This window comes from Sorex araneus, chromosome 11 (assembly GCF_027595985.1).
Source record: "Sorex araneus isolate mSorAra2 chromosome 11, mSorAra2.pri, whole genome shotgun sequence".
Lineage (NCBI taxonomy): Eukaryota > Metazoa > Chordata > Mammalia > Eulipotyphla > Soricidae > Sorex > Sorex araneus.
In genome coordinates, this window is record NC_073312.1 from 24050980 (window position 1) to 24268143 (window position 217164).

A 217164-nucleotide genomic window follows, 5' to 3' on the forward strand; every position below is an offset into this window, starting at 1 on the left:
ATTGCCGTTAGTGGGAACGGAAGGGCCCTAGGGTACCAAGAGGCTCGGGTTCTCAGAGCACTGCCTTTTTCCTGGAATGGGATGGAGACGGAGCGGAGCAGAAAAGGACACGAGTAGGAATGAATCAGCCCCGAGCCTGAGCCGGGGCTGGGTCACTCAGAGCGAAGAGGGCAAGAGGGATTCGAAAACTCGGGCAGATGTGGAGGCGGGTGAGCGGAAGCGTGTTCTGCGGCGGCCCGGATCCTGGAAAGCGTCTGACTGTGCTTTCTCCACCCCTGCCACGCGGGCAGCTGGAAGGCCCGCCCCAGCACCTGCAGAGCCGTGCTTGTCCCTGGGAGCCGGTCCAGGCCTTGAAAGAGGCTCTTGTCTCGAAGGAACCGCCTCCACGTCTTCCCGGCCAGACCGCTGGGAGTGACCGGGACGATGCGGGGGAGCCCGTGAGGGCCCCCGTCAGTGGCCGTAGAACTGTCTTCACAAAGGGGGTCAGTTCCCCGCCCCTCCTTCGCCTTCCCCCCTCCCTCACTGCTGGGCACAGGCTGTAAGTTGGAGGCTGAGTGCGAACACCCACCTCCCTAACGCAAGACTCCGTGGCATCCGTCCCCAGGCGAGAAACGTGCCCTGCGGCGTGTCCTGCCAGCAACCAAGCCCGGCTTCCCACCCATGAAGCCCGGCCACGGGGGCGGGGGCGGGGGGGGGACCGGCGGGCGTTGCGGAAATGAAGGGGAAGGAGGGAACACACACCTGCTAGAAGAGTGAACGGAAATCATTTATCTAAATAGAAGGCAACAAAAACCTTTTAAAACAATCACAAAATTTACAAATAAATTGGTACAAAATAAATAGGAAAGATTGTAAATCTACATCATTTGAATTATAAAATGCATTCATTATGACAATCAGCTCAGGAAACCTATACACGGCGTTTGTGCTTGTCCGGGCTTATGTACACCGAGTGCTGCGTTCGGAGAACACGGCTGGGGTCGTGGACTGTACACTATGATACAGCGAGGAGAGGCTGGGGACAGAACACTGCACACCAACAGGGCCTCCCGGGGGGCCGGCAGAGCTGGCCTGGGCCTCGGAAACCAGGAAAGGCGTGAGAGGGGGAGCCCAGGGGCCCGGCAGCCCCGATCCGAGCAGCTCCTCCCATCCCCGGAGGGAAGGGTGGCGGGCGGGGAGGGCGGGCTCGGCCCCATGAAGTCACCAGGACCCCCCTCAGGTACTTCACAGAGGCACCCAGGGCCGGGGAGTCGCCTCCGCCGTTGTCCCAAACTCAGGTTGTCACCGCCGCCGTTCCCACCCTCGGCTCCCTAAGGAAGGCCCCAGACCGGCTCTCAGTCACGCGGGACGAACGGAGGCGTATGTACATAATAAATAATACAAAACGAAGCATATACACGGGCGGTGGGTGCACAGGGCCCTGGGGGCAGACCGGCAACCCCTGCACGGCCACCCGCAGACACACGGGCTCCGGCCTCTGCCCCACCCCCCTGCCCGGTCTCTGCACCCGGGGACGTGAGTGAGCCTGAAACTCTCCCCTCCCCCTCCCGCCATCACTTTCCAAGCGAAGCCACACTGGTGCTGTGTGGGCAGCTGTGGAGGCCAGAGTGGAGCAAGACAACCGTCCCCGTCCTCTGGGTTTGCTCCAGTCGCCCATGGAACTCCAACTCTGGACGTCTCCTCAAGTCTACCTGTGGCATGGGGTCTGCGGGCGCGCGCACACACGCACACACACACACACCCTAGATCATATTTCTGTTGCTTCACACACACACACACACACACACACACACACACACACACACACACACACACACACACACACACCCTAGAACCCTAAATCATGTTTCTATTGCTCCAAATACACACACACACACACACACACACACACCCTAGATCATATCTCTGTTGCTACACACTCTAGATCATATCTCTGTTGCTACACACACACACACACACACACACACACACACCCAAGTGCAGGCTGGTGTTTCCCGTCTAGAGACAGTGCAGACACAGTTCCAACGTGCGGAGACAAAGCTTGTCGGCTAAGCCAATGACAAAGGTCTATGCAGCAAACACGTCCCAGGCCTGGGGTAGGGGAAGCAAAGTGGCTTGAGTGTGACTGTGGCTGTGACCCACCCCCGACTGTGCCCTCCTCAGGACAGCCCAGAGACGCTGGAATGATCAGCAGGGATGGAAGCAAGTGCTAGGAAAGAGAGGCCCCCGTCGGCGAGAGGGAGGGGGAGACGGTGTATCAGCAAACGGGACCCCAGGGTGCCCCTCCCCCACCTGGGGCAAATGTCCCTCCCAGAATTCTCTGGACTCGGCTCTCTGATCAGCCCACTTGAACGGGACAGAAATGGGAGGACGGAGAGTTACAACTGGCCCTGAGGTTTAATGCCACTGAGCAGGCAGCTCACTGACAAAACCCACCCAGGAACTTCTGGGGTCCCCAATCTTGCGCACGTTCAGCTGACTTCCTTTCAATTCCCGGGCCAACCTCCAGCTCACCTAGACACCCTGCTGGCCAGAAGCGCATCTCACTAGCCCAGGGCCGGGGACGCCAGCACCAGCACCTGTCTGACCCGGCCAGCTGCCGCAAACCCCAGCATGAGGCGAGTACCGGCCGTGGGGGGTCTGTCTGGGGCTCAGTCCTGGTCTCCTGGGCCCACCCTGCTGGCTGTTCCTAGGGATCTCTCTGACCTGGTGATGTCACCAGGGGCCACTTATGATCCCTGCTGGGTCCAGATTTCCATGGCTCCCCTTCCTGGGGAAAATGTGACTCTTGTCTCCACCACTGACTCCCAGACTTGGAAACGCTGCCCCTGGCACAGCCGATAAATACACGCCTGGACGTGTGCGGGCCCCAGGCACGGCTCACACGGCAGCTCCTTGAATAACCCTGGAAGGGGGTTCGAGGCCCTGTGAGCCCCTCTCAGAGGCCTGGGGAAGGGGAGGGAAGAGCAGTGCTCAGGGAGGCAACCCTCTGGCAGTCAAAAGAACCAAGCGAGTCGATTAGCACCCAATTACCCACGTACATCGCCAGGTTCTGGTTTCCTGGGAGTTTAAGTACTTGCTATTGTAGCCCGAGGGAACAAAGGGAGAGGCTTGGAGCGGCAGGAAGGGCCTGTCCATCAAAGACCAGCAGACAATCTGAGGACGTCTGGAACTCGTGGGAACTTTTGATGCCAGAGTGGCAGCCCAGAGCAGGGCCTGGGGGAGAGCAGGGGCCAGTGTGAAGGACAGTGAGACCCCTGCCCCCTTCGACGGCCACCATGCTTACAGCTGGGGGGCTGGCAGGGGTGGGGAGCAGAAGGCTCTCCCCGGCTCACAGGCCTTCTTTTCCAGACAGACGCCCGTCTGCTGCACAGACAGGCGCTTGCGGGCCTTGGAAGCAACAAACAAGCCCACACTTCTGCGGTAGCCTCAGGTGGGCTCGAGCGGGGCCCAAGGGGAAGCGTGAACACCCAAGGACCCCCAGGGTCCCGCCACGCAGAGCCCCAGCCAACTCCCGGCAGCCCAGGTGGGAATTATTCTGGATCCCTTGCTAGGGCAAAGCGTGGTTAATGGGAGATAATGAGCAGACGCTGGGGAGGCCGGGCTGGGTCCCCGGGCGGCACAGGAGCCGGCTCCGGGCCCGCGAGAGCTCGCAGAGGGCCGCGGGGCTCTGAGGGGGCGCTGAGGGGGGCCCTGCACCCCCTCCAATCACACGCGCCTTCTCGCAGAGGCTGACAGGCCGAGCAGCCTGAAGGTCGAGGCAGCCAGGCCAGGCCGGGAAGGTAAGATGTGTCGGGGCAAGAATTCGGGCGACACTGGGGCCTCCCGCCCGGCGAGCCCGCACCCCTGCACTCCTGCCAGCAGGTTCCCGTCCCCGCCTCCGCCGTGCGCTCTGCCACCGCCTCTGAACAGAGAGACCCCGCTCAGCCGATCCCTTCTGCAACAGAGTGCTGAGGGCGCAGGGGTCTCAAGCCCTCACAAAGGGGCATGGCCCTGCCTGAAGACCCCCGAGGACGGGGCTCCGGAGGAAACAGTGGACAAGGCCCCAGGGGACAACGCCACACTGCGGGGCAGGGTCGTCCCTCGCTGGGTGGGGGCGGGGGGAAGCAGGGGCCCCTCTGAGAGGGGAGACCCTCTTCTTCCCCTGGCACTAGGGGTCGGGCATCCCCGCTCGGGCACCCCCACGCAGGCTGTGGCACTGGCCCTGCTGGTGCCCGATGCGAACTGGCAGTGGAATCAGACGCGCGGGCAGGTGCCTGGTCCTGCAGCGGGACCTGATCCCTGTTGGGGCCCCACGGGTGGCCCCTGTCTGGGCAGCAGCCGGGCTGAAGAGCCCCCGCTGCCTGACGAGCACAGCGCCCGGCGGGAGGGGGCAGGCTGGCCTGGGGGCTGCCCTGAGGAGGGTCTCCGGTCTCTGTCTCGCAGCTCGGTAGCAGCATCTGGGGTCAACGAGGAGTAGAAAGTGGGGGACAGACGGTGGGAGCGGCAGATGACGGTACCTGGCCTCTTGCCAATGACGAACCATGGGTTTAAAATTCATTAACATTCATTTGGGTGATAAAAAGTCCTTAGAGTGGGAACAAAATCACATTTCCAAGCACAGAAACCTTTCCGAGGGGTGGGACACACTCAAACATTCGCATCTGGACACAGGGGCCAGAGTGGCGGGGGTGGGGGTGGGGGGGTGGGCTCGGCAGGCCGCACTAACACTGTTCACGATCATCCTTCAAGACCCGCAGCGCCCCCGCCCCCAGCGCCCCCCTCCAGGCAGGGGGCCCCTCCCTGGGGTGCGGGGAACCCAGGCGGGCCGCCACGGGTCCATCCTCCAGAGTGATGGGGTCACATCATGGGGGGGGGGTCACAGCAGAGTTCCGACAGAACCACTCGGAACTCTGCAACAGACGCTTTTTTTTTTTAAAAAAAAAAAAACCAAAACAAAAAACCAAACACAAAACCAAAAAAACATGATCTCTTTGGGGTGGGGGAGAAAAAAAAAAATAAATCGTAACAATTTCCAACTTCATGCAAATTGAATGAAGAGAGTGAGTAATGATCAAAGGTAGAGCTGAAAAAATAAAACATGATTCTATTTGGGCGGAAGAAGTTCCTCGGGGCTGGAGGGAGGCCGCGCCGGGCCTGGCGGACCCCCGGACCCCCGCGCCGTCCTGGGCCGCTCCGGGGAGGGGACAGTCTTTGGTGTCAGGAGGGTGCGGGGCGCAGCGCGGCCGCTAGATGGCGCCCTCGCCGTGCAGGCTGTGGTTGGCCTTGCCCAGAGGCACGCAGTTCTGTTCGGTGAGCAGGTTGGCCGTCTCGTCCGGCAACCCGTCGTGCAGGTCCGTAAGAGTCAATTCGATTTTCGCGTTTTCACTGTCCGAGGACTGCGGGGTTTTGTCCATCCGGGAGGCCATCAGGGCGTTTTGGTATTGCTGCCTGGAGATCTGGGGCACCAAGAGCGTGGCACGGGAGACAAAGCAGGGCAGACGCTTACTCTCGGGGGCTGGGGAGGTGGGGGGGGGTCTCCCCTGCTGCCCCCAACGAAACCCGGGGGACGCACTGTGTTTGCCCACAGGCGTCGTTCTCCTGCTTCCCCCGGAACTCCCGGGCGCCAGACACTGTCCCCGCTGCCACACCCACTCCCGCCCCACTGAAAACCACCCCTGGGCTCTGTGGGTCGAGGCGACAGCCTGTGCCCGGGGCTGGGATCGGGCACCCCCACCCCCCGCCGGCCGCCTACCTTGACGAACTGGAGGTCGGACAGGGCGCGCACCGAGTAGTCGGGGATGTAGACCTGCAGGAAGGAGTTGAGCTGGTTGTTGCTGCTCCCCAGGGTGGGCGTGACGGCGTCGATCCGGTCACTTCTGCTCAGCGAGTCCGAGTGATTCAGACCGCAGGGGCGCGGGGGGGACTTGTTCTCACCTGGCCAGGGAGGAAGCGCCCTCTGAGTGCGGCCCACAGCGCGCCCGGGGCCACCCAACACCCACCCTGGTCACTCTCCCGCTGAGCCTCTCCCTGGAATACGGGGGAGGGGGGGGAGCACTGCTGGGCTGGGACACGCACAGATGGGGGGGGCGGCAAGGCCCCACAAACCCTGGGCCCTGGGAAGGCAGCTGCACGACTGCGCCCGAGAACGTTCCTGCACCAGAACATTGTTTCCAAGGTAGCAAACGGTTCTCTCACGCCGGGAGCCCCCGCCCAGCCCATCCCCCTGGTCTCCCTGCCCCCCCACCCCAACGACAGTCGCCACAGCCTTGCGGGCTGTGGGAGGCTCTGATGAGACTGGCCGATGGGCAGGTGCCGGGGCCTTGGACAGGTGAGAACGACCCCCTCCCCCGGGGCCAGAGTTTCTAACAGGAGGTGGGGGGGTCAGCGATGCTGATAGGGGGCCCCCATAGGGCAGGTCCTGAATCCGGCCCCAGGCCTGGAAGGGATTGGCTCTCCCGGCCTGTGACTGGCACAGACGTGTCCCTGGCGGATGCCCCCAGCCTCACCCGCAGCCCCAGGGCCTACCTCCAGGCCCCCCCACCTGCCCCGGCCAGGGCCTTGCCAAGGTTCCCTGGCGCCTCCCGCAGCCTCTTGCCCAGGCTGGACGCGGCCAGTGTCCCCACCTCACGCTTCTCCCACCTCGCTCCGGCCTGACCACTGCCCGACATGGCCCAGCAAACATCCCTCTCAGGACAGGCCGCCCAGAAGAAAACCCTCCAGGGTTTCCCAGGGTTTCTCGAACTGCGACTCGGAGCAGTCTGTTCGCCCTGCTGTTCCCGTTCTCCTGAGAGAACCAGGCGCAAGCCAGGAACACGCCCAGGGCTCCCGCCCAAGCTGCCGGGAAGCGGGCCGTGCAAGGCCTCGAACCCAGACTCCGACCTGTGCCGCCTGCGTGCAGCCCTCTGGGCCTCTCCCTTCTCCGTCCGCTGTCCCCGGAAGGGAGCTGTGGCCTGGGCTGCCGGTCCTTGTGCTTATACAGCCGGGGACGCCACCAACCGCCAGGGGTCTGAAGAGGGGCCGAGACGGGCTGGGCTGGGCAGGGTGTGCCTGGCCGCCTGGCACTAGAGCACAGACTGTGGGCTCCCCCTGGGCCCCGCCACCCCAGTGCCCACCCCCGGGTGCAGCTCCAGCCAGCCCCGCTGTTCGACGGCACTCACAGCCTGAACAACTGCAGTTTGGACCCAAGATCCCACGGCAGCCCCCCGCCCGTTACGGCTCCTGAGAACCCCTCTAAGATGGGGCTGGGCACCACGCCAGGCTCTCACCCACGTGGGGCGCCCTCCCGGCGGGGCCCGCACTCATCGGCCCCCGGGAACTGTTTCCGCTGCTTCCTCCCGCTCGGCTCATTTCTCCAGTTGTCTGAGGGTTCCAGACTCCCTGGCGGCGTCCTCCCACCCTACAGCTGCCCAGGGTGTGGAGCGGTGGGCCCCCCTCTCCGGACACGGGGACCAGCACTGTGGAGTGGACACCCACCCGGAGCGGGCGGCTGGCTCCCAGGTCTCCTCCGGGGCCAGAGGTCTCGGGCACGAGTGATGGAAAACGCTTTCCACTTGAATTCCTCTTCTCAGAATTGTTTCCTATGCTCTGGGGTCACACCCAGCCGTGCTCAGAGGTCCCTGACAATATGGGATGCCGGGGATCGACGTGCCAGGCAAGCGCCCTACCCGCTGTGCTCTCTGGCCCCATTTCCGATATTCTCTCCTGCCCTGTTTCATTCCCCCTGCCCCAGACTCGTCCTTCCCTCTGGAGGGATGCAGCAGTGGAACATTCCGGCCTCTTCCGAGGAGCCACCCGCCGGGCACCTCTGGAACAGGCTGGAATTCGCTGGCTGAGGGCAACCCTGGGCTTGGGTGAGACCAGCCTGCCCGAGGCCGGGGCCCACAGCCGGGGCCTTCCCGGGAGCTGATCGGCCTGGCTGGGCAGAGCCAAGGACACTCAAAGCAGCAGCGAAACACAAATGGCCTTTCCATGGGCTGCGACCAAGTCCCTCTCCGTGGCTGTCCGGGACCCTACACAGAGGCCCGCGAGGGTGGACTGGGCAATGCGGCCCCCACCGACGTGTTCAGCACATGCGTGCATGCGCGTCAGACCTGCCAGGCTGGAGTCAGCCCGGCCCTGGCGCAAACCTGCTGGGATCACGAAGGTGTGAGAGGGGACATTCCCTCCTCTCCAGAGACAGGGCCCAGGCCGGCCCCCCAAATCCCAGCGCTTTAGAACTGAGCTGGAACTGGATTCCAAAACAACAAGAATCAAGTAAGGTTTTAGAATGTAAGCTGCAGAGAACAGGATAAATAGCAGTTGTACTACCACACAGAAAATCCCGGCGATTTTAATTAAAGGGAGATTAAGCCGTGGCCTTGCTGGCCAGGTCTGCGCAGGGCTCACGTGCATTCCCAGAGGGGCCGGGCCCCCTGCGGGAGGGGTGTTTGGGGGCAGGGCTACCGGGGGAGGAGGGCTCCACCACGCATGCCTCTCCCTCAGGGGGATTCTAGAAAAGGGGCCTCGGCAGTCAGGCTGCGGCGGGCTCCGAGCACGGCCTTTCCCGGTGCAGTTGGAGCCACGGTTCATCGGGGCCCACGTGCTCTCAGATGCACGGGCGGCGGCTCCGAGACCCGTGGGCTGTCTGTGACCTCCACGTGCGGGGTGGGGCGGCTGGACAGACCCTGTGGGCTGCAGCTCGTCCGTCCCAAGACCCAAGAGTCCCCCTGGGGGCTCCCAGGCGCCCCCGCGGGCTCAGACCATCCAAGGGGGCTCAGCTCTGCGCTACACGGCGGTCTCGGAGCCGACAGGCGGCTGGGAGGGAGGACGGGGCGGAGCGTGCCCGGCAGGCCCGGGGGGCAATGACAGAAGGAAGCATGCAGTTACCTGGAGAGCCCGCCGCTAGCAGCTCTGTTCTGCTGACAGCAAAGGTGCGAGACAGGGACAAGGGAACTGGAAAAGGGAGAGAACAGGGTGAGAGGCATGGCAGGCTGGACAGCAGGGGCCGGGCGGGGCCAGCTGCGGGGCTGGCCTGCGTCCCCAGGAGGCGGCGGTCACACACTCCCGCGCCAAAGGAGAAGTCCCTGGGCCACGGGCCTCCCTCCGACCCGGTGCAGAGCTTGCACCTTACACGGGGGCTCGGCTCCTAGGGGCTCACCATGGGCACCCCGGCCAGTCACATTCCCCCCAGAGCCCGAGCCCGGCTGCATGTCCCGTGGGGCAGCTATGCAGGAGGCCCAGAGAACTGGCCGCGGGGCTGGACAGAAACGTGGCTGACATCACGGCCCCGATTTCATCTCTCGGTGGATGTATGGGGAGGGGCCCAGGGGGGCCCAGGGGTGGGGAAGCCCCTTCCGGCCCAGCATCTCCAGGGGAGGGTCCCTTTAGCTCCCACACCAAACACTGGTCACCCAAGGAACGTGAGCGAGTCCGGCACCTGACTGGCTTTCTCCTTGTAAGGACATCCCCGGGGCCCCAGAGACGGTGTGGTGTAGCAGATGGAAACCAACAACATCACGCCGGTGTCCCCTACTGGCCGGGGACGGACCCTCAGAGAGGCGGTGTGCTTGGGGGAACAGTTATGCAGGTTTGAGGAAGGGCATGTTGTTTGGCATGCCGGCCACAAGGTGGCAGTCCAGCGCCTCCGCTGACCCGCCTGCCCTCTGCCCGCCAGGAGCAGGGAGGCACAGCCAGGGCAGCAAGACAACGGCAGGAGTGTCCCGGTGGAGACAGCCCAGTGACACGCCAGCACAGCAGCACCGGCGCCCACGGTCCGGGCCGGACAGACACAGTGGCCGGCACCCTGGCACCTTACACTGAGAGATCGGCCTAACGCTCCCGCCCCCGGCACACCCACCCACCCGGCCAGCCAAGCCCGTGGCAATGAACAGCTGGCGCCTCCGACCCCTCAGGAAAAGGCACGATAACGCCCCCACCGCCCCGAGTTCACACCAACAAGGGCAGCCACTGTGGTGGCACCGGCACACAGCACCGCGCGGGCGTGGGGACTGTCGCAGCCACGGGGGCTGCTGGGCAGCAGCTGCCAACGCTGACCAGGGACCCGCAACTGCACCGGCAGAAACGCGCACACGGGTTCACTAGGGAGACAGGGACGGGAATGCACATTCGTCCGTCCGTCCGTCCATCAGCAAACAATGTGTGCTGCTGTCCGGTCACTGAATGGAGTGGCAAGGAGCACCGAGAAAGGAGCAGGGCAGCCGGGGACCACCAGGGCAGCTCGGGCGCAGACTCCCGGGAAGACTGACGTCCGGGGGACAGGAACTACGGGAGAATGCTCAGGGCGGGTGGGTAGGGGGTTCTGCAGGTTACGGGGTTCTTGTCCCTGGAGTGGGGCATGTGGATCTGTGACTGCTCAGGGTGGGCTACGTTGGGGGGGGGGGGCGACACACGGATCCTACAATCCAGAGGCGCCCAAGGTAAAAGGAGGGGGAGGGCCGGTGGGCGGGGCGGGGCTCACCTGGGGAGGCGGTGAGGGCCATGACGCCGTAGTAGGAGAACGCGCTGGCTTCGAACTTCATGCCTTCCTTCCCGGCCTCCACCTCCACCTTGCCCTGCCGGAGGAAAGGGGGGGGTCACGTCACGTCGACCCGACGCTGGGCTCCAGCCGCCATCGCTGCGAGAGTGCTCCTCCCTCCGCCACCTGTCTCCGCGTCTCCCCCCAGCCCCAGGGAGGCCCGCAGGGCGTCTTTCCCTCCCAGAGAGGGGCTGGCCAGTGAAACGGGAGAGGACAAAACGCGTCTGCCTGGCCTGTCCCCGACACCCTCCCTCCCCGGGTCCTTCGGGGGCCAAAGGCCAAGACGACGGCGTTCCTGCTCCGGCCGTGGGCAAACGCCAGGCGGTGCTCGGCGGCAGCCCCCAGGCTGTGGCACGGGGGCAGACGCGAAGTCCAGGTCCGCGGGGCTTGGGACCAAGAGGACTAAGCTGGCCCCGGGAGGCAACCCAGCATGCTGGGGGCACAGACACCCCAGGGCCCCCTCCTGCCCAGACTCCGCAGCCTCTCCCTGCCCTCCTGGGAGGGCACCGAGGCCAGGCTCCCCCCACCTCTGAGCTGGCCCCGCCCGGCCCTCCCGCCACAGCCCCTGCTGTGCCCTCGCCCACCTGCCTCCTGGGCAGGCCCAACAGCCACTTTCTGGGCTCCTGAAAGCTCCCCCCAGCTGCCCTTCCAACTTCGGGGCGGGGGGAGAAAGGGGCTCCTGTCCAGCTCCTCTCACTGCCCTCTGCGGGGGGACATCGTCCGGTAAGGCAGGATGAGAAACAAAGATTCTCCCCCCAACAACTGCCGGTGCTTTGCCGACTCGCTCGGTGCTCCTGGCTCTGTGAAAGGCATGGTCAGCACCACCGCCCCCAACAACGGCTCTCGGAAGATGACGTAGTCACAGAACAAGCGTCCATCCAATAAGCAACGCCACCCCCTGGCGCCATCATCCCTCCACACGAAACCCCCCGCACAGACACGCTCTCCCAGCACGTCCTCAGCACGCTGGGCCACCCGCCCTCCCCCCGCCTCGCGCTGGGCAGGGCAGGCCCATCCCTAACCAGCTCCGGGGCTCCACGAAGAGCTAGACCCCGCGGCGGAATCACACACGGCCCCACGGGCGCTCAGGTGCCCAGGCTATGAGCAGCTGCCCAGCGGGGAGGAGAGTGGGAGGGCCCCGGGCAGCAGCAGGGGCAGCGTGCCTCCCCGGGCCGGGAAACCGAGGGAAAGGTGACCCGGACACCAGGTGGAGACGACCCCATGGAAAGGGGATGGGAAGCGGGATCCGACCGCTCTGAGGACGCAGGTGTGGGGGGCCGCATGGAGGATGGTGGGGTCTGAGCAGAGGAAGAGGAAGCCGGATCCAGGGTCGCCACCCTCGGACAGGAAGACACTTTCCGGAGAGCACAGTGGGTGGCACCGAGAGGGCACGAACAGGTAAGGCGAGGGCCAACCCCTCCCAAGTCTGGTCCGCATGACCTGAGTGAATGGGGGCACGAGGAGTGAGTGGGGGAGGGGCGAGGAGGGTCTGAAGGTCCTTCCGCTCCCTCAAAGCACAGGCCCTGAGAGAGCCCATGAGAGGGACGGTGACAGCGGGTGCCGAAACACAGAGGGGACGGAAGGAGGAAAGGGGGCAGCTGCAGAGCCGACTTAGGGCCAAGGGTGAGGCGGCCAGGGCGCCTGCACGGGGAGAATCCAGGGCCCAGGGGACGGGCAGGACAGGGAGGGACAGCACCCAGGGAAGAGTGCGCGGCCAGGGAGACAGGAACCGAGTCTAACAGAGGGGAAGCAGGACGAGCGGGGGAGGCTGCTGCGGGCAGAAACTGGGGTGCCCAGATGAGGTAGAGAGGGCAGAGCGCGAGAGGACCAGAGACAGGAGCAGGGGCAAAGGCAGGCAGCAGAGGCGGGCACCACGCTGGAGGGACCCAGAGGCTTCTGGGGGACGGAGCCATTTCCTGACGGGCTAATGCCGAGCTGCGCTGCAGACAGACGGGCAGACGGACAGGTGGACCGGCCCGTCTCTAGCTCTGCAAATCCCAAAGGCCTCAGCGGGCGCCCACCCCAGGCACTGGCTGCCAGGAACTGGGGGTGCCCTGGAGGGGTGCTGGGCCTTCACAGAGCCCCCAGGGGCACCCGGCAAGTGCTGGGCTGTCTGTGAGAACGACCCCCCATCTCTGGAGCCTCCCAGTGCCCCGACCTCTCAGGACACCCCCACGTTCCCGTTCGCAGAGCCGTGAGCCCCAGACGGGCTGTTTCAGCAGGTTCCGTGCGGGCCTTCAACTCGGGCTCTGAGACCAGGTGGCCTTGAGGTCAGCCGGTCCGGATCTGCCAGGCTGGAGGCGAAGACAGACCAGCTGCTCCCCCGTGCCACCCGAGACCTGGTAAGACGCATCTCTGACCTCTGCAATACTGGGCAGAAAAGGCCACCAGCCTTTCACTTCCCACAGAACGGCTCCCATGTATACACACGCACACACCAGGGATCAAACTCAGGGTCTCGTGCTTGTAAGGCAAGTGCCCCACCATGAGGCTAGACCCCTGGCTCATAAAGGTAAGTATTTTTTTATTGCTTTGTTTCTTGGGCCACACATGGCAGTGCTCAGGGGTCACTACCAGTGGGCTTGGGGCACCATATGGGGTGTCGGGCATCGAAGAGTCAGCTGTGAGCAAGGTAAGTGCTATGCCTGCTATGTTATCTCTCTGACCCTCATAGAGATATTTTTTTTTAAAGCACAGTCATCTACTGTTACCATCATTTCACAGAAAATAAGGCACCTGAACCCTCAAAATAGAACATAGAATTCCAGAGTAACAGGTCTTTGGACCTTAACCTTCAAAATAGAATACAGAATTCCAGGGGCCGGCCTGATAACACAGCAGGTAGGACATTTGCCTTGCATACGGCCGACCCAGGTTCGATCCCTGGCATCCCATACGGTCCCCCAGCATCGCCAGGAGTAATTCCTGAGAGTAGATCCAGGTTAACCCTGGGGCATCGAGAGGTGTGACCCCCCCATACAAAAAAAAAAATAGAGAATTCCGGAATAGCAGGTCTTTGGGAGAACCTCCCTCTGCCTGACCCTGCGGGCCGCCTGGTTCACTGTCTGGGTGAGGGCTACCCCTGGGGGTGCTCGGGGACCCACCTTAGGGCTACCACCTGCCCTGTGTGTGCTCCAGCCCTCCGAGCTCTTTCTCCGGCTCCTGGAATAACAGGTCTTAAAACCGAACATGTGTGGCTTTATGAAGATGTCACTACTTAATTTGCTTAATTCTTCTCCTCTTGCCTCCGACTGGTGAAAACTTGCCAACTACCTGCATTTAGGAACTGCTGGATGAGACTAACTTGACTGCGTTTTTATAAAGCTGCCCAGGGATGAATGGGTTCCCGAGGGTCTTGCAGTTCTGGGATGGAGAGACCGTTCAAGGGTTAGACTTTCAAGCTGTAAACCACCCAGCTGGAAACTCCTCTTTGCCTGGAGGAGGCTTATCGGGCAGGCAAGTTTTAGACAACTCCAGTCAACGTATCTATTATTCAACCGTTCGTGTCCAGGGCTCCGAAATGGAGCCATTTTCAATAAACCTCTAGACCTGGGAGTGGACCCAGCTGGGAACAGCCTTGCCCAGCACAAAGCCCAGGAGTGACGGAGAGTGACCTTTGCCCCGGAAGGACAGTGCAGCGCTGCCAGCTTTCCAACCTGGGCCTGCTGTGCAAGGCGTGGGCTCCACCCCTGAGCCCCGGCCCAGCCCGGGCTGTGGAACACACGCACTCGGCAGGGGCAGTTCCCCGGAGGAGTCACTCCGGGGGTGTGTTTTGTTTGGGGCCACACACCTGGCGGTGCTCGGGAGCTATTCTTGGTGCTGCGCTCAGAAGCTCACCCTGCTGGTGCTCAGGGACCAGAGGTGGTGCCCAGGACGGAACCGAGGGTATGGCCGCTGCAGCCACATGCAAGGCGGGCGCGCCTTCCCTCCCGCCGTCTCTCCGGCTCGGGGAGTCGGTTTTACACTGATGAACGGAGGCCTTGCAGGCGCGGGCAAAGCCGGTTCCCCACAGACCCTGCCTTTCTGGAAGGTGGGCTCAGAGAGCACTTTGTGGGCACCTGGGAATTGCCCAAAGGTCTCGGGCTGCCCCGCCTGGCGCCGAGAGAGGAGGGAAGGCCCCATCTCTGGGGGCCTGGAGACACCCACAGGCCACATTCCAGAGACCTCAGGGGCACGTCCACAGTGGGTGGCCCCTACCCCCGGCGGGAGCAGCCCTGGGTGCAACGGGGGAGCCGCTATTAGTTCAGCCTCAAGGCAGACTTCCAGAGGCCGGGGCTCTTTTTATTTTCTCCTAGAAAAGGGAGTGCCCCCCCGACCCCCGGGAGACAGCAGGCACCCAGCCGTCAGCCGTGCCCCGCACTGCCAGCAGCTAAGGGGGCCGGCCGGGGGTGCCGCGTGCCAGGGGCGCCCAGACCCCAGTGATGCGGGCTCCCACGCGGCAAGGGCCAAAAGGGGTCTCCGAGAGCCCAGATGAATTCTCATGTCTGGACCCCCTTTTCTTTTTCTCAGTTTTTGTTTGTTTTGTCTTGGGCCACTCGGCTGTGCTCAGGGTTTCTCCTGGCTCTGCACTCAGGGATCACTCCTGGCGGTCGGTGCTCAGGGGGCCCTATGAGATGTCGGGGATTGAACCCGGGTCAGCCCCGTGCAAGGCAAGCGCCCTCCCTGCCGTCCTCTCTCTGAGTCCCCCAGCCCCTTTCCTACCTGAGTACTGCGACTAAGCGCCCAGGGCTAAGCCTGCCTTCGAGGTCACGGCCACCCGCCAGGAAGCCCCGCCTGCCGTGCCCTGGCCCCTGGCCCCTGGGGAGGCTGATGTCAGCCCCGGCTCACCTCCCTGAGGCCCAGCCTGCAGGTGACACGGCCCCGGGGGAGGTCTCTGCCGGAAGACACAGCGAGCCCCCGAGGGCTCAGCGCGTGAATAACTCAGTCACCGGGAGGGAGGCCAAGGAACAGGCGAAGACAGGGCAGAACGCACGGAGTCGCTCAAACTGAGAAAAGGGCGGAGGGTCCCGGCCAGGCCGTGCTCCCAGCCACGGTGGGGGCCGCTTCCGCCACCCGGGCATCGTGGCCAGCACACCAACCGTGTGTGAGTTCTGCTTTCCAGTGTGGGTCAGAGTTCTAAGGGAAGGGGGCTCACGCCTCGTCTCATATTTGCACATATTTAAGCACAGTAAGGAATCTGGGGCCAGGTCTGGGCAGAGGGCCCAAAGGGCTGGGCCGCACGCTTCCTGTGTGAGAACCTTGGGCTCGGTCCCTGGCATCTGGTCCCCGCGCACCTCTAGGGGGTCTAGAGAGACAGCACAGTGGGCGGCACATTCCTTGCAATCCCCGACACCCCCCACGAGCACTGCCAGGAATGATCCCTGAGCCCTGAACACCACTGCGTGTGGCCCCAGAGTTTCAAAAAGCTGCCCCAAAATCCCTTTAATGAAGAGGGTACGAGAGTGACAGTACAGCAGGTAGGGGGTTTGCCCTGCACGCAGCCAGCCTGGGTTCAATCCCCAGCACCACATATGGTGCCCCATGCCCACCGAGAGTGACCCCGAGGGCAGGGCCAGGAGGAAGTCCTGAGTACCCCTGGGTGTGGTCCCCAATAAATCTGTGACCGGAGATTTAGATAAGTAATAAATTTATATTAATAAATACATTTAAACCTCATATGGCAGAGCCTGGCAAGCTCCCCTTGGCATATTCGATATGCCGAAAACAGTAACAAGTCTCACAATGGAGACTTACTGGTGCCCGCTCAAGCAAATTGATGAACAATGGGATGACAGTGCTACAGTGCAGTGCTAAATAAATTTAAATGAATCAATCACTGGGACCAGAGACAGAGCAGGGGGCTGGATGCGTGCTTGCTTGTGGGAGGCCTGGACTCCATCCCCGACACCGCACGGTCCTCTCAGCACTGCAGGCTGTGACCCCAACCACCTCCACATCTATCTCAAAATCAGAAACCAACAATAAACAAAGTAAGTCCTCTAAAACCAACCCCGTCCTTAAAGGCAGAATGCGACTCTCCCGTGCATGCATCTAAGGAGACAGTTTCATAAAGCGCGCCGTGCCCTGCTGCGTGCAGCCAGCTGGCAGTGAAAGGGAGTGGAAATCGTCCCTGCGACCCGTCTTGGCGCATCAGGCTGATGGACAAGAACACGGTCATTACACAGAGCTGGGGCGAGCGAAGCAGCCTGAGCCAAAGACACTCGGTGTGTTTCTATTTTATGTACTTATTTTGGGTTGGGGCCGCACCTGGCTGACTCCTGGCTCTACACTCGGGGATCTCTCCTGCCAGGACCAGGGCGGGGGCATATGAAATGCCAGAGATTGAATGTGCTTTTTTTTTTTTTTTTGCATTGTTAGTTTGGGGGTCACATCCAGTGAGACTGGGGCTACTCCTGGCCCCATGGTCAAAGGTTTCATCCTGGCAGGGCTCAGGGGACCATCTGGGGTGTTGGGGATGGCGAGGGAGGCGCCCTACCTGCTGTACTATCTCTCCAGCCCAGCTGCTTTTTTTCAAATCAAGAATTGATGCTTAAGATTGTCACCTGCCTTTCTGATACCACGGGTCTGGGGGGAAGGATCTCGTATTCCTTCCTCAGTTCCCAATGGCAGGCTTTGGTTCTGCTGCCCCTCTGTGAAGCTAGCTCTGTGTTCCACCACCACCTCACTCAGTCCCCGTCCCGGTGAGTGTCTGGGCGTGAGGCCACTCTTCAACTGCTATCGTTCACTCAGGGACCCACCAGTGCTGCAAAGGAGACTGGCCACAGCGCCCTCAGGTTTCAGATCAATGTGCTTCTACTCACAATTAAAATGCAAACATCTCGGGGCCGGAGAGATAGCACAGCGGGTAGAGCATTTGCCTTGCACGCGGCTGACCTGGGTCCAATTCCCAGCATCCCATATGGTCCCCCCGAGCACTGCCAGGAGTAATTTCTGAGTGCAAAGCCAGGAATAACCCCTGTGCATCGCCGAGTCTGACCCCAAAAGCAAAAAAAAAAAAAAAAAAAAAGCAAACATCAAGTCCTCTATTTTTTTTTAGTAGGGGCCACACCTGGTGGTGCTCAGGGATCACTCCTGGTGGGGCCCACGAGACCATGTTTGTGCTGGGTCAGCTGTGTGCAAGGCAAGCACCTCCCCCAGGAGTATCACTCCAGCAGGTTCTCTCCTGGTTCAAGGGCTGGGCAGCGTGGCAGTTGTGTTCCCTTCCACTTTCTCGTGCTGGAGGGTCTGGTTCTGTCCCTGCCATCACACGGTTCCCGGTGCACCGCCAGCAGTGACCCACGAGCACTGCCATGTGTGGCCCCAAAACCAAAACTGAAAGGGGGGGGGGGAAAGAGGAGAGATATTTACGTCATCTTTTGTGCAGAGATGAATGTTTTTACTCCTTCTGATAGTAAATAAAGATATTCCCTTCCAAGAGTTAAGCTTATCTGTCTCTGCAGGAAAAAAATACAGTGTGTGACTGAGATTCTGGCTACCAGAAGAATCGGGTGCTAGGAAACTTGCAAATGGAAGAAAGACTGTGTGAAAGTGACATTTGACAGGTCATTCCCGAATGACTCGGCAGCTCCTCGGGGCTGCTCCAGACCCCACTCTGACCCCAACACGGAGTCACACAGGATCACGGGACTTCCCACAGTTTCCAACAGCTGCTGACCAGAGAATAGGGTTTGGGGGTCACACCCGGCAATGCTCAGGGATGACTCCTGACTCTGCACTCAGGAATTACTCCTTGAGGTGCCCAGGAGACCGTAGGGGACGCTGGGGATCGAACCCAGGTGGGCTATGTATAAGGCTGCACATGGCACCCGCTGTACTAACTTTTCAGCCCCAGCATAGAGCTGTTTTAAAAGAAACTCCACTCATGCCCCAGGGATGAGTACCAGGCTGCACTCACGTTCCTTCAGGACACTCGACTAACCATGCTCCTTCCAGGATCTCTTCAACCCATGACTGGGAAGGGACCAGGAAACAGAAGACCCCAAAGGACTCACGCTCTAGTTCAGAGAACACAGAATCCCTCTACAGGGAATTCTTCAGTAAAGACGCTGAAGAAGACAATGAATGTCTTTATTCATCAAAATGCTCATCCCCAATGCTTACTGAGTGAGATGGCGATGTGACAAAGGCCCCTCAAACAGAGGGGTGGGGGTCTGACTGGGTGACTCCAGCCCCGCCCCCAACTGAAGGAGAAGGGATTAAGTTCCCGCTGATTTAGGGGGCTGTAATGACATCAGTTCTCCCGTGAAGGAGAGCTTGGTGAATAAGCAGGAACAGGAACAGTAATGGGGTGTGGGGGGAAGCAGTTCAAAGGCCTGGGGTGCCTGCTTTGCACAGGGAGGCCTGAGTCCCATCCACAGCACCACAGAGCCCGCAGACTGGGTTCAAACACCCAAGTGACTGGCATGCACAGCTGGGCCGGTACCAAGTGGCCCCTGGGCCCCCCCACGAGCATGACCTGGGAGGCTCCCTGTAAAGTGACAATGAAGAGATACTGTGATGGTTTTGCAAGAAGAGAAAATATGTTATTGTCTAGGGAGTGTATATGACCAAGTCCTAGTGAGAGCCAGGAAGAAGGCAGCATTAAAAAAGAAGCCAAGGTAGTCAAAACCATCTACCACAAGCTCACAGAAAACATTATTCTCAATGGGGAAAAACTGAAAGCCGTCCCTCTAAGGCCAGGCACAAGACAAGGTTGCCCACTCTCGCCACTTCTCTTCAATATAGTACTGGAAGTACTCACCCCAGCAATTAGGCAAGAAAAAGGTATCAAGGGCTTCCAGATAGGAAAGGAAGTCAAACTCTCACTATATGTGGATGACTATATTTGGAAAATCCTGAGGACTCTAAAAGAGAGCTGAGGGGGCACAGAGATAGCCTAGTGGGTTGCACATTTGCCTTACACACAACTGAACAAGATTCAGTCCCTGGCACCTCACATGGTCCCCAAAACCCTTCCAGGAGTGATCCCTGGGTGCAGAGCAAGGAGTAAGCCCTGAGCACAGCCAGGTGTGACCCAACATTCCCTCCCCTGGAAATAACCCCAAGAGAAGCCTGACAGATGGCCCCGACAGGGTTTAGGGTGACTGCCTTGCATGCAGTCAACCCCAGTTCAATCCCTGGCACTACATATGCTCCTTGGAGTATTGCCAAGAATGATCCCTGAGCACAGATCCAGGAGTCACTCTGATTATCACCAGGTGTGGCCCCAACACTTCTCCCAAATAAGTAAGTGGTAAATTACCCAAGGAAATCCTCACAGGTGTCAAATGCACAGCCAAGATTTGGAAATGGACAGGGAATATCTCAAACTCTACAAAAATACTATGAAATAAATTCCCTGTCCTTATGTGATTCACTGACTCAGTGATCACCAAGAACCCTTTCCATTCTAATTCCCGTCTAGTTATGGCGAGGAGGGAGGGGACTTCCCCTGGAAGCACGGCTCTCCCAGCTGGTCAGTCGGACCCCCCTGGGCCACACCCACATCCTCAGGACTGGAGGGTGGGCAACTGGCACCGTCAATCCCCCCCAAACAAACCCCTCTGACCTGCAGAATGAGCACGAAGTAGTCTACAGGCTTGTTGCGCTGGTAGAGGTAGTACTCGGGGGCCTTCTTGTTCTTCTCGTCGTACTTCAGTTCCTGGATGACATTGGGGTGCTTTAGCAGCCTTAGGAGAATCTTCTCTGACATCTGGGATGGGCTAAATGCTTCTACTTCTATAGATATAAACACAACTTGATATTACATTTCAGGTGAATGGAAAACACGAGGCTGGTGATCAAGGCACTCGGACAGTCAGAATACGGGGAGCCCAAGGGACAGACCTGGTGAGCTGGGGACACAAAGTACCTGGGAGAAATGAGAAAATACTGAATTCTCACTTTATTTTTTAGACAAGCTTATTTCTTTGGAGTGGGAGTGGGGGTGGGGATGAAGGACACAATCCCAGCAGTGCTTAGGGCTTACTCCCAGCTCTGTGCTCAGGGGTCATTCCCAGCAGGACTCGGGGGACCCTGTGAGGTGCCAGAGATGGGCAAGGACAGTGTCCTACCTGCTGTACTAAAGTAAATCTCTTTATTTTTTTTACTTTTGGGGCAACACCTGGCTCTGTGCTCAGGGATCACCCTGGCAGGGCTCGGTGGACCCTCTGGGATGTCAGAGATGGACCCTGGGCAGGCCCTGTGCGAGTATCGCTCTGGCACCGAGACTTTCTTCTTTAATCAGTCACTGGTGTCGGTTTGCCTTTCTGATGAACAGAAATGAAAACCAACCAGCAACGGGTTCCCTGACAGTCAGGACTCCTGCTAACAGGCCTCGCCACTGGCTTGGCGAGGACAGCACAGAAGGGAGTATGGCTGGGAAGCACAGGGGTTAGCACCGAGCAAACAGGGGTCCCCCCTCCTCACCCGCCAACAACCTGAGACCCACTGGAGGGGAAGGACACTGGGAGCTGGACGGAGAGCAGGGCGCGTGCACACACCAGCATGCACGCCAGCCGGCTAGTTAAAAACACAAAAACCCAAAAAGCACGTTAATCCGTATTTCTAAGGAGACCCATTTTATTGTCAAGAAAAAGATCCAAATGACCATCTTTCAGTTGTTACTCTGCAACTGGAGTTGTGTATCCCGGAGGTAAGTAGGATAACAGTTTTAAACTGTAGCTCTTCAACGAGGAAAAACACCACCAGCAGAATTAGAACAGGAATAACAAGTGATTCTGAAATGTGTTCCTAGGTTTTTAAGATGTGAAAAAAAATGTGACATATAAAAAAATTAATCCTATACTGGCTTCCATGATTTAAAAAAAATAAATAAATAATAATAATAATAATAGCATGGAGGAATTCTGGAAAAGACAGAGAAAGAGAAAGGGAATAAAAACGACCTCGTAACCAGCCACTTGTGATCACTGTGAGCAATTAAGGCATGATTTCTTTCTGCACCTGTCTAGGCATGGCAACCACCACACACACACACACACACACACACACACACACACACACATGCACACATGCACACACGCACATGCATGCATGCACGCACACTTGCTCTGTTCTGTGTTGTCTCTCTTGCTGTTACTCTGTGTCTCTGTCTCTCTCTCACACACACTCATACTGTCTCTCTCTTTGTATCTGTCTCTGTCTCTGTCTCTCTCTCTCTCTCTCTCTTTCTCTGTACCTAGTTTCATATTCTGAGTTTTTCCTCATTTTATAATGAATCCGAGCACATTCCTTATGTCACAGCTATCACCCTGGAGGCATTTCCATGTATCTGCCAACAGGGTCTTAAAAAGTCAGTCACCTGCCATCCTCGCCTTCTTTACCATGTGGCACAAGGACACGCTGCTGCCCTCTGCAAGTCCCTGGGTGCCTCCCGCGCGTCTCCGGTTAGCCTGACAGGGCTTGGCCGCAGAGCTCACCCTGGCCCTGCCGCCTCCTCTGGGGGCACGAGAAGGGTTAGTCTCTCTCTCACGCCTGAACTGTGACCTCTCTGGAGTGGCCAGTCCGAGTAACGTGGACGCTTGGAAACAGACCCAAATGAACAATCTGATTTGGAGAGGCCGCCATGAAATCCACGTCAAAGTTCCCAAAACTCCTGATTTCATGAAACCACAAAAAAAAAAAAAAAAAAAACACACACAAACACACAGGATTTGTAAAAAATCTGATTCTTCTTCCTTGCAATTCAGAGCACCCGGGTACTCGCACTCGTGTCCAACTGTGCTTCTGAGACAGCCGGAGCGAGAGACACGGTGATTCCGGCGCCTCAGCTGGCCCGGACACAGCAGGCGTGCCTGGGGGCCATGGGCGATACAGGAGACACAGGTGCCCGGCGGGCTGGAAGCAGATGGCCTGGCCTATGTCACATGCAGTGTGGCACTAACATTCATCCTTACCTTTCAGACCAATTTAAAGTTACTGGTCCACCCCTGGCAAATGTCTCAGAGGGTTCATGCCGACACTGAACACGGGAGAGGAGAGAATTTAAAAAGAAAGGAAAACAAAAGAAAACAAAACAAAACAAAAAAACAAAACACAAAGTGGCATTACTCATCTCCCCATCTCCCCGTGTCCGCCCGCAGCCCACCCCGTCGGTGGTGGTGGAGGAGGTCGTGAGCGGAGAGCGCCCACGCTGACAAGCCACACTTGCCTGTTGCCAGGAAACGGTGCATGGCCAGGAGAAGCTGGGGTGAGATCTTAACCTTCATCTCGCTGTCTGTCTGCTTGAAGGCAGAAAAGTCCTGCTTCCTCTCGCGGTGGGCCACTTTCTTTTTCGTTCTGTTATCCGCTGTGGGAGGCAGGAGAGAGGGATGAGTGAAGGCCACCCGTCCCGCCTGGTCAGGGCTGTCCGGGAGAGACGGGCAGATGCTCCTGGGGGAAGGCTCTGCTCTCACCAGGCTGTGCACCTGGCCCTGCACGCCCAGGGACGGCGCCGGGGAACGCGGAGAGAGCAGCCCAGGAAGCATGCGGGCACGGTGGGGCACAGTCCATCTGCCGCCTGAGGCACAGGTGCCACAGACGACACAGAGACACGGGAGACACAGGGACACAGGAGACACAGAGACACAGGAGACACAGAGACACAGGAGACACAGAAGACACAGGAGACACAGAGACACAGGAGATACAGGGACAGAGAAAGCGCAGGTGCACAGGAGATGCAGGGGACACAGAGATACAGAAGGCACAGAGACACAGGAGACACAGGAGACACAGGAGACACAGAGATACAGGAGACACAGAGACACAGGAGACACAGGAGACACAGAGACACAGGAGACACAGAGACACAGGAGACACAGGAGACACAGAGACACAGGAGACACAGGAGACACAGAGACACAGGAGACACAGACGACACAGGAGACACAGGAGACACAGAGACACAGGAGACACAGACGACACAGGAGACACAGGAGACACAGAGACACAGGAGACACAGAGACACAGGAGACACAGGAGACACAGAGACACAGGAGACACAGAGACACAGGAGACACAGGAGACACAGAGACACAGGAGACACAGAGACACAGGAGACACAGGAGACACAGAGACACAGGAGACACAGACGACACAGGAGACACAGGAGACACAGAGACACAGGAGACACAGAGACACAGGAGACACAGGAGACACAGAGACACAGGAGACACAGAGACACAGGAGACACAGAGATACAGAAGGCACAGAGACACAGGAGACACAGGAGACACAGGAGACACAGAGATACAGGAGACACAGAGACACAGGAGACACAGGAGACACAGAGATACAGGAGACACAGAGACACAGGAGACACAGGAGACACAGAGACACAGGAGACACAGAGACACAGGAGACACAGGAGACACAGAGACACAGGAGACACAGGAGACACAGAGACACAGGAGACACAGAGACACAGGAGACACAGGGACACAGAGACACAGGAGACACAGGGACAGAGAAAGCGCAGGTGCACAGGAGATGCAGGGGACACAGAGATACAGAAGACACAGAGACGGAAGTGCCACAGGGACATCAGAAACACGGGTGCCACAGGAGATGCAGGAGACACAGGAGATTCAGGAGACACAGGTGCCACAGGGGTCCTGGACCCCACCTCACAGAGGAACCAAAGCTGTGGCGCCAGCAACCAAGGCTCCCCAGGGAGAACCCGTCCCAGAGCGATGCACTGTCACAATCGCAGCTGACGGCTCCCTTTCGCCCTCTCCCCTGAATGCCACGGGTCCCCGAGGCTGAGTCAACCTGAGGACACATGGTCTGAAAACGACCTCAGGGTGACAAAGCCTGGTCTTGGCTGCGACCACTCGGCTGTCTGTGGGCCAAAGCAGGCCTCCGGGAAAGGATGGGCCGGGAATGTTTTATTACAATGTAACATTAAAAAAAAAAAAGGAAAAAAAATTTAATCGAGGCACCAGGATTTGCAAAGTTACTCATGATGGAGTTTCAGGCGTACAGTGAGCCAACACCCATCCCCTCACCAGGGTCCACCTCCCACCGGCGTTCCAGCTTCCGCCCCGCCCCCAGCCTGCCTCGATGGCAGGTGCTTCCCCCGGTTTAGGTGCTGGGTTTATAGTCCTGTTACTGACAGGGTTTCCTGCAGGACCCTTGGTACCCTCCAGCACCTCGTCCTGCTCGGGGGGCCCCTCCTGTCTCATTTCACCCCTGTGCCCCTTGGCCCCAAGTAAGCTTCCAACTGAGAGCCGCCCTCAGGCACGCAGCTCCCGTTCCCGCTGGGGGTTTACTATTCCCCTACCAGGTGTCTTTACAGCCAGGTTGGACGTGACATCTGAATTCTATGTAGCTTTTCATGTCAACAATCAGTCTTGATTATTTTCAACAACGTGACACTATTTTAAAATCCATCTCCACCTCCCCCTCTCTGCGCGCGTGGGGCGGGGGGGCAGAGGCCCAGCTTCCCGGGGCTGCGGTCAGCCGAGCCCTGGTCTGGGAAGCGTCTGCTGCTGCTTTCAGTCGTTCTCAGGACAAAGAACCAAGAAGAAGAAACTGGGGTGCGCTGCCCAGGTGCACGCTCGAGACCACGGCGGGCGGCAGGGAAGCCGACCTTTGTGTGTCTGGGAGGCGGCCCAGCACTGACTTTCCTTCTGTCTTGGTGTCTTTTGAAAAGCGACAGCACAAATCAAAGCCCACAGCGACAAGAACAATAACAACACAAAGCACACACCCTTCCAATAGCAAACTCGTGCCCAATCTCCTCTCTGGATCCGTAATACAGGGGCCGGAGTGAGTGTGTGGCAGGCAGGACGCCTGGCTGGAGGTAGTATGAGGTTAGAGAACTTGCTGTATCTGCAGCCACACACACCCCTGCGCCGCTGGGGTCAGCCCTGTAGGCGCCCGAGCACCCACCACAACTGTGAGCCCCTGGACAGGCCACCAGCTCATGGGAGAAGAACTGCAGAGAGGGGGCCCGGGGGTCCTGAGCACGACCTGGGAGACACCCCCGGGTCCATCCAAAATCAGGGAAGGGGGACAAACCTGCAACCACAGTTCAGTGCTGCAAGTAAGTCATGTGTGGCGCCCGTCTGTAGGAGGTCAGCCCACAGCAAGGGTTACCTTAAGTACAAAGGAAGATCGCCCGAGTTCTGGGCAAACACAGAATTCCACAAAGACACACGCAATGGAGCAGCCACTGGGAGGAAGGGGGAGAGGAAGTGGAACGCACACCAGCCCGAAGATTCTCCTCGGCTGTTCTAACTAACAACAGCAGGGTCAGAAGGAAAAGAACGCCCGGGACAGGGCAGGGCTCTGCGCCCCGGGCAGACGTGAGGAGAAACAGGCCGTGTTTTCGGAAGCAGGTCATCAGTTCAGGGGGAAATGCACTCTCCAAGCAGGCACCGTCAGGCTCCATGTTAAAACGAGCACGTTCCCGTTCGACAGTTCAGCTTGGAGCAATATGGGTTTTGTCCTGGGCTCCTCAGGTCATATGAAGTTCATCCCCACAAAGTTATGTTTAAAAGTCAAGTGTAGGGGGCTGGAGCGATAGCACAGTGGGTAGGGCATTTGCCTTGCACGCAGCCGACCTGGGTTCTAATCCCAGCATCCCATATGATTCCCTGAGCACTGCCAGGGGTGATTCCTGAGTGCAGAGCCAGGAGTAACCCCTGTGCATCGCCGGGTGTGACCCCAAAACCAAAGAATAAAAAAAAATTAAAAGTCAAGTGTAGGGGCTGGAGCAATAGCACAGCGGGTAGGGCGTTTGCCTTGCACGCGGCCAACCAGGGTTTGATTCCCAGCATCCCATATGGTCCCCTGCGTACCGCCAGGAGTAATTCCTGAGTGCAAAGCCAGGAGTAACCCCTGTGCATCACCAGGTATGACCCAAAATGCAAAAGAAAAAAGGAAAGAAAAGAAAAGAAAAAAGTCAAGGGCGGGGATTAAAAAAAAAAAAAGAAAGTCAAGTGTAGGAGCTGGAGCAATAACACAGAGGGAAGGGTGATTGCCTTGTGCAGGGCCAACCAGGGTTCAATTCCCAGCATCCCATATGGTCCCTTGAATACCACCAGGAGTAATTCCTGAGTGCATGAGCCAGGAATAGCCTCTGTGCATCACCAGATATGACCCAAAAAGCAAATAAATAAAAATTTAAAATTTTGAAAAATAAAAGTCAAATGTAGCCCACTTTCCCCCCCCCCCTGCTTCTGGGGGCCCCAATGTTCTCAGGCCTGGGGACACCGTTAGCTTCAGGCAATCCATGAGCCCAGTGGTGCTCAGGGCACGTCAAGCTCTGGATTCTGGCTGTGGACTCTGGTGAGTCAGACTCAACACTCAGCCCACGAGCAGACTAACTCTTGCACAAACCAGAATGCCCTGCTCCTTCCCCTGGCCTGGTCCAGGCCACCCCTTCTGTCCCCATCATGTTTCTGTCACCTCTAATGAAGACCCTCAGGTCTACCCCGGCCCTGGCTTCTGGAACAGGGCCACTTACAGCTGCCATCCACCAGTCTGGCAAACCCCCACACTTTAAGTACCTGAAGTGCGACCTTAACTAGAAACAGAAAGGCATCTTTAACAGTCCACCTAATTGTGTCAAATGATAACTGAGTCAACAAACAATTCTTCTTCTTGCAGTAAAATAAAAGTAAACCCCACGAGTAGACTTTCTGTTAAGGTCAATGCGAGTCCCATGCTCAGCACTCGCCGGCTTCATAAAAACAGATCAATGAAGCACTGCCACTTGACATGACCGGATCTGCCCCTTGGTGGCCCCCGCTGGAGGGCCAGGGACACACAGTGGTCCACAGCCCAGGTTCATGCTTACTTAGAAACAGAGCCATGGCAGACGATGGCAAAGAACACGGCAGAACAGGCAAAGGGGGCAACAGGGGCACTCGGACGGCGCTACTCACTGTACAGATCCGTCTCGTCCAGAATCTCGGACTTGATGATCTCTTCGATGACGTCTTCTAAGGTGACGATGCCCAGAACTTCGTAGAAGGGATCGCCCTCCCCCTCGTTGTTGACTCGCTGCACAATGGCCAGGTGCGATTTACCTTCAAAGGAAACCGAGAGAAACACGGCAGGGTCAGTGGCCATCTGCTGAAGCTCCAGAACGTGGTCAGGATTACCGACGAGAAACCAACCAGTGAGCACAGACGGACTGAATCACTGCATCCTGCAGCGGCAGGTGGGGCTGGTCTGCAAACAGTGCCACAGAGGGGCGAGAGCCTGAGAGCCAGAGCAGCAAAGCCGGGAGACGACGCAGGGCCCGGGGCAGGTGCCACGGGGCAGCTGGGACACCGGCGCCTCCTGGCGGCCTCTCGGCCAGCACAGCGAGGTCTCTGGGCCCCCGGGAGGTCAGCATGGTGAGACGATTTTTTCTCACTATAGAAGTGCTCCTGGAACTGCTGAGGCAGCCCAGAACGAACACACACGCACACACACACACACACACACACACACACACACGAAGAGGCACAGAACTTTGCGGTGCGAGCATCTTTGATGGAGCAGAAGAAGCATTTATTTCATTAAGTCCTTTTTTCTTGCGGGGCTGGTCACACAGCCACTAGGAGACACTCCCAGTGGTGCAGGGGCGGAGCACGGAGCGCCAGATACGGAACCTGGGCCTCCAGGCACCTGTCTTAATACTCATGTGACCATGTGACAGAAGTCAGAAGACACTTATCTTGCATTCAGCGGTAGCAGCGCTTGCTTACCTGCCTTTTTCACTGAGTATCATTTTTATGTGTAAGAATCACTATGGGGCTTTGAGAGTCTGGCATTTTCTTTAAAATTAAAAAAAAAAAGCCTTTTTAAGTCAAGGAAAAAAACAGAAGGATTTGCTGCCAATTAAATGGCAACGTTTATGAGAAAATCAGAATTGGGGGAAACTTGAATCCATTTCCACCAGGCTGAACGGGTTTCAGTGAGGATTTTTCTGATGACGAAACAACTATTGCTTTGGGGGTGGAGGGTGATTCCACACCCAGAGGTGCCGACTCCTGACTCTGTGCTCAGGGATCACTCCTGGCGGGGCTCAGGAAGGACTAAATGTGATGTCGGGGGTTGAAGTGGGGTGAGCTGTGTGCAAGGTAAGGTGCCTTGGCCCCTTACTTACCTGGCCCCCAAGATAGGGGTTGCTTTAACAAAAATGTGACTTTTTAAAAATACCGAATCATGTGGTTTTAGGTTGTTTTTTAAAAAAAAAAAACCTGCATAACTCAGCAGACCAGGATTTTCCAGACAACGGTGGCGATGCTCACTCGGGCATGCTGTTACTGCGATGCCCGAGTGAGCCACCCCTCGAAGGGCCAGGCAGAGCCGGCGGCCGAGGGTCGGGAAGGGGCTCCTGGCAGCATGCGCTCCGCAAGCGTGAGGCCTGGGTTCAACCCAGGACACTGAGGGGGAGGGGGAAGCGGGTGTTTCAAAGGGGCCGTATCAGGCAGGGCTGGGGACCAGGCCGTGTCAGAACTGAGATAGACTTTTACTTTGGGTCGACACACTGCCGAGCGTGGAGCAAGCTCCTGCTTCCGCCTTGCTGGGGCTCCTGCTGCAGGATCTCATATTTCCATAACGGATTCGCCAGAACGTAAGAGGCCGACAGGTCTGTTACTCTTAAGCTCCAGACTTTATTTGTATTGCACCAGTTTCCCCGTCAATGTCCTCTTTCTGTTCCAAGATGCTATTCGGAGCCGCGCTTTGGATTCAGCTGACATATTTCCTGGCCTCTGGTCTGTGCGTTAGTCTTGTGTATTTCTTACGTCTTTGGGGGCGAGGGGGAAGCTCCCAAGTGGTGCTTAGGGTACCTGGGGCCACTCCTGGCTATTTCTGGGGCCTGGTCTAGAGGTTCAGTGCTGGGCCTTAGGACGTGGCGCTGCTTGGGCTGTGACGGGATTACCACGACCCAGCGCCTCCAGGACTACCCCTGGCAGTGCTGGTGTGTGTGTGTGTGTGTGTGTGTGTGTGTGTGTGTGTGTGTGTGTGTGTGTGTGTGTGTGTGTGTTGGGGAGGGGAAGTGGGGTGCTGAAGGGATATGGATTGCTCTGGGTTCGGCTGTGTGCAACAAGTGTCTCGTCCCCTGTACTGTCTGCCCAGTCCCTTGCTCCTTACTTTTTATAACCCAGTCCCTGAGCACTGGCCAGGATTCCAGATGGTGATCTCTGGTGCGGCTGGCTGGTTCTCTCAGGGTTACCCAGGGCTTGTGTGTCCCCAGCACCAGCCTCTCTGGGCTGACCACGGGACGTCACAGGTGGTGCCCAGCCTCACCACCCGCTCAGTTTCCTAGGCTTCTCCTCTGTAAAATCACTCATTGCCCACTCTAGTCCACTCACCCGCCGGGCAGATGGGGGGTGGGGCGGAGGCTAGGCCCTACTCCCTGGGAGGGGGAGTATTCTGTGTATCACTTAGGGTTCTTCTGTAAGGAAGAGTTCAGTTCAAGGAGTTCTGATATAACAGTAGACTGAATCCACTTGGTATAGATTCAGTTTGCAATAATCTTCATTTTTTTCTTTTTGGGTCATACCTAAAGATGCTCAGAGGTTACTCCTGGCCTTGCACTCAGGAATTACTCCTGAGTAATTGTATGCTCAGGGGACCATACGGGATGCCGGGTCAGCTGTGCGCAAGGCTTATGCCCTACCTGCTATACTACTGATCCAGCCCCATTGCAATGATCTTTTTCTTTTTCTTTTTCTTTTGCTTTTTGGGTCACACCCGGCAATGCACAGGGGTCACTCCTGGCTTTGCACTCAGAAATTACCCCTGTCAGTGCTCAGGGGACCATATGGGATGCTGGGAATCGAACCCGTGTTGGCTGCGTGCAAGGCAAACGCACTACCTGCTGTGCTATCGGTCCAGCCCCCTGATCTTTTTTTTCTTTAAAAAAAAAAAACTATGCTTAAAGTCTGGGTTCTATGTTAAAGGTACTATTATACAATTGTACAAAAAGGCCTTTAAGATATAGTACCTAGGGAGCCAGAGTGATAGGACAGGAGTTAAGGTGCTTGCCGTGCAAGCACCCAATCCCAGTTTGATCTCTGGCACTTCAGTTGGTCCCTGGAGCACTGCCAGGAGTGACACCTGAGCACAGAGCCAGGACAAGCCTCTAAGCACAGCCACGTAGTGGCCCCAGCCCCCAGCCCCAATACACTTCCTTTTCCAATTACAGCTGGCCCTCACTAGCATTACATTATACCACTGAGAAAATAATATATATCTACGCCAACAGGAGGGAACTGGCGTTATTCAATGACAAGAAGTGGGAACTGGCCATGCACAATTCTGAGGCCAGCTGTGACAGTCACGGGCTGCAGGGACTGGGAGCTGCAGGGACTGGGAGCAGGACACGGCAAGCAGACCCCACTGGGTGGCAGATAAGCAAAAAAGGTCTTTTCCCGTAGGCCGGTTCTGTTGTTGTTGTTGGTTTGGAGGCGCTCAGGGGTTCCTCCGGGCCCTGCACTCAGGGCACACTCCTGGCAGAATGTTCTCTGCACTCAGGAGGCCATCTGGGATGCCGGGGATCGAACCCGGGCTGGCCACATGCAAGGCGAGAGTCCTCAGCGCTGTACTGTCGCTCCGGCCCCCTTTAGAATGTTTATGAAACTTGACAGCACGCTGTGTTGCGGGCTGCAGAGGCGAGCCCGTGCCCCGTGTGCCCTCGGAGGATGGCAGCCGGCGCGCCCACAGGCAAGGCATGTGCGCTGCCACTGAGCCGAGTCCCGGCCGCCTGTAAAACTGCCCTGCTTGATTTACTGCTGTTCTTCCAAAGTGACTAAGATATTTGAGACTTGTTTTCGTTTCAAATAAAGTATCTGAAGATAGAATTCGCATGAATTTGAAAGGTCCCTCACTGTGGGCTCTCTCTCTCTCTGTCTCTCTGTCTCTCTCTCTGTCTCGCTCTCTCTCTCTCTCCCCCTTTCTTTCTGAGTTTAAAGGAATCTGGAGACAAAAGAGTTGAAGGCTGTCTGCTCCAGGAGCCAGGCGAGCTCTCAGTGTCCCCTCTGCGGGCACAGTCCTGGATTTGAACTCTAACACTGCCACTTGTTGGCTGTGACCAGCCGTGTGATCACAAGCAGACGATGTGACTTGGCAGTGCCCGTCGCATTTCCAAAGCCAGGTTTCTAATCACTGATGCCACGTGGGGAGTGCCTGCGAAAGGTTGGTACCCAGCAAAGACAGTGCCTGGGGCACACTGGAGATCAATGAGTAGAAGCTCATTCTCTTAATAACGCTGCTCTTCCTCCACTCAAAGGTGCCGTCAACTTACAGGAAAAGGAAACACTACAGTAACTACCGACCGGGACAGAAAGGTGCAGCACAACTTCAGAGAGATCTTTTAAAATACTACATGCAGGTCAGGCCGGCAAGCTGCCAAGCCATCCCACGTAGAGCAGCTTCCAAGGCAAGAAACGGGGTAGCAGATCCCCCATCGTGCCAGAAGGCCCAGCAGCCCACACCCACCCCCAACGCACAACCTCATGGCCCCACTCCACAACCTAACCTCATCAAGCCACCAAACCCTCCCAGTTCCACGGCTCCCGGAGTGCACGGCACAGAACTCCCAAGTCTCACAGGACTGAAAGTGCAATGGGGGCCCAGCAAATGTGACAGGGAAGCTGCATAGGACCCACCAAGCTCCGTGAGCGAAAATGGTAACAGAAGGCTCAGCCAGCACCAACCAGCCCAGTAAATCCTCAGACAATGACAATAACTTTAGCAACACCATCGTGAAATGTAACGATGATCACAGACTCTCACTGATCTAATTTTTGATCATTCCATTCGCCATTTTGTTCTCCCAAGCAACGGGAAATAAGAGTTTGTGCTGGCTGAGGGGGGCAGGCTTGGGCGGGGGGCGAGGGGGTGGGAAACTGGGGACACTGGTAGAGGGAAGGTCACACTGGTGATGGGATTGTCGCTGGAACACTGAATGCCTGAAACAACTGTACCATGAACAACCCTATAAATCGTGGTGTTTAAATTGAAATAAGAAGATACTGCCAAATGAGTCTCATACACACCAGTGCTGATCTTCCCACCCCAGAGCATCTGCAACATATCCTCAACATATCTACATCCACATGTCTTCTTTTTTCAAGGCGGGGTAGTTCTCAGGACTAAGGGTAGTCGAGGATCCTTCCTTTAAACAGTCTAACCTGAAGCAAAACCAGCCAGGGAAACAAAAAATACTCTCTGAAGCCAGATCTCATGCACTTCGCTCACACACTGGCTCTGGTTCTGTAGGTCTGTTTGTCCCTGTCCCTTTACAAGCAGCCATGTCTGGAAGCCTCTTCGATTGTTGGACAATTAGGCATTCTAGCAATTTTCATCCGTGGTGTGCTCACGCTCCAAGAATGAAAATATTTTGAGCAAATGAGACTAGGAGGGAAACTTTATCAGCAATAGATATAAACACCCATCAGGTCAAGTGGACTCTGGGCTCGTCCATGCTGCCTGGTCAGTTTCTCACATCTGCTTTCCCAAGGACCCAAACATACGCAGTTAAAAATTCTTGGTGAATGCTGTCTGTCGAAAGTTAAATTCTTTTGCTATTCCCAGCTTGTGATCATTTAAAAGGAATTTTCCAAAGCAAGGTCTAATATTAGACTCAAAATGAAGTTTCCATTCCACTGAGGCGCTATTCTCACCAAAGTCACTACCGCATAATCAGATTGTCTTGGAGCAATTCGTTTAAATGCAGATGGACATGCTTGAAATACCAGCTCTACAGCACCAACAGATCTGACTGCAAAAGGCCATACTCAGACTTAAGGAGAAATTATTCACTTAAGTTGGACCTCGTAGAAAATTTTTAAAGTTTCTGTCTTTTTTGGAGCTCACTGAAGCCTTTTACATTTCCCTCCCTACCCCCCACCAATGTTGAACCGTTTGCATCTGCCCTGGAGCCACATTCTTTTAGCTTTGGAATTCCTGGTGAGAAGTCCTGTTTTCTGAACCTGCTTCCTGGTGAGCAGAACAAAAAAAAAAAGAAAGAAAGAAAAGAAAGAAAGAAAAGACACCCCTGTCTCAAGCGAGCTCTTGGAGAGAAGAAACTGAAGGCACCCATTCCAACCTCTTTGCTGCGGGAAACTCAGTCTCCACTCTCAATAGTAGGGCAAAGGAAATAACTTGTCAACAATATTGTCCAAAACTAACAATATCAGGTGTTGGAGGAGGTAAAGCAGCATTGACAGCAGAAAAGCAACTTTGAGAAAACCAATAAAACACAAAACTAAAAGCTAAAGAAAAAAAAAAACTGGTGATAAATTTTTGATTTCTAAAGAATGAAAATACAGGGGCTAGAGAGATAGTACAGTGGTAAGGGGTTTGCCTTGCAGGCAACTGACGAGATTCTATCCCCGGCAGCACATATGGTCTCCTGGACCCTGCCAGGAGTGAGTCCTGAGCACAGAGCCAGGACTCAGCCCTGAGCACAGGTGGGTGTAGCTCCAAAACCACCCCCCCTCAAAAAAAAAAGAAGGAAAAAAAGAAGGAACAGTTATTAGACAAATATGCAAGCATGGGCATGAAATAATCCACAATTTTAACATACAGATGAACTCTACAAAATAAATAGACAAGTACGCTGTCATGAGCAGGCCTTGGAGAGCGTCCTTTCAGGCCAACGTATGACATTCTGTAGAACTGTCCTGAAATCTAACCTCGCCCTCCAAATCTGGTTCTACGAAGAAGGGAACGGGGTTACTTAAATCGCCGAATCAGGGACAGGAGACTACATGGCCATTTTCAAAGGAGTATGCTTCCATTCAAACTCAGAACCACAAGCAAGTTGCTAAGAAATAACCCTTTAGACCATCTTCCTGAAACTGCTCTGAGCGCAAGGCAAGGCACCCACACCAATAAAATGATGAAAACTTGTCTTCGATCTCTTCCTGGTAAAATCAGGATTAAGGGCCAGAGAGCTAGGACAATGGGTAAGCACTCGTCCTGCATGCAGTCTCCCCAGGTTCAATCCCCAGAACCCCACATGTCCCCTGAGCACCACACCAGGACTGATCCCTGAGTACAGAGCCAGGAGTAAGCCCTGAGGACAGTCAGTTAGGGCTCACCATAATAATAAAATTGGGGTCAGATTTCTTGTGCATCTCCTCTCAGGGCTGGTACGCCTGCTCACGGTGGCAGCAGGCTGTCACACCTGCAATCCCGGGCTCTGAATGACAGCTACCACGTGTATTTTGATGGGTAGAAGGAACTAGTGATTAGGCTGACAATGGGAACCTGCAATTGCCTGATGACAGTTACAGACTCAGTGTCTGTAACAGAAACATGATGTCAGGGAGTTAAAAGGCACCGGCAGAGAGACTGCACCAGGCAGGCGGGCGGAGGAAGCCAGCCCAGAGGGTAGAGAAAGCAGGATGGAATCAGGAACAACTTGACACAGCTGTGCTAATAAGAAGTGACAGACAGTAGCCCAGGAGACTTAAGACCGGGGGAGTCGGGGGTCCTCCAACACCACTCAAACAGCAGGAGGAAAGCAAACACGGGGAAGATGCTGAGAATCCCCAGCCCCAACGCTTTCCAGTCTCTGTAAGTGCAGCGTGCGCGGGGCCTGGGCACCAGCAGTCTGGGCCTCAGTGCTGCCTGATCTCCCTGACCTTGGCCCAAGGCTGGGGCCCCTCCCTAGCCACAGGCGGGGCCCAGAGAGCACTGGATGAGTAGCCTCTTGCTCGGAAAGGACTCTCAGTGCTCTCACAAAACAACTCAATGGGCAGGAACCTAGCAAGTTCCTCAGTGAATTCTCAGGAACTGGTGATAAAGGCAAAGCAAGAATGTCTACCCAGCAAAAGAGGAGAGAGGAGCCATTTTCAGGCTCAGGCCGAAGATAAATCTCTGAGGAAACCAGTTTGTCTCTCAGTCACCTACTTTAAACAGAGTGAGACTTAGGCAAAGCGCAGAGAGCGAGTGAGCGATCGAGCGAGACGGCGCAGGGGGACATCACTCACTGTGGAATCAAACTTGGGCAGCGGTGAATATCAGCTGGTTTCATTTCCTGTCTGCTGCAAAGAGGCACCGTGCTCCCTCCCTTCCTTTTTGACTGAAAGCCCTGCCAACAGCCCACCCCTCTAGCATTCCAGGCCCCTGCCCGGACCACCTCGGTAAGATTCAGCCCACTGTTACCCACCGCTAGCAATTGCCCAGCAAGCATTTTTCAACCTTTTCATACCAGCAATGGCGCCTGCCCTGGACACTCTTCCATGGCCCAGCAGCTACAACCGAGGCAGGAGACCAGGCCCCGGCGTTGGCACAGGTCTTCTGTGAGCAGTGGCTGAGACCCCTGCACTCGCGGATACGGGGGCTGAGCCCGGTGGCGTCCTCCTTCCTTCAAAATGACCTGGCCTCGAGTGCGAGGACCATTTCCCCTTGAGTTCCGTTTCTTCACACCTGGAGTATTTCTCTGCTCAGCCTTCAGCGTCCAGAAGCGTCCGTCTTCTGTTCAGCCCGACAGCCGGGATCGCAGGAACGAGCCAGAGATACTTGGCTTCTCCTTCCATCGCTTCTAATGTCAGTTTCTCCTCTATGGAAAACGCGCGCCTTTCTGAAATGGCACGAGACGGCAGGCCGTGCGGGGAGGAGGGGAGGCACAGAGCGGAGTTTCCTGTTTGCTTCTTTCTTCCCTCAACCCTGAATTTTGAACCCTGGAGAACTTAAGTTCTCTTTTCATCTGTCAGAGAAGATTTTACGTGAGTGAACATTATAACCCATAAAATTCAAGGCTCTGTGTCAATGAGATGGAGTCACACATTCGCCCATTCACTCGCTAAGTAACTTGACTGAGTGCTCTTTAACTGCCAAGCTCCTGCTTTGGGGAACGAAACAGCGGGGAACTTTCTAGCCAGGGAAATAGATGAAGGGAAGCAGACGAAGCACCGTACAAGTTGAAAGAGAAGTTAAAAGAGAAAAAGAAGTCAAAGAGCCCCAAAGACCTGTCAAGCAGGGAGTGGAGAGTCCTGGCCTTGCATATGGCCAACCCGGCTTCCATCCCTGGCCCCACACAGGGTCCCCTGCACCCAGCAGTCACCCCTGAGCACAAAGCCAGGAGTAAGCCCTGGACACACACGGATGAGGGCCCCAAAACAAAACACAACAACAACAAATTTTAAAAATAAAGCAAATTGGATCGTTTAGAGTGTGTCATGGAGAAAGGAAGGCAGGCTGGCGTTACGGGGACCAGCTGCACTGGAGGGTGACGGGGGTGCTGACGCAGTGGCATCTCTGCATAGCAGAAGGGCGTGTAAGGCCCAGCAGCGGCGGAGGACACGGGCAGCGGCCCCGGGTGGAGGGGGAGCCGCACCTGAGAAGTGCAGCGGGGCCAGCGCGGTGAACACAGGGGAGCAGAAGGGAGCATCTGCGTGAGTCGCTGGAATGTTCTGAGCAGAAAAGGGACACGATCTATGTTATGTCTTAAAGGTCACTCTGGCGACTGTGCTGCCAAAAGCCTTCGCAGGTGGTGGGAGAAGGGCAGAGTGGGAGAAAGGCAGAAAGAGGAAAACAGGAGCCAGGAAAAGGGAAACGCAGTTCAAAAATGATTTCAAACCGAGCTTACCACGGAGGGCACACTGGGACCTGGGGGACGGAGGGGACGTTCTTGCAGAGGGTGTGGGGCTGGGATGCCGGACGCGGGAAACCCTACCATGAGCAGTAGCTGCCAATCAGGGTGCCTTGGATAAAATTTAGAAGGGGAAAAATAGAATTATTTCAGGGCTGGGGAGGTGGCTCAAGGACCTGAGCACAAGGGTCACATCTGAGGGTCCTGGGCTGGACCCCTGACGCCACCGGAGCCCCTGAGAACCACCAGGTGTGGCCCAAAGCAGAAACCAATCAACTTCCACCAGGGAGCTGGCTCGAGGAGTCGCGGGCACGAGGCCCCAGCTGTGCCCCAGGCCCCCTCCTCAGCATGGGAAGGAAGGGAGTGTTGTTGGAGCCGGGAGCGGGTCCGGGCTGCCCCTCTCCGTCCGCTGGGGCCCCCTGTTCAGAACACTTCTTTCTGCCTTCTGCGCAGAGGCTGAGGCGGCCTGACCCAAGTGAACGTGGGGCAGAGGGAAGGAACCCAGGCTGGTTCCAGGTTTTCATGGTTTGGGGAAGGCCAGAACCGCCCGTTACCGAGGGTAAGGAGGGACAGATGGCAGGAGGAGGAGATTGCCGGAGGTGACAGACACCAGGAAGCAGGAAGCTGTTCAGGACAGGCCTGTCAAACCAGCAGTCTGGAATTCAAGGCAGGGGACGGATTCAGAATATAGACGTGGGGAGGCAGAAACCCAAAGAAGTCCGGCTGTGGACAGGAGCCGAGAGAACGATCGACCAGTACCGCCTGGCATGTGCCACGTCAGCTTTAGAGATAGGGAAGATGAGACAGAACCCAGAAGGAAATGACATCATTGTTTCCCATCATTAGGGTAAGGAGAGAAGGGAAAGACAGCGTGTTGGGAGAAGACAAATACATTAAAAAACTAAAAATAAAAACCCCAAGGAGCAGAGAGGAGTCAAAAGAATCCATTGCAGAGGCTGGAGTGAAATAGTACAGCAGGTAAGGCGCTTGCCTTGCACGTAGCCAACCCAGGTTCAATCCCCGGCAACCCACAGGGTCCCCTGAGCTGCCCAGGAGTGACTTCTGGGCACAGAGCCAGGAGTAAGCCTTGAACAGGGGTGACAGTCAACTGCTGTCCGGAGGCCATGAAGGGGCGGCGGGTGGTGACGAAGCTGCTCAGATAAGGCCAGGCAGCAGCAGACCAGGGCCGCCCTGGAATGCCCACCCAGGCCCTGCAGAGAAAAGCCTTGTGACAGGAGGACAGAAGGGTCTGTCCCCTCCAAATCACACCTCCGTCCCTGAGTGCCCACTTTCAGGAGTGACACCCAGGACAGTGCCAGTCACTCAAGCTTTCTCAGCTCGAACCCTGTCTCCTCCCCGCACCCTTCCCCTCCAGCTGTGTCTCTTCTTAGTGATGCACAACGGAGGCCAGGGAGGCCCAGCCTCAGGCATCTCTCCATGTGTGGACCCCGGGGGACGTCCCCCCCCCCAGGAAGGAAGAGCAGGACTGGGGCTCCACAGGGAGCCCCGGGGCAGCCAGGAGGGTCCCAAGCCCAGGGGAGCAGAGCCAGGCCCCTGTAAGACGGCACAAGCATATCCCGTGAGAAACAACACGGCAGGCAAGAGGCATTTCCGAGGGGAGAGAAACGGACAGGTGGCCGGAGCCGGCAGAACGAAAGCAGCGCCAAGTCCCTGCTTCTGCCTGCATCTGCACCTCAACGCACGGCGTGTTTAGCTGGAAGGCTGCCCATGCAAGGGGCCTGGGGCCGACTCATCGTGTCGCATCTTTCTTTTCCTCAGCAAGTCTAGAAATATCCGGTCTTCCAGCATCCATCTCCCCGGCATCTCCAGACAGGAGAGTCACAGGAAACCACAGGCCCGGGATTCAGAAGCGCAGGTTTCCCATCAACAACCTGGTCAGGGGAGGGTTCTTTGTTTGTTTGCTTTGGGGCCACACCTGTTGGCTGCTCAGGGCTTACTCCTGCCCCAGCACTCAGGAATCCCTCCTGGCGGTGCTTGGAGGACCCTGTGGGGTGCGGGGGACGGAACCTGCATTGGCTGAGTGTGAGGCAAGTGCCCTGCACTGTGGTTCCAGCCCTAAGGGGGGGTTAAAGGCGGTCAGAACTAGGTCCCCGACTGCCCCCATCGCCAGGACTCCAAGAGCCAACGACAGGGTCCGGCTCTCTGGAATCGGAACCTCCGTGTCTTCAACGGGCGGGAGGGAGCCAGCGGCCACAGTGGCCCGACCCTGCACCCACACGGCTCAAACATGAAGCCACATATGTAGCCACCGGGCCCCTGGACAGCCAGGGAGTGCCAGCGTCCTCAGCCACACTGCTTCCAGCAAGCCCTCGCCACAGGCCCCGTCACACAATCACCACAGGGCATTTTCTCACAGACTTCTGCAGTGAACTCGCCGGTGAACCCTTCCACTGGCCTTGCATGTCCTCCACTGGTAATGGATCTAATTTTGTAATGGCTTAATATGCCGAAGGAGAAGCAGCAATATTTCACTGAGGGAGCTGTCACCTTGAAAACCACATTTTTGTGGGGTTTGGAGGACTTTTTTGTTTTTTTAAAATCTGACCATCCCCACTAGAGCTAAGAGCATTTTTTCCAATTGAATTTTCCCACCATAAAATACACCAGAAAAATGACATGGATCTTAAAATAGTCCTATAAAAACAATACGGGAGTATATATATAGAAACACTTGCTGTATATAGCAGTTGCTGGTTTTAAAGTGATGATAAGTGTTGCTATTCTGGGAGACAAAAGCCCCCTTTCACCAAAATTTTTACTACTTCCAAAAATTCCAGTGGGTCGATCACTAAGCGGCTGGTTGCGATTTCCTCCAGAGCAGGCATGTGGGGGTCACTCGGCCATTAACAACAAACAGCATCACCCCCATTAGCCAAGGCCTGGGGGGGGGCTCAGTGGGGGAATCAGTTTCCAAAACACCTAGTGGTTTTGGTGAGAATAGGGGTTTATTTGAGGGAGAGAATAATTTAGGGGTGGAGGGAGGCGGTGGGGAAAAGACTCCAAAGTAGTGCTCAGTAGGCTGGGCCCAGCTTTCTCAATGGACCAGTGGTTCCGTTCTAGGGTGTCGCACCATCTTCCTGGCCCCAGGTAACTCTCCTGGGGCATTTCCTGGCTAGAACCCTGAATTCATCTACCAATGCAGTCAGCTTTCGGGGGCAGGCCGGCTACTCACTGGCCACGCAAGCTCCAAAAGTCAGACACTAAATCACTGAGGTGCTCAGTCTCTCCAACAGGTTTTTGTTACTCTTCTTGTTCTGGGTCACACTTGGTGATGCTCAGGGCTCACTCCTGGCTCTGTGCTCAGGGCTCACTCCAGCTGGGCTCGGGGGACCATATGGGGAGCCACTGAACTCAGGTCCATGTGTAAGGAAAGTACCTTATCCGATGTACTACTTCTTCAGTTCTTCCCACCCATCCCCTCAGCACTTTTGTTTTGAGGCCACATCCTGTGGTGCTCTGGGCTACTCCTGGATCAGTGCTCTTGGATCATTCCCCAAAAGCTCAGAAGACCATGTGGAACTAGGGCCCAAACCAGGGCCTCTGTAGGCACAGCATGTACCGCAGACCAGCAGCTCAATGCAATGACTATTTGGGGAGGAGGGCGGCTTAAAAGAAAAAGTAAAGCAAAGCATGTGCTTTTGCTGAGTCCTGGCTATGATACACGGACCCCCGAGAAACCCCAAGGTCAGGTTTCCCAGGGCTCCCCCCACCAGGCTCCCTTCTATTTGCCCCGAATACCTATTTCTTAATACGTAAGTGAGTTTGTGCCCACCTCCCCATTTTTAACTGTGTGTGTTTTTAATATATTCCTAAAATAGGAATGCCTGAAAGAAAAATTTCTAGTTGAAAATACCCTTAAAACAACTTTCAAATCATTTGTGCTTAAGATATTCTATAGTTGAAGGAGAGAGAACAAAAGGGAATGCCCTGCCGCAGAGGCAGGGTGCGGTGGCGGCGGTTGGGGTGGGGGTGGTGGGAGGGATACTGGGATCATTGGCAGAGGAGAATGGGCACTGGTGGAGGGATGTAAACTAAATACAAACATGAAAGTTCATAAGTTTGTAACTGTACCCCACGGTGATTCACAAATAAAATTTTCTTTAAAATATTCTATAGTTGAATGTTTGAATTTCACTATTCCACAAAAATGTCTTGTGCACAGAAATTAAATAATTAAAAAGAAATAAAGATACACAATGAGAGCCTGGAGGAAGAGCACAGTAGCTTATAGGGCCTGGCTTGCAAGCATATGGAAATGAGTTCAAATCCCTGGTGCCCCACATGCACTGGCAGAATCCCGGAAGCTCTGCAGTCTATGATCCCCTGTGTTGCATCTGAGTCAGCCATGTGTGAACACAACACAAAGGGTTCCCAGCGAGCATGACATCTAAGAAGATGTGCGGAGGCTCTGGCCAGGAAGTATGGCCTCTGGGGATCGTGTGGGTGAGCGCCACCCACATCTGCCACTCATGTGCCTCAGAGCCAGACCCTGGCTAACGGGGTGCAGCCCTCCACGAGCACCGGGGGGCACAGAGGCCAAGCACATGTGTCAGCCCAGATCATGGCAACCACCACGTCAAACGAAGGGAAGGGGAGTGTGTTTTTTAAAACAGACAGGAAAGAAAGAGGAATAAACGATAACGGATGCCATCCAGCGAGAACCCCGGGCCCTGTGGTTCAGGTCTTGAGAGTGCGGGAAGGTCTGGCCGCTGTGCCCGAGAACACCAACACTTACACGGCAGGAAACGTTCCTGATACGCTGAGACCACAGATGCCTCCCTGGCACACTGTTGGCAGGCGAATGTTTCCTCAACAGGCGCATCCACACGTTTCTCTACATCCCGCAGACGTGTCTCTATTTTCAATCTATACAATGTCCTGGGCTACAGGGAAAGCCCGTTTGTCTACAAGGTCCCTCCTGCACATTTCCAGAGGATTCCTTGGGACATTTACTTCAAGGTTTTGTCTGACCTTGATTCTGAGGTTAGGACCCTTACCTTCTCACCAGTCACCACGGCAAAGTGGAGAGTCCGTCTATTTACAAGACGCCCTGCACTTCACTGAGGACCCAACCCTGTTTTGGTAACACACAGGGGCAGGGGAGGTGGGTGCAGAGGGCACAGAGCAGTGCTAGGGTGACAGTGCAAAATGGTGGAGCACCTGAGACCCCGAGTTCAATCCACAGCATCACAGGGGCCCCCTGGCTGCTCCTGGGCCACGGCGTGGCCATAGCACCCAAAGCATCTCGGGATCCTGGTTGCCAGAATGAAGCTGAACCACATCCCTGGTCCTGAGCCCCAGCCCACCAGGCCTGTACAACTAGTCCCAGGCTGGGGGCAGTGGCCCTCAGCCCTGAGCCCGGCAGGGAGCTCCCAACACCACCACCACAAAAGACTTTTTTTTTTTCCTCAGGGGTTACTCCTGGCTCTGCACTCAGAATTACTCCTGGCAGTGCTTGGGGGACCATATGGGATGCTGGGAATCGAACTCCAGTCAGCCTCGTGCAAGGCAAATGCCCTACCTGCTGTGCTATTGCTCCAGCCCCCACAAAAGACATTCTTAAAGGGCCACACACAGTGGTGCCTGGCCCAAAGGATCAGTCTTGGGTCCCGGGGTGCAGGCCTGAGCGCTTCCAGCCAAGCCCTGTCCCCAGGCCCCGCTCCCCACACCCGAACACTTTCTTAGTGAACACCTGCCCCCTCCACCATAGCCTGCACATTCCCCACCCGGGAGCTTCGTTCCGGTCAAACACATGGGGGCGAACACGCCCCTTCTGCTCAGCCCGGGCTAAGTGCAGGCAGACCTCTCCCTTCCTAAGCGAGCGTCGCGGCCTCTCAGAAGAGTGAGAAATGCTTATTCGTACTACGGACGGATCCTTCGCTTCCCAAAACCGGGATTTCTATTTTGAGTTAGTTGCATGTTTGCCTGTAGTCAAGAGAAATGGTGGGCTTCGCGTGGTTTCCCCCATTCCCACCGCACCCCCGGCCCCTGGGGGTAATAGCGCCCCACAGAACCACTGACGCCCAGAGTCCTGCCGCCCCGCCAGATACCGCCCAGCATGGAAGCGACACACGCACCCTTGCACCCACCCCACAAAGGATGCTTGTGGAGCCGCTCCCTGAGATGCACACCGAGCTGCGATGGGCACGTTAGCTTCAGTGCATAAGTTGCGACAATTTCTTTTTGAAGCTCACAAAGTGTCATTCACCAGGAAATCCCGCCCACCGCCTATTACCAACACCACTGTTTTACAGGCGGCTTTTAGAAAATTCCAGAGCGGAGTTGAGCCCTGACGGTGTGAGCTAAGCCGGCTCCCTGGGGTCAGCGGATGGCTGGATGGGCGGCAGGTGGGGAGAGCCGGGGGTGCCCGGGGCTCTGTCTCCTGAAGGGCCCTGACTTCCCAATGAGATGCGCCTTCCGTGGGTTAAGTGAGTGACTGCACTGACCCAGGTTCCGCTGTGCAACTGCAGTCCCCGGGGAGCCAAGGAGAGGTGAGGGTGATTGTCCAGGAAGGGTCTGACTGCCCGAGGAGGCCTGCTGAGGAAGAGAAATCCCACCTCTCTAAACCAGCCGCACACGCCTGCTCAGGGTCTTCCCTTGCTGACTGAACTTTCTGGAACACCTCTCTGGGAACCTGAGAAACAGTACAGCAGGTGGGGCACTTCCCCTGCATGCCGCTGACCGGGTTCTGGATGGTTCCCGTATGGTTCCCTGAAGTGATTCCTGAATGCAAAGCCAGGAGGAACCCCTGAGCATCACAGGCTGTGGCTCAAAAAAAAACAAAAACCCCACCCAACACACCCAACACACCCCTCCCTACTTATGTGAGCTGCTCCTAATAATAAATCCCCTAATGGACGGCAGGGGTGGGAGACTATAATGGCAGCTAGGGGAAGAGGGGCCAAGACAGGAAAGATGGAAAGAAAGGACAGGAGGAGAGGAGAGACTTCTACTGTTGTGCTTGTTAAACCAGGACTGATAAACGCAGGGTCCCCACCACAAAGGCTTTAGGATGCAGATCCCTCGAGAAAACTACAACGGGACTGCTTGGACTTCCCCGAGCAACACAGTGACGGCTCACTGTCTCTGAAGACAAACTACAGTGTGCGCGCCATGCCCAAGAGGGTGCGACACTTTCCTGGCAGACACTGCATGGAGGTCTATTAGGAGAGAAATGAACTTGGACTAAACACTGGCTGCATTGAAAAGACAGGAGGCGGGGCTGGAGTGATAGCACAGCAGGTAGGGCGTTTGCCTTGCACGCGGCCAACCCGGGTTCGAATCCCAGCATCCCATATGGTCCCCTGAGCACCGCCAGGGGTGATTCCTGAGTCCATGAGCCAGGAGTGACCCTGTGCATCGCCGGGTGTGACCCAAAAAGCAAAAAATAAATAAAAAATAAAAGACAGGAGGCCATGTCCATCCACGTGGCTGGCCCACCAGACAGTTCTGCAGGCCTCCCCTGCCCCGGGATTCCGGGCCACGCACGGGCTCACTCTCCTGGCGGCCTGTGCTCTCGGGGGCTTGCTCTTCAGTCCCACTGCCAGTGCTGTGAGCCAGAGCCCCAGCTGGGGCCGCTGTGGGAGAGGCCCGACTTTCCGGGACTTGTTCAATGGCCTACCCAAGTGATGGGTGAGAAAATCTCATGAACCAACGGAGTAAAAACAGAAGAGATTTTTCCATTATTGCTCTCTCCCAGAGTATTTAAAGCCTTGGATTTTCCCATCTTTTGGGGAAATATTTTCTTATAAATAGTGAGGCATGCCGGTGGCTCCACATCATCTTTTTTGGTGGTCTGTAACGCCCACTGCATGCTCGCTGGAATGTTTTCCTAGTGAGCGATTGGCAATGGAAAACATGGCTAAGACAAAGGCTGACGTTCAGGCCCCAAGGATGGGAACCTTCTCATCTTTCCCAAGAGACAGGTAGTTCTATAGAACCGAAGGGTTTATTTTGGAACCACGGGGTCTATTTCTGTCTTTCCTTTAGACTCGCGGCCTTTGTAAGATGACGGATGAGGACGGACTGTACTGAGATAATAGTCTAACTCTCACAAAGAGCCCAACAGCGCCAACAGTCAGATTTTAAAATGAGAAATATATTTTCAAGCTGCGGCCAAATATGAATGTCTTCATTCAATGACTTACTCTCCTGTTCCTTATGTCTCAGCTTGGGGATCGATAAGATCTAGAACTTACCAGTGAACTGCCTAACCACTAAGCCCTAAGTGTCCGCCCCAATCACAGAATTTGCTTTGCAGTCTGAACTCTTTTTTTTTTTTTTTTTTTGCTTTTCGGGTCACACCTGGCGATGCACAGGGGTCACTCCTGGCTCTGCACTCAGGAATCACCCCTGGAGGTACTCAAGGAACCATATGGGATGCTGGGAATCGAACTCGGGTTGGCCGCGTGCAAGGCAAATGCCCTACCCACTGTGCCATCGCTCCAGCCCCTGCAGTCTAAACTCTTGCACTTCTTGTATGGTTTCTACAACACAGTGAGAAAAGCCCCCTGGGTGCACCAAGTCACACTTGAAAACCTGGGTCTCCTGTTACACTCAGAGTGAATGAAGTTCCCAAAGCTCAGCAATGTGCCAGAAGATGCCAAGGCCCCGATGCGCCACATTTGGCTTTAGAAACTGCTCTGTCAAAGTATGGGATAAAGTCAGCAGTTCTTTTCATTTTTTATTTTTGGGCTACACCTGGCAGTGTTCAGGGCTTACTCCTAGCTCCGTGCTTACTCAGGGCTCATTCTTGGCAATGCGGTGCTGAGGGTTGAACCCAGGTCAGCCGTGTGCGAGGAAAGTACCTGACCTGCCTTAACTACTTCTCTGGCCCGATCATCAATTATTTTTAAACCCATTCTACTAAGCGCTTGTTAAAAGAAGAAAGACCTTCTTGTTCTTACCCACGTGTCCTCTTTTAGAAGGTCCCTGATGGTGACCTCAAGTTGGGATTCGGCGTTGGAGCTACTATGACTTATATTAGCTATTATATCACTAGTGGAAGTCAATCATAAATGTGTCATACTGGTAATAATGACACGACACAAAAGAAGAATTATCAGAAAGCATCCCCTTACGGGAGCCATTGAATGAACGTGTCATACAAAGTAACTCTGAACGTCTTTGTTTCATAGCACTGTGGCACTGTCGTCCTGTTGTTCATACATCTGCTCAAACGGGCACCAGTAACGTCTCCACTGTGAGACTTGTTGTTACTGTTTTTGGCACATGGAATAAACCACGGGTAACTTGCCAGGCTCTGCTGTGCACGCGGGATACTCTTGATAGCTTGCTGGGCTCTCTGAGAGGGACGGAAGAATTGAACCCTACCTGCTAGGCTATCGCTCCTGGAGCCTTTATTTCATATGATTCTCCAAAGGAAGCGAGGTAGACTGATAACTGCACATGCAGGTTACTGTATATCATCCCGAGAGAAAACAGCCCACATCCCACCACTGACACACACCCAGGCCCCCAAGAAAACGCTTCTTTTGAGTAAAAATGAATGAGAACAGAATCCTCGATTGACACCGATGCCTCCCCGGCCCACAGCGGCCCCCCACACCCTGCAGCATAGACGCTGGCCACAGGCCTGGGCACAGCTCACAGCTCCTCTCACTGCAGTGGTGCTGGGGGGGGCACGCTCCTGAAACCCACTGGAGGGATGAGCGCCCACAACGGGACCTCTGTCTCTGCACCCAGCACAGTTGTGAAAGCATTTCAATAGGCTCCTCCCAAGATCTGGGGCACGGCGGCCGAAGCCACTGAACATGCGATCACACCTTGGCGTTTTCTTTCCCTCCTGTTCAATTCACAGCCCAAATGCCTGCTCCCTGGGGACCCTGACCCACACAGACTGCCCTGTTTGGACGAAGACGTTACTGGAGGGGCAGCGAGTTTTCTCCCCAATCCGATTATGGCTTCGTACATCGGATCCTCTGTAACCTTCCTAGGTTCCGGTGCCAGATGTGCCTGGACTCCTTCCCAGCTGACCCAGGGCTGGCCCCGTGGTTGGCCCCGTGAGCAGGACCATCTGCCACACTCATCCCACACTCGGGGTGGCGGACAATACTGTACATCCCAGGGACGGCAAAGGCAAATCAAATGTACCCCCGACTCAGCCTCTGCCAGCTGAATTCCCAAAAATGCCTGGGGTCTCTCCAACGTCACCAGACACGGCAGGAAAGCGAGACCCGCTATGGCAGGGCAGTCAGACCAGACAGAGTCACAATATCTGGATCTGGTAAATTTTACAAAAGCACGTGACCACGTATACCTGCCCCAGACCCATGCTTCTTTTTTTTTTTTTTCTTTTTGGGTCACACCTGGAGATGCACAGGGGTTACTCCTGGCTCTGCACTCAGGAATCACTCCTAGTGGTGCTCAGGGGACCATATGGGATGCTGGGAATCAAACCCAGGTCGGCCGCGTGCAAGGCAAACGCCCTACCCGCTGTGCTATCGCTCCAGCCCCCAGACCCATGCTTCTGAGAAGCACTCAGCTAAGTTATCTTTCTGGCAAATCTGCTTTCCACCACTTCCTAATTAAGTAAGTCACAAAAGCGGGCAGCGAACGTGAAGAATGTAACACAGCAGACGGGGACTGCAGCAGGAAATACTGTCATCACAAATGTGAGAGGAACTAAGAGAGTAAATCATCAACGTTCTCACTGCAAGAAAGAAAAATACTGTACCTATGTATGAAGACAGAGATTAGTTAGCTAGACCTATTGCCATGATTTCACAAATAAAAACAAGTATCAAATCATTAAGGTAGACGCCTAAAACCAATGCTACCATATGCTTAAGTTTTTATAATTAAAAGCTTTGGAGTGGGGGTGGTTTGGGTCACATCCAGTGCTGCTCAGGGGCTACTCCCAGATCAGTGCTCAGAGGGCCCATGAGGTCCCCCGGGTGGAATATGGGTAGTCTGTAAGTAAGGAAAGGACCTTAGCCCCTGGACTATTTCTCCAGCCCCTCCTACACTTTGATTTCTAAAATGTAGCCATAGTACATAGCCCAAAAGCTCTCAGATCTATATGCCACCATCCCTCTAAAAATCTAGAAATATCCAAATGCCTTGCTGAGTCCCCTTCACTTGTCCTACAAGCATCTAGAGTTCAACAAGTTCAAAACAAAATCCATCTTCTTTTTTTTTTTTTTGCTTTTTGGGTCACACCTGGCTATGCACAGGGGTTACTCCTGGCTGTACACTCAGGAATTACTCCTGGCGGTGCTCAGGGGACCATATGGGATGCTGGGAATCGAACTTGGGTCGGCCACGTGCAAGGCAAACGCCTTACCTACTGTGCTATTGCTCTAGCTCCAAAATCCATCTTCTTTAACAAACTGGTTCCTCCTCTTCTGCTCCTCTTGCTGACCAAAGGCTCAGTACAAATGTGAACCTAAGGAAATCATCTTAGATTCCTCCTTTTCCTCTAGTTTTACCACATTTCGACAAATTTGTTAACAAACACGGTCATCTTCTAAGTTTCAGCCAACCTCCCAAATGTTTACTGAGTCACAGTCAGTCTCTGCATGGGCCTCTTTGTCTCTCTTCTGAACTACAATCACTTTCTGACTTTCTAATTTGAATGCCATTGCTTTAAAGCCACCTCTCAATGATGGCCACCATAATCTCTCAAACAGCACATATAAATAAAGTAAATTCTAAAACATTAAAAAAAAAAGCACATCTCAGGACCAGAGAGACAGTACAGCAAATCAAGCATGACTGCACACAGCTGAGCCCTGTTTAGTCCCTGACACGGCATATGGTCCCCCATGCCCTGCCAAGAGTGACCCCTGGAGCGACTGTACAGCAGGTAGGGCGCTTTTCTTGCCCACGGCTGACCCACGTTTGATCCCAGGTACCCTCTACGGTCCTGACTCCTACCAGCAGAGAGGCAGGAGTAAAATCTGAGCCTGCGGAGTGTGACTCCCCCCAAAATGAGAGTGACCCCCTGACACACAAACACACACACACATACATGTATGCATGCGCACACACACATACGCATGCACATGCATGCATATATCCAAACATGGCACTGCTCTGCTCGGGGTTCTTGTATGAATTCCCATCACTCACACACATACACACACACACACACACACACGCATGCATGCATGCACATACATGCACACATATATCTAAACACGGCACTGCCCTGCTCGGGGTTCCTGGATGGGTTCCCATCCCATTCTGGATCACTAAAACACTGTGACACTTGCTGTGACCTGGCCCCTGGCTGCACTGGGAGCTTCGTCTCTCACATCTTGGCTCGCTCTACACAGGCACGTGCATCTTGTCAGACTCCGGGTGAGGCATGCGGGGATCGAGTTCCCTCTGGGAAGAACACTGTCCTTCCTCCCAGGGCTCCATCGCTCTTCTATCCTAACTCAAAGACCCAATATAACTATCACCTCCTCCAGGAAGTCCCCTCAGCTGACTGAGCCTGCAGGATTTAGAGTTCTCTGTTCTCACAGTCTTCACTAGCTTCAGCAGAGCATTTATTATCCTGTATAATTCTTTTTCTTTCTTCTAGAAAAAAAAAAGCATCCTTTTTTATTTATTATGGGGCCACACTCAGCTGTGCAGGGGGCTTACTCCTGGCTGTGCTCAGGGATCACTACTGGCGGGGCACAGAGGTGCACCAAATGCGGCGCCATGGTGGAACCGGGATTGACCGTGTGCAAGGCCAGCGCTCTCCCTGCTGTACTGGCCCCAAGAATACATTTGCTTTTACATTTGAAGCCTCAAAGGCTAGCACAGAGCCTGCTACATACCAACGATAAGTATTAAACAGCTCAATTAATCATTTTAAAATGGGAAGATGGACGAAGATTAGGGGAGAAAGGTATTATCTTTGTGAGCATTTGTCGGAGAAGACATTGGCCTCTTTCACTGGATTGTGTCCCAGGAAGAAAAACAACCAGAAACTGCCAGTAGATTGTAATTTTAGCCACTGTTTCCCAGAAGAGTGACCCATTGTTGTTACCTAATCTAAGGCCTTGTACATAAAAGACTCTCATTTCCTATTTAATTTAATTGTACGGATTTTATTATTCTAACTCCTGCTGGCACCAAATTGTAGAAAAGTTACAATAGCATCTGTGCCCAGATAAAGCCAGCTTACAAAACAAACAGAAAGCAAACTCTTCCTCCTTCCTGTTGCATCTGGGAATACCTTCAAAGAACATTAACTGTCTTCTTATGCAACATAGAATCCACCCTGAAATGGAAACTCAGATATTCAAATATGATGGTTGGTGTGAGTGTACACACACACACACACATACACACACACACACACACACTTACATATATGCACATATGCATTGAGCTCACTGAATAAATGAACAGTCAAAGGAACTCAGTGGTCCTTTGCCTTTGCAAAGATTCCAAAATAAAGACCACTGTTTCAGGGCCGGAGCGATAGCACAGCGGGTAGGACGTTTGCCTTGCACGAGGCCGACCCGGGTTCGATCCCCGGCATCCCATATGGTCCGCTGAGCACTGCCAGGAGTAATTCCTGAGTGCAAAGCCAGGAGTAACCCCTGTGCGTCGCCAGGTGTGACCCAAAAAGCAAAAAAAAAAGACCACCGTTTTGTGGAGCCAGAGCCATAGTACAGTAGGTAGGCAGGGCCCTGGCCTGACACGTAGCCTGGCCGGCCATCTGGGTTTGATTCCCTGCCACCTCAAATGGTCCCCTGGGCCCTCCAGGAGTGATCCCTGAGCTTGGAGACAGGAGTCACCCCTCCACACACACACCCCAGCATCAACAGGTGTGGCCCTAAAACAAAAGAAACAAACAAACAAAAAAGACTACCCTCTGGAGGGAGTCGCCCCGGGGAACAGTGACAGTCCGCCTTTCCGCCTTGAAAGATCTCCACTTTAACTCCCGACCGACGCACACTCAGAAAGCCTCCATTCTCCTCAGTCACGGACTCTCCGTCGGAAAGTCAGTGTTTCCAGAGTTCAGCTGTGTGTGATGGGACCCTAGAGAGCATGGACTGGGGTTACCCTAGAGTCCGACAGATCTGGGGGACTCCTTTGATTCTGGGACATGCTAGCTGTGAGAACGAGGATGCGTCACATGCCCTCTCTTGGCCTCTCACTCTAAACTGTTTGTAAAAACAAAAATAAACCCTACACTTAATAGGAAGACTGATTCCAAAAAAAACTGAACACAGAGTCTACCACACAGTGAGTCCTCAACAAACAGTGACAATTCTAGTAATGATGAACTGCTTCCCGGGTCTGGGAGCGAAGAATCCCCTCCAGCGTCTCCATCTGACAGCTTTCCCATCACTAGAGAATCGGGATGCTGGGGTCATTTGGCTACAAAGCAACTCCATCAACATGCAGGTTAGACGTTTCTGTCAAAGAGACCACTCTTTCCCAGCCGAGTGGCCACTGCGACACCAGCTTGTGTTTGGAAGTTCTTCACTATCTGCAACTCTGTCTCTCAAAAGCAAGTGTGTTGCGGCTAGGTGGATGAAACGGTTACGGAGGTGGTCCTCTCCCCTCTCACCTCTAGAAGGAGTTGCTCCTGTTTACCGGATGAGGCTGTGGAGGGCGGCCCATGAAGGACGCTTGTACAGCCACGGCCTCTGTCATATTTCCTCTGTGAAGAGACAGAAGACTTCAGTCCCTGGGATTGGTTACGCTCGAGAAAAGAGATCTATGGAGTGACTCTATTGTCCTGGGACTCTCAACTCTCTCTGCAGAGCCGCCGGGACAGCAAAGCTGTGACCCATTTACTGCATCTTTGTCGGGAAACTGGAATGATAACAAAGACAGGTAGCGTGCAATACACAATCATTGGAAGGAAGGTGGCACAGAGCGGAGAAACACTCAAAGGGAGCCTGAGGAAGTGAGAAGAGAAGCCAGTGAGAGATTAAATGACACACAATGGCCTTGCTGGCCCTGATTCGTGCAAAAATCACTGTGTTTAAAACCAGAATTCACCGGAGGGCAGGCAGGACGCACGTCGGTGGCTCACTCACTGATTCACCCAATAGCTATTTTTACTGAGCATTTGTGCTCCATGCTAGGCACTGCCCCGTTCACTAGCTGCTAAAGCGCATGCAAGTAAGACGAGCGTCACTGTCCAGGAACTGAGTCCAGTGAGGGCGACAAGGCATGGAAAGTGGCCATATGGCAGTTTCAAGCTGCAGAGAAGCTCCACCTCCTCGTGACCCCCTCCTGCCAGGCCCACGTCATACCAGCTGCCTCTGGCTATGAGGCAACGGTCTAGTTCTCCACATACTCCTACAGATTACACTAAATGCTTATGAAGAGTGAGTTCTCTTTGTCCCTAAATCTATTCAAGCCATTTGCACTAGATGCTGCATATATGCCATTTTGGTACATGTGGTACCCGGAAATAAACCCAGGGTCTCCACATGAGTCCCACATGTAATCCCCATTACAGAAACCCAGAAAAACAGAAGGAAGGAAGGGAGGAAAGGAGGGAGGGAGGGAGGGAGGGAGGGAGGGAGGGAGGGAGGGAGGGAAGGAGGGAGGAAGATCGGGGCTGGACACATAGTACAACAGTACAGCGGGTAGGACGCTTGCCTTGTACATATCCGATCCAGATTCAACCCCCAGTATCCCATATGGTCCCCGGAGCACTGCTGGGAATAAGCCCTGAACACAGCCTGATGTGCCCCCTTCCCACTGAAAAAAGAAAGAAAACCACAAGGCCACCACAAGGTGGGAGGTGGGGGTACAGGTAGTGCTTGGTGGCTACAGCATCGTGAGTCGGGTGTCTAGTGCTTCCAACGTGTGTCCAGTACAGTCCCAGCACCTCACTGCCTGGGCCAGCAGACAGCGCCAGAGTGTCCAATCTCCCGCACTGTGAGAGGACAAAGCAACCGGAGTGCGTGATTCCTCCAACAGGCCAAGAGGACTTAACTCTTAACACAACTGCACCCAACAAAGGGGTAGCGATTTACGAAGCAACTGAGAACAGACCTGAGGAGGAAGGTCAGTGGCAGCATGGTAGGGGAGGGAGACCCTGAGCCCGCACTCGTCACTGGAAGAACTGGGGCTAACAGGCACTACAGGACCCCCGCCCACTCCAGAAAAGTGAAATTCTCATTCCTGTCCACAACACAGGATCATGCTCCAGGGCAGACCACGTGATGGGCACAATCCAAATGCCAATCAAAGAACTAGAGATCATTTCCATATCTTTTCAGGCCGCGATGCCACGGAGTTAGAAATTGACTATCAAAAGAAAGTCAGAGGTTGGGGACGGATGGAGGATGGAGAGATAACACAGGGGGTAAGGAGTTTGCCTTCACACAGCAGACGCAGGCTCCATTCCTGGTACCACATGTGCTCCCCCGAGTCCCACCAGGAGTGACCCCTAGTGCAGGGTCAAGAATAAGCTCTGAGCATAGTCGGGTGTAGCCCAACACCCCTCTCCCCCCTCTCCTAACTCCCCCCCCCAAAATAAATAAAAAGTTGGAGACCAGAGAGATCGTACAGGAGGTAAGGCACTTGCCTTGCACGTGCTGTGGTGGCTGTGAGCCTGTTGGAATCCCTGCACCGCACACGGGCCCCTGAACACTGCCAGGACCCTCCCGAGCACAGGGCCAGGAGCAGTTCCTGAGCACTGCTGGATGTGACCCCCAAACAAACAATTAAACAACAAAAAAGGTTAGATTGTAAAAAGCTCCCCATTTGTAAACTGAATATACTATTAAAAAGCAATGAGTGAAAGAGGAAATCAAAGAAGAAAATTTTAGAAGTCCTCACAGTAAATGAGAATAAAGACACAAGTTGCCAGACCCTCGACAGACCAGGCCAAGCGGCACTGACTGAGGGGGAAGTTCAGGCAACAGGCCTAGATCGGAAAAGAAAAAGCTCAAATAAGTAACTTCACAGCTGAAGAATCTGAAAAAGAAACAACAAGTGAAACCTAAAGCAAATGTGGAAATAATAAAAAATGAATAATAAAAATCCAAGCAGATACCAATGATATAGAAATTGATATGAGAAAGAAATATGAAGGGTGAATGAAACCACGACCTGAATTTTCCGAAGAACAAACAGTTCAAAGAACAAACTCTTAGCAAAATTTAAAAAAAAAAAATAGAGAGACCCCAAATAAATCAGATCAGAGAGAAAAGGGGAGAAATTATAATAGATAACTCAGAAATAAAAAAGACCTGAAGAGTTAATTATGAACAACACTATGCCACTAAACAGGAGAAATTTTTTTTAATGCATTTTTAGAATCATACAATCTCCTGAGACGGAATCAGAAAAAGTCAGAAAGCATGAAAAAAAAAAAACCAGGAAATTGGAGCAGTAATTAAAAATCTCCCCAAGACAAAAACCAGTTCCAGACAGGTTCACTAGTGAGTTCTACCAGATCTTCAAAGATGACTTACTATACATACTCCTCAAGCTCTTCCAAAATAGTATAGAAACAGGAATCGTTCCTAACAGTATGAAACCAACATTATCCTAATACAAAAGCAGGTAATATTAAGAAACAAAAATTAGAACTCAATGAACATCAACGTGATGATCCTCAACAAAATATTAGCAAACTAAGTCCAAAATATCCCAAAAGGCTCAAACACCATAACCAAATTGGGATACATTCCAAGAAAGCATAACTCAATTAGCCTAATACACAATATGAATGAAAGGAAAGATAGAAATCAAGTGATGGTATCTATCAATAGTGCAGGAAAAGTTCTCATCTAGACTCAACATCTATTCATAATAACAACCCACAACAAAATAGGGTAGAAAAAACTTTAAGAGAGCAATTTCCATACATAACAAAGCTGCAGTCAATATTATACTCAGTGGTAAGAAGCTGAAAGCCTTCCCTCTGTGTTCAGGCACAAGGTAAGGATGTCCACTTTCACCATTACTATTTAATATAATTTTAGAAATCCTAGCCACAGCAATCAGACAAGAAAAAGAGATCAAAGCCATTTAATTCAGACAGGAGGAAGTTAAATTATCACTGTTTGCAGATGGTGTGATATTATACATAAAAGACTCTAAAGATTCCACTAAAAACGTTTTAGGGGGCCAGAGAATACAGGGGTTAAGGTGCTGCCTCAAATGAAGCCATCTCTGGCTCAGTTCCCAGCAGATGGTCTCCCGAAGACCAAAAGTAGTCCTTGAGCACAGAGCCAGCAGTGAGCCCTCAGCACTACTGAGCAGGGCACAAAAATAAAAATCAAAACAACATAAAACAAAAATCCTAGGAACAATAAACCAATGGAGCAGAGTAGCTACAAAATACATAATCATAAAAAAATCTGCCACATTTCGCTATGTAAACAAGAACTAGAAGAAAAAGGACAGTTCCATTTAAAATAGTCCTGGAGGACCAGAGAAACAGTATAGGGATTAAGGTGCATGCCTTGCATGCAACCAATCCAGATTTAACCCCCCGCAGCACACACAGTCCCCCAATCCCCACCATGAGTAGTCCCTGAGCACAGAGCCAGAAGAAAGCCCTGAGAACCAAGTGTGATGCCAAACAAAAATGTCTCCAAAACATCAAGTACCTAGGAACTAACCTGACAAAAGATGTGAAGGACTTATACATGAAAAACATGTTACCACTGAGGAAAGAGAAGATACCAGGAATGGAAAAGCTTTTCCATGTTTACGGACTGGTAGAATTAACATAGTCAAAAGGAATGATCTCACCCAAAGCATGATACAGATTCAATGCAATCCTCCTCCAAATCCCAACGCTAATCTTCAAGGATCAGTCAAATGTCTCTGTATCATAAAAACCTCCCAAACAGGCAAGGCAAGTGAGGGAGAAAAGATGGGAGGTATCACCTGCCCTGACTTTAAATGAAGTTAATAAACTATGGCATTCAAAACTGTGTGGCCCTGGAATAAAGGTGATTCTCAGCCCAATGGAACAGAATTCAGAGCCTGGAGACAAACCCTCCTATGTATGAATAATTTATGACAAAGGATCTGGGTGCATGAAGTGAAGCAAAGAAAACCTCTTCAACAAATAGTGGTGGAAAAATTGGTCAGCCATATGCACAAAATGAAACAGAAATCCATACATCACCCCATATACAAAAGTTTGTTCAAAGTAGATTTAAAAACCTTGAGAGTAGACCAGAATCCACAGAATATACTGAGCAAAGCAGGTGGGACTTCCCAGGATATGGATCTCAATGGTGTCTTCAAAGATCTGACTGCACTGGTAAACAAAAACAAAAATAAATGAATGGAACTACATCAAACGAAATGGTTTTGACATGATGAAAAGAGACTTGTGCTAAAATGAAGGCAGATGACTGAATGGGAGAAGATATTTAGATATACGTCAAATAAAGGGCTAATATCCAAGACTTAGAAAGCTCTCACAAAGCTCAGCAACAAAAATACCAATAACCCCACTTAAAAAAATGAGGAGAGGAGATGAACAGTCCCTAAGAGGATACTGGGACAGCCAGTAATACAGGAAGACATGCTCATCATCACTTATCATTAGGGAAATGTAAATCAAAATGACAAGTTATCATCTCATACCAGCGAGAATGCATATATCAAAAAGGCTGGAAATGACCAGCCTTTGGTAGTGGGAATGTTTTTTTCTTATAAAGGACACCCTATTCAGTGTTGGTTGGAATGTCATCTAGTTCAGCCTCTATGATTTCCAAGAACAGCAAGGTGAATTCCAAAGAACATAACCTAATGATTCCACTTCTTGGGATCCATCCTCCAAAACAAAAGCATTCCCTTGAAATGATGTTATTCATCCCTAAGAACAATAGCCAGGGTCTGGAAACAACCCAAGTGTCCAACAATGGAATACTCTGGAACTCGATGGAAAGATAAAATCTTGTATTTTGCTAAGTTGGATGGGCCTGGAGGGCATCGTGTGAAGTGAAATAAGTCAGAGGAGAAGGACAAATACCAGCGGAGCTCACTCACACAAGGCTCACGGAGAAACAGAACCAAGGAACAGACAATGCCAGGTGATGACAAACCCGGAGCCTTGGGTTCCGGAACTGAGATGAGCAAGGGAGCGATGGGGAAGAGGGAAGTCACGGCCTAGAAGGGACACAGGGACAGTGCCAGGGGGGCCCCCGGCATGCTGAGGGTGTTGAAGGTGCGTGAACTTTACACACTGAAACCATAAACATTAGCACTATTGCAACTACATTACCTACCACACTACCATAAAAATAAAAATTACAAGGGTGTGACCCCATGCTAAAAACAGATGAGTGAGCACCGTGGCCACGTGTGTGATCTCCATGGGGACCCCCGGGGAGCACCACAATGAAGAGTGTGACTCTCCCCAGCACCACAAGTAGATGTGGGATCCCAGGAAGCACCCCCAGAAAAGGCATAAGCTCCACAACAAGCACGTGGGGTTGCCGCTGAGTCACCCCAACACACCCCAGTGTCAGGGATGAGAATTGTGGGGCCCTCTTGGGAGGGGGCAGGCTGAGTCCCTGCCCAGCCAAGAGGCCCAGTGCCCACTCACACCTGGCATGCTCTGGCATACAAATAGCCCATCCTCACAGCTCCACAACGAATCTCAAAAGGACATCAAACTGCTGAATTGTCCCAGGGTCACAGTTCCTGGAGCGACACCTCCAAATTTCACAGTACTGACAGCCCAGCAGAACACAGCAAATTAGATGGGAAGGTTCCATAGAAGCCCACCAAGCTCAATGAGCAGAAACCTAACGCAGAATACTCAATTAGCACCTACCAGCCCAGTAAACCTTCAGACAGCTACTTTAGTGATACCACTGTGAGCTCTATGCTGCCAGAGGCCATAAAAGTAAGTCACTTTGTGCTTGTTAAGGGCAGTCTTGGGGGTGGGTGGAAAACTGGGGACACCGGTGAAGGGAAAGTCACACAGGTGATGGGACTGGTGCTGGAACACCGAATGCTTCACATAAGTGTATTATGAACAACTTTGTAGATCATGGTGTTTAATAAAATAAGGTTGGGGCGGGGGGAAGCATGTGGGACCCTTCCCCGACCCCATCACTGCAGCAACGGAAAGAACGGGGAGAATGAAAACTGCTGCTGGAGTGGGCGAGATCATGGCCCAGAGCCCCGGGAGCTCGTGGATCTGGGGTTCCACCCCTCTGGGAGAGCTTCCCCGGCTTGCTCTGCCTCTGAAGGAAAGGCTGGGTTTCAGGTTGGTTCACGCCCACCACAGGAAGCAGCCATGGGTGAAGAGACGGGGGCTCCGCCAGTGACTCTGGAGACAAATCTGTTCTGGCAGAGAATGTACAATAAGGCAAAAACCGTTCAGGGAAGGGTCAATGGAGAAAAAGATCTTCATCTGGTGCCCCAACATTACTCATGGATTATGGCTAATCCCAAAACAGAAAAAGAGAAAACCTTATTATTATTATTTTTTTTTTTTTGCTTTTTTTGGGTCACACCGGCAATGGCCAGGCATTACTTATGGCTCTGCACCTAGGAATTACTCCTCAGGGGACCATATGGGATGCCGGGGATCAAACCCAGGTCAGCAGCGTGCGAGGCAAACACCCTCCCCGCTGTACTATTAGCCCAGAGAAGCCTCTCCACCCAGGAGAAGAATGGCAACAGGGTCTTCCTCAGGGCCCGAGACCTGCCATTGATGGAGGAAGCCGGGCTCTCCATGTTGCTCGAGCCCTGTGCTCGGAGGCAAGTCTGGGAAGTCCACACTCCAAAGTATTCTCGCCCAAAGTATTTCATCAAAACCTTGGATCTAACTTCAAAGTAGAGAAAATATCAACGATGTATACATTAGTTACATGATGTCACCTAACAACAAACACTGAGTCCCAGAACATAGGACACTGAAGATCTAGACTGTTTCTTTTTTGTTATTTTTAGTTTCTTTTGGGGCCATACTCGGCAGTGCTCAGGACTTACTCCTGGCTCTACACTCAGGGCTCACTCCTGGGGGTGCTTGGGGGCGCACAGTGGCTGCCAGGGACCAAGCCTGGGTCAGCCCTGTGCAAGGCAAGTGCCTTACCCACTGTACTATCTCTGGCCCCACTTTTCTGCCCTTTTCTTCTTCCTTTCTTCTCTTTTTGTTGTTGATTTTGGTTTTGGGGGTCAAACCCAGGACTGTTCAGGGGTCTCAGGGGTCACTGCCTGCAGAGTCATTTGGTGCCAGGGATTAAACCAGGCCTCCTGCATGCAAAGCACACATCTGCCCAGGGTGTGCTCTCGCCAGCCTCCAGTGGCTTTTGTAGACGTTGATGTCGGGGCCCAGGGCCGCTGGCTCAGCAGCCAAAAGCACCTGCTTTGCAAGCCTGAAGCAGTGAGTGCAGGCCCCAGTACTGCCCGCATGCACTGATCACAGCCCCAGCAACTCTGATATCGGGGGCTCTGGCACCACCAGGGAGCATGCAATCTGCAGGCCATGGCAGCCTGGTAACGTGTGAGCACCGTGAGCAGCTATGTGGCCCGTGAGCTCCACGGCCAGGCCTGCCTGCAGCCCTCATTCACAGCAGCGGCAGAAGAAGGGAACAGGGAAAGAGGTTGGGTTTGGTTTTGTTTTTGTTTTTGTTTTGCTTTTTGGGTCACACCCGGCAATGCACAGGGGTTACCTCTTGGTTTTGCACTCAGGAATTACTCCTGGCGGTGCTCAAGGGACCATATGGGATGCTGGGATTTGAACCCAGCTCGGCCGTGTACAAGGCAAACGCCCTACCCGCTGTGCTATCGCTCCAGCCCCAACAGGGAAAGAGTTTTAAAAGTTAAAACTATCATTAATTTTGTTTTGTGAGCCAATAATGCCATCCTGATTACATATAAAAGCATATTTTTTTTAGAATTAAAAAGGAGGTGAGAGGCTGGAGCAGCAGGTAGGATGCTTGCTTTGCATGTGCCCGATCCATATGGTCCCCCACGTATTGCCAGGAGTGATTCCCGAGTATAGAGCCAGGAATAACCCCTGCAACCAGTTGCTGCACTGGGTGGGGGTGAGTGTGCATCAGAGCTGCGAGATGGGCTCAAACTCAGACCCTGCGCATGCTGGGTGTGGCCTTACCTAGGTCTTCAAACCTTCTTGCCTTTGTAAACAGTTTCATAAAGATGTGTACAGTGTGCCAAATGACTGCACGTATGCATTTCAAAATAATATACTTAGCGCGCATGCGTGCGTGTGTGTGCATGTGTGTAGCTTTTCAATTTCAGTAACACAGATGGCCCAACTGGCACCTAACAGCCTGGCCTACTAAATCCTCAGGCCAGGACTTTAGGAACACCAGGACAAGATGCATGTTGTTACAAGCAGTAGGAAGTGAATTCTTTCATGCCGGCTAAGGGAGCAGGGTTGGGAGGCGGGTGGAGACACTGGGGAAAGGAGTCACACTGATGGTGGGGCTGGTGTTGGGACACTATATATAGATTTTGTTTTGGGGCCACACCCAGTGATGCTCAGGGGTCACTCCTGGTGGTACTGGGGGACCATGTGGGATGCTGGGGATCAAACCTGTGTTGGCTATATGCAAGGCAAATGCCCTAGCCACTGTATTATTTCTTTAGCCCCAGAGTTTAATAAAGTTTTTAAAAATGATTAAATAAAAGGTCTGTCTCTGTCTCTCGCTCTTTTGGTGTTTGGACCACACCCAGTGATGTTCAGAACTTACTTCTGACTCTGTGTTCAGGGATCACTCCTGGCGGGGCTCAGAGGACCATATGGGGACCAGAGATCAAACCCAGGTGGTGGACCAAGTCCTGGCAAGTGCCCTGCCCGCTGTCCCAGCTCTCCCTCCCCTGGTCTCATCTTTTTTAAAAAAATACAAGCAGCTGCTCCTACAAGGGGCCCCTATCACGAGGCAACCTGCGGGCATAGTACCTTCATGAACATGCAAGGTTGCTTATCCGACACAGAAATGCACCTCATCGGGCATTCTTCTCTACGTGGCACTGACCTGGCATGAACGTGGGCACACATCTTTCCCCCTGATGCGTGGGGGGAAATTAAACACATTAAATTCCTGATGCCCAATGTAGGAATTTAAAGGCCTAAGAAAACTTCCACATTGCCTTGCCCAGCTGCCACGGCGCACACTCGGTTTCACGGGCCTTGGGCTCCACGCAGCCGTGAAAGTCCGGCTGCCTCGGTGCCCACCACATGTCCCCAGGAAGTTCCTCAGGACTGCCGCATTTCACTCACTCACTCATTCAACAAGTCTCTGCTCAACACCTTCTCCATATCTGGGCCCAGCCATCAACCCATAAGAACACTCTCTAACCTTAAGGAGTTCTGGTTTGGCCTTGCAAAGACTTCCTTACTAGGACCTTATCTAATCTTAGGCAACTATCTTTAGGCTGAAATTACAACAAAAATATATAAATAGTAAAAGCAGTTTTTACTCAAAGGAACTGGAATTTCCTCGTAATTTTTTTTTGATGGAAAATACATTGCATTAAATGAATCCTGGTTTGAAAATACAAAACATAAAACACTCTTGGGGACAGGGGACCAAGCCCAGGGCGTGTAGCGTGCAAAGCATGTGCTCCAGTCCTTTGAGCCATTTCCCCAGCCCCGAAGATGCCTCCACTCTTCTGGGAAAAGAAGTTCACAGGATAAAGAGATCAGGAACCCGCATCTTTAACAACTGACGGCGGTGATTCCTACGCTCAATCCCAATGCTACTCCCCATCACCCGAAGGCTTTTGATTTTTATGTATTTACTTATTTTTGTTTGGGGGCTACTTCTGGCAGTGCTCTAGTGCCGACTCCTGGCTCTACACTCAGGGATCACTCCTGCTGGTGTTCAGGGGACCATATGGGATGCTGGGAATCAAGCCCGGGAGGGTCATGTGCGATGCAAGTGCCCTGTTTGCTGTACCATGAACCCGGTTCCAGTCTCAGAGCTTTTTGGATCACTCCAGCCAGTGCCCCAGTGATTCGTGGCCACTCTGCCAGTGGTTCAACGCATGGGCCCGAGGATGTGGCACTGCCAAGGCCCTGCGGTGCCAGCGATTACCTGCTGGAGGTGCTGGGGGCCTCCGAGACCACATCCAGAGGTGCTTGGGGACCAAATGGTGCCAGTATGGTCCTGGGATCAGCCTCAGACCAGGTGAGCACCTGAGGCCCTGCTATCCCCTCACTACTCCCTCCCTCTTCTCCTCCCCTCCTCCTCTTTTGTTTGTCCTTTTTTGCTTGCTGCCCTACTGAGGCTTGATCCAGGGCCTCACAGGTGCCTGGCAAGTGCTCTGGCCCTAAACCTCATCCCCAGCCCGTGCCTCGTACTGATTTGAAGATTCTTTGCCTCACTCCTCCACCTCTGCCCCCCAGTTTTCATTTTTTGTTGTTACCACAATGACCAGGAATCACACGTGTGGGTGTGGTGTGTGCAGAGGTATGTATATATGTGTACGTATGTAATATGTATGTGATGCTTACTTGGTTGTGGCACAAGGAACCACAACTAAGAGCAGAGATGCTGGGACAAAATAAAGGCATAGGGGCGGGGGCAGGGACTGAACTTGCAGCCTCACTCTTGCAAGTCAGGTGCTCGACCACTGAGCTCTCCCGGGGCCTCTACTCTGCGCCTCTGAATCCACTCATCTGACTGCCCTCATGTCTTCTTCCCCACCCCCTGAGCTTCCTTCATCCCCTCCTCAATCACTGGAACTGGATCCGCAACGCCCTTGCTTCCTCGCACCTCACCGTACTTATCTGGCTAAACTGTAACCCAAGTTAAACCACCTCACTAGCTAAGAGGACACACTTGGTATTTTATCTTATTTATTAGCCACTAGAAAGTTCCATGAAAACAGGAATTCTTATCTACTTTGTGTACTGTCCTATTCTTAACGCTTAAAACAGCCCCCCAGTGCATGAACAGTGCTGATAGAATGTTAAATTTATCCATTTAAATAATAAAATCCAGGACCAGAGGGAGAGAGCGCGAAGGGCTGAGTGCATGGTTCATGCACAGGAGGCTCAGGCTGCAGCCTTTGCACCACATGGTCCCCCAGCACTGAGCTGGGAGTAGCCCCCTAAGGCCCCAAACCACCAGGTAGAGCCCCCACCAAAAAAAAAAAAACCATTAATAAAGTCTAATGCTTAAGATAAGCACTCAAACAAAAATACTAAAAGTGAATATATATCATCCTACCTCCAACAAACAACTTTTTGCAGTAGAAGTCTTCAAAAAAAAATGTGTATGCAGATATGCATATAATTCTTACCCTTGTTCTGATTTTTTTTTTTAATGCTTCATGATTCTCACAAGGTCCCCAAGTCAATCTAGCTGGCTCCAGAACAGGTGCATGACAGCCTCACAGCGGTGGAGGCTCAGACCACGGAAGGCAGCCAGGGGGCGGGGGGCTCTTATTCAAGAGACCCCAGTGCTCTCCACACTCACTTGCCCTGCTGGCAAGGGCAGTGGGATGCAAGTGGTATATTCAGAGATGCCAGTTACACATCAGCCCCTACGAAGCCCCGAGCGTCCTTAGCCTGCAGTGCTGGGTGTGGGGGTATCCAGGGACCCATCACCGGATACGATGCAAGGCCCCAACACAAGGAGCTCAGAAACATGGACTTATCTGTATACAAAGTAACTGCCTTCTCGGAGGAAACCTGCCACCGTGGGGTGCAGGGGGCAGGAAGCAGCAGCCTGAAATCAGAACCGGCCGGAAGGAGCAGCAGGAAAACCTGAGACCCAATACCCAACAACCCACCACCCCGCCGGCCAGAAGGTGAGGCCACGAGCTCCCCAGAGAGAGCCAGAGGGGCAGAAACGAGGGAGGAAAGGGCAGAAGCAGCAGAGCCGGGCGAGCTGCGGCCGAGTCAACACAGCCCAGGACCCAGATTTAGAAAAGGACAGAGGGCGGCGGATGGAAAGAGCTCCTAAAAGGGAAATAGAGAAGAGGGGACGGGGAATGAGACACGGCAGAAGGAACTGAGAAAACAGGGAAAGGAAAAAAATCTCAAGTTTACAGAAAGAAGAGATCATTTATAAAGAAAGGGCAAGAGTCAGACTGATTCCAGGGTTCTGAAAAAGAGGGTCTGGCGCAACAGTACAGTGGGGAGGGCATTATTTGCCTTACATGTGGCCGACCCCGATTTGATCCTGGCACCCCATATGGTTCTTGAGCACCGCCAAGTGCAATTCCTGAGTGCAGAGCCAGGCATAACCTCTAAGCATCACCAGGTGTGGCCCCAAACAAACAAACTTCGGTTTAAGAATTCCCTGAAGGGCCAGGGAGCCCGACTCAAAAGGCTGGAGTGCACGTGATTGTATGTGGGGATCCTGGGTTTGATCCCCAGCACCACACGATCCCCTGAGCTAAGAGTAGCCCCCAAGAACCACCAGGCGTAGTCTCCAACAAGTGCTCGAGCAGGAAGAGCGCAGAATGCCATCACGTCCTGCTCCATCAGGTAAGCTAATGATGCATTTGGTTTACTCAAGAAGCCGCCGGGAGGTAGGGGGCCCCTACCTCTGAGTTTTCCGGGGAAAACAATAAAACCAAGAGGTGATCTGAAGAAGTTCTATCGGGAGCACAGGCAGGCCAGGGCCCCTTTGTGGAGCAGGAGCTGAGGCTGTTAGACTCTAACTGGCACCAGCACGGGCCCTCGGAGAGCCGGATTCCTCAGGGGATGCATGAAGGGAAGTTCAAAGCTCTTCCCCTCGACAAAACCTAACCAGATTCTCACCCACAGAGGAAGCCTGTCAGGGGCAGTGTGGGACAAAAACAATAAAACCAACTTTGCACCCCACAGGGTCCCCTGAGCATAGAGCCAGGAGCAACTTCTGAGCACCAATGGGTATGGCCCAAACACCCCCCACGAAACGGGAGGGAGTGCCACAGCGGGTAGGGCATTTGCCTTGCACGCGGCCGACCCGGGTTCGATTCCCAGCATCCCATATGGTCCCCTGAGCACTGCCAGGGGTGATTCCTGAGTGCAGAGCCAGGAGTAATCCCTGTGCATCGCCGGGTGTGACCCCAAAAAAAAGCAAAAAAAAAAAAAAAAAGGGGAGGGAGTGCATGGAGAATGTCTGAGGGACTGGACTTGTATAAGATGCTCAGCTGACAGGAGAATACATACATATACATACAATTAGAGACATGAAAAAAGTAGAGGGGAAAACACAAATAAATGTACATTTCTAAACTAAGGGCCAGAGACAACATCCAAATGAATAAAAATAAAATGCAAACCAGGAGCATTTGATTTATCTACTAGATGACAGAAAAGGAGGAAGACAAAGGTACATTCAAAATAAATGTAATCAGAATATAGAAATTCTTTATGATTGATTTATGATCGAGTGGGTCGGCTCACTGACATTCTGCACACCTAATCACAAAAGAAGTGCTACATTCTCACTGTAGAACAAATACTGGAGATTCAGAAAATAAGAGTCTTACGAAGACATTAACGTTACCCATAAAAGCCATCTTCATATCTATTTCCCTAATAAGGCATATAGTATGTTATTTTTACACACACACACTTTTTTTTGTACTAAAGTCTTTTTGTTTTAGGCCACACCCAGTGGTACTTGGGGCTTACTCCTGGCTCTGTGCTCAGGTACCACCCCTGGCTCGGTGGACCACCAGTGATGCTTGTACGCCTGATCTGGTTGCATACAGGGCAAACGCCTCACCTGCTGTACGATCACTCCAGCCCCTGTCCTTGAGTCTTGGAGACCTTCCCAAGCCAGTACAGCCCTGTGTCGTGGCTTTTTGTGGCTAACTAGCCTGTGGATAATGACACTCGGGCTGCAGCCACACTTTATGTCCTCAAGCATCTGGGCTTCTACCCCCTGGGGGCCCCACATTCCAAACCTGTACATAAGACTCAGCTCTGGCTCCCTGGCAAAACTCCCTCTGCTGACAGTCACCTCAGAGCAGGACTCTGAGGTCACTAAGTCACAGGCAGTGGGATGAGTCCCTCCACAGGGGGGCTCACCCCTCCAGTATGGGGGTCATGCCTTGGGGCAGCAGGACCTACTACCTTCCTTTGAGGGTGACCCCCAGACTCTCCTCTGCTGTCACTCCACGTCTCTCCTCCTGCCTCTCAGTGTCTCCTCATCAGGACCACTAACACCACTCTGCAGGGGTCCTCACCCCTCTTGTCCTGCTGAATCCAAAGATGCATTCTGGGGCTGGAGCCATCACAGTACAGTGGATAAGGCACTGGCCTTGCAGGCAGCCTCTCCGGGAGAGCCAGAGACCTATTTGCTAGTACTCTCATTAGGGCTGCACGCAGACTGTTCCTCTAAATGCCAGGTGTGCACAGCCACCTGTCTATTTAAAACCTCCACTGGAATGTCAACCAGACACATCAAGTCTTATTTGTCTCCCAGGTCCAATCTGGGAAGGGAAAGAAGAGGTGGAAGAGGAAGAAGAGGAGGAGGAAGAAAAGAAGATGAAGAACAATAACAACAAGGAGTAAAAGAACAACAATAACAACAACAAAAAGGAAAACAAGAACAACAACAACAAGAAGAGCAGAACCGTGTTCTGTCCCCACCACGGTCTGGTCCCCCCGGCCCAGCAGGGAGCACTCCTGGGCAGGGTAAAGAGCAACTCCTGAGCACTAGATGTGGCTCCAAAGGAAAAACAATACAAACCACAAAACATAGCAGGTCCTAAGGTCAGGCAGACGGCTCTGGGGGCAGCGAGCATGCTTTACATGCAGGAGGCCCTGGCTCGGTTTCGATCCCTGTACCCAATGGTGCCCCAAGCACTTCTGGGTATAATCCCAGAAGAGCAGCCCCTGAGCGCCCAAAAGCAATCAAAAAAGGGCAGGTCCTCTAACTGCCCTGTTCAAACACTCCAGTGAAAACAAACCCCAAGGGCCAGGGGTGCGCATGGGTGGAGCCCTGGGTGGAGCCCTGGGTTCAAGCCCTGGCACCTCAGAACCAGCCCCCAGCAGAGCCAGCAGAGCCCTGGGGATCCCTCCCCACCCTCAAGACATCATCACCCACTCGCCTGGCCTGGCTGGCCTTAATTTAGAGCCTCATTGTTGCTGCAGTTTGGGGGCAGGGGCTTTCTGTTGCTGTTTGGGGAGCACACCCAGTGGTGCTCCGGAGTACCCACAGCAGGGGGAGGAACGGGCTCATTCAGGAAGGTGCGTAGGAGACCTTCCTGGGGAACAAACCCAGGCCTCCTGTGTTCAGAGCATGTGGCCCAGCCCACGGAGCCATCTCCCCGGCCCCTCGGGTCTGGCTTCTTAGCCTTGGGGGGTCACAACCCCACAGGGGATGATGAGGGGGCTGACCGAGGGGCCCTTGGGAAAAGCTGCAGCAGTGAAAGGTTTCTGAGCGCACAAAGACCAGGAATCAACTCAAAACCAACCCCCTCACGAGCCCCGGGTGCCTCTGACAGCACTCGGTCGCATGGCAAAGGGAACACGAGTGGAAAAGGCTTAAGCAGCCCTGCCCGGCTGCTTCTGGCTGCTCCCCAGGAAGGACTCCCTCCCCCCACTTCCTCCTCGTTCCCAAGGCTGCCCACAAGGGTGCCGTCTCCCTGCCTACCCTGCAACCTCACGAAATCCTCCCTGACAGTCCTCCCCCAAAAGGGCTCCTTCGTGGGGGGCCAAAGAGGTATAGCACAGGGGTTAGGGCACTTGCCTTGCCTGTGACCAACCCAGGTTCTATGCCCAGTGCCACATACGGTCCCCTGAGCATCCCTAAGGATCACTCCTGAGCACAGAGTCCGGAGTAAGCCCTGGACACCGCTGCGTATGGCCACAACGGCCTCCAACCAAAAAAATAAAATAAATAGCTGCTCTTTCCCCAGCCTCTCTGCGCCACATACAGTGCTCAGCACTCTGGGCTCTCCCAGCGTGAATGTGTTTGCTCAGACTGTTGCTCATTTAGACACGGAATGCACAAAGGCAAGGACTCTCTCCCAGCCACACTCTCCCCTGAGCCCACAACACCATCCTCATGCTCACAGCAGCCACTAAGGGCACTGCCGCCTCCCACACCCACAAACCACATCTGCATGCATGTGTCTAAGAAAGGCAAAGGGTCCACCTTTCCCGACCCCTCCCAAATCAAGTCAGGTCACAGCAATGTCAGCTATGTGCCGCTGCCACCGACTATTTCAGATAAAACAAACAGTATTCAAAGAACGAGGGCTCCATGTCCCGACCGCCCAGCCGAAAGAATCAAACGTGACGAATAAAAATAACTTAGTCCCACAGATCCCGGCCACCGCAGCGACCGAGTGTTAGGCCCGAAGAAGACCCGAAAGGGCTGAAAGGGGTTCACCTGTTTCATTTGGTTTTTCTTTTTTTAATCTCTTTGTTGTTGTTGTTTTAATGAGCAACTGAAACTATTTGGACAAAAGATTGGAAAACTAGATAGTTGAGTAGCAAGTGGGGCCACACAAAGGAGTGTGAGACCCACCCTTCGGTGAGACTGAGTCCAGGGATGGAGACAAGCAAGGGTGACCTCAGTGGGAGTGGGCGGGAGAGGAAGTCAGCGCAGTTGAGGGCCAGGTGACCTGGAAGCAGTTCCCCATGCAACACAGGAGCTGGAATGAAACCAGGGGCTCAGGGACCCATTAGGTCCACCACTGACTATGTCCCAGGATGTTCAGACAGCACCGATATGACCAGTCTGATAGGGCAGCATATACATACCACAGTTGGGAAGTAAATGTAAGCAGCAGAGGAAAAATAAAATAACAAGAGATGGGGGTGGGGGAATAAACGTGTGGCCCAGAGCATCCACCTGACGTGTGTGACCCCTGGGTTCAATGCCCAGCACTGCAGGGCCCCTGCCCACTACTGCACCAAACAGTAACAGGAGTGGCCTGCACCCCCGCCCCGCTCCCCCGCAACTAATGGGAAATAGCAGGGAAAATCTTTTCACTGATAAGTTAAACTGGAAACACCATGAACCATTGTAAAATAGATTATTTAGTCAGCACCATATCACCAGGACGCAGCACCAAACCATTAAGTCTACACTACCAGGCCAAGTGTCACCAGGAGTAATCCCTTGTCCCTGAGCATAGCATGGGAGCCCCTCAAAAAAAAAAAAAATCTTCCAAGAGCTTTGTCTCTGAGGAGAGATATTAATAACGTAACATGGACTGCATCATCTGCTCTCCAGCGTACACTACACTAGTATAAGACTACACTAGGTGTGTTACAGCATATGGAGTATGTAGGGTACGCTGGATGGCACAGACTCTAATATCCTCTCCCTCCAAGGCTGGCTCCACAGAGAATCGCTGATTCTGAGTTAGTCCAAGGAAAAGGGAAAAAGTCAAGATAGAACTGAAATACTCCTTGCACCAGAAAGTCACCAAAGAAGCCAGTTTAAAGTGTCAAATGGCCATCGGACTATTAACCCTGTGAAAATACGATATAAAGGAAAGAAACCTATGAGTTGTAGGGTTAAGGCAGGTAGTGAGGAGGGCTGATAATGGTAAAACACAACGAAGCTTTTCTCCGTCTCTGTCTCTCTCTGTCTTTATGTCTCTGTCTCTGTCTCTCTCTCTCTCTCTTTCTCTGTTACTCGTCATTAATTCACCTACCCCCATGGGGTACTTTTCTCTTAATTCATTCCAAGATAGATGGATCTGGATATAGAATCACAGTATATATGAGCTTCCAAAAATAAGTGGAAACATTATATATGAGCCAGTCCAAATCTCCATATGAGACTCCAGGACAGGGTGCCCGGGTGCCAGATGGTGACGATGAGAGGGAGGTGAGACTATAGAAACCTGTCTCAGGGGAGAAAGAGAGGAGGGTCCAGAACCAGAAAAGCACGACAACCACGAAGGCATGGGTCTGGCCAGTCCCGGCCCTGGGAAGGGAGATTCAGGCCTGCAAAGCACTTACGCAGTTGTGGACCCAGACCTCTAACTCCACACACAATCCTGAAGTCGGTTTGAAACGGTGATTCCATCTACCCTGGTTGGGCAGATCAGTCTGAAATCTTGAGAGATGAGAGTTTTGTAGGAGTCATTTACACAGGCAGCTGGAGTAGTAGCTTTTATATGCTCCCCTTTCAAGAGAAACGTGTGGGGCAGGAGAGATAGCACAGCAGGTAGGGCGCTTGTCTTACATGTGCCTGATTTGGGTTCGTTCCCCAGCATCCCACATGGTCCGAGAGTACCACCAGGAGTGGTTTCTCAGTGCAGAGCCAGGGGTAACCCCTGAGCATCACCAGGTACGGTCCCCAAACTAAAAAAATTTTAAAAATTAAATAATTTTAAAAAACCACTCAACAACAAACACAAAAATCAAACAAAACCCCTTTCAGATTAGTCTGAACAAAATGGTATGTGAAATTGCTAAGTGCCCCTTAAATGTTCCTTTTCCTGGGGACCATACAGCACTGAGGGCTGAGCCCAGAGGCCATGACTGCCAGTATACTCTCGGGGAGCCCACTGAGCTCCCTCCGGCACTCCCAAGCATTTTAAGGAACTCTAAGCTAGTTTGTAAACGGACAAATATAAATGTTTCATGTTAAATGCAAATGCATCTGAATATCAAGAACAAGAAAACTCTAATACGCAAACCACTAAATTTTAAGGGGATGGAACTGGTGGGCACAGCTAACAGTGCTCAGGGGTCACTCCTAACAGTGCTCTGCACTCAGGGGCTGCCCCGGTGGTGCTAGGGGGCCCATATGTGTGGTGTTGGGAAATTTTTAGTGGATTTATTATTGGATGGGAGCCAGAGAGATAATGCAGAGGTTAAGGTGCTTGCCTTGTCATCTGGTCATCCTCGGTCTGATATTTCGTATTCTCGGTAGTTCCCAAGCACTGCCAAGCGTGGTTCAAAAACAAATTTAAAAAAAAAAATGAGCAAGGGAGATGGCTCGATGGGCTGGAGCGTGTGTGTGGCATGAGGGAGGCACAGGTTCTACTCCCGGCACCACAAGTCCTCCAGCACTGCCAGGTATGGCCCCAAAAAACAACAAAGAGAAGCAGTTAAAAAGCATAACAGGTTTGGGGCTTTTTCCCCTTTGGAGAAGTGCATCTTTTCTCTTGAATCCATGTTCTGCTCCTTCTCACACTTCTCTAAGTAAATTTCTTCCAAAAAAAAAAAAAAATTTTTGCTTCACTAAAAAAAAAAAAAAAGGAAAGAAAGAAAAAGAAAAAAAAAACAAACAGGCTTTTGGCATCATTAATAAGCCCAAACCAAAGCGTAAGTAACTGGGCCTAAGGGAACACCTACCTCTGCGCTATCCCGTCTCGGATAAGCGACTTGAATTTCAGCACCTCGGGGTCTTTGTCTGTAAAACTAAAGAACAGCGCCTACCTGGAAGTGCTCTTGAGGACTGGGCTGGAATACAGGAAGCATCTCCACAGTCAGACAGCAGACGGCAAACACTTTCTACACGTTAGCAGAGATGGCCATGATAAAGGCAATCTCACAACAAGGCTGCTCCCCCAGGACAAGTGTCTAATGCTTAGGACACCGCCAGTGGCAGTCAGCCAAGCAATTCTCAACCTCACCCACATTTTAACAGGCTCCCTGAAAATTCTGGCTATTAGAACTGGGGTGAGAAACATGGCAGGAGCAACAATAAATGGGACAATAAAACACCCCCAGTTGTTTTTTGTTTTTTTTTTTTTTACAGTCAACGTGTCTCTTGGGAGTGTTTCTACTTATGAGTCTCTCAAGGTCTGACGTGCGAGAAGGAAAGTTTGACTGGGTTTGGGTAGGAGCAGGTCAAAATCCAGACACTAGACACAGATTACACACATCTAGAGAATCTGAGGTTTCCCTCAATAAATGTACTGTTTACTGTTGAACCAATTAACTTTTTCCAACAGCCGAAACGTGTGTCTAAATTACAGGACAATGCAGCCTTAACCCCTTCGAGACAGGCTGCCCTCTCAATTTTCCATTGCTCTTGGCCTTTCCAGCAGTTTAGTCTCATTTGGGTTAATGACCGGACTCTGTGGAAAGTTTTCCTGGTAGGTTGTTCCATTCACAGCCATTTAGAAGGCACTGCTTGCGTCAGACTCTGTTTTTTTCACTTGGATAAAGGGGGCTGTTACTTGAAACCCCAGTTTTTCTCTGCTTCTTGCGGCCACACTTGACTGAGCGCGCTGTGTGCTGGCCTTCCACCAACGACCTTCCCCAGCACAACGCTTCCTCTCAGCCACCAGGCTGCAGGTTCACCTTTGCAGAGAGGATGGGCTCGTGCATCCAGGAGGAGGCTCCCTCAGCTGCCGTCACGGCCCTGGACATCAGCCACCCTGTCTCATCTCCTTCGGTTAACCGAGAACCTCACGAAGAAGAGACGACTGATTCCATCTTATAAATCACAAAACCGAGACTTGAAAAGTCAGAAAAACCGATTTCCCCGTCTTCTATCTGCCCATCCAAGAACTCTTGTAAATCACGTAAAATAGAATCCTCGTATAAAGCCCTATCACCTGCCGATCACGTATATTTAAAAAAGATCAGGGCCAGGGATGGAGCTCAATGGGAGGGCACACGCCTGCCTGTGGGAAGCCAGAGGGCTCAGCCCCAGCGCTGCACATACCACCCGACACCCCACCCTGGCTCTGGGTGAACCCCGGCAAGACACAGCGGGGAGCAGTTTTGGGCCACACCCGGCAGTATTCGGAGCTTACACCTGGCTCTGTGCTCAGGGGTCACTCCTGGTGGTGCTCAGGTGACCATACATGGTGCCAGAGATCAACCCTGTCTGCCCCATGCAAGGCAAGCGTGTTATCCCCAGCACTGTGCCTATGGCCTCCAGGAAACTTTTTATTTTTGTTTGTCTGGGGTTCACACCTAGTGGTGCTCAGGGTTTACTCCTGGTTCTGTGTTCAGGGATCACTTCTGGCAGGTCTCAGGGGAGGGAGCATATGGTGGGGGGGGGTGTCCAGGGATTGAACCCAGGTCAGATACGTGCAAGGCAAGTATCTCCTAGGCCCCTCCAGAATATTTTTTTTTAAAGCAAGAAAGTATATGGACTTAGAATTCAGATCTGTCTTATGCTAAACTGCTGATTATTTTGCTATGCTAGCTATGTATACAATTTAATAAAGCCTCACACAGAACTTCCCTCTACGTTAGCTAAGGAATGAGAAATCTGCCTGGGAAAGACTTATTTTGTATGGTTTTTCTGTTTCAATATTTGCAGACCAGAAAAGGAAAAAAGAAAAGAAAAGAAGGGCTATAGTCCTCAGTTCTCTAGTACTGCTCAGGGAGTACTACAGTACTTCTCCCTCCTTAAATGCTTCTCTTTGACAACCCACTATACCAAACTGGCTGGAGTCCCGGTGGAACATCTTGGAGTACTGAATCCTTTTTAAAACACTCTCCAGCATTTCAGAACTTAAAAAAAAAAAAAAGGAAATGAAGCAGCTTGGTTTGTATCAATAAATTCAACTATTTTTTTCAAATCAACTCAAGATATTTTTGTACAGACATATTGAGTCATCTCTCTTTTTCCCTCAAACCCAATTACAGGGGCTGAAGAGATAGTACAATGGAAATTTTTGTTTGTTTGTTTGGGGACCACATCTGGCTGTGCTCAGGGTTTACTCCTGGCAGGGCTCAAGGGACCATACGTGACGCAAGGGATTGAACTCAGGTCGGCTATGCTAAAGGCAAACTTCCTGCCTGCATACTATCTCTCGAGCACCCTTTAAATTTTTTTTCTTTTTGCTTTTTGGGTCACACCTGGCTATGCACAGGGGTCACTCCTGGCTCTGCACTCAGGAACCACCCCTGGCGGGGCTCAGGGGACCATATGGGATACTGGGAATCTAACCCGGGTTGGCCACGTGCAAGGCAAACACCCTACCCACTGTGCTATCACTCCAGCCCCATCACCCTTTAACTTTTTTAAAAGCTTTGAAGATTAAACATTACATGCTATCATTCATTTTGGAAATATGTATCCCCACTGGATGTTGTCTTTGAAAACAATTTAAATGGCTGCACCAAATATGTCAACCCTTCCCTAATAAAAAAAAAAAAAAAAGAGTATGAAAAGAATGTATTTTCCTATGGCTTACCCACCTGGAATTCCTCCTGACCCAAGGGAGGGCCACCAGCAGCTACTGAATATCTTCTATATCCCTAAAGCCCCAATTTCTAAGCGGGGGGGCGGGAGGGGGGATAAGTTCTAAGTGTTAGGGAGCCCGCACCATACTGACTAAGGGTGTACCAAACAGCAGCACTGCCAGGCCTGTACTCAGCACACATGGGTAGTGTGAGGGACCGAGCTTGTGGTCTCATGCTTGCAAGGTAGGCACTTTTCCCATGAGCCATCCCTGAGTCCCACTGCCACGTACCTCCATCGTCTTTATTTTCTAAAAGCTCCCATCTCCTCCTCTCGGTAGCAGGAATCCAACAGGTTTAACAGGAACCCTGGATTTCTGCCTAAGTCATCCTCAACTATCTCAGCCACCCTTTCAGTCAGGATTTTTGTTTGGTTTTGCAACTGTTGATCAATTGTGCCCCGGAATGACAGCTCCACTCACGTGCGACGTAAATATTTTAATACATGACTAGCAAAGTGCCCTCTGAACAACGCCCAGTGCTGGGTCCATGAACTCTATGCAGTCACCGCTCCCAAGACACGTTTCACAACAAACCTCAGCTTATTCCTCAGACATAAATATATACTGCATCCTCTTCCACAAGCAATCTCCTCTGCCAAGCACCTGATCACTGATGTAAACACAGACATCCTTAACAATGACCAGATGGGGGCTGCAGAGAAAGTACGGTAGGTGGGGCGCTTGCCTTACACGCAGTCAACCTGGCCTTGACCTCTGACATCACATCTGGTCGCCTGAGCTCCGCCAGGCCTGAACCCTGAGCACCGCCACATATGACCCAAACACCACAGTCAAATTAAAGAAGACAGGGAGGGAAGACCGGGAATCAAGTTAGACCTACAAATTTTTTTGTAAACTGCTGGTGGAAGTGTTCATATTTTAATCTTTTACAAGGACAATATGGCCAAATCTATCAAATTTTACCACAGTTCCTGACTCAGTCCTTTTATTTTCTACAAGTAAGTCTGTCCAACACGCAAATATGAATGTAAAATGATGTCTGAATAAAGAAATTCTTTGTTGTATTAATAGTAGTAAAAAGTTCACAGACATAAATACCTGTTAAGAGGAAACTGACTAAAGTAATGATGTCATATTCATACCATAAAAATGTAGCCAAGGGTGCTCTTTATATGCATCAGCATAAAACTATCTCTAAGATATTGTGTGTGGGGGGGAGTAAAGCTCAGAAAACATGGTATATGTAACAAAAGGGGAACATACCTTTATTTATCTATTTCTGGAGTTATAATTATATAGAGAACCTTGGCCACACCCAGTAGTACTCTGGAGTGATGCTGGCAGTGCTCAGGGGACCATATGTGGTGCAGTGCCAGGGATATGACACTGGCTCTGCCACATGCATTGTCTGTAGCAAAGTAAAAAATAAAATAAAATAAAACATTTTCCGAAGTTTTTGTTTGGTTGGTTGTTTTGGGGGCCATACCCAGCTGTGCTCAGAGCTTACTCCTGGCTTTGTGCTCAGGGATCACTGCTGCTGGGGCTTGGGGGACCATATGGGATGTCGGTCATGTGATGAAACCCAGGTCAGCCACAGGAAAGGCAAGAGACCTATACCCTGCACTCGCTCTCAAACCCCTACCAATGCTTTTCAAAAGTTCCCCTTTAAAAATTTGTTTTTTTTTTTAAACCTCACAGTCACATAGGCTTTTAATTTTATTCTCTCAGTAATTTTTTTTTAGAGCCCACACCTTGCAGGGATTACTTCTGCAAGTGCTCAGGGGATTATACAGAGTGATGGGGCTGGACCCAGACTTCTGTGTTCAAGGCAAGGGCTTTACCAGCTGGACCATCTCTCGGACCTCATAATACTCATCTTAATATATTTTCCCCTAAAATAGCTTATTTACTTTGCCAATGGTCATAACTGCCCTTATTAAAGGAAACTTAGTGACACATTTCCCCCAAGTATCTGGGAACATTCAGTATCTTCTATGGTGCTTAATGGCAGACATAAAAAGATACAGTGCATTTTAAATTAAGTCAAAATCCAAAGAGTGGTTTCCCTATTACAAAAAATGTGATACAGGAAAATTACTTTTTAAGAACTTTCGGTCACACCCAGCAGTGCTCAAGACTTACTCCAGGCTTGGTGCTCAGGGATCACTCCTGGCAGAGCTCTGAGGATCACAGGTGGTGCCAGGAATTAAACCCAGGTTAGTATGTGCAAAGCAAGCACCTTAGCCCTATACCATACCTCCTGCCCTCAAAAAATTGCTTTTTTGAAAAAACCACAGAGGGGTGGCCAGGAAGATAGCACAGGAGCTAAGGTGCATGTCTTCCCTGGGGCCAATCTGGTTTGATATGAGCACTGCATGCTTGAGCATCACTGGTACAACCCTGGAGGCCCCAAGAACCACAGGCCTGAGCACAGCACAAGGTTCATAAAAGAGCAGTCAGAATCCAAACTCTTGCACATACGACCATTCTACTTCTGACATAAAGTACAGATTTATGTTTAAAGTCAGGCTCCACAGAAAACTCCAAATGAATCGCATTCTTCTTGAACTTGCAAGATTAATCAGTTAAAACACACATCTAACACCCTACCCAAGCGAGACCAGGCACTTTTCCTAGACGTAGGAGAATATTTATATTATAAGTTCTTCCCCTGGGGATATTTTTTCTTTAAATATTATGTCTAAGATCTAATTAGTGAGCAATACTTCTGAGTCAGTCAAGATTAAGGCTGACAAAATGTTCCCATAGTTGAATATATCAGGTGATCTAAATTCATGGTACTTTTTGAAAAATTAATTCCATATTTCACTCCAGAAAGAAACCTTATTTATTTTAGTGCTAAATTACTTATCAATATTATAGCTAATTTGCTTCTATTTACTTACGTAGGTTTTGAGGCCACTTCTGGCTGTACTCAGGGACCATTCTTGACTCTCCCTCTGCACAGGGATCACTCCTGACAGGGACTGGGGACCCAATGTGTTGCCAGGGACTTAACCCAGGCCAGCTGCATGCAAAACAAATGCGTTACCCACAGTACTATCGCTCTGGCCCAAATTTACTTATGTTAACCAATTTTATAGACTATATTAAGACAGAAATTTCAAAAACCTAGCTTTGCAAACATTTCAGGATATACAAACCTATATACAAATCAATATGGGTGGAAAATACAGCACTTTAAAGTTTCTTTTAAGGGCCGGAGTGATAGGACAGCAGGGAGGGCATTTGCCTTGCACACTGCCAACCTGGGTTCAATCCCCGGCATCCCACATGGTCCTCCAAATACCACCAGGAATAATTCCCAAGTGCAGAGTCAGGAGGAACCCCTGAGCATCACCAGGTGTGACCCAAAAAGCCAAATAAATAGTTTCTTTTAAGATTTCATGCCTTGAGCAAATCGATGAGCAATGGGATGACAGTGACAGTGATTAGTCTAATGTAAAATTTAGTATTTTAATTAAGACTACATTGATTCCGGGGCTGGAGTGATAGTATAACGGGTAGGGTGTTTGCTTTGCATGTGGCCAACCCGGGTTGGATTCCCAGCATCCCATATGGTCCCCCCCCCCACCCCGAGCACTGCCAGGAGTAATTCCTCAGTGCAGAACCAGGAGTAACCTCTGTGCATCACCGGGTATGATCCAAAAAGAGAAAAAAAAAGACTGCACTGATTCCATAAATCAATTTAAAGAAGCACCAATGTATTTGCAATATTAAAATCTCTGAGCATAATGTATAGGCCTCCAGGACGGATATGGTCTTTAATTTACCTTGAAGGATCAATTTATTAATGTGGTTTTGAATGATTTCATTTTCAGAATGCTATATAATAATTTTGGTGGGATGTACAAATACAATTAACTTTTGTATACTGACTTCTTAGGAGTTTTGCTGTTGTTTTATTTTAAACCACACCCAGTCAACTGTTCTCGGGGCTCTGCACCCAGGGATCATTCCCAGCAGTACTAGGAGACCAAATGGGGTGCTGGGGATCAAAACCAGGTCAGCCGCATGCAAGTACTATCTCTTTGACCCTATAACCAATTTTTTGTTTGTTTGTGGGCCATACCCAAATGGTGCTCAGGGCTTATTCCTGTCTCTACTCTCAAGGATCACTCCTGTTACGGCTTAGGGGACCATATGGGATGCTGGGGATTGAACCAATCAGTCGTGTACAAGGCAAGCTCCCTACCCACTTTACAATTAGACCTTGTATACTGATTTTTAATGAAGCATAATAATAAATTCATATAGTGACTTTCTTTTGTTTTTGTTTTGGAAGCCATACTGGCAGTGCTCTGGGGCTACTTCCTGGCTCAGTGATCAAGGGATCACACAGTGCTGAGGACTAAATCAGGTCTCCTGCATGCAGAGCATGTACCCCAGCCTATTATGCTGTCTTCAGTAACTTTCAATTTTATGTATAGATTTTTTTGGATTTGTGTGTGTGTGTGCTGGAGCGATAGCACAGCAGGAAGGGCATTTGCCCTGCATGCAGCCAACCCGGGTTCGATTCCTATGCCCCTCTCGGAGAGCCTGACAAGCTATCAAGAGTATCTCGCCTGCATGGCAGAGCCTGGCAAACTCCCCTTGGCATATTCAATATACTAAAAACAGCAACAAGTCTCACAATGGAGATGTTACTGGTGCCCGCTCTAGCAAATCAATGAGCAGTGGGATGACAGTGATACAGTTATACAGTGTGTGTGTGTGTATACATGAATACAATAAAGTAACATGCAAATAAAAAAAATTCTTTCATTTGTGGTAACTGTATCATTAATAAAATGATACAATTTAGCAGAAAGTCCAAATGCCGAGAGAAGCTAAGACACTGCTGAAAAACATTTACAAAATACAAAATCCAAGAACTTCTATCAGTAGATCCCAAGTCTTTCTTTTTTTTTGGGGGGGGGGGTGATCACATCTGGCAATGCTCAGGGGTTGTTCCTGCCTCTGCACTTAGGAATTAATCCTGGTGGTGTTCGGGGGACCATATGGGATACCGGGGATCCAACCTGGGTCAGCTGCGTGTAAGGCAAATGCCCTAGCCTCTATACTACTGCTCTGGCCCAAGATCCTAAGTCTTACAAAGCTAAAATCATTAAACGTGCACGGAAAACCTGATGGGTGGAGGAGACTCGATGTCCAGAAACAGCCTCACGTGAGCAGAGCCAAGGGCACCTCACTCATAGGAAGGGACACTAACAGTCTCTTGGGAAAACCACGGGGGAAATCACACATTCCCTCCAGCATCTGAGAAGTGGTGTTAGGCCTCCCCGTCTCTACAGAGGTGGCACCTGCATCTTAAGCAGCCTGCAGGTGGGCAGGAGTCTCAGGCTGGGGATCCCAACCCTGTGACTGCGCAGCAGCCTCCCTCCCCGGCACACCCCTGTCAGACATGAATGCAGACTGGGCTGGAGAGACAGTACCGTGGCTAAGGTGCCAGCCTGACCTACGGCTGCAGGGGCCACCTGGCTCAAATCCCAAGCACCACATCTGGTCTCCTGAGCACAGCCTGGGTCACTGCTGAGCACAGAGCCAGGGACACCTCCCCCATCCTCGACCCCTCAAAAAAAGCAACGTTCATTTCCGGGCCAGGAAGATGGCTCAAAGGGTTGGAGCACATGCACGCACATGTATGGTGCACGCACAATATCCGGCACCACATGGCTTCCCAGGCACCAACACGTATGGTCCCCCGCAACCACAACTGCAAAAAACTGGAAAGAAATGAAATAGGGGGCTGGAGAGATAGTACAGCGGGTAGGGCGCTTGCTTGGCATACAACCAACCTAGGTTCAACCCCCAACACCACATATAGGTCCCTGAGCGCCACGAAGACTGATCCCTGAGCACAGAGCTGGGAGTAGGCCTGAGCACTGCCAGGTGCGGCAAAGAAAAGAAAAAAAATGAGAGGAGAGACAGAGACAGAGAGGAAAGAGAAAGAGGAAGGGAAAGGGAAAGGGAAGGGAAGGGAAGGGAAGGGAAGGGAAGGGAAGGGAAGGGAAGGGAAGGGAAGGGAAGGGAAGGGAAGGGAAGGGAAGGGAAGGGAAAAGAGAGAGAGAAAGAGAGAGAGAGAGAGAGAGAGAGGAAGGGAGGGAGGGAGGAGGGAGGAAGAAAAAGAAAGAATAAATTTCTGGAAAATGAAATGTATCATGACGACTGTTTTTGTTTACTCTGAGTTTCTAATTTGACATTTTCTATAACTAATAACTCTAATTTAATGTTATTTCGCAAGTTTTGTGAAGCAACTCTGGGCTACTATCTCTGGTGGTTTCTGGAGGATTTCAGAAAAAACTCTAATTTTTGAATTTTGGAATCACTGTGAATTACAACGTTACAGATTATTTCTGACTGAGTTTCCGGTCACAATGCTCCGACACTGCCCCTTCTCTCCCCAGCGCCCACCTCCCCCCGCCACTGTCCCCCGTTTCCCTCTGGCCTTCAGGCTGCCTCTATGGCTATGAGTGACTTTTTTATCCGTTTGTGGCATCTATAAACAGGGAAAACTAAAAATCTTTATTCTCTAAATTACAACAAAAGTTTTCCAGTTTTCATTAAAACAGCAGGCATAGAGAAAATGACATGAAAATTTCAGTGTCTCAAGCTGAGCTCTGTATTCAAAAAAAGTTTAACTAGAAATATAATCACTTGGAGCTATAGAACTATGTCAATATTTTTAGATCAACTCTATTCTCCCCCCAGCCCCTCTAGGCAGCTATGATATTAGCTGTACATTTTACCCAAGTACACATGCAGACGTTTTTAATATATTCATAGAGTTATATAACCACCGCCATTATTTAGTCCAGAATTTTTTCATCACTCTATGCCAATCAGCAGCCGCTCCTGTGCCCCTCAGCCCCCAACCCTCGCCACGGGCAAAAGCTCTATCTGCTCAGTCTCTGGAGACTTGCCTAGTCTAGGCATTCAGCAATGTTTTTGTAGTTTGCAGAGGACAAGTTTTACGATTCTTTTGTTAAGTTTCCTTAGATGTATTGTATTCTATTGTAAACAAAACTGTGTTCTTAATTTCATTGTAGAACCATTCACTGAGCTTGTACAGAAATACAATTGCTCACATACTCTGTCATCCTGAAGTATTTTCAAGTCGTTTCTCTAGTGAATTCCCTAGAAATTTCTAAATAGAAGATCAGGTCACTTACAAACCAGTAGTGGTTTCACTTCTTTCTTTCCTAGTCAGGATGTCTACTTTATCCCATTTTAAAGGCCATTTATTATTCATTCTAGCCACATCACGTTGATAAGATTCTAAGACCACCCTGCCTGGAGTCAGCCAGTACCATCCGAGTTCCTACCTCTGTTTACTGAGTGAAGCACGCCAGAGGGAGCTGTAACAAAAGCGAGCCCGAGAATACTGCATTATAGTATGATACTTGCATGGAGCTACATTTGATAGCGAAGGAAAAGAGTGGAAAGTACTTATCTTTCAAAGTATTGAGTAGCCTGTCAATTATGCATATTGATATGGCCCGGCCATTCTAGACAGGTCATTCTAATGTCCTCTGCCACTGAACTAAAGATAAGGTCCCCAGGGTCAGGGCAATAGTACAGCACGTACTTGCACACGGCAGACCTGAGTTTAATCCCCGGAACCCCATATGTTTCCCCAAGTACCACCAGGAGTGATCCCTGAGTGCAGAGCCAGGAGTAACCCCTGAGTAACACTGGGTGTGACCCCCAAAATCCCCCCACCAAAAAAATTTTTTTTAATTTAAAATATGGCCCAGAGGGGCTTTCTTGCTCCAGACACAGGTGAAAGCAGCTCTGCTATTATTAATTCTTTAAGTGTCCTCCCCTGCACCCGTGGCTTGAGGTCACACTGGCATATGGAGTAAGAAAGTCATAACAAAATAAGCTTCAATAAAATAAGTGACTGAAAGGGCTAAGACACAAAGTGCCCATAGGAATGTGTGGGGAGAGCCACCTACAGTGGGCACAACTGAATGTGGCATCAAAATCAATTTTACAAACATTTCAGAACTTAAGCAGGTGTCTAGGAGCAGGGGGTGAGGGGGACTCAGAGCTGGTCGTGGACTTTGCCGTGTCTTCCTGACTCTAAATAAATATGCTTCTATGCAAAACGTACTACACATGCCTTCCTTTTCCCTCAAAGAAGCCTCTGTTCGAGATTTTTTTTTTTTTTTTTTTTTTTTTTTTTTTTTGCTTTTTGGGTCACACCCGGCGATGCACAGGGGTTACTCCTGGCTCTGCACTCAGGAATTAGCCCTGGCTGTGCTCAGGGGACCATATGGGATGCTGGGATTTGAACCCGGGTCAACCACGTGCAAGGCAAACGCCCTACCCGCTGTGCTATCTCTCCAGCCCCTCTGTTCGAGATTTTTATAAAGTCCAGAAGCAATGTCACTTCACCCCATCAGAGTGTTCTATTCTTTCCGCTGCTGCACATCAGGACATACCCAGTCATTTACAAGGGGGAGTGGTCCCAGTCCCCAGGCAGTGCTTGGGGATTCTGGGGCCTGCGCCCAGGGATACTCCCAGTTGGACAGTCAGATACCAGGGCCCAGAGGGGCAGGAGATGATCAGGGCTACACCTGAGAGTATTCAGGACACAGTGTGGTACCAGGGATCAAACTTGGGGCCCCAGGCATACGCATCTATCCTTGGTCTCCTCAAAGTCAGTTTTAAAGGGTAAGATAATGAACTAGAAACCATATGAGAAACCCAATGGGACTGTCAGGAAAATAAAAATAAATTACTACCTTGTTGCTATTATAGCTTTATGTTAGTTGACTATATAAAACATATTACAGATATTTTATCTTCAAATAAAATATAACCCACTGATTTAACTTGGGGCTAATTGCAGAAAACTTCATAGGAAACCATAGCTTTAATCAATACTATTTGGAACTTTATCCTGAACTCCTTTTTCATAAGTTGTTTATGTATTTTTGCTAATTTAAATATAGTTGGTCTATCATACTGTAGCATGTCATCCCATTGTTCATCAATTTGCTCGAGCAGGCACCAGTAACGTCTCCATTGTGAGACTTGTTGTTACTGTTTTTGGCATATCGAATACACCACGGGGAGCTTGCCAGGCTCTGCTATGCGGGTGGGATACTCTTGGTAGCTTGCTGGGCTCTCCGAGAGGAATGGAGGAATCGAACCCAGGTCAGCCTCGTGCAAGGCAAACACACTACCCACTGTGCTATCGACAGCAATAGTTGGCCTATAGTAAATGAAATCTGCATTTTAAACACACACAGCATACTCCAATGTTAAACAAAAAATGAACCTCACATCTATTTTCCCATTTTATTTAACACTACTCAGCAGGCACCAGAGAGAAAGAATACAGGCGGTGAGGCACTTGCCTTGCATGTGGCCACGTCAGCTAACCCTGGTTCAGTCCCTTGATCCACATGTGGTCCCCTAAGCATGGCCAGGGATTATTCCTGAGCACTGCTGGGTGTAGCCCCAACCCCCTCAAAAATAAAATAAAATTAACCACCAGAATTTAAAGATTGTTTTATATACAGTCAATAATCCTAGTAACAAATGGGACTACATTAAGAAGCTTTTGCACCTCAAAAGAAACGGTCAACGGAATACAGACACCCCAGAGAATGGAAGAAAACATCTGCCCTTCACTCATCTGATAAAGGGTTAATATCCAGGGCACATAAAGCACTGGTAGAACTTTATCAGAAAAAACATCCAACACCATCAAAAAATTGGGAGAAGAGATAAACAAACTTTTTCAAAGAAGACATGCAAATGGCCAGAACACATATGAAAAAAATGCTCTACATCACTGGCCATGAGGGAAAGCAAAACAAAACAACAATGAGGGGGCCAGAGTGACAGTGCCTGCAGAAAGGTGTCTGCCTTCCACACAGCTGACTCAGGTTTGATCCCTGCCATCCCCTATGCGCCTCCAAGACTGTCAGGAGTAATCCCTGAGCACAGAGTCAGGAATAAGCCCTGAGCACTGCCAGGTTCGGCCCCAAAACAGAACACAAAGAACACAGGGTTGGTGTGAATGCAAGAGAAAAAGGGGCCCTCATTCACTGCCACTGTGGGAATGCTGAGTGGTCCAGCCTTGTGGGCATTTCTCAAAGAGCTGCCATAGAATCCAGCAATGCCATTCCTTGAAAGATGCCCCCTGGGCCCAAAAACACAATCCAGAAAAGCGACCTGCACCCCTATCTTCACTGCAGCATTAATCACAAAAGGCAAAATCTGGAAACAACCCAAGTGCCCAAGAACAGATGAGTGGATAAAGAAATTATGGTACATACACACAATGGAATACTACTCGGCCGTGATAAAAGATAAAATCATGCTGGTTACCATTACACAGATGGACCTGAAGAGTATCATGCGGAATGCAGTTAGTCAGCGGCAGAGGACAGACAAGGAATAATCTCACTTATATGCGCAAAGCCCAGGGTTCAATCCTCAGCACCAGGTGGTCCCCCTTCTATTTTTTTTTAAACAAAGACATTTTCATAACTTTTTGTAACTGGAGCCGCGTAACAAACAATGGGGAAAAATTGTGCCTTGTCTCAACAGTTTTGCTAATTTTTAGGCTGAAAGATGAGGATGCCTAGAGTTTACTTTATGTTGAATTAAAATCAGTATTTCTCTAAAACAACAACAACAACAAATGAGTGGCCTGTTGGCTTCTAAGCACCTCCAGCTATGGGCCCTATAAAAGAGAAAAGAAAAAACCAGCGTGTGGAGCGGGGGGCCAAGGGATCTGGCTGAGACCACTGTCAGGTGTGTGACCTCTGAGCACTGAGCCAGTTGTAAGCCCCCAAAACAAACAACAAAAAGCCAATAAATTAATTGTATATAGTCAGACTAAAGATACTCACTTTGATGGATATTCATTCTCCTAGGCAGAAGCAGAATTTTATCAAAATTCTAAATTTTGATATTTCTAAATGCTTAGTGCTCACTATCTGAGTGAAGTTTTTCACTGAAATAGCAAGAGATTTTTCATGACTGTTCTTTTTAGAGGCCACATCTGGTGGTGCTCAGGGGTTTACTCCTGGCTATGCTCAGGGATTACTCCTGGTGGTGCCTTAGGGGCCATATGAAGAACAGGGATTCAAGAATACGGGTCAGCTGCCTGCAAGGCAAGCACTCTTTCCGCTGCAACATCTCTGGCCCTTTTCTTTTTCTTTTTCTTTTTTAATGCAACTTGATTAGTTTGGGAGGCAACATCTGGCCAGTGGTGCCTGGGGAACCAGGCAGTGTTGGGGACCAACTCAGGGCTCCCCCACCCAGAGCATGTGCTCTAGCCCTATAAGCTTTCTTCCCAGCCCCCTAACCATTATTCTTAATGAAATATTAGGATTCAGTGAAGGCAAAACATGCCTATCATCATCTGAAATGAAGTCATTCAGATCTCCACTGGGCTGCTGAGAACTTGAATGGGCTTTGGTTGTAACAGGCTACTGAGGGAATGCGGTGCAATGATGCTGAAACGAAAGGTCGGATCTCCACGCCAGAGGTGGGACTGTCCCCAGTAAGGCTTGTCAGCACTCTGCATACACGGGCCTGTGAGCCCACCACAGCTGCAACACTCCGAGCCATTTCCCGCCACAATCTTCCTTCTAGACGCTCAGCCTTGCGCTTCTCTCTCCGCCCTGACCCCCATCCCTATCCCTTCAGTCTACTCACTACCTACCTAAATGCATCGTTTGGTCTCAGCTGGGAAGCATCGAGGCTTAAATGCTTCAATACTGCACAAAGGGAGGTGCCTCTCTATCTCCACAGAACAGAAACCTAGCACCACTTTATTTCTTTCGTAGTGGAGTGATGTGGAGGCTAGTCTCCTTCCCCCGGGCCTGGATGGGGCCTCTGACTCACTAGTAGCGGGAAATGCGGAGCAGAAATAAGACTAGGTCAGAAGAATGCTTGTCCCACCTTACTGTCTCTAGACACTTCCGCAACGCATGAGTATAAAGATCCGTCACAGGGGAACAAAAAAACTGGGATAAGCCTCGCCTCTGTAGAACCAGACTACATGTTATTTCCCCACTAAGACTATGTTCTAGTGAGACAGCAATTTACAGAGACTCTTCTAACTGTGAGAGGGTCCACTCAGACTAGAAGCAGCGTCCCAAGCATCCAACGAGCATCCCAAGAGCATCTGAGGGACAGGACTCGGAGAGGACCATTTCTTCACAGCCGTTCACGGGCCCTTAAAGCTAGGTTGTGCCCAAATGCATGTACATGTCAATAAAGGAAAGGAACCCTTTTCTTTCTTCCAACAGAATGCTTTTCGAGGGAAGCAATGAAAGAACTCGCAGGACAGCAGCTATGAACGATATCTAGAGAGTAGTTAGTTCAGTTTGGGTTAATGGGATTCCAGGGAGATTTCAAGTAGAGGAGGAGGAGGAAGCCAGCAGAATATTACATAATAAAGAACCAAAAATAACCCATAAAGGTGCATGCCTCAAAGAAAAGCATTAAGGGAAAACACACACACACTCCTATATGAGAGTATGTAACCCAGTATTAGAACATAAAGTGACTATTTTTATAGCCACAGTAATGTAGCAAATTACAAAAGTTTATACTTAACCTATATGCAAATCCAAAATAGCACTCCTCTCCATTCTCCCCCGCTTTTTCTTGGAGGTGTGTTGAGCCACATCCTATGGTGCCTGGGAGCTACTCCCAGCACAGTGCTTTGGGTGCTGGGGTGCCGGGGACTGAACCTGGGTCTCTCACACACAAAGCACACACTCCAGCCCTTGGCGCTATCTCCCGGCCCCTTCCCCTTTTCTGTCGCTGCCGTGACCGAGGTGTTGGTGGTGCCTGCCCGCCCGCCCGCCCGGTGATGGTGCTTGCAGTAGTTGCAGAGCTAGGGTCACACACTTTAAGGCACACCTACAACTTGGTTGTGATGACAGGAGGCTGCACACGTCCAGGCTCACGACTGCCTCTTGGGGCAGCATCAGGACTCCACCTCAAGCCTACCAATCAGGGGTTCTCACAACGAAGCCACAACCCCGCCCCAAGTCAAAGAGATGAACAAACCTAGAGCAGGTGTCAACCCCCACCCCCACCACCACCATCCCAAGGCTGTGTGCAAGGATCACAACTAAAGGGCAGTAACCCCGGGCAAGCAAGACGCTCAAGTGTGTCTCCAAACTCCTGTCACTGCAGCAACCACCACCCCAGAGTGAAGGGAGGAGGAACAAAGTCCACTACTTGGGGCAGGAAGATGATGAAATCTCACAGGTTCTAGGTTAGCCCCGTGGAAGAAATATGTAACGCGACTTTCCTCTGGGCTGTGAAAAGCCCCGTGGTTCAAGGCCCACCTACACCCCAGCTCCAGCTGCAAGCCCCAAAAGGCCACGGGGCCAAGTCCACCAAAGATTTCATGCCCTCAGTTTGCCTTTTCTCCCTCCGGGAATGGTATCTGCCCCAGAGACATCAGTGTCCTGAGTTCAAAACAAATGGCCCCTTTTCACTCCATCTGGGGGTGATGACTTTTTAGTGTGAGCAACCTGTGAAGGCTGTGATTATGATCCCCGTTTTCCAGACCAAGAAACTGACACTTGGGTGAGTAACTCAGTTTGCTCAAGGTAGAGCTGGCAGAGGCTCGGAGATGGGGTTCAGCCGTAGAGCGGCTGTCCCACAAGTGGGAAGCCCTGGGATTAACCCCTGGCAACACACATGTGCGCACACATGCACATGCACACACCCAGCTGGGGAGACAGACCAGACAGAGCACGCTGACGTGTGCATGTTCTGCACACAGGAGTCCTGTTTAATACTGAGCACCATAGAGTCCCCTAAGCACCTCCGAGTGACCTCTGAGCACGAAATTGAAGTAGCGCCCTGCCCAGCATTGCCGGTCTACCCCCTCACAACCCCCACCACTCCACCGCCACACACACACACACACACACACACACACACACACACACACACACACACGAAGATCTGACAGCTAGAGAATGACCGCACACTAGCTCAAGCGCAGGGCTGACATCCAGTCTTTGCTTTTTAACTACTGTGGAACTGAAGCCGGCAGACAGGTAGGGGGCGCCCTTGGCAATGAATTTCAGGACGTCACAAAAGCTGAGACAGGATCCGAAAATCTCAAGACCCAGACCCAAGGCTGGACCCTCTTGGGAGCCGGTTCAGCAGGAAGAGTCTCATCAGGGTCCTTGCTGAGACTGACTGAAGACCACCGAAGTTCAAAGTCCTTTCCCTTAACAAAGCTGCTGTCCTGCTATGGGCAGAGAGCAGAGGTCAGCGGCGCCAGGGCAAGGTCAGAATGATCACTGCAGAGTGGCTCACTTCCCCGCTGGACAGCAACCCCCATGCCTGCAGAAGGGTCTCTCCTTCCTCCCCTCTTTTATAGTTCCTAAATAAAATTATTTCACTTCACAATACATCTTCCAAACTTTGTTTCTGCAAGACAGACACTGAACCTGGAAAATCGGGGGTTAGATGGGGGGTGGGGTCGACCACTCCTTTACCTGTGAAAAGCACAACCTGGCCTCAACCCAAAAGCAAACTGGGGAGCAGCTCCCACCCCTGCGGATGGAACGGATCTCAGCTGTCCCGCTAGTGGCTGCCAGAGCGAGGCAGGCAGCACCCAGGGCCGTGCTGCACCCGCAGACTCTCCTCCCAGCCTGGGCAGCCTCTCAGCACCCACTTCACTGGAGACTGCAGCCCGGCAGAAAGAAACGCGGCCACCCTTGCATCTCCGGCTCGGCAAGCAGTACTGACACGGGCATCCAGAGGGACCCGAGGAAGGCAAAGATCGAGGCAGCAACTCACAAGCAGGCCGGCAAAGCTGGCAGCCTCGGGGCCCGCCTTCCCCACTCATTAGCATTCCAATTAGAAAGGAACTGGAGCCCCAGGGGCTGCTAGGAGAAAGTGCTGAACTGTCACTTGGGGAAATAAGAAAGAAAGACCAGCTAGCAACGAGGCGCCTGCCCTCAGAGGGCTTAAGATTAGCTGCCAACATGAAGGATGTCTGTTTAAGAACGGTGAGGATTAAAATTCAGTTTGACAAGTTTAGGAACAAACTGGAAATAGAATTTCTTTTTTCCTCCAGTACCAGGCAGCGAATCCAGGTATCACGCATGCAAGATTGGGTTATGCCCACACGTCACAGTGCCACCCCAGAAGCCAAAAATGAGGAGAGAAAAGTGTGTGTGCGCGCGTGCGTGTGTGTGTTTGTGTGTGTGTGTTTCAGTGGAGGGAAAGAGGATGAGGGAATAGTCAGATGAAGGGATTACAAAGTAAAAGTAGATAGAAGCCCGCTTTATCCCTTCTTTCAAACAGGATATTCATGTTCTTTTTGGCTTCTTGGAATGTTGGCGGTTTGACTCGGTCCAAGGGTCTGACCCAGTTTAAAAAGCAGTTTATCTACAGTTATCTGCTGCAAAATGGCCCCAGTTATAGTTACATTTCACGATGTCCAGAGACTCATTCAAACTATGGAATGCTCTGAGACCATAATACACACGTATCTCTACTAATATACAGGAGAACAGTCTATGGATATACATATGCCAGAAGAGAAGAGGGTTACAGATGTTCTCTAACATTAAATACTTGTTCTACGACTGACTACTCTGCTTCTTAATGTAATAGCCCCTACAGCTGCAATGTACATCCCCCCATCTGCTGAAAAAAAAAAAAAAAGAGTTCACGAAGTGTAAGGGTTTAAGGACTTTAAGGGTTACTGGTTAAACTATTGAGAACTCTTTCCAAGTAGCCTCAAGCACTAAGAAATATCCATTTACATGCAAAACTAAGGCTCAGGTCATTGCAAATTCATACTAGGTAACACATTATAGTTCAAGCTTTTCAATGTATATATGCAAATAACAACACCACTCCTTGAAAAACACTCCTGCACGTAAGGTTTTGAACACATTCAGACTAGTCTTCTACTCGGTCAAGTATTTCAAATGCATTACATTTTATTATTATTAATGGAATTTAAGAAAAAGTTTAAGAGTTACATGAAAGCTGAAAAAATAGAAGATGAATGCAATGGCGAAATCTACCCGGGAGTGTTCAAAGTCCCAAAAGAATATGCCATGATAGAAAAAGGAGATAAGTGCTCCAGAATAAATTAAAATAGCCATTTTCAGGGGGTGGCAGCATCGTACAGAGGTAAGGCACTTGCCTTGCATCCCACTGACCTCAGTTCCACATATGACCCCGGTACCACATATGGCTCCACAGTGCTGCCAGAGGTCACTCCTGGGCACAGAGGCACGCACAAGCTCTGAGCACTGCTGAGTGTGGCCTGAACCCCCTCCCACAATTCCATTTTAACCAGCATCTTACTTGTAGCTCTTTAGTGGGGATGGATTTCAGGCGAGAGACTAAGAAAGCTAATAGACCAACAGATATTCTTGAACCACGACGAAAAATAAAACGTGGGTCTCCGAGTTGGAGAGAAATATCTCATCATTTCTCTCCAACAACAATGACAGTTGTCTGTTCAGAAAGTGTGTCAGAACTTTGTGACTGAGTTACTCAGAACTTATGTGACTTGATGAGGTGGCAGGGGAACGTGGAGGTGAGACTGCGTCCTCTCCTGTGGAATTGAGGGGGGTGACCCTGAGGCATACAGTGGAACGGTCCAGGGAGAAGTCATAAGTACTTTGTGTTATCGCCATAAATTTCACTCTCTTTACCAATCTCTTCAGTTGTTGTGTTTCTAAATAACCCCCTTTTGTGGCTTGACTAGCTGATTGGTTTGTTTTTTTAAGGTGTGGGACAGGCACACACCCGGTGGTGCTCAGGGGCCACTCCTGGCTCTGTGCTCAGGGGACCCGATGTGCTGCCAAGTTTTGAACTGGGGAAAGCAGCGTGCGAGGCAAGGGCCTTCTCCCAGTACTGGCTCTCCAGTCCTGATCACTTTTCTGGGGTGAACAGGGAGTAGGGGGAAAGAAATAAGAATGTAAAATCTAAGTGAAGATCTTTTTAAGTTCTGAATCTTCAAATAATCAAGGTAGTGCCCAGAACACACATGTTCCCTCACACCTCACAAATCAAAAAGGGGCAGGGGGCTAGAGAGCTAGTATGGGGGGGTGGGAGGCGCTTGCCTTGCACAGGGTAGACCCTTCTCCTGTCCCTGGCACCATATACGCCCACCTCCCCACTCCCAGCACCACTAGAGGTCACACCTTAGCACACTGCCAGGAATATCTTCTGAATACCACCAGGTATGGCCCCAACCCCCCCCCCCAAGAGGGGTCAAATATAAAAAAAGTATCAAAATTATACCAAAGGGGAGGCTGGAGCAGTAATACAGCAGGTAGGGCACTTGCCTTGCACATTGCTGACCCAGGTTTGATCCCAGAATCTCATATGGTCTCCTGAGCATCACCAGGAGTCATTCCTGAGCACAGAGCCAGGAGTAACTCCTGAACATCATCAGGTTTGGTCCAAAACAAAGAAGAAAGGAAAAATTATACCAAAGACCACTGCCCCTTTAAAGTAGCAAATATAAAGGATGAGTGATGAAGGTCCTAGATTAAGAATTAGGTTTGGGGGACTGGAGCACTAGTACAGTGGGTGGAGCGTTTGCCTTGTATGCGGCCGACCGGGGTTCAATCCCCAGCATCCCATATGGTCCCCTGAGCACTGCCACGAGTAATTCCTGAGTGCAGAGGCAGGAGTAACCCCTGAGCATTGCCCTGAACATTGATGGGTATGACTCAAAAAGAAAAAATAAAAAGCAGATAAAAAAAAAATGTTTAAAGTTTAAAAAAAAAAAAAGAATTAGGGCCGGAGTGATAGCACAGTGGGTAGGGTGTTTGCCTTGCACACAGCTGACCCGGGTTCGATTCCCAGCATCCCATATAGTCTCCTGAGCACCACCAGGAGTAATTCCTTAGTGCAGAGCCAGGAGTAACCCCTGTGCATCACCAGGTGTGACCCAAAAAGCAAAAATAAACAAAAAAAAGAATTAGGTTTGGGATTGGAGCGATAGTACAGCAGAGAGGGTGCCTGCCTGCCTGGAGGCCAGCTGACCTAGGTTCGATCCCCAGTGACCCATATGGTCCCCCGAGCACTGTCAGGAATAATTTCTGAGTGCAGAACCAGAAATTAACCCCTATGCATCATTGGGTGTGACCCAAAAAGCAAGGAAAAAATAAGAATTTGGTTTGTTCTATCCTTGTATCTCACTGGCTGTGTGTTCTGTCTATTTGGAAACTTCAGATTTGAGGGGCCAGAGAGATAGTACAGTGGGTAAGGCACTTATCTTACACACAGCTGACCTGGGTTCAATATAATCCCAAGTTTGCCAGGAGCGATCCCTGAGTGCAGAGCAACGAGTAAACCCTGAGCATCACCAGACTCACAGGAGTAACCCCTGTGCAGCGCATCGTCCAAAAACCACTTCAGATGTAAAATGAAAGAGTTGCTCGTGTCTGTCACTAAATAATATCCATACAATCACCAAAGCAACGTGAATAAACGAGCATCTCACTAAAGTGTGTTCAAAGACATGAACATTAAAAATCAACCGAGGATCTTTTATTTCCTTGATGCCATTAGCCGTGTCTTACTTAAACTGAGACCCCACATATAGCACTATCTTCTTCTTCCCTAACATACATACAAGGTAAATCTAAATAAAAAATTAACTTTTGTTTGCTGAACTAGCCTTTTTAAGAAAATAAAACAAACCCAAAAAAAAAAAAAAGAAAAATAGCTAAATTTTCAGAAAAGACTGGTGAATTTTCTTCAGGAACTTGCAAGATGGCTGAAGAGATAATGGAAGGTTCCCCAGCTCATTCTGACCTTTTGCCAAGCCCTTGGCAACAGCACTGCGCTTATCTACACAGACAGAAGTTATGTGGTGACACGTGCTATTAAACTTTAGGTAAGGAATTCAATATTCAGAATTAAAATTGGACCAGTTTGGTATATTTAAAATATCAAGAGAACAACAACAACAGAACTATGGAACTCATAAAACAGACAGTGTCTTAAATAAGAGCCCACAGAATCTGACAACCAGGCTAACTACAGGTATTTCGAGAGGTATTATATAACCAGGCCCCCCAATCTTAAAAAAATAATTAAAATGAGGGAGGAGGGGCAGCACACCCAGTAGTGCTCAGGGATCACGCCTGGCAAGGCTCAGGGGAACATATGTGGTGCCAAGAATCCAACTGGGCTTGGCTGTGTGTAAGGCTAAGACGTCTTAACCCCTATACCACCTCTCCCGTCCCCAACTCTACTTTTTAAGAGTAAATGATTGGGGCTGGAGTGATAGCACAGCAGGTAGGGTGTTTGCCTTGCACACGGCCGACCAGGGTTTGATCCCTGGCACCCCATATGGTCCCCCAAGCACCGCCAGGAGTAATTCCTAACTGCAGAGCCAGGAGTAACCCTGAGCATCACTGGGTGGGACCCAAAAAGAAAAAAAAAAAAGTAAATGATCTACTTTGAAAGGACTTGTGCACTGGTGACTCTGGGAGCACCTGCGAGGGAAGAGCCAATCCCAGAAGCCATGAAGAGGGCTGGAGCGATACTATAGTGTGGCCCGAATTGACTCCCCACAAACAGACAAACAAAAACAAGGAAATTTTAAAATATTCTCCTTAGCCCGAGGGATAGTACTTGTGCTTGCCTTGCACACGGCGGAACTTAGTTTGATCCCCAGTACCCCAGATGGTCCTTTGGACCCTACCAGAGTGATCCCTGAGGGCAGGACCAGGGGTAAGCCTTGAGTTCCACAGGGTGTGGCCCCGAAACAAAACAAAACTGATCCAAAGAGGCTTCCTTTCCCAGTGCACTGGGCAACCTCGGTGCCTGCTGGAACATGCTGCTAAACTAACACAGTCGGCACCCTGGCCCCGGAATACGAAGCTTTTGACAGCGCTACTGCGAGGCTACTCAGGAGAGCCCAGGGATGTGGCCCAGCGGCGGAGCAGATGCCTGCCCCGTGGGGACCAAGGAAACCACAGCCACTCGGCAGCGGAGCTCTGAGAAATGCCCTTCACGCCCCAGCACGCGCTGGATGAGCTCACTCCCGGCCCGACACTCACCCACCAGAGCCCGGACAGGGCTGGGAGGGGTCAGGCGGCTCAAACACACGTCTCGGGCCTCCCTGGGAGCCGCTAACCTGAGTGCCACATCTCCGTGAGCCACATGTCTCCATGGGCCCCTCCTGCCACAGGCTCACCCGTCCTCAGGGCCTCCTGGCCCAATTTCCAAGGGCAGCGCTGGGATGTGACTTCCACTAACACACCTCAGCCCCCCACCCCTAGCCAAGATGCAGCTCACTGCCTGGCCCACCCTCCTCCTCTGGCTGATGCCCCCCACCCCCACTAGGGCTACCGTCAATTCCCAGGGCAGGGGGAGGGGGGAAGGAATGACAACAGAGTAATAACTAGATTTTTGCTTTCTACCCCTTCACACTTCTGAGTCAGGGATCTCTGTGACCTTCTGCAGCAACCACCACTGAGGAACTCGGGGACCCTAGAGATGGGTGTTTTCAGATGACACTCGCCTCATCCCCACGTGAAGGGAAAATGTGCACAAGTAACCAGAAACACACTCCAACGCCCTGTTTAAGCACCTGGCTCTTAGCTTTCAGTGCAGATGACTGTCTGTGAGGTCATTCCCCTCCCTCCCTCTTTGTGGTTGCTGTGGTCACCACTGGATGTCAGGGGTCACATACACCCTTGGCTGCGGTGCTGGCCAACGCCCGCACTTCAGTCATGGTCTCCTACTTCAGACACTGTCAGCACCACCGGGGACTGCACTTAGCGATGGAGGGTGGCCCGGGCTGGAGCCAGGCAGACTCCCCACCTCGGATCCACACCCGGAGCCCCAGCTCCCTCCACATACACACACACACACACACACACACACACACGTCCCCTTCTCTGGTGGCTCCTTTGCCCTCCGTCACACACACGCCTCACTCGGCCCCGCAGGTGGGTGCTCATGCCATGCCCTTGAGCCTTCCCGGGTAGCCCTGTCAGATACGCTGGAGGGTGACGGGAGCGGGAAGGGCTGTGACTTCCCTTCGACTCGCCCGCATCGGGCACTCACTCGGTGGGCTCTGAGCCATGACTGCCTGCCTCCCCGGCACTGCAACACTGACTCAATTTCAGGACTAACCAAGTCTAGACCAATTCCTCTACTTTGACAATCACCATCGTGCAGTCCTTCCTCCAGCAAGTACTCCACGGGGCCTGGACCACAAGCCAGGGGCTGTTCTCGAGCCTGGGAAATCAAGCAATGAACTACAGCGACAATGATGATGATGGAACCCTGCCCTTTGGGGGAGCACACAGTCCCATGGGGGGAAAGTGGGGTGACCTGGACATCGCCTCATTTTCCATGTCACTATATTCCCCTTGCTCGAACTCTCCATGGATCCCCATCACTTCCTTGACCTTGGGCAGGGGTGGAGGGGGCGGTCTGCTGCTAAAACAGTTGCCAGTAGCATTGAGGGGGTTGGCGGTGCTCTTCCGGTGAGAGCAAGCGTGCACATCCCCGCTCCTCCTGAACCAGGCCAGGCCCCAGCACCTCCCGTGAGGAGGAGAATCTGCAGCAGGAACTGCTTGGCCAGGTCTGGGCTTGACGGCTTCCTCTCTCCCAGAAACCGCGTCAAGGCCAGGGTACCCAGAGAAGGAGACAGGACCTGAGGATGAGGAAGCAGGTGGCAAGAGAGGGCCATGGGGGAGTGTGGCACTCCAGCCCGCAGGCCAAGACTAGGCACAAAGCCTCCTCAGGCTCCCGGCCCCACCCAGCCCTGTCTACTCACGGGGTGCCAGCAGATGCAGGGGTGAGACCTCGGACTGGACCAGCCATTAGTGGTGAATGCCCTAACTACAGATGGTGGTTATCTTAAGCCTCTGAAATTGGGGGGTGGTCTACTTAGCAGTGGCAGAAAACAGAGATGCCGTCATAATGAGACCAGGGCTTCACCAAAGCCAAGATGAGCTCACGGACATCTTTAGAACCCTCCATTAAGTCTACTGTGGGTAGGCAAAGGTAAGCGGCCAACCAGCAGGTGAGGAATATGCGCAGAACTCAACAGGGAGAGGATTCTGGGAAGCTGGAGTCAGAAGTACCGGAATCTCTCTCCTCACTTCGGTAGAGATTGCACTGGCAGACTCTACTCCTGAAGGGTGAAGTCTAACAAGAAGCCTATCAAGGATGAAGAGATAGTACAGTGGGTACAGTTCTCGCCTTGCATACGGCCAACCCAGGTTCAATCCCCAGATGGTCCCCCAAGCACTGCCAGGAGTAATTCCTGGGAGCAGAGCCAGGAGTAATCTTTGAACATTGCCAAGTTCCCCCCCACAAACAAATCCAAAAACCCAAAAACAAACAAAAAGACTTGAAGCTTCCGGGAGAAGAATTGGTGGCAATGGGCAGTTAGAGCCCCTGATTTCAGCCCCCACCGCCAACCACCTTCACGACTGGAAACAGAGCATGCTCCGGGAGCGATCCCCATGGGGCTTGTGGGAGCCAGGATGGGCCAAAAGGACCGTGTCCTCCAAGCATCCTGAGTCTGTGCCGAGTGCTGGTTCTATCACAGAGCTGCGGAGAGGCGAGGCGTGCCCCACACGCACTTCCCCTGCTGCCTGAAGTAGCTCCCCAGGCCCGAGCCTCGCCCTCGAGAACTTTCTTTTAAAAATATTTTTTGGTTTTCGAGTCACACCTGACGATGCTCAGGAGTGACATTACTCCTGGCTTCACACTCAGGAATCACTCCTAGCAGTGCTCAGGGGACCATATTGGATGCCGGATAGTGAACCCAGGTCAACTACAAGCACGGCAAGTACTTTGCCCACTGTACTATCTCTCCTGCCTCCCCTTAGATTTTTTTGAAGTCCCTTTTGGGAGCCAACATAAAAGAGTGGGGCACCAAATAATATTTGGAAATACAGAAAAAACAGGGAGTGGCCATGCTTGCCCAGAGAAGAAGATGAGAAGATCGGAGCCACCTTAACTCTCCACCTGGAGGCTGAGGCTCAGCACCAACCATCCCAGAAAAGCAAAAAGGAAACAAAGGCTGATACCAAGCCAGGGGAGGGAGAAATTAATTCTCAGAGTTTTCACATTATTGGACCCCAGTTATCAAGAGCTAATTAGAAAGAAAAAAGTCAGGAGGCAGAGAAACAGGAACATCCAGTCAGAGGAGAAACAAAACAAATAAAAACATTACCTGAACGAGACTAAGGTGGCACCCCAGAGGCAACTGCCAACAACTCCTTTCAGGCCCCGTGGGATAGGTCAGTGGCCAAAGGCACTTGCTGGTGAAGGGATGTGGGAGTATTTTTTCTTTTTAAGTTTGTCTTGTTTTTTAATTTATTTTTGGAATTTTGGGTCATACCCAGCGATGCACAGGTGTTACTCCTGGCTCTGCACTCAGGAATCACTTCTGGTGGTGTTTGGGGGACCATATGGGATGCCAGGAATCAAACCTGGGTCAGCCAGGCAAAGCTGACGCCCTCCCCGCTGTGCTATCGCTCCAGCCCCAATGCCACTCAACCGTCAAGCACTGATCCTGGCAAATCAACTGATCCTGGTGACCGCTGGCGCCTCAACAGAGTGTGCGACCTCTGGACCACTGCAGCTAAAGGTGTGTGACCACTGCTACCAGACTGCTGCCAACCCCACCCCTGCCCGCTCCGAGCTCACGGAGACCCTGCAGACTCTACAACCAGCCCACACAGGCACAGAGATGAGTGTGATCCCCGGCGAGTAAGGGTGCAAACACCACAACCTAAGTGAACAAGCCCCAGTGAGCACTGTGGCCGAGTCTGCAGGCACCACAGTCACCTGGATGATCCAAGTGTTTGCGACTGCAAGCCACCACAACAGCAACAAAGAAAGGGAAGGGGCAGGTGTCGGGATGGCTGAGTGGTCTAAGGCGTCAGGCTCAAAGATAGAGAAGGGGAAGATGTCAGGATGGCTGAGTGGTCTAAGGCGTCAGGCTCAAATAAAGGGAAAGGGAACTGTAGAAATCAATCATACAACCACCCTAAGGACCCTCGGAGAACTAAAGGCTGATGCAGAGAGGGGGGAGAAAGCAATGTTTAAAAACAAAGGAAAGATCAGAGCCAGAGGCTGTACGGGTCAGGGCGCTTGCCTTGCATGTGGCCAACCTAGGTTTGATTTCCAGCATCACACATGGTCCCCTGAGCCCTGCCATGGTTCAACCCTGGGCACTGAGCCAGGACTAGTCCTTGACCACTCGGTGTGGTTCCCAAACCCCAAAACACAATGGAAATACTATAAAGAGAAATCCTATAGAGAAATTCTGGAGCTGAAAAGTGAAAAGGAGATTCAAGGGAAAGGGATTCAAAGGAAGACGACAGGATCTGTAAACTTCAAGACAGGCCAGTGGGAAATAATCCCACTGAAGAATAGAAAACACAAGAGCAAATAAAGCCTCGGGACCTGTAAAACACCTTCCAAGAAGACCAACACGTGCACTGTGAAGTTCCAGAAGGAAGAGAAAAGAGCCAGCGAGGCTACAGATAAAAGACAGGACTATGGACATCCAAGAAACACGAACTGCAAATAAAATGAGAGGTTCCCCACTCATTATACTCAAACTTTCAAAACCTAAGACAGAAGGCAAATCTTGAAAATAGCAAGAAAGGCAAACCATCACATGCAAGAGACCCTCGGTAAGATCACCTATAGACTTCCCATGAAAACTCGAGAGCAGAAGGCATGGACAGGCGTGTTCCATGTTTTAGGGGAGAAAAAACTACCAGGGGTGGGGAGACGGCTCACAGGACTCAGTGAGAGTCTGGGTTTAACCCCTGACTTAACCTCTCACAAGATCCCCCAATCACCACTGGCTGAGGCAAAAACCAAATAAATATAAAAGCTAGTATTACTGCAATAATGGCTTGTAATTGCACTGTTTTTTTTTTTTGACATGACTGAAGAGACATTTAAAGAATAATTATTATTGTAAGAACTAGTATTAACATAACTTTGGTTTGTAACTCCAAATATTATTTTCTACATAATTTAAGGGACTAACGCATTTTAAAAATTATTGGTTATTTTAGGGCACACGCTGTATAAAGATGTAAATCTGTGACAACAACAATCAAAAAGACAGTTAAAAATCAGAATTTCTGTATTTTATTGAAGTTAGGTTGGTACAAATTCAAATCAGAATAGAAGAGTAGAATAAATGTTATACTCATGGTAGCTATAAAGAATATAACCATAGGGACTGGAGAGATAGTACAGTGGACAAGGTACTTGCCTTGTACACAGCTAACCCGTTTGATAGCTGGAACCCCGTATGGTTCCCCAAGTCCTCCATAAGTGATCCCCGAGTGCAGCACTGTAAGCCCTGAGCACACCTTGGGGTGGCCACACACACACACACACACACACACACACACACACACACACACACATACGTGTGTGTGCATGTATCTATACACATAAACACATATATAACCTTAATATATATTCCAAAAGCTATGAGAAGGAAATTTAAATATTTTACTACAAAAGTTTAAAAAAAGAAAAAAGACAGTAATGCAAAACATCTATTAACACAGAAAACAAACAGTACAATGACACAGAGGGTCCCCACTAATGAGTACCTAGTTTAAATGTAAATGGATTAAACTGTCCAAAAGTTCAACAGAATAGAGGAAAATGCATGATTAGAACTAGAGTGATAGTACGGTGTGCTGGGTGTTTTTTCACACATGGCTAACGTAGGTTCAATCCCCAGCATCCCATATGGTCCCCTGAACACCACCAGGAGTGATTCCTGAGTACAGAGCCAGGAATAATTCCTGAGTACCCCCAGGTATGACCCAAAAACAACCCCCCAAAAAATGCATTATTCATTTCTATTCTGTCCAGAAGAGACTTGAGACTAAGACAGAAACAGCTTGAGAGCAGAAGGATGGAAGTCAAACACAATAAAAGGAAACTGGAAAAATTCTTAAAATTGTATAAATTAAACAATACTTTTTAACAATGCATGAAAGGAAAATTGGAAAATACATAGAAACTTATCAAGAAGAACACAAAATCTCCTAAGATGGAGTGAAAGTGATACAAATGGGAAATTTATAGCCCTGCATGCTTTTGTTTTATTATTAAATAACAAGACAAATTACATATCTGAGGTCCTGGGTTGGATCCCTGGCCCCCATGGCCCAGGACAATGACAGATGTAGCCCTGTGACCTCCAACTTTGAAAAAGAAGGCTAAAAAATTTTTAAAGGCAGTTTTAAACTGCAAAAGCAGCAACCTAACTATAACTTAAGGAACTGAAAAACCAGCTGAATGGGTGGGAATGTTACTTTGCAAGAAAGTTTTGCCTTGCTGTGTGAGACCCTCAGTTCCATCCCCAAGGAAAGAAAAGAGGAAGGAACAGAAGGAGGGAGGGAAGGGGGAGGGAAAGAGAGGGAAAGGAAAGGGGAGGGGAAAACTGTAAGAAAGGAAGAAATAAAATTAAAAGAACTAAATGAATCCAAAAGTAAAGAAAAAAAATCTATGAGACCAAAAGATGACATTGTGAAAGGATTAGCAAAGACCTTTAGTTAGAGGAACTGAGGTTTTAGAGAGCGATGGAAGTGGGGAGTTTCACTGATCACAGAAACAAGATGGGTATGACAGAACTGTGGACAACTGTGCGACAACCTGCCCACAAGCCAGGTAAACAAATAATAAAATGGACAGATTCTTAGAACAAAACTAAGACTAGTGCAAATATAGCAACACTTGAGCTAAAATTCGTATGTAGTCTCAAAGGACCTGAAATAGCCAAAGCAACTTTGAGAAAACAGAAACAAAAAACTAGAGAACTCACACTTTCCAATTTCAAAACTTACTACAAGGCTACAGTTAGCAAAATTATGTGGGGGGCCAGGGGGCAGGCGAAGAGCTAGAACAGCCAGTAAGACACTTGCACACAGTCAACCTGGGTTCAATCTCTGGCATCTTATATGATTCCCCTGAGCTCACCAAGAGTAACTTGTGAGCACAGAGCCAGGAGTAACCCCTAGGTATAGCTGGGCTTAAAAAAAAAAAAGGAAAAGAAAATACACTGGCGGGTCAGGAGGTGACTCAAAGGGGAAAAGTCAAGTTTTGCATGTGGAAGGTATGGGTTTGAGCCCTGCAGCACAATCCCCCCTGAGCAGCACCAGAAGTGACCCCTGAGTGCCACCAAGTATGGCTCAAGCACAAAAAAAAATAAAATCAGGAGCTGGAGTGATAGTACAGTGGGTAGGTGCTTGCCTTACACATGGCCAGGTTCAATCCCTGGCATCCCACATGATCCCCAAGCACCACCAGGAGCAATTCCTGAGTGCAATGCCAGGAGTAACCTTGAGCACAGCTGGGTATGGCCCCAAAACAGATTAATTAATTAATAAAAATGGGGCAGACATTGGTCTTTGAGTCCTAAATTATTCTGGTTTTCTTCCTCAGTGTTCAGCAGCTCCACTTCCTGCTCCCATCTTTTATTTCTTTACTTGGCTTTTGGGGTCACACCCAGTGAAGCTCAGGGGTCATTCTTGGCTCTGCACTCAGGAATTACTCCTGGCGGTGCTCAGGGGACCATAGGGATGGCAGGGATCGAACCCCAGCTGGCCATGTACAAGGCAAACGCCCTCCACACTGTACCACCACTCTGGCCCAGCTCCCATCTACAAATGGGCTTTCCTAGCTGACCTTCCACTCTTCTGGGTAAGCCCACCCTTGGTAATATCACTTTCATCTTGCTGACTCAGCATCGGCAAAAATCTCAGCTTGTTATCTTTCACTGTAGAAGTCTATAACTACCAGACATTTATACTTGAACCACAAAATCTTACTGCCACTCTGTTATCTTGTCTTGAGCTGCTTTTTCTTTCTCTCTCTCTCTCTCTCTGCCTCTCTCTCTGTCTCTCTCTGCCTCTCTCTCTGTCTGTCTCTGTCTGTCTCTCTCTCTGTCTCTCTCTGTCTTGGTCTGTCTCTCTCTCTCTCTTTGGCTTTTCGAGTCTCACCTGGCAATGCTCAGGGGTTACTTCTAGTTCTACATTCAGGAATTACTCCTGGCAGTGCTTCAGGGGACCATATGGGATAACAGAAATGGAACCCGGGTTGGCCGGTGTGCAAGGCAAACGTCTGACCCACCCCACCCCGTACTATCGCTCCGGCCCCTGCATAACTGAATGTGGGGGTTGCAAAAAAAAAAAAATTGGCAACAGTTAAATATTTCTGAACATACAATGACCAAAACCTAATTCCAAATCAACTATGTAATGAATCCAAAAATGGCTCATGAGTAGAAAAGGTTGAAACAGCTCTGAGGGAGCCCCCTCACCCCACACACTCCAACGCCAACACCGAACCTCTCACAACTGCTCGTCCAGCTTCTGCTGAGTGACCCCTTGCAGTATGACTCGAAAAATCTCAGGAGAATATGCAACATTTTTCAACAGCTCTCTGTATTGGAACTTCTACCTACATTCACGGAAACGGAACTTCTAGCTTCAGGCTGAGACGTCACAAATGCCACACCCCCAACCCCGCTCAGACTGAAGTCAAACGCACTCTGTCACCCAGAGACTCAGTGGCAAGACGGGGTGACTTTATCCCAGTGAAACAGTGCATATGAACACAGAGCAAAATAGTCGCTGAACAGAGACGACAACCAGCAACCAGGGCAGGCATAAAACAAGTCTTGAGGAGGTGGCGCTGGGAGTGGGGAGAGGCCTGGCTTAGACAGAGATGGAGCCAGGGATGTGAATAACTTCTGGTGTCCAAGAGAGTAACAGCCAAAGTCTGTGCCTGCGACCACCTTCATCTGGGTGGTCTTCCTTCGACTGCCACAGCCTGCTCACTGTTTCACAACGCTTTAAAGTCCTTTCTGCACCCAATCCTGCTTTTACCACTGTCCTCTGAGAAGATGGTACTAGCTGATTACATGGACCTTGCAGAGTGATTCCATCAACTTGGTCTGGTATTTTATTGTTTGTTTGTTTGTTTGTTTATGAGCCACACCCAGCAATGCTCAGGGCTTACTCCTGGCTCTGCGCTCAGGGATCATTCCTAGCAGTGCTCGGGGGCCATTATGGGGTGCTGGGGACAGAACCCGAATCAGTGGCATGCAAGGCAAGCACCTTGGCTGCTGAACTATCTTTCCAGCCCTTTGATACTTCTTGTGTTTTTGCTTTTTGGGTCACACCCAGCGATGCACAGGGGTTACTCCTGACTCTGCACTCAGGAATTACCCCTGGCAGTACTCAGGGGACCATATGGGATGCTGGGAATCGAACCCGGGTTGGTTGCATGCAAGGCAAACGCCCTACCCGCTGTGCTATTGCTCCAGCCCCAGCCCTTTGATACTTTAAAAACCAAACTAGGCCTAGAGAGAGCATTCCGCAGACTGGAGCACAGGCTGTGCGCGTGGGAGCCCCCACCTGGTTCAATGCCCAGTGCCACATGCCCCCAGCAATACCAGGAGCAACTCCTGAGCACTGAGCTGGGAGTAGCCACTGAACAGCATCACAGAGTGGCCCTCCAACAAGTAAGCAAATGAAGATTTAAAAACACGAACCAAATACATACTCTTAATGGCACAGTCATATGTGCCTGAGGAACCCCGAGAAACTTCTAGGTACTCATCAGATTCTTAGGGCAGATGCTGGAGGCACCGATGGCAAGAAGGAGCAGGAGTGTGAGCAGACAGAAAGAACCCAAGGAAGAATCTGGGGCAGCACAGAGACACGCGTCAGCCAAGAACAGGCCGAGAATTCAGCAATGAGCACAGAGGAGACACTGGTGTCCGGCCTAGAGAGTCGCGCCCTGAGGAACCCGAGGGCTCGGTCTCTCTCCTGCACATCTGAAGCCCACTGTTAGCCGACCCGGGCAGCACATGACGGCATGAAGGTGTATTTCTAATTAATTATGAAAGTGAGAAGGGAAAAAAATGATTTTTTTCTTTCTATCCAAAACAACACTATTCAAATTCCTTTAAAAACAGACAAAACAATCTAGAACGATTTAGAATTCTCAAAGTCTGCCAAGTTTTCCTACACAAAGCAAGAATTTTGTCCAAATGCTGTGAAAGAAATAAAAAGAGTTTTCCCTTTTGTATTTTTCCTTTCTTGTTAGAATTTGTTAGCAAAGTTCAGCCTTTTTCTGCTCTTAAGAGAAACTATAACTCAAGATAGATACAATAACCCCATTATATTTAAGTTACATGCCCGGATTAGATTTCAGTAAATACTTGTTCTAGATAAATTATTTCTTAGATCTTTTTGTACCGATTTTTGTACCTATTTTTTTCTAAGATCACTAATCACATTAAAAAAAAAAATCCCTGCAAAAATCTTGTAAAAAAATCTTGAACCACTGCTATAGTTTAAAAGAGTAAAAGAGTAAAATTCCCTGCTACTGAATACAGAAATAAAACAATGTTAGTTGTTTATATTAGTCTTTCTTTGATTCTATTAACACGTAACACTTTCTAAAGCCATCTTACCCTTTAGCTCTTAAACTGGCTAATTTAGTCTTGATAGTTCCACTCATTCTAGGATGTCAACAGTTCTTAACCTCTCCAGCATTCAGTCTTTATTCACTGCATACACCTATTTTTTTATATACTCATTCAATACCGGGAGTGGGAGCAGCCGGAATGATGGTACAGCAAGTAGGTGTTTGCCTTGTGGGCGGCAGACCCAGGTTTGATCCCCAGCATCCTATAGGGTCCCACTGTTAGGAGTAATTCATGAGCACAGAGCCAGGAATAACCCCTAAGAACTGCCAGGTGTGGCCCAAGAACAAAACAAACAAAAAGAGTAAAGTTTTTTTGTTTTTTGTTTTTGATTACACTGTAAATGCTATACAAGGTAAAAATGCTAGGCTAAGATGTTGCGGTCCTTTAAGATCTAAAAACATTTCCACAGTAGGAAGGTAATGCATGCAGCCCACCCTAGTTCGATCCTCAGGTATGGTCCCCCAAGTACCACTATAAGTGATCCCTGAGCACAGAACTAAAAGTAAATCCTGAGCATTGCCGGAGGGTCCACCCTCTCCCCCAAAAGAAACGTAATACATTTAGACTTCACCTCAACAAGGCCTGTTCCAGTCCTAGGAACAAATTTTTAGCCCTATCAAAAGTTCCTGTCCTGGGGTTGGAGCTATAGCACAGAGGGTAGGGCGTTTGCCTTGCATGCGGCCGACCCAGGTTCAATTCCCAGCATCCCATATGGTCTCCCTGAGCACTGCCAGGAGTAATTCCTGAGTGCAGAGCCAGGAATAACCACCCTGTGCATCGCCAGGTGTGACCCAAAAAGGAAGAAAAAAAGTTCCTGTCCTGGGGCCATAGCAATAGCACAAGGAGAAGGGCGCTTGCCTTTCACACACCTGGGTTGAATCTCCGGCACCCCATAAGGTATCCCCAGCCCCACTAGGAGCGATTCCTGAGCACACAGTCAGGAGTAAGCCTTGGGCACTGCCTGGTTTGGCTCTCCCGCAAAAAATTAAAAATTTTTTTAAGTTCCTGTGCTGAGGCTGGAGATATAGTGCAACAGATAGGGCACTTGCCTTGCACGTGGCTGATCCAGGCTCAATCCCAGCCATCCCATAAGGTCCTCCGAGACTGCCAGGGGTGATTCTTAAGTGCAGAGCCAGGAGGAGCCCCTGAGCATAGCCAGGTGTGTGTTCTCCCAAAAAGTAATAATAATAAAAAAGATTTTAAAATTCCTATCCTAATGATTAAGATCAACCTCTGTTGAAGAATGGGTTTTAAAAGTATGAATCTCTTTCCAAATTATGAAAGGATTTGCATGAGAAAACTAAGTCTCATAGATGTTTTTGCTCTGCACTTAGGAATTACTCCTGGTGGTTCTTGGGGGACAAAATGGGATGCCTGGAATCGAACTTGGGTTGGCTGCATGCAAGGCAAATGCCTTACCTACTGTACTACCTCTCCAGCCCCACAGATGATTATTTTAACCTAAATAGGTTCATGTTTGATAAAGCTGGACATTTATTAGCAAATTCACTCATTTTCTATAACTTTCTCATTTATAATGTTAATTTTCCAGGTATTCAAAATTACATATAAGTATAATTTTATGGAAAGAAACTTCAATTACAAAACTCAAAGATGAATTTAACATGTACTTCTAGGTATGAAAAGCTGACTCTGGTACCACAGGGTCCCTCCAGGCAGGGAGAGACACCCCCACTACCAGCCACGGCATGAAGGGAGGAGTACTCACCCAAAATTGCTAGGTGTGTCCCCAGTCCCCAGCAAAAGAACCCAAAGAAGTGTTTTCGTCATTACAGACTGCTAACACTAGTCTAAAATAATAATGAAATCCATCTAACTCAGAACTCAACAACATTCAAATTACACCAGTGGCAACCCATTTCTGGCTACTTGCAAACTCCAGAGTCATAATTAATACACTGATGAAAACAATTCATTGTATCTGAAAGCCCTAAAGTCACAAAGAACTACTAATCAAAATTTGACAGTCTTGATTATATGGGAGAATAGAGTGAACCCAGCAAACAGTCCAAAAGGGAAGCCAGCTTATCTCTCCTGTAAATGGCTCATGTTTTTCCTCTTCTCAAAAAACCTTGAAGGAGCATACTCTACTTACAAAAGAATCCGGGGGTGGGGGGGGGGGAATCCTAAAAATACTTCATATTCCTGAGATTCCATCATTTTGTCTGTTTATCTAACAAATATGCATTGAGTTCTCATTATTGCAAGCCTGAGGCTCAGCATGGAAATGGAACTTAAGGTCAATGAGGGATAGGCCACCATTAAACCGATTTTAACCAGTACAACCATCACTGGGAAAATGATGGGGACACCTAAAGAACCTAACACGGCAGAGGAAAGGTAGAGAACATCTCCGAGTGAGGACAGGGAGGGTCCCGAGGCCACTGAGGGTGAGAAGGGAACTCTGGTGGAGCAATGCAGACACGAAGCTACTGACAACATTATAAATCTCGGCACAGCAATAAAAAATGGGAAGGAAAAAATAGGACACTTCCCTGAGAATGTAACCCCTCAACAGACATTTGGAAGACGTGAACGATTTTTTGCTGCTGTTGTTTTGGGGCCACACCCAATGGCGCTCAGGACTTACTCCTGGCTCTGTGCTCAGGGAGCCTGATGGGATGCCAGAACTCGAACCCAGGTTGGCCAAGTGTAAGGCAAGTGCCCCACCAGCTGTATTATACCTCTGGTGCCTGATGGCTACAATCCTTTATTTACTTTTGCTTCGGGGCACCTAGTAGTGCTCAGAGGCCAGGCCGTGCTAGGGACCAAACCAGGGCCCCCAGCTTGCCTGGCACTATCATCCCCCCTTTTTGCTTCTCTTCATATTTGCACAGATAATACTTTGGATTACCAAACAACTAGCGTTGCAAAATAGCTTTTTTTTTTTTTTTAAAGAAGCTGCAGCTGGCGTATTTAAAACCTAGACAAAGCATTCCTGCCTCGCTGTCTGCCCTCACATCGGCATGACCAGCACACGGGTCAGCGAGACTACGGGTTCGCGAAGCTGGCTGCCTCCTGGAATCACCTGAGAGGATGTAAGAACAAGGTCCAGGGGCCGCCCTCGGAGACCATGCTGATGTCATTGTTGTGGCCGAGGACTGGCCCTCCACCATATGATTAAAGACCATTAGAGAGACATGAGGAATTTTAAAAGCTCTTCAGTGACTCAGGGACAGTCTGAGCCCCTCTAGGCCAGACCACTCATTCCCGAGGCAGATGAGACACAGGCAGCAGAGCTGGTGCCTGAGACAGGAGGGTGGGGACCTTCCCAGAGGGGCTAAGAGCCAGCTGCCAGCCCAGGTCTGCACAGAGCCACGGCCAAGCACGAGAGACATGTGACCAACAAGGACTCACTGTGGGCACATTTCTATCATCTATTATACTTCATTATTATAACAATAGACTTTTTTTTTTAATGATGTCCTATTCAAGGCATGTTTGTTAGTAGTTTGGGCTTGGTCACTAGCTTCTTCTGATGCATCTACATCCCCATTGTGAGGATCAAAGTAAATTGTTGGAGTAACTTTGTAGGTAAACTTATTTTATTAAAAAATCTCTGGTTCTTTAACATCTTCATTTAATATTCTGTATTTTTATAATGCCGCTCTTGCATTCATCAACATAGCACTCGTAGAGTTGAGAGTCAAACAGGAAAGTCTGAGAAGGAAATATAATAATAATAGTATATAATTCTCAAATGAGCAGAAAAAAATACAAGTTCCTTGGGTATCATATTTACAAGCAGCACCATATTTGGTGGGCTGGAGCAATAGCACAGCAGGTAGGGCATTTGCCTTGCATTCGGCCGACCCAGGTTTGATTCCTCTGCCCCTCTCGGAGAGCCTTGCAAGCTACCGAGAGTATCCTGCCCACATGGCAGAGCCTGGCAGGCTACCCGTGGCGTATTCGATATGCCAAAAACAGTAACAAGTCTCACAATGGAGACAATACTGGTGCCCGCTCAAGCAAATCAATGAGCAACCGGATGACAGTGACAGTGATGTAAAACAATGACCATTCCTGCAACTTTCCTCTAGAAACTCTTGAAAGATATGTTCTCCAGGATGAGGAATGTAAACTAACATATGCTTTGATAGAGGATTAGGATTCAGAGGTGAAGACTTTAACACGGGTGAAAAACAAGGGGAGGGGGCTGGAGTGATAGTACAGGTAGAGCATGAGCCTTACATGTGGGTAACCTGCACTCAATCTCCGAACGGTCCCCCAAGCACTGTCAGGAGAGATCCCTGAGACTAGAGCCAGGAGTAAGTCCTGAGCACCACTGATATAGCCCCGAACAGAAACAAACAAAAGGGAATTTTTAGGTGAAGCTATGAAGGTAAGGGCCAGGATGTAGTTTGGCGGCAGAGCACTTTGCCTGGTATGTGGTATGTGGGGGGTCTGGCTTTGATTCCCAGCACAACAGAACAAAACAAAAAGTTGTAAAAAAAAAAAAAAAAAAGCACAATTTATGGTACAAGGCTAGTACAGTTCTATAGTTTGAGTCTCAGAAGAAATACCTCCAAAAACGCTTCTGAAACCTTATTATTTCATGTGTGTTTAGAATTCAAATGAAATATGTAAGAATAAACAGCCAGCAATGTGAAGCAAATAAACACAAAAACGACACTCATGAAAAATTCCAGGAGAAAAAAGACAAGTTGAGGGGCTGGAGCGAGAGGAGGAAGGCATTTACCCGGAACACGGCTGATCCCTAGCGTGCCACAGTCCCCTCAGCTTCACCAGGAGTGATTCCTGACTGTAGGAGTAAGCCCTGAGCACTGCTGGGGAGGGGAGGGGAGGGGAGGGGAAAGGAGAGGAGGGGAGGGGATGGGAGGGAGGGAGGGAGGGAGGGAGGGAGGGAGGGAGGGAGGGAGGAAGGAAGGAAGGAAGGAAGGAAGGAAGGAAGGAAGGAAGGAAGGAAGGAAGGAAGGAAGGAAGGAAGGAAGGAAGGAAGGAAGGAAGGAAGGAAGAAGGTGTGTAGCACAGCAGATGACTCGGCTCTCTGAGAACTGAGAATGGTCTTTGCATTCACATCATCACATAAACACGCACCGTGTGAGACCAATGTGATGAGTGAGGGGACAGTCCCTGAAAGCTTACCAAGGGGAAGCATCTCTACGTGCCTGGGAGTTATTCCCAGAGCACAGGGGACTGTGTAGGACCTAGAGGAGAAAGGGAGGACAGGAAAAGGAGAACTTTGGTTTATTTTTGTTTTGGACCATACCCAGCAGTGCCCCTGGCTCTGTGCTCAGAGATCATTTCGGCATGCTCTGGGGAGCTCTGGGGATGCTGAGGACCAAATCCCGATTGGCTGGTGAGCTTTGAGCAAGTCAAGTCCCCTACCTGCTGTACTATCACTTCGGCCCCAGGAAAAGACCTTTGTCCGCCAGTGTGGAAACAGAAAATAAGAAGCTTAAAACCAAAAATTGAGGGTACCAACTTAAGCATAAATCTTAGAAATTAAAAAAAGTTGAATACCGTAAGAAACAGCTAAGTGAGTTTAAAGTAGTTAACTTGAAGCAAGGGAAACTGGGATGAGACAGGTGGATGCTATTTTGAGTCATAAGCGCTGTTTTGTTTTGTTCTGTTGATTTTTTGTTTTGTTTTGGCTTTGGGGCCACACCTGGTGGTGCTCAGGGCTATTCCTGGCTCTGTGTTTGGGTTCCTTCCCGGTGGCGCTCAGGGGACCACGCGGTGCCGCAGAGTGAACCAGGCCTGTGGCATGCAAAGCATGTACTCAACCCTTGAGTTCTTTCCAGCCCAGCACTTTCTTTTCTAAGTTATGTTTTACTTTGATTAAAATTAAATGTTACCCCCCTCAAAATTAGGGGGGGGTTGGGTCACACCCGGGGGGAGGGGGGCAAGTGGCCAAGGGTTGAGCTCAGGCCTCCAACAAGCAAAACACACAGTCCTGCCCTTTTCAGTTTATCTCCCCAGCCCAGATTTTTAGTTAATTTTTCCTACACTGGGAATCGATCCCAGGGTTCACTCTCTACCACTGAACCACATCCTTGGCCTCAATTTTTTTTTTCTGGAAGGGGAGGGAAGGGGGTTGGGGCCACACACATCGATGTTCAGGGTTTACTCCTGGCTCTGCACAGAAATTACTCTTGAAAGTGTCTGGGGACCACATGGGATGCTGGGGATCAAACCTGCGTCAGTCGCGTGCACGGCAAGCACCTGCTATACTATCTCTCCAGCCATGGGACCGCGATTTTCAAACTTTAATGCCCTTCATTCTCCCAAAATTTTTGTTTTCATCTATTTATACAACTATTTATACAACTATTCATCAAATGACTAATGAAGTCTAATGTTTCTGATGACATTAGATGATGTAACATTTAATAATAAACAATGGGGAGGGATGAGTGAAACAAACGTCACAAATGTAATTTATACACAATAGTTATTGTAGAGACAGTATGCACAGCGCGCGCGCGCACACACACACACACACACACACACACACTAAGTGATGCAAGGTACTGGTGCAAGATAAAGGAACAGGGCTGGGTAGGAGAGCTGTTTTACTATGCTGCTGCTGCTTAAGCAGATGCCTGCATCAGCCATACAGCTATGCAGCAAAAGAACAAATGGAGAACGGGGGCGGGGGGGGCGGGGGGCTGGGGGGTGCCTAGCCAGCCCAAAGGCCTCAGCGCCTGAGGACAGCAGTGTGCAGAGCAAGCTCAGCGGCGATTAGGGAGATGAGGCTGAGGTGCCATTATGAACATCAACTGTTACTCTGAGCCAGCTGATAAGTTACCTCCTACTACTTATTCCTTGACTGCAAACCTATCCACATGCTTGAGCACAGGCATTTCGGAAAACCCGAACCCCTACGGCAGCCTAGAGCGACCGGTGTAGTTAAGACAAAGCAAAATAAATCAAACCAAAGGGCAAGGGCCAGAGAGATGGCTCAAGGGTCAGAGCGTGCTTCGCACAGTGGAACCCGAGGTTTGATCCATGCACCATCCAGTGCCCCAAGCGTCGAGCCGGAAGCACCACACACCCCCCCCCCCCCCAACACAACAAACAAGGGTCAGACTGCTTCAGCCAGGTGATCAAGATTGAGATCAACAGCAACCAGGCGTGCTGGCAGCAGGTGCCCTTGGAAAGGTCACGAGAATGGCGTCCCGTCTCTTCCTCCCCTAATCAGCAACTCCTGACAAATCACTTTCATAAAGCACCTGGCCCATACTCCTTACAATTGTCAGGATCACCAAAAACAAAGCAAGTCTGAGAAACAATCACAGCCAAGAGAAACAGACAGACGGGGCCAGAGCTATAGTCTAGCAGGTAGGGTGTTTGCCTTGAGTACAGAGCCAAGAGCAAGCCCTGAGCACTTTGGGGCATGACCCCCCCAAAGAGGCTATCACGTAGTATCCTGAGTAGGCTTCTGAAGGAGAAAAAAGGACAGCCAGGAAAATGACCGAAATCCAAATAGGAGAAGAACTTCAATTAATTATGCTGTTTTCAATATTAGTCCAGCAGTGATGAGAGTACCATATTAATGAAATATGCTTAAAAAACCAACAAACTGGGGAATTGTGCCAGAGCAATAGCACAATGGGTAAGGCGCTTGCCTTGCACACAACTGATCTGGGTACAAACCCTGGCATCCCATCTGGTTCCCCGAGAACCCCAGGAGTGATCCCTGAGCACAGAACTAAAGAGTAAGCCCTGAGGGGCTGGAGAGATAGCACAGCGGGTAGGGCGTTTGCCTTACACGCGGCCGACCCGGGTTCAAATCCGAGCATCCCATATGGTCCCCTGAGCACGGCCAGGGGTAATTCCTGAGTGCAGAGCCAGGAGTAACCCCTGTGCATCGCCAGGTGTGACCCAAAAAGCAAAAAAAAAAAAAAAAAAAAGAGTAAGCCCTGAGCAGAGCTGGGTGTGGCCCCCAAACAACAATACAAATGAGGAGCGGAATGTTCTATTTTGCATGATTTCAATTAGAATTCCAGGGCTGGAGCAACAGTACTGCAGGTTGGGTTCTCTGAGTGCTGAAGACACACACACACACACACACAACCAATGAGCCAGGAGTAGCCCCTGAGCACTGCACAACGTGGCCCAAAAAAAGGGGGTGGAGCATTTCCTTAGCAAGCACAGGGCTACGGGTTGAAATCCCCGTTGCCCCACATGTGCCCAAGGCCGTCCCAGCAGCACTGCTGTCTGAGCCTGGTGGTTCTGTTGCCTGCGGTCCCCCAGGCCATAAGCGCTGTCTAGCTACACTGCAGCCAGCTGTGTAGAAGCACCACCCAAAAGATGGTGTGAGCACCCCAGGGAGCCCTGTGTGTGCTTCCCATGTGTGTGATCCCCCAGCAGCATCCCAGTCATCACGTGGGTCTCAGGTAAGAGTGTGATACAACCAGAGGCGTCACCCCTCGGCGAGTACCGAGGACACAGGCCGCTGGGCGACGCCCAGTGAGCACCGCTGCTCACTGTGCAAGGACTAAGGACGCAGGAGGTGTGTGTGCACCCCCCACCCCCGCCATCACAACAGCAACAGAGCGAAGAGGGCAGAGAGAAGAAGCCCAGGCCCCGGCGGGGCCTTTGCTCATTAGCGCGCCATCACGGCAGCACGATCGGGCAGGGCCCCAGACGAGAAGCGGCAGGGCTTGGTGATAAAGCAACCACACAAGGGACGGAGAATCCGCCGATGCTAATGCTAAGCATTCTGAATTATTGAAATAAACACAACTGGGACGGGGCACGGAATTGGGGGAGGGGGACGAGTGAGGCAGTCGTGGTGGAGAATGCTGTATGGAACACTGTGTGCATGAAATCTAACCACTGACATTATTACAAATTATAGTGCCTTAAAAGAAAATTTTTAAAAAAAAATTTGGGGGTTTTGGGGCCATACCCCCAGTGCTCAGGGTTTGCTTACTTGTGGATCTGTGCTCAGGGGTCACTCCTGATAGGCTCTGTGGACCATTTGGGGTACTGGGGATTGAACTGGGTTGGCCTCGTGCAAGTTAAGTGCCCTACCCACTGCACTCTATCTCGCCAATTTCAAAAATTAAATTATTTTAAATAAATAAACATGATTTCCATTTGGGGAGCCACAAATGTGACCCAGAGGCAAGGCACATGACTGGCATGTGTGAGGCCCCGGCTTCATCCTTCGCAGAGGATTTTTTTCACAGAACTTAAGGATCCTGAGAGTTAAGTTCCAGACCATCAGGGAACTCAGAGTTGAGAAACAACTGTCAGTTGAAAGACAAACATTCATAAGAGAGTAGCTGAAACGATTGTCATAATTTAACTAGCAAACGCTTTCCACCCTGTAATCTGACAAGAGCAGCTTGTCAGGAAATTATTTTCTCAGAGACCAATATATTTTTTCCCTCTCTGTCATTTCACTAGAAAGAATAAGATATAATGAGCCTCTCCTCTCTAATTCCCAAGCTGACCAATTATCAGCATGCCAAGGCGTTAGACACCAACACAGACTACACAATGAGGTTATCAGCAATGTCTCCAACAGGTGGACAAGGAAGCATCGGGAAGAGGGGAAAGAGGCTCCTACTTACTCAGCCAAAAAATATTAAACCTTCCCTCTCCACACCACCCAGATCATCCAAAGATGCACTTAGCCCAGTCTTCTCTCTCTTTTGAAATGTTGACACTGTAGTTTACAGTTGTTTACTGTAATGGTTTCTCAGGCATACAATTGTCGCGCGCCGCTTCGTCCAGCGAAGAAACACGCAACTCGGAGATCCTTTTGGCTGCGATTTATTTAGGAACTTTCTCATGCGTTGGAGAAGAAATCAGGAAAGGGGACGTGGAGTAAGGCGGAAAAAGGGACGCATGAGGGAGAACCCACTAGCTAGGTGACCTCCCCCCCCTTATATACCTCTCGCTGCCTGCTTATGCCCACGTGTCCGCATCTGATAGGTTAGTCACAGCTTATGGGCGTGGCAAGACATCCTGTTTCCTTATTAGGAGTTGTTTTCGAAGCACACAGGTGTTGATTACAAAGAGCGCTACAAAGCATGGTCCCATGGTGGCTCTCCACAGTTCCCCCTTTTTTGTTTTAGAACAGCCAAGTCTGCGTAGCGACCTCGGCCCCCTTGGCCTTACCCGTCATTGGGAGCCCTCTCGCTTGTAGGTCCCTGTCTTAGGTTGGTCCAAGGGTCAGGTGGGTATAATGCACCCTTTCAAACTCCTCAACTACAGGAGGTCCCCTGCAGTTAAGGGCTCTCAGCTGCATAATACCTTTTGCTATGTCCAGCTAGACCTGATTGTTCTGAGCGAGATTATTGATTCGAAGTTGCAAGCCAAAGCTTGGGGGATTGCTGTGCCTCCAGGGCCGGGATACCTGCAAATATCACGCCTTTGTAAATAGTTGTACTTGCTGCATTTTATATAGACACCAGGCAAAAACCCAAAGCAGCGAGAAGCAATAAGGATAGTAGTACTCCCACCTCCACCCACTCTTTGATAAAATAAAGGGGACTTCTACTCAGGTCTTATTAAGGTGGGAACGGAAGGGATTAGAGCAGGCCAAGTTGTAGCAATGGCCCAAAAAGCTGCTTCTTCAGCTCGTATCAACACAGAAACCAGGCTGAGCAGGAGCACCAGTTTCCACCTCTTGGTCTACTGGAGGTGCGGTCTTCCGTGTCAGATGTTCAGGAATCCACACTGGTTCTGCCCTGTCCGGTGGAAAAACACAAACAGAACCCCTGGCCCAGGTTAACACGGGGTCCGGGCCATGCCATTCACCAGAAAGGATATCCTTCCATTTAACATATCCTTGGCACACAGGGATCTTTGAAGAGTGCCTGTCTGCAGAGGAGGTGCCCTTATCATCGATAATCAAAAAATTTAAAGTAAAAAGTGCAATAGAGATTCTTTCTCGAGGGGGCCGTCCCAGGCCAACTCCCCCTTTTTGTTTTATTAGGCATGCTTTAAGGGTGGAATGAGCACGCTCAACAATGCCCTGTCCTTGTGGGTTATACGGGAGGCCGTGAGATAAAGAGACTCCCATCTGGGCACAAAATGCGGTGAATTTAGCAGAGGTGTATGCCGGACCATTATCTGTTTTCAGTTGGGCTGGGATTCCCCAGGCTGCCCATGCTTCAAGGCAATGAGAGATAACATTTGTGGACCGCTCTCCAGAAAGGGGAGTGGCATGAATGATACCGGAGCACGTGTCCACAGATACATGGAGATATTTGAGCCTGCCGAATTCCGAGAAATGTGTAACATCCATTTGCCAAATGCGTAAAGGCACAAGACCACGAGGGTTTATGCCCATGGAGGGGGCAGGAAGAAAAGGGACACAGTGTGGACAATGTAAAACAATTGCCCGAGCTTCGGCTCGAGGGATTTGAAATCTATGTTGAAGGGTCCGAGAAGAAACATGGAAACGGTCATGAAAATTTTTTGCTAATTGTAAAGGAGACTGAATAACAAAACAAGATGGTCTAGTGAGTGCATCAACACAAGCATTGCCTTCTGCTAAGGGACCCGGAAGGCCTGTATGAGAGCGGATATGTGTGACAAAAAATGGTTTTTCACGGGTCCAAAGAATTTGCTGTAAAGCAGATAACAAGGAGGCTATCGAGCTGGAGGCCTTTATGGGTCCTGCTACCTCGAGTGAGCAAAGAGCATTTACAACGTATCGTGAATCAGATATCAAATTGAAAGCAAAGGGGCAATGCTCAAACACTGTCAAGACAATGCGGAGTTCCACAACTTGAGGAGACGTAGTTGGAAATTGCATACGAATAGGATCTTGACCCTCTATCATATAAGCCCCCCAGCCTGTACTTGAACCATCAGTATAAATGTTCGGAACATCCCGAAGGGGTACATAAGAGGTGACTTTGGGGAAAATTACCGGATGGGTTTTAAAGAAGGTCATTAGTGGATGTTTGGGATAATGATTATCAATAACATTGGGAAAAGAAAATCGGAGAATCGCCCAATCATCATGTAAGTTACACAAAGAAACTATTTGAGTGGAATTATAGGGTATAATAAGAGCATCTGGAAGTTTTCCAAAGTATTGCAAGCAGTCCTGAATACCAATCATAGCCAAACGGGCTACAGCTGCAGGGTATAATTCCACGGCTTTTGCCGGAGAGACCCTAGGATGAATCCACAGAAGGGGTCCCTCCTGCCATAGGACTGCAGTAGGTTGCCCATAAGTTGAAAGCACACAAAGCAAAATAGGAAACTCAGGCTGCACGCGTGTATTGCCAGCAGCAGTAAGCGCTTGCTCAATTTTGCAAAGGGCTTCTCTAGCTTCGGGTGTGATAGTCCGTGGGGAAGAAAGAGAAGGATCACCTTGAAGCATATTGAATAAAGGTTTTAAGTCATAGTTAGGTAATTTAAGGTATCCCCTTATCCAATTAATGTCTCCCAACAAACGTTGGAAATCATTAAGCGTGTGTAAGTGGTCAAGCCGAAGCGTAATTTTTTGGGGATGTACTGCTTTGGGGGTTATCTTAGCGCCTAGATATTGGACAACTGTTCCTTTCTGAATTTTTTCAGGGGCAATAATTAAATTGGCACTTTGTAAGAGCGAGGTTAATTTGAGTAGGGCATTATTAAGAGCGTTTTCGGATTTTGCTGCCAGCAGGATATCATCCATATAATGCACACATTGTACTTTCGGGAAACACTTTCGCAAAGGAGCTATGATGGAACCTACGTATAGCTGGCAAAGAGTGGGACTATTTGTCATCCCTTGAGGGAGGACTACCCACTCATATCGCTTATCTGGTTGCTCATGGTTCTTAGAGGGTAATGTAAACGCAAAACGGGGAATATCCTGTGGATGTAACGGGATAGAGAAAAAGCAATCTTGTATGTCAATGGCAATTACATGCCAATCTTTTGGTAAAGTGGTTAATAAAGGCAGGCCACGTTGTACAGGCCCCATCACGCGCATTTGAGCATTAACAGCTCGAAGATCATGCAACAAACGCCATTTACCGGATTTCTTTCTAACTACGAAAATAGGAGTATTCCAAGGGGATACAGAAGGACGTAAGTGTCCAGCTGACAATTGTTGATTGACTAAGGCTTCAGCTGCATCTAATTTTTCAGAGGACAAAGGCCACTGTGGAACCCACACCGGGTCCTCTGTTAACCATGTTAGGGGGATGATTTCCACAGCGGCCCCTATAATAAATTTTGGTCAGCAGAAACAGCAATAGGGCGCAAAGAAGTGCAAAGCCTAACTCCCATCTTAGCCAGAACATCTCGTCTCCAAAGGGAAAAGGGCAAATTAAGTATAAAGGGCTGGAAGCTATCCTGGTGTCCCTCGTCATCCTTCCAGGTGAGGTGACGTGCGCTTACTTCTGGGGTACTGAGGTACCCCAGGCCCTGCAACTGCTGAGCAGAAGCCTGTGTGGGCCAGGCAGAAGGCCAATCCTTAGTGGCTATTATGCTACGGTCTGCTCCAGTGTCAAGGAGTCCCATGATCCTTTTTCCTTCTACTATTAATTGCATCATGGGTCTGGTATGCATACCTAATGCAAGAAAAGCTCCCTCAATTTGTTCCTGATTTAAAGCCCTTTTACCATTGCATGTCTGTCCACCCACGGCGGGAAGGAGAATAACCTAGGCAACAGGGTCCCCTGGGCTGATAGCAGTAATCCCACGGGGAGACTCAATCAGGGCTCTAACACTTTCAGAATGGTTGGGATCAATTATGCCAGGATATACACACAAGCCTTTTAAAACTGCTTCAGGGGAGCCTATTAGCAATCCTATAACTTCATTCGGTAAAGGGGCTAGTTTCCCTAACTCTAAAATCTGTACTCCCATTCTCGGAGTGAGGACCATGGGATTGACGGCTTGTAGGGTCACAGCGGGGGAGGCCTTAGAGGCTCCCCCGAGTCCCTGGGATGTTGCAGAGATGGCCATTCCTCGGAAACTTGCGCCGCCCCATATATTTGAGGGCCCTGGGGACGTGGGCCCCGTAAGCCGTTTTTTGAATCCCTTCTTATATTGCTTTGAGATATCCTATGGCCGTGGACATCTCTCACTGACCTACACTCACTTGCCCAATGTCTTCCCTTTTACACTTAGGGCAAAGTCTGGGTCTAGATCCTACAACTTGGTTATTGACAGGACACGGTCTCCTCAGGTGCCCTGTCCTTCCACACGTATAGCAGGTTATAGCGAGTCCCGTAACTTTCTTGGTAATATCCATGACAGCCGCAGCTAAGCCTGTGGCGGTTAGGGGACCCCCTATTTCTCGGCATATTTTCATCCAATACTCCAGTCCCAGACTCTTATAGGGGGCGATAGCCTTGCGACACTCAGCAGTGCATTGTTCAAATACCAACTGCTTTATGAGAGGCATCGCAGTGTCCGAATCTCCAAAGATTTTTCCGGCAGCCTCGACTACACGGGCAACAAATTCAGAAAACGGTTCCAGGGGCCCTTGAACTATTTTAGTAAGGTTGCCTCGGACTTCCCCTCTGTTGGGTAGAGCTTTCCACGCTTTCAATCCTATTTGGTTCACCTGCGTATAAACTTCTGGGGGGTATCCGGTCTGCTGATTGGCGAATCTGCCAAGTCCTAATAACATGTCCCTATCCCAGACTGCTCGTGCCCCTCCTTGGGCTAGATTGGTTGCTGCTTGCTCATTTGCAAATTCCATTAAGAAGGTGCGCCAGTCCAAGTATTGTCCAGGCGTCAACACCGCTCTAGCCACCTGTTGCCAATCATTTGGGGTCATACAATATCTGAATAAGCCTTCTATTTGAGTTATAGTAAATGCGGCGTTGGCTCCATAAGTCTTTACTGATTCTGCCAAGGACTTAATTATTTTAAAGTCTAGGGGCTCATGATATCGCTGTTGATTATTATCTTCAAAAACTGGGTAAGTTAACTGTAGCTCTCGCCTAACTTCTGCCCAGAGCCCGGGTTTTGCAAAAGAAAGTCCGCCTTCCGCTTTGTTAAGATAAGGGGGCGGGTCATCCTCAGAGCCCTTTAGTGGTAAGCATCGGTCACTATCATATGTCGCAGCTTCCTCTTCAATAGGGGGGTCAGAATCCCCGTTAGCCCGTCCCTGCTGAAATTGACGTAGCGAGGGATAAAGAGACGAACGGGTCATGGATGGTTCTTGGGGCCTTCCTTTCTTTTTTGGGGCGCGTCCCTCCATCAGCGGGGTTCCCCTAGAGGCCTCGCTTTCCACGTCCGAACCCTCCTCTAGCTCAGAGGCTACAATGCCATGACGGCTGCCTCTGTCCTTCTTTGTGTCTTCTAACACTACTTGTCCTGATTGTACGGCCTTATCGCACTTCTGATCCTTAAAGTAATCATAGAAAGCAAAAATGAAAAGACAAAGGGAAAGACAAACAAACATCCAACCAACAGACGAAACATACACATCCATGGATATTATTGTCCTGACTCACCACAGGAACTTGATCGTCATGACTTCTCATGAACCTTAGTCCTGACTTACCACAGGAACCTGATCGTCACGATTTCTCGTGAACCTTAGTCCTGAATAAATCGCAGCAAGTTCTGAATCCACCGGGGGGGTACTGGAGGTCGGGTTCCCCGTACGGGCCACCAGCTGTCGCGCGCCGCTTCGTCCAGCGAAGAAACACGCAACTCGGAGATCCTTTTGGCTGCGATTTATTTAGGAACTTTCTCATGCGTTGGAGAAGAAATCAGGAAAGGGGACGTGGAGTAAGGCGGAAAAAGGGACGCATGAGGGAGAACCCACTAGCTAGGTGACCTCCCCCCTTATATACCTCTCGCTGCCTGCTTATGCCCACGTGTCCGCATCTGATAGGTTAGTCACAGCTTATGGGCGTGGCAAGACATCCTGTTTCCTTATTAGGAGTTGTTTTCGAAGCACACAGGTGTTGATTACAAAGAGCGCTACAAAGCATGGTCCCATGGTGGCTCTCCACATACAATGTTCCAGCCTCCAGTCCCACCACCCCAAGTCCCCATCCCTCCACTACTTAGCCCAGATTCCCTCCCAACCTAACTCCTTGACAGTCACATCCTTAGGTTTGAGTCCCATTCTTCCAACGGTGCTGGATCTAGTGCTTAAATATGTATAGACACTTCACCTCTACACCGTAGGGGGCAGCCTCCTTTTCTCGATCCTCCCTCCATTTCTCTCTCCTTGACATTCTGGTTTCCGTTATAAGAACCAGTGTTTTGCCCACCTTTGCTAACAATCAATTGCTAGACATATTTTTCTATATCACACATCAGTGGGGACATCCAGTGTTTGAGCTTGTTCTGACTACACTTAAAGGTCCTCCAGTTCCATCCATGGTGCAGCAAACTGCGAGACTGCGTCATTCCTTGTGGTTGAGCAGTATCCCATGATGGACATAGATCACGGCATCATTCACTACTCTGTCGTCTTTGGACACCTGGTTAGTTTCCATAACCTGGAAACTATGGTTCTTGCTCTCTCTCTCTCTCTCTCTCTCTCTCTCTCTCTCTCTCTCTCTCTCTCTCTCATTTCTAGTGAATGTCTTTGCATCTTGTGGGTAGCTACTAAGCAGTGGGATTGTTGTAGCCCACTCTTCACGAAACTTACGTTCTAGAAGACTTGGAAGCCACCTACCAATCACACCACTGTACAATACACAGTGTAACAGGTAAACGAAGCACCAAGGTTGGCACCTCATGAAAGTGGGGGGTAAGGCATAAACATAAGGGATGAGTAGGAATTCGGTAAGGTCAGCAATTCTACAAAACGCTTCGTTTTTCTTTCACCAGTGTAAGGTTCTACCCACTGTGTTTTCTTCTATTCACTATCCCTTCAAAGACTATGCTAACTTTCTTTCAAAGTTGCAAGAACGTGCACATTAAGTCTCTTTGGGCTCAGACTACTCCAAGATCTGTCTCTGGAAGCACATGATTTGCAAAGGAAGGCCCAGGTTCCCTCTCCAGTACCACATCATCGTCCTCTGAGTGTCATGAGATCCACCTCTGAGCACTGCTGGGTGTGGCTTAAAAACAAAAAGATCTTCCTTGTAGCTTCAAAACCTTCAATCTGTTCAGCCCATACAAGTTGTATTTTCATTTCTTACTTTCATCTGAATTTTTCTCAAGAATGCTGAGGTTTCACACCAGGGATGTGGTTCAGGGTTTGACATGTGTTAGACCCCAGCACTGGGGGGAGGGAAACCGCTAGGGTTTCTCCATTAAAAGAACCCAGTGAGGGGGCTGGAGTGATAGCACAGTAGGTAGGGCATTTACCTTTCATGTGGTTGACCTAGGTTCGATTCCCAGCATCCCATATGGTCCCTTGACACTGCCAGCAGTAATTCCTGAGTGCAGAGCCAGGAGTAACCCCTGAGCATCACTGGGTGTGACCCAAAAAGAAAAAAAGAAAGAAAAAAAACAGAACCCAGTGAAGGGCCAGACCCAGCAGGTAGGGCATTTCCCTTACACATGGCCTACCTGGGTTCAATTCCCAGCATCCCCTGAGGACTGCCAGGAGTGATTCCTGAGTGTAGAGCCAGGAGTAACCCCTGAGCATCACCAGGTATTACCCAGAAAGCCCCCCCAAAAAAAAGTGAGGGGCCAGAGAGACAGTATAGTAGGTAGGGCACTTGCCTTGCATGCGGCTGACTGGGGTTTAATCCTAGAAAAAAGAAACCCTGTGAGGTCCTTTCAAGAGAAGGGAGAATTTCCCTTCTAGCTGGAAGTGGCCCACAGGGTCACAGGAGGGCTTTACACAAGAAGCTCCATCCCTAGAGGGAGAGCATATTTCAGACTGCTGACTAATTGCAATTATGATTCCCAAAACTGTGGCCGATTTCCGGAGGGGCCAATTAAAATTCACCGACGTCTCGTAATTTTAATTGGCCTCGCTTCTACTACTCTGTAGCCCTCAACCACGGCTCGGCATTGATTACAAGATCACCTCGCCGAGACCTCTACTGCTCGGAAGAGTCCTTAGGGACCACTCTGCTTGCAGACAGTTGCAGAGAAGGGCTCACCTCCCAGTCCTGCCAAGACAGACCCTCAAATTGTAACGAATTCTTTGTGTTTTTTTTTTTTTTGGGCCACACCTGGCCATGCTCAGGGCTTACTCCTAGCTCTGTTCTCAGGGGTCACTCTTGGACTCCTGGAGGTGTTCAGAGGGACCATAAGTAGTGCCAGGGATCAAACTCTGGTGGGCCTCCTGCAAGGCAAACACCTTACCCCCTGCACTATCTCTCAACACCACCACCCTCCTACCCCACCCCGCCGTTTTTGTTTTGTTTTGGGCCATGCCCCAGCTGTACTCTGGGCTTACTGCTAGCTCTGTGCTCAGGAATGAGTCCTGACCACGCTCAGGAGAACATATGGGGTGCCAGGGATTGAACCTGTGCAGGCTACGTGCCAGGCAAATGCCCCACCTGCTGTACTATCTCTCTGCACCCCCTCCACCCACATTTTTTTAAAAAAAAATCTGTTGAGGCCAGAGCCATGTGTGGTACATGCACAGGCTCATCCACTCCAGAGACACCACCATCCCTTGCAAACTCAGTGACCTTGGCGGCATGTTCTGTCACAATAGTAGAATAACATCCGGGTGCCATTTTATACTGCCAAGGTCTGTTGCCTTCTCAATTCATCGTGTGGAAAAGTGAGCAGCTGGTAATGATTCCAGTTAAATCCTGTACTATATGGCTACCCGGTGACCGGCGCACGGTGTTCCCACACCTCCTGCAATAGGACAGTCACGCTCTTCCTCTCAACAGACAGCTTCCAACTACCCCTTCCACTGAGCAAGGTCCTCTGAGGGCTTCACCTCACTTCTACAACCACAAGGTGCTTGTTCCTTTGACAAACACCTTTTGATAACTTCCCCCATGCTCCAAGTTCTCCCATCTCCAGATCAGATATTCCGTTTTGGTTTTTGGGGATTTTTTTGTTTTTAGAGAGTTTTTTCTATTTCTTTTTGTGTTCTGAGGCCACGCCCGGTGGTGCTCAGGAATCACTTCTGGCAGACTGCAGAGAAAACACAGGTGAACCATGGGCAAGGGAAACAATGCCCTACCTATGTACTATCACTCTGGCACTCAGGTATTCCTTTAATCACTCTTTTTTTTTTTTTTGGTAGGGCTGGGGGGATCACACCTGGTAATGCTCAGGAGTTACTCCTGGCTCTCAACTCAGGAATTACTCCTGGCAGTGCTCGGGGAACCATATGGGATACTGTGGATAGAACCCAGGTCAGCTGCATGCAAAACAAGTGCCTTCCCCGCTGCACTATCCCTCTGACACCCTTTAATCATTCTTTCATTCTTCCTGTATGTGACTTTCCATCCCTTCACTGGACTGAGTAGCCTCTGAACATATTTCAGAATTCGTACTCCTGAATTCACCTCAATTCTAGACTTCTTTCTACTCTAGTGCAAAACAAAAGACCCTCATCTCCCCTAACTGAAAGTGTTATTTATTTATTGGTTCTGGGTCCAAGAGAATGTGTGAGGGTCACTCTCAGGAGTGTTCAGGGACCATACAGTGAGGGGGATCAAACCCAGGCCTTCTGCATGTGCTCTAGATCTCTGATTCATATCCCTGGCCCCAAAAATATTTGTGGGTTTTTGATTGTTTCGCAACCATTCCCTGAGCTGCTCCAGGCTTCCTCCAGGCTCAGTACTCAGGGAACCATATGGGCCGTCAGGGATCAAACCCAGATGAGCTACATCCAAGTCACATCCCCTACCTGCTGTACTATAGCTCAGCCCATCGTGATTGCTTTTTGTTTTTATTTTTAAATAATGTACCTGAGACATTGTTAACAGTATCTCATCACTGACCCACACAGCTGTCACTCCAAAGACCGGAGGCTGAGTCACATGACCTGAAACATCATCCTCTGCTACTCACCAATTATTTCCATGAAGCAAAATACTTATTATAATTAGTCCATCATCTTAGCCTGACAAAATCATGACTCAAATTCCAGAATGCACATGCACATATCCTCTGTATCTTAGATCTTCTCTCTCTCTGAATTCAAAGTAAAAGCCAGATCAAGTTACCTAGCTTCAGGCTCCCACATACGAACCCACACATTCCTTCCAATCTCTCCATCACAAAACAGAAAAATCATTTCAAACACATCTTCACCTGAAATTAAGCTCGTCTCTAAAACCACAATAAGCCAGAGGAAACTATTACTTAGTTCCCAGTAATAGTTGAAACTAGGGTTCCTGGGGCTGGAGCAAAAGAACAGTGAGTAAGGCATTTGCCTTGCATGTAGCCAACCTGGGTTCGATCCCCGGCAGGCCAGACGGTCTCCCGAGTTCCCTAGGAAAAAGCCCTGAGCACCACCAGGTCTGGCCCCCAAACAAGCAAGCCTGTAGGTTTTCCCTCATTATCAACCCCTGAGCACGGCACCAGGAGTAGAGCCCAGGCATTGCCAGTGTGCCCCACCGCCACCCCCCACCCCACCCCAGCCCACATACACACAGAAGGAAATAAACCTTCAGAATTTCTTTAAAAATTTTCCACTCTGGGCTGGAGAGACAGTGTAGGAGGTAAGGCAGTTAACTTGCCTGTGGCTGACCCTGGTTCAATCCTCCGGTGCAAGGACTGCCAAGCATGAGCTCTGAGCACCTCAAGCTGTGGCCCCAAACCAAAACACACATATATTTTAAATTTTGTGTGTTTATTTTGGGTCACATCCGGTGACATCAGCAGTGACTGCATTAAAGATCTGGATACCAGAAAAGCTGAATCAGAAAGGAGAAGTTGGATTGTTTCATGCCACACCCAGCAGTGTTCAGGGGTTACTCCTGGCAGTGCTCCGGGGACCCTAGGGGATGCCAGGGATTGAAACTGGGTCGGCTGCATGCAAGGCAAGCACCTTACCCGCTGTACTGTATTTCTGGCCCAAGTTGCTGGATTTAAACAGGCAGAGATTTAGGAAGACTATGGGAACAATCCAGCTAGGGATTCAAAAGCAAATATAATAGAGGGTAAAACAGTATTACATATGAGAGATACTGCTGACCTAGTGGTAACTGAAAAATTGGAATATATAGAGATTATAATAAAATAACCCAGTATTTCTTTCCAAAGGCCCGAAATACCATGCTAAAAAAAAAAAAGTAGACTTTTTATTACAGTTGCTATTAAAAGTTACTGCCTGGAGTGGTGATTTAATGAGATTAACCTGCCAGCAGTATATAAAACTAATTAGGAAGAAACACTAGAGAATAGCTTGTTCATGGACATGAAGACCAACAAGGAAAATGTTGTACTGATAGTCTCTAGACACAGAAGGCAAATAGTGCATTTCACTGCGTCTAAGATTTTAAAGTTCACCAATTACTTACGAGCTTTTTTTTTTTAAAAAAAAAAAAAAGGCCACTGTGAAATAACTGCAATATGTTATCATCCCAGTTTCACTGGTCTTAAAATGTTTCAAAACGTGCATTTTACAATCAGTGGCATATAGCCCAGTTTGGGGTTTGTTTTAACACAATTGACTCAAGAGCAGGAAACCTGGCTGATTTGTAGGGTACAATATACATCATCTGCTTATCAAGTACATAAAATCTCTCCTTACAAATTCACCAGTCCTATCATAGGAATTCAATGAACGTAACCAACCAGCAGCATTTCTTCACTCAAATAAATAAAATAAAAGGCTGCTTTAGGGGCTGGAGCGATAGCACAGCGGGTAGGGCGTTTGCCTTGCACGTGGCCGTGGGGTTGAACGTGGGGTTCAATTCCCAGCATCCCATATGGTCCCCTGAGCACCGCCAGGAGTAATTCCTGAGTGCAGAGCCAGGAGTAACCCCTGAGCATCACCGGATGTGACCCAAAATGAAAAAAAAAAAAAAAGGCTGTTTTACATACCGTCTTATTTTGTTGTTTTTAATATAGGGGCCTCTCTTTTATTGTGTGTGTGTGTGGGGGGCCACGCCTGGTAGTGCTCAGGGCTTACTCCTGGCTCTACCCTCAGGACTACTCCTGGAAGTGCTCCGGGGACCATATGAGATGCTGGTGATTGAACCTGGCTCGGCCACATGCAAACCCCAGTGCAAGGCAAGTGCCTCAGTTACACCAGGAGTGACCTCCCCGCTCCACCAGCACCTCCACCAGGGGTAGCCCCTGAGTACCGCCAGGTGTGACCCTAACACAAACAAACAAACAAAAGCAGGATAAAGTTTAAATATATTCTTGTACTACTGCCAAGGAGTTTCACTGCTGCATTTCTGCCCAGGAGAAAACAGCCACACCGAGATGCAGGCGTCTAGCGAACACGCCTGAGTCTGACTCAGTCGCGCCAGCCTAGGAGCTACATCTCCACAACAGCGAGCAGACCATCTGGCCAATCCTCACATCCAACCCACAGAACAGAACGGGCTGCAGCCACACAAGCCACGGAACGGCTGGCTGCCCCTCCGGCCCCGCGCGCAGAGCGACGAGAGCTGGGTTCAGCGGGTGCTCACCGAGTCCCAGTCCCACCACGTGGGTCTCCCACTCCCGGGATGCAACTTTCCAATGCCAGCTAGGAGGGCCAGGGCTCGGCCAACTCCAGCATCCAGACACAGTGCCCACTCCACAGCCAGGACATCCTTGCTGCCGCCGACTGCCCCCTGGCCCCCACCACTCACGCAGGCCAATGACAAGGCCAGGACTGGAGATCAAACCCAAGGTCTCCACCACCCTCACGTTGGGGGCCGCTGCTCACGGTGCAAGATCACCTCACACGACACAGGAAGGCAGGGGCCTCGCCGAGCACAGGTGTATCCCACAGGCGATCAGAGGGGCCTCGCCGAGCACAGGTGTATCCCACAGGCGATCAGAGGGGCCTCCCCGAGCACAGGTGTATCCCACAGGCGATCAGAGGGCGCATGTCAACAGCCAGATGAACAGATACTGAGCGGGAGGCCCTGAACAAAGGCGTGTGTGTCCCTGGGGCTTGGACCTGGATACAGCCCAAGGACACGTTCGGTTCACCAGCCCGGAAGTCCTCCAAACCCCATCCTTTTCAGTGTTTAATGCCTTTTTGGGATTTTAAGGGCGACCTCAGGGCTAAGCATAATTGACAGAATCACTGGCTACTGGTGAGTGGACTCAACCCTCAGCCCCTCTCCCTTCCCAGGGGCCAGGGGACTACAGATCCCAAACCTCACCAGTCTCCATCCTCCAAGGGCTTCCCAGGAGCCACCCTGTTATCATGAACTCCCATGTGACCAAGAGGGGCTTTTCAGGAATATCCAGACCCTTAACTGCCCTTATCATGTGGGAAATTCAATGCCCGAAATGAGAACAAAAACCAGTTTTTCAGATACAACACAGTACCATATTTTGGGGGTCAGAGCCATAGTACAGTGGGTAGGGCACTTGACTTGCACAAGGCCAACTCAGATTCAATCCCCGGCATCCCACTGGGATCCCCCCCCACCACCAATCCCCACCAGCACTGCTGGGTGTGGCAAAAAAAAATAAATAAAAAACAGTATCATATTCTGTTCCCCCTTACCTGTGACTTCTATTAAAGACCAACCTAGCAGGACAAAAAGCAAAAGTGTAACTGTCTGGGGTTGGAAGCAAAAGGAGAAACTGTAAATCCGCAGGAAGTAACTAGGATGGGGTGGGGATCACACAACTCTGTAAATAAGCTTTTCAAAATCGATACCCAGGGCCCAGGACGTGGCTCAGGAAGAGCAAACGAATGTCTGAGTTGGTGTGATTCCCAACAACTCTCTAATCACTGACTCCAGGGGTGTAGCACACAACTCTCTCACAAAGGTCGTACAGAGGTAAGGCTCTTGCCTTGCACACGGCCAGCCCGGGTTCAATCCCCGGCGTTGCATGTGGTCCCCAAGCCCTGCCAGGAGTCATCCCCCAGCACAGAGCCAGGAATAAAATAATCCCTTCGTACTGCCAAGTGGACACATACACACACACACACACACACACACACACACAGATTGACCACTGACTCTTACACTTGCATGGACTGGACTTTAAGGGCTATAAACTCTACCTTTAAAAATGTTTTCAAAGAGGTCAAGATTTCCAAGAGGCCAGTAGGTTCTTCTCCAAGACACTGCGCCAAGCCCATGGCTACTCCTGGTAGGACCATCACAGCGCACCTCCCCCTGAGAACTTCTCTTCATCCCAGCCACCCTCCAGGAGAAGGCTTCTCCCTAAGAAGTGTACCTATGAGCTCAGCATTAACTTCAGTCCTCTTTGCGTTAAAACCTCCTAATAAGGAAGGGGATACATTCCTTGAGGAAAGAACCGTGTGTAATTCATCCATCTCCGCCTTACATAGAGCCGACACATAGTATTTATAACAGGAAGTTCACAAAATCTACAGAATGAACCCCTGTCTTAACAAAGCAGCATGAAGAGTGGCAAAAACCCAAACTGTTACACACCTCTTCACAAACTATTATCTAAATCTTTTCTAATATCCAGAAAACACTTGATTTTTTACAGATTTTTCCATTTAATCAAGCCAATACAGAAATTATCAAGAATATTTCTGTGAACAACAATAAAATTTTGACGAATAAGTATAAAATCTGCATACTGAAAGGACAGTAGAACTTAATGAGACACAAGGCCAGAGCAATAGTAGAGGAGACAGGGCACTTGCCTGACACGCGGCCGACCCGGGTTCGATCCCTGGCACTCTATATGATCCCCCAAGTCCACCAGGAGTGATTCCTGATCACAGAGCCAAGAGTAAGCCCTGAGCACTTACTCAGGGTATGCAAACTCCCCCCCCCCGCCAAAAAAATAAAGACTATACAAAGTCAAATTTCAACAAGCATAAAATTTCCAAACTAGAAGGAATGTCGCTCAAAACGAGGTCTCTCAGCTTTTGTGAAAGCTCTTTCATGTTGAAAAACATCAGTCCTGCTGAACGCTCTTGACTATCACAGAACACAGATGAGACCTGGAAGTTCAGAAATACTCCAGCAACACTACAGCTTCTCAAATGCTGGACTTCAGGATTTGCCACTTACAAAAAAAAAAAAATCCTAAAAATTACTTCACTGTATCACTGTATCACTGTCATCCCGTTGCTCATCGATTTGCTCGAGCAGGCACCAGTAATGTCTCCATTGTGAGACTTGTTGTTACTGGTTTTTTGGCATATCAAATACATTGCGGGGAGCTTGCCAGGCTCTGCCATGTGGGCTAGATACTCTTGGTAGCTTGCTGGGCTCTCCGAGAGGGGCGGAGGAATCGAACCTGGGTCGGCTGCATGCAAGGCCCTACTCGCGATGCTATCACTCCAGCCAAAAATTACTTGGTCTTAAATTTTAAGAAAAGGTAAGACAATGCAAATTCTTTTTGAAATCAGAATTTGAGTTAGATGGACTCTCGAAAAAATGCTTCACAAAGATAGAGAGCAGGAGGTCCCTGGGCTGATAAGGATGAAGATGCTGATTCTCAAGACTCTAGACAAACAAGTTTTTAAAAAGGCAAAGAAAAAGTATTGGGGGATTAAAAAGCATCCACAGGTAATCTTCAGAGGGAGAAAAGATCAATGAGGTTTTGGGGTTTGTTTGGTTTGTTTTTTTTGGCTTTTTGGGTCATACCCAGAAATGCTCAGGGGTTATTCCTGGTTCTGCACAAGGGTACCATATGGGACAACAGGGATTGAACCCGGGTCGGCCGCATGCAAGGGTGTTACCCACTGTATTATCGCTCCGGCTCAATCACTGAGATTTTAATAAGCTTGATTATGAGCAAGACAGCAAGTCTGAATTACGACAACAGTTTGAATTGATCACACACTCCTGAAATGGTAATATCTAAAGCTTGCAGCTAGCGGGGAAAGGGTTTGCATTTGCCCTTCGACTGAGACAGGAAAATAACTAAGACACCAATAGTTAACACCTGTAATTTTATTCAGTATGACAATAAGCATCTATAACCCTCTCAGTTTGTTTTCTGGCCCACTGGTGGTGCTTAGGTCCAACTCCTAGCAGTACTCAGGATCAAACCTGGGCCTCCTGCATGCAGACATGTGCTCAGCCCACTGAACTCTCTCTCCAGACCCATGATCATACACAGACTTACTGAACAAATAGAAATCATTCCAGCTAGAGATGGAACAATAGTAGAGTGGGTGAGGTGTTTGCCTTGCACGCAGCCGACCCGGGTTCGATCCCCAGCATCCTATATGGTTCCCTGAGCGAGTAATTCCTGAACACAGAGCAAGGAGAGGGGAGAGGGGGAGGGAGAGGAATCATTTCAACTGGAAAACAGAAGATTCCTCCCAAGCTGGAAAACTATATTGGGAGCATCTTTAACTTTTCATCCTTTAATTGCTGATCCTGTAACCAAGCCCAGACAAGGCTGAGAGGAACTTCTCTGCTTCATAGATGGTATCTCATGGAAGAGTCTTCCATGTCTTCACAAGACTTCTGCAAGGCATGTTAGAGATGAAAAGATGTAGACACAGAAGAGCAAAGTGAAAATAAAACAAGGCCCAGCACGAGTGGAGAGGGGCAGCTCTTCCTCCTTCCTCCGACACTGCCCCTGCCCCCCAGGCCCCGTCTAGCTGAGTGCCAGTTAATTACTGGACACCTGACTGCAGATAACTCCATTTCTCCAGGAGGAGCAGCTAACTAGGGGCCAGAGAGATAGCACAGCAGGTAGGGCACCTGCCTTATGTGTAGCCAGCCCAGGTGTGAACCCCAATACCACCTATGGTTCCCTGAGCTCCTCCAGGAGTGATCCTTGTGCACAGCTAGTGTGACCCAAAAGCAAAAAAGAAAATAAAAACCCAGCTATCCCAGTTAAGTGTTATTTTTTGTTTGTTTGGGTTTTTTTTTTTGGGGGGGGTCATGCCTGGCATTGCTGAGGGGTATTCCTGGTTCTGCATTCAGGAATCATTCCTGGAGGAACTCAGGGGACCCTATGGGATGCTGGGGATCAAACTCAGGTCAGCTGCATGCAAGGCAAGCACCTTACCCATTGTACTATAGCTCTGGCCCCCCAAGTTACCTGTCTTTATAAGTTTCAATATTACTCTATTTGGGGCATAAATTACATTTCAGTGCAGTTGGTAGACTGCAAATTCCTTGAGGAGGGGCTGAGTAATTTGTAGGGTTTTCCCTTTTTTTTAAATTTTTTACTTATTTGTTTTTATTGGGGGAGGGAGACTGGGACCACACCCAGCAGTGCTTTGTGTGCAAGGATTACTTTTGGTGGGCTGGGGTCAAACCCAGGTCTGCCATGTGCAAGGCAAGCACCCTACCCACTGTACTATCTCTCCACTGTAGCACTGTCCAACTCCTATTATTATGGATATTTTTAAAATAAATAAACAATAAACCACTCTGAAGTTCATTAGTTGCCTGAAGGATTGTCTCCAAATATTTGCCTCTTTCCTTCACTTATCCTGAAGTGAAGCATCTGTACAATGGTCTGTTTGCTCCACTTCTAAAAGACAATTAAATGAGTATGATTCCATGGCCACAAGATAAAAAGCTTCTCTTTCATTTCCACATGAGGAGAAGAGAAGAGAAGAGAAGAGAAGAGAAGAGAAGAGAAGAGAAGAGAAGAGAAGAGAAGAGAAGAGAAGAGAAGAGAAGAGAAGAGAAGAGAAGAGAAGAGAAGAGAAGAGAAGAGAAGAGAGAAGAGAAGAGGATTTCTACAATAATAATGAGATTGCCCGGGAACAATTGGTCTTGAATCACAGTTGATTTCTGTCATCAGGTTCTAATTAAGAACGGCAGATAGAGCAGATGGAGAACAGCTTTAATCTTCATGCTAAGTTGATCCTACTCTGGTGAAAACACAGAAAAATTGTTTGGACAAGCCAACTGAACAAACACGATATTGGATGTCTGAGGAGAGTCATTCTCCGAGAGTCTTCTTTCCACTAGATGGCTATCTGAACCTTACCAAGAGCGTAGGCAAAGGGACGGGATCACTAAATGTTACTGTGCATTCCAGCTGGGCCGAGGACGGAGCTGGAAATAAGGGGAGGAGGGCACATGTGGGAGGGGGTCACCAAGGACAGGGGTTTTTCCATTGTAAAGGCTTCCCCTGTCGGAACTACTTGGTTCTCTTCCCATTTCACTTGCTCCTATCATGGCCCAAGCAATGCAGAAGTATTTTCATACAACAGATGAAATTGTGCCAAAGTTATCAAAGAAGTTTAGCGTTCCCTTCAACCAATTTGCCATTTGATTTCAGAAGCAAGCTCTCAGGACTTCATTTGGCCATCTCAATGTGGAAAAATACCTACATGAATGATTTCATTGTTTATGAATGGCTCTAAGATAAAAAGAAACATCAATTATTAAAGCTACCAAGGAACTTTTCCATTAAGTATAATGTGTTATGATCCATATAGCAAAACTCTGGCCATCTGAAATGAAGCACTTAGAGTCATTTGTTCAGAATCATTATTTTACACCAATTTTTTTTCATTTCTAATGACAGATAAACTCATTGAAAAAATTTTTCGAAAACTTAAGAACATATTCATTTTTCTCTTAGTCTTTTAAAAAAAACTTTCAAGGGCTGGAGCGATAGCACAGCAGGTAGGGCGTTTGCCTTTTACGCAGCCAACCTGGGTTCAATCCCCAGCATCCCATATGGTCCCCTGAGCACCACCAGGAGTAATTCCTGAGTGCAGAGCCAGGAGTAACCCCTGAGTATCCGAGCATCATAGGGTGTGACCCAAAAGAGAAGAAAAAAAAAAAAACCTTTGAGAGTTGGTAATATAGGTCAAGGACAGAGCACTCACTTGCATCTGTGAAGTCCTGAGTTTGAGCCCCAGACCACAGCAAATAAAATTACAGTTCAGTACAAAATTGGCACAATACTGTAATAATGTATATATTATAAGAATTTCCCCATATTTTATGCTTTGACAGCATCATTTTGATAGCTAAATAGTATTTTGTCATTTATATTTATTTTTCTAGATATCTGAATTATTTTCAATACTTTTCTGGTATGAATAATACTTTGATCAACATCTGAGCATACGTCCGTGTCTGACCTAGACCACTAGAATAATTCCAAGAGTTCCAAATGATGACTTGATTACTTTAAATTTAAGCTCTAAAAATGATATCAAAGTTCCAGTTTTACAGAAAAGAAACCTTTTGTTAGTGTTTTATCTGCTAAAATGTAACTACTTCTTGACTAGAGAGATAGTGCATACAGCTGAAGCACAGGGGTTTGGGGTTATTGGGGGGTGCTTTTGTGTGAGGGAGGAGCATTGGGCCATTCCTGGCAGTGCTCAGGGCTTGCTCCTGGCTCTGCCCTCAGCAATTACTCCTGGCAGTGCTCGAGGGACCATATGGGATGCTGGGTATCGAACTTGGGTCAGCCTTGTGCAAGTAAATGCCCTCCGTGCTGTACTATGGCTCCGTGAAGCACAGGTTTTGCATTTGAGTGGTCCACCATGTGGTCCCTTAAGTAACTGCCACATCTGAAGGAGTCCCTGGGACTGTCGGGTATAAACAAAGTAAAATGGTGAATATTTCTTCTGTAGGACATAGCACTATAGCACTGTTCATCGATTCACCGTTGTTCATCGATTTGCTCAAGCAGGCACCAGTAACGTCTCCATTGTGAGATTTGTTGTTACTGTTTTTGGCATACTGAATATGCCACGGGTAGCTTGCTAGGCTCTGCCATACAGGTGGAATACTCTTGGTAACTTGCATACTCAAGTGAAATTCTAAAGACGTAGGCTAGGCATTGTCATAAATACACTTAATCCTGAATATAAGTAAATACTATTTCTTTTCATATTCCCAGTTTCTAATCAATTGAAGAAATTCCCTGGCTTATCATGAGCAAGTATTTATTTACTTAATCATGAACTATAAATCAATTCAAAGAGCAGATTCAAATGAACAATAATGATCCACAGCATGGAGATGTTACTGGGTAAAGACTAAACAAAAGGGAGATTGCAAACCGTCTAATTCATTGGTCTTCAACCACCAGTTGAAGAGCCAATGCCCATTTGACAGTGTAGAAAGACTGAAAATCACTGGTTTACCGCCGTGGTTGTAACTGCTAGTTCATGGACCAGTATGTAGGGCTGGTGTTGGTCCATAGGTATGAAAAGGCTGAAGGATGCTGCTTTAATCCATCTGGGAAATGTCTCTGTGTGGCCATTTAAAATTATGTTGATGGGTCGGAGAGATAGTACAATGGGTAAGGTGTTTGCCTTGCATATGACAAACCCAGGTTCAAGCCTCAGCACCCGATATGGTCAGGAGTGATCCTTGAGCATAGAGCCAGGAGTAAACTCTGAGCACCACCAGGTGTGGCCCAAAACACAAAATTAAATTATGTTGATGGACTTGGGAGATATCTCAAAGGGCTGGCGCTCACACGCTGCATGCAGGAGCCCCCGCTTTGATCCCCAGCACCCCACAGTCTCACTGTCACTGGGAGTGGCTCCTGAGCAACACACCAGGGAATGGGTCTGAGCACTAATGGGCAAGAGCAACCCCCCACCTCTGATACAGGAAATTCAAAGTTATACCTATTTTATTTATTTATTTACTTTTTGTGTTTGGGCCCAGGCCAGGCAATGCTAAGGGGTTAATCCTAGCTCTGCACTCAGGAGTCACTCCTGGCAGTGCTAGGGGACCGGAGGGGGTGTGGGGATAGAACCTGGGTCCGCCCTGCGCAAGGCTAGTGCCTACCTGCTGGACAAATGCTCTGGCTCAAGTCACACCAAATTGTAAAACTTTAAATGGGGCAAGAGGAAAAATATAATACTATGTCAGTAATGTTCAACAAAAACAAAACAATGCTGGACTCACATGCGGGTGGCCCTTGGTTTAATTCTTGGCACTGAAGAAAAGAAACACTAAATAAAAGATAAATATGCACTGAAGAAAAATATATATCAAAATGCTAGAAGTAGGGGTGTGTGTGTGTGTGTGTGTGTGTGTGTGTGTGTGTGTGTGTGTGTGTGTGTGTGTGTGTGGAGAAAACACACAGTTGAAGAGAAACAAACAGCATGGCTATACACAGTTAAATACTGGTTTGTCGATCCTCTGGGCCAGAGAGGTAATATCAGGGGCTACGGCACTTGCCTTGCGTGGACAACCCGGGTTCAATCCCCAGCACTACACATGGTCCTCCAAGCACTCAGGGGTCACTCCTGAGCACAGAGCCAGGAGCAGCCCGTGAGCATCTTTTGGTGTGGCTCCACCCCCATTTAAAATAAATATTAGTTGTTTATAATTGCAGTAATAACAAGCATTAATATGACAACCACCAAAATAATTTTCCAAGTGGCTGGAGAGACAGTACAAAGGTTAACGTGCCGGCCTTGCGCACAGCCAACTCTGGTTTGATCCCCGAGCACAGTGCCAGGAGCTAAGCCCCCAGCAACGCCGAGTGTGATCCCAAAACAAAACCAGATGCCCCAGGGAGGAGCTCCTGCTCCTCTGACAGCCACTCAGCGGGGATGTGCGGAGGGCACACAGCTCCCAGCGGCACCCACATCACAGTGGCCACAGACACACTCCCTGTCTCAAGCGTCCACCCGGTCTTCAGTGAGATGCAAGTAAAAGGTGAGGATGTCTGTGCCGTTGCTTTCTGCAGCATGAGGGAGCGAAGCTGAGGCCTCACTCATGCAAGGATTGTGCCCTGCCAGAGTCACAGCAGTGGCCCGCACCGTGCCGGGCACCAGGCTGACCTCTCGTGTGGATTCACTCATTTAGGCCTCGCAACTTGACCAGAGCTGACTACTATTTCTGTTTTAAAGATGAGGCTGGAGAGATAGCTCCCAGCACTGGAACACTTACTTTGCATGCAGGGGGCCTGGGTTCGATTCCTGGCCAGGAGCGACCCCCGAGCACTAAGCCTGGAACAGACTCTGAGCACTGATGGGTGTCCCCCTCCACCCACCACCCCCGCCCACCACCACCAAAGAAATGAGGACATGGAGGCTTACAGATAAGCTCTGGTAACTTGTCCGGGTTCGTTGAGACATGAAGCAGAGGAGTCAAGACTCAAGTCTGATGTCTAATGCCATTCCTCTGGCTGGTTACTGAGATGAGATATGCTTCGTTAGTAATCAGGCTGCAAATGGAAACCACATCAAATACTGCAGATAGCTTCCAGATGCAAACTGCAGTTATCTGGGTTACAAACACAGTCCCACTGACTCTCCCAGAGAAAGTCTGAGAATCTCTCCTGAACAGAAGTGACGCTGGGTTCACTATTCAAATGTAATTATATTGGTAAAACGAGCATTTTATTATCGCAGAATAAAATGGTCTTACTCATTTGCTGGAAATAGTTCCCCAAATAACCATTTCCACCTCTAAAATCACACACTGAATGCTAGTTATCATTGAAAAGGTCTGGGTTGGGATTTGACTCGGCAGTAAAGCACCTGCCTTGCATGTGTGAGGCCCCGGGTTGGATCCCCAGCACCAGGGAGAAAGCGGTAAGGGTGGTGTTAAAGCGTTCGTCTGAAATAGTAGTCACAAGTCAAAGTACAAAGTCTACTTTGGACTTGGGATATTTTTTGGTGGTGGTCGGGGGGTGTGTGTGGGGGGTGGATATGGCAGGGATGGGGGCCACAGCCACCTATCCTCAGGGGTTACTCCTGGCTCTGCTCTCAGGAATTACTTCTGATGGTGCTTGGGGGATCATATGGGACACTGGGGATCAAACCCAGGCCAGTGGCGTGCAAGGCAAGTGCCCCCAGCTGTACTATGGCTCTGACTCTGAGGCTGTTCTATTTTTCATCTCGGTTAAAACTTTATTTATTTTTGCTTTGAGCCACTCCCAGTCTGTCTTCAGGAGTTGCCCCTGGCAAGTGGTCAGGGGACCATAAGGTGCCGGGGACTGAACGCAAGCTTCCTGCATGCAAAGCACATTGGCCCACAAAGTCCGATTGTAAAACTGCACATATGTTATTGCTGGGATTCAGCGTGGTTCATTGTTTGGTGGGTTTGAGCCATACCTGGAAGAACTCAGAATCTATTCTCAGGTCCGTGCTTGGTGGTCACTCCTGTTGGTGCTCAGGGCACCTTTTGCAAGGCAGACTCTGGGCCCAGGGAACAGTTTTCAAATGGACCATGCCAGAGCCAGGGAGATAGTTCAAAGGGCTAAATGACATTCATTCCCAGAAATCTGAGTCCCCTGAGCACCATAGGATATGGCCCGACCCCTTTCTCGACTGTGCAACATCATATGATCTTTGTTACCAACAATAGAAAACATACAATCTAATGATGCCATTCCGACAGGTCTGACTGTTGGGGGAAAACTCCAAATAATGATAGTGAGTTTCCTGTCAAAAATTGAATGTAATCAAAGTAAGGAAAGAGTAAAGTGAAAATCATCTGCCACACAGGCAGGGGGGAGTGGGAGGGGGGTGTGCTGGAGCTATTGGTGGTGGAACATGTGCACTGGTGAAGGGATGGGTGTTTGAGCATAGTGTGACTGAGACTCGATCCTAAAAGCCCTGTAACTGTTCTCACGGTGACTCACTTGAAAAATAAAAAAAATTAATTTAATTAAAAAAAAAGAATATGGCTCGAAATATTTTTTAAATAAAACAAGGTCATCCCATAAAACCATACAACTTCAGGTTATAGTTGCTTTAATTTCTTGCTTTCTATACAATATTGCTCTTTGAAACTAATTGTAAAGTAGACTACTCAATCAGGTAATGTAGAAGAAAGATGAAAAAAAAGACCTTTTAAAATATGACACCATTCAATACTTCCTACTTTCTCTCCTATAGCAAATCCATTTTTAGTATTACAGCTGAGACTATTACGAGTGCAAGGACTTACTACAGAAAAGCAAAAAATAATGCCAAAGTGACCAGTCCAACAATTTAAAATGCCCAATCAAGGGGCACTCAGGAGACGGCGCCAAGGACGAGTGCTCATCATGCTTTGCACGCAGGAGGCCCAGGTTTGGTGCTCAGCACCGCATGGCCCACTAGCGCCACCAAGAGTAACTCCAGCAATGCAGCAGGAGCAGCCCAGAGCCTCACGGGATGGGACCCACCGCTCAGCTGTGGGCTAGAAAGACGCACAGGAAGGGAGGAACACAGGACCAAAGGCCACGGAGCCTGAGAACTGAGCTCCAGAACTGAGCTTCATGGCTGGGGGGGGGGAGGGGCTTCAGGGTGACCCTGAGACAATGGTGGCGGGGAGGGGACACTCTGGGTGGACACTCACAAGTTGGCAGCATATTTTTTTTAAATCCAATATACGTTTTTACTTTTTATGAAAAAGAGATGGGCAAGAGAATGAGAGTGTGCGGTAGAGGACACGTTCAAACCGTGTGGGGGTGTGGGGCTGTGAGGCTGGGATCTTGGAGGCATGAAATCCTATACTGGAAGTCATAGTGACTAAAACATTTGGGTTTTTGTTTAAGTATCTCTCCAATATTGTTGTGTGTGTGTGTGTGTCTGTGTTTATGACACTTGGAGGTGCTCAGGAACAATATGGGATGCTGAAGATGAAATTAGGGTCAGTGCACACAAGGCAAGTGCCCTACCCACTATATTATCTCTCCAGCCTCTCCCTCCATTCATTTAAAAAAGCCAGATTAATTGCTATATGGAACCATAAAGTATATCAAAACTGCAAGAGAGAGATCAGTCCATGCCTCTAAATGATGATTTTCTTTTATTAGTGCTTAATTCCAAGGACCTACTGTACGAAACCAGACCTAAATATACTATCGAACGCTATGTTTACTGACCAAAAAAAGCTGTGCTTAGAAGGAAAGCCCACCAACCTGAAAAAAAAAAAATTCTGATTCTCAATATCAGAACTGTGATTGCTCATAACAGATACTTGAAAAATGTAAATATATTTACCCGATACATAAAATTCTAATAGCTCATCCTCTTGAAACCAGAGAGATAACACAGAGAGTAAGGTGCTTGCTTTGTGTGTGGTCAGCCCAGGTTCGATCCCTGGCAGCCCAGATGGTACCCCAGACTTGCCAGGAGTGATCCCTGAGTGCAGAGCCAGGAGTAAACTCTGAGCACCACCGGGCCTGGCCCCAAAACAAAAAATAAAAAAATTATCATCCACTCAAAGACTGTCACTGCCAGGGGACCAGGGAGATAGCTCAAAAGGGCCGAGCTGCATGCTGGGTTTCATCATGGGCACCCCAGGGTCCCCTGAGCACAGGTGGGTGTGGCACAAACATTTAAAGCTAAAAAAAAAAATTATTTTCTAGACCAGCTTTCCTTTCTAGCACACCCTCCGTTACCTTCTCTGCCCACACTCATCTCTCTGGCAGAAACGGTGTCTCTGACCGTCTCTAGCTGTGGAATCTTCCTCATCTCTCAGGTCCTCTTCAAAAGTGGCCTGCTCCTCGAAGAGCCGCGCCCCAGAGGGACCGCTCTCACGGCCCAGATCACCCGACAACTCTATCAATGTCCTTCTGCTCTGCTGGGCCAGTACAGAAAATCCCTGGGCCATCGAGGGTGCCCGGGCCGCCCCGCCCAGGCGTCTGGGCTCCGCGCGCCCTCTCTAATGGACGTCTGGGACACAGCAGAGGCTGAACTGCAGGCGGGCCCAACCTGTCTTATAAATATTCATCACTGATTTATGAACTTATAAAAACCAAACTGCTACCAAACAAAATTCCACATGCAGAGGAACAGTGGTTAAGTGTCTCAAGGCAATTTGAGATTCAACTCCCGCTCGGCCACTTATTCACAGAGTAAACTTGAGCAGTTGCTTTGGCCTTTCTGAGCTTCAGTTTCCTGACTCGTGAAGAAGGAATAATAACGTGAGTTTCACTGGGCTGTTGTAAGGTGGAATTAAATAGCAGAGGGCCTGGGGTATAGTAAAATACTCAATAAATGGAACTAAGGTGACGATTTCATAAAAACTCTTCTTGCTCAATAAGATTTAAGCAACAGTCTAAATAAAACATGAAACCAGCATTTAAAAATTTTTTTTCATCTTTTTATTACTCCATAAATCTTCCCTCAGAAATCACTGCCCTTCACTATCCTTGAAGTTCCGCAATCGAACAATTCCACAAATCTGGTGGGATACTGGCGTTTCATAGCCCAGTAACTGAAGGGTCCGTTCAACACATAACAAAGTCACATTTTCTCCTCTGCACTCTTCTGTTGGAAATAATTCCAGGTTTCTCTATCATATACCAACTGGCTTACAAGGTCATTACCAATATCTGGGAGAACTATTACCAACCGGGTAAGCAGCCCCTAGGTGCCCAGCCCAGAACCTCAAGGTCTTCTGCTCTAGATAGAAGCAGAGCTACGAGTCAGTTAGTGACTCACATTCAAATATCAGAGCCTTCCAGTACATGGGCTTCTCCAGGTGGGCACAAAATACCAACATTCCCCATCAACCCCCACCCAACCCCACCCCCCGGCCCTGTCCTCACAGCTGCACTGATAAATTCCAACAACTTGATCTGGGAGAGTACTCCTGGAACATTTTTAAAAGAATGTTAAAATTAGAATCTAAAACATTGAGACAAATCACCACAAAACACATAGCAAAATTTGACAAGATGTTACTTTAAAAAAAAAATTTAATGAATCACCATGAATTACGAAGTTATCCTGGACTGAGTTTCAGGCATACAGTGTTCAGGCAACAATCCTTTCACCAGGACCCACTTCCCTCCAGTGCCCCCAGTTCCCTCCCGCCCGCAGCCCGCCTCTATGGCAGGCACTTTTATCTTTTTCTTTTTTTCCTCCATCTAGGCACTGTGGCTTACCATACTGTTACTGACAGGCTACCATGCATGTCACTTTACCTCCTTTCAGCACCTAGTCCTGGTCCAGAGGGACCATTTCTCTCTGTCATTGTCACAGTGGTCCTTTCCCTGACCCATCCCACCCCACACCCCCTGCCCCCAGCGGCAGCTTCCTACTAAGGACCAGTCCTCCTGCTCTTCACTTCTGATGCCTTTGGACTTCAGTTATTCCTGACCATGTTTCTTTATATCCCATATGGGAGTGAGATCCTTCTCTGCCTGTCCCTCTAGTTGTCACTTTTAAAGGCATGTAAGCCAACTTAAGTTCACAGAATGCTAAAGGAAATAAGAAATAATTTCCCACTTTCCCCAGGAGAGACTAAAGAAGTTTGGGAGAGCGGTATTTCACTTAAAGAGACGTGTTTCTAATACAGGTTCAGTAAAACAAACAGGGGACTTTTATGATTCTTGCCTCATAATCATTTAATTGAAAAGTTATGATTATTTCTTTTTAACATTCTAATTAAGCCCCAAATCGGTTTCCAAGAACAGTCAAGGACAAATAATAACATTCTGAGGAAAAAAAAAAACTAGTGCCATATTATTTGGACTGAAGCGAGAGCACAGCGGGTAGGGCATCTGCCTTGCATGCGGCCGACCCAGGTTCAATTCCTTCGCCCCTCTTGGAGAGCCCGGCAAGCTGCCAAGAGTATTCCGCTCACACGGCAGAGCCTGGCAAACTACCCGTGGTGAATTAGATATGCCAAAAACAGTAGCAACAAGTCTCACAATGGAGACGTTACCGGTGCCTGCTAGAGCAAATCGATGAACAAGGGGATGGCAGTGCCCTACCTGCTGTGCTATCGCTCCAGGCCAAAATTTAAAGCTACACCTGGCATTACCTGCCCCCCCCACCACACACACACTGCTCACTCCCCTGCCATCAGTTTCCCACGTAAAAGCTTGTGCCTTCTTGCAGACGCCGGCCTAAGCACACCATACACAGACACTAAATTCTCCAAAGGCCCATCAGTGCTGAGAGGAATCAGCAAATCCTGGTAGAAGGGCTTGGGAGAGGTCCAGGTGCATTCAAGGTCACCCCTCATGCCAACACACAGACAGGCAAGTCTCTGGGCACCAGCCACAGTCACCAGCTTCCCTGCTGAGACCAGGTACCCCCCACCACCGAGTATCGCGTCTCCCAGGAACAGTCTGTTGTCCAGACCCAAATTCCTGTCCTTCCCTCACCTTCCACCCGCTCTCTTGGCAGCAAAGCACTCTCCTCCGGCACGACCCACGCTGGGAGTTTATCTGTGCGATTATCCGACTCCTGTCTCTCCCCGACCCTCCCACTCTCTAACCCAGAAGAAGAGCAACAGAAACAACAGGTGTCTTTCTCACCTAGGAGAAAAGGGAGTCTCCGAAAACCCCATCATAGGAAATGATGAGGAATGTCTACCTGTGTGTTTTTCGTGCTTTTTTCGTATTTTTTTCTTCATAAGCATCTCCAAGTAACTTTTTGAGAGTCTAGCCAGTTCCAAAATCATCCCAAATCAATGTGAAACTTAAAGAACAAATACATTTTTCCTAAAACACAGAAACAAAAGCATTGAAACATCAAAAGCGTTTGCCTGTCTGGACTTATTCAGAGCTTTAGAAGACTGTGAAACATAGCTATTAAATACAAGGCTCAACCTTTTATAGGTTTATTTTAAAAACCCAGGAAACTATCAGAGAATTATTGTATCTATGAAGCAGTAGGAAAACTATTAAAACATATGCCAGAGAAAGGATTAAAAAGCATATGACTGCGGGGGGTTATGGCAACAGATTAGGAGCCATCAACTCATTCAGAGGAAGCGGTATTTATACAAAAGAAAACTCAGTTCTTAGGGGCCAGAGAGTTCTAACACTGGGTAGCGTGTTTGCTTTGCACGGGGCCAACCCAGATTTGATCCCCAGTATCCTGTATGGTTCCCCCAAGCACCACGAGGATGAATTCCTGAGTGCAGAGCCAGGAGAAAACCCCTGAGCATTGTTGGGTATGGCCCAATATAAAAACAAAAAGCCAGTTCTTTCCTAATGGTCAGTTCTTGCCTTCACGTTTCCTAATTTACCAACGTTTACTGTGAGCAAAAAAGTTATGCCTCTGAGTGGAGAATTATTCAAAAGTACAAGAAATTAAAAAAAAATACAAGAAATGTAGTTTAAAGAAGAATTGCAGAATAATAGATTTTAAATGCATGCATTTTTGTTCTTTCTCAGATCACAGTACGGCTTTCTCCAAGTTGGCACCATAGTCTGTGGCAGACTTGTCACCTTACTGGAAAAGAAACAGCTAGACAATAAAAAGCATGGGGCTGGAGAGATAATACAGTGGGTCAGGCACTTGCCTTGCATGCATCTGACCTAGGTTTGGTCACCTGCACCCCATAAGGTGTCCCAAGAACTGCCAGGAGTGATTCCTGAGTGCAGAGCCAGGAATAACTCTTGAGCACTGCTGGGTATGGTCCCCTCCAAAAATAATTTAAAAGAAACATTCAAGTCCCAGATATGACACTTTCTCCATGAGGCTTCAAGCTCTTTCCTGGTTTAAGTCAAAGTAGATAAGTAGGGGCCAGAGAGACAGTACAGTGAGGGGGGCACTTGCTCAGCCTGAGACCAACCTGGGTTCAAGCCCTAGCACCCCCAGATCATCCCCCAAACCCCGTTTGGAGTGAACTCTGAGCACAGAGTCAGGAGTAAGCACTGGCCCCAAACAAAACAAAAGAAGTTCATCCTTTCCAGCTACAAAAAGCACTGAAAATTCAGGATCCAAGTTGGAATGCCTCAGAAGTTTCATTTCTCTTCCTTGTTTGTGTTATATGGGGGCCACACTCGGCAGAGCTCGGGAGGTGTGGGGAGCTGGGAATCAAACCAGGGTCTCACACAGGCAACAAAAGTGCTCTGCCACTCAGCCCTCCTCGGCCCCTCAGAGGCTTTAAATCTCTGTAGCTTAACAGTGGGCTGGAGTGATAGCACAGCAGGTAGGGTGTTTGCCTTGCACGTAGCCAACCGGGGTTCGATTCCTCCATTCCTCTCGGAGAGCCCGGCAAGCTACTGAGAGTATCCCACCCACACGGCAGAGCCTGGCAAGCTCCCCGTGGCGTATTCGATATGCCAAAAAGAGTAACAGCAAGTCTCACAAGGGAGACATTACTGGTGCCCGCTCAAGCAATGGGACCGCAGTGCTACAGTGCTACAATAGTTTAACAGTATCACCTAAAACGGAAAACCTGGGGCTCAGGGGAGCTGTACAAACCGTTGAAGAACAGATCTTTAAAAAGTAAATAAATACTTGGGGGTGGGAGGCCAAGGAGAGAGAGGAAAGGGCTGGCGCGCAAGCCCCTGCCCCAGTGGTGGAAGGCCGGCACCTCCACGTCTACACGGCACCACACGGTCGGGGCAGACAGCAGACCTGCGCGGTGAGGCCAAGAGAGCCGGGGGAGGGCCCAGGTCCCTGAGCAGTATGTGAATCTCCCCCAAATCCTGTAAACTGAAGTTTTAAAACCTTGGGCTGGAACAACAGCTACCACCACGAATGCTACGGTCATCCAGGACAGAAACTGTCCCAATGAGGGGCTTTTATGGCCACACAGCTATTCAACTGGTAACAATCAATGCACCTCTGGCACCTTACAAGCCAAATGGAAAAGACGCAGTCAATACACGAAAAGCACCATCAGTGGGCACTATAGATGCAGGGCCAAGAACCACAGTCCTTCACATCAGCCGCTCACACTCTCCCAAACACAACTGCCCTGGGTTCCGTGCCCTTCCCAATACTGCTCCCCCCCACTGCAGTGCCCTGTCCTTTCCCCTGATCTCTGACCTCCTTCGAGATTGCCTAAGATCACCACCTCTCACAGCTAAAGCACCTCCATGGAATTTTCTTTAGGACAAATGAACTGTTTGCTAATATCTATAGTCAGCACTTTCGCCCCTATGCTCCTGGAGAACTCACACAATATATAAAACAACTTTCTATTTTCTACACTTGCCTTGCACACTACAGATCAGTGTTATTCTATTTTGCTTTGGTGGGGAGCACACCCGGGGGGGCGCTCAGGGCTTACTCCTGGCTCCACACTCAGGAATTACTCCTGACCAGCTCAGGGACCCATATGGGACACCACGGGTCCAACTCAGGTCAGCTGCATGCCAGGCAAATGCCCAACCCGCTGTCCTATCGCTCTAGTCCCATAGATCAAATATTTTATGAATGCTATTAGAACTGGGGCGGGGGGACTGGGAACAGGGTCTGAGTCTCAACCATGCTTTACAGTAAAGCAAGGAACAGCCAGAGTTTAAAGGGTTTCCCTGAAAAATAAAAGAGCGATCGAACACCTGTAGGTGGCAAGACCAGAGATGGACGAAAAAAACTGCTGATCTAGGGGAGTTCCAATGCCACCAGAGGAGCCTCAAAATGTAAATAGTGACCTGAGGAAAGGAAAAGACCCCCATGGTCGTATAGGAGTTCGAAGTAGGGCCCCACAGTAACAAAAATGATGCAAGGGCATCATCTAGCTCAGCCTGCAGGGAGGCAGAGACCACCAAGGCAGAACTCAGCTCAGCCCCTGTAACGATGAACCGAAAATAGAGGAGAAGTAAGGGAAAGCTCCTTAACACTGGTCTCGGCAGTGGTTTTCTTCGGAACTGGTACCAAAAGCACAGGCATCGACACCAAAAATGATTAAGTGGTACTACATCGAACTCAAAAGCTTCTGCACAGCAAATAAACCAACAAAACGCAGAATCAGGAACCATTCTGGCAAATCATGATATCTGATAAACTAACATCAAAAGTATGTAATGCATTCATAAATTCAATAGCAAAACAAACCCCAAAGAACCTCTGTAAACTCATACTCAACAAATTTTTCATTAAAAAAAATTCAACTTCCTTAGGGTACTTGAGGGTCACTCGGGGCATGAGGTAGTATTGGAGAGAGAACCCACTAGGGTTCCCTTATGCTAAGTATGTGTTCCCATGCTTTCAGCCCTCTCCCCAGCTCTAAGGAGAAAACAAATAAACTCAAGGGGCTGGAACGATAGCACAGCGGGTAGGGCGTTTGCCTTGCATGCGGCCGACCCAGGTTCGATTCCCAGCATCCCATATGGTCCCCTGAGCACTGCCAGGGGTGGTTCCTGAGTGCAGTGCCAGGAATAACTCCTGTGCATCGCTGGGTGTGACCCAAAAAGCAAAATAATAATAATAATAATAATAATAATAATAATAATAATAATAATAATAATAAACTCAATTAGAAAAGTGGGAGAAAGACCTAAATGGACTTTTTCCCAAAGAAACTATACATGCCAACAGGCATATAAAAAGATGTTCAACATCTCCACCAACAGGAAAATGCCACAATCAAAACCACAATCAGTATCATCTTAGAGCTGTTAGAACAATTATTAATAAATATTCCAAAGAAGGGCCAGAAGGTCAAAGAGATGGTAGAGTGGGGAGGGGGGTTCAGTCTCCAGCACTGCATCTGGTCCCCCAAGCTCTGCCCGGGGTCAGTCCTGAGCAAGGCCAGATATGGCCCAAGAAACAAAAGCAAAAGAGAAGAAATACTGGGGGCGGAAGTCTATCAGTGGTCAGGTTCACGCTTTGCTAACATGAGACCCTGAGTTCAATTACTGATGCCCCCACTTTAAAACATGAAAAAGACTATAAAAAGACAGCAAGTGTTGTGAGAGAGTAAACATGAACTACCAGTGGAGACGTAAACTGGTACAGCTGTTAGGAAAAATAACACATAAGTTTCTCAAAAAAACGAAAAACAGAACTATTATATTATTCAACAATCCCACTTCTGGGTATTTATCCAAAGGAAATAAAATTATGGTGTTTAAGGAATATCTTCACACGTCTGCTCACTGCAGCATTATTCAAAGTAGCCACGCTGTGGAAACTATTTAAAGAGCCTGTGGACGGATGAATACAGACAGACGGATATATCTTACACAGCCATAAAAAAAAATAAAAAGGGCTGCATACCTCAGGTTTGACCCCCAGCACTGTATGATTTCCCAAGCACTGAGTCTAGAGGGATACCCCAAGAACTGCAGGATGGAAGGGAGTGAAGAAGGAAGGAAAAAAAGAAGGAAGAGTGGAAGGAGGGAAGGAAGGAAGGAAGGAAAGGTCTCTCACATGAGAGAGACCCTGGATTTGATCACCAATATCATACACCCACACCCAAAACATAACAGACATTGTGCAAAGTAAAATATGCAGACATACAGAGAAATATGGTGTGATTTCATGTATATGTTGAATTTAGAGGGGGAAAAGTAAAATTCATAGTAACAGAAGATGAAATGGTGGTTATCTGAGGCTCGGGGTGGGAGCAAAGTGGAGTTGTTGATCAAAGACAACACTCTCAGGAGCCAGAGCGATAGCACAGCAGGTAGAGCATTTGGCTTGCACACGGCCAACCCAGGGTTGACCCCCGACATTCCATATGGTCCCCAGAGCCTGCCCTGAACACCACCAGGTGTGCCACACCAAAAAAAGGAAAAAATATCTATCTATCTATCTATCTATCTATCTATCTATCTATCTATACGTGTGTGTTTCTATATATGTATAAATGTATCTATGTATAAACTCTCTGTGTAAGACAAAGAGTTTCTAGACCTGTTTTGTTTTCTTTGCTGCCCAAGGCAAGCGAGAGGCTTAGAGATCCTCTGAGCCTACCAGTCATCCTGCAGACAATGCGTGCAGTAACAGTAAGCACCGACATAGGCAGGGGACGGCTTATTCAGACAGGGTAGTCAAATAGGTCTTAAAAATAGAAATTAAAAAAGTAGAAATAGGGGGCTGAAAAACAGCATAGCCGGTAGGGTGTTTGCCTTGCATGCAGCCCACCTGGGTTCCATCCCCAGCACCCTAGATGGTCCCCTGAGCCCAGGTGGGAGTGAACCCCGAGGGCAGAGAGAGGAGCAAGCCCTGTGTAAAAGTTTCTTCACGGACCCTCTGCCCGTAGCAGCCACCACCGCTGAGCCCACGCCATGGTGTGTAATGGTGTGAGAGGCACCGGCCTCTAGCCTGAAGGGCCACGTCCAGCCCGGCGGGAGGGACAGCAGCCCACCCAGCTGAGTGAGACACTGGGGCTGTACCCTTTGGAAAGGAAGAAAGGCATTTTGTGTTAAAGTTGGAAACAATCAGGGGCTGGAGCGATAGCACAGCGGTTAGGGCATTTGCCTTGCACGAGGCCGACCCGGGTTCGATTCCCAGCATCCCATATGGTCCCCTGAGCACGGCCAAGGATGATTCCTGAGTGGAGAGCCAGGAGTGACCCCTGAGCATTGCTGGGTTTGACCCAAAAAGCAAAAAAAAAAAAATTGAAAACAACCAGATGTTTGGAGCCAGAAGCGTGGCTGTTGGGAGTCTCTTGCACAGCTCTCTCAGTAAGCTGGATCTGCAGCTTCTCTTCGGCACACGGTAAGTTGGCATTCTATCCCTACTGGAGTTTGAAGTCTGGAACAACGGATGGATGAATGAGAATGTAACAAGAGATTTTCCCCGATGGTTCCTTTAAACACACGGCTTGAGTCATTCTCAGAGAGCAACGAGCGTGGCCTGCAGTGTGGAGAGGGGTGAGGGCGAGGAGTACCATTACTTTCATTAACTTTCTCAGTTAAGGTAATGTGTTTACAATGGTGTCAAAATGTGTCCACAGGCACCTCACCTCACCACACCAAAGTGCCCAAGACACCCCTGCTAGGGCCACTCCATTCCGGAGGATCCAGTGTGGCAGGAGAAGCTGCCAAAAAGGCTGAGAGATGAGAGGTGGTGGAATCAATGAAGAAAGCGCAGGCATGAATGTGGAGTTGACGGCTGAAGGAAAAAAGCCTCTTACCTTGTGCATATAAAAATGTGACTGGAGGGGCTGGAGCGATAGCACAGCGGGTAGGGCGTTTGCCTTGCACTCGGCCGACCCGGGTTCAAATCCCAGCATCCCATATGGTCCCCTGAGCACCGCCAGGGGTGATTCCTGAGTACATGAGCCAGGAGTGACCCCCGTGCATTGCTGGGTGTGACCCAAAAAGCAAAAAAAAAAAAAAAATGTGACCGGAGCTAGAAGAGCTTCTTAGCGAGTAAACAACAGCACTGACAAAAAAGAGAAAACAAGGGAGGAGAAGACAAACGAAACATGATCCGGGAGGGGGGCTGGAGCCGTGGTACAGCAGGTAGGTCATCTGCCTTGTACATGGTTGACCCAGGTTTTACCCCTGGCATCCCATATGGTCCCTCAAGCACTGCCAGGAGTAGTTCCCGAGTACATGAGTGCAGAGCCAGGAGTAATCCCTGAGCACTGCCGGGTATAGCTTCCTCCCCCACACACACACACACACACACACACACACACACACACACACACACACACACACACATGTTCCTGAGCACTGCCGGGTATGGCTTCCTCCCCCCCCCCCCACACACACACACACATGTTCCTGAGCACTGCCGGGTATGGCTTCCTCCCCCAACACACACACACACACACACACACACACACACACATGTTCCTGAGCACTGCTGGGTATGGCTTCCTCCCCCAACACACACACACACACACACACACACACACACACACACAAATATGTTCCAGGAAAACTGACAAATGGTTGAGAATCAGCTAGAGTTAAACCGTTTTGGCATCACGGATACACTGGACAAACCCTTCAGCTAACACTGGCAAGTCCAGGGTTTTCTGTTATAAAATGAAAGGAGACCACCGCAGGGATTTGGCTGAATCTGCCGCAGGGAATGACAAGAAGGAAGCTGCGGGGACCAGCCCAGTGGCTTACGAAGCTGCTGGGGCTATTGCAATGACAGAACTTCCACCAACACATCCCATTCGCTTAGGTCTTGCTCTCAAGTTTTCAGTATTCTACAGTGAGATTCTTCACTCCCCTGACCGTGCCTGCGGGTTGGCAGAAGCAGCTTTTGATGATGCAACCACAGCACTGGAGACGCTGAGTGAAAAAGCTAAAAGGACTCTACACGTCTCGTCTCGCGTCAGGCCAGGGGTAACCTGACACTGAGGGCTTCAGACAGGCAGGCGGACGGCGAAGAGCAGAATAAGGAAGCGCTGCAGGATACAGAAGATGAAAATCAGTGAGACATAAAATGCTGACAGGAGAAACCCTCTCTGGTCACCCCACTCCTTCCCATCCCCTTTGGAAAGTCCCCCGTTGTCACTTAGAACCACCAAATATGACTTTTACATTTGGTTTCAGAATTTAAGTTCCTATCATGCTGGGTTTTTAAAAAAATAATAATAAAAATAATATTTTAAAAAGCTTTCAATGGGGCTGGACCCAGCATCCCATATGGTCCCCTGAGCACCGCCAGGAGTAATTCCTGAGTGCAAAGCCAGGAGTAACCCCTGAGCATCACCGGGTGTGACCCAAAAAGAAGAAAAAAAAAAAGTTTTCAAAAGTTCTTAAAGGCAAGAGTGAATTTCTGTGGATTTTACTGGTCCAGCTTAAAGGCGAAAGTTAATTTCTGAGAATTTTACTGGTCCAGCTTTTAGGTTCTTTAAGACCCGTTTAACAGGACTGCAGAGAGGCTTTGTTGGAATTACTACATTGCCTCCTGCTAGATACAGCAAGATAACCACTAGAAATGGAAAATGCATTTGAAAGCCATTAGATGTCTAGTGATGTAAGCGATGCTAGTCATACTACAGAGGCATATGTGGTGTCATTCCTCCTCTCCTGTTTAAATCGCTCCTTCTTGCCTACTTCTCCTCTCCTTCTGAAGCACGCCAGCATTGCGGGTGGCATGGAAAAGTCTGCAAGAGCGCTCAGTTCTTCATTTCTTCTCTTCCCTCTCTCCAAGGCCCCACTTTCCTTCCCCTCCTTCGCTCACTCAACCTCTTTCATCCTGTACGTGTAAGCTGAGGCTGATCTGAACTGCTGAATGTCTGGCTGGGGCCAGATACACAATCTATATTGTTCTTACTGAAATACAGCATGGGTTAACATCAAACTTAAATAAAACAAGCTTCACTTTAGAGAAAAAAACTCTAGAGACCTAATGTAAAGCACAGTGACTATAGTTAATAATAATGCCCTAGGTGGGGGGGGAGGGGGTGGAGCTGCAGAGATAGTACAGCAGGTGGGGTGCTTGCCTTGCATGTCGCTCCTGGCACCCCATATGGTCTCCTGAATGCTGCTGGGAGTAATCCCTGAGCACAGAGCCAGGTGTAAGCCCTATGCACCGCTGGGTATGGCTCACAAACCAAACTAATAATGATGCACTGTACATCAAGTTTGCTAAGATGGCAGAGTTCAAGTGTGCTTACCACATTTACACATTAAAAAAAATGATCGTCTATCATAATCATTTCAATAGACATATTTCAAGATGTCATACTATACCTTAAGTATACACAATTTCAATTTATCAAAAATATTTCTAAGTTTTTAATATTTTAATTTTTAACTAAACAGTAAAATACAGGGGCTGGAGAGAGCTCAACAAGCTGGAGGGCATGCTTTTTTTTTTTCCATGCAGGAAGCCTGGACTGGCTCCCCAGTTCTTCGTGGTCCCCAAAGCATCACCTGGTCTCCTAGCACTAAGTCAGGAGTAGCCCCTTCAGCACCTCTGCTGTGCATGGCCCCGGACTGAACGAATAAAAATAGCACAATGCGAATAAGTTTAAAGTACAAGACAAAGAAGAAGATGGCAAATGAAAGGAGCAGCACACGAAGAGCGGAGTCCACGAAGTTCTGCTCTAGTCTGGCGACATCTGAAGGGTGTGGGAAGCTGAGGTACATCTTTTGAAAAAAACGAGCATAGCAATGCCTGCCAAATCACAGACCTGTGTCTAAGTAACACGTCCTTGTGCTGTGGTGTTGGTTAAGGGTCAAGAGGAGGCAGATGGTATTGGCACAGGCATCAAACCAGGAAGGCCAGGTTCTAGTCTTAGCTTTATTAGTGACACCACAAGTTCTCTTATTAGCTCTCATCGGGAAAATAAGACATTGTATCAGAGTCACCACTATCTAGTCCAGATGAGTTGGGGTTTTATTGTTCGATATGGGGAGGGGGAGGGGAGGGGAATGGCACACGGGCAGTGCTCAGGACTTACTCCTGGCTCTGCATTCAGGGATCATTCCTGGCAGGCCCAGGGGACCACATGGATGCCAGGGATCAAACCTGGGTCAGCTGCATGCCTTACCCACTACACTCTGTCTCCAGCCCCCAGATGAGTTGTTTGCAGAACATTCCACAATCTCAATTTCTGACTGTTTCCTCTGAATGAGCAAGTGAAATCTTCTGAGTAAGAAAATAAAGTTTACAGTACTCCCTTCCCATAACTTGATGAGTAATCTCCAAGGTGATATTTCAACATGGTATGTGTACCACTGACTCCCACAACTCATCTCACTCCTTTTAAAAGTATCAGTTTGTGGGCCAAGAGATAGTACAGGGGTTAGGGCACTTGCCTTGCACATGACTGGCCCTAGTTAGAGCCCCAGCACAATAGGTCCCCAGAGCACTGCCAAGAGTGATCTCTGAGCACAGGGTCAGCAGTGAGTCCAGAACAGGACAGAAAAGATGAAGAATTAGTGGTAGGTTGGGCACAATTACAAATGGCATGAGTTTAGAGATCATCAGAGGAAAAAAAGTGAAACCTAAACCAGGCTATGCAGTCTTAAATGGGCAGAACTAGGGGGTCCTTTAGAATAGGAATATGAGCAGAAGTATGTTAGCCCTAGTACAAAATATATGAACACATACATTTGTAAATATGGAAGCAGATACATGCATGGGTGTTATATGTTATAAATATATCACATATATGCAGCTATGAGCTTTGGACAGATGGTACAGTTAGCTAGAATCAGAATATAAAGAGTATAAAACCTCGAGAAGGACCTAGATTCTATCAAATAGGAAATGGGAACTAGAAGGAATTTTGCATTCTGTGTCTAAATAAGAAAGTAATATCTACCCAATATTTTTTAAAAAATGAAAAAATGTAAGTGCAAAAATCATTCCCTCTCTATTATTAACATTTTGATGCATTTTTTTTTAACTGCAGCACTGTAGCACTGTCGTCCCGTTGCTCATCGATTTGCTCAAGTGGGCACCAGTAACGTCTCCATTGTGAGACTTGTTACTGTTTTTGGCATATCGAATATGCCACAGGTAGCTGCCAGCTCTGCGGTGTGGGCGGGATACTCTTGGTAGCTTGCTGGGCTCTCCGAGAGGGACGGAGGAATTGAACCCGGGTCAGCCGTGTGCAAGGCAAATGCCCTACCTGCTGTGCTCCAGTATTTTTGACATTTTTTATTTTAGGCACTGTGACTTAAAATACTGGGAATGACAGGGCTTCATGCATATGACGCTTCAAAACCACACACCCCACCAGTGTCTCCTTCCCTCCACCCCCACCCCCCACTCCCTGCCCTGGGAAGTTCCATTCCGTAGACCAGTACTCAGGTTCTGCTGAGCACGAGGCTTTTGCTCTTCCCTATGCTTCTTTCTATTTCACATAGGAGAGATCATTCTGTGTCTGTTTCTCCCCTGGCTGACTTCACTCAGCATGATACCCCGGGGAGCGTGGGAGGGGTGGGAGTGTAGAGCAGTGGGTAGGGCATTTGCCTCACAGGCAGTTTAACTGACTGGGTTCTATTCCCCAGGACTCCATACGGTCCTCCAACCCCTGCAAGGAGTGACCCCTGAGTGCAGAGCTAGGAGCAAGCTCTGAGAACAGCAGGGTGTGGCCCCAAAACAAACAATACAGATCTTCAGGGCAGTTTCCAGTGGAAGGTCTGGGAGATAGCGGAGAACTTAGGGCACAGACACCCAGGTTTAATTCCCACCATCACCTGGTTCTCACAGCATAATGGGAGGCCCCTGGCACCTACACAGCGGCTGGGGTACTCGCAGCCTGCAAGGCCAGAGCAGCACCGTCACATCTTCCACACACACGCCCCCACCTGAGCACCACTGGGATGCCCCCACCAAAAAAAGTTTCCAGGGGGAACAATTACTAAAACCAGAAAGTAGAACCGTTTTTGTGATTCCTCATTTGCCTTTTAAAAGTAACAGAAATTTACAATGAGCTAAGGAAGACAGAAATGTTAATGCTGGGACCGAAGAGATAGTGCTCTTCAGCGGAAAAGGCTCCTGCTTCCCATGCAGCTGACCCGATTCGATCCCTGCACTGTACATGGACCCCTGAGCACTGTCGGGAGTGATCCCTGAGCGAGAGCCAGGAGTAAGCCCTGAGCACAGCCAGGTATGGCCCTCCAAAAATGCTAATTCTTGGGGGCTGGAGTGATAGCACAGCGAGTAGAGCGTTTGCCTTGCACGCCAGTCAACCTGGGTTCGAATCCCAGCATCCCATATGGTCCCTGAGCACTGCCAGGAGTAATTCCTAAGTGCAGAGCCAGGAGTAACCCCTGTGCATTGCCGGGTATGACCCAAAAAGCAAAAATAAGTAAATATTAAAAATATTCTAATTTTTCAAAAATGCTAATTCTGGGGCTGGAGTGATAGTACAGTGGGTAGGGTGTTTGCCCTGCACTCAGCTGACTGTGGTCCAATCTCGGGCATCCCATATGGTCCCCTGAGCACCGCCGGGAGTGATTCCTGAGTACAGAGCCAAGAGTAACTCCTGACCCCACCCCCCAAAAAATGGTAATGCTGTATGCTATATAATCATCATCATTTTTCATACTTTGCCAGGGACCTGCTCTGTCACTTAGTCACATCTTCAACCCCCATATATTTTATAGTACTTTGCTGCTATTGTTTTGGGGCCACACCCAGCTGTGTTCAGGGCTTACCCTTGGTTCTCTGCTCAGGGTCACTGCTGGAGGGTCCTGGGGATCATAAGGGATGCCAGGGCTCAAAGCTGGGAGAGCCGTGTGCAAGACAAGTACCCTACCCTCTGTACTATCTCTCTAACCCCAGATTATTTCTAATAGAATCACTGTCACTGTATCACTGTCATCCCGTTGCTCATCGATTTGCTCAAGCGGGCACCAGTAATGTCTCCACTGTGAGAGCTGTTACTGCTTCTGGCATATTGAATACGCCACATGGCTCTGCCATGTGGGCGAGATACTCTCAGCAGCTTGCTGGGCTCTCCGAGAGGGGCGGAAAAATCGAACCAGGGTCGGCCTCGTGCAAGGCAAACGCCCTACCCGCTGTGCTATTGCTAATGGAATCAATGTTTAAACAAATTTATCAAGAGCAATTTGAGATTTTCCTTTAGTCTTCAGCTATTCAGAAAAGGGCTTCTGAAATCCATGGGCATTTGCTCGATTTCTTCTTAGTCGATGTCTTTTCTAATGACTTTAGTGTTAAGGAGAATAAAGTTCTTTTTTTTTTTTTTTTTTTTTTTTCCTTGCTTGCTTGCTTGCTTGCTTGCTTGCTTGCATCACACCTGGTGATGCTCAGGGGTTACTCCTGGTTTTGCACTCAGGAATCACTCCTGACAGTGCTCAGGGGACCATATGGTGTTACCAGATTTTTTTTTTAATTTATTTATTTTTAATTAGAGAATCACCGTGAGGGTACAGTTACAGATTTATACACTTTTGTGCTTATACTTCCCTCATACAAAGTTTGGGAACCCATCCCTTCACCAGTGCCCATTCTCCACCACCCGTAAACCCAGTGTCCCTCCCACCCTCCCCAATCCCATCTCCCCCCCACCCCACCCTGCCACTGTGGCAAGGCATTCCCTTCTGTTTTCTCTCTCTAATTAGCTGTTGTGGTTTGCAATAAAGGTGTTGAGTGGCCGCTGTGCTCAGTCTCTAGCCCTCATTCAGCCCGCAACTCCCTTCCCCCACATGGCCTTCGACTACAATGTAGTTGGTGATCACTTCTCTGAGTTGACCTTTCCCCGGAACGTGAGGCCAGCCTCGAAGCCATGGAGTCAACCTCCTGGTACTTATTTCTACAGTTCTTGGGTGTTAGTCTTAAGGAGAATAAAGTTCTAATCAGTATCCTCACTTTAAAGTAGGAAGCACTCGAGCACTGTCTTCCCATTGTTCATCGATTTGCTTGAGCGGGCACCAGTAACGTCTCCATTGTTTAAAGTAGGTAAGATAAGTAATCTAATGGTTCCTTTTTTTTTCCTTAGAAATATTATCTGCATGTGACCATTTCATCAAGTAACCATGACTACTAGAAGAATCAAAGAGTCTATAATTCAATCACAATTATTTTGAAAACTACGATGAGTCACTTTCAACAATTTCAACATCCATAACAATGATGAGCACAGAGGGACCAAGGCACCTCTCCAGACTATCAATCCCTAATCCAGAGAAAGAACAGAAAGATCCTAGAAAATTACCCTGATGAAAATAATGGTTCGCTGAGTGCTAGGTACTATTAGTAGTGTTTTTTTTACATCCATTATCATGTTAATTATTACCAAATACCCTCCAGGCTAGAAAATGTCCTATTTTACTGTGGAACACAAAAGAGATTTAAAGCGGTTTATTTGCCCAAGTAGAAGAGCACAATTTTCCTGAAGTCCTATTAGTAGGTCTAACCCTTGCTTTCAGTCATGGGATCTGAATTCGGAAAGAACATTCCTGTAGCTGGAGAGATAGTACAGTGCACTCGGCCAAGCCGGGTTCAATCCCTGGCACTACAGATGGCTCCCAAGGTCCCCAAGGAGTGATCTCTGAGCACAGAGCAAGGAGTAAGCACAGTGTGGCCCAAAAACCAAAAGGAAAAGAACAAACAACATTTCAAACATTTCCACGAAAATCTGTCTGACTTAAAGAGCGTTAAGTGACAAGAAATGGGGATCTCTCGATCTCTCAACACCAGGCCTGCAGTATTCATAATCAACGGCAGCACTGAAACTAAACAGGGGGAGCCTTAGCACCCCCATCTTCTCCTTCAGCTCTAACCCAGTCTAATAAGCACATCTATCTACAAAGGGTGCTTGTTATTAGTCCCCTAGTTCCCCTTTCCACAGTCCACCACCCCCAAAACCCCTTTATTCAGACATTCTGGAGTTGCCAGTGTATGTGATGTTCAAAGAATGCTCACATTGTCTCTCCTCTTTAGTACTGGCTGAATTTGGGATTTCTTGTTTGTGTGTTCTGAGAATAAGAAAATGAAAAGACAATATTAAAATAAACAGTATTCAGTCCTAGCCATCCATTTCCACGTATTTAAGTAGAATAAATATTCTTTATATGCCAAGCAAACCCTATCGGAATTCCACTTTATCACCAATAAAATATATTAATTCAGAGAAAAAGCCCCTTGGAAAAAAATATACTACTTTGTGTGTAACTAAAGGAAACATCTAATTAAGAGTCCAGAGGTTTGTACTTAAAAGCTTTAGTTCAAGAGCAAGTGAAATAACAGATTATGTAGGTTCAGCCTATTTTGTATATTTCTGGCTAACAACAATATATTAATTGTGCTTAGATTTGCTACTAATTAAAATTAACTAGTCCCATACAGTTACTATTTCAGAACATAATTCTCAGACCCTCTGTGGGGAAGAAGGTGGTGTGTATCCCCATAAAAACAAAGAGAAAAGCGGAACAAGGATCTTCCCTGTCTTGTTCAGACCATCCCAAATCAGAAATATACTCGCTACCTACAGAAAAGGCTGTGCTCAGCCTTCAATGATTCTATTATCCCAAGTCACCTCAGAAATCAAGCATGATTCTCAGTACAAGTATAGATTACGAGGCCAGGGGAAAGATGGCTCAAAGCACCAGACTGTATTGGGCAGGACTGAGTTGAGGAGGGAGGCCACACCCAGCGATGCTCAGGGCTTACTCCTAGCTCTGCTCTCAAGAATCACTCCTGGTTGTACTTAGGGGACCATATGGGATGCCAAGAATTGAACTTGGATCAGCCGCCTGTAAAGCAAGCACCCTACTGCTGTATTATCTCTCCAGTCCCCCTGGCATGTCTGTTTTGAATGCAGGAGAGCTCGATCCCACTACATGGTCCCCCAGCACTGCCCAGAGCATCCCCCAGCACCGAGCAGAAAGTAGCCCGTAAGCACCATGAGGTATGGACCAAATAAAAAGGTAGCTTCCATTATTAAGAAACTGAAAAGGGGGGGCCGGAGCGATAGCACAGCGGGTAGGGCGTTTGCCTTGCACGTGGCCGACCTGGGTTCGATCCCCGGCATCCCATATGGTCCCCCAAGCACCGCCAGGAGTAATTCCTGAGTGCAAAGCCAGGAGTAACCCCTGAGCATCGCTGGGTGTGACCCAAAAAGCAAAAAAAAAAAAAAAAAAGAAAGAAAGAAACTGAAGCTTCCGCCCAGAGATGAACCGAGAGCCGCGGCACGAGAAGCAGAGCCTCCGCGCCTATTGACTGTGATCCTGAGGTCTCCTAACCCATTTTGGCACCAGAGCGGATGCTTGCAGCCATCCATTTTGACTGTGAACTGAGCTAAAATATTAGAAACCCAAAACCACGTGGCCGCTATCGCGGCCGCGCGGACTCAAAGTCTTCACGCTTACCAATGAAGAGAAATTATTAGATGATGCCTATTTAGCAGGCCTGATTGTTGGGGAAAATTTCCAATCAATAATAGTGAGTTCTGTATGGAAATATGAAATGTGCTCAATATATAGAGAGAATAATGGGAATATCATTAGCTACTTAGAAGGGGGGTGGGGTGGGAGGGGGGTGTATTGGGGTTCTTGGTGGTGGAATGGGTGCACTGGTGAAGGGATGGTGGTTTAATCAGTATTTGACTGTGACTTAAACCTGAAAGCTTTGTATTTTTTTTGTTTTCACGGTGGTTCAATAAAATATTTCTTTAAAAAAAGAAAGAAAGAAAGAAAGAAACTGAAAAGGGGCACACAGATGCATGACTCAGAATGGGAGAAAAGCATCTTTTTTTGATGAATAATCCAGTGGAACTCTTACAAACCAATCATATGCACTAAAAAGTTTATTAGAAGAACGAAAGAAATTTCACCTTGCAGACCCAAGTCCAATCTTCATCACTCTCATAAAAGAAATAAGCAGAAAGAGAGTACATCACTCATGGATATTCAAAATGTGTTAGGTCAAAAGAAAACTTATTTTTTTAAGTTTTTTATTTAAATTAAAACACCATGAATCACAAAGTTACAATGTTAGTCATGACTGAATTTCAGGAGTACACCGTTCCAACGGGCTGGATCGATGGCACAGCGGTTGGGCGTTTTGCCTTTCAAGCGGCCGGCCCGAGTTCGATTCCTCCGCCCCTCTCAGAGAGCCCGGCAAGCTACCGAGAGTATCGAGCCCGAGAGGCAGAGCCTGGCAAGCTACCCGTGCATATTGGATATGCCAAAAGCAGTAACAATAAGTCTCTCAATGAGAGACGTTACTGGTGCCCACTTGAACAAATCGATGAGCAACGGGATGACAGTGACAATGACCATTCCAACACCAATCTCACCCCCACCAAGGTCCCCAGTTTCCCTCCCATCCCCCAGCTTGCTTCTTTTTGCCCTTTTCCCCACTTATGGTTGATAATAATGTTACTCTGACAAAGTTTCATGCATAATACTTTACCTCCTTTCAGGACCCTGTCAATCCTCATCCAGAGAGACCACTTCTGGGCCCAGAGTGATAGTACAAGGCAAGTACACAGTTGCCTTGCATGTAGCTGACCGGGGCTCAATCCCTGCCCAAGGGGACTCAATCTCTACGGCCCCCCGACCCCTGCCAGAAGCTATCCCTGAGTGCAGAACCAGAAGTAAGCCTTGAGCACTGCTGAGTGTGGCACAAAATCCAAAACAAACAATATGAGTGACCACTTCCCTCTATCATTGTTGCAGTGATCCCTTTCCTGACCGATCCACTGTCCAGCGGTCAGCTTACTACTAAGAACCAACTGTCCTGCTCTTTCTTTCTACTGCCTTCAAAAGAACACCTTTTGAGGGTGTTTTTTTTTTTTTTTGGCCTGGCTGGGGCTTCCAGACATCTAGATACCAACACCCATTTCCTAAAATATTTTCCATTAAACCAAATGCCTGTCAAAAATAGCTTGGATTCAGGAGATAATAAACACGATATCAAAGGGGCCAGAGAGATACTACAGCCAGTAGGGCTCTTACCTTGCACACAGCCAACGCAGGTTGGATCCCCGCCCCTCTTAGGGTCCACCAGGAATGATCCCTGAGTGCAGAGCCAGGAGAAAGCCCTGAGCAGTCAGGTGTGGCCCAAAACAGAAACAAAAACAAAAAAAGGCAAAAAAAAACCCCTAATGATACCAAAATTACACAAAATAAAAAGCAAGGGGAAGCCTCATTATTTGTATTTGTCTTTCTTTTTTTTTTTTTTTTTTTGCTTTTTGGGTCACACCTGGCGATGCACAGGGGTTACTCCTGGCTCTGCACTCAGGAATCACCCCTGGCCATGCTCAGGGGACCATATGGGATGCTGGGATTTGAACCCGGGTCGGCCGCGTGCAAGGCAAACGCCCTACCCGCTGTGCTATCTCTCCAGGCCCTATTTGTCTTTCTAACATGGGCTTGGTACAGGCGGTGTGTGCCAGCGGGTGGAAAGAAGACGGTCTGGAGCTCTCTACCAGGTGTGTTAAGATCCATAAACAAGTCACTTTCTCACTTCCTTTTCTTTTCAGTGCTTAGAAGTTAGTTTGAGTGGTGCTCCAGGGACTACGCAGTGCAAGGGATCAAACCCAGGGCTCCGACAGTGCTCAGGGGCAACTTCCGGTGATGTCTGGGGGGACAATATGCAATGCCAGGTATCAAACCGAGGTAAGCGCCGTAACCCCTGTACTATGACTTTGTCCCCGAGGACGTTATTCTTTTGGGTTTTGTTTGTTTTGTGCAGTGAAATCACAAAGTTATTCATGATTGGATTTCAGGTATACAATTTTGCAACACTGGTCCCTTCACCAGTGTCCACTTCCCTCCACCAATGGCCTCCCACCAACCCCATTTGCCTTCCACCCACAAGTCTGCTTCTTTGAGAGGCTCATACATACACATGCACACACACACACACATACACACACACTCTCTCACTCTCTCTCTCTCTCTCTCTCTCTCTCTCTCTCTCTCTCTCTCTCTCTCACACACACACACACACACACACACACACACACACACTACACACACATATGTATGTATGTTTTGTTGGGTTTTGGAGGAGCAAATTGTTTTATTTTTTGGTTTTGGGGTCACACCTGACATGTTCAGGGATTATTCCTGACTCTGTGCTCAAGGATCATTCCTGGTGGGCTTGTGGGACCAGCTGGGATGCCGGTGATTGAAGGGTCAGCCACATACAAGGGAAACGCCCCACCCACTTGACTATCTCTCTGGCCCGGTATGTTTTTGCACTATGGTTTATAGTCCTGTGACTGATAGGATTTCGTGTGTAACACTTTACTACCTTTCAGCACCACTTTCTCCACCCAGTTGAATGCTTCCCTCCACCACAGACATTGTCCCTCCCTGTCCTATTCCCCAGTGGCAGGTTTTCTACTGAATCCACTTCTCGTGTCCTTCGTTTCCATTGTCTTTGGGTATTCCCTTTGTAACTAGGACCTTATTCAAGAGACCAACCTCTAAGTAATTCTTAACCATTTTGTGGGTAAATGTTACAAAACTGAACTAAAGAATTGTCCAGCTGCCTGTCATCGGGCTGCAACTCTGTATAATCTGATATCTCCTAATGATACTTGTTATTTTTAATAGCAATGTTTCTTAAAAAAACAATTATAATTTAACATGTATTGTTGCACAAAAACAACAGATATACAGGAGATTACAAGCAAAAACACATCAACCCTCTACTCTAACACCATTCCCACTCTAAAACACCCCTAATGATATCCCCCTGGATTCTGTGCAAATGGAACACTTTATCTGGGGAGAATTTTTCTTTTTGGGTCACATCTGGCAACGCACAGGGGTCACTCCTGGCTCATTCACTCAGGAATTACCCCTGGCAGTGCTCAGGGGACCATATGGGATGCTGGGAATCGAACCCAGGTCAGTCTCATGCAAGGCAAATGCCCTACCCACTGTGCTATCACTCCAGTCCCAAAACCCAAAGTTTTTTAATAGTAAACATAGCACATTAATATAGAAAAATCTGTTTGGAAAATACATATGGAAAAGAGTCTCAATATCAGTGGTTGAAGGGAAAACTCCACATTAAATTCTTCTCTAAAGAACAGTATCCTGGATCCTACCTGTTCCTACAGGTAGGAACAACTAAGAAAACAACAACTAAGAAAAGGCTAGCAGACAGACTGGCTAAGCCTGGAGCACAGTATAAAACAAGCTATGTACCCAAGACTGCAACTGTTACAAAGGGGAAAAGAAGACAAATTTAAAAAAACTAGTAACAGGATTCTTCAAATTCAACCCCAGGCAGACAACTGGGCAAGAAGGTCCCCAAGTCTTGTCAGGAAACTCTGTCAAGTGAACCAGAGCGCAAGTGTCCTTGGCGCAAAGATCGTGCCCTTTAATTTCACTGTTCCTGACGACACTCTTTCGCTTCCAACAGCTTTTCTAAAATTCTCATCATTCTCCAATGGATTTACATCAACAACGAGACGTGGTCTCATTGAAGCACTTAAGAAGCACTTTGTACACTATAAAGTCAGTATTTAGATATCTAACTGGAAAACAGTGAAACAGAATTGTTTGGGTATAGGATCCCATGAATCAACAACTAATTTGCTTTCATGAGGAAAGTAGGTATGTCCGCTATCACGGAAGTGCTAGGGCTAAAGCCATAAATATGTACAAGCTTAAGTACATTTCTATGTCTGTTACCCAACAAACTCTGAGCAATGTTTTGAAAAGAAAAAATAAAGCTTCACACACTTAAAATAGAAATGTAAATCAGGGTATTGAGAAGACCAGTACAACAGACTGGCTTAGAACACAAGTTTGGTTGTCACAAAGTGCTGAGTTAAAAAATCCAAAATCACAAATTATTGTATGACCTTGAAACAACCAAGTCACCTACATCTCAACTTTCTCGTTTGTAAACTGAAGGCCAAATGCCTCTCGGTCATTAAGAGACTGAGAAAAGGAGATCACGTAAAGTAGAGATCCCCCAACTTATCTGGCTTACCTGTTTCCTTTTCAGAAACAAAATTACTCAGTGTACCCCTAGAAATCTATCTTCTCCAAGCAGACAAACGGAAAGTTCCTCAAACCCTCCCCAAGCCAATCCTTCCCCCATCCCCTATCTGCAAGTACCCCGTTACCCCGAACATTGCTGGAAGACTTTAGGTCCTGTTCGTGGCACAGAGTAAATAAGCAATAATAATAATAATAATAATAATAATAATAATAATAAGCAAACTGTACAATTAGCAGGATAACTCATCTTTCAACCTCAACTAAAGGGACCAGAGCAATAGTACAGCGGGTAGTCAGCCTTGTAAAACACTGGCCCAAGTTTGCTCCCAAGCATCCCATATGGCCCCCGAACTTGCCAGGTGTAATTCCTTAGTGCAGAGCCAAGAGTAACCCCTGAGCACCATCAGGTATGGCTCCTAAACCAAACAAAAATAATCTCCACTAAAATTAAGTTTCCAAGTAGTCAGGCAAAAGTTGCAGTCATTAGAAAGACATGTATAAAGGAAGCTTTTCATTTCCTTTCCAGGTGTAGGGTCTATCCCCCTCTTTAGTCAGGAAAACCTGAGCTAATGATGGACAGCTACATACAGAAATGGCTTCAGTGCAGTCTTAATTGGGAAGAAGGATTTTCCATGCAATCTGGATCTAATCCAGTCTGGGGAGTTACAATTGGTACTGTTAGGAGAAAGAATAGAGGAAGAAAAAGCCTTCCAACCAAATGTATCATTACTCAATAAAGAGAAGCAATAGAAGGTTCAGAGATTCCCATTAGTTCATAATTTAATTAAAATGTGAAGGGGGAGAGGGAGGGAAAAGATGGTACAGTGAATAGGACACATGCCTTGCACATGGCTGACCCTGGTTTGATCCCTGGCACCACATATGGTCCCTTGAACGTGTCCAGGAGTGATCACTGAACACAGTCAGGAGAAATAAGTTCTGAGCACCATCTGGTATGACCTCTCCCAAAGTAAAGGGGTCTGGAGAGAGAGCTCAACAAGATGAAGGACATGCTTTGCATGCAGAAGGCCTGGGTTCAATCCCTGGCATCATATAGTCCTCTGAGCACAGCCAGAAGTGACCCAAGTGCTGAGCCTCTGAGTCACTGCTGGGTATATATGGCCCGAACCAAAAAAAAGTGGAAAACTTCAGGTGAAATGTTTTAAAGTATACAGGAAAAAAGAACAGCTAACAAAAAAAAAAAAGAAAGAAAGAAAGAAAAAAAAAGAGAATTGTTCTGTTAGTAAGGTTACAATGATCAAACTCATTCAAAACAATCTTGGAAGTTGAAAAAATCAGTTATACCTAGAATTTAACACACAACCACTCCATGTCTTAAATTTCCCTTCACAACCATACAGCTGTGTCTGCCCTTCTGAATGTTCCACTGATTTACAGGTACTTTTAAGTTACACTGTTTTGTTACCCAAATACAATCATTCCAACAAAAGGCAAAGATGAAATCTCATGCATCATAAGTTTTCCAAAATGCATAGGAAAACCTTAGTGATTCAATCAGAAAATATTTCCCAAAAAAAGAGGTAATACTGAGGGGGAAAGTCCCTCGTGAAAATAAGCCAGTCCTAGGAAAAAAGCAGTTCAAGGACAACCAAAGACAAATTGCAAAATAATGCAAATTTTGAATTTTGGAGTTAGGGACAGGGTTACTCAGTTGTAAGATAAAGGACAATTTTCCCAAGGAAGTAAGTACAGATGCAAAAATTTCAGCAGGGACGATCCTGCAGTCAATCCCCAGTACATTTACAAAAAAAAAAAAAAAAAATGGCAAAAATTATCTATGCTGGCTCTCAGGAGGTTAGCAATAGTAAAAAAAAAAAAAAAAAAAAATACTGTACTGATTTCAAAGGCGTTTCTAAACCCTGCAAGTTATCCTACTGTATTACAAATATGACAGCAAAATAAGTGACTGGTCAGATGCTCTAATTAAGGGCTTAGCAGTGAAAGAATAATGACACCCCCAACAGAAGCTCTATCCCCTGCAGATAATGGCCATTTTCTTTTGACTGTTTAAGAATCCAGGGGAATCTGGATTCTGCTTTTAAATGCAAATTGCCCATCTCCAAAGTACACTCTGCTCTATTCCTTTATCTGAAAATTACTGCAGTGTGATTCTATTCCAGATAGGAGACCATATCCAGCCAGGAAATGAGAAATAGGACAACCAGACACACCATGAGTATGTTGAGATCAGCACTTCCCATGAGAAGCCACCCTTTGCACATGAAAGGGCTTCCAGGGAAGGACCCTAGTGTGACCAAAACTCTTATCTGAAGAAGGAAAATTAATTTTGAGGATTGTCAGGTTGCAGTCTTATTTCAATACATGCATAGTATCATAGCAATTTAAAAAAAAAATTAAAACCAGCATCCCTAGGTTTTCAAATAACCACACTATTTACCAGAAACTTTTTAAAAGGCAAAAGTGCAGCAATAACAGTCTAAAGTGCTGTGGATCTGTTTGTTACATGTTCAAACAAACAAAAATAAAATAATAAACAAATACCACAAGGAGAAAAAGGTGAGCACTCCAGCCTCTGCACTGTGGGACCAATGAGCGCTGCCTTGGAGAAACACCTCAATTTAAAGTGCCAGGCAATCGCGTTTTAAAAAAAGATACTTTCAAACCAGAAGGACTTGAGAAATATGCCAGAATAGACGGGTTCATCTCACTGTTGGAAGTTCAAGCTTTCTGCCAAAACCACACTTGGTTTGGGAAACTTGATTTGTCGTCCGATAAACATAAACAAATGGTGAAGATGGTCAAACTAGAAACAGCCTCCTAGAAGATCAGTTTGCCTCTAGTTTGTCCAACTTATATGTGAATAACTAACTTTAGTTTCTTAACATAAAAAAAAAATAAAAATAAAAACCCGAACACCTCTTTTGTAACTAAGGGGACTCACAGCTAAATGACTGGGACTTTGTGTGAATGTGATGCCTGGCTTTATCCCACCCCCTATCTTTGCTGGAACGCAGCCCCCCCACTGGTTCCCCACACACAGGTTGCCAACCAACAGGCACCAGGAGCTATAGAAAATGCACTTCTCTAAAAAAAAAAAAAGAAAAGAAAAGAAAAGTCAATGAATTGCTTAGGAGAAGAGAAAAGGGTCTGCATCGTTCTGAAAAGCTAAACGTTTTCCAAGTGCCTGCGGCTGGTACAGCAACCGCAGAGCACACCGTGACATTAGCGGGCCCCTTCCACCTCCCCACGCTGAAAGAACCCCCGCAACGAACGCAGCCGACAGAACCCCCTCCACGCACACAAAGACCAGAGCGGCCCCCTCCCGCGCAGGGTCGGGGTTGGGAGGGTCTCAGACGCTGAAAGTGGGAAGCGGGTTTTTTGGGTTTTGGTGGGTTTTTTTTTTCCCCCCTTAAATACTGGAGGAAAAGCAAGGGTTGGCCGTCGGAGCTATTCAAAGAACCTAGAAGCGCTCGCTAGTTCAATCCGTCCCCCCAAATCCACGCCACCCTTTCAACTTCGCAATTAACAGAGAAAGGAGAAATCCCGGTCAACTCGCCTTGGGGGGGCTCGGGGCGAGGGGAGAGGACTTCCCGGAGGGAGGAGGAGAGAGCGAGCAGGAGCAAGCCAATGACGGGGAGCGCGAAAATTCCCTACCTTTCTTAAATTCCTCCAGCATCGCGTCCAGCTTGGTGTCGTTGAACACGAAGTGCAAGGGGTGGTTGTAAAATTTCGTGATGGTCTTCAGGGGCGTGCAGTCGTCGGGATCCACGAAGGCGAGGTCTTTGACAAAGAGAAGGTCCACGATGTTGGAGCGCTCCCCCTCGAACACCGGGATGCGGGTGTAGCCGCTCTCCATGATCTCCGACATGGTGTTGAAGTCCAGGATGGCCTCGCCGGTGATCATGAAGCAGTCCCGCAGCGGGGTCATCACGTCCTCCACCGTCTTGGTGCGGAGCTCCAGCGCCCCTTGGATGATGTTCAGCTCCTCCTTCACCAGGTCGTTGTAGGGGTCGGTCACCCGCAGCATCTCCAGCAGCTTCTCCCGGTTGTACACGGTGCCGATCTCCTGCCCCAGGACGCAGTCCAGCAGCTTGCTCACCGGGTACGACGCGGGGAAGGTCATCATCATGAAAAACTTGGTGAGGAAGATGGTGTTGGCCCCGACCGCCAGGCCGTGGCGGGAGCAGATGGCCTGGGGCACGATCTCCCCGAAGATGACGATGCCGATGGTGGAGACCACCACCGCCACCAGGCCGGAGCCCGCGATGTCGTCGAGCAGGATGGTGAGGGTGGTGTTGACCAGCACGTTGCCCAGCAGCAGCGAGCACAGCAGGTAGTTGCCCTGCCGGCGCACGGGCTCGATGCGCTTGGCGTAATTCTTCTCCTTCTCCGTGCCGCAGTTCTGCACGATGCGCAGCTCCATCGGGTCCAGGGCCATGAGCCCCAGGTTGAGGCCGCTGAACATGCCCGACAGACACAGCAGCAGCGAGATGAAGATCACCTGCAGCCAGAAGGGCAGCAGGAACTTCTTCTCTTCGCCCACGATCATCTTGGTGTCCTCGCCGTCGTGGTAAATCCAGGTGGTCTCGGCCCAGGGGGGCGGCGGGAGCCCGGCCACGCCGGAGCCGCCCTTGGCCCCGACGGCGCCCCCCGCGGCCCCGGCTCCGCCGGCGCCCAGGGCTGGCGTGGACAGCGACGTGCACAGGTAATAGGACTTGCTCTTCTCCATCTTGCGCAGCGGTTTGATCTCGATCTCAATGATGCCCGAAGTGCGGCGGTTGAGGATGATGTGGGGCAGGATGATGATATCTGAAGTGCGGATGCCGCAGCGCTGGGGGCCGCTGTCCGGCTCGGGCGGCGCGGGACCCCCCAGCCCGCGCTCGCCGGGGCTGTGGCGCCGCCGCTCGTGCTCGGTGAAGGCGATGCGAGACCACGTCTCGTTGTTGATGTTCTGCCCGTACACCCGCAGCTTGACCCGGGTCCGCTCGCTCACCCGCAGCGCCCCTCCTTCCATGAACGACACGTCGTTCGTGTCCTCCAGCCGCAGCCCGATGATCACCGTCTCCTCGCTCTCGCCCGCCGCCGCCGCGCAGCCGCCCGCGCCGCAGCAGCAGCTCAGCAAGAGCAGCGGCAGCAGCCGCCCCGCCGCCCGCAGGACCCCCCGGCCGCGGGCGCTGGAGCTGCGGCGCGCCGCCATCTTCCAAGTGGGCAGTGCGGCGGCTACCTGCCCGCCCGCCATCTTTACTCCGGGTTCACAGGCGCCACAGCCAATCATAGGGTGGCTCCTCCAGCTGCCGCTTCATCCTTCCCCGCCGGCGGCGCGAGCGCGGGCACCGGGCCCCTGGGCCGGATCGCGGCGGAGCGTCTGCACCCGCGCGCCCCGGCGGTCCGCCTCCCTGACTGACACGGACGCGGCCTCGGCCAGCTGGGAGCCTCGAGGCTCGCGGGAGGGGGGCGAGGGGTGGGGAGAGGGCCAGCCGCTCCCGCGAGAGGCAGGCCGGGCAGCCAATCATGGGCGGGCGCCCGGACTCCCGGCCAGGGGGCTTGGATGGGGGGGTGGTCGTGAGCGGCACCGCGGACCAATGGCAAGGTAAGGGGGTGGGGAGACGAGGGCCGCTGTCCTCCTCGGCACGCCAAGTTTCCTACTGAAAGGCGCGTGACTCTTGTGTATGTGCTAGGGGCGGGGGTGTGGCCAGCTGCGCTCCGGGAGCCAATCACCGGGCAGAACCGTCCCCACCGAGGCGGGGCCTCCCGCCCGCCGGCCAATGGAAAGGGGCTTCCCCGCGGCTCTGGCACTCGGCGGCGGCCTCAGTAGTAGATCCCGGCGCTTGGGCTGGCAGCTCTGGAGTCCGGTCCGCGGAGCAAGGGCGCCGGCCCGCGCGGCGCCGCGGTGTCCGCTTCCCCGTGGTCCCCGCGGCTGCAGAGACGGTGGCGCCTTCCTGCCCCAAGAAGTCGGAGAAGCCAGCTACAGACGATTTCAGATACCCATCACATTGACCTAAAAAAAAGAAAGAAAGAAAGAAAGAAGCCAGCGCCGCAGAGGCGACCCCCTACTCCCCCTCCCAAACCCCATCCTCTGTCTACGCGTGTCGCCCCCCGCCCAGGTTAAGCCAGAGCCGGTGGCATCGGTACCGGGAGTGACTTTGCTGTCCGGGCGCCTCCAGCTTCTCTCCCTGACGGACGCGCACGTTTTGCCGTTCGTGGTCATGTGGCACCACCTGCCGGCTTCTTGCTCGCCCTGCAACGCCCGTAGACTGGAAGGTGGAAAGGTTAGAATTCAGCAGTTGTCCCATCTTCCATGTCAGAAGACTCCCTTCATCCTATTCAGACTGAGTTTGCTTCTTGCCTGATTTTGTTCCACATTTACTGAAGGATCGATTCGCGAATCTTTATTTCTAACAGGCCCCCAGCAAGCTTGGGGCACAGGAGGGGACCCACATCCAAAGCAGACCTAGAAAGTGTGGTATTAAAAATCACTAATCGAACCCTGCCTGGTTCATAGGTGGCTAAGTAGGAAAAAAGTCGTGCAGGGGTGAGGAGGGGACAATATGAACTGGCATGCAAGCCGTGCACCCGGCTCGCAGGCTTGGGAGTGTCTCCCCCGCAATTCTCAGGTGTGACCCCTGTCCCCTAGGATTCTTAGGTTCCGTGACAGCTTTATACACGAGATGGCAAGATAAAACCAAATACCAGCGCCGACAGTGCCATTTGCCTTCTGGAGAGGATCTTGAAGATTTTTAGTTTCAGGCTTTCTGACTTGCCTCCTTTGCTGGCAGTTTACTGGACAGTTACTGGAGTGGGGGGGAGGAAGGAAAACATGGAGTTTTGATGCAGTTGTGAGAAAAACTCTTTGTCCCTGGAAAAGGGCCCGCATTCCTGGGGTGTTGACTTTTCAAGAGGAGTCAAAAGGCCTTGTTGGGCACTGAGATGCTGCCATGCCCTTGGAGTGTGGCCTTAGAGTTGTACAGTACCCTCAACCCTGCTGTCACCACTTCCTGCTGCGACTGTGCCCTAGATTTTCGGGATTCTTTAGAGAACCCTGTTTCTGTTACCTTAAGTCCACTGTTAGCTCCACTCCTGGCCCCGATGGTCCCCTGAGTACCTCCAGGAATGATCCCTGATTGCAGAGCCAGGAGTAAGCCCTGAGCATTGCCAGGTGTTTTTTGTTTTGTTTTGTTTTTTGCTTTTGGGGCCACACCCAGCAATGCACAGAGGTTATTCCTGGCTTTGCACTCAGAATTTACTCCTGGCAGTGCCCAGGGAACCATATGGCATGCTGGGAATTGAACCCGGGTCGGCCGCATGCAAGGCAAACGCCCTACCCACTGTACTATCGCTCCAACCCCCATATCTGTTTTCTTTTTAATGAATATTTAGGTTTGGAGCCACACCCAGAGGTGCTCCATGCTTGGGAGTCACTCATGGTGGTGCCTGGGCGAATATGAGGCGCCGGGATCAAACCTGGACCCTTGATACGTGTCTCTGAATCGGTCTCCCCGGTCTGTGAATCTGTCTCCCCAGCCCTGTTTGTTTTATTTTGAAGATCACTAAAGATTTAACTTACATCTCTCCACGTATTAATATACCACATCTCAATTCCCTGCTTTACATTTGTTTTACTTTGGGGGGTGATACCTAGTGGGTACTCAGGGAATGTGCCCCTCCCACAGGGAAGGCCCCTATTTTAAAAAAATAAAAACTAAACTAAAATAAATATATATATCAAAATAAAATGGAGGGATTGAGGAAAATCAATGAGCTGGTCCTTGAAGAGATAAGTATTAGATATGCAGCTGTAAGAACTTAATCAGCTCCTGTGGCCATTTCAAGACCCCATAGACCAGGTGGCTTCAGCAATGGGAATCCGAGGGCCGGAGAGGTAGCACCGCGGGTAGGGCGCTTTCCCTGCTGCAGGAACCTAGGTTTGATCCCTGGCATCTTTTACAGTCCCTTGAGCACTGTCAGAAATAAGTCCTGAGCACAACGAGGTGTGACCTGAAAGAAAAAACGGTGAGGGGCCAGGGGGAGGGGCGAGAGAAGACTAGAAATAGGTTTTCTCGGGGCTGGAGTGATAGCACAGCGGGTAGGGCGTTTGCCTTGCACGCGGCCGACCCAGGTTCGATTCCCAGCATCCCATATGGTCCCCTGAGCACCGCCAGGGGTAATTCCTGAGTGCAGAGCCAGGATTAACCCCTGTGCATCGCCAGGTGTGACCCAAAAAGAAAAAAAGAAAAAAAAAAGAAATAGGTTTTCTCACAGTCTGAAAGAGAGGAGTGCTTGGTGATGGTGCCAGCAGGGCTGGCTTCGGGTGAAAACCCTTTCTAGCTGACAGTGACCCTCTTTCCTCCTCCCAGTGCATGGTCTTAGAGTGTGGCATTGCTGTTGTCGCCTCCCCTTTAAGGTCAGGGCCCCGGCCACCTGACCTCACTTCACCTTAACTACTTCCTCAGGGGCCCTTCTCCTAATAGTCACATGTGGGCGAAGGCCTCAACCTGTGAACTGGGTAAGGGATCTTAAACAGTCATCTGGAACAAAAGGGTTAAAGGAGAAGAGAGAAAAGGCTTGGAACTTGGTTCAGCCACAACAGGAAGAAGGTCAGAAAGGTGACTGGCAGTAGCATGTGGTGGTTGGAATGCCAAGTTTAGATGGAGTCTGATTTCGGTTTCATTCTACAGGCAATCAGGAGCTAGGACAAGTGGAACATGCCAGAGCTGTGTGATCGGAAGGTTCACTGTCCGGTCCCTGTGTGTTGTAGCTGAGCCTTGCTGATTTACAGAACTCCTGACACGGCTCAAAGGAAAAAATATCCTTCATGGGGGGCTGGAGTGATAGCACAGTGGGTAGGGCGTTTGCCTTGCACACGGCCGACCCGGGTTCAAATCCCAGCATCCCATATGGTCCCCTGAGCACGGCCAGGGGTGATTCCTGAGTGCATGAGCCAGGAGTGACCCCTATGCATTGCTGGGTGTGACCCCAAAAAAAAGCAAAAATATATATATATATATATCCTTCATGGTTTTCAATGCATCTGTTCATCTGTCATCTTTTCCAATAGGATTAAGAGCTGCATTACTTCACCCAGCAATGTTCAGAGGTTACTCCTGCCTCGGCAACTCAGGAATTACTCCTGGCCATGCTCAGGAGACCATATGGGATGCCAGGTCAGCCATAGATAAGGCAAGTACCTTACCCGCTGTACTATGGCTCCAGGCCCAGAATGGCATCACCTCTGCATCTCATATTGGGCAAGGCAACGGGAACAAAGACAAGACACCACGCCCTCTCTTCAGGCACCTGCACCTGAGACACCGCCGCTGTCCCGTGGTCTGTGCAGTGATTGTGACTCAGATCAAAGAGACGATTTCCTGGGCAGGGGCCAGGACTTGGACGCAAAGGACTGGAGGGCATGATTTGCATGCCGGAGTCGGGGTTCAGTCCCTAGCACTCTACATCCCCTAAAACTTCCAGGAGCAACCCTCATGCATCTTGCCTGGGCTAGCCTCCAAGCACCACCAGGCGTAGCCCAAAATACAACAGTAAGATTTGCCCGGGCTGGGAGAATCTCACTTAGTAGTAATGCATTTGCTTAGCATGTATAATGCCTGAGTGCCTGAGTTCAATCCCCAGCCCTGAAAAAGGAAGAAAAAAAAAAAAAGAGTTCCTTGGTTGGCTTAGACTTCTGCTAATAGGCCGGCTTTCAGGCATGTTCTTTAAAACATCTGTAAAAAAGGGAGTGGGCAGAGGCTGGAGAGATGGTACAGGGGTAAAGTATTTGCCTTGCATGCAGCCAACCAGGGTTTGCTCCCCAGCACCACAGGTGGCCCCCTGAGCACGGCCAGGAGTGATCCCTGAGCACACCTGGATGTGGCCCCAAAACAAAAGCAAAACATTTTAAAAAATGGGGGAGGTCATTCCTGGGACACATGGCTCTAAGGCATCACAAGCAGGAGGCCTGGGCTTGATCCCCAGTACCACATAGGAGGCCCTGCATTAGCCACAACAAAAATAAACACACAGCAAAGGATATAAAACAAATCTATAATAGAGGAGCCAACATCATCTGCAATATAATCCATCGGGGGGTGAAAAAAAAAAATTAGTGCAACTCCTAAGTAACCTGGTTTCAGCAGGGGCAGTCCTGTTGGCGTGAGAGCAATTCAGAATGCGAAGGAGAACTACCCCCTAGTTAAGGAAAACCCTGTATATTGTTTCCAGCTCACACCCCTCTCCTCCACCTGAAATACAACCACGATCCTTACTCTTACATCACCGGTTCCCTTTTACACAGCTGTTGTTTGATTATTTGTTATCGGGGCTACCATGGGTGTGCTGCAGGCCCTCTGAATATTACTCACCAAGATCCTCATCTTGGCTGGCAGTGCGAGCTGGATGCTCCAGTACCCGGGGCATAGCCGTGGGGCTAGGGAGACAGCTCCAAGGGCACAGGCCTTGCATGCATTAGCCCCCGGGACTGATGGTTGATGGTTAGCATCCCATGGCCCCTGAGCACCTCCAGGTGTAGCCCCAGAAATGCAGCTCAGAGCACTGAATGCCCATGCCTGAGTTGTGCTGCCAGTGGCTCCCAGGGACCCTCTGATGGCTGCATGGGAGCCCCCCCAAAAAAAAACAAAAAACACCCACCCCTTTTCTTTTTTTTTTTTTTTAAAAAGGGGGTTCTATTCACTTCCTGGACTCCTGTTACATTATTTAAAAGCAAAAATGAAAATGCCTCCTTCAGAACATGTCCCTTGCTGGGGCCCATTGAAAGGAATAATAAGGTTAATAGGAAAAAGAAAACGAGGACAGATCATGAAAGATTAACTCGGCGGCCGGGGAGCGTGCAAACCCTCAGCGCTGGCTGCGCAGACCTGGCCTCCCGGGCATCTTGACATTTGGAGACTTTGCTTTCCGGGGGCTGCTCATTCTCCATTCACAAAGGAAGCGGGCGCAGGAAGCTGATTAACTCTGAGAACAGGGAAGGAACTGCCCCAGCGGTGACCAGCACAATTAGACTCTGAGCTATATGTCAAATTACCATCAGCCCCTCCTGCACGCTGGTCCCCTTCTGGGCGCCTCTCCGCAGGGTACCAGGGCACCCTTCGGTGCTCCTGTTTGTGATGAATTAAATATGGAGTCAGAAATGAGGCCGGACACCACCAGCCTCAGACGCAGGATGGGAAAAACTCGTAACTGATGAAACTTGTGTTCACTCGAGTCTTAAAATGGGGCCACAAACTCAAAATCCAGGAGGGGGCAGTGAAGTTCAGTGGACAGAGGGGGGTATAACGGGCTCAAGGGTCCTGCCTTGCTAAGGGCAGCCATTGCAATGGCCAAGCCAGCGTGCAGAGCCGCTCACGGGCCAGCACTTCCCAGGCCTCGAGAGAAGCCAGCAATTCCAATGCTAGAGCAAAGCTTCTGACTCGTAACTGTGGGCAACTGATTCACACGATTGGAAAAGTACTGTCATCTGGGCCAGGGAGACAGCACGAAGGGCCGGAGCACATGTGGAAGACCTGGTGTCCAGCACCAGGCTGGGAGTATTCCCTGAGTACCACCAAGAGCCACACTAAACACAGAATAAAAATTTTTAAAAAAATGCTGTGACGGCAGGGTCAGGAATGCAGCCACAAATGGTAGAGGTCACGCCTGGCCTGTGCAAGGCTCTGGGGTTCAATCCTGGCACCAAAAGCCTGGCAGCCTCTCATGACTAGGTGTTGCCCTACATCACCTCGTGACGCTATCCCAGACAATAGTGACAAAGGGAAAAGGGAAACTGCGGGTTGGGAAGATGGTTTCAATGACTGTAGACTTCCAGTAGACTGCAGCACATGCTTTGCCTACCGGAAGCCCAGGCCTGATCTGAACCCCAGTGATTCAAGCACAGAGCCAGGAGTAGCCCCTTGGCATCACTGGGTCTGGTTTTATTAGAAACAGTCGGGAGTGGAGTGGGCACAGAGTGGTACTACAGTGGGTACATGCAAAGCGCTTGCCTTGCATGAAGCCAACCTGGGTTTGATCCAGCATCCCGTGTGGTCCCCGGAGCACCGCCAAAAGTGATTCCTGAGTGCAGAACCAGAAGTAACCCCTGAGCATTACTATACAGTACTGCCCCCAACAAAAAAAAAGAAAAGAAAAAGAAAGTCAATGGTAGTTCCTTATCAAGACAAAATATTGAAGCCCTAAATGAAAAATGACTGGTCAATATGCCTACATGACAGTGTTTGAATGATCAGGGTTTTGAGGGTGTTGGGGTCAAAGGCAGAACACTTTTGTACCACATCAATAACCGCCCTCTCCCCACCCCCCTTCCCACCACCAGCAGCAGGAGCCCATACATCACAACTGCCTGGTCCTGAAAGGTAAGTTGGCATGTGGGGTGGGGGGAGGGGAATCATTCCAAACCAAGTAAGGCTCACTCAGCTGGAGATGAAGTACACAGCTTGCACCCAGATAACACGCCCATTAACCTCAGTGGGTGCAGAAACTCCGGATCAGCACTTGAACAGTCTGGAATGAAGCCACCGAAGTCACCCATCATGGGTTATTGTTGGGTTTCATGAATCCTGCTCTATAACTACAAAAAAAATCTTTGTTTGGGGACCACACTCAGTGGTGCTCAGGGGTTACTCCTGGCTCTGCACTCAGAGATCACTCCTGGTGGTGCTTGGAGGACCATACAAGATTCCAGGGATCAAATCCGGGTCAGTCATGTGCAGTCACAGGCACTCTAACTGCTCTACTATAGCTCTGTCTCAAAAGAGGTCATTTTTATTTTTTTCTTTAGCTTTTGGGGTTATACCTGGTGATGCTCAGGGGTTACTCCTGGCTCTGCACTCAGGAATTACTCCTGCCAGTGCTTGGGGGACCATCTGGGATGCCAGGGATTGAACCCAGGTCGGCCCCATGCAAGGCAAATGTCCTACCCTCTGTTCCATCACTCCAACCCCCCAAAGAGGTCGTTTTTAGAAGCTAGTGAGGTCTCCATTACTGATCCTTAGGGAAGGGTCTATAAAGGAACTCTGGTTGACCCAATTTGTGTTAAAGAAACTTGGCAAATCAAAGCAGTGAGGACAAATGCCCAGAGTTTAGAAAATCCGCCTACAGTTTGGGTCCCGTAGGTCCGGGGGACTGATAACTTCCTATTATTGTATGTGGAACTAGTAATAGTGCCTAGTACATAATAGGTGCTTAATAAATACTTAGTGCCTAGATGACAGACGGATAGAGTCCCCTTGCCTTGTCAGACTCATTTAGGAAAACTTGTGGCCTTCTGGCCCGCTTCCTTGAAGCCATCTAAAGAAGGGACAAAGAGTTAGGGCAAGGAACAGGGTCTGCTGCTGTCTTGGTCGGAAGCCAGGCCCCTGTGCCCCCTAAGGCTTGCTGCCCTGGGAGAATCCCCTCCCTGCTGAGTCAGCTAAGGAAAGCCCAAGTGCACAGAGCTGAACAGTCCTTCATAGATTCCGCTCAGTCTTTTGCTGGTGCTGTAGTAGCAAGTCAGAGTCTACCGCTAAACCCACATGGGAATCTGAAGAAGGGCTGGGAGTGTGACTCAGTGGTAGAGCAATCATTTTAAATGTATGGGGCCCTGGATTCACTCCTTGGGACATGTGCACGCACACACACACACACACACACACACACACACACGTAATTCTCCATTTTTAACGACTTTCCTAAATCAGTGGTCTGACCTGTCGTTTGCACTTCACTAATTGATAAGGCGTAAACATTCTCTCACTCCTAATATAAAAGTCCTGGGGGTGCTGGAGCGACAACACAGCGGGTAGGGCATTTGCCTTGCACGTGGCCGACCCGGGTTCGATTCCCAGCATCCCAGATGGTCCCCTAAGCACCGCCAGGAGTAATTCCTGAGTGCATGAGCCAGGAGTAACCCCTGTGTATCGCCGGGTGTGACCCCCCAAAAAAAAATATAAGCAGAAGGAGAGTACATCACTCATGGATATTCAAAATGTGTTAGGTCAAAAAAAAAAAGTCCTCGGGCCATACCAATTTGCCCTACCCCCTTCATTTTTCAGTGAGCTCTGAATAATCAGTTCACTTCTTTTTTCTTTTGTTTTTATTTTGAGAAAACACTCCTGTTGGGGCACAGGGGACAATATGCAATGTCAGTGATCAAACTCAGGTCCACTATGTGCAATGCAAGTGTACCAGCTCAGGCCCCAGTTAAGATTTTCTTGCTAAAATTACTTACAGACCTGGATCACATGCACCGCATACAGAAATCCTAGATTCAATCCCCCACACCACTGCCTGGAACCCTGAGCACTGATGAGTACTGCTGGATGTGATTTAAAATACACACACACACACACACACACACACACACACACATACGCAAACTTTATTGTTGGGGCTGGAGCCATAGTACAGCGGGTAGGTCTTTACCTTGCATGCAGCTGACCGAGTTCAATCCCCAATATCCCATGTGGTCCCCAGAGCCAGCCAGGCATGATGCCTGAGCACAGAGCTAGGAGTAAGTTCTAAGCACTGTCAGGTGTGGCCCAAAACATTTTTAAAAAAGAAGTTAGGGCTGGAGCGGTAGCACAGCGGGTAGGGTGTTTGCCTTGCACGAGGCCAACCCAGGTTTGATTCCTCCATCCCTCTCAGAGAGCCCAGCAAGCTACCGAGAGTATCCTGCCCTCACGGCAGAGCCTGGCAATCTACCTGTGGCGTATTCAATATGCCAAAAACAGTAACAACAAGTCTCACAATGGAGACATTACTGGTGCCCACTCGAGCAAATCAAGGAACTACAGGACAGGATGACAGTGCTACAGTGCTACAGGCGTGAGAGATAGAACAGCAGGTAAGCTGCTTGCCTTACATGCTGCCAACCCAGGTTCAATCCCCAATGTCCCATGTGGTCCCCCAAATACCATCAGGAGTGATTCCTTCGTACAGAGCCAGGAGTAACCCCTGAGCATCACTTAGTGTGGTTCTAAAACAAACAAAAAACAAATCAATATCTAAAAACTCAAAATTAGACTTTATTTAACCATCCTTGAAACTCTCCTTAATGTTCTTAATTTTTTCTTTAATTTTTTATCTTTCTTCTTAGATTTATTTATTTATTTATTTATTTATTTATTGAATCACCTTGAGATATAGTTACAAAGCTTTCATGTTTGAGTTTCATCATACAATGATCAAACAACTATCCTTCCACCAGTGCACATTTTCCACCACCAATGTCCCCAGTATTACCCCTCCCTTCCAGACCCTCCCTCTGCCTCTATGGCAGACAATTTCCCCCATACTCTCTCTACTTTTAGGCATTATGGTTTGCAATATAGATACTGAGAGGTTATCACGTTTGATCCTTTATCTACTTTCAGCACGCATCTCCGATTCCTCCAACCATCATTGGCTTAGTGATCCCTTCTCTATTCCAGCTGCCTTCTCCCCCAGTCGTGAGATAGGCCTCCAACTGTGGAGCAATATTCCTGGCCCTTGTGTCTACTGTCTTTGAATGTCAGCCTCATATTATGTTGTTTTATATTTCACAAATGAATGCACTCCTTCCATGTCTGTCCCTCTCTTTCTGGCTCATTTCACTAAGATACTCTCCATGACCATCCACTTATAAGCAAATTTCATGACTTCATCTTTCCTAACAGCTGCATAGTATTCCATTGTGTAAGTGTCCTAAAGTTTCTTTAACCAAGAAATGTGTCTGTTCTCGGGCACTGGAGTTGTTTCCAGATTCAGGCTATTAAGAACAGTGTTGCAATGAATATACAGGTGCAGATGTCATTTCTACTGGTTATTTTGCAAGCTCGGAATATATTCCCAGAATTGATATTGTGGGGTCATATGGGAGCTAAATTTCTAGTTTTTGAAGAAATGCCCATAGTGTTTTCCAAAAAGGCTGGAATTATTCTTAATTTCTAATAACGTAATAGTTTTTGAACGATTTCTAAATCTTCTTAACTATGACATTTAGAAGTCTTTACTTCCCTAACGATTTAACCTGGCACCATGTAAAGGATAAAGAAACTTACCATTTTTCATCTCCTAGTTTCTCTTTTAAAAATTATCAGGTGAGGGGCTGGAGCAATAGCACAGTGGGTAGGGCGCTTGCCTTGCATGTGGCTGGCCCGGGTTTGATTCCCAGCATCCCATATCGTCCCCTGAGCACTGCCAGGAGTAATTCCTGAGTGCATGAACCAGGAATAACCCCTTTGCATCGCCAGGTGTGACCCAAAAAAAGCAACAAAAAAAAATTATCAGGTGAGGGGCTGGAGCAATAGCACAGTGGGTAGGGCATTTGCCTTGCATGCAGCCAACCCGGGTTAGATTCCCAGCATCCCATATGGTCCCCTGAGCACTGCTAGGAGTAATTCTTGAGTGCAGAGTCAGGAGTAACCCTTGTGCATCGCCAGGTGTGACCCAAAAAGCAAAAAATAAAATAAAATTAAATAAATAAATAAAAATTATCAGGTGCCAGAGTGATAGTACAGTGGGTAGGGTGTTTGCCTTGCATATGGCAGGTCTGGGTTAAATTCCCAACACCCCACATGGTCCCTGAGCCCACCAAGAATGATCCCTGAGGGGCTGGAGCAATAGTACAGCGGGTAGGGCATTTGCCTTGCATGCAGCTGACCCAGGTTTGATTCTATGGTCTCCCGAGCACCACCAGGGGGAATTCCTGAGTGCAAAGCCAGGAGTAACCCCTGTGCATCACCGGGTGTGACCCAAAGAGAAAAAGAATAAAGAGTGATTCCTGAGTGCAGAGTAAGCCCTAAGCATGGCCAAGTGTGTCCCCCATATTTTTTTTTAACAATACAGGAATTATTTGCCTTGTACTGGCAGAAGCCAGTTTGGTGGGTCCCAGGAACTACATATTGTCTCTAACCACCAAACCCCTCCAGACTCTGAACTCAGAGTCTGGAGGATGCTGTGAATGTGCCCAAACACAATTATTAGACTTGGACTGGGGAAATAGTTCTGTAGCACTGTAGCACTGTCATCCCATTGTTCATCGATTTGCTTGAGCGGGTACCAGTAACATCTCCATTGTGAGACTTGTTACTGCTTTTGGCATATCAAATACACCACAGGTAGCTTGCCGGGCTCTCAGAGAGGGATGGAGGAATCGAACCTGGGTTGGCCACATGCAAGGCAAACGCCCTACCCGCTGTTGCAGCATCACTGGCTTAGTATAGACGGGTAAAATAAGGGAGCAGCCAGGGAGAAGAGAACAGATGGCAGTGTCTGGGAAGAGCATGGGAGATTCCACCTCTCCTAGAAAAACACATTTTCACCCAACTCAGCTAGGCACAACTTTGAAGGGGGTTTTCTGACACAATTCAGATGGAGCCTTTGATTATGGGGAAATGCCCGGCCACCAGATCCTCTCCCCTCCCCAGAGGACAGGGGAGAGAAAGGAAAGCTCAGAACCTCCTATCCCAGGCTTCAGCTCCACTGGGAAGCACGCCCTACTCTAGGGTGAGGTTCAAAAATCACCTCATTAATATAACTAAAGACATTGTTAGCATTCTCCTTAGCTCTGTGCCAGAACTGGGACCAAGACCAAACACTTATTTCTTATTAGAAATCATTGTATCACACGAAGGCATTCTTCTTTCTTCTTTTTCTTTTCCCCCACTCTCATTCTCTGGTACATGTATAGTGGAGCTGCTGAGAGTCCTCATGACAAGTGATATCACAACAAATTGGATGCAGAAGCAGGTGTCTTACACTGAACCAGACATAAAAATAAATTTTTGTTTTGGTTTGGTTTTTTTTGCTTTTTTTCTTTTTGGGTCACACCCGGTAATACACAGGGGTTACTCCTGGCTCATGCACTCAGGAACTACTCCTGGCAGTGCTCGGGGGACCATATGGGATGCTGGGAATCGAACCCGGGTCAACCGCGTGCAAGGCAAACGCCCTACCCGCTGTGCTATTGCTCCAGTCCCCCCCTTTTTTTTTTCTTTTTGGGTCACACCCGGTGATGCACAGGGATTACTCCTGGCTCTTCATTCAGGAATTAGGAATTACCCCTGGCGGTGCTCAGGGGACCATATGGGATGCTGGAAATCGAACCCGGGTCAGCCACGTGCAAGGCAAATGTCCTACCCGTTGTGCTATTGCTCCAACCCCTAGGATTTCATTTCTAACAGGAAAAATATTGACAGTTATAAGTTGAAGTCGTGGGGTGGGTGGAAATAGTCCAAAGGGCTGGAGCACTTAGATTGTAGGAGGAGGTCGTGAGTTCAATCCTAAGCCCTGCATGTCCCCAGAAGAACCCGTGCGGTATTCCTGGCAGCCTCCCCACTGCAGTTCCATTCCTCTGCATCAAACTGTTGGGTCTGGACTACTAGGATTGGCCCCTCAGATGCTGCGTACTGCTGGGTTGAGGTGAGGCTCCCTTCCCCCCCCAAAAAAACTCCATAAGACAAGAACAAAAAGAACATTAAAAAGACCCAAACATCAAAATGTTGAGAAATTGCTTGCTACCGATTTTCAGTCCACTCTTCAACATTCATTGAGCTCAAGCTGGCCACCTAGTCCTTCTTGGCCAGATTGGCTGATGGTTGAGTGCTGAAGCTGGAGGATGTGCTGCTGCGATGTCCCTCTGGTGCTGCAGATTTCCTGGACCACAGTGCTCAGAGCATCCACAGATGCATCCAGTGATGCTCATGGAACCATGTGATGCTCGGCAGGAGATGGGTGGTTGGGGGAAAGGGACAAATGAGACCTGCCAAAGGCAAGGCATGCATCTTAATCCCCGTACTCTCTCTCCCACCCCAAGACTTGAATTCACATCAGAGATCATTTGTTAGAGGGGAATTGAGTTACAGTTTTGCTACTCATTAGCTGAGCATGCTATGTCTATTCTCTAGGCCTTATCGTCTCATTATAAATGGGGTTAATAATAACAGACATGACACAAACAGGTAGACTAACGCTTGTTGAAGTAGATTGTGGTAGCAAAAAAAAAAAAAATGGGGGCTGGAGCAATAGCACAGTTTGTAGGGCGTTTGCCTTGCATGCAGCCGACCTGGGTTTGATTCCCCTGAGCACTGCCAGGAGTGATTCCTGAGTGCAGAACCAGGAGTAACCCCTGTGCACCGCCAGGTGTGACCCAAAAAGCAAAAAAAAAAAAAAAAAAAAAAAAATCAAAAAAACACCAAAAACCCCGAACACCAAATACCCTAGCTTAAGTCAGGAATATTTTTCCCTATCAAAATTGGAAGAAACATTTTAAGATTTCATGGATGACTTACACCGGTCTGGTTAACATTGGAAAAACTAGGGGAAACAGTTCAAGGAGTGTAAATGTGGTATACCTGGTGTACCTTAATGTGTAACCTTAATGTCTGGCGAGGTTTCCCTTCCCTCCAAAAAATGTTACTTAATTCTTTTCCTAAGATGGTTAGGGTTTACCAGCTTAGGTAAATGTCATCCATACGGGTGAAGTGAGATCAGACTCATTTGCTATTTATAGTTTTCTTCATTAGAAAAATATATTTGGTTTCAAAAAACCATAAAATGGGGCTGGAGCAATAGCACAGCGGGTAGGGCGTTTGCCTTGCATGCGGTTGACCTGGGTTCGATTCCCAGCATCCCATATGGTCCCCTGAGCATCGCCAGGAGTAATTTCTGAGTGCAGAGCCAGGAGTAACCCCTGTGCATCGCCGGGTGTGACCCAAAAAGAAAAAAAAAATAAATAAAATCCATGAACTCAACCTAACTCTTCCCCAGTTTGGTTTGGCAACCTTTCGGCCTGTTCGCATGATTTCAGAAGAACCTTAGTTGGATGAGTAAACATGTAATAAATCACAAGATGCTACCAGCTCAGAAGAAAGATGTTCTCCCCTATATTTCTGAAGCCTTTCTCTCTTCTCTCCTCTCTCTCTCTCTCCCCCTCCCTTTGGGTTTGAATACAGATACTGAAATGTTATCACGTATATCCCTCTACCTACTAATTTTTTATGCAATTCAATTTCACTTTCACCTCAATACACTGCAGCTTCTGAAATTAAAACCAATGGACAGCACTTATTTCAATTTATCTTTAATTAATTATATTTATCTCTGCAGAGGTTACAGCGATATGGAGCTGAGTCATCAGTGATTATTGTCGTTCTGTTGGTGTGCGCAGCTTCTGTAAAAACAAATTTACAGAATAAACATTCCAAAAAAAAAAAAAACCCGAGTGTTCCCTTTTTGATCACTAGGTGGCACCAGAATTTTGAATTAATTTAAAAAAAAAAAAAAAGAGGAAAACTTGCCTAAATTAATTATATTTTAGGCCACTTGCTTTAGACCCTTCAATTAATACCTTCTAAAAACCTTTCATTTCTATTGATCAGTGACCTGGATTACCAAAGCTTTGGACCATTGCTTCTTGTCTTTGCTCTAGGGAAGATCAGATTAGGCCTGACAGTTTATCCCTCTGCCTCCTCACCACTGTCTTCTGATAACCTGTAGCTTTAGCAGCTTGTCTTGGAAGCACAGCAACCTCGGGCCCCACTGGCAGAACATCTAGGCTTTGATTTCTCAGATTCTTCTGCCAGCTTGAACGGGTCTGCGATTAAATCCTGTCAAAAGACAAACCCAAAGGAATGGACAAGTTAAAGGTCTTTTGAGGTGCCTAGACCCTAATATTTCCTTTTGATTGAGGGTGATTGACCTCTAAGAGAGATAAATACAATTGTATAACTCCATCGTTTCCTAGGACCACCAGTTCTCTCCACAACTTCCTAGTGATTCCAATCAAGTTATTACTATTCTCAAGGTCAACGACATTTTTTTTTCTTTTTGGGTCACACCTGGTGATGCACAGGGGTTACTCCTGGCTCATGCACTCAGGAATCACCCCTGGCAGTGCTCAGGGGACCATATGGGATGCTGGGAACCAAACCCAGGTCAGCCGCGTGCAAGGAAAACGCCCTACCTGCTGTGCTATCACTCCGGCCCCAACGACATTTTTTTTCCTTTTTGGGTCACACCCAGCAATGCTCAGGGGTTACTCCTGGCTTTGCACTCAGAAATTACTCCTGGCAGTGCTTGGGGGACCATATGGGATGCCGGGGATCGAATCCGGGTCGGTCGAGTGCAAGGCAAACGCCTTACCCACTGTGCTATCACTCCGGCCCAACGACATCTTTTTTTAATGTTGTTTTTGGTCTATACCCAGCAGTGCCTAGGAGTTACTCCTAGCTCTGCACTCATGAATTACTCCTAGTGGGTTCAGGGACCATATGGGATTCGAGGAATCAAGCCCAGGTCAGCCACATACAAATCAAGCACCTTCCTGCTGTACTATTATCATTCTGGCCCCTGTCAATGACATTTTAAAGTTTTGTCTTGAGGCTAGGGTCAAACCCAGTAAAGCATGTACTCCACCGTTGAGCTAGCCCCCAGATACTTTTGTTGATTTGTTTTGGTTTGAGGGCTACACCCAGCAGTGCTGGGAGGCTACTCAAGCTCAGTGCGTGGGGTTCATTCCCAGGGGTGCTTAAAGAAGCATGGGGGTCCTGGGATTAAACCGAGACTCCCATTTGCAAAGCATGTGCCCCAGCCCTTTGAGCCACCTCCTAGGCCCTCCCAGATGAAAGATGCTTTTAAACTCCTACTGGACCAGAGAAGTTGATTTTACTTTGTTTTATTTTGTGGAATTCCTACTTTTGTATATGCATTTTGGAGTGGACGGGGATAAGTCACATTCAGTTGTGCTCAGGACTTACTTCTGTCTCTGTGCTCAAGGAACACTCCTGGTAGTGATCAGATGACCATCTGTAGTGCCAGGGACAAAACCAAGGTCAAACAAGGTCACCCACGTACAAGTGCTTTGACCTGTGCTCTCTGCATGGGCCACTTATATGGACTTTTCACCCTTTTGGAACAGAGATGCTGAAGAGCTGAGTTGTCAGCATCCCATACAGTTCCCCAGCACCGCCAGGAGTAATTACAGGTAGTAACCCCTGAGCATGGCTGGGTGTGACCCAAAATGCAAAGAAAGGTGCACCCTGATGTCAGATCACTATTAGCAATGACTAACATGCCTTGCTGAGATGCCAACAACAGTCAAAAAGATCTCAGGCTAGAGTGAGTGAAATTTAACCCAGAGGGAAGGGAAGAAGCTATGGAAGGGAAGTGGTGAAGAGGAGAAAAACAAGAGGAAAACATAGAAGAAAAATAACAGAAAGCCCAAAAAGCCCAGTGATGGTGGAGCTGCTGATGGGCCAGGCAGAGCCTCTCTTTCCTCCTGGGCACAGCGGAGGGTAGGGTGGGCGAGGGTGCCCAGCCTTGCACCCCGCTGCCTGTCTGGGTCTCAGGCTTATCACAGAGGCCTTCAGTGATAAGCTAAGAGGCTCTGCCCCAAAAGCGCAGGGTTAGAGTTCTAGGACACACAGCTGTGCCTTCTCTCCTGCCTTCACTCCTCCTTCAGTCTCCCAGATACCCATTTCAGAAACTTGGAGCAGAGATAAAGACACTGGCACACGGGAAAGAAAAGAAGCCAGGAGATAAACCAGCTCTCGATTCCAACCTCAGGCCTGAGTAGGAGCTAGAGGAGCAAAATGACGAGAGAAAAGCCCCCTTGTTCATGAGCTTCCGGGTTTTGAGACTGACCCAGCTTGGGAAAGTTGTGGTTGGGAACTTTTCCAGGCTAGTTGGGAAAACCCAGCCCCCGGAGACTACTGGGTGTGGCCCCCAAACAATAAAATAATAATAAATAATAGATATATTTAATTTGTATATATTTTTTCGAAGCTACCTCTTAACGTTTTCTGTTTTTAAATGCCTAACAGTGGTTAGGGCACACAGCCTGGCACGCAGTCGAGCCGGGTTCAACCCCCAGCATCCTATATGGTTCCCTGAGCACCTCCAGGAGTAATTCTTGAGTATAAAGCCAGGAACACCCCTGGGCATTGCTGGGTATGGTCCTCCCTCAAACTTTCCCACCTCTCAAAAAAAAAACATCATTGAGTGCCAGGGTGTTAGTACAGCATTTGCCTTCCACATAGCTGACCTGGGTTTGATCTCTGGTCCTACACATGGTCTCCCTGATCCCTCCGTGGGTGGGGGGAGGTGATCCCTGAGTACTGCTGGGGGTGGCCCCCCAAACCAAAACAATAAAAATGCCCTTGGGAACATACTGAAAGTCAGAGATTTCTTTCTGAGGAAACCCCTCTAGACACATCAGAATTGAAGGGGTCGCAGACGCCCTGAGGTCCGTGCATGAAGCCCCTGGTTAGAAATCTCTGACTGATCAGCATTCAGAAAATGCAGTGAGGAAATTAATTCAAGTCCCGTTTTAGATGCAGATAGGAGAGAAAGGCAGTCACGGTGACTAATGAGCGCAGTGGTGTCAGCTGACTTGCTTGCTGCGGAAGCAGCCCGTGTTGAAAGTGACACCAACCTCAGACTGCGGACCACAGCTGCCTCCACACGCTGCTGGCTTCGCCCCCGTCGGGCTGAACTGGAACTCTGGGGCGAATCTCGAGTTCTTCAAGATGGTTGCAGTGTGTCCGTCCACCTCCACCACCTCCCCTGCCTGAGGAACAGGAAGGGGAGGGAGCAAGGTTGGTTTCTTCTATTTTAATTTGCAGTTAGGGGCCCACACCTGGTGGTGCTCAGAGAGTACTCAGGGAACCATGTGGTACAGGGGACCAAAGCTCAGCCTCCCCCATACAACACATGTGCTCAGCCCTTCCGCTCGACTCCTTTTGTTTTGTTTTGTTTTGTTTTTTGGTATTTGGTTTTTTTTTTTTTTGGTTTTTTTTTTTTTTGCTTTTTGGGTCACACCCAGCAATGCACAGGAGTTACTCCTGGCTCATGCACTCACAAATTACTCCTGGTGGTGCTCAGGGGACCATATGGGACGCTGGGAATCGAACCCAGGTTGGCTGCGTGCAAGGCAAATGCCCTACTTGCTGTGTTATCACTCCACCCCCCCCCCGTTATATTATTAACTGGTATAGAAAGTCTGATGAACAGGCATCATCGTTCCCTCTCTTACAATGGAGCACATTGCACCTCAGAGTATTTTGGTCATTTATTCATTTATTCAAATATGGGGCTGGAGTGATAGTGCAGAGGGCAGGGTACTTGCCTTGCACGCAGCCAACCCAGGTTTAATCCCCAGCATCCCATATAGTCCCCTGAGCACGCTAGGAGTGATTCCTGAGCACAGAGCCATGGCCACAGTTAGGCAACCAAGTTAGAATTTGAACTCAGGTATCAGACTCTAAAGCATGTACATTTTCATATTGATAAAAGCAAAAAAGTTGTGAAAGTATCCATTTGTGTCATCATTAAACCCCTCAGTCCCATGGCACACTAAACAACTGAAACGTGGTTATGTGATTCCTATTCTTTTCTATCCTGTTCCTCAATAATTCCATTAAACTCGAGCTTCTCCAGAGTTGGTGTCCAAGTAGTTGCCTTACATGAAGTTGGCCCGAGTTCATCCCCAGCACCCTCTTAGGATACCCTGTGTACCTCCAGGAGTGATCCCTGAGCACAGAGTCAGGAATAACCCTGGAGCATCAACAGGTGTGGTCCCAGAAACAAAACATAATACCAAAAATATTAACTGGTGCCTCTCAAAGTACACTTCTTGAATATGATCAAAGAATTGTGGTTTAAAAGAGGGGAAGGAGGGGCCTGGAGTGATAGCACAGCGGGTAGGGCATTTGCCTTGCATGTGGCCGACCCGGGTTCGATTCCCAGCATCCCATATGGTCCCCCGAGCACTGCCAGGAGTAATTCCTGAGTGCATGAGCCAGGAGTAACCCCTGTGCATCGCAGGGTGTGACCCAAAAAAGAAAAAAAAAGAGGGGGAGAAAGAATTGTGGTTATATAGGAGAACGTTTAGTTCCTGAGCTGTACATGCAGAAGGACTTAAGGGTAACACAGCATAATGGAGGAAATATAATATACTAACAGTTCAGTAAAGATACACAAACACCCATGTACACACCAGAGAAATGAGAAGCGATGCAAAGCTAAAGCTAAGTCTCAGTATATGGAGCAAGGCTAAAAGTAGAAAGAAGGGCTCAAGTCAGGCTGGTGATGTGGGATGGAAGGAAAAAGAGGAGAGACAAGAGGTCCCGGAAATTCTTACTTACCTTAAATGTGAAATTTGCATCAAAGATTAGTTCCTTTTCATGCCCCTTGATTCCACCATTGTAAATAACCTGGCATCTTTGCATTGCTTCTGTCTTAGGCAGTTTGAAGAGACGATATGTTGCAGAGACAAAACGACAGTCACCTAAAAACAAAATTTAGTCATGGACCCTGCACTTCCTCTTCTGTGGACCTACTCAGTGGACCAAGAGTGCTGGCAGCGTAGAGACGGTTTCACATGCAGCAACTGCTTTAGCTCTATTCAGTGATTAACTTTAAAGGGTTTTATTAAATCCCAGATCTGAGAGGTTGCCACTGAACAGAACCAAACCGCGATTTTTAGAGGACAGGAAGTTCAATGTCGGTAGACACTCACTGGCCTAGTGTCACTAGGTAGACAGTCACTGGCCTCTGAATACAAGCAGTCTCATTGCCAACTGTTGCTTACCAACTATGCTTTCCAGTTCCTTATTTTGAATTGTAATTATACTGGCAGTAACCAAACGCGGAGGGCAGAATCCAACTTTTTGGGCAAGTATGGCAAGGTCCTTCCAGTACAAAGCACCACCCAAGCACTCTCCTGGAAAAAAAAAAAAGAAGAAGAAAAGAAAAAATATGAGGTCATACCCAAATCAATCAGTTTAATCAATGGCTGAATAAACAGCAGTACTCCTACATTTTAAAAAAATGGGTTGGGTGATAGCTCGCACAGTAAAGCATCTGCCTGGCACATGCAAGGCCCCAAGTTTGATCCCTGGTACCATGCCACACACTGTCCCCCTGCACTATCAACTGTGGCCCCTATTTATTTTGGCTTGGGGGCCATATCTGGTGGTCCTCAGGGGTTACTCCCAGCTGTGTGCTTGAGAATTGCTCCAAGTGGTCCTCAGGTGCCAATTTGACCCCTTGCACCACAAAAATGTAATGTGTGTAACCTAACCTCCAGCTCACAATGAAAATCAAGACTCCTGCAAGAGCCGCCCTGCAACCAGGGAAGCTTTTCTTTCTTTTCCTTCCTTCCTTCCTTCCTTCCTTCCTTCCTTCCTTCCTTCCTTCCTTCCTTCCTTCCTTCCTTCCTTCCTTCCTTCCTTCCTTTCTTTCTTTCTTTTTCTAACTATCTTTCCTCCTTGCCTTTGTAAATTGTTGTTGCACTGACCAGGGATTACATACACACACACACACACACACACACACACACACACACACACACACACACACACACTTCCTTGGGGCTGCTTTATTACGCTCCTTTGGCTGCCATTTTATTACCACACTTCACAGATTAGGGAATAATAATTCAAAATGATGTATCCAATGGGCCGAGGTCATCCAGTTTGGAGTGCCCAGGGAGGCACCGGAACCTCCAGAACTAGCCCTGGGGTGCCCCTCCCCACCAAGGGCAGTGGGATGGAGCCACTGCCTGAGTGAGTCACAGCCTCACAACCAAACCACACGAACAAACCTACCCCATAGCACTTTGTGGGTCCTGATGTTCTCCGGCAAGTCCACACTGGCGTAGACATCACTGAAATAGAGCTCCCCGCCGGACTGCAATGCAGACGGACAGTTAAACTCTGCGTGAATAAAGGGACTGACACATAGACTGTGCTCTGGCTGAGCAAAGTGTAACGACCACCCAACAGGGAGTGAGGCAGCTTGTCCATTAATGCTCTGGCTCCTGGCAGAGAGCAGAGGAGAAGGAGGAAGAGCACCGAAGAGCCGAGGTGTTGAGGCACTTGACTGGCCCATGCTGACCGGGGTGCACCACCAAAAAAGTGATCCCTGAGCACAGAGCCAGGAGTAAGTCCTGAGCACTGCTAGGTGTCACCCAAAAAAGCAAAGTGAAGCAAACAAACAAGCAACAACAGAAAAAGACATAAAAAGCTTCTAATATAACCACATCAAGGAAGAACAAAGATAGAAAAGTTGCTGAAGCCCTGAAAGGCAGGTAGACAAGTCAGATCTCAGAAGGGAAATTCCTTCTGAGGAATTTCCTTCTGGGGTCATTTCCACTGGGGATGGAAGTAAGGTAAAGTGATAGTCCCTCTGAGCCTGCAGGGTACCTGGCTTTAAGAGGAGGAAGAGGATCTTTAAAGCTGGGGGCAGGAGCATGGCGGAGGCTACGTGTCTGCTTTACAGGCATAAAGTGAGGAGCTTGAACCCTGACATCACTGCACCAGCACCACAAATGTGCAACCAACCCCTTCCCACCATCTCAACACCCACACAACAAAGGAGGAAGTAATAACATTAAAAGAAAGTTATCACATGAAAAATTGAAAACAAATTGGGTTTCCAAATCTTTCACGACTCTGACATTCAGGGTTTTGTTTTGGTTTTGGGGTCACACCCAGGGATGGTCAGGGCTTACTTTCGGCTCTGTGCTCAGGGATCTCTCCTGGTGGGCTCTGAGGACCATATGACATGCTGGGAATTGAACCCAGGTCACCTGTGCACTGTGTTGCCCTATTTCTCCGGCCCCTAAGGCATATTTTTTCAATAAAAGAACTTTTGAGTATGTATCCTCAGTCTGCATTTATTTTTGGTAGGGACCACTCCTGGTAGTGTTTGGAGGACCACGCAGCACTTGGATTTGAATCCGGGGCTCCTGCAGGCAAAGCATGTGTTCCAGCCCTTTGCGTCATCTCCGAAGTGAGTCTGTTTCCTACATAAAGAACTATTGTAAAGGGGCTGGAGAGACTGCAGAGCGGGTATGGCATTTGCCTTTCACATCACTGACCTGGGTTCGATCCCTGTGTGGTCCCCTGAGCCCCACCAGAAGTGGTCCCTGAGTATAGAGCAGGAGTAACCCCTGAGCACTGTCAGGTATGGCTCTAAAATGAAAGAAGAAAAGGAGGAAGGAAGGAAGGAAGGAAGGAAGGAAGGAAGGAAGGAAGGAAGGAAGGAAGGAAGGAAGGAAGGAAGGAAGGAAGGAAGGAAGGAAGCAGCAACCATGGGCTGGAAACGTGCAGTAACAGTGTTTTGTGTGAAGAGTTTATTCACCAGTGCAGGTCAACAGACTGCAGCTCAGGCCTTACCTGCGGGAGGGACAGGTATCCCGAAGTGATCCAGGAGCAACCCCCAAAAACCCCAAGAAGGCCCTGAGCACTAGTGGGGGTGGTCCCAGAACAACAACAGCAGAAGTTGTTGTCAGCCTAGAGCTTCCTCCAGCCCTGCAGAAGCTTTTCTGGGAGCACTAAATAATGAGCCAATAAAACAAAGGCTTTCGATATATTCAGTGACAATCCTGATTTTTGACAATGTAAACTAAAGGGAAAAAGAGAAAGAAAAGGAATCTGCAACCAGGCTGTTGTTTGCTTTTGTTGTTTGGTGTCGGGCTGTTGCTCAGGGCCCAGGGTGGTGCCAGGTGGCCACGCGCTCCAGCCCCCTGCGTGCTCCCTGCCTCGGGTGGGTTTCCACCCAGCGGTTAAATCAAGGATGCGGGCACTTAGCTCAAGCGCAAGAACATCAGAGTCGGGCCTGTTTTTTCAGGACCTTTTAAAGAACCATTGACACCCCCGTCCCCTCACCTTGAGCACTCGACATGCCTCTCGCAGCACTTGTTCCTTATCAGGCGAAAGGTTAACAACACAATTTGATCTAAAAAAGACCAGAGGTGAGGCCAGAGAGAACAGCAAGGGCGGCAACTGTCTTACTTGACATGAGCGACCTGCACCCCAGGACCCCAAATGCTCTCCCAAGTCCTGTTAGGAGTCAGCCCTGAGTGCAGATCCAGGATAAGCCCTGAGCACAACCACGTGAGTCCCCTGGCAAAAAAAAAAAAAAGACCACAGGACATGTCAAGCCCATCTGACATCACCCCAACATTTTCTGCTCCTTCCAGATCCTAAAGGTGGCACCCACCATTTCTGCAAAGCCACCCCTTGCTACCTGGCCGCCACTCTCAGCTTTTTCCCAAAGGGGGAGGAGTGAGCAGAGGATCTAAGATCTCAAAACACTGGAGCAAGTGAAGAAAAAAGTCCTCAGGTATTGTCCTTTCTACCCAGGTGAGCCCCATGCCACAAAAGGCCATGTGCAAGCTGAAGGCACAGGTGAGTGGCCAAGTTCCACTTCTGTAAGGCTGTCATGGGGTGGTGGGTGGACAACAGGAGCAAAGGAAAGACAAAACGTGAAAAAAGGATACAAAAAATGTCATGCCGGGGGGTGGGGGCCAGCCAACCCAGGTTTGATGACCGGCACCCCACATGGCTCCCTGAGCCTAGCAGGGGTGATCACCTGGGGCAGAGCCAGGTGTGGCACCAAAACCAAATAAATAAATTAAACAGCAGTAGGGAATAGTTGTGTTTTGTTTTGTTTTTAAATGTCGTGCTAGAGCCAGAGCAATAGCATAGCAAGCAGGGAACTTGCCTTGCATGCAGTCAACCTGGGCTCGATCCTGGTATCCTATACCATCCCCAGAGTCAACGCAGAGCCAGGAGTTACTCCTGAGATCACCGGGTGTGACCAACCCCCCAAATAAATGTCATGCTAGGGGGCTGATAGTATATCAGGTAAGGCCCTTGCCTCGCCCACAGCAGACATGGGTTCAATTTCCAGCACCCCATCCCATATCCTGAACCCCGCCTGGAGTGATCCTTGAGCATGAGCCAGGAGGAAGCCCTAAGCACTACCAGATGTGGCAAAAACAAAACAAAACAAAAACAAACAAAAAACCATGCTGGTCCTCTGGGCTCCCTGATATATACATATTTTGCTTTTTGGGTCACACCTGGAGATGCACAGGGGTTACTCCTGGCTCTGCACTCAGGAATCACTCCTGGCAGTGCTCGGGGAACCATATGGGATGCTGGGAATCGAACCCGGGTTGGTCACGTGCAATTGCTCCAGCTGTGCTATTGCTCCAGCCCTCCCTGGTTTATATTAAGTTTAAAATAAGTTCCCTGGTTTTTCCACACTGGAGAAGCCCATGTTCTCTCTTGAACATGTCTGTCTCGCTCTCTCACTCTCTTAAAAATAAAACTAATTTACTTCACTAAAAATAATAGTTCATTAAATTCAGTAAGTTGCCCCTTGGCCCGCTGTGGTCTCCAGCACTGCCGGGCTCACCAGCTCCCTCCCGCCGGCTTCCTGCCAAGTGCAGTTTTCACACCCTTTATGAGTCAGTTCAGCAAAAAGTGGTGCTGTCTGTGTGCTCAGTGAAAGTGGATTGATACCCACATCAGAATCGATACCTACACCACGATATCGTAACTGTCAGCGTTGATTCCAGCCTCCGCCAACTTCTCTATATAGCCAAGAACAAAAGTCACGTTGGGAGTCCGGAAGCCGTATTTTTCCATGTGGTAGTCAACATACTTCTTAGCCACTTCTACCTAAATGAAGAAGACCTGAGTTCATCATCAACATCTTCAAAACACACTACTGGGGGCTGGAGTGATAGCACCTTGGGTAGGGCACTTGCCTAGCACAGAGAAGACTAGGGTTTGATCCCCCTACCCCATATGGTCCCTCCAAGCCCTGCCAGGAGTGATCCCTGAGTGGGCCCTGAGTATGACCCAAAACTAAAACCAAAAACCAATATTGGGCGCAGGGGGTGGGGGAGTCTTGGGGGGGTGGGGGGTGGGGTCAGACCCTGCAGTACTCAGGGCTGTCTCTTGGCTCTGTGCTCAGGGGTCACCCCTGGCAGTGCTTGGGGAACTATATGCAGTGCCCAGGATCAAACTTTCCACATTCAAGACACATGCCTTAACTCCTGTATTCTCTGACGCCCAATATACACTACCTTTTTCCTTAATACTTTCTATTGTAAATAGAATATACTTCCCCCAGTTCATTCCAGGTAGAATCATACCAGATATTTTACTCTGGGCATATGGGATTTATTACAACCCTTGCCCATACAATGAAACCGAAATTCCCTACTTGATACTTGGAATTTGCCTGATTTTCTTGGAACTTATCCAAGAGAGCTCCAAACATTTGCTCTTTGGGTCTTCTTATATCACAGCAAACCTCCTGACTCTAGGTTCACCCCAAAGAACGCGAACTGTCTGAGTTTCCTGCCTCGGGGACAGGAAACATCAGCGGGACCAATGAATAGTCAGAAAGAGCAATTGTCATAAATTATCCTGAGTCAGAGTCGAAACAACTTTATTGATGAAAGCGAGCCTCTGGGAATCTTTTCTTGCCTCACCTGACCTTCAGTCATATCGATTCCAGTGACATGTCCTTTCTCACCAACCAGCTGGCTGAGGGCATAGCAATCTCTGCCACTGCCACTACCCAGGTCCAGAACCCAGCAGCTTTCCAAACGCTCCGGCAGAACCAGACCACAGCCATAATACCTGAGAAAGCAAGAACAAGAGCTACATTTCTTTTCCCCACGAGACGACCTACAAGGAGTAGAATCACCAATTTTTGTTTGTTTGTTTAGTTTCTTAACAAACCTGGTGGTGCTCAGGGGCTACTTCCAGCTCAGTGCTCGGAGCCCAGTGCTGGCAGTGCTCAGGTGACCTTGCGGAGCTGGGAATCCATTCAACTTGGGCTGCTGCATGCAACACGGCAGTAGGCTGCAGCCCCTGCACAGCCTCAGTCCAGGACCACCAAATCTTAGGCATCTTCCCTTTCTCCCTCCCTCCCACTTTCCTTCCTCCCATAGACCATTAATTTCTCTTCAGTTCGTTCATTTCCCCTTTAAACCAGAGGCTCCCTGAGGAATTACTGAGTGCAGAGCCAAGGGCAGCCGAAAAATAGAAAACGAAACAAAAAATCATCAGCTGATAAATTCTGAAGAAAAGAACACCAAGCTAGTCAGTACTGAACGTCAGCTATGAGGAGTGAGTGTACCAAGTAGTAAAGTGTGTATGAGGGGGGTGGGGGGGAGAGCATAGTTTGGGAAGTCGGCTACTCTTATCAGAGTTGAGGGCCAGGTTCCAATTCTGGGGTTCTAAATGCAAAGCATGACCCTGCTCTCAGGGCCCTCTCTCAGTCCTTCTTTGTGTGTGTGTGTGTGTGTGTGTGTGTGTGTGTGTGTGTGTGTGTGTGTGTGTGTGTGTGTGTGTGTGAGAGAGAGAGAGAGAGAGGGGGGGGTGGGGCATATGCGGTGCTGGGATGAACATCCACCAACTACACGCAAGGCAAGGCATTGCATTCCCCCTTCCAGTCCCAGTTAGAAATTCTTACGCCCCCACCCCCCACCCCCCACCCCCGGTTTTTGTTGGGCCACACCTGGTGCTCGGGGATTACTCCTGGCTCTACCCTCAGAAGTGACTTCTGGTGCACAGGGGATCATCTGGGGGTGCTGGGGATCAAATCCGGGCTGACCGCGGGCCAAGCAAGGGCCCTACGGGTTGTATAACCTCTCCAGCCCCTTCACCCCGGCGGGAAGTTCTCAAGTTAGGCAGCGCTACAGCGGCTCTTCCGAGACAGGCGACTGACCGCAAGGCTACTTCCTCGTGCACGTTCTGCAGCGCTTCCCGGACGTGCTTGGGCACCGGCCGGGCCGGGGTGACACACGCGTTGGTCTGGAGATCCGCTGACTTCTTCAGCACGTCCCCGTAGTACGTCTGACCCAGCAGTCGGGGCGAGGGAGGGGTGGCGAGGGACAAGCCGGGGTCAGAAGCCTGCGGCCGGGCGCGCCGGCGACCCCCGTCCCAGCACCCCGTCCCCCCAGGAGTGGACAGAGTGGGAGGCCCCGCCCCAGGCAACCCCCACCCCCACCCCCTGCCCGAGCCCCGCCGCGCACACCTGCACGGACTTCAGGATCGCGGCGTCTGGAGGGGCAGCCACTGCGGGGGAGGGGGACAAGGGGCAGGAAGGTGAGGGTGCTGAGCTGGGGCGGGGCGCCCGGGAGGGGGGAGAGGGGCGAGGGGCGCGTACTTACTCTCCGCGTCCCTGGCCTTTCCCGGACTGGGCCCCGGCGGTGCTTATAGTGCCCGAAGCCCCGCCCCGCGGCGCTGGCCAGACCTGGGCGGGGGCCTGACCCCCCGGCGGCTGGTGTGCGGGCGCGGCTCGGCGGTGCCCATCGCCGGGCGGTGACACCCACTACCCTCTCCGCCTTGGGTTCTGCCTCCGAGGGGCCCGCAGGTCCAGCGCCTTTGGCCCCCCGGTTGGGCTGCGCTTGACGAGCCCCGAAACTCGCCCTCTCCCAGGGCAAAGGACTGTGCGTCCAGGCCTCCCTCACCACCGTGCACGCCTGGAACTGGGCCCTGTCCCCCCATCCCCAGGTGACTTCGAGACCCCCAGCCGCCCAGTGCCCTCCTTCCGGCCCTACTCGGCAACACCCCTAGGATCCGACTTGGCCTTTCCCGGTCTGCTTTGAACTGTACCCAGGGAGGCGATTTTGCTCACTTCTTTGGGGGGTGGGGGGAGCGGCCCCCCCCAGAGGCGCCAGGAAGGCTGTGGGGCAGGGAGGCTCATCAATGCCAGGACGTGAGTGCTACTTCCCTCCCCACTTCCTTCTTCCTGTTCTGGCTTTTTCTTTTTTCTTCTCGGCCTCCGAGGCGCACTCTGAGGTGCTCAGGGCATGGGCATACCCCCGACTCCACGCTCAGGGATCCCCCCTGGTGGAAATCCGGGACCATATGTGCGGTGCCACGGATAGTCCCAATTGCACCGCAAGCGCCGGAACCGGCTGTGCCATCCATCACTCTGCCCGCCCCACCCCGCCCCCCCTCTATATTTTAACCTCTGGCAATTTTTGGATTTTAGAGATCGTCACTTGCAGAGTGACCCCTGGGGAAGTTATTTTATCATGTGTAAACACATGTGGTCAGAATTTAAACACTTTGAGCCTCACAGTTCCAATATTCTATTCTGGCACACTTCATCGTTCTTCAAAGATTGTGTTGGTGCTTTGTTTTTAAAAATAGTTTTAGAGGGGCCGGAGCGATAGCACAGCGGGTAGGGCGTTTGCCTTGCACGCGGCCGACCCGGGTTCGATCCCCGGCATCCCATATGGTCCCCCAAGCACCGCCAGGAGTAATTCCTGAGTGCAAAGCCAGGAGTAACCCCTGAGCATCGCTGGGTGTGACCCAAAAAGCAAAAAAAATAATAATAATAATAATAAAAAAATAAAAATAAAAATAGTTTTAGAGAGGGGTGGCCGGAGGAAAACTGGGGACACCGGTGGTAGGAAATGTACACTGGTGAATGGACAGATGATGGAACATTGTATAACTGAAACCCAATCATGAACCAATTTGTAACTGCGTATCTCATGGTTTCAATAAAAATGTCTTTTCCAAAGAGAAAGAAATTATCACTGAAAAGGTCTTTTGAAATTTCAATTATGGAGCAAAAAAATGTGTGGGTTATGTTCATTTTGCTCGGGGGACCTTGTGTTGTGCCAGGTATTGAACCCCTGTCAGCAACATGCAAGGCAAGTTCCCTACCCACAGGACTATTTCTCCTGCCTGGCTCTTCGAAACATTCTGAAGTGTGAGTTAAAAACAGAAATTAAATAGGAGAGGAACAGGGGCTGGAGAGATACTACTGAGGTTAAGCCACTTTCCTTGCTCACCCGGTTCCCCAAACAGTCTCTCAAGCACAGAGTCAGGAGTAAGCCCTACTCACAGTCAGCTGTGGCCCCAAAACAAATAACCAACCAACCAACCAACCAACCAAAAGTACAGATGGTGAATTGTTTCAAACGTGGTTTTTCGATGTAAATTAGTGGCAGTTCATTATTTCCTAGTAATGAACTGTGTTTTGCAGCTGCTGTCAAGCATGTACTTATGGAATTATTTTAGTAATGCTAAAAATAGTGTTTTTAAAGACTTTATTAGGATTTTTCACCTATAGGTACAGAAAAGAATCTTCTATGTAGCCTTGTGCCATCTTATTTTCTTTTTTCCTCTTGTTCTGGTTTTTGTTTTAGGGTCACCCCTGGCAGTGCCCAGGAACTGCTCCCAGCTCTGCACTTAGGTGACCAAGTAATGCTACAAACGAAGGCTGGGTCCTTGCATGCAAGTCCTCTTTTTTTTTTTTTTTTTTTTTCTTTTTGGGTCACACCCGGCAATGCACAGGGGTTACTCCTGGCTCATGCACTCAGGAATTACTCCTGGCGGTGCTCAGGGAACCATACGGGATGCTGGGGAATCGAACCCAGGTCGGCCACATGCAAGGCAAACGCCCTACCCGCTGTGCTATTGCTCTAGCCCCCTCACTTTTTTTTTTTTTAATGAAACACACACTTGGGCAAATGAACTGGATATCGTACTATCCTTTTCTATACGTTAGGAGTATATAGAATAGATCTGGCTTTAAGAGTCTTTTTCTTTTAGGGGAAACAGCATTTTTTAAAGTTAACTTTCTTCCAGCCCCTCATTAAGTAAACTGAATCTGAACAGGATAGAATCTCATTTTAAAACCAAACAATGAAGAACTTAGTCCTAGACCAAGTCCCCTCCTGCTTGGGGAATTTCCTTTCCTTTCTACTCTCCAGTAAACTTTCTATTTAAAAATAAATAAAACGTCAACAACGTTCAGCTATGTAAGTGACCATGGCAATGCCATTTAGTAAAGGGGCTTCTTGTCTACAAACACAATGTTTTAGCCATGGCCCAACCCTTGCAATCGCTATCATTCAACTGTCTTGGCACTTATCATCCAAGTAAACTTGCTGATGAATAGCAGAATTACAAAATGAATCCAAGGCCAGTTAATCATGATTCACAACATCCCCCAGGAATGTAGGTCAAGGTAGGGACTGCAGCTGGCCAAATATAGTATCATTTGACTAATTTTTCTTTGGAACTTTGCTACAATGAAGAGAGCAAGTCTATTTCTTTGACAGGTTAGAAATTTAAAAACAAACAAATGAAACAAACAAACAAACAAACAACCAGGAGTACCAAGTGCTTGTGAGGTTAAACTCATCCTGTAGAAGGATGAGAAAGGGCAAAGTCTGTGGAGAGACCATTGATCCTTCTTGTATGTTCACAATGAAACATTACTAAATTTTAACTGGTGCAGGTAAAACATTACTCAATGTTTGCTTAATCAGTCTAGGTGGGGCTGGAGTGATAGCACAGCGGGTAGGGTGTTTGCCTTGCACGCAGCCGACCCGGGTTCGAATCCCAGCATCCCATATGGTCCCCTGAGCACCGCCAGGAGTAATTCCTGAGTGCAGAGCCAGGAGTAACCCCTGTGCATCGCCGGGTGTGACCCAAAAAGAAAAAAAAAAAAAAGAATCAGTCTAGGGTGGGGGCTGCTGCTCAGCTGTAGCATGCAGTTATCTTTTAATTTTGCGTTCACAGCGAAATAGCAAAACCACTTAAAACATCCAATAAGGGGCCCGAGAGACAGTACAGCAGGTAAGGCACTCACCTTACCAACAGTCAGCCCAGACTCAACCCCTGGCACCATATCTGGTATCCTAAGCAGTGCCAGGACTGAACGCTGCTAAGTGTGGCCCAAAATCCAAAAACTAATAATAAAAAAAAGCATAAAAAGATACAGTAAGATAGTACAGTGGGTGGGGTGCTTATCAGGCACACACTTGGCCAACCTGGGTCCAGCATCCCATGTGGTCCCCTAAGCACTGCCAGGAATAATTCCTGAGCGCAGAGCCAGGAGTAACCCTGAGCATCACTGGGTGTGACCCAAAAAAAAAGGAAAAAAAAAGAAAAAGAAGTACCTAACTTCTTTCAGAAGAAACTATACATCATCACAAATCTTGTCTACTTAAAACTCTGAAGAAGGCAGAAGAAAGCAACACACAGCATGGGACTGTAAGAGGTCGAGCCTTCACAACCAAGGCCTGAAGCATCTCTGTCCTTGATCTGCCGTTTTACTTTAACAGATGATTCAACTGGTCCTGGAGATCCGATGACTGCTCAACACTAGAAGTCAGAATAGAGCAAAAGATTTTACATGAACTGAGAAGACATCTCTCTGTATAATCTACTTGTACTCTAATGCTAAGAATGTTACAGCTATGTTGAAACTTATATTGGTCCATTAGGATCCTATGGCTGCTTAAACTTTGAGGAAAACAGTTTGTAGGGCCTGGGGGTTGCTCAGCATACCAAAGTTGACTGGCATCTGTGAGATATAGACTCAATCCATGGCTCAGCAAGGAAAGGAAAAGGCTTGTAAAGGTTTATAAACACTCTTGCAAGGGACAGATTTAATGTACTGAAAAAAAGGGGGGGGGGCAGAGAAATAGAGCAGGGTTCAGACGCTTGCCTTGATTAAGGCCGACATCAGTTCAATCTCCAGCACTGAATATAGTCCCCAAGCACTGTCAGGAATGATCCCTGAGCAAAGAGTCAGGAGTAAGCCTTGCGCACTGCCAGATGTGGCCCAAAAACCAAATCAAACCAAACCCAACAAAATTATTTAAAGACTTGGGACACTTATTTTACTTAATAAATATTCCCAGCATAAAAGGTTTTCTATTCCTTAATCTCACTACTTCACCACTTTCAGAAAGCTTTTACTTACTGCTGGCCTTTGTTTTCTTTTTTAAATATTGGGTTTTCAGGCTTCAGGGATCACTCTCTGTGGTGCTTGGGGACCATGCAAGTCCCCCAATGCCTGGAGATCAAACCAGGCATTCCCACATGCCAAGGACACACTAAAACCATTTGAGTTATCTCCTTGGCCCCTTGTGGATTAATTTTTTTTTTTGGGGGTGGGAGCAGGGGCTGGTTGGTTTATCTGCTTGTTATTTACAGTGCTGGGGATCAAAGTCAGGACCGCACTCACAGCTGAATCTTGGAAGAGAGCAGCATGCTGCAGAGAGGTCTCCCCAGGCCCCACAAGGCTGTTTTTACCGGGCACCTCAGAGTGGGGGCACAGGTGTATCCTTCCACTTGCCCCAAAAGAACCCCGGCAGCAGCAACCCTCCATGATCCAGACTCACAAATGAAGAGAGCAGCATGCTGCAGAGATTCTTCCAGACCCCAAAATCACCATCCAGTTAAAAAAAATTGTTTATAAACTCCTGTTCTAACACCCTATGAAAAAACTGCAGAATTCCAGGATATTTAATATAATTATGCTACTGATATACCAAGAGTAGCACGCCACATGTGAAAGGGTATAAGGTAAAGACAACCGATCTTGATAAAAAATATATATATACATATATATGTACATATGTATAAGCACCCAAGACTCAAACTCTAAAAACATGCTAATGATCTCTAATTCAGGGGCTTAATGGCTCCAAGATGAGATACAACAATTTTCACACACTATCCTCTAAGGAAGCCTTTTGGATCATTTTTAGTCAATTATCCAAACAAGCAATATAAAATTATTTAGAACCTGCCTTTGGGGGAGGCTTGGGTGGGGGTGGGAAAACATGAAATAAAAGTGGTGGGAAGGTGTAATGGTGGTGAGATTGGAGTTGAAATATTGAATATAATCAATAACTATGAATAGTTCTTTGAAAAAAATTATAAATAAATAAATAAGTCAGGACCTCACACATGCAAGGAAAGTGCTGTACCGTGGTGCTACATCCAGGCCTCCATGTCTTTGAAACGTATTTTATTCTTTTTTTTTTCTCTTTGGGTCACACCTGACGATGCACAGGGGTTACTCCTGGCTCTACACTCAGGAACTACCCCTGGTGGTGTTCAGGGGACCATATGGGATGCTGGGAATCGAAGCTGGGTTGGCCGCATGCAAGGCAAACACCCTACCCGTTGTGCTATCACTCCAGCCCTCGAAACGTATTTTATTTTTTATATCCTCAATGACTATCCCAGGGAATGAGTCGACTTAAGGGCACACATGAACCAAGGTTTTATACCAACCCCAGGCCAAGCAGCACAACTGCCCCTAGACTACTTGAGTTGATCCCTTACTTCCCTACCTTTTTTTTTTTTTTTTTTTTTGCTTTTTGGGTCACACCCTGCAATGCTCAGGGGTTACTCCTGGCTTTGCACTCAGGAATTACTCCTGGCAGTGCTTGGGGGACCATATGGGATGCTGGGGATCGAACCCGGGTCGGCCACATGCAAGGCAAATGCCCTACCTGCTGTGCTATCGCTCCGGCCCCCCTTCCCTACCTTTTTGAGTTTACTTACTTTTTCTGAATAGCTTCTTGCCTAAATCAGAAAAGGAAAGAGGAAAATCAAACAGAGAAAAACTCAATAAACTAGCAGAAGCTATTTACAGCCAGTGATAGAGAGGCAGAACAAAGTTCCAGCTTATGCCACATTCTGTACACCTGTCTATCGTGCCCTGAGCCTGGCTATTAAATCTGTGCGGTATCTGAGCGGAGAGATGCTAAACAATGGACTCTAAACCCAAACTGCAATAACACTTTATCAGAGTTAATAAATACGGCCCAACACACTACACTCAGGGATCAAAGACAGTCTGGGCTTAGAGAGTCAATGGGTGCATACTGATAGGCATACAACCAAGCCATTTATTAATTCTAGTTTACTGCAGTGCCTGGGATTAAACCCAGATCTCGTGCAGGAGTCAAATCCCCAGATATGTCAAGAGTTACATTCTGAATCAAATTTTTCCTTTCCTTCCCCCCCCACCCCAGTTTTTGGGCCATACCTGGCAGTGCTCAGGGCTCACTCCTGGCTCTGTGCTCAGGGACTCAGGGATTATTCCTGGTCTATCCTGATCTATCCATACTCCTGATTTATACTATCATTCTGCCCCTGAATCAAAACTTTCCTAACAGGTATATAAGTAGAAAACTGCTACCTCAGATATATGATGACATATTGATTAAATTATTGACAAGCTGATTAAATTATGATTTTATCCAAAATGATAATGGAGAAGGGACCTATATATTCCCAACTTTCCTGGTGGGTTTCATCCCAAGCTATGATGTTACATGGGGGACTGCGGCCCTTGTGCCCCCGTGAAAGAGCAGATGCCCCTGAAGAGACCTGAGCACAGTAAAAAACGCTGACTCGGTGCCTCCTGGGTGCCAAACACTCTGCATGCCCTGTCCTGGTGCGGCCTTGGCCCTGAGTGGGTTTCCGGTCTCTCCCGATGAGAGACCTCAGGAAGGCAGAGGTCCACTGAAACGCAGTCTGAAGGCAGAGGTCTACCATCCCGCCCCAGCGTCTTCAGCACTGTCACCCAGTGTTACCTGGGAGCTACTCCCAGCTCAGAGGTCACTTGGGCTGTGCTTAGTGGGAACAAGCAGTCCAGGGATGAGTCCCGGCGCTCCAGCCCTCGTGGGCCTCTCTCCCAGGGGGAAACCATCCATGGCCCTCCCCACCTGGCCGCCCCCCCAAAAACGGAGCTAAAGCACAGGGGCAGCAAGCCGCGGGGGCGTTGGGGCGGGGGAGAGGGGAGGACTTCCACGCAAGGACGCACTGCAGGGAGCACATATACTCACTGGTACTGAAGATGGGTGGTGATTATGGACATCTTCCTTAAGCTCTAAATTCAAAGAAACGCAGAGAACAAGCAGTGAGACAGAACATTCCTCCTTCCTAAAATGCTTCCTAAAATGCAAACGCGGCACATTTTAGAGAAGCCAAAGCACAAAGGAATTCGGTCTTACGTCTTCTGAGCGCAAGATGGCATCTTCCTGGAGCACCATGTTCCGAGCTGCCTGACCCAGCAGCTGGAAGACACAAACCAAAGGGTGATCATCAAAGTCTCCAAGCCTCTAAGCCCTCCCCAGGTGGTCTCAGACCCCACCACCGGCGCCGCCTCCTCCCCACCCCACACACACCCACGGCAAACTCTCAAAATGCCGCAGGGCAGGGCTTCCGGTGTGTTCGCCTGCAGGATCCATTTCAGTGTGACAGTGGCAGTTCTGGCCTGGACACAACCTCTGCCCGCCAGCCACCGCCCCCATTCCAGAGCTGCTGCCCACACGGCACGCTTGCTTGTCCGGTGCCCAGGGAAGACAGCAAGACACTTTGGCCCCACACCAAGTGCCAGCCTCTCTTTGGACTCTTTCTGGGAAAATCTGAGATTGGGGGCTGTTTGGGGGGGAGTGAAGCAGTGGAAATTAGGGTAGAAATGGAATGAGACTGAGACTGGGCTCAAAGAGCTAAGGGCATGCTTTGCATGTGGGAGACCTGGGTTTGATCCCCAGCACTAAAAGGTCCCTAAGCACCTCCCAGAATGACTCCCCACTGCTACCCAGCACTGAGCCTAGAGCAGTGAGTCAAGAGTACCCCCAGCACACAAGGCATGATCCCAAAATTAGTAAGTTACAAAGAAATGGAGGGGCTGGAGCAATAGCACAGTGGGTAGGGCGTTTGCCTTGCCTGCGGCCAACCTGGGTTCAAATCCCAGCATCCCATATGGTCCCCTGAGCACCGCCAGGGGTAGTTCCTGAGTGCAGAGCCAGGAGTAACCCCTGTGCATCGCCAGGTGTGACCCAAAAGCAAAAAAAAAAAAGAAAAAGAAAAACGAATGAGAGACAGAGTTGAAGAGGGCTGGGAAGCATCATGAAGGACAGCTTGGAAGACAAAGCTGTCTTCCAAGTGAGAAGTGTGGAAGCATATTTGCAGGGTGCGGGGGAAGGGGAACAGGTGTTAAGGGGTTTGGGGATAAACCCCAGGACCTGGTGGTGGTGGGGATCAAACTTGAGTCTACCACATGTAAGGCATGTGTCCAGGGCTTTGACGTATCTCTATAGCACACTAAGCAGATATGAATGATTTCACAGATACCGGTCACTGCCCTCTGATTTACTCGGGCACCTGTGACTCAGCAGTACTGGAGTCAGCACAGAGGCAAGAAGAAATCAAAGCTCTGATTTACTCGGGTACCTGTGACTCAGCAGTACTGGAGTCAGCACAGAGGCAAGAAGAAATCAAAGCTCTGACTTACCCGGGCACCTGTGACTCAGCAGTACTGGAGTCAGCACAGAGGCAAGAAGAAATCAAAGCTCTGACTTACCCGGGCACCTGTGACTCAGCAGTACTGGAGTCAGCACAGAGGCAAGAAGAAATCAAAAGCTCTGACTTACCCGGGCACCCGGGCACCTGTGACTCAGCAGTACTGGAGTCAGCACAGAGGCAAGAAGAAATCAAAGCTCTGACTTACCCGGGCACCCAGGCACCTGTGACTCAGCAGTACTGGAGTCAGCACAGAGGCAAGAAGAAATCAACAGCAGAAGGACCAGAGACAAAGCATGCGGGCAGAGTGCTTGCCTTGAACATGGCCAACCCGGGTTCCATGCCTGGGCTGCACCCTCTAGTCCCACCAAAAGTGATCCTTGAGCACAGAGCCAGGAGAAAGCCCTGAGCATGGCGAGATGTGCCCACCTGTAGCATAACATTGGTTTGTCCCTTCTGCCTTGCCACAGGGAGCTTAAGTTTATTAGGTTACTCCCCTCACAGTGCTCCCATTCCTCTGCGTTTACTTCTAACTTCTTTGTGCTCTGTTGACTTGTAAATATTGTTTTTCTCTTCTCCTTAAGTCCTTTGCATAGTTAACTCAGAGCAATGTCCTTTTTTGTAGTGACACAAGAAGACAGTTAATGCTGTGCTTTTGTTGCTTGGGAGTTAACTGACTGAATGATATTTTCCTCCTGGACATCTGTTCTCTTGACTTAAGCCTCAGTTGCCTTTACTTCCTAGCACCCCAAAAGCTGGGTCTGGACGAGGGACTTGATGGACTCAGGGCAAGATGTGAGCTATATGCTACCCTGGCATGGAAATGGGCCTGGCCAAAGTGTCATAATGCTTAACTATAAGTTAAAAGCACAGTCATGGACAAATGTTGTCACGATCCAAAAAGTAAGAGCTAGAATCAAACCCTGCTAGGGTTAGCAAAGATTAATCCAGCCTGAGCACTGTAGTCTGAGTCTTGGCAAGATGTTCCCAGGAGAGCCACCCTACAAGCTCAATGGATCTATCTCTTACTGTGTTCATACAAAATAACTAATATTTAGAAGTAGAATTGAGATGTTAATTAAGATGTTGATTAAGTTATTGAACTAAGGAGAAGAGGAACACCCCTCGGTGGTTTCAACCCTTGAGCCTGATGGGCTGTCAGGAAGTGCTTTCTTATGTGGATTTTGCTACCAGCCAGGGTGTTGCATCTATCCTGCAGTGCTGGGGAGTTGGAGAGAGATGAGAAAGTTGGAGAGAGATGAGAGAGAGCAGGGAAGCAAGATGGAGCGCGGAGAGACTAGCAAGAGGGACAGAGGGAGAAGAATGTAGGAGAAGAATGAGGAGCAGGTGCATGGAGAGAGAGAGAGCCCAGGCTGCTAGATGGAGCGTGGAGAGATGAGCAGGGGAGACAGGAGGAGACAGGAATGACGGGCAGTGTGAGACTAGAATGGGGGGCTTAGTGAGACTGGGACAGGCGTGTGGAGAGAATGGAATAACTGGCAACTGGTTATCACCCGGCTTGGCCCTCGCTTCCTCCTCCATCTGCCCCATGACCTGGGCCACCCCGGGTGGGGGAGCGGCCCGAGACCACAGAACCCAGGCAGGGAGAGGGAGAGCCGCCAGGGCCTTCTCTAGCCACGAGGAAACTATACACCCACCCGCTTCCACCAAGTTGACACCGGTTTTAAAATCTTATGAGTGAGGCTTTAGAAATAGTTTCTGTAGCTATAGGAAAGAGCTTCCATTTCTGTTTAAGTTAGTAATCCAAAGTAGAATGTGTGCCCTGTTTCCGACAGACTTTAAGGCCAGCTATGCAGCTACTGTTACATGTGCGCCGCCAACTTTGCACCCTCTCCTCACATCAAAGATTCTAGGCGAAAAGGGGAACTGTTAACGATCCCCCAATTTCTCTCTCCAAGGCAACTTTTATTTCATTTTCTTTTGAATTTAAGCTTTAAAATAAATAAGGCTTTGCATATTTCTTAAGTCGAAATAATAAATAAGACCTCCATCCCTGGCCTCTCCTGCCCCCTCTTGTTCTCTCATGCATAGATATTTTTTTATTTGCTTTTGGTTTAGCTTTCCATTGCTCTTTTTTTTTTTTAATTTATTTATTTTTAATTAGAGAATCACCGTGAGGGTACAGTTACAGATTTATACACTTTTGTGCTTATACTTCCCTCATACAAAGTTTGGGAACCCATCCCTTCACCAGTGCCCATTCTCCACCACCCGTAAACCCAGTGTCCCTCCCACCCTCCCCAATCCCATCTCCCCCCCACCCCACCCTGCCACTGTGGCAAGGCATTCCCTTCTGTTCTCTCTCTCTAATTAGCTGTTGTGGTTTGCAATAAAGGTGTTGAGTGGCCGCTGTGCTCAGTCTCTAGCCCTCATTCAGCCCGCAACTCCCTTCCCCCACATGGCCTTCGACTACAATGTAGTTGGTGATCGCTTCTCTGAGTTGACCTTTCCCCGGAACGTGAGGCCAGCCTCGAAGCCATGGAGTCAACCTCCTGGTACTTATTTCTACAGTTCTTGGGTGTTAGTCTCCCACTCTGTTATTCTATATACCATAGATGAGTGCAATCTTTCTATGTCTGTCTCTCTCTTTCTGACTCATTTCACTCAGCATGAAACTTTTCATGCCCATCCACTTGACTACAAAATTCTTGACCTCCTTTTTTCTAACAGCTGCATAGTATTCCATTGTATAGATGTACCAAAGTTTCCTCAACCAGTCATCCGTTCTGGGGCATTCGGGTTTTTTCCAGATTCTGGCTATTGTAAACAGTGCTGTCCATTGCTCTTTTTTTAAAGCAAAGGAGCAAAGTAATCCAAGAAACAGAATGACCAAAATTGTGACCAGAAGGGCGAGTGAGAAAATAATAGGGTAAGCAGGGTCCAGTAGGTAGTTCAAAGGACTGAGTCCAGGCTTTGCCATGAAGAACCTTTTCTCCCCTGCACCTCCCTACCCACCCTGAGAATTACACCCTGAAATACCAATAACTGTGGCCTCAAAACCCTCCCCAAAGTGTATGGAATCTGGGACGTTAAAAGCACGCGAAACTTGGGAGCCAAGAAGCACAGGCGTTCGTTTACTAGGAAGAACCACGAGAATCAGGTTAGGGACTGATTAGGACCCCGTCCTTCCGTGGTCTCTGCTTGAAATCACCGACTCCCTTGGCTTACCCCCTCTCCCCCTCCCCTTCCCTCCCCACGCCCCCACCACCACCCCTGAAGACTACACTTCCCAGAATGCAACTCGCGCCCGGCGCGGACGAACGCTCCACTCCGCAAGCCGGTTTCGCAGCCTCCAATTCCCAGGATGCAACGCGACGCCCTTCCCACGGCCCCGCGGGACGAGGAAGCGCCCGGACGATGGGGCCGGGAGAGGCCGCGCGCAGCTCACCTCCGAGCTCCGCGAGCCCTTCAACACCTGCTTCGTGAGCGCGATCACGTCAGTGCCACAGGTGTTCACCTTCTCCGTGAGGAGCCCCTTCACGGACTGACCGAAGCGCGCTTGCGAGTCCGGCGCCCCCGTCGCCATCGCCTCGGCTAGGAACCGCCTCCGCTCCCGCGACGGCGAGGCGCAGGGGCCAAAAGAGCCGCAGGGCGGAAGGCAGCGACAGCTTCGACTTGTTTGGGTTTTTTGTTATGTTTTTTTTTTTTTTCATTCCTGCTATGGGCAAAGAGAGAGGACGCATGCGCGTAACGGAGTTTGCGCCTTGCTAACTTGAAATTCGTTCCAAAGACTCAGTTGATTGACATCGTGAGGGAAGATACAGGTCCAGATAAACGTCGCTGGAGAGGATAGAGGGACAGTTTTAGTCATCCCGGGGCCGAGAGTCAGAGGCCTGGAAGAGAATCCCGGTTCAGTCATTTAACTACCTCTGGGGTTTCATTGCATAAAAGTATACAAAGGGAATTAATCAAGGTCGTGCAGTTGAGCTTTAACAAACATTTCACTAACTACTTAGTCATTGCTCTACGCTAAGCACATAGAAATAAGTGAGTTTCGATCCTTCTTTCCGAGAAACGCCTCGGCTGATCAAGCTTGTCACCAGAGCCAACTATTGACAAAAGTCATATGCAAACACTGGAGTCTTAGACAGCTGTGCCGCCAGCTTTGGGCCCAACATAGCACAAGGGGATAGAACTGTGCTTTGAGAGGCCCAAGGCAGGTTGCTTTGGGGTTTTTGTTTCTTGTGTGTGTGTGTGTGTGTGTGTGTGTGTGTGTGTGTGTGTGTTTTATTTTGTTGGGGGGGCCACAACAGAAAGTGCACAGGGCTTACTCCTGACTCTGCTTAGAGATCTCTCCTAGTAGGGCTAGGCACACTGTGGGGTGCCAACCCCAGGCAGCTGCGTGCAAGGCAAGCTGACCTGATATACTGTCATTCTGGCCCCTTTTCATTGTCTTAACAATGAATTTCTCCAGGCAGCTTTACATTTGTGTGGAGTCTGATTCATCAGGATTTGTTGTTGTTGCTGTTCAGTTATCCATTTCTCTTTTGTTTTCTTGAGTCATGCGTATAAGGTGTTTATCTTTAGGGGGAAAAATGGCAGGAGCCAGAACAAGATAGTAAGCAAGATACAGTAAACAAGATAGTACAGCAAGGAAGATAGTACAGCAGCAATTACTTGCAGTCAACCTGGTTTGTTCCTGGTACAGCATATGGTCGCCTGAGCCCTGAGCACAGCTGAATGTGGCACAAAAAGGACACATTGGTAAAACAGCACCACAGCAAGCAGTGGAACACAACCTGAGTTCAATCCTGGCATGTGTGCTCCTTCTCCTGAGCACCTGCTGGCAGCCCTGGGAGCCACAGCATGGGTCTGGCCCCTTAAAAAAAAAAAAAGAGGGGCTGGAGCGATAGCACAGCGGGTAGGGCATTTGCCTTGCACGCGGCCAACCCGGGTTCAAATCTCAGCATCCCATATGGTCCCCTGCGCACCGCCAGGAGTGATTCCTGAGTGCAGAGCCAGGAGTAACCCCTGTGCATAGCCAGGTGTGACCCAAAAAGCAAAAAAAAAAAAAAAAAGAGATCTTGTCTTGCACACAGCCAACCCAGGTTCAATTCCCGAAAGCACTAAGAGATGAAGAGATAATACAGTAGTTAAGGCACTTAACTTGCATGCTCGCTGACCCAGGTTCCAAGCCCTGTCAATCCATATGGTCCCCTGAGCACTGGGAGGGCTCATTTATGAGCACAGAACCTCAAATAGCCCTGAGCACCACTGTGGTGGCCCAAACTCCACCACATCAAATAATAATAATATTTTTTTTAATGTTTGTTTTGTTTGGGGACCAGCCCTGGTGGTGCTCAGGGGCAGATCACATTGAGTTGCCCAGGGGGTTGCTCCCAGGGATATTCTGGAGACCATGGATAGAAGTCAGGCCTCCTGCCTGCAAAGCAGGCACTCCAGCCCAGTGATTTTTTTCCCCCCAGGGCCCTGAAAACACTTTGTTAAATGACTCCAATTTTTCAACTCTGCCGTGACAGATGTAACCCTGATCAACAAGGATGAATCGGCAAAGGAGCTGCCTTTTGGGGTGTGAAGTCAGTGTCTGAGGCAAGCCCACCATCACTGATTAAGCCACAGACCAAAAAAGAAAGCATCTGGTTAGCTTAATCAGCCCAGCTGAGAACTGATTCCCCCGTAGCCTGGTCTCCTGGCCCGGGCAGGGTCTGAAAGGTCAAGAGCAGACACTCAGGGTGAAGTCAGATGCGTGGAGGCAACAGTTATGGACATCGGACATCGTCAGTGGAGTCCTTCATTTCCAAATTCTCTACCGGTCAAGAACAGTTCCTCTTTGTTAGAGGCCAGATATTGGTAATAAAACCTTGAGGCTTTATTGGCAATTAAAACCTTGTGGGGGAAAGATAAAGTCGAGGAGAATGTCCATGGAGAAGAGCCAAGGACGGGCCCCTAAAGAACCTTGACATGCCTGAGACTGTACGAGCAAGAAGAGGAGAGACAATCACAGCAAGAACTGTGTGAGATTTCTTTGTAGAGGAGTTCAAGTAGGTCAAAACAATCTATAATGCCAAGAGAGATTGTTTCTGCAGCCAAAAAAAGGGTGGGTGACACCTGTCAGGGCTCGGGGCCTTGTCCAGGTTCTTCTCTCAGGAGTGACCCTGGTGTCATCCTTGATGTTGTTGACAGAGAGCCAAACGGCCACCAACAGTGTAGCGAGGCAAGAGCCTTACCTCTTCCCTATTTCCCCACCCCAACCAACAGGGAGTTTTGGTGAGAGGGTTTCCCAAAGGATTTAGCAATATGCAGTCATTGCTGACTTTAATAATGGCCATTCCACGTGGACTGAGGCCAAAGGTCAAATTGCAATGAGGATTCAAAGTGTGTAATCACAAAAAGGGGCAGGTGGCAGCAGTGCTCTATGTCTCTGCTCACATTCGGTAGCTGCTTCCCCCACCCCCGGGGAGGTCGATAGCGTTGGGCGGGCGAAGGAACGGAGACCAAGCTGGTTGCTGGTTAGTTTCCATTTATTCAGTCTTTTGTCCCTCTCATCTCTTGCACTCTTCCTTCCTAGCTCCTCATTTCTCCATCCCCACTCTCTGGGTCTCTGGATTCTCCTCCCTACTTCCCTCATCTCTTCCCCCCCCCCCATCCCGCCCCTCTCTCTCTCCCCACCTTGACCTCTGGGCCACACCCAGTCTAGTAGCAAAATCAACAGAAGAAAGCCCTTCCTGAGGGCCCACCAGGTTCACAGAAAACACCACCTAGAGGTATTCCAAAGCCCTTCCTGACCACCTGCACAAAATACCTCTTAAGGTGTTTTTTACTTTTCCTCAGTCTTAGAACTCCATCAACATCTTAATACTAGTTATTTTGTGTGGACACAGTAAGAGATACATTGAGGCTTGTAGGGCAGCTCTCCCGCCAATATCTTGCCACAGACTCAGACTACAGCACTCAGGGCAGATTGATCATTCCTAACCCTAGCAGGGTCCGAATCTAGGTATTACGTTTTGGATCATGACAGCATTTGTCCATGACCAACCTCTTAACTTATAGTTAAGCATTAGGCACTTTGGCCAGGCCCATCTCGATGCCAGTGTAGCACATAATACCGCTTGCCCTGGGTCCGTCCCATTCCTCGTCGGGACCCTGCTTTTGGGGGTGCTAGGAAGTAAGGGCAACTGAGGCTTAGGTCGAGAGAACAGATGTCCAGGAGGAAAATATCATGTAGAGTCAAATGACTCCCAGGTTTCAAAAGCATAGCATTTGCTACAAGTCTTCCTGTGCCCATACAGAAGATCTTGGCTCTGAATAAACTATGCAATGGACTCAAGGAGAAGAAAAAACAATATCTACAAGTCAACATGATGTAGGCAGGTAGAGAGGGAAAGGCCCTTGGCAATGAAACTTAGATTATCAAAGTCTCCCCAGAAAAGGCCATCAGCAGATCCTGAGGATAATGGACCCCTCCCCAGGAAGTTCCCCAAAGAAGGCCATCACCACTCCCAACCTCCCTGGTAACTTCCTTAGCAGCGAACTTTTACCTGGAAAAAAGCCCCACGTGGGGGCAGGTTGAAGAAACCCTATAAAAGACACCTTGAACAAAGGGAGGGCGCTCATATGCTGCCTGAGCCCCTGTGCTGCTTGTGCCCACGTGGTCAAGCACATATGTTGCCTGAGCACGTGTCACCCGAGCACATGTGTCACCTGCATCTCCCTTCTTGAGATGTGTACTCTCATGTTTTTGTGTCCAGTGCTAGGATGTGTGTAGAGCTCTCTCCACCCTTGGAGAAGCCCGCGTTCTCTCTTGAGCGCGTTATTCTTACTATTCTCTTTCCCACTTATCCCTTCCTCCTTCCCTCAAAAACCTCTAAATAAAATCTGTTAACTTCACTGCTGCAGAGAGTCTCTTGCCCGAGTGCCTGGCTGTCTTCCCTGGGGCCTCCTCGGAGGGGATGGGCTCCAGCTTCCCTCCCCACCCGGAGCAGAGCTCCCGTCGGCTGAAGACCTCTGGAGCCTAGCCACAGCCATGCTCAAGGCCCCTCTCCACACGTTCAGACGAGTCTCACGCATGAAGAAACCGGCAGAGGAACCCAGGTGTGTGGGTCCTGCTTTGGGGGGTGCTAGGAAGTAAGGGCTGAGACCTCCAAGGCTGCTCGGATTGAGACTGGGCCTGCTCCGCCCAGATTTCCCATTTCCCAGTAGCTAGGCAGTCACACCCAGGGACTGCCCCTGGCGCCATGTAATCCTGTCAATGGCTAGCTTCCAGAGACTAAAAGCAAACTCCTGGAAGCACACAGCCACTTTGCAACCGCACGATATCTTATAACCTACTTCTCCCTCTGGGAGAATCTGGCAAAGTACTGGGAGTTTCTTGCCCACATGGGAGAGCCTCTCAAGGTCCCCATGGTGTATTAATATTCCAAAACCAGTAACAAGCTGGGTCTCATTCCCCTGACGCTGTAAGAGGCTCCAGCACAGCATCGTTGGAAGGACGAGTTGAGAAAGGCTTCTGAAATCTCAGGGCTTGGAAGAATGGAGACGTTACTGAGACCACTTGAGAAATTCGACGATCCACGGGATGATGATGATGATGATGAACTTCACTGCTTGTCTACTCCTGAAATTCTTTTCTTCGAGTGAGACAAGAACCCAATAACCCTGGGTCCTGGGTGATAGAGGCGGTTGGGGAGAAAGTGACCGCCTTTCTCCTCCCTGCTTCACATAAGTCACCCGTGGGGCCCACATCAAACAGAGAACAAAGAAAGAAGTTACAAATAAACACAGAGGAATGAGAGCACTGTGATGGGGACAACCCAAATAAACCTAAACTACCTGAGGCTATGTTATCCTATACAAAGAAAAAAGATGAAGAAACAAATGTCTACAATGTGGTGCCTCCAAGAAGTCTGGTTGAAAAAGAAAAGGCAGAAGCCATTCAAATCACTTTTCCAAGAATTGGGAGAAGTACAAGGCTTAAAACACTCTCCTTGGGACTGGAGCAATAGCACAGTGGGTAGGGCGTTTGCCTTGAACGCGGTCGACCTTGGTTCAAATCCCAGCATCCCATATGGTCCCCTGAGCACCGGCAGGGGTGATTCCTGAGTGCATGAGCCAGGAGTAACCCCTGTGCATCGCAGGGTGTGACCCAAAAAGAAAGAAAGAAAGAAAGAAAGAAAGAAAGAAAGAAAGAAAGAAAGAAAGAAAGAAAGAAAGAAAGAAAGAAAGAAAGAAAGAAAGAAAGAAAGAAAGAAAGAAAAGAGTTGTCTTTTGAAAAAGATTACTTAATCAATTTATGAGTAACTTGCAATTTTACATAATTCCAGATTAGCTATATTCAGCTACATGTTTCTGTGTCACCACCTCCACAATTAAGAGAGAGAAAGGGTCTGGAGCAATAACACAGTGGGTAGGGCGTTTGCCTTGCACGCAGCCGACCTGGGTTTGACTCCCAGTATCCCACATGGTCCCCTGAGCACTGCCAGGAGTGATTCTTGAGTGCAAATCCAGAAGTAACCCCTGACCATCGCTGGGTGTGACCCAAAAAGCAAAAGAGAGAGAGAGAGAGAGAGAGAGAGAAGGAGAAAGGAGAGAGAAAAGTAAAGAGAGAGAAGTCTATTCTAAATATGGAATAACAAAGAAACAGAGTAAGGGAAGAACAAATGCTTCAAGTCATCAAACAGAAGATACTGTCTATAGAACGAAGCTTACATGGGGATGATGGAGAAAAGCAGGGTCTCTGGTGTTGGGTGTAGTGTTAGAATAATATACACATGGAAAGTCTGATTAACAAGGGGCCAGAGATTGTTAGCAGGGCACTTGCGTTGCACAAGACAGACCCAGGTCTGATTCCTGGCACCACATATGGTCCCCCGAGCCCTGCCAGGAGTGATCCATGGGAGCAGAGTCAGGAGTAAGCTCTGAGCATCGTTGGGTGTGGTCCAGAACCAAAAAGAAAAAGAAAAAGTATGATTAACAGTGCTGTGAGCCCAGTACCTCAATAAAAATTGTTTAAAAAAATTTAATTTCAGATAGGACATAATTACCAGCATCATTTTTGTCATTTTGGACTACACACTGATGATGATAAAATCAAAACATCAACCAAATCTGAAAAATGTTAATGGTGATCTATGCCCTGCAGTATCACCTATTTAGCCAAGATTTATTTCTTCATGTAAAATCAACAAGGATATCATCTCAAGAGCATTTAAAATTTGCTTTCATTTCTAATAAATGGTAAAATTATACGTAGGCAAAAGAGTTGTCTTAAAAGGCATTTCTTTATGATTCACTATGAGTCTATCGTCTGTGAAAATTGTCTATTGTATATATCTATATTATATGCCCACAGTCACAACAATTTCCCCATACTCACAGCTCACCTCAATGGGTCACAGAGCCAAGAGTAAGCGCTGAGCCAGGTATGTCCCCAGAACAAAAACAAACAATTTCTCTGGCACAACTGGGCAGTGAGTAGACAAAAGCTAAGAGCTGGTTTGCTCCCACAATCCAAAATCACTGCCATATGGCCATACCCCTCGCCTGACTCCACTGTCTCAGGACGGATCTCACCAAGACATCATCTGCTGCAAATTCAGGTATGCAGGTTTTGTGACTGAAATCTCCAGGCTTTCTCAGGGGAGGGATGGGCTACCTCGCCCCAGCTCCCCGTGAAGCCTCAGCAGTCGCATCCACACCTCAAAGCTGCCACCCAATTGAAAAGCTACTTCAGCCTTACTGTCCAGATAAAAATACCAAATGCCCTGAACAAGCAACATGACCTCTTAGCCCCTGAATTGCAAACCATAAGACACAAAAGGAAAAGAAGAGAGAGAGAAGAAGGAAAGTGCCTCCCCTAGAGGGCGGGAGGATGGGGTGTTGAGGGATAGTCACAGGGAAATTGGGGACATTGGTGGTGGGAGGTGTACACTGGTGGAGGGATGGATGCTGGATCATTGTATAACTGAAATCCATTGACTGAACAGCTTTGTAATGGTATATCTCACAGATATCCAATTAAAAAAAAATTTTAAGTATGTGGAGTTCATGCCCAATTCAATCAGCTTAATCAATGGCTGAATAAATAGCAGTCACTGTCATTTTCATCCGGTTGCTCATCGATTTGTTTGAGCGGGCACCAGTAACGTCTCTCATTGAGACACTTATTGTTACTGTTTTTGGCATAATCCAATACGCACGGGTAGCTTGCCAGGCTCTGCCGTGCAGGCTTGATACTCTCGGTAGCTTGCCGGCTTCTCCAAGAGGGGCGGAGGAATCGAACTCAGGTCAGCCGCATGAAAGGCGAATGCCTAACCACTGTGCCATCACTCCAGCCCAAATAGCAATACTACATTAAAATTAAAAAATAAAAGTTAAGCGCTGGCTGTCGAGCACTGTGTCACCAACGATCAATTCCGTAAGTTTTTCCTGATTGCAAACAGAAAAGTGGATGATTTCACAGTCCCTGTGTGTTCCCCTCAGCTCAAACCTCCTTTGTCCCTGTGACCACTCTGGGGCCAACCTGCTTCAGAACTCTCAGGAGCGCCTTGGCATTCCTTCCCCGTCAGGTTCCAGAGCCTAACGGGTTGCGCTTGTCAGGGAAGCCCCCGCACACCCATTGCATCTGCATCTGGCCCTCACCATCCTCCACATCTGACTCGGTCGCTCTCCCTTCCGGGGACCCTATCTCCCCCCCTGCAACACCTCTGTCCACTCTCCTCCCTGGCCTTCATGCCCTTGCTCAAGTCCCCCTTCCTTCCTGAAGGCATCTCGGACCATCCCACCCATAGTGCCAGTTCACAGGGTTGCCTCATGAACCACACTTGAGCCACTGAAATAAGGGACCCTCCCAAGCAGTCTAGCTGGCCAGGCCTTGTGGGCACTGTTCTTCTGGAAGACCCCGGCTGACCTCTCCATGAGCACTCCAAAGGCGGGCATCACTTCCACCTCCCTCCTCTGAGGA

General features: G+C 49.5%; 3 protein-coding genes, 1 long non-coding RNA gene and 1 pseudogene across 7 annotated transcripts; 2 read left to right on the forward strand and 3 right to left on the reverse strand.

Annotated features, from left to right (window-relative positions):
* Window positions 1-745: 745 nt before the first annotated feature.
* CNNM2 (cyclin and CBS domain divalent metal cation transport mediator 2) lies at window positions 746-171180 on the reverse strand. Of its 3 annotated transcripts, XM_004616308.2 has the most exons (8): window positions 167017-170983; window positions 27370-27513; window positions 22647-22784; window positions 20043-20212; window positions 10439-10532; window positions 8848-8913; window positions 5735-5916; window positions 746-5438 (listed from the first exon to the last, which is right to left on the reverse strand). In XM_004616308.2, the coding sequence occupies exons 1-8, from the start codon at window positions 168635-168637 to the stop codon at window positions 5229-5231; spliced, it is 2625 nt and encodes an 874-aa protein (XP_004616365.1). In that variant the 5' UTR covers window positions 168638-170983; the 3' UTR covers window positions 746-5228. The 3 variants fall into 3 exon arrangements, with proteins under 3 accessions (XP_004616365.1, XP_004616366.1, XP_054974672.1); XM_004616309.2 differs by lacking the exon at window positions 8848-8913 and having other exon boundaries at window positions 167017-171173; XM_055118697.1 differs by lacking the exons at window positions 746-5438; window positions 5735-5916; window positions 8848-8913; window positions 10439-10532; window positions 20043-20212 and adding an exon at window positions 22227-22457 and having other exon boundaries at window positions 167017-171180.
* On the forward strand, window positions 149412-150435 carry LOC101557091 (14-3-3 protein epsilon-like; annotated as a pseudogene).
* Window positions 171181-183374: 12194 nt separating the features above from the next.
* On the reverse strand, window positions 183375-196791 carry AS3MT (arsenite methyltransferase). 2 transcript variants are annotated; one of them, XM_055119100.1, is made up of 12 exons: window positions 196310-196790; window positions 196174-196214; window positions 195865-195992; window positions 194621-194771; window positions 193663-193799; window positions 191997-192066; window positions 189933-190014; window positions 188915-189046; window positions 188469-188611; window positions 186758-186892; window positions 183800-183932; window positions 183375-183496 (listed from the first exon to the last, which is right to left on the reverse strand). In XM_055119100.1, coding segments are annotated over exons 1-11 (1128 nt in total). In that variant the 5' UTR covers window positions 196311-196790; the 3' UTR covers window positions 183375-183496; window positions 183800-183824. The 2 variants fall into 2 exon arrangements, with proteins under 2 accessions (XP_054975075.1, XP_054975076.1); XM_055119101.1 differs by having other exon boundaries at window positions 183380-183496; window positions 183817-183932; window positions 196310-196791.
* LOC129399339 (uncharacterized) lies at window positions 186818-193130 on the forward strand. Its single transcript, XR_008627058.1, has 3 exons — window positions 186818-186920; window positions 191016-191118; window positions 192311-193130. It is a non-coding gene; the product is annotated as an uncharacterized LOC129399339 (long non-coding RNA).
* Window positions 196792-198190: 1399 nt separating the features above from the next.
* Window positions 198191-208816, reverse strand: BORCS7 (BLOC-1 related complex subunit 7). The gene is made up of 5 exons (XM_004616311.2): window positions 208630-208816; window positions 203927-203989; window positions 203759-203802; window positions 202470-202490; window positions 198191-200270 (listed from the first exon to the last, which is right to left on the reverse strand). The coding sequence occupies exons 1-5, from the start codon at window positions 208765-208767 to the stop codon at window positions 200219-200221; spliced, it is 318 nt and encodes a 105-aa protein (XP_004616368.1). The 5' UTR covers window positions 208768-208816; the 3' UTR covers window positions 198191-200218.
* Between the last annotated feature and the right edge of the window lie 8348 nt (window positions 208817-217164).

Excerpts from the sequence above, each read along its gene's own strand:
- CNNM2 (XM_004616308.2), bottom strand. The coding sequence starts at position 168,637 with ATGATTGGCTGTGGCGCCTGTGAACCCGGAGTAAAGATGGCGGGCGGG. Across the intron at positions 20,213-22,646 it reads GCACCGTTTCCTGGCAACAG|AAGTAGAAGCATTTAGCCCA; the intron begins GCAAGTGTGGCT and ends TTATATCTATAG. Across the intron at positions 5,917-8,847 it reads GCTAGCGGCGGGCTCTCCAG|GTGAGAACAAGTCCCCCCCG; the intron begins GTAACTGCATGC and ends CTCCCTGGCCAG.
- AS3MT (XM_055119100.1), bottom strand. Across the intron at positions 190,015-191,996 it reads AGGCATGTCGAGTGCTCAAG|TCCGGCGGGGAGCTCTATTT; the intron begins GTGAGGGGACGG and ends TCTGCATTGCAG. Across the intron at positions 186,893-188,468 it reads ATGCAAATTTCACATTTAAG|GCAGGGGAGGTGGTGGAGGT; the intron begins GTAAGTAAGAAT and ends CCTGTTCCTCAG.
- BORCS7 (XM_004616311.2), bottom strand. The coding sequence starts at position 208,767 with ATGGCGACGGGGGCGCCGGACTCGCAAGCGCGCTTCGGTCAGTCCGTG. Across the intron at positions 203,990-208,629 it reads AGGGCTCGCGGAGCTCGGAG|CTGCTGGGTCAGGCAGCTCG; the intron begins GTGAGCTGCGCG and ends TGTGTCTTCCAG. Across the intron at positions 203,803-203,926 it reads CCATCTTGCGCTCAGAAGAC|AGCTTAAGGAAGATGTCCAT; the intron begins GTAAGACCGAAT and ends CTTTGAATTTAG.